Below are 266,171 nucleotides of genomic sequence, written 5' to 3'. Positions count from 1 at the left end.
CAGTACCTTCCCTTAACTCTTGTAGACAAACTCTTACTTTTTCCTTTATTTATCCCCTGCTTTACCACACTTCTTTCTCTATATAAACACAGCATTTTTTGCTAGCTATGTCTTGGAGATGCATGCTCACTTTTCTGCCATTATCCAGACTGTAAGAACATGTTGGAGAGGTAACTGTGTTCAGGGTAGCTCTAGACTTCCAGGCACATCTTTTGGAACCTGCATGGCACTGCCTGGAGACATTAGCTGTGGTCCTGAAGCAAAACAGCTATTCATTTGGAGTGCTCATTTTCTCATTAAGTAAAACGGGCTGTACTGCATTTGGACTTGCTCAGTGTGGAGAATTACAAACTGCTGTGGAGGAAACAAAAACAGGATGACATCTGTAACAGGGAAGAAAGAAGGTGTTTGCAAGTCTGAGAACAGCTCCAGCCTGCACCCAAAAACTGCACTTACAAGCTGTATTCTAAAGTTCAGCAACCAAAGAGCCTGGGTTGTAGCCCTATGATGTTGTTAACATCTCTAATAATGTGGGAAGTACTGTGTGCCCTTCTGGAAGTATCTCCTTTCTTGTGCAGGAGCATTCCTGCCTGCCTTCTTCTATGTAGCCAAAGACCGTGGAATCTTCCTTTGCATCTAGTTGGGGTTGATAGTCAAGGTTTGGTGATTTTCCAGATTTCCCCAGTCCTCTGTCATCCCCAGTAGATGAGCAGCCCAAGCAATCATGTAGCAGTAACATTGAATAATCTGTATTACTGACTCATCCCTTTCTTGGCTTTTCACTTCTGTCTGCATAAAGCTCTTCCACTGTAGGTTGTCAATATTTCACATTTTGCTGGCAAGGCAGGGCAGAGGCCATAACGTTGAAAGGCTGCTTCCTCAAGGGGATAGTAAGCAGTCTGTTTTGCATGCAGAAACAAGGCAGGTACCTTGTAATGCACTTTTATTAGTCAGAGGGACTAAGTGCAGTTCGTACTGCTTATTGGGACATAGCACTATAGGTGGAGGTTTGCAGCTTGGTAGCCTGACAGAGACTAGCTCTGAGCTGACCTAGAAGTTTATAGTCAGTTTTTATCCTGCAGCCAAGGCATACCACCTTGTCCTCTCTAGCATCCGTAAAAATACATTGGTCATCAGAGAGTCCCGATTTCCCGTTGTTCCTACCATGTCTCTTCTTGTGCCTCCTTTTCATCAATTTGATATCATCATTTCTGCCCACTCACAAGGCTCCCCACATGCAAATTTGGGGCTTCTAGCACACAGGGCACTAGGGAGACCTAGCACAGGCACTTTCTCTGATGGCTGACTGAGACTGGGATTCAAGAGCAATTTAAGGCAGCCTCAAGCCTCCAGATGAGATTTGGGACCAGCAGCCATTTACTTTATGATTGTGGCTCTGCTGGGTAATTTCAGACAATGAATGAGGTAGAAAGAAAGAAAAAGGATTACCTGGAAATGTCACAGAATCACAGAACATTCTGAGCTGAAACGGACCACAAGCATCATTGAGTCCAACCCCTGGCTCCACACAGCACTGCCCCAAATTCAAACCCTATGTCTGAGAAGGTATCCAAACACTTCTTTGAACTCTGGTAACTGGGGCCTTGACTACTGTCCTGGGCATCTTGTTTGATGTCTGTTGCCCTCTGGTGAAGAACCTTTTTCTAACACACCCCTGACTCTCCAATGACATCAACTCCATGTGAAGTTAATCTCAGCACTGTGACTCAGAAAATGGCTGCTTCTGTGTACCTAGCTGTTACAAGGCAGTTGCTACTGGGGAACTGGAAAGCATTAGGGAAAGGTCTGGAAAGGGACTCAGTTTTTTGTTTCCTTGTGCCTTACAGCAGTATCAATTAAATATTTTCTCTTAGAAGCTGATAGAACATTTGGAAACACAGGGGTGGAAGGTACAATGCATATACCAGTGAGCTTCAGCACCACCCTCTTCATTACCCTCCAGTACTTAGCTTTTTTCTTTTCAGATGGGTCCAACTGCACCTTGCCTTTTCCAACGAAGTTAACAAAGAGATGCTTGCCTATGAGTAATGTTGGGAATGACTTCTTAGTACACCTGCCTTGGGCTTGAATTAAAGCCGGGAGATGTAATTCATCTGAGGTGTTGCATGTTTATGTCATTTTAGAAAGCAGCATGGCTATAGCGCTTTGTTTTTCTGTCATCCTTTCCAGAACATTGGGAAAAAGATGACCTGCCAAGAATTCATTGCTAACCTCCAGGGGATGAACGATGGTAAAGACTTCCAAAAAGGACTGTTGAAGGTAAGAAATGAACTGCAGAACATGGATCTCAGTATCAGTGAGATAGCTCACACCCTGTTTGTGTTTTCTGAATGTGAAACAGGACGGACTGTGTTTCCTCTCCTAAAGTATATCCAATATATACAATATATTCTGTCATTTTCCTTCTGCCTTTTCTTGAACCTGACTGAGGCTACATACAGCATGAACAGGCAAAACCTGTGTTCAATAGGGCTAGTTTCAGAGCCATATGTCTTAGAAGCTCAGGTGGCCATGCAGTCCCAGATTGCTGTCTCTTGATTAAATCAGAGAGAAGCAGCCATTTGGTTCTGACTATTGAATATGTAAGGACTAATCCTGAGCTGTGTATCTGGAAGGCGAATGTTTTTTCATCAAAGGTGCTTTGGGGTTTTCGCATCAGAGCAGATGTAATTTCAGATTACAATGTGCTGTCTGGTACAGACTGCTTTGCTTCAGGTTTTATTCATTAAGTTTATGCCAGAAGTCAAATCTGAAGAACTGCGAAAGAGGCTGAAAAGGATGAATCTTGTTTCATTGTCAATAATAATGAGAATGTTTCATTTCTCTTTTTGTGTGATTGTTGGCATGAAGCAGCAATCTGTTTGAATGAGGAGTGCATACACCAGAGTCCATAATTTTTTTTTGATAATGGAAATAATAATTGAGAGGTTGCTGCATCTGAGATCTGACCCACAGCCTACTGAAGTAAATCAAAAGAGCTGCTGCCTCTTCTTTGGGTTTTGTAAGGCCTACTGTGAATTGCAGACGGGCCTGCATAACCATAAGTAGCAGAATTTGTTTTATGGCAGTTGGTAGTTTCTTCAGTTTCTCCAGCTTTTCTGGGAGGACAAGACCAAATGCAGGGTCCTGCACTACAAGCTTGTGGCAAAAATGAACCAGTGGGGTGTTGGTTGACCCTTGGCTGAACATGAGCCAGTAGTGTGTCCAGGTGGCCAAAGAAGGCCAGTGGCATCTTGCCTTGTATCAAGTGTACTGCAAGCCAGCAGGAGCAGGGAAGTGATCATCCCACTGTACTCTGCACTGTGTGGGGCTGAACCTTGAGTACTGTGTTCAGGTATGGGCCCCTCACTACATGAGGCTTTGGTGTATGTTCAGAGAAGGGCATCAAAATTGTGAGGGATCTGGAGCATAAGTCTTACGGGAAGAGGCTGAGGGAGCTGAGATTGTTCTGTCTGGAGAAGAGGAGGCTCAGGGAAGATCTTATTGTTCTCTACAACTGCCTGAAGGAAGGTTGTGGTGAGGTGGACCTCTTCTCTTGCTTAGCTAGAGATAGGGAATGGCCTCAAGTTGCACCATGGGAGGTTCAGGTTGGATATTAAGAAAAATTTTTTCTCAGAAATAGTGGTCAGGTGCTGAAACAGGCTGCCCAGGTGGATGGCTTAGTCACCATCCCTGGAGGTGTTCAAGAACTGTGTGGGTCTACACTGAGGGATGTGGTATAGTGGGGAAATATTGGTGGTAGGTGTCTGGTTGGATGGGATGATCTTGGAGGTCTTTTCCAACCTTGGTGATTCTGTGTTTCTGTGATTCATTGTAAGGAACTGGGAATGTAAAATCAAATCCGTTGTTATTAGTTTTCAAGTCTTTATCTTTAAAATCTGAATGCAGTGCTCATCTGTCAGTAGCATCACTTAATTTTTTTTCACGGAAGTTCATTTCTTACTCTGTCATAGAGAGATGCGTTGAGATTAATTTGCAAGCTAATTGCAGCCCTTATTGAATAAAAAGGTCTCCAGGCTGTGTTTAAATAACCTTCAGAGTGTACTGAGGAGAGACTTCCACTGACTCTCACCTGCTGTTTATTTTCCTGCTGACAGAAGTACACAGTTGGGGCTGAATCTTGGTGTTTATTGTTGACCTTCAGACTAGTGCTGAGGCTGAATGCCTCTTTGCCAGCCCACTGAGAGCAAGAGAATGGGACCCAAGATGTACTGGAGGCAGTAGGATGGAAGAAACCTGGTTTTCAGCATCCTGCTTCATTTGAGATGTTCTGCCCTTCTCTGCATGCTGCCCTGATGCTTTGGGGACAGATGACAGATGACCCAGCTTTGGTCTGTCATCTGACTTGTCTGAAGATATTCTAGATGTTCTGTCCCTTGTTCTACTAATTTATTGGTGAAGGGAAGCAGAGTAAGTGCCAGTAAATGTGCATTTCAATTGCTACATTACTGTGTCCACAGCAGCTACCCTGACACTATATGTATGATTACAAAGATTTAGCTGAAATTAAATTTGTATTAGTGTCAATAAATTAAATTCACAGAGCCCTGCTTCAGCACAGTGCTGAAGCACGTTTGGCTTGCTGGTGCATTAGCAGGACAGCTAATGACAAGCAGCTGAGGCTGCTGGCTGATTCTGTGCAGCTCTTCAAGATTTCTGCGAGAGAAGGATTGTTTCCACAGGGTGGCAGTGTGCCCCTGCGGGAGCGAGATTCTGGCACCCACGATGTGGTTGGGAAGTAATTGTGCTTTACTGCCTCTGGTGCTCCTGCATTCCCCTCGTGCCTCACCAAGCTGAAGGGGCTGGGATGCTTGGCTAGAGCTGTCCCAGTAGGGACTGCTGATGGAGATAAGACTCCAGTCCTGCATAGAATACCTGCTTTTTCTCAAAGGCTGAATTTTTGGCTGGGCTTTATCTCCCAGAAAAGAGCTGTAATCAAGTGACCAAATTAAGTGGGAGTCACTGGTGCTGCACTCTCTTCTGAAGAACCAGTCTCCCTTAATTTCCTAAATGATATTAATTCTTGATCAGGATTCTTGGGATATGCAATTTCCTATAGAAGCTGCAAGGTAGAGTTTATCTCATTTTACTGTCAGTTCCCTGTACTTTAATTAAGGAATACTTAATCACCCAAAGCAAACAGTCAATTAAAAGACAAGGCACCTTGCTTGATCCTTTCCCATCATTTCAGGTGTTTGCTGGAGAAGAATAAGCATCAGTAAGCTAACTTCTTGTCCTCTCTTGTTTACTCAAAGGAAATCACACTGATCAAACTGCTTCGAATGCTCTTAATTGTTCATCTGCAATTCCACTTTGTGGCTAAGGCTCTTCAGCAAAGAATTTCCACCCTCCTGCTGTTGCTGAATGGAAAAGGGAGCCAGATAAATTCACAAGAAGAGAGTTTGTAACAGCGTGCCAGAAGGGGCAGTGTTTATTGCTGGAGCAGTGTGCAGCTGTGGGCAAAGCGTGGGGGCCGAGGGGACAAAATGTCTGTGCTCTGCTAGAAGAGCCAGAGTTCTGCTTGGCAGGAATCAGGACTTACCTCCTTGGTTCCACTCCAGATTGAAGTTTTTCCTTTTTAAAATGTTTCTGCGGGGATATTGTTCCTGGGGCAGCCATTTCTTATGTTTGAAATGAAAAATCTGTTACTGAAGGCCTCTTTCAGCTGCTAGGATACACCCGAGTCTAATCCAGTATAGAAGTCAGAGAACGCAGGATAAAACCATTAATCCTCGTCTTTAACAGTTGTTTGTGAAAACATACTTTCCTTTCAATCACCAAAGAGCCACAGTAACAGTGGCTGAAGGGAACACCTGGATTGCTTTTGCTTTCCTTTATCCTCAGTCAGGACCTTCCTGCGGCGATAAGCTTTGATTGCTTTAGCATGTGATGATGGGTGTTGTAGCTTATCCTCTGTAGGGATGGTTACCAGCTCAAGCATGCCTCTGCAGAACTGTCAGTTAAGCCAAGTTGGGGTGATGTGCACGTTGCTTTAAGTTTTGCTATCAACGTGGATTCTGACACTCCTTTGCCCAAGGCGACATGCACATCTGTTTTATTTTGTGTTACAGGAATTTATATAATCATATATAAATATTATATATTTATATAATCATATAATATTGAAAACCCAAAAGCTATATTCTTCTCCCGAACAAGCTCAGGTATACATCTAGGAAAGCAACATAAGATAATAAGAAGTCAAATGCTCTCCACTGACTTTCTGCCTCTGAGCAGGGAAGGTGAAACTTTCAAATGGCCTTAAAATGTAAAATTTTGCAATGGTGATGCAGGACTGATGGTTCCTCTGTGTGGTCTGGGGGTTGTGTGAGGCACTGCTTATTTTGCTAGGAAGTGGGTATTTTGAGATGGGTCTGTTTCTACTTTCATGGCCTGCATTTCTCTGAAGTATTTTTCCTTTTCAGACTTTTATCTCTGCTTTCAGATTGTTATTCAGGAGATTTCACATAGCCCACCAGGCTTCTGTGTCAGCAAGAAGTGAAATCCAAGCAGTTGGCTAAGAGTTTTCTGTTAGGACTAGCTGCAATTACATGGCTCAATACCAGGCTCCTAATGAACGCTGGGGAGGGAGAGGAGCGGATTTTCATCCGTGGAGGCAGTCTCAGCAGTATCTTGTACAAGTTGATCAGGTGAGTGAATCATTTGTTGTTTAGCTTTTCCATCCTGTTGGGTAGCCAAGGATGTCAGTTCTTCTCTGGTGTAACCAAAATGCTTTGCAGCCCTCAAGGACAAATGTTTCTGTGCGGAGCTTCCCATTTCTTGTGCTGTCATTGTGAAGGATACAGAATGGTAGTCTTCAGCAGTGCTGTGCTCTGCCACTTTAAAGAAAGAATTTTAGGCTCTTTTTGAGCTGGGAAATCTCTAATACAATGTCACACATACATTTTGGTCCCTATGACATATTACTCCCACCTCCATGTAGGTAGAAAACAAATTCTGAAAAACATTCTTTGATCTTCCACCCACTGATCTGCTTGAAATTTTAGTTCTGTACAGCAACTTGAGGGAAGGAGGAGTAGGAATATAATTTATACCACATTTTAAAAAAAAAAAACAACAACAACAACAAAAAAAACATTGCTTCCACCAGCTTGGGAATTATTGCCATAAATCTTTGGTATTCCTACCTTCTGTTAGTCATCAGACTTTGGCAATGACATGAGATTTCTCAATGACCTAGATACCTGATTCCTTTCAGGCAAATGTTCTATGTTGCCACTTTCTATGTATGTTTATATATGTGTGTGTGTATATAATATTTATTTCATTTGATATTAAATGGAACATCTAGTTTCCGTCTGAGGTCCTACTTCTTTGGTTGACAACATAGTTCTAAGGTCCCAGTAAAAATACCAGGAAAATCCAAGACAAATGTTTTCTGCCCTGCTGACCGATTGGCATTGGCAGGCATTGTGAGGGCTGTGTTGGCTTGCTCCTGCAGCTGAGGCAAGCCAGACATGCCTTCATAGGGGTAGGCATTGGTGGAAGACAGGGATGCTGGAGGCTGTTCCTGTTTATCCTCTGTGGGCTGCTTCTTCCACAGTGCAGGCTTGCAGTGCAGGCAACACCCACGTGAAACTTTTGTGGCTCTGGAAGTGGCCTGGATTTTTTTGTTGTTGTTTTTGTGTTTGCTGTCTGAATCACAAAGAGGCACTGAGGAAGGGCTGCTTTTTAATGCAGTCCCCAGGAGAGTGCTGAGTGGTGAGGGGTTTATTTAAGTTGTTGGCTGTAGTGTGCTCTCTGCAGGAGCTGTTTGTGGCTGATGGTTTTGCAACTGTGTTCAATTTGCCTTACTGGGGGGTTCTGTTACAGCCACTTAGGAATGCTCTTTTTGGTTGTGTGTTTTTTTGTTTTTTTGTTTGTTTTTTTTTTTTGGGGGGGGGGGGGAGGGGGGAGGTAGGGGGGTAGAGATTTCTAGATTTCCTTGGGATGCTGCTCTCTTCTGTAGCTACATTTTAACTTAAGGAATTTGGTGGTCTCTGTGAGTTGATGCCCATTATATGTCTCCATTCATTTCTGCCAGCCATATTTGCAGTAGACCCTAGTTCCCAAAAAAATGATGCAGGAAGAGAAACTTTTTTCCTCTTAAGACTATGCTGCTTGACCAAGGAACTCAGTGTGACCCCAGTCCACAATGCTGAGCTGTTCTGTGATATGCTGTGAAGAATCTAAAGATGGGTAACTGCATCCCTTCGCTTGTAATGCTAATCACTGTGAAGAGGGCATGGTTTCTTTGGATTGTGTTTATTATTTCTGTTATTATAAAAGAGCTTTTTCCATTAAACTTGTGCTCTCCCATTGTTCTCAGCAAGGCAGTACATCTTAGGAACAATTTATTTTGGCTCAAGATATAGCATGGATTCTGAGAAACATAAGACCTAGAATTGACTGGTTATCCCCATCAGCCAACATGGTTTCATCACTCAGCCTGCTTTTAGTGACTTAGCAATGTAAAAAGCCAGTGGGTAAACCTTACCATCTGTGACTGCAAGTCAGCCTATCACAGATGTGCTTTTAGCTTGCTTGTATAATGTAAAACATACAATCTTAAGTTACCCTCGTGGGCTCATAGGAACAATGGTTGTATTTTTATGGTACTGTGACTTTATGTGCTTTGTTTCCTGGTTGAGGTGGTCTCAAAGTACATGCTCGTGCACTTAGCTTAGTTGACAGAGGATAGCCTTTTAGGTTGTAGTAATTTGACCATTTTCTATTGTAAGGATTACTTTCTGTATTGTCATCATCAGAGTCATCTCCAGTGGTTCTTTCAGAGTATGCCATAAGTACTACAATATGACCTGCAAAAGATTATTTCTTGAGGACGTCAACAAATGTTTTTTGCTGGTAAATCTGCTGACACTGAGGTAAAACTTCAGTGTCTGTAAATGTTAGTTGATAATCTCCTGAGGATAGTGGAAAACAGAACTATCTTGTGGGGTAATAGGTGGATAATTCAGTGAGTAATTTTGAAAATTTCAGTTGACGTCCATTGTTCTGTCACCATATGTAAAACTTGTTACAGTTGGGTTTCTGTGTTGACCTGATTGCTTATGCATTTAGAAACAAAGTTGTTGCTCCAGTATTTTTGCTATTAACAGGGATTGCAGTGGGAGACATTAAGATTTAATCTTGGTTGTCAGCTCCCCTTGGTTATCGGACCTCAGAAATCATTATTTTAATATCACTGCAGTGTCAGTTAAATAATGTCAACACTGATCAGTTGTTGAGCTTTGGTTAAGTAGGTTAACCAGTAGAATTAACTTTCCCCTCTACATCTGTTTTTGGAGGGAAGAAAAAAAAAAACCAACAACAAAAAACAGGCATGAAAGAAGAAGAAAAGCAATCTTTTTACGAAAGATTTAATGTTTATTTAACAAACAGCAGTATATAAAAGCAGTATTAAATACTGCTGCTTTCCTGTGCTGCACAAATATGTGATTACTGGCTCTTGAGAGTATATTTTAGGTAATTGATGTGTGTACGTGTTTTGTTTGTTAGCTTTTGTTGATGGTATTGTCACTGGAATCAGGCTTAAATGATACTAATGGATTCTTGTGGGCTTGTCTAAGGACACTGAAGTTCTTCAGACAGAATAGCTCAGTCCTTGGGTTTGGTCCTTAAAAGCTAGTATTAAATTTCACTTCTTCTTTTGTTTTTGATTTGTTGAATAACATGAGGAGTACAAAGGAAGGACTGAGTAAATTTGGCCTGCCAGGGAAACCTGACTGGTGGGAAGAAAAGATGGGAAAGTGTTTATTGCACAGTAAGTTGGCACGACTGCCTGTTACATGGTTGGTGTAGTCTGCTACAGTGCTTGTGACGGGTGAAAAGCTTTTGTATAGCTTTAAAAAAAAAAAAAAAAAAAAAGTGGGATGGAAAGAATAGTAGATATTCTGCCTCCCAGTCCCCACCCTACCTTCATTTGCTTTAGCCCCAAGTTTCAAGTTCACCTTCAAGCTTAGGGTTTGCATGTTACAGATGCTGATAGAAGGTATCCACAAATAGGGTCACTGCCCTTAAGGTCATCCAAGTGATATCACCATGCTGTTCTGGCTCAGTGCCAGCCAAGCATCTCTGTCCTGCTCCTTGGCTACCAGCTCTTTCGCTGATCTCTGATCAAAGAGAAGACCATAGCTTCTTGCCTCAACTGGAGATTGCATTGGGTGCAGACAGCTTTAATTTTTTTGCTGGTATTGTACAGACATACCAGTCTCTCCTTAAAGAAATTATTTTCTCTGCCTTTACATCAACAACCCACTTCTTTTCTCCTTCAGAAATTCCTGTTGTTCAGTTACAGATGCAAATCAATCCTGTGTGCTTGATCATTTCTAAAATGCTGGGAATTCTAGTGTTCAAGAGTGATCTTTCCCTAAAGGAAATCACTGGTACAGAGGTCTCCTTGCTCAGTCAGGACTATACAACTGTATTAAAATTTACAGATTAAAATTGGGGACCCTGATAAAATAGTTGAATTCATAGGATAAAGATAATTAAGGCTTCAGAAGCATTGTCTCAAGGAGCTCTCTGTGTTTCAGAGCCGACAGGTGTTTTTCATGCTCTGTCTTGAGGTGAGAGGAAAAAAAAATGAACAGGAGGCAACCTGTCACCCTTGATGTTTTGGACTACTTCTTGTTTACAGCTAAACCAGACGTGATCCCCTGTAAATTCAGGTTCCCATCCTGCCTGAGGTTCTTCTAACCTTAGCTGGGAGGATGCTAGATAGGGAACTGCAGCACTTAGGTGTTCTTGATGTTGGCAAGGAAAGAGAAATGTTTCGGTGATTCAGTCCAGCTTGTGTTTAATAATGAAATTGCTCTGCAAATTGCACATTGGCCTAGGTCTGCATGTGGTATTTAAGGAATATAATTATTTCAAATGCATTGAAGGTGCTTGGGGAGGTGGCCTTATAAATCTGGGAACAAGAATATTCTGCCTGGGCAGGGGGTTGGTACGCTAGGGAGTGATTTGTGGCCATTTCTGTAGCACCTGTCGGGACCTGCTGCTTCGCTCTTCTGGAGCTGTTTGATTGCAGTGTATTTCCACTAAGGAGATTTTCTTTAAAAAGCTTTTGCACTAACAGTGGATAATTTCTGTTGGGTTAAGTAACATAAAATGATTTCTGGGAAGTGGTGCAAGTAGCTTTGAGTATGCATTTGATTGTTGCCAGAGTGGAGAGGTCTCCTGTTGCCTACCTTGCAAAGTCAGTTAGTGTAGAATGGCTGGAGGTCATCTGCAGCGTGATGCTTATGTGTGGGATGGGGATGGCCTTTTCTAGACCAGACTGTCATGGAAATGTAAATGCATTTTGTTTCTTTGCTAGATGGGGAAAGTTGGTAGCCAAGCAGGACAAAGTCTGGACCTGTGGAGAATCAGAAATTTCTCACGCAGTGTTTTTGTTCTGATACTTTGATTCCTTGTTCCCTGCTTCAGTGACCATTGCCCTTCAGCATTGCCCAAAGCAATCATGGCCCGCAGTGGGCATCTGTGTTTATAGTATCCCTGGTATAATGTGAGCAAAGGGTGACTGCTGGTGTACACTAGGGAGAGAATGGCGTCTTCTGCAAGCAAAAAAACGCATCCACGAACGTGTGGCTGTCTGGTCATTTGTCCCCTCAGGCCTGATTGTAGGAGGCTGGGAGGGTGTAACTATGTAAAACACCCACTCAATTCATCTGCTGCTGGGTACTGCAGCACGGATGGAGGCTAAGCAAGCTCTTGGCTTGGCTCTGCTGAATCTGAGTGGGACTTGGGCATGAGACAAGGCTAGAGGCTGTCCACCGAGCTGACAGATGTGGTTCAATGTGAGGTGTTTGTGCCAGGGCAGTGGCCTCTTGTCTTTTGGTACAGTCATCCTGGCATGTGAGTGTGTAACATAGTGATTGTAAGGCCTGGCTTCTTGGGGCATGGCTGCTGGTTCACTGGGGAGAAGACAGGACGAGGGATATCTGTGGGCTTCTCTAAAGAACCTGAGCATGTGGTGGAAGGTGCCTTATGATGTGACAACAGGTTCTGGGGCCCTCCAGACCTGTGACCTTGTTTCTAGCCTGGCCTTGCCTGTCATGGGCCAGGCTGCCAAAGCCCGTGTTAGCCAGGGTGAGGTCCTCATGCTGTCCTGCGTCCTGGTTCCTCGTGCTGCCTTTTCAACAATCTGCTTCCCCCTCTAGAGTTTGGGATGATGTCCCATTTGACTGCTCCTGCCTTGGCACTTGTAGGAGATGCTCCACCTGTCCCAGCATGTGTCCGTCAGCTGCTGCGACCCCATGCTGAGCATAGTAGAGTTAGTTCTCTCTTATCGTAGCATGTTGCCATGGCAATGCGCAGTCTGCTGCGCTCTGGGTCTCCAGGAGCCAGAAATGATGGTGCTTTTGCAACATCGAGGTAAACATCTCTCTTTTCCCTTATATAGCACATTCACCCTGGTGACAGCACTGGCTGCAGTTGTTGCCGGCCTCCCCTTACCCCATGCCTGGGAGAACACAACTTTAGGTGCTGGCAGCATGTCTGACCCACTGAGGGGTTCAAGCAGCGCCAGCTGCGCACATGGATGCTGGCAGTTGCCCCACAGCCACGGAGTCTTGTGGGTTTCCTGCTGGGGAGGAGCAAGGTGCAGCTCGTGAGCAGGATTGGTCGCTGGAGGATATGCTTTTCTAGCAGAATGATGTGGTCACAGCTGCCAGTAATGTCAGGGGGAGAGCTGGACCTGCATCTGCCTGCTCTCAGCCCTGCTGCAGATCTCCATGGGGAAAGCATCTCTTTTCCCCAAACCCCTGCTGGAGTGAGAGGCCCTGGCCAAGGATTGAGAATACTTTGGGTTGCTGAACAAATTCACTGAGAATGGATGAAATGGGGGCATCTCCATGGGGCTTGTGTGTGTCCCAGACTTCATCATGATGCTGTGGGCTTTCACTTGTTCCTCCAGTGCTTTGGGAACCCATCACTACTTCTAACACCCAGAAGCCTGTAGCTGGCAGGTGATTAAACACTCTTTTTGCAGCATCCTTTGTTATTTCAGACAGTAATGAGTATGGCAGGCTGTTGCAGGCAGAGAAGCGTGGCTGTGTGAACTGAAAATGAATCTCTTGCTTAGTATGCTGGCATTTGTTCCAGCATCTTTCTCTCCTCCTCTCTCCCTTGCCGTTGGTGTGTGTATGAAGGGGGCGTCTGTGCTGGAGAGGGGAGTGGAGCAGGGGTGGAGTTTCTGTCATCCTTTTTCTTTCTTTCTGTTGTTTTTTTTTTTCTTCTTCTTCTTTTTTTTCCCCCCTATCCAGTGACGTGAGCAATGCCTGGAACAATCAGGCAGGCTCCAAACAGAGTGCCTGAAGATGCTGGAGGAAACAGCCTAGTGCTTTTTAAGCAAACACTGATTGCTTGAGCCCGGGCTCTCCAGACGCAACCTTTTCCAAAACCTCTGCAGGGGATTGGCAAGTGCCATTAGCTTTCTTCTCCCCCATCCCATCCCATCACTTTTGGAAATGATTGGAGTTAACAGTGTTCAGAGCACCAGCAAAGTCCGGGTGAGAGCCACAGGTTCAGTGAAATACTCCCGAGAAGAATCCCTCTGGCGGCAATCCCATCGGTCAAAATCTATGAAAATCTCCAACTCTTCTGAGTTTTCTACTAAAGAAAGCAAGGTAAATAACTGAATATTTATAGTGTTTCTGTCTGCTAAGAATGGAGGTGATGATGTCGAGAAGGTTATGCTCTGCAGGAATTAAGGGCTTTGAATAATCTGCAGTGATCACGGAGTTGCTGTCAAGTCAGAAAGATCTCTGGGCTTGAGGAGAGACTAAAAGTGGAAAAAAGGTCTGATGTGTGCAGTGGCAGTGGTTGGGTTTTAGAGGAATGCCCTGTCACGGAGCTTGGTGCAGTAGTAAGCAGTGAAAACTTGCTACTGAATGCTAATTGGAGCTTCGGGAAAGGAGACTGAGTTAGCAAGCAATGTCCTTGCGATTATCCATCTAACGGGAATTATTTTCTGAAGAAAAATAGTTTTTGCTCTTTCTCTGCAGCTCTGTTATAGTAGGTATGGATGTTAGATAAAAACGTCCTCTTACTTGCATGCATGATTAAACATTGCCATCAAGTATTTATTAGGAAAGCATCAATTATGTGCATATACATGACTGCCTGTCTGTCAGTGGCACAGGCTATGCTCAGCTGCTACAGTGGTTGTGTTCAGCATTTCCTTGCCCAAATCAGTCGTTTGCTTCTGAGATGAACAACCCCCACTTCACGCAGCATTGCTTCTTTCCATATTCCATCACTACCGAGGGGTACCTGGGAACCTCTGGGCAGAGCTTTAATGTTTGTCTCCCTCCCAGAGATGCTCAGTGATTCTAAGGATTGGATAAACTTTATGCAGTAACCAGATATGCCTCTAATTTGTTTCCTTCTGCAAATTGATTGTTTGGGATTAAAAGATAAAATCATTCGGTGAGGTATGCTGAATGAGGCTGAAGTATTTCAAAACAGATAAAGATGTTTAACCATGTCTTGAGTCTGCATACATGCAAAGAAGCATGCATGCACATGGATCTGCCTGTACTGTCCCTTCTCTAAATCCTCTATCTGTCCTGAGAGAAACCTCCTCTGCTGTCATGAAAACATTCTTATGCTGTGTATGAGTTCCTGGCAGATCACACTCTGCTAGATTGCAAGTTATATGATGTTTCAGAGGCTTAACTGCGGGGCTTTAATCAGAGTGATGCACACAGAAATAACTGATATTTTATTCAGTCTTGTTTTATGAATTTCTGTTTCCAGAGACATATTCACCATAACTAAGAAACAGTGTAACAGTAGAGGTTATGGCAGAGGGATAGCATGGCCATCATTCTTGGTCTGTTGCTGATGCAGCGTCTCCTACTTAAATACTGCTGCCTTGGCATATGCCAAAATAAGGGCTGGATCTTGCAAGTACCGTATTCTTGTAACGCTTTCACATCAGGTACCAGAATAATTCTAGTCTATTTGCTGGGAGGATTTCTGTACACAAAGTTTCTGCCTATGGGAGTGAGCCACCTAATCTCTGTACCTCTCTGCTTCCTGTCCCAGGCTTAATGTCCACTGTGTACACATGGTGTAATGTCCTCAGAGTGGAGACTTTCTCCCAGGGGTGATGTCTCACTTTGATAGCTGCTGCTGCAGTAGTGGTCACGGTGATCATCCCTCTGTGGGATTCCCATTTCTCCCTCCTAAGTGCTGAGAATAGGAGGTTGTGGTGAGGGATACAGCTGCTTGAGCTTCTGGCTCAAGTGCTTTAAAGTATATTGCAGGTTTGGTTTTGTTTGTGGTTCTCTTTCCTTATTTCATATTAAGACGTTTGTATCTCTGAAGTACCTAGAACCTGTAAAGGCTGTTTTATGGAGGGCTGAGAAGGCTCCTTCCTTGCCCATCAGTGGTACTTGCCCAGCTGATAAGATAAGCATGCATGGGTTTATTGCTCTTGTCTGTTTTTCTGCTTTTGTCCCTGTTACAGGCTGTAACATTTCTTGTAGACAGGATTGCAAGTGAGGTTTGTATTTTTGGCTCTGTCACTGATTGGATGTGTAATTTTGGACAGCCCTGTTCCTTCCATGGATCCATTCTCCCTGCTGTTCTTTGTCTGACCAACTATTTTATTCAGGTGTCACCAATTTAGGGACTTGATATGTGGTTGAGTTTTAGCTCTTCTCAACTGCTGTATCACTGGAAGTTACTGCCTTTGTCCATTGTGAAGGAGGTCTTTTAATCAGTGAAGTCCATGTGTACATGCTTGTACATCACCTCTCACAAAATGTCTTCAGTTCTAGGCTGGATTTTATTTTATTTTATTTATTTTTTGAATGATGGTACCATTTTGATCCTTTCCGTCTCAAAGATTTTGGTTTGCAAGCTTGTTCTTCGTCATACCTCTCTGGACATGCCTTCCCCTTTGTCTGGACCACCTTGTACTTTAACTGCTCCCAGTACAAAGGAACTATGGTACTCAGGACCTGTTTCTGTAACTGTTTTAGCTGCCAGGGATAAGAGACAGATTTAATCTATTTATGCCCCAGAACTATATTCCACTGATGCCTTTGCACTTACATCACAGTCTATTTTGCTACTCTAGGGAGTATTACATACCCTTGTGCTCCAGCCAGTGTGAACAAGGCATGAGTGTGGTGACTGTGTGTGAGATCTGCTTGCTGCCAGTGTCAAAGAAGTCAGATAGCCCAAAGACCCATCATCTTCCATAAAAAATTAGGAAATGTTTCTGTGAACACACAGCACGTATGGGCTTCGCTAGGTAGTACGTGCTGGGTGAACATTATAGGTAGGTATCACAGTCACAGGCCAGCAAGAGAACCTGTGAAAAGAATATTGTAAACTGATGTTTTCTTATTCTCCAGAGAGTAGTGTCAAATCCGGCCTCCAGGCAAAAGGAGTTGGAGGACCTCAGGGTCTTCATTGTGATCCAGCATGCTCAGCAATCTCATCTCCTGACAGACGCTGATTTCCTGCAGTCATGGACAGAATTGCAGAGTGCCTGTACCTGTCCTGCCTGCAAATGCACAGGTCTAGTAAAACAGTTCATGATATTAGAGGTGTGGGTGCTTCACTATCAAGAAACATTGCTCTAGCTTTTTTTCTGTTCATTTTAATAATTCATTATGCTGCCTTTACCAGTATAATTAAAGAAGCATTCCAGCTAGTACAGGACAAATCTTTCTAGCAACCCCCTTGTGTCAAGATTACAGAGGAAGTGTTTCTTGTATGGCATTAATTTCTTGGCTCTTGGGAGCCCTGGCTAACCACCCTTTTCTGTTTTATGATGATGTATCTGACACAATCTTTCTTCTTTTTTTTTCCTTCCTCCATTCCCCATCTTCTTCACATAAACCAGATTTTTTAACAGAGGAGTTTCTCTTAGAAATGTTCTCCAGTTGGTGATGCACTTGAAATTCCCTGGGTGAAATGATCTCTTTTCCTTCTCTCTAAAACATTTCTATCAACCCTATCTCCACCCACACCAAAACAACATTCATTGGTTCCATATGCTGCTGAACAGCTCTGTGCTGTTTTATGAATAATGTATGCAGGCTTGTTAGAATAATGTTTGTTGTACAAACCAGTGGAATATAAAATCAAGAGTGATATCAGCAGATGTGCCTTGCTGTGCACTAACCTATGGGCTTCTTGGGGTACCCCTTTGGCATCTTCGCTATACCCCTGTGACAGGAAGGAGGAAATGCATAAGGCATTGGACATGAGCAGACTTTGAGGCTGGCAAGATGCTTCAGGCACTCAGTGTTCTGAGTCCTTATCTCACTAGGCATTACAGATCCATGCATGGAGGGAGAGGAAAATGTAAAGATCTGAATGTTGAGGGAAGGTAGCGAATAGGAGATGGTGAATGTAGTAATGTAGATCAAATGCAGCTAATATTTCTGGGAGAGCGTCACCCTTCAAAGTATATACATCTACATATAGCAACATATTTTAGTCCGTTCAAACCTGTCAGAAGGTAGTGACACTGAGAGATACTGTGGTCCGAAGGGCTGGCATGTTAAGTACAACACCTGATAGGACTGTATGTAGACATCTGTGATGCTTGGTGTTTGTTGCTTCTGCAATCTACTTCATTCCTCTAGTGTTTGCTTCTTCCTACAGTAAATGGTGTATGGTGGGAGCCAGGCTGGTGCTTGGCTAACTGCTGTAGTCATTGGGGTAGAGCTGATGGATTGGTTCTGAATGAGTGAGAGAGCTAAATCGGCATGCAGGCTGGAAGGGAGTGGAGTGACGTTCACTGTGTTCTCCTTTGAACACAAAGGAGACAGATGGAGGAGATGCTTCTGAATTCGTCTTGCCTGAAGATATGCACAGACTGCTTTTTCCAGTGCTAGCTGGCCCTAGCTAGCTGGAATAGGAGATCTTTGTCCAGAATTGTGCCTGGGGCTGACCTGTCCACCTGAAACCAATCATTCTGCTACCAGCCTGAAATGAAGAAGAAATGTCCTCAGACAGGACCTGTGACAGTAGCTGCAGGGTGACATGGGCCAGCCTCTAAGAACACAGCTGCAGCTTCATCCTCCATCTCCTGCCTAGCTGGAGAATCTGATGGAAGCTGTAAAGATAACTTGGTGCATCTCATAGAATCATAGAACGGTTTGGGTTGGAGGAGGCCTTTAAGATCATCTAATTCCAATCCCCCTATTTTAGGTAGGGACACCTCCCACTAGACTAGGTTGCTCAAAGCCCCGTCCAGCCTGACCTTGAGGGGTTGGAAAGATACAACAGTAAGCTCAGAAATCTCATCCTTTCCTCTCTTTTGTGTTCACAAATTACAGTTGACAAGCGGTGTTTATAGACTCAGATGTTTTTCAGCTTTGACTGAAAAATGCCTCAGAATAAAGATGGAGGCGAGAATGGCCTTTTACATACATATTCACTGCAGAAGAGAAAAATAAAAAGGTAAACAGTCCTGCTAGATTCACTGCAAAGCCATATCAGCACAGGGTCACTTCAGCAGAGGATAACACTTCTTCAGTATAAAGATCTGCCTCACCAGCATGCTTGTCTGACAGAGCAGCTCTCTGCAGGGCTGGAGGTCAGCAGCCTCTGCATGACATTTACCTAATTAAAAAAGCAACAGAAAGAAAATAGGTACTCCACTTCTTCTCATCATAGAACAGAATCATAGAATCCCTAGAGTTGGAAGGGTCCTCTGAAGGCCATCTAGACCAACTCCCCTACAATGAACAGGGACACCACAACTAGATCAGGTTGCCCAGGGCCTGATCCAGCCTTGCCCTGAAGGTCTCCATGGGTGGGGCATCAATCACAATGCCAGGTATCCTGTTCCAGTGCCTCACTACTCTCACTGGGAAAGAAGTTTTCCTTATACCTAACCTAAATTTACCCTATTTGAGCTTGAAACCATTTCCCCTTGTTCTAACACAACAGACCAGAGAAACAGTCTGTCCTTTTCTTTCCTGTAGCTCCCCTTTATAAATTGAAAGGCCTCTATCAGGTCACCTTGCAGCCTTCTCCGGGCTGAATGTAATCACGTTAGAATCACTAGAGATTAAACCTTCAAAAGCACATTCCACAGGGCAAAATACTCCCTTGACTATGTTTCATTTTTTCGTCAGCCAGCAACTGTTGATGGCTCGAAGAAAAAGACAAAGGCAGTGATATGTACAGTATTCCAGTTTGGGGTATCTCAATGGATGGTGCACGGCCTATGTAAAACAGGCCCTGAATGAGTCTTGAACCACAAGGTTTGAACAGACAGACGTTCAAGGCTTATAAAGGAACAGGGTTATAAAGATACGGAGTGTAGGACTGAAGAAATGCGCAGACTAAGCACTCCCTTAATTTCAAAGTGACAGAGCAGCAGAACAGGCTGCACATAGAGCAGTGGAGTGTCCTCTGGAGATATTCAAGACTCATTTGGACACTTTCCCGTGCATCCTGCTGCAAGGAACCTGCTTGAGCAGGTGATGGACTGGATGATCTCCAGAGGTCCCATCCACCCCTAAGACTGTGTGCAGGCAGGACCATGTGAAAAGGCCAGTCACCGCCTTCAGCTTGGTGACTTCTGGGCAGGTAGGAAGGGAAGTGAAACAATGTCACTCCAGTATAATAATGCATGGTGAAATATGGTAATACTCAGAATGAGGCCAAAAGGGCTTTTATTTTTTTTTTTTTCCTCTACTTTCCTAGAAAAACCGCCCAAGAACTCATTACTGTAGTAAGCAGCGTTCCCGCATGCAAGTTCTCACCTGCAGCGGACACCAAGACGAGAAGCCCCGCTACGTGTCCTTCCACCAGCAAAGCCCGGCACTTCTCGTTATCCCCGACACGGAGAGGGGAAGCGAACTGCGACCGCCGCGCGTCACCGGCCGCAGCCCCACCTCAGCCCGCCGCAGGCCGCGGCCCTCCGCCGCCGTTAGCGCCCAGCCGTTGAACTGAGCGCCGCCGCCGGGTCCCGCGCGGCCGTTGCCAGGCCCAGCGTGGCCGTTGCGGCGTTCCGCTCGGCTGCGCTCGCTCACCCACCCAGTCCCCAGCGCTGGGCGGCAGGGAGCGAGCGCCGGCAGCAGCCTGCCGGGCAGCGCCCCGACATGTTAAACGTGGAGAGCCTGGAGCGGGCCGAGCTCGGCGAGAGCCTCCTCACCTGGGTGAGTGCCCGACGCACCCGAGCCTGGGCCGCAGCTCCGGCTCCCGCCCCGGACCTGGCCCCGGCCGCCGCTCTCCTCCGCCGGCCGCGCCCCGGCCCGATAGCCACGGCCCCGCCTCTGGGCTCTGCCTCCGCACCGCGCTAACAAAGGAGCCGGCGCCTAACAAAGTGTGGCACGCCCTCCCCCTGCTGGCCCCAACTTTTATAGTCTCTGAGTAGCTGCCGTGTCGGCCTTCTGCGACTGCGCTCCCTTGTTGCCGGGCAGTATTGCTCCGAGTGGTTCTTCTCTTCTTGTTGATTGGTGGCACACTTCCCGCCACTCTGCTCCCCGCTGCCAGGCTTTCCCGCCACTCGTTGCCACGTGCCTCCGCTCCTCGTCCCGAGCGCGCCCGACCTGGGGGGGGCGAAACGGCACAAACGGGAGCGGGAAGACAGAAACCGCAGAAACAGGGGTGGCGAGTGCAGGAGCCGCAGGGGCGCTTACAAAACCCGGAAGCCCGCTTGATTCCGTTCTGCACAGCCCCCTCCCCAACAACAACAGTAACAACATCCCCAACACAATGAACAAACATTCACCAACTTTTTACAGTAAGCAAAATTTTTTCCCGATTCTCTATCCTTTACTGCGGCATAACCTCTGTGACCCTCCCCCTCCCCAAGGACATGTATCTTGTCCTTCAGGAGATGGTCGGCCCTCTCAACGATAACTTGTCCTTGGGAATTCCAAGGATACCTGTTGAGTGAGATATTTCCCAACGCTCAAGCCATTCTTGAGTAGATCGCGAGATGAAACACGAGCCATTGTCTTTCTCGATGTGTTGTGGCACATCAAGGACTGTGATGGCAGTGGCCCAGTATCGTTGAGCTACAGGGGAGTTAAATGTTACCATAATCATCATCACTCAATCAAAACCTACATTGATAACACACTAAGCATAAGGTTACATGTAAGGTCATAATTTTTGAGTTGACATATACACGCTCATTCAAGCATTCATTCTAGACAATTCTATAAATGGAAATTTCTAAACTAATGTATTATTACTTAAACCACTATATTAGATCTCTCTACACTACAAACTACTCACAGAAAGTTATTTATAGCTATACTTACTTATTCCCATTGTTACTTACTTTACCCTTAGCCCGCCCCCTTTTTTATCTAATTGGTAAGCTTTTTCTTGTTGACCTACTCCTACTATTGTTACAAAAATCATCTACGGGTAGTAATTCTAGATGCAGTACAGAGTGAGATGCACTCCTATCTACCAGAAAACAATCATCTTTACACTGCTGTGTGCATGTTGCATTCAGCCCACTGGGGGCAAAGCTCATCCTGGGATCTTCAGGTCCCACTCCAGTACAGCTGCCACCATTCTTCCCAACTGCCCCACTACAATTCCCCCTCCATACAATTTCCAAGCTCCATCAACAAATCCGTACCCTAGTTCCCTAAATGTGTATATTACTGGGAGAAAATGAAGACATTCTTGCTCAAACTAGCAAAAGACCTTCAGAGGTGCAAACAATTCTACAGACAAGGAGGGAGAAAACCAAAAGATTGTAACTATTCCTGCCAGGCAGACCCTCTTGACATGATCATGAGACGTCTAGCTTGTGCACCTGGTATTGGTGTGAACAGATACTATAAAGACCATTGGCAAGACCCGCCAAAACTGAGGCGGCTTAGAGTGAGTGGCAAGAAACCACGGGTTCGTGTATGACCAAGGAGCAGGTGTTGAACGCAGAAGAGCAGACAGCGGATAGCCAAATGGTGGAAGGGGAGCAGACGACAGATTCTCAAATCATGAAAGAGGAGCAGAGGGAGCAGAATGAAGAATCTCAAATCATGGACGATACAATAACCTACGCGTGGAATCAACTGTATGAAGTCCCAGCCTGGAACAGATGATGGAGACAACCTGCGCAGAAGAAGATGAGCACCAACATCGAGCTGCATCTCGCACAGGAGTAGTTCCATGGCAGGATGGGAGAAGGGCACATTGCTGAGCTGGTGCTGAAGAAGTACTGCACAGTGATGGGGGCTCCCGATGGCTCCTTTCTTGTTAGGGAGAGCGGGACACTCATTGGGGACTACATCCTGTCCAAATGGCTCAACGGAGAGGTGCAGCACTGTCGTATCAACTGGTGGCAAGACATCAACAGCCACAGGTACTTTTTGACTCATAACAATGAGTATTTAACAGCCTCTACGACCTCATTTCCTATTATCGAGAAACCCCTCTGAGGTACAACAACATGGAGATGAGACTGACAGTGCCTGTGCCTCGTTCCAAAGACTGGGTGCTGCGGGACGGCACCAGAGGGGCGAGTGCAGCTCCAGCGCCATCTTCTTCAGGGCAGGATGGAAGATCCAGCACTGCCGTGCGTAGAAAGAGTGTCATGTTTAATTAGGCACTTGACCAAGTTCATATTATTTAAGTTCATTGTTCACAATAAAAGTTTTTGTTCTGCACTAACCACAGTCTGTGTCTGATTACTGCAGGTAAACCTTGATCGTGTTCACCTTTCTTAACTGTTTATGGTTCCGGAGTCTGGCAGCTTTTTTTTCTTCCTCGCTGTTCCCCAAGTTTTGGGATCCAGCAGTGATTCCATAATGCAAACAGGTTATTGGTGGCCATGCCATGTGGGTTTTCTGTGGAGACACTCGATAGCCATTAAGTCTGAGAAAGTTTAGCAAACTAATTGTCCATGTTATGCATTATTTCCTTTGTTTTGGTAACTATCAGGTAATCCATGTCTTTAAATTAAAGGTTATTGTTTTATCTTAATCAGCGGAGCTGTCTGTGTTACTCTGAATGCAATTAGTGCTGCATTCTTATCTCTACCTGGGGTAATAATTAACACTAAACTAGGGGCACGTGCACTCCCAGTGTTTTGCTTTTGTTCCCATTCGGAAGTAATGATTTGTTTACTTTCACAATCAGTGGAGGGGGGGGGCGGCGCGAGGGTTTGCGTTCTCTTGCAGGCTCTTAACTGCTCTGGCTAGAGCAGATCACATTCAATATTTTAACTCTGTTCTTCTGTAACCTTTTTGCTGTTTTCTGTATTTGTTGTTTTTTGTTTTTCACAATTCCACTATTTGTACCCTCAATTACAGTTGCACATAACCTTAATAATTCCACTTCCATATAGCATTAATGTTTACACATCCCTATAGCATTAACATTTCCATATACCATTTGCATTTATACTTTCATATACCATAAACATTTAACAATCACAAAGACAGTGACAATAACCAATACAGTTTATCTTAAGCATTCTTCCTCTCCTCCAAGTTATCAGCAGGGATGGGCCTTCCCATTAACCTGATTCCAAATTCTTTAAAATTATCATGTCTTTTCCATGAATTGTCACTCTTTCCTTGTTAACCGAAACAAAGTGAGGGCTGCTGGTTGTTGCCCATCATCACATCCTTGATTTTAAAAGTTTGTCGTTTTAGCAAGCCTTCCTGCTGGAAGTGCCATCTCCATTTCTTTGTTGTTGTTGTTGTTGTTGTTGTTGCTGGAAGTGCCATCTCCATTTCTTTGTTGTTGTTGTTGTTGTTGTTGTTGCTGGAAGTGCCATCTCCATTTCTTTGTTGTTGTTGTTGTTGTTGTTGTTGCTCTTAAGTAGGATAGTTTTCACTGATACCACTGGGCTGGAGCTGACACTGAAAAACATCAGTGCCAATGCCAAGGTCTTTATGATAGATTTCTTTTGTGACCACAACTAACAGATATTAGATGGGTCCCTTGGCTCATTTCCCAATTTGTTAGGAATTTGGAAACACTATGGAGAAGTTACATGCAAATAATATTCAGTTTGACAAAAAGAGGTGAAAGAAAGGGTCAGAAGGAATGGTTATAACTGTGAAGTACCAGAAATCCAGGATGACCTGAAAAAATTCTGAACCAAATTGTGCAGTTTTAACATATCCAAGGATCGATATCAATCACAGTCCACAACCACAACAAACAAAAGCATGATACTATTGTAACCAAAATATGTAATAAAGAGGTATATCAGTATTCTAGCATGAAAATAATCAACAGAGTCAAGTAGTTAGATAAAACAAGACTTCTCAAAGTTATCAGCAGCTGTTTATCCGATGCCGTCTTGAGCTGCCGTGGCTCGCTCATCAGCTGGTCTTGTTTTGGCTTCGGAGATTCCACTGGAGCCCAGGGCCCCCTGACCAGGCCCCCAAGTAACTGGGAATGCCTCCACCCCCACAGTAATTGACAGGCATCTATCCTCAGGGGTAGAATCTCCAAAAAGATATTGTTGGAGCTTTCCTAATGCACACCAGTTGGCCTGTCTTAATGTGTTGGGGAGGGGACCCTTTTTCTCTATACATTCCCTCTGTCTATTAATCCCTTTAGAGTCAAGGGGTACCCACTCTGGCCCATTGTTTCCTATGCTGACTGGAAAGGTATTCGTGGTTCTACCTTCATCCATCACCCCTTCTCTAACTCTGTCCCAGTCTGTTAACACTCTCCTGCGGCTCTTATCACTGGGCCCAACTGCATCCCCCTCCCCGCTGCTGTTCTCTTCTAGTTCTTGGGCACACCTCCCTCCTTGCCCTCCTCCCCCCCCTTTCCCATGGGCGGCAACACCTATCTTGGTGATATGAGACGTTCCTGCCCCCACCAGGGTGTTACCACCTAGCTCAGCAGTGCAAGACTTCCCCGCCTCCCCTGGATTAGGTGGAGCGGTACTGGACAGAGAAGGATATAACGGTTGCTTTGGATACGGTGGTGATGCCTGAGGAGGGCTTCTGGGGGTCAAGAGATAAGGATGTGGAATGTGTGGAATGCTGCTGGACAGGGCCATCTGGTTCTTGCACAGCCAGAGTGATGAGTGTGGTCTGGACGGCACCCGCCACCTTGTCTTTGTCTTTCAAATCCTTACATCTGCAAGAGAAAAGGCCTCCCGACCCAAGTCCCAAAGCATCCCCAGCCTGAGTATCAGTCTTCCCTTCTTCCCGAGCCGCTTTCAGCGCCCCAAGCACCAAACCCCATGTTTTGAGCTCAGCAGCTTTTTGCTCGCTCATTGCACGCTCACAGAGTGAAGAAGTTAGGGAGTTCCACTTATTGTGGTCTAAAATCTCCCGAGGAGAGGAAAGCTGCCCCTCCTTTTCAAGACAACTAATGATGGCTGCAATGTTCTTCTTAGAAGGAACATGCTTGCCACAGTAGTCTTTACAAAATTGAAGCAGTACCTTTAAGACTTGCTCCATAGTCTATCCAAGACGAAGAAGTTCGTTCGGCCCTGCAATACCACGATCCTCCAACGGTAGCCTGCCACCAACCTCACAGGCTCTCTTTATCCGGCAGGCATGCAGAAGATTTCCAACGCCTTGAATCCTAACGTCCTCACATGGGGCACCACTTATTACTTGTAGTTCATTTCACATCAGGGTTCAAGTGTTAAGCCTCCACGAATCCAGCCTGGTCCAGCCAGGGCCCATTTAACTACGCATTCACATCAATATGGTGAATAGCGAAATGGCGTTTTATTATGCGTGTTAGTGGTTTAAATAAGCCGCTATCTACTTCGTCTACACACCCTAGGAATACATCATATGTCAATCATTGGCAAGGGAGGTCCTATCCACGTCACAACTCATTTCCCTGGAAACACCTGCTACATCAGTGTTAGAATATTGTCTTGTTGGTCTACTAGGAGTAATGTGGAGTGTTGATCCTATCTGTTACCCAGTCATAGGCTGGCAAAATAGACTTGAGAAAATGCCAGCAAGGGAGAACATAGAACACATAAATAAGGCATTGGCTGCTTTCCTCCCCCCTACAATAAATTTTTCTACAGACAAACATGGTGTAAACCAGTGGTGTATATATATATATTTTGAAGGCCTGCCTTGTCAACACTTCCCTGCATTCAGATCCAGTGGAGTCTGGGTTACTCTTGATAGAAACTAGAGTTAGCAGTTCTTGTCTGCAAAGAACAGGAGCTGGGGGGTTTAACCTACCAGGCTGCTCAGCATCACACAGGTTTGTGTTTGCTCCCTACCAGTGTGATGGGAAAGACAATCGGGGGAAAAAGAAAAAACAAACAACCCACGACTCATGGATTGATGTAAAGACAGTTAAATAGGACAGAAAACAGAGGGAAAAATACTTTAACTATGATAGAAGAATGATGTGCAGTGCAGTTGCTCACCACTTGCCAACCAGGGTCCACCCAGTCCCTGAGCAGTGTCGCCTCCCGATCCGGCAACAAGTTAAGGCTGCCGTGTGAGAGTATCGTGCCTCAGCGCACAGGGAACAGATGGGACTCACACACAGTGCGTAACGCCGAAAGTACAAGTTTAATGCCTTGCAACAAACCCTATATAGTGGTACAGGTGACCGCCTCTGTCAGACACTTGTGACCTCCCTGACTCCACCCCAGGTGCACGCAGGCACCACCTACCCAATACCCAACATCTACCCCCTCTTTATCATCTGCAAGCCCCTGTAAAGGTTCCCCCGCGTACTCCCTGTTACCCCAAAGGTGATTCTCACATTTAAGGCTATTCCGCAAACAAATTAAACATTAAACATATGCAAAGAACAATTAAGCTGTCACAATAATATACCAAAGAGATGCAGCTGCAGCCCCTACAAACCTGAAAACACATAACAACAGCTATCTGCCTAACAATTTTTGAAATGCTGTATGGCAACACCTAGTCAACTTGAAACGAACAATGCATTCAAGTTCGAGATAACAGCACAGTACACAATGGAGTTACAGTTTTTTCAAGTTCAATGTAACACTATTGTACAGAATCTTCATGGCATTCCAGTTCAGTCCAGTGTGCATTACAAATATCACACTCCATAACCAAATAACAAGACAAAAACATATTGGTTGTTCAGAATCGTTCCAAATGTCCACTGCTGGGGGATTATGCAAGAACAAGGTCTCCCCCTGCTCACGAACTATCAGTCCGGCATGAAGACTAGATTCCCAGTTCGTACCTTCAGGCACACTGGGAGCAACGCTGTCTCGTGCTGTTACCAGTAAGCTGCTGGCCAGTTTTGACGTCAGATCACTGGCTGCACTGGAGACATTAACCAAGGAGATGTTGACCAAAACCGGTGCTGAAATGTTCGGATCCTCACGGTAAGCAGGATGGCTCCTTATTTGGTGCCGGCTTAACCCAATGTGCTGGCAGCCAGCGGGGCCCACTTGGGGTCCCAACACAGGCATATCCCCTGCCCATGATGAGGAGTGGCATAGGGTCTGGGAGCCATGGCCCTCCATCAGGTCTGATCAGGACCTGACCTATTGGAGTCCGTTCAGTCAGCTGATGGTCTCCCATCCGATTCTCCAGATGATTTATACTAAACAGTGCACGCAGGAGAAGAGTGTCTGGGCACAGCTCAGGCCCCTCCAGCTCACCCCCTCTTTAAGCACACGAAGACGCCCCTTCAAGGTCTGATGTGCACACTCCACAATAGATTTATTGGTGCTGTTGCCAGGAATGCTAAAGGTATGCTTAGTGCCCCAAGCTGTACACCATTGTCCAAAACATGCACTTCTATATCCTGGGCCATTGTCAGTCTTTAACTCCTGAGGTGCACCCATGACAGCGACAGCCATGTGCAACACTCTCATGCACTGCATGGCAGTCTGTCCAGATTGTGCCACAGCCCAGAGAAAACCACTACATGTGTCAACTGTGACATGCAAGTGATGGAAACGCCCAAACTCTGGGAAACCCATGACATCCATCTGCCAAACCTTATTTGGTCTCAAACCTATGCAACAACAACTGAAATGTGAAACATCTGGGGTTCACCCCTGCAGGAAACGTGTTAGCCGAATGGCAACCTGGGCAATTCTGTACAACATCACGTGCAACAACTGAAATGTAAAACATCTTGTGTAGTGACCATGCTGACTGCTGGAACCGCCCACGTGACACTTCAGCAGCAGCACACAGACCAACTGCAGCCATGCAGCAAGCGGCACCAGCACACTGATTCCTCCCCACAACCCCGGATGCCGTCCCGACCACCCCTTCCACAAACTGCACTGTTAGCTCCAGCAGCCACTCTCCAGGCCAAGATCACAATGGGAGTGTGGCAACGTCTGCAGCAGTATCCACCAGAAACTCCAGGGTCGTATGGGGTCAACAAACCAACAGTGTGTACCCAGACCCGGAGACTCCCAGCTCCGCAACCTACTAGCACTGAATAACACAGTGTACAAGCATTTATCTCAGGAATCAGATTGCACCCGGTCAGAATGCATTCTTGTGCCTTGATGGTCCAGCGTTCAGCAACCTCGGCTGCTTCCCTCCCCAGATCTCGATTGCTCTCAGCTTTACTTTGAGAGCCCGAGGATGCCACTACCTGAGGCTAACAGCTTTTTTATCTGCGTTAACTCCGTTTCAAAGTCTGCCGCCTCCTCCTCGCTAGTCGAGGACTCCCTGGCGCCATGCCGTTCTGCTTTGTCTCTCCTCTGTTTCCTCAGAGAGCTTTTGTTGAAGGTACGGGGGTGGCACAGTGGAGAACACAGGCGGCTGAATAGGGGTAGCCGCATCTGCCACCAGTCCTAGCGGTTTCTCCCCCGGAAAATAGATAAACCCTCGACCCCCCATACCCCACTGACTTGCGGAATCAAACTCTATAATCCAGAGATTGGTTATAAAGCAGGTATGTTTATTACAGCATTGTGCAGTGCCGGGTGCAAGGGGGATAGCTCCTCCAAACTTGCACACCGACTTGTAAAATTGTGACACAGATAAAGGTACACCTCATACATAGCCAATGATTTCCTGGAATTCTGATACATATTCAATAGTTCTTTAGCATGCAGACCCCCTCTTGCTATCACCCATCTTATCAGGGAGTTGCAACTTCTTCTGATATTTAAACTTTTAATCCCCTCCTCGCCAGGTGTCTCAGGGAGATCTCACTCCTTATCTGCATCCTTCCTGCTCTCACAGACCCACTGTCTCCATTCCTTGTTATTCTAACTAACTAGATCATTCCTTTTCCCACCTACAAACTACATTTAACTATCCCCCTTTATTCTAAATTCCAACAGAGCCTCTGCTTCTTGCTTCACTGTTCACCACAGCCCTCCCGACTCATCCTCCCCCCACTTCAAACGTCCCATGGGGGGAGCGGAGGGGGCTGTTGGAATCTGTAAATGGGCTAATAATGGGGTTTTCTCCTCAGCTACCGAGGCCCTTTGTTTCTCTACCTCTTCTTCTGAGTCTCCCTCTTTTGTCTCCTCTCGATCATCTAGCTCCTGTTGATGAGTCTTCTCCTCCTCCTCCCCCTCCAAATCAATAGGCCCCAACGAGGTGTTAACGGTTCGCCATAGCTCCTGCTCCCCCTTGGCCGATCTAGTTAACTTTCTAAGAGCACCAAGGGCGGGTAGCAGCTTCTGCACCTCCTCGCCCCCTGCACAAGCTCGCTCAAAGAGCTCCTTGCTAGCTTTCTCTAATGCCGACCGCCTCACACAGTGAGAAACTTCGTCAGCCAGACCTCTCCGCATCATCCGCTTAATAAGCGGATCGAGGTCCTCATCATCCACTGTTGGAAAAGACCGCGGGAGACATGCCTCATATATCATGGTCAACAGGTCTCAGTTTATTAGGTGTAACAGCATCTTGTTTATACAGTCAGTAATAAGCTCATACATATTGCAAAAGTAAAGCTCAAGATTGGTGGGTTATACATTACTTCATTTGACCTTTATGGTTAGTCTTATGGTTACTTTTCTTCATAGCTTTGCCTTCACATTGCTACACATCTTGTTTTTCCCTTTAGGCCGTCCTTGTTTCTCGCTACATATTTTGTCCTTAGCTACATATCCTGTCTTTCACATCCTGATATCTCCTCATTGTTGCCACTAGTCACATACCTTCTCTTACAATTTAACTAATGGAATCTCATCATGTCCTTTCTCACGAAGCACTCTGCACAAACACTCTCCACACTTACACAGACCCTCTCCACAATCCACTTCACACCACACCCGTGAAGCCATCCCCCACAGCATACTCACCCACTGTCCCATAATCAGAACTATAATGGAGTTGCTGTCTCACACACACCGGTCCGGAACACTCTCACCACATCACAATCGGGATCACCAATTGTCGCCTCCCAATCCGGCGACAAGTCAAGGCTGTCGTGTGAAAGTACCGTGCCTCAGTGCACGGGGAACAGATGGGACTCACACACAGTGCGTAACGCCAAAAGTACAATTTAATGCCTCACAACAAACCCTATATAGTGGTCCAGGTGACCGCCCCTGTGTGACACTCGTGACCTCCCTGACTCCACCCCAGGTGCACGCAGGCACCACCTACCCAATACCCAACAAGCAGTGGCTGCCCATCAGCCAACTCCCCTTGATTTTACTGTTCAGCACAACACCGTGTGTTATGGGACATCCCTTTGGCCAGTGTGGGGCTGCTGTCTGGGTGCTGTCCCCTCCCAGCTCCCTTGCTGGAGAGGGGCTGAGTATAAGCTCTGCTGTGCAACAGCTGGAGTGTTGGTGCGCTATCGACATAATTCTCATCTTAAATCTGAAGTACACTGTATTCCAGACAAAAATGGGATGCAGGTCTGCTGCATGTCAGTAAAGCTAATGCTGGTTTGTCTTGGATTATTCTGGAAACCAGTAGAACCAGCTAGCAATTTTTAATTTGCTGTGTTTGAGGTTGCTGCTTAGCAATTCACACCTGCAGCGGACACCAAGACGAGAAGCCCCGCTACGTGTCCTTCCACCAGCAAAGCCCGGCACTTCTCGTTATCCCCGACACGGAGAGGGGAAGCGAACTGCGAACGACGCGCGCCACCGGCCGCAGCCCCACCTCCGCCGCCGTTAGCGCCCAGCCGTTGAACTGAGCGCCGCCGCCGGGTCCCGCGCGGCCGTTGCCAGGCCCAGCGTGGCCGTTGCGGCGTTCCGCTCGGCTGCGCTCGCTCACCCACCCAGTCCCCAGCGCTGGCACCCTCCCGGCCGCGGGGTCGCGGCGGCGCTACCTCAGCTCCGGGCTCAGCGCCGCGCTGCCCGCCGGCCGCCGCCCCGCCCCCGGCAGCAGCGTAGCGACGCGGCGACGGTAGGCGGGCGCAGGGCGCAGGCGGGCGGTGCCGCCAGGACGCTCTGACGTGTCCGCGCCGCGGCCCGGCCGGGACGGGACAGCGGGGGACGAGGGGCGGCAGGGAGCGAGCGCCGGCAGCAGCCTGCCGGGCAGCGCCCCGTCATGTTAAACGTGGAGAGCCTGGAGCGGGCCGAGCTCGGCGAGAGCCTCCTCACCTGGGTGAGTGCCCGACGCACCCGAGCCTGGGCCGCAGCTCCGGCTCCCGCCCCGGACCTGGCCCCGGCCGCCGCTCTCCTCCGCCGGCCGCGCCCCGGCCCGATAGCCACGGCCCCGCCTCTGGGCTCTGCCTCCGCACCGCGCTAACAAAGGAGCCGGCGACCCGCGGCGTCGCCACCGGCACGGCGGAGGGAGCTGGGCCTGCGACAGGCAGGTGCTCGGCTCTGTGCGGAGCCCGGCGCGCTCGCCCGGCCTACGGCTTTCTGTCCGTCTGCGTTTCTTCCTGTAACCCTAACTAATGCTTTAAGTCCCAGTAGCAGAAATTCGGGAGGTCAGGGATAACGGACTCATCCTAAGGATTGCCTTTTTCCGTGTGATCGTAGGGGATGTTGGCCCTGAGTCTGTACAGACTGTGGCTGCAGCGTGCTTATGATGCTGTATTTCTGTGGTTGGGGAGCACTGGGGTCAGTGGGTTTCCTCCCTGCACTGCCGCGGGAGTACCCTCTTTGTGAAGCTGTTAGAGGCGACGGTTGGAATCTGCTTTATGTTTAGATTGTGTGAGGTCAGAGATGAATGTGGCTACGATGGTGACAGGTTACTTGGGAAACAATAGGTTACATGTCTCTGAAGTTAGAAGAGCAATGGAAGTGCAGTTGCTAGGAATGAGCAGTTGGACTGGAAAGAGCAAGAAGCTGAGGATTTGGGGAAGGGTGTATGCGCAATACCTGGCTGTGCTGCTCACTGCTGTACATGGTCAGAAGTATCTCAGTTTTGGTTTCCTTCCTTTGTATCCTTGCCAGTCTTTGTGTTTTTGCAGGGGTTGGTCATGTCCTGCTTTTGGCTTCCCTTACTCTCTTTCTCAGGTGCTGGGAGTGGAAGTGCTGGGAGTGGAAGTCCTCTTGCTGGTAGGATTTGAGGAAGCAGGTGTGTGCGAGTCCTGGCAGAGAAAGACTCAGCACCAGGAGGATGGTGAAGGCCTTTTGAGTTCATGGGAGAAGATCTGTTGGCGTGTGTTGCCAACGTCTGCTTTCATTTGAGCTATCAGATACGTGTTTCTGGTTCTCTCTGTCAATAAAGCACCCATGCCTCTGAGAAAAACAAAAGTTTAGATGCACGCTTAGCAGGTGCCCGCATTCCCAGTGACTTTCTAACTCCCCAGATTTCCAGGTAACTAGCAGATGAGATCTTTACTTCTAAGAATGAGGCTGTTGCACTTAACCATGTGAGCTGCTGCAGAATTTTTTGTCAGTGTTAGAACATTGTCTTGTTGGTCTACTAGGAGTAATGTGGAGTGTTGATCCTATCTGTTACCCAGTCATAGGCTGGCAAAATAGACTTGAGAAAATGCCAGCAAGGGAGAACATAGAACACATAAATAAGGCATTGGCTGCTTTCCTCCCCCCTACAATAAATTTTTCTACAGACAAACATGGTGTAAACCAGTGGTGTATATATATATATTTTGAAGGCCTGCCTTGTCAACACTTCCCTGCATTCAGATCCAGTGGAGTCTGGGTTACTCTTGATAGAAACTAGAGTTAGCAGTTCTTGTCTGCAAAGAACAGGAGGACAGCTGGGGGGTTTAACCTACCAGGCTGCTCAGCATCACACAGGTTTGTGTTTGCTCCCTACCAGTGTGATGGGAAAGACAATCGGGGGAAAAAGAAAAAACAAACAACCCACGACTCATGGATTGATGTAAAGACAGTTAAATAGGACAGAAAACAGAGGGAAAAATACTTTAACTATGATAGAAGAATGATGTGCAGTGCAGTTGCTCACCACTTGCCAACCAGGGTCCACCCAGTCCCTGAGCAGTGGCTGCCCATCAGCCAACTCCCCTTGATTTTACTGTTCAGCACAACACCGTGTGTTATGGGACATCCCTTTGGCCAGTGTGGGGCTGCTGTCTGGGTGCTGTCCCCTCCCAGCTCCCTGTGCCCCTCCTTGCTGGAGAGGGGCTGAGTGTAAGCTCTGCTGTGCAACAGCTGGAGTGTTGGTGCGCTATCGACATAATTCTCATCATAAATCCGAAGTACACTGTATTCCAGACAAAAATGGGATGCAGGTCTGCTGCATGTCAGTAAAGCTAATGCTGGTTTGTCTTGGATTATTCCGGAAACCAGTAGAACCAGCTAGCAATTTTTAATTTGCTGTGTTTGAGGTTGCTGCTTAGCAATTCAGTCGTCTCGATCACTAAACTTCATTGTTACCATTGAAATTAATTCTCCATTTCTTTAAAATGTTAAGCCATTTGGGAAAAAAAAAAAAAAGTCTTGTGAGGGTTAGTAACTGTATAGGAGTTGGCACTCAGTCATGTGGTCATGACATATTTGAGCAGTAGCTGGCACTTAGGATCTTTGGCCCTTAAATCATGTACCTGTCCAGTGGAGTCTGCAGTAGTAGTTTGTGTAGATCCCTTTATGTTTCCAATCTTCCCAGTGAGCTAAGCAAGACGACAGTTGCTTATTTTTTGGTGAGTAGAAATATTAGTAAATCCTTATCTAAAAGCTTCAGAATTGGTGCATTTCCTGACTGAATGAATATGTGGGGTTATGCATTATTTTTACAATTTCAGTATTTTTGTGTGAGTGTAGATTTGAAGCTGCCTCAGCTAAACAAACAAAGTGAAGAAAGGTGGCCTCAATTTCTTCCAAAACATGAAACTTGCAAAAAAAAGTGACATTTTTTTAGTCCTCAGTGAAACAAGTTGTATGAACAAGTTTTTGTTTGTTTGTTTGTTTTTTGTTGTTGTTGTTTTGTTTTGTTTGTTTGTTTTTTGCCTGGCTTTTCTCCCAGGTCCCATAATGATTCTCAGGAAACTGCTCATTTAGAAGGGAAAACAGAGTTGTTTTAATTACAGTTTATGCATACCTCAGGTGGCCACTCTCCTCCATTGTGCCAGAGAAGGTGGCTGTTGTTAAGAACTGGTTTAACCTCCCGGATTGCTTGCTTCACATTGCATTTGTGCAGAGGTACTTGAACTGGTTCGTCTGTTTTTTAAGTAGAGCAGATAAGGCTTTCCACAGGTCTAAGAACCTGTTCAGCCAACACTGACTGTTCAGTGGCTTAGGCACAGGTGAGTTGAAACTGCTCCTCCCTCTGCCAACTCATGATTTTAATAACTGAGAGTGTCCCTCAAGTCTTCCCCCATGCACGGCTGATGTTCCTTTTCTGGTATCTTTAAGCTAGAACAAACTGCTTACCTGTGAGTGTGTTTTGTTCTTTACTATTTCACCCCACTGCCTTTTACCTCTCCACGAGCTTTGTGGCATGGGTTCCTGGATAATTTTTGTGCAGGACGTTAAGCTGAGAGGGCTTTTGCTTCCTTCCATTTCAGCAGATGACCATGATGAGGCAGCTAGGGCAGTAGTACCTCAGGCGAAGATGAGTGAAGGACAGGAGCCCCGCTACTGACATCTCAAAGCTGATATTTATGCTTGAGTGGTGTTTGCAGGCTGCTGTAATTGCAGAACTGTTACCCGACCAAAAATCTCCCAGAAGCCTCTCCCGAGACTATTCTAGGCTCTGTGGTATAGTTATCCAGGCAGTAGTGCAGCCAGTGATGTTTAGAAAAACATGGCAGCGTAGTAAGCCTAAAGTGAGTTTAAGATTGTTTCAGCATATCTTAATGCAGATTCACAACATTATTTTTTTTTTTTCCCTCTTTAAAACTTGTGACTAGTTCACAGATGACTATCTGGATTGTTTTGCTTTGTGTTCAGTGCTAGGAATCCTTTTCACTCAGATGCATCACTGAGTCATGTCTTGAAACATGGAGAGCTGTCAAATGAGTGTGTGGCGGTTGCACTGTGATGCGCCAGTGTCTGAAATCATTGTGGTGTCTACGGGCTTTCTGGCATGTAATTTGATAAATTTTCCTTTTTAACATAGGAATAAGGTCTGATATTGGAAAGGCCGCTTAGCATTGGTGTACAAACAGCACCACAGCACCATTCTTCGAGGAGGTCATTGCTGTGAATTTTCTTTCTTTCATGTTCTTAGGTAACTTATTTTGCCATATGCTGCCTTCACCAAGTTGCCAGCTTTCTGTCTTGCCTGCTTTTGCTTTCTCTTCCAACCCTCAGGGCCAAGCATAGTGTTCCTGGTAAATATGTTAAAGCATTATGATGCTTGAATTTTGTAAATGCTGTACGGGACCATTGGTTTGGCTTTCTCACACTTAAAAATACATCTGGCCATTTACATGGTGTCTGTTCTCTGATCTTTCCCTGTTTTGTCTGAACAGTCTTCTCAGTACTGTGTATCTGTCTTCTGTGCAGTGCCTTATCTCCAGCTGGAAGCGTCTGCAAGTCCTGAATTAGAGATTTTTACTCTTCAAGAAGGCTGCTTGTAAATGTTGTTTGGGCCCTTTTTACAAAGAGGACCAGTGCTACCAGAATTTGCTAGTGAAAATGTGTTTTCCATTCCTGTTCAATTATGTCTCCTTTTTGAAATATGCTGTTCTCGATCCTTGCTTATTTATGCTTTTAAGAACTCATCTGATTTCTTGTGGCTACAAAGATTGTAGGAAACTAGTTAAGCCTGTGTGAATTCTTTCAATCCTTAATCACTGACCAAAAAGTTCTAGGGTTTCATTTCCCTCTGATGATACTATTACATCAGCAATTCTTACCTGTTGAAGAAAAATCATCAGATTTCCGTAGTGGCTGATTGTGCTGGTGATGACAGCAGGTGAAGAAAGTAATTGGAATATGTTAGTGTTCAGAGAGAAGAAAACACTGAGTTTGCCAGCATTTGTGGAACGTAGGTGAAGGTATATGGCACAGTGCCTGCATCTGCTGCAAGAGACCAGTAGATTAAGTGCCTTTATTATTTTTAGTGGCCTCTAAGTAGGATGACAGAGTTTGCTGTTCCACTCTTTTAGGCACTGTTATCTGAAAGGCTGATATTATGAGCATTTCATTCACTGTGTTTGGAGGAGCTGGGGTATCTCATACCATTATTTGACAATAGGGATTTTTTACCTGTTGTTGGGGGATAAGACAGAGGCAGAACTTCTCTTAAAGACTGTAAACAAGTGATAGAAGAATGACAATATACAAATAGTAACTAAAGATAATAAGGCACATCTTGTATGTATTCCTCATCTTTCCCCTTCATGTATATCTCAAATATGTCAAGACTGGGAAAAGGATGAAAACAGGATTTGTTAGTTCTGGACAATATTCTTCAAGTTTGCTTTTTTACTCTTTGTTAGATTTTAGTTTGTCATGACCTTGTCCCAAGTTTATGCCCTTTTTTTCTTTCTTTTTTCCTTTCTTTTTTTCTTTCTTTTTTTCCTTCTTTTTTTCTTTCTTTTTTTCTTTCTTTTTTTCTTTCTTTTTTTCTTTCTTTTTTTCTTTCTTTTTCTTTTTCTTTTTCTTTTTCTTTTTCTTTTTCTTTTTCTTTTTCTTTTTCTTTTTCTTTTTCTTTTTCTTTTTCTTTTTCTTTTTCTTTTTCTTTTTCTTTTTCTTTTTCTTTTTCTTTTCCTTTTCCTTTTCCTTTTCCTTTTCCTTTTCCTTTTCCTTTTCCTTTTCCTTTTCCTTTTCCTTTTCCTTTTCCTTTTCCTTTTCCTTTTCCTTTTCCTTTTCCTTTTCCTTTTCCTTTTCCTTTTCCTTTTCCTTTTCCTTTTCCTTTTCCTTTTTCGCTCCTTTCTGAAGAGCTGCTGGGTAGTGATCTCTGAAGAAAAAAAGACATTGCAATGTGATTCAGTATGTGCTCTGTCTCAGTTCTGCCCATTCACTTTTCCATGTGAATTATGAGATGCTGCCAGGAGAAGAAGCATGTTTATCTGCTGAGAACCATGAACCTTAAGCAGTACTAGGGAAATGAGGAAACAACTGTTAGTTTGCTCATCTTGAAGTGGGAGGTGAGGAGATGAACCCGTTTCCATCTTTTTGAGATAGTTAATTGGTCAATTGAAAAATATCTGAATTGCATATTTGGCTCATTTGTCATTACTGTTTGATTTTTTTGAACTGCATATCAGATGTTCTGATGCTCTGTTCTTCCTGGGCTGGCAAGTCTTTGTTGCAGCGCATTTGGCATCAGTAGAGCATGCACTTTTAATCAGTAGAGGGGGGTGGGAGAGGTTGGAAAGAAAAAGGTCACGAGAGACTGTTTCTTCTGCTGCTGTCTACTCTTTTAGGTGAGCTAAGGGCTCGGTATTATCACAGTTCAGAAAGACTTTACTAACTGAGGTTTTTCTTCTACTTCAAAGAATTAACTAACTTTGGCTTTCTCCAGCTCCAAAGTTCGGTGTTGCTTAATCAGTTCAATTTTCAAGTCCAAGTCTTTAATTAAAAATTAAATTAAAAAAAAGTTTGTTGACCACTAACGCTAGCATAAGACAGGAATGTGTTGCTGGAAGTGCAGAGAAGTTGGTGTACTTTCTGTAGCCTGTGTTGCTCACAGCCTGGTATGTCCTGCCACCCAGGGAAGGGGATTAGCCACCTTCCCCAGACTACTGATAGTGGCTTGCGGACTGCCTTTGCCTGGTGTGATTTAATCATTCATGTCACTTACCAGTGCTTCTCATTCAGGCCAATGAACAAGAGGAAACGTGGAAAGGAAGAGAAGCCTTTGATGGAAGGAAAAGTTCTGTAATGTCAGAGGGGGTGGTCTAGCCCCCAGCACTCTTGTTTGTGGCAGGCAAAAGTATCTAGGTGAAAGCATGGCTGGGGCTGTTTGAGTGAGCTACCTTGAGCCATAAAGGGTTGTGGCTTTTTCACGGGGGTGTGCAGGAGTTTTGGAGTGCTGTGTGTAGTGGAACAAGTACTGCACAAGGAAGTGCATTATAAATGGGCTTGTAAGGCCCTGGAAATGGTAGGGCTCTTTGGCTCTTTCATACCATTAGCTACAAGCTTCTTTGCACTGCTTTCTTTTGTCAGTGAAAGTCTTGTCTGTTTTGAGCTACATCCCTTAGGATATCTATGTTAGGTACCTAAACTAGAAGCCAAACACACATCTGTAGCATTTGCGATGGGCACTAGAAGATCTGGGAGATGAGGGTATTTTGTTGATTCCAGAGCTGCAAAATGTTAAGTGGGCCTTCCTTCTATTCTGAAGTTTGATAAGACAATCCTTTGCATGGCCTTGGTTGCCATGGCAGCAAGGTATCCATAGTTTAATTTCAGGGTAAAATAAGTAGAAGTATGTTTGTGTTTAACTCAGTACAAGAAAGACATAGAGCTGTTGGAGAGGTCCAGAGGAGGGCCACGAAGATGATCAGGAGGCTGGAGCACCTCCCCTGTGAAGACAGGCTGAGGGAGCTGGGCTTGTTCAGCCTGGAGAAAAGAAGGCTGCGGGGTGACCTCATTGCAGCCTTTCAGTACCTAAAGGGAACCTATAATCAGGAGGGGAGTAAACTCTTTGCAAGAGCCGATAATAGTAGGACAAGGGGAAATGGTTTTAAGTTGAAAGAGGGAAGATTTAGGTTGGATGTTAGGGAGAAGTTCTTTACTAGGAGAGTGGTGAGGTCCTGGAACAGGCTGCCCAGGGAGGGAGGTTGTGGATGCCCCATCCCTGGAGCTGTTCAAGGCCAGGCTGGATGGGGCCCTGCCAGGCAGGGGGCTTGGAACTTCATGATCCTTGAGGTCCCTTCCATCCTGGGTCATTCTGTGATTCTGTGTAACTGCAGGAGAGATAATGGATGTTTTGTCAATTCTAGTGCCACTTCAGTGACCGGGAGGAAAACAAAACCAAACAGGACCTCTACACTGTGGTTTAGCTCATCTTAATGTACAGACAGTACTAAAAGATGGCAGCCTGTTCCATCATGTCTTTTTCCTTTCTTAAGGAATCATGAGACTTGTCATCTTCTGACAAGGCATGTTCTGCATAGGTGAAGCCCAGAAAAATGTTTACTGGAATAGAAGTCCTAGAAGTGGAGGAGGCTTGAACTGCATGATAGGCTAAATTTAGTGGTGTACTACATCTGTGTTACCCGTTGTAGAATCTGTTAAAGCTGAAATTTTAGATTGATAAAAACTTACTGCAATCTCCTTCTGAATCCCATTTTTTAGGTAATAAGTCTCTTGGTCTCTTGTATTCTTGTGAAGACAGTTTCTACACTGATCAGAAGATTTGTGCGGATGACATTTCAGTCCAGCTTGGTGTTGCTGGCTTCATCTCTGGTGGCTTTGGAGGAGAATTCTTTATTCCACCCATCAACAGAGACAGCATTTTTCATCTAAATTATAGTTGCAAGAGGGTGGAGTTGTAGATTTTAACTATTTTTTTTTTTCTTTTTTTCCTCTCTCTCTGTATTTTCCAAAGCAGAGGGCTGTCAGCTGTGTTCATCCATTTTTATTTATGTATTTATAATAATGGTAGAATTACATTTAAACTTGGACTAGTAGAATGCTGGGCTTGTTCAGAGTGCTATTCAAGAAACTAACAAACTTTGCTTTCCCGTACTTTACTGAAACAGGGATCCATTGGGGCATGTTTGCCTGGTGCTATTCTGGTTTCAAGTTGTCTAGCAATCTCTTTTGTTCACTGAGCCCTGTTTGACTTCTTGTAGTTGACATCTACCTTCAGAGAACAGTCCTGTTTTCCTCCTCTAGTGAAAATGCACCCCATATTCATACTGCCATATTGGCTTCTGTAAGTTGAGTACTGAAACTGACACACTTCCTGTGCTTGGTGGTTAGTGTTACACTGCTGAAATGGTGTTAGTTGATCAACTCAAGATACTGTGTAAATTTTTACACTCTGCTCAGTGGAGGAAATTGTTCTCCTATAAGCTGTGCTATCTGTTTTCTTTTCCATGAGAAGCTGTTTTTAGACCTAGGAGTTGTTTGGTTCTTAATGGACTGCATGTATCCTATAAATTAGAATGTGTTAAAGTCATGCTCTAGCAGTTTTGCACTGACTGATAGCTTGTATTTTGAGAACATAATATAAAGCATCAGTGGTAAGCATTACTTTTAAATAAAGAATGATTAGGTCGGTGAAAACTCAAAAAAACTGTTGGTTTAGGCTTAACTACGTTGGGCCTTCATTTTACATGTTGAACATTAGGTTTATCACAAATGCTCTGTAGTATTGTTTTTTCATCAGCACATTTATCTGTTCATTGTCTTAATCATATGTCCTTGGGGAGCGGCCTGTGGAGGGGTGGAATGGCCTGGGGACCCACCGCTGCTCAAAGGGAGGAGGTGCCCTGTGGTATGGAGCCATGTTGGAGCACAGAGGGACTGGGCAAGAGTGACACAGATGGAGGGAGCTCTATGGACTGAGCACAGTGCCCATTGAATGTTCCTGTGTGCTGCCTGGGAGAGCAAGTAGAAGGGGATGGTTTTGGGGAGGGTGGTTTTAATTTGATTTTTGTTCCCACAGCTCTGCTCTATTATTAATTGACAATAAGTTATATCAACTTCCTTACACTGAAAGTTTGGCCTGTAATGGTAAATGGTGTCTTCCTGGCTTTTATTTCAACCTGTTTATCTGTTCTTCATTGTGTTGTTTCCCCCGGCTCTTTTGAGAAGTTAGAGCAGTGTGGTGGGGCTGAGCTTGCAATTGGTGTGAAACACCACAGCCAGTAATGTAAAGGCCTTGTCATTTCCTTATTCAGTCGTTGCAGCACCTAAAAAAGTTGCTTGAGATTTTAATGAAGAGAGTCTCCAACCAAATAAAAATATTCCTAAATCTGAATTCGTGAAGGAAACTGCTGGTTGTCTGAGTGCCTGAATCCTGTTTGTTTGCTGTATATGGCCTACTGAAGTCTTGGAATGAATGTGAAATAACTTACGGCATGGTTATCCAAGGAGAAGATAGCAGCGCTGCCAGCCAGGTAGAGAAAAATGGGTGAAGAAAGTGATGAAACCTTACTGAAGATTCTACTCTTTCAAGTATAATTGCGAGCGGCCTGTTGCAATTTGCATGCATGCCACTGAGGCTGGTTCCTTCCTTTCTTTTGCATGTTTTAGCTGCCTTTTTCATCTCAGCCGTGTGTGCTTTGTTTCATTTGTGGTGATTTTGCTGATGTGGGCTCTACAGAACAGCGAGTTGTCATCCTGCATAGCCAGTTGCAAAAGTATAGTTAATGGACAAATAATTCTAAAGCATCAGGAAGTGTTGGAAGGTACTCTACCCTTGACAGTATCTGTCTGGAAACTGATCATTACCTCTTGTTGCCTTTATGTGTAAATTAACTTAGTATTTTTATTACCTAAGATCCTCTGAAGAGATTTTAGATATTATAGAGAAGATAATAAATAGTTATTATTATGCAATTGTTCCATCAGTAAAAAAGCAAGCTGTGGATATAATCACTATACAAAAAACAGAGCTTTCATTCTTGGTGTTAAGAAGGGAGGAATTTTGGAGGTTTTGTTTTGTTTTGTTTTTTGTCCTTTATTTTTTGTGCCTTTCTTCCTCCAGCTTCCTGGTGTGCTAGATACTCCACCACAACCACATCCTGAACTTCAGCTAGTGTATTTTGGGCACTGAGTTTGTCTAGTTCTCACCTTCATATCATGAATATTTTTCCATGAAATTCGTAGCTTCCTTTTTTCCCCAGTATCTGACAAATCCCGGTTAGTCACATGATGTAATTTAGAACTGTAGTTCAGATTTGCCATGGACCTGAGTTCTTGCAGCGATTCATTTCCCAGTAATAGAGCCCCTTTGCATTGAAACAATCACTTGCAATACTTTTTTTTTTTTTTTTTTTAAAGTTCTGTGTAGAAATTGACTGCTTATGTTTATGGCCTTGTATACCAGTGCTCTGAATTAGTGCTTGGACAAATAAATTAACAATACCTTTTTGAGTTCTTACGTGGAAATTGATGGAAAGTAGGAAGGCGTAGTGGGGCAGTGGCTGATCTTTTGTTTGTTTTTTTTCCCTATTTCCTCAGCCTGCCTCGTCAATTAGTGCATCCATCTTATTGTCAAGGTTCCATATAGAGGTCCAAGAAGCAGAAAAAGGGATCATAACAGAGAAAGAATTTAAAACTTTGGGGAACTGTGGTATTGCAGACTCAAGAAGCAGGAACAGTTCCAGCAGGATGAAGAAGTCTTTGGGGCAGGAGATTGCAGTGCACAGGAAGGGCAGCATATGAGGGCAAGTCTTGCTGAAAAGCATTTCAGCATTTTCAGAGGAAAAGAAAAAAGAAAACCAAACCAAAAAAACCTGTTCTGTCTCTACAGTTGGACTGTGCTTTAGTATTGCCACATTCTCACCATTCTTCTCCTTTCTGGAAAATGAATTCTGCTTTCTCTTAGAGTGGGCTGGCTTTTTGTGGAATGATCCGAGAACGAACTCACAGTTTAAGCTTGACATAATTTTTTTATTTTCCTGTGCCTGAAGGATATAAAGAAGATACCGTACTTTTTTTTTTTTTTCTTTTTTTTCTTTTTTTAAGAGCTGAATAAAAGCTGTTAAAAACATCTCAGTTGAAGTGTCTTTGCTTGCAAAGGAAAGGAAAAAAACACATAGTATTTCTTACAAAGGTATGTATGCCAAGGAGCAAGCTGTGCAACTAATGGTAATTTTTCTCTGATCTGTCTCATCTAATAAAAAGCACAGCTGTCTTCAGTGGTGGTCTTGCATGTGTGAGTGTGGAATAAGTAGTTCAGATGGGTAACTTGCCGTATTCTGGCCTTTACTGGCAGTTTTGACCTTTTTTTGTTTATATGTATTATGATAAAATCAGAAAACAGCAGAGCTTGTACCTTGTTTTTCTGTCATTGGAAAACAGTAAGCAAACTCCCTCCCTGCCTTGACATAGTAGTGTCTGTTAATTTCACTTTTACTTAGTCAAGGAGGTGTTTCATATATCCATATGCAAAATGAATTTCAAGACTTTAGATTACTTTGCAGTATGGGTAATGACCTTAATTGTCAGTATTGTGCATTTGGAAATATCATTTTGCTTTGACTGTACTTGAAAACAACAGAGTAAAGCTCTTAGGTGATTTTTTTGGTTTGGCTGTTGTGCAACAGACAGCAATTAAAGCTTTGATAATTTAAAGGGATAGTATGCAAAATTTGAAAGTTTTCATGTTTGTACTTGAAAATTTTAATGTTGTTATATTTGAAGTTCAAGCATAAGCATCTTCAATGTCATTGCAAACTCTTTCATGAGAGAGAAATCATTGTTTTCTGTCTGTAGTGTTGCTGAATTGTCACAGAATTGCTTGATATTCCTTTGATAGTATTACCATAATTCAGAGATTCTAGGTAAATGGAAGTTTCTGGCAACATAGCAATTTATTTTATATCCTGTTATGTGGTTTTTTTCCATTTTTTTTTCTTTTTTTCTTTTTTTCTTTTTTTCTTTTTTTTCTGCTGTGTGTGTTTTTGTTGTTTGTTTAGTTGAGTGTCTAGTTCATCTGTTACGGTACCCAGATTCTATGGTAAGAGAGGAATTTTTGGGTAGTATTTCAAATGAAGCTGTAAGAAAATCTATTTATCTATTTTACTTAGGGCATATAAATCAGTTTTGTCTGTTTTGCATGCCACACAGTCGTTTTTTTTGTTCTTGGACTGTATGCATCATTCACGACTTTTTATGGATGGCTGTTTGGTTTGCTCGGTGATGGACTCAGAGAGCTCATCTTTTTTTGTCTTTTCAAGAGCGCCATTATTGCCTTAACAAATCAAGCACTAGGTTTTGTTTCTTCCTGGGTAAATGGAAGAAAGGAACATTCACTTGAGATGCTTGCTCTTGAAATTTTAAATGGTGATATTGCTAGAGTGCTTATTTGACTTTACCAAGTAACTGAGAATTTGGACATTGATATGAGTGTCTTTTCCATGGAAGAAAGAACCTACATGATTTTTTGTTATGTGAATTGCCTTGAACTGTAAGATACGCACCTAGAGGATGTTTACTGGGAAATGGCTTACATTAACATTAGTATTTCAGATTCCAGTAAAGCAGGAGAATTGTACATTATGTTCACAAAAAAAACAACAGTTGATGTTATCTGATATTTATGTAGCCTGAAGTTGCAAGCTGTCCTGTAGGCTTTCTTATCTCTACTGCGTACAAGTAATGTTTCATACTATGAAGCCTAGTCTTCCGTGAAAGGAGAATAACAGCAGAGAGAAGTGGGCAGATATTCTCTAAATGTCATGTAATCAAAAATATTTTAGGAAAACTCATCTACATCCCTTAAAACCAATGTTTATTTTATTTTGAATGATTGGGTACCTTAGACCAGTTGAAAAGACATTGCTGATGCAGAAGGCTCTTTTCCACATCAAAAGAGAAATGAAGAGCTCTCCCTTGTGTTTTTGTGCTTTGCTCCTGTGGTGGTGGGGGGAGGGCTGCAGAATAGCCTGAAGGTTGTAAGCATGAAAACGGATTAGAACAGAACCATACAGAAATTGTATATATTGACTTGTGTTTTGTTGTTGTATTTTTTAAAAAGAGATTCTTACTCCTACATAATTCTTCTAAGATGTTACCTGGCATCCTCAGAAAATTAGGTTTGTGTTGGTGTTTTCAGAGCACAGTCTATAGAGGGAAAATTGTGACCTAGCTCATTTCTTAGGTGTAGTAGTTCTGTCATCAAATTGCTCTGTCATGTGGATCTTGCTATTCCTCTTCTGCAGTTCTGAATAACAGCAGTTATATATGTTAGTTTCCATCTGAAGGCCAGAGTTTGTCACACTATGGACTTGCAATTGATGCCTGTCACTTTGTTAACTAAGCAGACCAAAATAACTAGAACACTGATACTATATGGATCTGCTAGGGTTTAGCAGCATTATGCTTTGCTCCTATGTCTAATATTAGGGAACAGTTAAGTCTTAGGATTTTGGGAAACTTATAAGAGTTTTGGTTATTTAGTGTTAACTTCTAATACCAGAATTTCTTTTATATGTTCACCGGGGGTGGGAGGATGTACCTGAACATACTTGACTAGGTGCTCCGGAAGTATTTAAGAGAGAGAAATGCCAAATAAAATGTGGTGGAAAAAATTATTTTTTGGCAAATGTGCTGTCATCATTTGTAGTTAAACTTACAGTGTTTGTACTTCCAAAAATCAAGATACTAACCTATAATTGTGGTTAATATCTTATTTTGCAATTAAATTTAAGCTTCTTTCTTCTTAGCGCCTGAAAGAAGTGTGTTGGTTTTACTCTGTTCCATTTGCTAGTAGGTAGCTTTTTTTTTTTTTTTTTAATGTTTAAAAATTGATTGACATTGAACTGAAAGTACATAACCTTTTTCATTCTCTCCCAGATCCAAACATTTAATGTTGAGGCACCATGCCACACTGTGGAAGATCTAACGAGTGGGGTTGTGATGGCCCAGGTTCTTCAAAAAATGTAAGAAATTATTTAATTATTTACATGCATACAGATTTATTATTTATGAATGTGTCTGATGGATATGTATTTTGATTCAGACTTGGCTGGTATTCTGTAAAGGCATGACTAATCCTTCATTTAGACAGTACTTTAACCTGGGACGTGACAAATATACTTCTTCTCCATAGCTTTCAAATAACTATCTTAAAACTTTTCTTTTTTGGCCTTTATTTTAGGAAGCTGTGAAGGCATTTATTCAACCGTAATCTCACTGAAGAGTGAATAGGGTTATAACTAAGGTCCCAAGTTACTGGGATTGGTAGAATTAGTTTCGAGTGATAAAATCCAGTGATGAATTGAAGCTGTTGGTTTCATTGTTTCCAGAGGTAATAAATTCTTGAGAACAAATGGGGGAATAATAGGTGTTGCACTAGGTAATGGCTTTGTCTCTTTGAACTCTAAGGTCAAATAGGTTGAAATGCATTAATTCAGACTAATCGAAGATGGGGACTGCAGGTAGTCATCTGAAGTGTAGCCAACCTATATCCACAACTGCCTACTTTTACAGAAACAAAACTTCTTCAAACTTGGCACTAGTGGTGAAATGTTGCTAATCTTAATGAAGTCATAATCAAACAGATGTAAGAGGAAAAGTACTTAGTTCAGAGTCAGGGAATGTTTAAACATACAAAGCAGGTGTAAAACAAGCTTTTCTAGCCTACCCTTCTTTACCAGTACTGGTTACCTTGCTGTCACAGTAAGTACACAGAAGAAATTTTTTTCAGGTGTAGAAGTGTGTATGAGCAAGACAGATGGTTGATAAAGATCATTTGGAGAAATCTGGCATTGAAGTTAAATAGGAGCGAACTGGGCCATGTCATAAGAAACAGATTCCATTTTCAGTGAAAACTTGAAAACTTAGCCTTCAATATGAAAATCCCTCATCAAGTTAATTGCAAAAAGACAAATTTATTATCTAGATAAGAAGGCACAAACCCTCTTAAACTCCGTCTTTCTTAATCCATTAAGAGCAGTAGACTACTGTTCTTAAAAAGCATGTTCCTTGAAATTTGTGTATCCTTGGCATGACTACCCCTTATTTAGAGTTCTCCAATAATGCATAAGGAATTTTAACAAATTTTAATACTTTTCCTATAAATAATTTATCTTAAAAAAATTATTTTATATATTTTTACCCTCGAGGTATTCGCCTGTGCTTGTAAGTGTGAGTAAGAGGCCGTTCTGCAGAAATATCAGTTCATATAGCAGAATTTTCTTTATAGAAGGAATTATACCTTCAGAAGCCATTCAGAAACGAACTGTGCAATATCATATGACAGAACTGTGATTTATGTAAGCAAGCATGAGTGTTTTACTTACAGATTCTGATGTTAATAAACAGGTCTTGGTGAAAATAGTGAAAGACACCTTCTCTGTATTATCATAAAACCTTTATTTTTGAATTTCAGGTTAGAGTGTGATTGAAAGGAGTTCTCCAGAGCTAATGGAGAAGAATTCATCTCTTTCCTACTGTCCGTTGATATTCCCAGAAAAGCAAAGTTTTCCTTTTATCCCATTCTGGAAACTGTTCAGTGTTCCTCTTCTTTTAATATTTTGTTTGTAGCCTGTGTGTTGCACCCCTCTTACTGAATTATTCATTTGTGATATTGCGCATTGCAGTGTACTGTGTATGTTTTGACACCTGCAAAATACAAAAGCCATGCTTTCATGTGTTCCTTCTAGAGGGATCTTTTTAGTAAACAGATATATCTCAAAGCAGCTTGCCACACCGCTGTTAAAATGAGTAATAATCAGGTGTTATGTGCAGTGGGCTGGTTTTCCTTCAAAGAATATTTCTGTCTCTTGGCATCTATGATTTGGAGAAATGGTTGCTTAAAGAAAGGGAAATTTGCATACAAAATAAGTTGGATAAGTGGCATCACATAAAGTGATAACACTGTTGACAACAGCGGAAGTATCTTGTACTCTAAAGAAAAGTCCCAGTTACTTGCAGTGCTATTGAGAGCAATCAACTGATACATAAGTGCTTTTATAAACTTGGCAAGTTATCTAGAGCAGTAGAATCCCCAACTTTGGGTATAGATTTAAGAACCTCCTCCATTCAAAATACTGGATACAAATAACCTCAAAGTAACAGTGGTACTCCGTTGTGTTTTCTGGCTTCTTGTTTAGTGGAGTATATCTTCAGATAGAACTGGTACATTTTCTTACGTTGGCTGCTCAGTTCTCTGCTATAAATATATGTATTTGCTTAGGTAATGTTTTTCCAAACATTGCTGTAAGAAATGACAGCACCTTTCCTTATGATGTGGACAAAGGGAGTTCAAGAGCTCTGGTTGTGATTGACTTGTGATTGCCAAAGTTTCAGCAGAGGGAGGCTTGTTTTCATCAAAAGTGGTGAATGAACTAGCAAAGCTTTGGGAAGAATGTCTGGAAACCCTTTTATAAAAAAGCATTTCTAGAAATTCTAATGGAAAACTTTTGGTTACAGGTTTTTAATTCTGTTGGCTCAATATGGAGGAAAAAGTGCTGCTGTTAATGTTGATTCTGAACCTTAGTAGGGCAGAACTAAAATAATAACAACACACTTGGAATGATTCTGAGGTGATTTAAATATGAAGAAAGGAGGTGATCATTATAAATTTGCTTGATTGTTGATGCCAACCTGGCAAAAGATTTTTGAAGTATGCTGCTGATTGTCTTGTGACATGGATTGAAATGCTCCTGAAGGGAATTGGTGACACTGTTCGTACTGCTGTTGTGATTTAGAGTGGATTGCTTACTAGGTTCTTGACCTTGAGTTCTCCATGAGCCCTTAGTTCTCCATGAGAATTGTATACAATAAAATTAAAAAACAAAGAGATCTGGGGAAAATGACAACTATGCTTACACTAGATGTAATTCCCAGGGATCTTTTTTGTCTTATGATATAAGGGTGTAGGCAGCACAAAACTTCATCAATAAAGTGAGCACATTTGCATGTGTTACTTTAATTGCAGTAGTAACCGACAACATTTTTAAATTTACTATTGATGTAAAGACATCCAGAGCTGTAGGTGATCATGAAATATTGTGATTCTTCTGTTATGTCGTTATTGTTGAAGATGGAGTATGTAGCATCACCCTGCCAGAGCAGTATAGTAGTAGAGTAAGAATAATTATTTACAGTTAAAATGGTAAATCAAGAATTTGGTATATTCATGACACTGTGGTCTTGAAGCAGCTGAACTTTGTGACCAACTATAATTAATAAAATGGTTAAGTCCTTAAGAAGGACCCAGTGGTTTTATTTATTTGTATTTCTTTTTTGTTGTTGTTGTTATATTTTGCTGGTGAGGCACAGATACCTGCTTTCTTATTGAGCTGGTAAGTGTTTGCTAGCTGTGGGTCTCTGAGCACAGCCTGCTTGTGATTAGCAGAGTATCCATCCAAAATACACTAGCAACCTTTTTGAACATCAGAGCTCCAATTGAAGCAGTTCAAGGTGTTTTTTGGTGTTTTTTTTTTCTTTTTTTTTTTTCCAAATGATCTTGTTGTAATTGGAAAGTTGAGCAAATACAGACCTTTTATAAAGAGATACATTTATTAAACATAAAACGTGAACTTTTCTCATCTCTGGTTTATCCAGTATGTACTGAATTAATTTTGTGCTTTGACTTACTCACCTCTGAGGGCAGAAAGGCCATTCAAAAGCTGTTTGGAAAATGTCTACTTCAAACCCAGATGAAACTCTGGACAAGACATTGTTTTTCCTGTCTCATACTTTTGAGTTTTGTTGTCTGTGCTAGAACTGCACAGTTTTTGAATGGGAGCAATTTGGAGTCATTGGTTTAACCAGTAATTAATTCCTTTCTTCCAGCTATATGTTTGCAGATGGTATGTCAGAGGAAATGTGTCATGATCTTCACCAGAGTCTGTAACAGAATGTAAAAATAGTAGTTGAAATGTGTCAGTAGAGAAATGTTGCTGTTTATGATTTCACTCCACTGGTGTATGTTGATGAAATGCTTGAAGACCTTGGTACACTGTGAAGAAGACATTGTGCAGAAAACGGAATACAGGAGAGGTGATGAATCAGGACCAAGATATGTCTTCAAAGACTGTGTCCTAATATAATCACTGATACAGTTTGCAGATCTGCTATATATGTGATCGCAGAGATGGTGCTCGAATCTCCAGACTCACCTTCTTTTTCTTTTTCTTTTTCTTTTTCTTTTTCTTTTTCTTTTTCTTTTTCTTTTTCTTTTTCTTTTTCTTTTTCTTTTTCTTTTTCTTTTTCTTTTTCTTTTTCTTTTTCTTTTTCTTTTTCTTTTTCTTTTCCTTTTCCTTTTCCTTTTCCTTTTCCTTTTCCTTTTCCTTTTCCTTTTCCTTTTCCTTTTCCTTTTCCTTTTCCTTTTCCTTTTCCTTTTCCTTTTCCTTTTCCTTTTCCTTTTCCTTTTCCTTTTCCTTTTCCTTTTCCTTTTCCTTTCCCTTTCCCTTTCCCTTTCCCTTTCCCTTTCCCTTTCCCTTTCCCTTTCCCTTTCCCTTTCCCTTTCCCTTTTCCCTTTTCCCTTTTCCCTTTTCCCTTTTCCCTTTTCCCTTTTCCCTTTTCCCTTTTCCCTTTTCCCTTTTCCCTTTTCCCTTTTCCCTTTTCCCTTTTCCCTTTTCCCTTTTCCCTTTTCCCTTTTCCCTTTTCCCTTTTCCCTTTTCCCTTTTCCCTTTCTTTTTTTTGAGCTTTCGTCTCATCTTGCCCCTAAAAAGAATAAAAACAAAAAGGGAAGGGCTCAGTTGTAGAACCTTTTTATCTTCAGAGCTGTAAATCTAGTAGTACAGGAAATGCAGTCCTGTAATTCCATAAGTTAGAATAGTTGCTGTGGGACTCTAATCTTGCCTACCACTCTGACTCTTAAGAGCTTTATTCAATTTAAAAAAAAAAAACAAAAAACAAAAAACAAAAAACAAAAAAAACTGCTTCATTTTTTATTTTTTGTTTGAGACATTGACTGCTTCATTTTTTATTTTTTGTTTGAGACATGAGCCTTTCCTTACTGGGGCAGGAGGCTCCTACAAATGGTCTTGAACATACAGCTAATCCAAAGTGCCTGTAGAGGAGGAAGGAAGTTTATGGAAATATACTGGAAAATATACTTTACAAGCAGTTGGCATTCTTCTTTTCTCTGTCTGTATCTAGACTGCATTGTCAAGAGTACAGACAGTAGAAAGACTGATTTTTAACAAAGGCATTCACAAAACTATTGGCCAAGGGCACTGTGGGAAGAGATTTTGCAAAAACTGATCGTATGTGGTAAATTAAATAATAGAGAAGTGTGTTCTTGATGTTCACTCTAGAGATGCTTTTTAACTGTTCTCACAGTATGCGTAGAGCATACGTTGTTCGTTTTCAGGCTTTCCATGTAGAAAGAGTATATTTACAATCAGAATATAGCAGTAGGGATCTGTAATATGTGAAAAATTAAGTATTTTTCCATACTTTCAAGCACTGCAAACAAACACTACTCCAGTGCCAACTGAAAATTAAAGGAAGAACTTACAGACAGGAAGAACTGAAGAAGCACACTCCAAGTCCAGCTGCGTCTTCCAAAGCATGACCTACTCATGGTGCACAAACAGGGCTGTGCTGTGGGGTGCAGGGGTAATTTGTGCTGTTGTGTATAGGCCATATATAGAATACAGAGGTAGACAGGCATTTAGGTAACATCAGCATAAGATAGGAGCCTAATTGCTAAGGTATCTTCCTAGTTTCTCAAAACTGTTTTTAACAGATACTCTACTTTTTGTATTTCAGAGATCCAGTGTACTTTGACGAAAACTGGTTAAACAGGATCAAAACTGAAGTAGGAGATAACTGGAGGTTAAAGGTATTTTACTTACTTTGCTTCTCAACAAATCTGTATTTTAGTTCTTAATACAGTATTGTGTTTTAATAAAAGCTGTTTTTTAGTTTAAGATGTTGCTTCATCATGTATTGAATTTAGGATAGTTTTTTTTCACTTTTTTATATTGATGTAGCTCTGCACATTTGAGTGAAGAAAACATTTTGAATTTCTAAGTCTGTTTCAGTAATTTAAAAGAAATAATATTAAAATAAACTTCATGTATAAATTAACATTTGAAAAACACAGAAATATGAGTGAAAGTTTTGTGTTTTTTTACTATGAAGTGTGAAAATAACTTTACTAAAAAAAAAATCTCTGAGAAACAAGTGCAAAAAATAACAGATTAGTAACCAATTGATTTAAATAGAAATGGCAAAATGTTATTTCATTTTACTTTGCAGCTTTGCACAGCAAATGAGTCTTAGGAGAGGAACTGATATGTGTTTGTGTGAGGAAGTGATACACGTGTGCATTGTTTGTAGTCAGTGTGCTTTTTAACCACAGCCTATTTGCTAAGTCATTTGTATTATTTGGTATTCAAGTACTTTCTCTTACAGTGAACAGAATTTACACTGGTAAAGCTTTGTAGTGCTTTGGTATAAAACCTGAAAAGCATAGTTTCATGTGTGGGTATTTGAAGACTTTACAGCCGCTGATGACTTTACGACCCTAACTCCCTAGAAGTTCGCAGCTAGGCCAATTACCAAAGTAACACCAAGGTGGTGAGCAGGAAAATGGCGATTTATTAAAGCAAACACACACTTACATCAACTATGCCCTTCGTGTACGCCTACTGCATTACATGTCACCGATCCTTCCAGAAATGGGGAAGGGCCTTCCACGTAAGCCCAATAGATATTCCCCATATTTCGCCTAATACACAACAGGTATTCATCTTGTTTGTGGCTGGATTTGCTCACACGTACTTTTCTGAGTTGCCATTTCTTGCCTGATTTTTCTGATTTATTTATTTTTTTCCTGTTTGATGGAGTTTGCTGTAAACACTTCTGTTGTTGTTTTTCTGGCCTCTCAAGAGCCCTTCTGAACATCTGGGAAAGGGCTGCAGCTGTGAAATGCTTTCGTGCTTACAGGCTTATCAATGTTGGGCTGAACAGAGGGGAGAGGCAGAGGCGAGTGCTGCCTGACGAGAGGATGAAGAGTATTGCTGCATATATGTTGTCAGTAAGCTTGTCAGTGTGGTTCCTTCTGCCTGGACAGTAAACACATGTCTGCACTCTAGAATGATTTGTCTAACAGGGTTACCAGAAAAAAAAAATTTGGGAATGTTGATGAGGATATAGAGGTAGACTGTAAGAATGAAAGACATGGTTCCTTAAAAAAACAAACAAACAAACAAACAAAAAAACAACAAAACACTGTATTTGTTCTACACTTATTACAGCAACAGCAATTAATTAAAGTTAGCTTTTCAAAGTAGTGTGTGGAACTGCGCAGGTGAACAGCTGCTAACAAGTTTTAACTTTTCCCTAGCACAATTTTATGTTATTTCTAAGGAATATTAAAATCTTAGGTGTGAAGTTTGGAGAAGGATCTGAGAACTGTGCACTGTAATAGGATATCAGTTGATTTAAAATAGTGCAGCTTTTGTAGCTCTTGTGGTGAGCTCGAGGAAGATTTTTTCTCAGTCATCTACTAATGTAGCAGGTCCTAAATCTTAGCAGATGTGAATATAACAGACCAGGCAATTATTCAGTCAGACTTCAGTATGTGACTGAAATCCAGATAAACATCATCTCAAATTTCAGTTCATTGATGATATCATTCCTTCTTGCTTTTTGTATTTCCATGTAAATAAGAAACAAAGACCGATTATTTTTCTTGATTCAAACAAGAGTATGCTACAGCTTTTTGTATAGCTTTTCATATTCTATTTCCCCAACCATTAATAATATTAAATATTTTGAATATTTCTTTTAACTCCCAATTTGTAACCATAAAGGTAATTCCATACTTCATCAGCTGCTCTTCTTTATGTGTATGCAAACAGTAGTTTAGTTCTTCAGCTGTTCATGTGTCAGTCATTCATAGCCTTGCTCACAGGAGCATTTTTAGTCTGTAAGCTTCTATTGGTTTGTCACTAGTTTTTAAATGTAGGCAGCATACTTTTGTGTGCCTCCTTAATTTAATTCTCCTTAATATTTTAAGAAGCATGTGAAAAATGTTTATTGGGTTAACTCAGTACCTCGCAAGTGGGGATAATGAGACAAAGTATATTCTTGCTGCTAAGCATGGTTGCTTTCTGCTTCCAAAACTGCATGGTACAATGGTCAACCATATTATGCTCTCAGTATTATGAAGCACACAAAGGAGCCAGTCTAGTAGAAGAATTAGGCTTAAATTAAATGCCTGTGTCATTGTACGTTTTAGAACAGTGATAAGGTGGGCTGTATCATCCTGCATAAGGCCCTCCTATCCACTTTGAATAGAGGCATTAAGGAAATGATGTGGTCTCTAACTCTCAGTTGGATGTCCATCTCCACGAAATGTTAGAACTCTGGGGCCTTGTAAAGTAGGGAACAGTCAGCTAGCGTTCTGCATATTATAGCTGACCTGATCTCTCTATCTAATGTGTTCAGACAGAAGCTCCTTGTCCATTATTTAAGGTTAAAATTTCTGGGGCACAGCATATGTCACTGTACTTTTGAAGTTTGTTTTTTCTTTTGTGTAACAACAACCCCTTCCTGATCTAATTGCACTGTTATGTTGTGGTTTAAGAAAATGAAAAAGAGCAAAGACGTCTCCTTCCTGACATATATCAGGAAAAGATGAATGCTTTAGTATGGCTAGAGTTGAAACTGTTGATACGCATTGGTATCTCATACTGAAGAGGATAACATTTTGAAGACAAAGAAGTATTCACTGAAACTACAAAATGGTGTAGAAAATAAATCTGTTGCAAAAAAAAAATTTGCAGGAATGAAGAACCAAGACTAGTTCACTGTCAAATAGTACAGAAATATCAGTAACAGAACAGAAATTTTAACCAGTTACTGTTTCATACACATGTCAGTTATTGATTTTTATTTATTTATTTTGTAATTACTGAATATGTTGGCTGAACTGTAGGAAAACCACCCCCTTACCATTCCCTGTGGGCGATGCCTGCCTTGGAATAAGCAGGAAATACATTGTTGTGCATGCTCTCTGACTTTTGCTTTCAGCAATCAGATTGCAGCATCGGTTTAAAATACAGTTTTATCCGTATTTCTAGCAGTGAGCTGAATTTGTTTGATTCCTGACTAGCACATTCAAAGGATTCAGTAGATTTTCTGCAGTGAGTGCAGTTTGAATGCATTGTATTTGATAGAATGTTGCAAAATAGAATCATCGGTTAAATTTGAGTGTGGGATATTTGGTACTGTAATCCAAATAACCTGATCTACAAGATTTATCTTGGACTGCAGTAGTAGAATTATGGTTGTGCTTAATTATTGCACAGCACAAGCTGGGACAACTGGTACAGTTATGGAAGCTAGTTTTCTGCGTACAGAAAACTTGTCCTGATAATTTCCTTTTCTCTGTAAGAAAGAGAACACTTCTTTATAAGCAGCCTTTTGAGTTTTTAGTTGTGTGTTTTAGTTGTGGGGTTTTTGTTTGTTTGTTTGTTTGTTTTTTCTGATAAAGATAGGATGTGCTGTCATGTCTGTCATATGAGCGTGCTTCTGCAAGGAAGGATTGGGGATTATAGACATACTTACAAGGTAGCATTTATTTCTGCGAAGAAGATAATAAGCAACAGATAGATCTGTCTCTGTTCTTTCTTTCTATTCATTTTCCCTCTCCCCTTAACTCAAGGGTGTCCCCGTGTCTGTTCTTGCAATTTTTTTCCTCACAAAAGAGGCTGGAGGAGCATAACCCATGAATCTAATGGCACAGTCTCTCCCTGGGCCCCACTTATAACAGAGAAGAGACAGAATGCAGCTTAAGGCAGAAACCTAATGTAGTGGAAACTATGCATATGGGTTTTTTTGTTTGTTTGTTTGTTTGTTTTAAATTACATGCAACCAGGGAGTTTAGTCAAATATCTGTAGCTGAATGATTAAGATTTCTCTTGCCACTGTAGGTCTACCCTAGCAACACTTACAGAGGTTATAAGGTTTGTTGATTATAAACTATGTGAGTGGATATTTCTCTGTGCATAATTATCCAGGACAGAAGCTGTAGAAGAGCATCTCAGAACACCGGGGTTCCCATTTATACACTTGATACAGAAACGTACAAGGATAAATTTATTTATATGGAGTCTTCACTACAAACAGAATTTCAGACGCACATGTAAAAAAATGATAAATGGAAAATTAGGAACAAGCTGTCAAAATACTAGAGAGTAAACAGGAGGTTAAATAACCCCTGACTCCTTTGTAAGCAATCATAAGCTTAAGAGCATTTCCACTGTCCATTACATAAGGCTTTTCTTGTATTGGTCAGCTATACTCCTGAGGAGAGAAATCTAGGCAGATTATCCATATAGACCTTCCATTTGGAATCAGTGTGCAAGTTGGAGATAAATAAAAATAGTTAAATAAAAATAAAAATTCCCACCGTTATCCACTTCACAACCCTATGCCTTGCAGTGTCACATTATGTGTTATCTGTAGTAACCTTGAGGAAAATTATATCTGCTTTCATTCTAGTCAGTTCATCAGGTTAATACTGCAGAGTAAAGGGTAAGTCTCGTATGGTGTGTAGTAACTATGTAATTCTATACAAAAGTGGCTGACTCATCAGTGATCATTTAACATAAGGAATATCAACATGAATCAGCAGTGGATATTAGTGAAATTGGTTCGGTTGCTGATGGAACCAAATAGGGATCCCATGTGCTTGGGAGCTGATCTCCAAAGGATTGTGAAACACTTTATAGTCAAAATCTGTATTGGAAATAGTATCTGTTGTATTCTGCCATCATGATTTAATAGTCTTTGTTAAGTTGTAGTTATTCTTCTTTGTTCTTAAGAGGAAAATAAAAACTTGGAAACCATCCCTTGCTAGAATTCTAGAGTTAATAAGCTTTAACAGTTTCCTTTGCTTTTCTCTGTTATGTCTGTTACTCATTTTCACCCATCTCTGAAATCTTCCTTGTTAGAGTTTGTGCTATGGCCTGGCAAGTGTTAAAGGATCGCCTGAGTTGAATCTCAAAACAGAAGGCATTTGTGGTAGTTTGCTGTGATTTTCTGCCACTGGCAGTAGTAGGACCATCTAAGTATTCACTGTAGACAAGTAAAATGAATCAAAAGAGCAAACACTCTTAGCAGAACTGAAGATCATTGTTAAGTTCAAGCCAGTCTATGAAGAAGCTCCTTTATAATTGTCTGATTGTCTGCCTGATCCAAAGATGATGTAGTTAACTCCTGAAAACAAGTTATCTTGATACTCCTGATTGACAGTGGAATAAAATGGGGCCTCAAAGACAATATTTTTTTCATTTTGTTTTCTTTTTCTGAAGATACTGTCATGTACAGTAGTATTCGTGACAGATTTTGATGAATATTTTGTTATGGCATCATAGCATTAAGCTCTGTGAAAGTAATATGGAGGAAGATAAAATAAATCTTAAACTTAATAAAGAGTTAATTCAAACAAAGCTCGTAGGAAAAGGGGAAAGCAAGTATTTTCTAGGCTAGGCCATTCCATTTTGTTTCTCATTTCTGGGATTATGTTCAAGTTCAAGGTTCCTCCCAATGTTCTCTTCGGTAAACTGGACTTAAATTCTACAACATGACCCTTGGGTTTCTGTGGCACTTTCTGCAGCAGACTCAGGTAAACTACAAACTGGAAGACTTTAATGAATCAAGCTTGAAAATTCTTATTCCAATCAGTGCCATATTTGTTATGGTGATTTGAAATAAAAATTAAATGATTTGTATTTCTTTAGAATCTGAAATCTGTTGTAGACTTTGGCTGTGATTGTTCATAGTCCTGGGGATATGGCGGTGATTTCTTCAGTGCTATTAGATGTTTTGTGTTATCATATGTAGCATATTTCTTTCTTCTGTTTTCTGTAGGAAATATCATTTGTTTCAGCCTTCTGATCTTGTCTGTTGAATGCTGAAGTGTTGAGTTTGTTCCTAGATTTCAGTGTTGTACCTCCAAACTGTGTTCTGTAGTGTTTTCTCAGATCTTTTGGAAGGTGGATTCAGTCCACTGCCTGAAGTTCCTTACTGGATATTTCCAGAATGTACTCAAAAAGTATATGGAAATAATTGCAGCCTTTAAACACAGTTGAGGCTTGATAGTTCTGTTTTCATTTTTTTCCCTCCGTTACAGTCTCACAGTTCAACACTGTGGGTACTGTTGTCAGCAACAGGAGTTTGTGAATCCTAATTCTTATGCTACTCATGTCTAAGATAAGATGAAAAGAATTGAGATGTGATTATTCAGTTCTTTAACCACCCTCTCATTTCTGCTCAGTCTTTACAGAACCTGTTTGTAGACTTCCCATCACAGGAAGTAATGCACTGCTTCTAGTATCTTAAGTTTCTTGCTCATATATTTGAACATTGTTGGAATCTATAGCAATTACGTTCAATAATTTTTTTTTCTTTTTCTTTTCTTTTTTTTTTTTAAACATCATCTGTGAGATCAGTTGGCAGTATTTATGGCTTTCTTCACAGCCTCCAGTACTCAAACTAACTGGGTTTTTGCCAAAAAGAGAGCTGAAAGCCTTCAATACTGGGGAAGTGTAGCATAGATTCTGTACAGCAACAGATATTTAACTGATGCCATTGGTTTTGCAAGTGGAACAGAAGCTATCTTTGACACTGAAGGCATGGCTGAGAAATGTGAATTTTGCCTTGATACTGTATGACAGACATTTGATTGTAAGGAACTGTGCTAAAAGGAGAAACAAACACAAATGAAGCAACTAGGAGGAATAATTAATGAGAACGTTAATAAATTAGGCTTACATATGTTCTAAATAAAGGATGGTATTGAGCAGTAACTGATCTTGGTTTGGAAAGAGAGAGTTACCTCTACAGAAAGTAGGTCATGGAATACTTTAAAAAAAGAAAGAGGATTTTTTTCAATTTATAGATAGAAATAGATATACTAAGATAAATGTAAAGAAGATTCATGCTTTGGAATCTAGTCTGAAGTCCATCTAAGACTGTTATTTTCTTGAATATTTAAATATGTTATAGGTATTCATAAAGATTTGTGATCAGATGGCAGTGCGATCATGAGGGAATGCTGAGTAATTTCCTTAATTCTATCTGAATATTTTAAAACAGAATTTTATTGTGCAAAGAGTAATTCTTTGCATAGTTGTACTATTGTACTTCTTTTGTATAATTCCTCCGTGATTGCTTCTTTTGTGATTCTGTCTCTGATTTATTGTCTGCGTTTATTGCATTTTCTTTTTCTTGACAAACAGGTAAGCAACCTGAAGAAAATTTTAAAAGGGATATTGGATTACAACCATGAGGTAAGAACAGTTCAGTGTAACGCTTGTGTTCTTTCTGTAACATATTTAATTCAGTTTGGTTAATGTGAACTATATTTTATGAATGCTTTTGAGTTCTGTCTCCATCTTTCAAAATGCTTGTTGTACATTGTGTTTCATTGCCTCTTCTGAGATGTAAGCCTACTTTATCCATCACCTTTAGAGCTATCAGAGCAATCTGACTTGGAAGTCTTGTCGTAAAACAGTAGATGTCTTTGACTCTTCCAATGATGGTCTTAAACAGTACCTATGGTATTACTTCTGTTACAGGTAGAGACTGCCTCTTGCCTTCTTTTTTCTTTTTGAGGACAGAAAGGAAAGGACATTTCTAGCATCAGCTTGCGTTACAGTTGTTAATGAAATATTTTAATCCTGAGATAGTGGAGTCAGCTCATTGTGTTCCCTGTGAGCAAAGTCAGAATGCGTTGCTCCTGAGAAGAAACAAAGTATTTTCAGCAGTGAATCTTCAGTTGAATTTTACTTTTAGCTTCAGTGACATTTTGAAGCAAATTGTTCAGTACAGATTGCGACATAAAATCTCTAATCTATACATTTAAAAACAAAAAAACAAACAAACAAAAAGAAAAAAACCACAACAAAAATCGATAAAAATTAACAGATGAGAAAAGTTAGGCTGGTAAGTTCATATTAATTCATATTAATTCATAATCGGGCTCTAAATTAATTTTGAAAAGCTGATTGAGTGATAAGTTGACCTTAACTGGCTGTCAGGCACCCACCAAGCTGCTCTTACTACTCCCCCTACCCAGAAGAGCAAGGGGAGAAAATACCATGAAAAAAGCTCATAGGTTAATATGTGGAGAAGGAATTATCAGGTAATTACTCAGCAATTGCCATCACAGTCAAACAGGCTCAGCTTGGCTAAAATTAATGTGAATTATTACCAATTAATAACAGTGTAGAGCTGTGAGAACAAAGAGGAAACCGTAGGCACTTTTCTCCTGTCTGCTTCCTGGGCTCTACTTCTGTCTCAGTTCTATGTTCCTCTGCCCTAACATACATAAAGACATAGGGGGGTGCAGCTGTGGTCAGTCCATGATGCTCTGCCCTGTCATGTGCTTCCTTTCCTCACCGTGTCTGCTACAGCCTGGTGTGTCTCCCACAGAATGCGGTCTCCTGTGAGCCGCTGTTCTTCAAAATCTGCTGCAGCATGGGTCCATACCAGGCAGCGCAGGAAGCAAAGTCATTTTAGGAAGAAAGAAGTTCTTTGTTACGGAAGCTTAATATTACTATGACAAAGTGATGTTTCTTTTTGTGCGATGGGAGGACAGGGTGATTAAGTTTTTGAAAACTTTACTGCTTCAGTAGGTCACCAACTTTTGACCTGGTCTAGATTACATTCTCAAAGTAGGTTTGACACATTTGGAGGTTTTTTTCTTTGCTTTCTTTTTGCTGATGCAGTGTTGGTAGTGGTACTGGAGACTAGCTGGATTTTACGATAATCCTATTTATGTTTTCATTAGCCTGATTTCTTCCTCTTATCAGGCACCTTCTCCACAGTATAGATGTGAATGTATATGAATTTTGCCTGATGTAGTAAAAAGGTTTGGAAACACAGTATATTATTTTTTGTTGTTAAATAAATAAATAATACCACAGCAAGCAGGACAGTCTTTCAGTAGCTATTATGCAATGCTCCCTTTGTCATGTATTGCATGGAAAAGCAAGAAGCCAGGGGCACTCATTTATGGCTTGTGTGTTTTGTGATTCCCCAGTAATTTTGCTGCGGGAGTCTACTGCTCTCATATTGAAACTTTCATTCTTTTTGCAGAAGTCTTTCATGCTTCTTTCTGAATAAGAAAAAGTGGTGGAAAGAGCATTTACCCTCTTAAGATACTTATTTCAGACTTTTTGGTTGTTACTTCATTGTTAGTGTTGTGTAACTTATCTTGTGTTTATGCTGATTTCCCATGTTTCATTATGGTGTTTGCTGATATGCTTCTTCCCTGAAGCATTTCTCGACAGCAATTATACTGTCATCAAGCATAAAGCAGTTATATTATTGTTATATTCGACATTGCATTTGAAAGAAATGCAGGGAATACAGATGAACATGCATACACATACTAGGATTGAATCATTCAAATAATATTGTGTTTTACTATGTTACTGCAGTCTGTGTACAGCAGTAATGTTTTTGTGTTTGATGTGTTCATAGAATTCTTGTTTTCTCACTAGAATGACCTAAAGGAAGTATTTTTAATACAATTCATATGTTCTTTCCAGAATGCAGAATTTTTGTTTGTGCTGGTGCTCATGCTTTGAGAAAGCTGTTAAGAATAATAATTAATATATATATATATATATATAAATAAAAAAAATAAAAAAGAAATTTAAAAGAAGACCAGGGAAAACAAATGAAACCAGAACAAACCTAGCCACAGCAAATGCACAAAACCTAGCCCTGGCAAACTTGGCTTGATTTCTTTCTATTCTTAATATAAATCTGTTAGGATTTTTTTATTTTTTTATTTTTTAAGATAAATTCCTTTACCTGCTTTTCTGTGTTTGTTTTTTTATTTTATTTTATTTTATTTTATTTTATTTTATTTTATTTTATTTTATTTTATTTTATTTTATTTTATTTTATTTTATTTTATTTTATTTTATTTTATTTTATTTTATTTTATTTTATTTTATTTTATTTTATTTTATTTTATTTTATTTTATTTTATTTTATTTTATTTTATTTTATTTTATTTTATTTTATTTTATTTTTAATTTTTCCTGAATGTTAAAGTCAAAAGGACCATTCAGCAAACAAGTGACTGATCCCCTCCATAGTCATTGTTTCTTTTTGCACCCTGCTTAAGAAATGACAGTTTCTTTTTATCTGCAATTAATGTGTCAGAGATGCGTTTAATTCCACATTCATGAATTCATATTCATATTTTCAGCTCCCTGAAAGCTCCTTGAAATCTAACAGAATTACTTAATTCCTTCTACTGACAATCATTAATGTAAATCCTTCTTAATTATAAATCAAATTACATTAATTATAAGTCACATGTTTTCTTTCTTGTGTTTTTCAGGATGGTTTTGTTTTTTTTTTTTAATTTTTTTTATTTCTCTGTGTGGGTTGTTTAATTATATGTTGTACTACTACCTCAAATTCTTTTCCATTAAACTAGCTTTTTCAGCTCTAGGACTTACTAAATAGGGTTGAATTTACTGGAAGTGTGGGACTGGATGATCAAGTGTTTTATAGTCTCATATTTGTCATCCATTAGTGCTAGATACATGTTTTGTATAAGTGAAACATTTTAATTTTGGCTTTCCAGTGGGGTGAAATGTGAGACTTATGCAAAGTGTTTCATGCCAGCTAAAAAACTAGATGTAATGGTGGATTACCTTTTGAGGCTGCCTCTGTTACTTTCTTACCCAGAATAAACAAATCTTACTAAGTTTATAATGAGTAGTTTCTGATTAATTGGGACAGATTTATGTTTGGCCAAATATTAATAGTATCAAAGATTACGGATGGTTTAATACTCAAAGGTCTGTTGTATTAGGCTGACATTACTCAATTTAGTTTGTTTTAAAGGTGAATTGAAAACTATACTAAAGTGAAATGTAAGCGCTTCCTGTTGATTCTGAATCATATTTATATCTTGAAGTTTATGTATGTCCGTTGATACAGACGTGTGTACTGGGTCTTTATACAGATTCTCGGGCAACAGATAAATGACTTCATCCTTCCTGATGTTAACCTGATTGGAGAGCATGCTGATGCTGCGGAGCTTGGAAGAATGCTTCAGCTTATTCTGGGATGCGCTGTGAATTGTGAACAGAAGCAAGGTACTAAGGTTTGAAAATGTTTGCTCCCAGAGACTGAATGAAAATCCAGCTCATTGTGCAATCACTTAGAGGAAAATGATATTTCTCAAGCTGCCATTAGAGGCAAATTAATATTAATTTTCTCAAAGATAGCATTATTTTGCCTTTCAGATAACTTCTGTTTTGAGTTTCACTGGCTTTGCATTCTCAAACTGTGGAGCAGGTTTTGCTCCCCACATACGTATTTTCAAGTTTTATTTGTTGAGCTGAAAAGGAATTCCAAAACTGAAAATTCTTGATCCGTCTCTGAAAGACAATTCTGATTCTCTTGTACTATCAGATGTCTGTCTAACCTGCACAGTTAAAATAGGGACCCATTCAGTTTACTGCAGATGCTGCAGAGGATATGGTGGACTGTGCAGACAGTAGGTATCACTCCAAGTCTCTTGCTCTAAACTAGCCATATGTTTTGGCGCAGTACGTCTTTGCTGTCCAATTACCTTAAATTCCACTTAATTTAAGCCAGATTAAGATAACAAAGAAACTTCAGTTTATTCTTAAGACTTAAAATGAGAAGCACGGAAACATGTACATAAAATAAGAGGATAAATAAAATTATGTTTAGGTATTTATATTAAAGTTGCAGAAAAATTTTTTGCTTGGTGATTTAAGTCATTGCAGTTTCCTTTTTGCCAGAATGGTAGGTAGGCTTTCAGACCTCTGTGGCTTTTTATATGATGGTGCATCTTAGCTTTCTTAACTGGTGTACCTGTTTTGCGTTTCTTAAGTGTTACTCTCTAATCTGAAATTGTTTTTACTGCTCCTTTGATGAAGTGAAAGTCTGGCTTTCTTATTAATTAAAGTAGGGGTAATTTTCTTCAACAAATAAGCAAATGGGTCTGTTGCATTGGGCCGCCTGTCCTCTCTGTCATATGTAGGTTTCTCTTTATTTCTTTTAGTGATTATTTGGCACCCTTGAGTGCAAAGTATGTCTTATTACTGAATTCTGTTGCTCTGTGAGACTGAACATTAGAAGCATACTAAATGAAAATGTTTGAGCAGTGTAATTTTATGTATTTTGTGTGAGGTTTTGCATGATGTAATTGATCAATTTGTGATACTGATCCCCAGTATCTCCCACTTCAGCATATCATTAGAGAATATAGGCATTCTTTATAGATGACCATATCTGGTTGGAAACATGACTTGCCCAGTATGATACTAAATCCCTTGACTTGGTCTAAACATCAGGTGTCATTCTGCCACTGCCTTATCTTGCAGAAGTACTTATCTGGTAGCTCACATGAACTTACAGGGGAGGCAGGGAGAAAGGTGGGAGGAGTTTATTTGTGATATAACACAAATAAAAACAAAAACTAAGAACAGGTATGAAAATGACTTGAAAGAAGGATGTAAAAAGGACGCTAATATTAATTTGCAGAAAAGGACAGTCTCTCTTCACATTGGGTGCTTGTATAGCCTGAATCGTGTGAAATACAAGAAGAAAAAATTCAGATGGTAATTACATAATTTATTTCATTGATGCAGTATTCCAGTGAACCTGGGTTTGTCTGACCAGACTTTCTGATGAAGTCTTGTTTAATTTTCTGGGGCAACACCTGAACAGTGTTTGTGCATCTTAGTGTAATCTTTGGCATCCAGTTATTTTGCAGGGGGAATGCAACTTCCAACCTCATGTTTTATATATAACATTCCAGAATTTTTATTTTATTTTATTTTATTTTTTTTCCAGAGTACATCCAGACCATAATGATGATGGAAGAATCAGTTCAACATATGGTCATGGCAGCGATTCAAGAGGTATGCTGGAATACCTGCAGTGTGTACCAGTTCATCTTTCAGCATATTACAGAAGTATATACTTTTTCACTTTAAAAAACAAAACAGGACAGTTAAAAGTAAATGTAACAAGTGCAGATTTTGCAATTTTACTTCGAAGAATCTCTTCTTAATTTTTCATGAAAAAGTTATTTAAGTATGCTCTGTGTCATGGAACTCTGCTTGAATGTCCCACTTTTCTTTAAATCTAGAAGATTGAAACTTCTAGATATTTTTGATCCTAGGTTCTCTTTCCTTCATCTTTTCCTTACCCCGTGTCTCCTGAAGTGCACTAGATTTTATGTGAGTAGCCAGTGAATTTTCTTAAAAATTTCTCCCTTGTAGTTGTAAAACTCCATGAGCTGTTAATGTTTTCTTCACTGGACAAGAAAAGAAAGATAGATGTTTAGCAAAGTATTCTTTTGTCAGACGTAGTATTATGGATAGGTTAATGAAGGTATTTGTGAGGCATGTTTTTACATTCTGGCAAATGTTCTGTAGTTTGTTTTGTAAAAGTACTGTTGGAAACTTGGTTTGTTTCTGAGACTGCAGTGGTTCTTCTAATCAGCCTGAATAGTTACACAGTGAAGGATTTAATAGTTAATAGTCACTACTGAATTGCATTAGAAACAGACAAGGACATTGAAGAAGTAAAGTAAACCAGAGTGTGACCACTGTTACCATGAATCTTCTGAGAGACTTCTCGTGTGTCTGAAGCGCCTATCAGTCTTCATACATACAGGTTTACTGCATGGAAGGCCACTCAGGGAAGCAGGAATCTTGGTAGTAACTTTTCCTCTTGAGTATGAATGGGAGAAGCTGCATTCCACATTGAACTCTGTGTTGTTATAGTCTTACTTCTTATTGGCTGTTCGTGAACTCATATATGTGTATGTATATGCGTGTGTGTATGTATAGTATTGTAGACAGTGTTTCTTAAATGCTGTCAAAAGAATCCTTTTGCAAAATCATCTTCTGGTCAGTGCTGCCAGGAGCAGGCAACTAGTTTGCTTGAATTTTGCAATATTTTACTTCTGCTTTCCTTCCCCCCCCCCCCGGTTTAAACTATGAGGTAACATTTTGCTGGATTTTCTCATATCATCTTTTATTAAACATAGCTTTCAGCATCACTTTATCCTGCACTGCCTTAAAATAGAAAGTACTCTTTCATCCTCCCTCCTTCTCTGAAAAATCTCCTGGATGCTAACTTAATGTGATAGAATGGCTCAATCTGAAGCAGCCAATAATTTTACCGTAAGTGATTTTAATGCTGTCTTCCAAAAAAAGAAGCTGATTAGAATGTAAGCTATTAAGAACCAAGTGAGGAGGGTCTTTACCAGGGGATGGTGCTTTACCAAAAAGGTTAGAAAGCATCGGTGAAAAGAGGAGTTCAGGACTAAGGAGTCTTTTCAGGGTGCTTCTGCAGCCTTTGGCTTTGGAGGAGTGTTACTTCATTGTATTTATGGAGTTTTTCTATTTCTTGGACTTACAACAGCTTAGAATCTAAATGACTTGGACTAGGCAGTGTGTAGGAGAAGCCAATGTGAAGTGCCTAGGAGAGCAGCTATATATGTATAGCTGAAAAGTTGATATGCCATCTAATCCAAACATTTCAAAGTACATGACAAGCAGTTACTCTTTCTTCTAAATTAGGTATCTAAAAAGACTTCTTTATGCTTTACTAATGTATTATGTAATTCATCTTTATCTATAAATGCCTTTTGATACTTCAGTGGTTTTCATATATGATCTTAGTCGTGAAAACAGTTTTGAAAAAAAAAAATATATCTGCCATTGTTTGTTTTCTTAAGCAAGAAAAACCAACCTACTGGGCTTAAATGGAAAAAATAGCACTTTATTATTTAATAGCATTTATACTGGGGGGGGAGGGTGTTGGAAAGAAAGAAAGAACTGTTAATTGCCATGCCAAGGACTTAAGTAGACTGTTCACCATAAAGCACTCCAGATTGATCAGGGATTGAAGCAGATGATCCCAGAGGCCCACACCAACCTCAGACATACTGTGAATTTTATTTTTTTCTTTTGTCTTTTCTGCTAAGATCTCTCAAATATAGCAAGGCATAGGATAAATGGTAAAACCCACTGAAGAGTAGAGGCATTATGTTTATTGGCTACAACTTGCTTCCTTGACAGTAATCTACAGGAAGCAGAAACATCAGGGTATCCACTAGTAAGTTGTACAGGCTATTGAATTGCTCCTGTTTTGTCTTGGGAGGGGCTCGTTACGCTGAAATTCTGAGGAGGAAGTTGTACTAGGGACAGAAATTACGTGTTGAATGTCAGGGGCATGCTACTGTCCCTTATAGGTGGTGTGCAGATTGGGAGCTATCAGCTGGAAAGAATGTAAAGGCTTAAGGGATAGTACTGATGTTGCCTGGGACATACATCTGTGAACAGTGGTGTTGGATCTGAACAAGATGAAGAGCATGTGGATAGTCTTGAGATTCCTATTAGTCATCTAAGAAAGCACTTGAACAGTAGCTAGAGTGATTATGTAATGAAATTGTATATAACATCTCTAAGAACAGAGCCTCTGTATGTGATACTGAAAAAGGTGTGTCTTTATTTTTCAAGAGAGCTCTGAGGCTCGGGACTTCCTGATTTCTGTTCTAGAGAATCTGAGTTTTGAGGAGAGCTTCATTTCAGGGTAAATTGTCATTGTATACACGTTGACAAAATGGAAAGAATTAAGCAACTAGCAACAAACTTTGTCATGGTTGTCTGACAAATTTAAACATATAGTGTGCAGCTAAGTCCCAAGTAGGGAGATGGAGAAAAGGAGAGAAATATTAGTGTATAAATATTTGAGTAGCATAAATGTCAAACAGAGATTTGCTCTTGTGCATGGTGGTGCAAACAGAAAGGATGGAGAGAAAACACAAGCTCTGTGCTGCATACTGAAGAAACTTTGCCAATGGTAACTAATGCAAAAACTCTGGTTTTTGGCAGGAGTAAAGAAATAAAGAAAGCCCTGCCTCTGGCAAGAACAGCCAGCTGGACAGCAGGCCCTGAGAAGATGGCGGGAAAGGACTGTTGTCCTGATTTTTGTTGGATTCAGCTTATTTCATTTGTGACTTCTTGAATTGTGCTTAGAAGCAGTAAAACACAGTATGTGCTTACAATCACAGAAAATCTGTTTCTTCGGTGCTTCCTTGTTAGTAACAGTGCACATCGTACAGGGCTGATTACAGTTTCAGTGACAATAAAAAAGGCGGTATGTTTGCTGCACCTGTGTGGAAGATGGTCCTTGGGCTACAGTTTATGTTACATTTGAATTAACTTCTAACTACTTGTAGAGTCAATGTGGCTGGGGCTAGGAAAGAAATCTTCCTTTATTATGAACCACCATTTATGATGGTGGTTGGTTTTTTTTTCTTTCACTAAAGCATATCACTTAACTTAAAAGACTTCCTCCCACCTCCCAGTAGTCATCATAAAAGGAATTTTATTGCTTGTTCTCAAGAATATTATTTTTAGAATTTATTTGTTTATATTGCAAATATACCATAGTCCATAACAGGAATAGTCCATATCCAAGTCCATAACAGGAAGTTTCACTGTTCTGCATGATTAGTTGATTTAGACTTAACTCTAACTTTAGTTAACTAACCAGATAAATTCATGTGAACTTCTAAATGATCAAAAATTGAAAACCACTGGCAGAGAACAGTGTAGGGCAGGTCTACCGTCATTCCAGTGCCACTTCAGTAAAATGTTCTGCAGAGCATACCACTGGTTGCATTGTAGATAAAAATGTGCTTTAATAGAAGAAAAAGGACATGATGTAATATTTATTTTATATATCTTTAAATTCTACTGAGGATTTCAGTAGTTATTTCTGAATGTCATATATAAAAATGAAGTAGAAAGCTTCATTGTTGTCAGAATGAAGCTCACAGAGGTTAAAATCATCTTGGTATTTCAGTAAAGCTTGGCTTTTAATATAAATATTTGCTTTTTCTAATCCACTCTAATCTAATTGCAGTTGATGAGTAAAGAGTCTCCTGTCTCTGCTGGAAATGATGCTTACCTTGACCTTGATCGGCAGGTATCTAAGACTGGATTTTTCTTCTCTTTCAATCATAGCACATCAGCACCCGGTCATTTTGCATTATTAAGAAGCTTGTCTTTTTAATCTAATCATGAAAGGCCTTCATGGGAAATTAACATAAGGAGTAGAAAATTAAGCTTCAGTATTTTGAATTATCTTGTCTTATAAATCGAATGTTCTTATTTTGCATGCTTAACCGAGAAAATTTCAGTTCTGGGACAAATAAACTTGAAAAAGTAAAATATGACATTCATGTTTGGAGGAAAAAAAAACCAAACAAACCCAAACAAACAAACAAAAAAACAACCATAGAAAGCTCATCTAAGTTGCATCATTTGTAGTAATAGATATCACTATTTCCATGTAAATCAGGTTAGCTGTCTTTCATCTTAACGGTGTTCATGTAACAAATGTAGAAGATAATACAACTTTGAACATGTAATCTTTAAAGAGGAATATGTGAATATTTTGCACTGATTGTAAGATTCAGTGCCTTTTTTTTTTTTTTTTTTCGGAAGAAATCTGGATTCTCCATCCTCATGCTATTTGTATTCTTATTAAGTGAGCTTCCAAGTGACTAAAGAGATTTTACCCTAGTTGTCCACTGCCCGTATTCCACCTTTCAATCCTTTGTGTATTTAAAAAGTAGATTTAAAAACTGAAATTATCCACTCTTTGTATCCATAAAGAAAAGTGGTACTGACAGTATTTTCATGTACAGAGTTGAAAAGTTCCTCAGGGTTTTCAGATGCTGTTCCTACAGTAAATGCGATAATTGTAATGCTCTCTTAAGTAAGTTTACTTCTGTCACACAAGCAGTGTTTGCATCTACCTCTTTGTTCCTTTGTAAGTGCAAGATTGCGTTAACTTCATAAAATGCAACAGGTTATCTTACGTTAAAATAATTTTATAGTCATGTAGCTCAGAACTTTTCTACGCGCTTTACAGAGAGCTGTGAAACTAAAAATGTTTGTTGCTTATGGTAGCTGAGGAAAACTACAGAAGAACTGAATGAAGCCCTGTCAGCAAAAGAAGAAATTGCCCAAAGATGTCATGAGTTAGATATGCAGGTGAGTTTTCTGTACTGTGCCTATTTAATAATAGCTGGGATAGAAATAGGTTCATTTTTAAGCTTCTAAAGACAAGTAGTTCTGTAACATAATATTTGAAAGGGGAAATAAAATTACATGATAGTTTTTTTCACTGTGATTATTTTGCTTTAGTTGTGTGAACAGAGTGAAGTTTTTGTTGTTGTTGTTGTTCAGATAGAAAGAAATTGAGCTATGTGGATCAACACCTGAGACAGAGCTCCTAGATGTAGTGCAGCTGTTGCACTGGGTTCATGAAAGGCAGACTCTCGCTGACCAACCTCCTTCTGTGACTGGGTCACCCACCTGGTGTATGAAAGGCTGTGAAGGTAGTCTAGTCTAGCTAGACTTCAGCAAAGCCTTTGACTCTGTCTCATAGTATTCTCCTGGAGAAGCTGGCAGCTTATGACTTGGACAGGCACAGCCTTGGCTGGCTAAAGATCTGGCTGAAGGGCTGGGCCCAGAGAGTGGTGGTGGATGGAGTTAAATCCAGCTAATAAGGTGGAGGCCAGCCTCTTCTCCCATGCAACTAGTGGTAGAACAAGAGGGAATGGCATCAGGTTGCACCAGGTGAGGTTCATATTGGATATTAGGAAACATTTCTCAGGAAGAGTGGTGAGACATTGGAACAGGCTGCCCAGTGACGTGGTAAGGTCATCTTCCTTGGAGGTGTTAAAGGACAGATGTAGTACTTAGGGATGTGATTTCACGGGCAATATTGGTGGTAGGTGTACAGTTGGGCTAGGTGATGTTAGGGATCTTTTCCGAACATTGATTCTGTGATTTGCATTTTAAGTCATGGATAGAATTTACACTGTGTATGGGCTAAATTTGAACCTTACTGTAAATTGTGCCTGGAAGATGTGAAAAAGGTTAAGTGGGAGCCCAGGAAGGAACAGTCCATGAAACCTTTGGAGTATAATTCAGCCTTTTGCTATGCTGTTCAGTAACTGTTAGAATTACTGAAGTTGTATTTCTTGAATTGTGTTCTGTGGTTGATGCTGGTGTATTTAATAATGCAAGCTCCTCAACATGCTGATTTTACACTGTTTAATGATGCATGAGCTCATGCTTCAGCTTCTGTTTACAGTTCTTTTGGTTCTCTCTGTACCACAGGTTTTTTTGTTAGTTTGTTTTGTTTTTTGTTTTTGTTTGTTTGTTTTTCTCTTATGGAGCTGTTGTAAACTATGACATTTTCAAGATTGTCTTCCTGTTTCAGATCTGCTTGCAGTTAGTTGCTGGTCAGAAAAATTCTTGTGAGGATACAGGCATTCGTTGGATATCCATTATGGAACTGATAAATGTTTCCTTTGGAAGTCAGTTTTGAAAGTCTTGCTCTGAAGTGCTGGCTTTACTTGTTTGTAAAGTGTGCAGGCTTGGATATACTGAAATCATGTTCTGTGGTAGCTAAGAGGGTTTTCTTTAAATGCTTCAGGGAACTGCAGTTAAGAATTACATTTTCTGAGTGGCAGATACTGCTGTTAATGCTGGCATATGCTAGCTACATTGCATAGCAATTGCATATCTATTAATGTTACAGTATGATCTTATGAAATGTGATTTTTGAAACCTGCGCGTTTATATTTGTAGATTGTGTTATTACTTCATTATGCATGGGAGAAAAAAAATATATCTGTAGAATTGGATTGTTTCATTATTTTGTTTGTGTAACTATTAAAACAGGTTGCAGCCCTTCAGGAGGAGAAGAGCAGCTTGCTTGCTGAGAACCAGATTTTGATGGAACGTTTCAATCAGTCTGACTCTATTGAAGATCCCAACAGCCCTGCTGGTCGTAGGCACTTGCAACTGCAGACGCAACTAGAACAACTCCAAGAGGAAACATTCAGGTAGGGAAATCACCTGTAACTTGTTTGTAGCTGACAACAGACATGACTATATGCCTCTGTTTTCACTGGCTGAATTATTGGAGTTGGTGGTACTATGGTAGTTATGAAGTTTTTGAAGTACTTTTTAAGATTTACCTTTTCACAAGTTCTAGTATCCAAAGTTGTGTACTAATGCTATAATACTGTCTGCATGTCCCCCTCTAACCTCTTAGGTTTTACAGTATTTGGGTGCAATCATTTCATTGATATTTCAGAATCAGTAGGGATGAAAGATAGCATGCTTTCCTTTGTATAAATCATTCTGATTCTCTTATGTTGGCGTACAAATTCCTAGGTGAATATTTACTATGGGTGGTAGGAGTATGTTCTTCTCTTGGGTCTGGAAACAAAATATTTTATGTCTGAAAGATGGAGATTTTGAGCTATTGAGCTCTATTCTTCTTTTGCATTTCCCCAATGGGTGAAAATATAGTTTCTCCTTAATTATCCTTCCTGAGTCTTTTAACTGTTGCTTTCAGGCTCTCTCAGCCCATAATGCTGAGGAAAGCCAGTCTACTTCACTGTTGTCTTTTCATACTTGCTGCTGTACTTTCCCTCTCCTTTGTGACTGAAATTGTAATATTTCTCTCCCTTGTTTCCCCTTTTCCTGCCCTCTTTTCCTATTGTGATTTTCAAATAATTTTGTCAATTGTCAAGTAACTTTTTTTGTCTATTTTGTCTTTTTCTACTTGTCCTGCTGAGCCACTTTTCAGAGTGTTCAGGTGCATTATCTTCCTCCAGTTTCCTGAAAAATATTTAATGTTTCTCTGTTGTAGCAGCTGCTACCTTTTCTTGTTTCTGCATGTCTACCCTGTGAAGGAATAGTATTGTGATATCTCTTTAGTGTAAACCCTTTAACTCTGCTTATTCATATCTGTTCTCTGAGGTGATATGTACCTGAGCCTTCTGACTATTTCCTATTCATATTAAACAGATTTCCTCCCCTTGTTCATTGTCTGCATTGCCAGTTACTCTAGTTTCAGGTTTTGGAGGGCTTTGTAAATCCTTTTTACCTGAAGCCTGTCTTCCAGTTCTTCACATCCTGAGCTCTTTCTCCAGCTCTACCCAACCAAACAGGAAGTATGTACAACTTAACTGATAAAGAATGTGGTCTGGTGTTGTTATTCCAGTCTTACTACTGTATCCTTTTGACAGTTTGGGGCTACCAAAATTAAAGCCTTTGCTGTGTTTGGCATAAGGGTGGCCTACTGATCATATTTATCCTCTATTATCCTCTATTCTTGCTGTTTCCTACTGAACTCCTTTAACTAACAGGGCACTTTTTTTTTTTTTTTTTCTTGCTTGTACTTCTTCTTTTGGATCGTCTTCATTTTAATTTTGGATCAGAACTAGGATAGTATTTTATGGTACAACTTATTTGTTCTACTCTTTCAAATGCTTTTACAGAATTTCTCATAGTTATACCCCTTGTTCACTGCCAGTTTAGTGCAGCTTTGCCTACATATTTTGTAGATGAAACTTTTATTCTGTTTTATGTGCTGGTCAAAGCACAGGTTAGTAAATGACTTGATTCTTCAAAGGTTTTAAGAACAAGTAAGGCTGTGAGAATAAATAAAAAACACTTCAGTGAGAGCTCTACAGCATATAGTACATCTGGCAGCCAGGTCAATGCCGTTAAAAGTACATGGAACTGGAACAGCCAAATAAATTCCTAGGATAAAGTTATCATATTCAAACTCTGTACAGCTCAAGATGAAAAAAGGTGGAAATTTCTGTTTGAAAATCAATTTTTGAAAAAGTACAGTTACAAAAAAAGTCAGATTGTCTTTCCATTAGAAGATCACAACCTTGTCATGTTCCAAATAGAAAAACAGAGATCAGATTAAAATCATCAGAACACAAGCTGCTAGGATTTTTTTCCAATAAGCCCAGCATTTCGGTGTGTACGTGATGTTGCATGTTAGATGCTGTTTTCCTTTCCAGTGCAAGTCTTCTTGGAGAAGAAGTATCATTAGAATGATGGTGAAGAATGATAACTGTGGGTCAAGCTAAGGAATTATTTTCCATTTTCCATTATCTCTACAGATTAGAAGCTGCCAAAGATGACTATAGAATACGCTGTGAAGAACTGGAGAAGGAGATTGCTGAATTGAGACAACAGACAGAAGAGCTTACTACGTTGGCAGAGGAGGCTCAGTCTCTGAAGGATGAAATAGATGTATTGAGGTACACAGACCACCTCAGTTTTGCTTCAGCAAATACACTATGTACCGATTAGGCACATAATAATATTAGGAAATATAACAGTGCTACACTGTCTTATGGCCGTAACAAGTCACATAGTGATCTCTGAGTGAAGACTGTCCTTCATGTACTGTCCCTTTCATGATATGGGAGTCCATTGTTGTCAAGAAGATAGGCCTTTTGTGGTATTGTGTTGTTTGCACTTTGGGTGGTGCACTTTGGGTTCATCATCCAAATTGGAGAGATGTGGATTTGACAGTTGGACTACCAGGTGCATTAGGAATTGGTTGAATGGCAGCAGACAAAGGGTGGTGGTGATCATTGGTTCTGTGTTCAGGTGGAGACTGGTCACAAGCAGTGTCCCTCAGTCTGGGACTGTCTTGGGACTGTTGCTCTTAAACATATTAATCAGTGACACTGAAGATGGAATTGAGTGCACACTCAGCAGGTTTGCTGATGACACCAAGCTGAGTGGTGCAGTTGACACAGTGGAGAGGATGCCATTTAGGAGGACGTTAGCAGACTTGAAAGGTGGGCCCGGGTGAATCTAATGAGGTTAATCACAGCAAAGTGCAAGGTTTTGCTCTTGGGCTAGAGGAATCCCAGGCATTACAGACTGGGAGGAGCAATCCTTGGGAATAGCTCTGCGGAGAGGGATGTGGGGGGTCGTGGTGGATGAAAAACTGAACGTGAGTAAGCATTGTGCTCTTCCAGCAAGGAAAGCAAATGGTATCCTGGGCTCCATCAGAAAAGCAGGCCAGGAGGGACAGGGAGGTGATTGTCCCTCTCTGCTCTGCCCTTGCGAGGCCTCATCTGGAGTACCGCATCCAGGTCTGGGGCAGATGGGGAGCTGCTGGAGAGAGTCCAGGGGAGGACCACTAAGATGATCAGAGGGATGAAACACCTTCCCTACAAAGACAAGCTGAAGGAGCTGGACTTGTTCAACCGGGAGAAGAGAAGGCTGCAGTGTGACCTAATAGCAGTCTTCCAGTACCTAAAGGGAGCCTATAAGCAGGAGGGGAGTCAACTCTTTGAAAGGTAGATAATAGCAGGACAAGTTGAAATGGCTTTAAGTTGAGGGAGAGAAGATTTTAGGTAGGATATCAGAGGGAAGTTCTTTGCCATGAGAGTGGTGAGGTGCTGGAACAGGCTGCTCAGAGAGGTTGTGTATGCCCCACCCCTGGAGATGTTCAAGGCCAGGTTGGATGGGGCCTTGGGTAGCCTGGTCTAGCACTAGGTGTGGAGGTTGATGGCCCTGCAAGTAGCAGGGGAGTTAGATTCATGATCCTTGAGGTCCCTTCCAACCCAAGCTGCTGTATGATATAAACATGTGACAGCTGTTTTTGCCACTGGATTTTAGCTCCCGTAGTTGTGATGACTGACTGCCGGGTGTTTATAAAGTGGAGCACTCCTGTTTGCTGTGAAATGTAATCCTTTAGCAATGACTTCTTGCTGCCATCGGTTATTCAGGTTGTCTGCCACTCGTGAATCTTTCTTTCTACCAAGGCTAACATGACTTATTATAATACTGACTTTTCTAATTCTCTGGATTTATTTCAGCAGCATCTGTCTTTATGTTCTCTGTCGTTAATGTCAGTTATGAGCCCACGGTACCGCACAATTCCATACATTTTCTGTGTGGGAAGGTTCAAAAATAGTCTTGTTTCAGATAGAGTCTCTCCTTATTTACGAATTATGAAGATTTGACTTGCCCCAGCATTTCATAAGCTGATCACCAACGTGGAATTCTCCAGATTTCTTAGGCAACTGAGTATGTAAATTAATTCAAAATGAAGCTGGGATAGTGTTAGGGAGCAGAAAAGTAAGGGCTGCCGCTGTCTTCCTGGCAGTGCATCAGGTTGTTCTAATTTCATTATGGGTTTACTACCTGAATTTTGTTATCCTGAGAGACAGGGGTTCGTTGCATGCTGGTGAACTGCTGGAGGTGTTGGACTTCAGATGTGCCATAATTTCTGCCCTGACTTTATACCTAGCAGCAGTAATTTTGGACTTATTCTAAAATTCTTTATTGCAAATCTAAGTTTTTAACAACTGCTGCCACTGATGCTCAACTTCAGAAGTGAATTGGGGTCATTATGTATAAGCTTTTACTCCATGCTTGCAGCTGTTTATTTCTTTGATTTTGTGCTGTACTGCTTTTCTTTCTCAGCTTCCAACAGATTCTAACTTGTTCATCTCTAAGCGTGTGTATCATACCCTTCACACAACTTCCAAGTAACAACCATAATCTTGTCTCTCTGTTCACTGTGTTGTTTACTTTTCTTTCTGTTAAGCCTGATCAAACTGCTGTATGATCAGTAGAGTTTTTCCCGACTGATTCAGTGAAGATGATCATACCCTACTGTTTATGAACTTTTGCCTTCAATCTTTCCAGTACATACTCCACACTTAAACTCTTTGTTAATAGTCCAAGTAATGATGGTCTTATTGCTCCCCAATGTTACTTCACCTTGTGAGTCACACAAAGCGCCTTCATTCCTGAAATTATGTTGGTCAGCCCAGAAGGAGGGTATTTGTTAAAAAAAATATTAAATTTTGCTTCAGTTGGTGTTCTGAAGTGTCCTTCCTCTGTGTTCAGGAATACCAGGATTCCTGTATTGGTCTGTACCAGAGGATGGACTGAGACTCCATTGTTTCTACTGACTCAGCTATTAGTGCAGCTTGCACATTTGGCCTCAGTGTGGGAAGCAGCTGGCCACAACGAATGAACTTTATGTGTACTATGACCTCCAAGATGGTACAGACTTGTGTTCAAATAATACTTTTAGAAAGACCTTCCATGAGCAGCTATTTGAATTAACAGATGGTGAAAGGAAATTAAGTTTAGAAATGAAAATATCTGCTGAGGGTATGATCATGTTCTTGTGTTACTTGTGGTGCCATGGGATGTCTTGTACTTGACTTATAAACATGAAGGAAGCTTCAGGGCATTTGATTTTCTCAGATTTCAGAGTACAAAATTGATACAGATTTTTCCTTCCAGGCATTCTTCTGATAAAGTAGCCAAGTTAGAAAGCCAAGTGGAGTCTTATAAGAAAAAATTAGAAGACCTGGGTGATTTGCGTCGGCAAGTGAAACTCTTAGAAGAAAAGAATACGGTGTACATGCAAAATACTGTCAGCCTGGAAGAAGAGCTAAGGAAAGCCAATGCAGCACGCAGTCAGCTGGAGACATATAAGAGACAGGTGAGAAAGTCATAGTCAACACAACATTCCTCTGCATTTTTAAACACTTCCTTGTTATAACGCAGCTAATAGCACAAAGTAAAATACAAATGATGGACATCTCCTTACTTGTTTTTTAGGTACTGCCTTTCTTATCTGTTCCCATAATTCTTATATCTGTTTGAGTTTCACTGACAAATATGTTTGTCAGCATGCTTACTTTACAAAAACCAGTGGGTGTGAGAATTATTTTTCTCAAACTCAGTAGTAAGGCTTGGGTTACAGCCTCTTATTTAAGACAAAATATATACTTGGAAATTTACAGCAATGATGGATGTACCACAGCTAAGGTAAGTTACTTCCTTAGTTAAGTATTTTTGTTTCCTACTTTGTCTGATACGTATGAATATCTAGTTATGCACAAGTCTAAAGAGAGAAGGATGCATACTGTCCTTGTTGTTCATATGCACTCAGAAGAGTACAGAATTTTTGATAAGCACAGTCTTTGGGGTGAAGCACACCTGTTTTGTTGTGTTGTTTTTTTTTTTTGCTTAACAAGGCTTCACATGATCCTGTTTCTGTAAAGCAGAAAGGTGTTCTAATCTCTCTGCTCCTACACTGATAATGGCATAATTCTTAGATTCTTGTTTCAGGGCCAGACAGAGGTATGTTTGTTAGAGGAGTAGTGCCTGATATGTATTTCTGCCTGATCTGATACTCCAGGTGATCATGTTACCATCCTTACATGTACGTGCCAGCTTACAGTAGAATAAGAACACAAAAACAACCATGATCTACAAGCCCTGGTACAACGTGTGCTCCAGAGTCTTGAAAACTTTTTTCCTGCATGCAGTCATCTTTACTGTTAAGTTAGCAAGTTTAGCCCCTTTAGGCTAATTGTAGATACAGTTCAAATGATTCCATGAGAGGAAAAGAACTTGGATCAGAAAAATATTGATATAACAATCAAAGTGAAAAGGGAATACAGAAAGCAGTAACCTTTCACACAGAAGTGGTGTCACGTTTACTAGCAATAAATGTTCCTTGCCTTTAACAGCTGAGTACACAAGTATCTCATGGACTAGAGTGCTTGAAGGTTAAGGGAGCTTGTGAGAGCTGGGCAACATTTAAACAGCACTTGTTCCAAGCTCGAGATCAGTGCATCCCTAAGAGTAGGAAACAGGGGAAGGGAGGCAGGAGACCTACATGAATGAGGAAGGAGCTTGTGGATAAGATCAAAGGAAAGAAATCAGCTTTATGAAATGTGGAAAAAAGACCTGCCCTCTTGTGAGGACTATAGGAGTGTTGTCAGGACTTGCAGGGAAGTGATGAGGAATGCTAAAGCTCACCAGGAGCTGAAGCTGGTGAAGGAGATAAAGGATAATAGGAAGGATTTTTTTTTTTATGTTAATGGTAAGAGGAAGACTAGGGATAACGTGGGTCTCCTGCTGAACAAGGGAGAGGTGTCCTGGTAACAGTGGATGCTGAGAAAGTGGAGATGCTGTACACCTTCTTTGCTTTGGTTGTTACTTCAAAGACTCTCCCTCAGGACTCCTGGACCCTGCAGAGAAGAGACAGAGTCTGGGAAATTGAAGTGTTCCCTCCTGTTGAGGACGGAGTGGTCCGGGAGCATATTGGTGGGATCAGTGTTGAAAAATCCGTGTGTCCTGATGGATTGCATCCACATGTCCTGAGGAAGCTGTCAGACGTGATTGCCAAAATGCTCTCTGTCATCTTTGACAGGTGCTGGAGAACAGGAGAAGTGCCTGAAGACTGTGTCCAGTTTACTGTGTCCAGTTTTGGGCACCTCAGCACAAGAAAGATATGGAGGTACTGGAGCAGGTCCAGTGAAGGGCTTGGAGAATCAGCCCTATGAGGAGAGGCTAAGGAAGCTGGGGCTGTTTAGCCTGAGGAAGAGGAGACTGAGGGGAGACCTTATTGCCGTCTTCCAGTACCTGAAAGGTTCTTACAGTGAGAGTGGGGCAGGTCTCTTCTCACTAGTGACAAGTGACAGGACGAGGGGAAATGGCCTCAAGTTGCGCCAGGGCAAGTTTAGGTTGGATATTAGGAAGAACTTCTTTACAGAAAGGGTGGTTAGGTACTGGAATGGGCTCCCCAGGGAGGTGGTTGAATCGCCATCCCTGGATGTGTTTAAGAGCCGTTTGGATGTGGTACTCAGGGATATGATTTAGCAGAGGTTGGTTTTTTGTTTTTTGTTTTTTTTTTTTTTTTTTTAGAGATGGGGTACTGGTTAGGCTGCGGTTGGACTTGATGATCTTCAAGGTCTTTTCCAACCTGGATAATTCTATGATTCTATGATTCTAAGACTGGAGGATTCCAAATGTCACTCCAGTCTTCAAAAAGGTCAAGAGGGAGGATGTGGGAAGCCAGTCAGTCTCACCTTTGTTTCTGGAAAAGGTATTGGAACGCTTTGTTCTGGATGCCATCTCCAAGCAATTGGAAGAGAAGGCAGCTATTGGGAGTAGTCAGCATGGATTCATCAAGGAGAAATGGTGCTTGGCCTACTTTGTAGCCTTCTATGGTGATGTCAGTGGCTGGGTAGATTGGGGGGGGGAGAGCAGTGGGTGTCATCTATCTTGATTTCAGCAAGGCTTTTGATGCTGTCTCCCATGACATCCTGGTACTGGAGCTTAGAAAATGTGGAGTAGATGAGTGGTAGGTGAGGTGGGTTGATAACTGGCTGACCAGCCAAGCTCAGAGTTTGGTGATCAGTGGTGCTGAGTCCAGTTGGAGACCTGTGACTAGCAGTGTTTCCTGGTGGTCGATGCTGGAGCTGAGCTTATGCAGTATCTTTATCAATTGGATAGTGTCCACCCTCAGCAAAGCAAAGGATACAAAGCAGGGAAGAGCAGCCTACAGGCCAGAAAACTGTATTGCCATTTAGCAGGAGCTGGACAGGTTGGAGAGCTGGGCAGTGAGAAACCAGATGAGATTTAACAAAAGCGAGTGTAGAGTTTTGTACCTGGGAAGGAATAATGTTTATAAGTATCCCTTTGTCTCCCTTACTTAACGATATGGCCAACCTCTTTTCAGTGGTCTGTGGGGAAATGGCCATAAACTGGAGTACAGGAAGTTACGCAGCAATATGCATATGAACTTCACAGTGAGGCTGATGGTGCATTGGAACAGGCTGCCCAGGAAGGCTGCAGAGTCTCCTTCCCTGGAGTAATTCAAGACCTTCCTGGACGCCTACCTGTGCAGCCTCTTCTGTATTGGACCTGCCTTGGCAAGGGGGGTTGGACTCAGTGGTCTCTGGAGGTCCCTTCCAGCCCCTACAGTTCTGTGATTCTGTGGTAATTGTGTAACCTTTGTGTGTGCATCTGACTGTACTTTACTGAGGTAAGGATTTTGGAAGGGGAAGCCCTTTCATTTGTTCTGCAAAAAGTACTGTTCCTTTTCTGTGCTCTATGGGTGAGACTTCCCATTTGAGGTGCTGATAATTTGTACAGAACTGGTCCACTGTCTGAGACTAGCATTAACATCAAGTGCCTCATGTGAGAGGTGGTAGTTCCTTTCATCTAATTACAGTGTTTCAAAATGATCTCAGAGTGCCTATACCTTACATGTCCTGTTGGGTTTTATTTTATTTTTTGGAAGCTGGCTATGAATTGTGAACTGTCGTTTTATTATTTTCTGTGAATCTTAAATTTTGCTGTAAAAATTAAGCCAGATGTAAAGATTCAGATACCATTGTTTACTACAGTAGTGGAATGTGTCTTCTCTGGTGTGTGGAGGAATTCAGCTCCCCTTAAGATGTTGTCAGCAGTGGAGTTACTGGAGGCATTTCCCTGTCTTAGAAACTCTGTGCCGTGCAGGTGAAAATTCAAACTGTTGCAGTAATCTGCAAGGAAATATAATTTTATGTACTAGTTTCATCAAGATGATGCTGGTGGTGGCACATTGTGCCTGGAGACATTGCACTTACTTAGGAGGCTTTGCTCTGAAAGGAGCTTTTTTTCTGAAAGCAAGTGTAATCATTTTCTAAGAAACATTTTATTGCAACGCGAAGAGTTAAACTGTGCAGATTCTATGACTATTTTTGTAATTTTAATTCAGCCCCTTTGTGCATGTGTGTTCTGATACATTTTTAACAGTATGTCCTGCTTTTCTTTGCAAGGTTACTGCTTTACTCATTCCACATGTCAGATAATGCTCAGTAAATGTGATGGCAGTTCATTCATTATTATTGTTGTTATTATTTTAATCTTCTGCATTACCATGTAGCTGTGTATCTTTCTGAACACTCCCAAATCCCGATTTTGGGTAGTTCATTTCCTGCTGTGGTTTTCTGTATAGCATTATCATAGCTTGAGTGACTACAGACTTTAATGCATGTATTCCAGTTGAGGTAGGAATATGCTTATTTTACAGATGAAGATGCTTATATTTACAGATGAAGGCCTCCATTCTTTTTGTATTCCGTGTGATAGAAGTCACATCTGAAAAATTATTTTCAAATCTGGCATTGTGAATTTTTTTTTTCCTCTGATCTCAGAAATGACAGACGTTGTTTTTTATTTCTTTATTTAAAAAGAAGGAAAGAAGGAAAGAAGGAAAGAAGAAAGAGGGAAAGAAGGAAAGAAGGAAAGAAGGAAAAAGAGAGAAAGAAAGAAAGAAAGAGAGAAAGAAAGAGAGAAAGAGAGAAAGAGAGAAAGAAAGAAAGAGAGAAAGAAAGAAAGAGAGAAAGAGAGAAAGAGAGAAAGAGAGAAAGAAAGAAAGAAAGAGAGAAAGAGAGAAAGAGAGAAAGAGAGAAAGAAAGAAAGAAAGAGAGAAAGAGAGAAAGAGAGAAAGAGAGAAAGAGAGAAAGAAAGAAAGAAAGAGAGAAAGAGAGAAAGAGAGAAAGAAAGAAAGAGAGAAAGAAAGAGAGAGAGAAAGAAAGAGAGAGAGAAAGAAAGAGAGAGAGAAAGAAAGAGAGAAAGGCAAAACAAAACAGAAAAAAACAGAAAAACCACCCCAGTATCTTTCATTCTAAGTCAAAGACCATGCAGATTTTCAGGCCTGGTAGTTATTTTCTTACAGTTGTTCACAGTGAAAGTGAAATGAACTGCCAGGCAGTCTTATGTAGGCACAGCTACTGCTTTGCACTGACAATTAGTCACTTCCTCTGTAATCTGAAACCCATGAGAAAGCCGCCTTATGAATTGCTTCTGAAGAAGCTGTATGTCTTCAGCTGAATCATCATTCAGCTTATGTATTTGCAGATCAATCTTTATTCAGATTACTTGCCTCTGTGCTTTCTACATAATGAGTATCATTAATGTCTGAGGATGAGATTTTGTTAGTAAAGACTGAGAACTTTAGAAAGGGAAAACTCAGCTGTTTTGCCTTCTGTTCACTGATTGTTTCTGCTCAGCTTTTGGATTTCTACTTATTAAATAAGCTCTTTATTGACCTGTAATTGAAAGTATATACTTCACTCTGTTAGACATGTATTTCATTCTGAAGTAAACTGATTATGAGCCTCTGGCCAAATGTTCGTATTAGTGTACTAAGAAAACAATTAATTAAATCTCAGGTTAGGGGACATTACCTGACTACATAAACTGGCAGTTGAGTTGTGAGTGAGGCATAACAACAGTTGTAGATCATTTAATTTCATTAAAGGCTTTTTTTTTTCCCTTGGCTTCTCAGAAAGCAGGAGGATTTTTCTACTGCTTCTGAGCAATGTGATGCATAGAAGTACATAGCTTTTTTTTTTTTTTTTTTTTTTTTCTTCCCCTATTGGCCATGTTTAGGCTTAATGTCCTGTTTGTAGGTATACTGAATGTGTTCTACAGGTTTTACTTCTTGTCGTTGTCATGAGACCTACTACTTAAATGCTGTTAGTTTTGCTGAAACAGAACATCAAACAGTTCTTAGTAGTTCTATAGATAAGCATTTCACTTGTTTTACAAAATAACTTGTGGTGCATGGTAATTGGCTACTTGTGTCATATGTATTTTGTTTTAATACTAATATTTGCAGACAAATTATTGATTCTTGTTCTCACAGGCAGTTGAACTCCAAAACAGGTTATCTGAAGAATCCAAGAAAGCTGATAAATTAGATTATGAATGCAAACGGCTGAAAGAAAAAGTAGACAGCCTCCAAAAAGAAAAAGATGTAAGTGCCAAGGTGGTGGGGTGGTTTTTTTGCTAGCAGTGAAAGCAACTTTGTGTCCTTTGTAACGAGAGAGACGTCATAATAAAAATTAGCCATTTACAACAACCTTTTTAAATTAGGAAGCCTTTTTTTGACTTATAATTTCCTTGTGTGTGTCTTATGAGGTCCTTTTTAAATCTTAGGAACTGTACAGCATAGAATCAAGTGACTAAAATCATATGCAATACTTATTTAAAAAGAAGAGCCTTCCCAGTTGAGATCTGAAATTGTTTCTTGCCCTTTCCTCATGAGAAGGTTAATAAATGCTCAGTGTAATCGTCAAGTATTCTGAATGACTATTTAAAGTAGGTATTTTTTGTAGTATCTTCCTATAACTCCTGTTTCATTTATTTATTTATTTAGATCTTTCTTTGAGATACCATCTGCATGCTTCTTTTTATGGAGTCATGAATGCTGCAACAAGAGGCTTTGGAGTCTTTTAGAAAGACGTTTCCATTGTTGCAATCTTGCCTTTCATGACAGTTCATTGATCTGTCTTGTAATGTCAACATGGAATACATAGGGCTGGTCTGTTCTGTTCCTCTCTGTCATTTACTGCTGATGATTCTGAGATCAGTTACTTTGTCCCTTCTTTCTAAGACCAGTCCTTCAGATTTTTCTTGCATACTCTTGTTTCACACCAGTTTGTTTCTGTGTTTGTTTTTTTGTTGAGTTTTTTTCTTCATAGGAATGCATTTGCAGTGCTTCTAAGGATGGCTGACACGTGTGAGTTAGAAATTTCTCAGGCTTGTTTGAAGTCTAAGTCCATTTATTTCTCAGGCAGATTCTTTATAGGCATTTCCTTCAATACATCATGTTGCCTATTAGATATTTTCAAGAAAGGGCAGTCCTTACACTTAAATAAAATCTGTAAAATAGTAAATCTTCAGTAATTTTCAGTTCACAGGTCCTCAATTTCCAAATTTTGTTTTTGTTTTTTTTTCAACTACTCTGTACAATTGACCTTATCACTTCCATTTGCTCTTCAGCTCGGACTGGAATGCTTATAGCAACCATTTGTGCTTTGGCTTTTATCTCTGCTTCTTATTTAAAGTTTGTTTTTCTGGTTTTGTTACATTTAACAGTGGTAGGAGTGTGTTTGTTGCTTATCTGTTGCTTGACAGACCATTTTGTCTTGCACAAAGGATCTGAATTGCAGGTGACTGTTGTACAGTTTTCAGTTTTACTGCCTGGCTAATAGCATGTTCTTTTTACTTAGGATGTTTTCAGTACTTTCTTCTGAATTGATATACACCTTTGAGATATAGTTTATAGCTGAAGATTCTCAACGCTTGTATTAGTGATTTACCACCAATGTTACCTCCTCTTCCCAGCTGTCATATACATATCACTGCATTGCCCATCACAGATCAGAAGCTATGGGCTGGTATTTTGTCAGGTACATTTTAGAGGCAGTTAGAGAAATCAGTTTTGTCCTTTTCTTTATATTCAGGCAAAGTGCAGTGTTTGATATCTCTAGCTTTGTAGGTGAATTTCACTTCTGTTGTTTGAGAAGTAATATTATTTGATGAGTTGACTTTGTCTTCACTATACAAATGAAGACTCTGAACTTTGTCTATTCATTAAAATATTCTAGTGCTTGGTTAATTAGCTTAATGTCTTCTGATGTAACTGACTGCAGAATCTTTGCTTTCAGCAGTTGAATTTGAACACTCCTCTGAGTAGCCATTTTTCTGTATTTGTAGTAAAACCAGCTTTTTAAACGGTGAGACTTATGAAATGGCTTGCTGTGCTAAGAGAGCACACACTGTATCCTGTTTATTTTGGCAGTTGTACCAGAGTTTCCTTGATAGGATTCAGAAATACAACAGAGGCCTCTGCCACACCTCACCAATATAGTCTTTGCCAAAGGTTTTCCAAGTTCTGAATACATTTGGGCTAAAATATAAAATGCATATCTGAATCAAACATTAATGTGTTCAGATTCAAGGAGATATATTAATATGCACAGCAGAGCTGAGGTCTGACTTGGAGCTTTTAGTGATGCTGGATATTTCTGATATTGGAGCACACTACAACTTAAATCTTTAAGTAATTGCTATTCTCTCCTTTAATTTCTCACTCTTGGCATCTTTCTGGACTAAAACTTGGTGTTATTTGTAAATTCTGATTTTTACCAAAAGGAGATTTCTGTCAAATGAGAGTATTTACATGATGCTACTTTAGACCGATCTATCTAGATCCCAAGACGGGCCTGTTCTGATTTTCAGTTCTTTGGACTAAGTCTTAAGCAACTAGTATTCCTAAATACCTGAGATGCTGGCTGGTGAATGGCAAGGCTAGTTGGCACACATCAGGAAGGAGTTACGGAACTGCTGCTCACACTTTCACTGCTGAAAGGGAAACAAAACCAAGTTAATGAAGTTTTTCTTTTGTGTTGACCATGCCTTTTATTTCACTCCTGGCTAAATCTTGATTCTCGCTGAGGGAAACATCTGCAGTGTCTTCTCACTTGACTTTCCCTTGGAACAAACCCCTGATGAGGGGAAGAGGAAGATGGCTTAACGGTTCCTGTACATACTGTTTACTATCTGGCTCCAGTACTTTGTGTCACTAACATGAATGACTGTGTTGGCTTATGCCCGGTTTTTACTCCTCATAGCTGTGTTAGCAGAGCATCAAACCTCCTCAAAAATAACAGTTTGTGTGAAATACTTTAAATTTCTTCTTACTCTGTCATGAAATGGGCTGAGATGTCTTAATTTGAAAAGCAGACTCTGATATCACATTCAGTTCTTTTGAAAGTGTTGATGCTATATGCCTTTTGTCAAATTCTATAGTTTGAAGATGGAATGGTAGTGCCAAAACTTACATTTATTCTCTTTCTGATTATTTAGAGATTAAGAACAGAAAGGGATTCTTTGAAAGAAACTATTGAAGAACTCAGGTGTGTACAAGCACAGGAGGGTCAACTCAACACTACAGGTAACAAATATGAAGATTAAAAGCATCTTTTTCTAGAGTTTTATCTGAAGAATACTGGTTGTGCTTTGTTTAGGAGAAAATCAATTTAGAATTCTTTGAAAGCATCAATGAGAAGCTGCTTCTACTACTCATGACTTCCATAACTTCTGATTTCAGTTGATCAGAACTTTGTCTCCCCCTCACTGTGGTAGTTCTAGGATGTATTTCTAAACTGTTTAGTCAGTCTGAAGAAAATGACTTATGCTTTCTCAGGCGTATGTGGTACTTCATGTGTTGTAATGTATTTGTATTTTTACACAGCCTTCTGATAAAGACCTTGAGCAGAAAATGCACCACAAAATCATGTTGACCAGATTGACTGTAGAGAGAAATAACAGTTGTTATCTAAATGAAATTGTGCTTGCCTGTCCTGCTGTAGCTTGACTCGGTGCCATTTTCCATTTTTATAGCATTACTCTAAAATTACAAACTTGTAGAACAGAACTTATTTCTTTTTCTGTAAAAGAAAGTAACTGATCTGCTCATTAAATGTTTTACTTCTCCTGACTCAGGACTGATGCCCCTAGGAAGACAAGAACCATCAGACAGTTTAGCAGCAGAAATTGTTACTCCTGAAATAAAGTAAGCCAATACATGTGCTTTTTTGTACTAACCATTATGACGTACCCATAAATGAGTGCCGAAAATTTTCTGCAGTTAATATTTCCTATCTCATTAAGGATTTCTGTGCAGCGGGAGCTTTTATGCTTAGAACAAAGCTCATTTGACCCCTCTTCAGTTTTTGTAATGTGAAAGGAGCAGTAAATTTTGTAACCAATTTTAGATCAATAGTAAATAACTACGAGCTATGAAAGAGCATAACAGCCGTGGCAGAGCCGAAAGTCATTATATCTTAAAGAAGTTGAAAGTCACATTATGCCAGTGTCACGGGCTTACCCCTAGATATCAGTCCATGACAGGAAGGCACAGGCACTGGGAAAAGGAAAAAAAAAGGAGACAAAGGAACGAAGGAAAAGAAAATAAAGGTTTGCAGCGTGACCTGGCTGGCCGCGGGCTCCTGGAGAGGTTGAATGGCAGAGAGTGAGCAGATAGCTTTAACAAAGAGAAAACATAATGGCAACAATCTGAGGAGGAACGGGAATTTACTAAATGTAACCAAATCAAACAAAATGAGAGAGGCGAGAGTACCTAAAGTAGGAGGCAAACCATGACGGTGCGAGGGAAGCACGTGCTTTGCTCCACGGTGAGCTGAGACAGTCAGAGCAGCTGGGGTCTGGGCCAGAATCCCACCCCGCTTCCTCCTCATGGCCCTTCCCCTCCAGGAACCAAAATGCCCAAAATGGCAGTAGCATGGAATCAGAACGTTAACTCTTTAACTGCCACTGTTCTGCATGATGTTCTGATGTGAAATACCGAGAACAGAAATCACAAAGCTACAACAGCCAGTAAGCTCATTCACTATGACTATAATCTGAAAGTTAGGTTATTTTGAAAGACAGCCATGTCTCAGAAATTTGTTGACCCTGTAGGCATTTCATTTTTTTTCATCTCTACAAATACTGATACAGCTGTTAAAGAGTGGAAAGCTCCTTATGTGGTCAAAACATAGTTTCAGTGATAAAGGAGTAACTTTTTACCAAGTTAATCGTGGAACAGAGTTGACTTTCTTCTATCTCTACTGATACAACTTAAATTCAAGAGCATTCCTGTTAGTTTTGTTCAGGAATTGGAAAATGTTTTGTGTCAGTATTAGTGGAGTATGGAGTTACTGATTAAACCTACAAGACTGGATGAGAGAAGACAGGAGCCATAAATTCTGTAAATAGCCAGGGACAGACTTGTCATTTCCCCATCTCCTCACACTCCTGAAGATGAAATCTAGATTTTATGGAAGTATGCATCTGTGCAGACTGTTTATAGCTCCTCAACTCAGCTTCCTTGCCTACTACATAGAGGCAGTGGCAGTAGCTGCCTTAGTACTAGAACTTCCTGAGCTGGAGGTCTGGGCTGCTGCTTCTGTAGGTGAAGAGGAAAGGCAGCCCACACATTCAAGCAGCAGTTGCTGTTCTCCTGTTGCCCACACTGTGGCAGAACATGAATCTGTTTACAAGCACCTTTCTCCATCTCATGGAGGAAACCAGTTGACTACACAGGAAATTTTTGCAGCCTGGGGCCTGTCAGTTGCACCTGAGTGAATCAACAAGGATCATGAGGAAAAGCAAACCTTTAAGTAGGAGTAGCTTCTCCAGGTTCTAGCAGTAGTTCATTTACAACTGAGATTATAACCTCCCTTGATTACAACCTCCACTTAGTTCCAGATTTTCTGTATTCTACCTAATAAACACTTCCTGCTGTACTCTGAGATCCGGTAGGGTCATTCAGGCAAATTTTTTCTGTGTTACTTTCAAAAATTATAGCTCCCTTAACTGGATTTTAATTTGTGGGCTTGAAGACATGATTATTGTTTCAGATGTCTCCCTTAAATAGGTTAAGACAATATTTATGCAGTCTTTACACATCCTGTGGTAATCTGTTTACAATTTCTGTAAAATGGTGTTTCAAATTACTTAGGGAAAAACTCATTCGTCTTCAGCATGAGAACAAGATTTTGAAGTTGAATCAAGAAGGTTCTGACAATGAGAAGATCGCCTTGCTGCAAAGCCTTCTTGATGATGCAAATTTACGGAAGAATGAATTGGAGACAGAGAACAGGTAAGAAGTATTGTCCTCTGCCCCCTAAGTTATTTTTGTTTTTCAGTCAATGCAGTACACTTCTGTACAGTTCACAGGTAAACAGAGGTCAAACCAAATGTTTTGTATGAAGGATTATCGTGATAGAAAGATAATCAATGATAAATAGGAAATGCATACCGATGTCAAAGGCTTGCCATAAACCCCACACAGGAGCAATCTCCAGAGAAAGAAACCCTTCCTTAGTGGTAGTCAGCCCTTAAGTGAGATCTGGGAGAGGTGGAGCCAAGCTCCGCCCCTTCTGGTAGCACAGCTGAATTACCTTCACCTGTGCTCCCACAGCTGACTCATTGCTTGCCTCAAGTGGTTAATCAGAGGTTCAGGCTGTGATCAACAATTTCCCATACAACTTCTGACACTTTTTTCCCAACCCAAGGTTTCCCCAGCACAATAAAAACATAAACTTACTGTTCTGAGTGAAATGCCAAAAGGATGTGATTGAATTACTGCAGAACAAAAAGAATCTGAGAGATGGGGAGGCTGTGTAAGCTGTGCAAGAAGGCAGGCTCTGGGGGATGTTATCAGTGTTTAAAAATATCTGATGGAAGTGCCTAAAGCAGATGGAGCTGAAGTCTTTTCAGTAGTGAGGCAGAAGAGGCAGTGGGCAAAAACTGGGAACACATGAAATTCTACCTAAATGTAAGAAAATATTTCTTTACTGTGAGTGTTGCTAAACACTGGAATGTGATGCCTGGAAAGGTTGTCTCCATGCTTGCTAGTACTCAGAGCACAGCAGCACTTGTCTGTCTCTATGGATGTGTACCTCCAGGAGCAAGATGCATCTGAGGATGCTGAGGTAACGGTAAAGAAAGCTGACCCTTAGCTGCACATGGCTGCTCTTCATTTAATCTTTGAAAGGTCTTGGTAGTTGATAGAAGTTTTTGAAGTTTGAGAAAAGGTCAGTGCTACACTCACCTTCAAAAAGGCTAGAATCATAGGATCACAAGGTTGGAAAGGACCTACAAGATGAACTCATCCAACCGTCAAAGAAAAAGGATCCGTGCTGGCTGAATTTTATCTGCTTCCAGTCACATGAGGGACAGGTAAGGCCAATGTGAATATTTCAGGCCTGACTAATGTGATTGTCTCCTACAGTGAAATAAGTGGCTGCCTATGCGGTAGCAGCTTTGACAAAGCCTTCGTTACAGTCTCCCATAAGTATCTTTATTTTCAGAACGGTGACGTACAGACTGAATAAGTAGTAAATTCAGTTGTAATGAATAGTATCAGTAGGGCATGAAGATAGAGAAGCGTTGAGGTGAGGGATGCTGGAGCATATCATGTGCGGTGAGACCGAGTACAGGGTTTGTTCAGCCTGCAGAAAAGATGACAGGGGAGATCATTCTGTGATATACATCTGTATAATGGGAATGTGTAAAGAAGGCAGCTGGTTGATGGTGAAAGTACAAGAGGCAGTGGAAACTATTTTGAGTACAGGAGATTTTGAAGGAATACAAAAGGAAAAACACGTCCAAAGGAAATTTAGAAGAGAGGCACAAAGAAGTTGCCTGACCTCTGTCCTTAGTGGTATCCAGACCTTAGCTTTACAGCAGTCTGTTGTACCTGCTTCAAGTCAGATTTAGATAAACTCAGGAGGTCCTGCGGATTATTAGAGTTCTGTCTCTGCATAAAGGCAGTAACGTAGTTGTCCTCGCACAGAAAGTCAAAGATTAGAAACTCTTCTCTTGTATATATGGAAATAGTTTCTTATGACTTACATCCAACACTGACTTGGAAAAGTATCAGAATGTTCTGAGAGGCTGCTGACACTGTCTATGGAACTGTTGTACCAAGTTCTGTTGTAAATGTTTAGCGAATAAAATGCAGTATTAGGTATCTTATGTAGATCTGGAAACATCAAATCCAAAAAGTCTTAGGCATCATCTTGAAATTTTTTGTTGTTTTCTGAGAAACAAAATTTTACCTATTCCATAGATTGGTAAATCAGAGACTTCTTGAAGTGCAATCCCAGGTTGAAGAACTACAAAAATCTTTGCAAGATCAAGATTCAAAAGCTGAAGATGTAAGTAGAAATCTGTATCAAACTTATGTTCAAATAGTTGCAGTGACTTAAATGTAGAACTTTTTGTAGAAGTTTCTGCTTGTTATTTAGTAAGGAATCGGTCTGCTAGGAATTTCTTATTGTTTAGCATATTCTTTGTTATTGTCTTAACACTAAGTTGTTCTTCTTTAAAAAGAATATAAGACAAAAAAAGACATTTCTGTAGGAAAAAAATATAAACCTTCTATGCAGAGAAAGTACTCAATAAGTTTTATTTGGTTAAATTTTGTATGTTCCAGTATCAAACACAGTATTGTTTAAAATTATATAGCTAGAAGAGAAAGCTTTGAGGGAAATTAAGGGCATGTTAATTCTCTACATCTTAATAAAGTATCTGAAGATATTTTTGTTTAAGTAGTGGAATTTAAGGTCTTTGCTGCTGGTGGATGCCCTGTAATTTAATTTTTTTTTTTAATGTATTATCTAATGGCAAGAAGCTGGGCAGGCCAAAACTGAAAATGGCGTATGGTTAGTCACTTAACATAATGCAGCATTTTCTGTTTCCACACACAGAGTTACTTCTGTTTTAACTATGAAAATATGCATTGTGGCAGGTTGTGTGAAGAACAACTTTAGTTTTCCACTCCAAAAAATTCTTTTGCCACCTCCTGTATTTGATACAAGAAGTTCTGTGACCTTCTTGGAAACAGTGATTTTCAGGAGGATATATGTATATGCAGTGTGCACTCACAATACCAGTGTATTCCCCTGCTAATTGGCAACAAGTTGTAATGTGTTGTGTTCTATTTTTGTGTTTGTTTGTTGTTGTTTTTTTAACCTATTTAGATTAAAGAAATGACAGATCTTCTATCTGCTTATTTTAATTTAAGAGTTCTTAATTTAGCTTGTCCAATTAATTTTTAGAATAAACTGCATGTAAATGAAGACCATAATCTGGTTCAATTAAGGTTATTTTCTTACGTAATTTAGAATGTGTTTTAGAGTGCATTTTAAAATAAGTTAATACTATTTTATGATTCTGAAATATTCTTTGCATTCTTGTTCATTTACCAAAATCTGATTTTTCAGGATGAAAAAGAATGTAAAAACATTATTCTCAGATACTATGTATTGTTAATGGTCCCTATCTAATTGAATTCACTATTATTTACTGCACTGGAATCCTGTTCCCTTATAAAGCTCTGATTTGGATTATAGCTTAGGGCACGTCTACAGCTTGCTTACTGGGCTGATTGCAGCCCATGCAGGCAGCATGTGAGGTGATTATGCTAGTAGTAAAACAGTACCATGGTACAGCATGCTGTGTGTGTACAAACGGATGTTGCTAAGCAGAGCTGGAGTTCATGTCCTGTTTTGCCGAGCTCAGTATGTAGGCCTTCACTTCTCTTAAAGAGGCAAAAGAGTGTAGAACCAGATCGATTGAGGCTGAAAGAACATCTGAATTGATGGTCACCTTATCCAGTCAAACAGAGTGTGGCAAACCTCAAAGTTCAACCCAGTATCAAGGGTAATCGGGTTGTACTGGGACATCTTGAAGTTATCCGTAAGGTATCCTTAGAAAAAGTGACTCTTGAGAATCATGAGAACAGAGATAAGGAGGCACATGGCATGCAGTTCATTGCTGCATCACTTTGACCAACTTTTTTCTGATTTTTACTACTTCTCTGCAACGGTGCATTGAAATTTTTATACTGAAGGTGTAGTGGAAAGAGGATGTTAGGAGGGCATCGGTGTGATTAGGCCTGTAACGGGCACTGACACAACGTGCTGGGATTCATGAGTAGTCCCTTCTGGGTACTGCCTTGCTAGCTAGGGAATGGCCTCCTTACCCTGAGCTTCTAGGCTGCTATATCAGGTGAAACATCCATGGTGTGCCAGAATAGCAGGTTTGATTTGTTGTCTTTCAGAACGTGTACATGTGTAGGGCTGCTCGACAAATACTCCTGACAGCCTTGTTATGTCATTTGCATGCTTTATTGCTCCTTTTCTTCCTGCTTGTTCACTCTTTTTCTGCCTACTGTAAATATAATCCTAAATAAGCAACTGACCTTAAAGTGCTTCCACTCCTCTAAATCAAGTTCTGCTGAATCTGTAACAAAACAAAACAAAGATTTTTTGTACTGTTAACATAGGCAATCTTGGCTTTATATGCTATTCTTAATACAGTTACTGTGTCTTCCTGACTTAGCTCCTTCCTGAAAGGTCTGCAGAATTCTGTTCTCTGTTTGGTTTCTTGTGAAGTCAGCAGCTTAGGTTGTTACTTCTACTTGTCTGTGAAATCTGGTCGTCCTAGTGCTATTCATAAGTTTTCTCAGCTTCTGACATCGTTAGCTGTTGTATCAGGCAGTTTTCTCAAGTCATGCGCTATAGTATCTCTCATCCTGTTTAGTTATCCTAACCTCAAGCCAGATCACATTCATCTGTCTGCAGCCTTTAGTCCCCAGAAAAGAGAGAGAATGCTTTTCTTGGCCTGTATGCAATTAAGTATTAATAAATTTTCAAGAAAGATGCTTTATTTTTTAGGTGTTTTAGATGCAAGGGATGTTAGCAGTTAAATACTAGGGAAAAAAGCTTTTCTAAATCACCTCATCAGTTGTTTCTTTTAGTGTTTTGTAAGTGGAACTCATTAGCATAGGGACAGAATAACTAAACTGCTAGTATGGATTTGTTGATTTTTCTACAGTTCTATAAAGAAATATTTTTCTATCATGAACAAGTGAAACACATGAAGTTCGTTATGAAGCTATTTAAAGAATAGAGGAAGCTTCAGCTCCTACTGGGACTTTAAGATACTGGCCTTCCTACGTGAGAACAGTAGTTATACCATTTCTGAGTAGCAGAGAATTTGGATGTGTGACTTTGAAACTGATTGCGACTTTAAAAATAAAACTGGGCAGACACAACTTTTTTTTTTTTTTTTTTTTTTTTGAGTAATTGGTTTGGAATTACTATCTTAGAGAGTATCTATCTTAGAGAGTATGTGTCTTTAGGCTGGTAAAGCTATGTGCTTTACCTTTTATCCTTTCGCAATTCATAATCACCCTGGGAAAACACGTGCCTTTCTTTATTATGGTGGTAGCTCAATAGACTGTGTATTTTCTCCTGCTATGTTACTTGTATTATTTTCTTCTTAAATGACTTTACAAAAAGCAGTTGTTCTTCTTTGAAGTTCTGGTTTGATTATTTATAAATGTGCTTTTTACTATTTCTGTGGTTTTTTGTTGTTTTGTTTGTTTGTTTGTTTTTAGTAGTGTGTTTTAGAAAATGTTTTAGTATGAAACAGCTGATGAGAATGGAGGAGAAAAATGTGCATGCCTGAGAATATGCATAGCTTTAACTTTTCTGTTCATGTACTTTCTAAATAGATTCTTTTGTTGGTTGCTCTTTTGCTGTATACTAATGTCATCTCTGTTTCTTGGCATGGGCTTCTGCTCAAGGCTATTGTGAGTATGGCTTTCCGTTTACTTAACGCTACTTTCAGTTCATAGACATTTGCTAATTTCTTTTTTTTTTTTTTTTTAAATTATTTTTTAAATACTGTGTGCAAAGTGAGCTTAAGGTTAAAGTAAAATTTACTTTGAAACTATTGTTTAAAGAGCATATAGAAATGTGAATTAACCAGAAAGTGGAACACTGTAAGTTGTATGATACTTTTTTTTTTTACATGTCAGTAGAGATGAGAAACAGAAAAGCTGTAAAAATATCTGTTGTTCCCTGGTCCAAAACACTCTTTTTCTCCTAGTTTCATTGGGAACAGGAATTTGTTTCAACTAACTTATTACATGCCTTCATTCAAATTGCTTTGCAGTGACTCTTTTATTGGTTTTTACTGCATTTTCTATTTCAGGTTTATTTGTTAAGTCTAGTTAACTAAACTGCTGAAGATCCTTTATGGATCTTGCCCATGTTGATCTAATTCCTGGGGAAAGATCTGTGAAAATACGAAGCATTCTAATGTCAGAGTTGTCAAGGAAAGGATTCTACCACAGCGGACAGGTTTACAATTGTGATCTAAATCTGAGTGAAGTAAAAAGGTGGATTTTGGTTAGAATGTCAAAATTGTATCTTAAAAATATTTTTAAAATTATGTTAAAGCATCACAATATATTAAAGTAACACATTTAACTTTCCATTTTAGTCAGTTCTTCTGAAAAAGAAACTTGAAGAACATGTGTAAGTATTGTGTTAGTCTTATTTTGCTTTCCATTTAAAATGTGTTTTCCATATGGCAGGGAAGGCAGACACTCATGAATAATGCATCTAAAAGCTATACAAGTAAGAGAAACTGCTCTGCACAGGAGAGTTAGGGAATCTGCTCTTTGGATATTATTTTCATTTCATAGAAAACCCTTGACAAAATAGTAAAAGCCATAATTAAACCATCATTCTGTGATAATTAGGATACGTCACCTAACAGCGTAAGAAGAGTGATTTATTTTGTTCTGAGGGAAACATTTTAATGTAAACAGACATAGTCTCTTTGTATCTTAGTAGGGCATAAAGGAACATTTTAGGAAGTGCTGCTTTGTTCTTCTATTCCTACTTTCTAAAATGTGAAGAGATGCTCACTTTTTTTTGTTTGCTAAGTTGTTTACATAGTTTCTGTTGCTTTGTGGCACAGCCGTTCTTTCTTGATGTAATCTCCGGTACAAGTACTTGTTTTAGGCATTGGTTGCACAATTTACTATAAGTTCTAAAGTAAGTTAATGATTTTGGACCAAGAATGAAGCTGCTTTTTCTCCATATACTGTAATAAGTTTCAGCTTACGTTACAAATATTTCTACAGTGGCATTGATATACCTGTCTTTTGTCCTTTTTGCCCAACAGCAAAAATCAGTAACGCTGTAAGAAACATATGGCTATTTGAGTTTTCTTATATGTCATTTAATGTTCATTCAATCACAGTAAGTTTTGGGAAAACACTATATGCCTTTTTGATTTGTAACAGTGAGAAGCTCCACGAAGCTAATAATGAGCTACAGAAGAAACGAGCTATTATTGAGGATTTGGAACCAAGATGCAATAACAGCTGTGAGTTTACTGGCATTCAGTCTGTTCCTTTTCTTTGTAAAGTACTTTGTGAGGTCTTTAATTAGAATGCCTGTAGAAAGTGTAGGCTAAACAAAATGTACATTTTAAACAGCAGTGATATTTGTTGTTAATTTCTTCAGAATTTATGATGGCTAGAAAAAATGCCTATAATACTCAAAATGAAGGAGATGGTATCTTAAATACCACCATAACAGTGACCATAGGAATAGCTACTTGGTATCATAACTGTCATTGAACCTCTGCTGCTCAGAACTGTTGTGTCTCCTAGCATCTTAATTTTGAAGATCCTTGGGTTATTTTTACTGACAATACATATTCCTTCAGTATGTTTTTGGATGACAGATTAGAATTGTGTTGTAATTTGAGAAAGCCTTTGGACAGCAGTCAACAGGAGTGGCGGTTTTATATCATACAGACAGATGGTTTCCAAACTCCTAGCATCTAGCTGTTAATGACTGATTTTTAGTACAGTCATGCTGTTTATTTCATGAGATATATTACTGGAGCTGGGTTGTTGTTTTGAAGCTTACTCACTCTAAATAACAAGGCAAAAACTTGCAACCAATTTTAGTTTCTCTGGTATGTGCCAAAAAAATTAAAGTCATGAAAAGATCCAGGAAGGCTGAAGGATGTCATTACTCATTGCACAAATCCTCTGTACAAAAGGGATTTTTAATTATGTTGAGCCAAAACTACAATATATGTTGTAAAATTCTGTCATGGCTAATGGTAGAACACTTGGAATTGAAGGTCATAGACTAAAAGAATAAACATACGATCCTGTCATATTTGATAAGCCTAGTGTTAAGTGTAAGAATAATTTACCGACTCTCTGACTTACAAAAGTCAAGACATATCAGGCTTCAGTAGTTGCTTTCTAAAAATCGAGTTTTTCCTTTAGTCCTGATGAAATAAAAATATCAGCACTTCTTCACACTCAGGATAAAAGTTGTGTGAATTATTTCTTCAGGTTCTTTTAGCTGTCCTGGCCATTTCCAAAAGGACTGGGCGTTATACAAGAATTATCCCCCCATGAAAAATGAATTCTTATGAACTTGGAGCCCATCTAATTTGATTCTCTTATTGATCAGTGACATCTTTCAGCAGGACTTTGTTCTCTGGAATGCTGAAACGTGACTTGATCTTGTTACCAGCTTAGTGTTTTCTAAATGGTTAGAGAGAAAACTATAGGATAAATATGAAAGAACGTGGCAAAATAAGGCTGCAGAACAGATAGATAGACTTTGAGTTGCCAGTTGTCTAGTGTTGTCTGAGCCAGGCACCAGTGATACCCACTGCTTGATCCAGAACGATGGAATTGGCTTTTTTCTGTGAAGATGTGTAGTTCATACAGGCTGTAGTGGCTCAGCTTATTTTTTTTAATCAGTGCAGGAAAAGACTGTGCAGTGAAACTGTCCTGGGCTGCACTGCTGCAGAAGAAATTAAATTGAGTATATTAATATTGTAATTCTGATAATTTTTTGTCCAGCGTTACAGTTATCTAGGCATCATATCTGTTAATCGTTAATCTCACTAAGAATTGGTAAACTCATTTTTATCTGAGTTACAGTACCAAGATATTTTGCAATATGTAATGTATTAAGAAACACATTTTGTGAGTCTGCTAACTAATTGCAGTGATTTGATTCCCTTCCATTTTTCATAGTCTTTTAAAACAAAACTTGAGTACTTGCTTGAGATTATGAAAGAATGCACGTTTGTTCTTTTCCTGAGCTGTTCAGTAATTAAAATTATGATATCTGCTGAATTACATTCCTCATGTAAGCTTTTCTTAACTGCAGTATGTTCTAGCTGTGCTTTAAATGTCTGTTTGAATTCATGAAAGTAAACATAATGTAACTGTTGTTTTCCAATGTATGTACCTCCTTACATAAAGCACTCAAAATTGAAGAATTACAAGAAGCTTTACGGAAGAAGGAGGAGGAAATGAAGCAAATGGAAGAGCGTTACAAAAAGTATTTGGAAAAGGCCAAAAGTGTAAGTGTTCTTGTTCTACATTAATGATTCCTGTCTGCACCACAGAATCACAGAATGACCCGGGTTGGAAGGGACCTCAAGGATCATGTAGTTCCAACCCCCCTCCCTAGCAGGGCCACCAAACATACACATTTACTAGATCAGGTTGCCTACGGCCCCGTCCAACCTGGTCTTGAACACCTCCAAGGACGGGGCATCCACAACCTCCCTGGGCAGCCTGTTCCAGAGCCTAACCACTCTCCTAGTAAAGAACTTCCCCCTAACATCCAACCTAAATAATCCCTCTTTCAACTTGGATCCATTTCCCCTAGTCCTGCTATTGTCAGCCCTTTCAAAGAGTTTACTCCCCTCCTGGGTGTAGGTTCCCTTCAGGTATTGAAAGGCTGCAATGAGGTCACCAGCAGCAGCCTTCTCTTCTCCTGGTTGAACAAGCCTAACTCCTTCAGCCTGTCCTCATAAGGGAGGTGCTCCAGCCCCCTGATCATCTTCATGGCCCTCCCCTGGACCCTTTCCAAAATCTCTATGTCTTTCTTGTACTGAGGGCTCCACACCTGGACACAGTACTCCAGATGGGGCCTCACACTCACAAGAGCCGAGTAGAGAGGGACAATCACCTCCCTATCCCTGCTGACCACCCCTCTCCTGATGGAGCCCAGGATCCCATGTGCTTTTCGAGCTGCCAGAGCGCACTGCTGGCTCATGTTGAGTCTCTTGTCTATCAGGACCCCCAGGTCCTTCTCTGCCGAGCTGCTCTCAAGGATCAGTCCTCCCAGCCTGTACAGGTGCCTGGGGTTCTTCCAGCCCAAGTGCGAAACCTTGCACTTTGCTGTGTTGAACCTCATTAGGTTCACCTGAGCCCAGCTTTCCAGCCTGTCGAGGTCCCTCTGAATATGGCATCCCTTCCTTCCACCGTATCAACCACACCTCTCAGCTTGATGTCGTCAGCAAACTTGCTGAGGGTGCACTCAATTCCCTCATCGATGTCATTAATAAAGATGTTAAAGAGCACCGGTCCCAAGACAGACCCTTGGGGGACACCACTTGTTACTGGCCTCCACCTGGACATAGAGCCATTGACCACCACCCTCTGTCTGTGGCCTTTCAATCAATTGCTTATCCATTGAGTTGTCCACCCATCAAATCCACTTCCCTCCAATTTGGAGATGAGGATGTGGTGGGGGACCATGTCAAAGGCATTGCTCAGGTCCAGGTAAATGACATCGGTTGCCTTCCCTTCGTCCACCATCACCGTCACTCGATCATAGAAGGCCACAAGTTTAGTTAAGCATGACCTTCCCCTGGTAAAGCCGTGCTCGCTGTCTCAGATCACATGCTCATTCTTTATGTGATCAAGCATGTTGTCCAGGAGGATCTGTTCCATGATCTTCCAAGGCACGGAGGTGAGACTCACGGGCCTGTAGTTCCCCAGGTCCTCCCTGCTCCCCTTCTTGTATATGGAAGTGACATAATCCTCCAGTCATCCGGGACCTCACCTGACAGCCACGACTTCTCAAATATGATGGAGAGCGGCTCAGCAACCACCTCAGCCAGCTCCTTCAGAACCCTGAGATGCACGCCATCTGGCCCCATAGACTTGTACTCATTCAGTCTAAGGAGGCACTCCTGGACTTGCTCTGCCCTTACAGTGGGGAGGGATTTACCTCCTTGGTCCCCACATAGAGGTTTGGGGAGGCAGGGTTTAGGGACATGAAAAAGACTAGAATCCTGGCCACCAGTGAAGACCGAGGTGAAGAACTCATTCAGCACCTCAGCTTTCTCTTCATCTGTTGAAGCCAGTTCTCCTTTTAAATTTACCAAAGTCGGTATGCCCGTTTGGGCCTGTCTCTTCTGGCCAATGTACCTGTAGAAGGTTTTCTTATTGTTTTTCATGTCCCTTGCCAAGTTCAGTTCTGCCTGCGCCTTGGCTTCCCACGTCTGCAAGTCCGGACGGCATCCCTGTATTCTTTCCAGGTGACACGGCCTTGTTTCCAACCACATGCCTACTTTCCAGGAATGAAAAACAAAGAAGTTTAACTTGTATATACAGTGTTATGAAGAAGAAGAGAAATTGTGAGATTCTTTACCATCTCATCGTTATGGTACACAAAATTGATTTATTCTGCAGATTTTACTCTTGTGTTCATAGCTGTCCCCTTTTGCTGCCTATCAATAAGCCCCTCTGCTGTCTCTATAAATGTATATACCCATGGCAGTAGATTTCTGGGAGTCACCCAGTCTAACCTGACTTAGCAAAGTCAGCAAATGACAAGGAGAAGTGTGCTAAACCCTTTCTAGTGTTGTGACAACTTATTTCTTTATCAGAATTCTTCAATACTTGCGTCTCTGAGCTGACAGAACTGTAGATTAGCTGAAGTCATGTCCATACTAGGAAGTGATGTGAAATAGCTGCTCTGTATTTCACAGTCAGAGAACCACCCATAAGAACTACCAAGGAAAGAAAGCTCTATGAGCAAAAATAGTTTTTAATCAGCACTTGTGTTGGGACTTGTGACAGTCTTTGTGAAGGTTATGCTTCTGTACACGTTTGTACCTTCCTGAGACCAAGTACTTGCACAGCTTGATCAACAAGCTCTGCTTTCATCATTGTTTCTTCTTTTGATAAAGATTCACAGACAGAGAAGGAAGCTTGGAGTTCTTTGCTTCATGGGTGGCTGCATCCATTTATGTGCGTTGCTAGATGGTCTGGGCTTCTCACACTGCTTAGTCAGTAACGTCTGTCTTAACCTGCAGTAGATAGTTTGACAGACCCCCACACTGACCCCTTACCCGCTACAGATTTTGCTCAGTTCTTACTGCTCAATGAATTTTTCATCTTTATTCCTTTTAGGGACACTTTTAACAATTTCCTTTCTGTTACTGCCCTTAATGTTTACAGCCAGGGGTAATTAGAGGTTTACCAGGGTCATGATTACCAATTTATTTTATCATTCATCCTTTGCTTCCTGGCTTTTGATTGTGGCCTGGCTTATCTGATTCATCTAGAAACCATTTTAATATGAACTCCTTTACTGATGCTTTTTCTAAGCAAAGTAGTTGGGTTTGTTGTTTTTGTTTGTTTGTTTGTTTGTTTTTTGTTTTTGTTTTTTTTCAACTGAGTCACCTGCAAAAGCTGTTAAATTTCTCTATTTATGTTTAGCATTGATTTACTGTTGCTATTTAATATATGCTCCTGGATAGAAGATGGCTAATGGTATTGAGGTTGTGGCTTCAAAATGGCAGTATTGAGATCTCAACCATAGTTCCATTTCTTCCCTCTGACTATACACTGATATTTTAAGTTTCTTGAAAGCATACCATTGTTTTCATTCATGCCAGAGTTCATGATAGTATCAAGAAGTCTGTTGTGGCTGGATGGAGTTAAGCTGGAATCTGTAAATGGGTTCCTAATCTGGCAGAATTTTATGCTTCCTCCTGTTATTTTGATACAGATTCCTCAGTGGCTTCTTGTAGGATTTCAAATCTTTTTCATTTCCTTTTTTTTTTTTTCTTTTCTTTTCCTTTTTGCCTTATGTTGCTTACTATTTCTCAGGGTAGTCTGATGAAAGAGTCCTGACTTCCCCTTTCAGTAAGATTTATTTGTATGTACTGTGTTACTATGAGATGTTTCATACAACAGTATTATTTGTTATTTTAGTCAGGTTAGCTTTTTGTTGTGATCTTCTTACCAACTTTCACTATTCTTTTTTTTTTTTTTTTTTTATGTGAAGATGAAAACAATCATAGCCTTCCACTACTGAAATTTTATCCTCATCCAGTGTGTATTTTCTTAGAAATATAGTTCGTTAAAGTACTGTTTTATTCCAACATCTGTATATGAATCTGAAATGGGTAGAAAGACATACGAGAAGTCTTTTCCCATATGTCCACATTCTGTTAAAAAGATTTCCTTTTTTTTTTTTTTTTCTATTAAAGAGTTAAGAATTTAGATATTAAACTGCATTTGTTCTTGGTTTAGCTCTGTGGCTTTTAGCAGTCAGATGCTGCCTTTATTGAATGCCACATATAAGCATACCTAGGTGTGCATTCATCCTATTAATAAGTTAATTGCCATGCATATACCACAGCATGCTTCTTGACATAACAAAGTTTTGTAGAAGTAGTGCCATCTGGTGCCAGGTGGCATCTTTCCAGACTGAAGATACTTGTAAGCTGTAAAGGAGGAGTTGGCAGGCCACAAACAGGTAGATGAGAGCTATAATGAGAAAAGTCTGTGAGAAAAAGTTTCCACCACTGTGGCCCAGCATAGTGCTACTAGTGGAAGGACCTGTGTACGTGGATCTGAGATACTTAGCCTCTTAGGTGTCAGTTTTTCCCATTAGTAGTTTCATGCTGTGGCCATGTAGAAGAGGCTCCTGATCAGATGTGCTAATGTACTATGGCTGATGTTCAGAGCATCTGTCTTGCAGTTCTTCAAGATTGTTTTGTAGGATTCAGTCTCTTAAAGCTACACATTCCTCTGTTCAGGGAAGTGGTTGAGTCACAATCCCAGGATGCGTTTGAGAGCAGTTTGGATATGGTGCTCAGAGATATGATTTTGCAGAGGGTTGTTAGAGTTAGGGTACTGTCGTTAGGTTGCAGTTGGACTTGATGATCTTTGAGGTCTTTTCCAACCTGAGTAATTCTATGATTCTATGATTTTGTTCCACATGTTGGTGTGTCTTTTCTTACTATTTATGTATTTTAAGTCACTTCTTTGTTTTCTAACCTGCCTTACATAGTTATAATTTCTTAGGTTTTTTGTTGTTGTTGTTGTTGTTTTTCTCGTTCCACTGTATTGATTTTGCAGCATTTAATTAAGCAAAAGTTGTTCTTATCTTACAGGTCATTCGTACCTTAGATCCTAAGCAAAACCAAGGTGCAGCTCCTGAGATTCAGGCTCTGAAAAATCAGTTGCAGGAACGGGATAGAATGTTTCATTCACTGGAGGTAGTAATCTTCACGTTTCTTGTTTTGATGTGCATTTCCTCATTGTTTTCTAGATAAAGACTAATACTTCTATTATGTATTGTATTTTAACTTATGCTTTTGTTTGTTTTATAGAAAGAATATGAAAAAACAAAAAATCAAAGAGAAATGGAGGAGAAACTTATTGTTAGTGCTTGGTACAATATGGTAAGAAACTCCAGAACTTTAAAACATGGGCTATTCATGAAATGCCTCATTGATTTACATACTGTTGTTTGAAAAGTGTTTTCCAACACCAGACATTTGTTTCTATGTTTCTTAATGTTATAAAGATTTTACTATGTAACAGTTTATTCCTCTGATAATGCTGGGGTAAGCTGGAAGCCTCCAATTGCATCTTGTAGTTCTAGCCTGAATTTTTTACTTTGATTCTGCCATGTCCAATCTTCCCATCGTTTCTAATGAAGGGGCAGAAGGAAACAATACAGCCTAGTACTGCAGTAAGCACTCTGACAAGCAACCTCTTCAACCTTGGGTACAAGTTTAGTCCCAAGTGAAGGGTGAACGTGGGCCTGGCATCCCCTTAAACTGTTCAAAATATAAAGAAGCAGCTTCAAAGCTTTTGCTGGGTATTTATTTGTGCAGAGACATTTTTCAGCTTCAACAAATGTTGGGTCCAGTATGACCCCACTAACATCCATTTTTCATTCTCCTTCACCATGAAGTTCAAATTCCTCCTCGCTTTCAGAAGAAGAACTTGTTACATTCATGGATAGTAAGGCAAAAATAGTACTTAAGCAAAGTGTTTGAATCCTTTAAATATTGAAGGGATTTTCAAGTGGCTAGTGTCCTTGACCACATCTGTTGCATTACTACCACTGATGCGCAGAATACAGGGCTGAATAAAGAGTTGTGTTCAGTAATCAGGCTTGAGTGCCAAGATGAGTGTTGATGGTTTTGTGTACATCTTTTTCTAATTAGCCTTCTGTACACAGCTCACATCTCTCATTTTCTCCTTGCATTTGCTCCCTCTGGAAACACACTTTCAAGATGTGCTGCTGCTGTATGAGCTGGTGCAGAGATAAAAATAATTTCATTGTTTTCAAAAAGTGAAGTATTCTTCTAGTTCAGCATACAAAAGGGGGTGGCTGAGTGATGAGGGGAGGCACTTCTGAAAAGTCCAGTTACTATGTGCTTATGTGGAAAAGCATATTGTCAGATGTGGGAATCCAAGGGACCTGCTTCTCAACAGCTTCCTCCAAATTTGGACAGTGATTGGAAAAAATACTGAGGACATTGTAAAGGATCAGGAAGAATGTCTTTTTGTCATGCCCTTAAAAAATGTAATGCTTTGTGTTTGAAATTCAGAACAACTTAGTGTTGTTGGTGGAGGTGATAAAATATAAATGAATATATAAATGAATAAAGTTGTCAAGTTTTTTTGTTTGTTTTTTGTTGGTTTTTGTTTCTGAGAAGTTTTTGGTTTTTATTCCCACAGGGGATGACTCTGCATAAAAAAGCAGCAGAAGACAGGCTGGCTAGTACAGGCTCAGGACAGTCCTTCCTGGCTAGACAAAGGCAAGCCACGAGCACAAGGAGGTCATACCCTGGTCATGTCCAGCCGGCAACTACAAAGTAGAGAAGCCTAGCCCCTAGAAAGAAAATTGCCCTGTGATTCAGGCTACATCTATTGCAAATGACAACATTCAAGGGAAACGAACCAGCATTTTTTCTCTTCTTCCCTTTTTACCACCTTTATTTTACAGTTCAGTAAAAGATTTTATGATGATTTCTCCTTGTTCTATAAAGTCCTTTGCTTATGTTTTTGGAAGTCCGTCTCTCCCTTTCTCTCTTTCTCTCTCTCTGCATTTTTCTGAATGTGCCAAAGTTTTGAAAACATCTAGCTGTACAATAATGGAACCTCGTAAGTTTATATGAAGCCTGGTCTCTTACGAAAAGCCTCCTATGGGTTGTCTAACAGTGTAAATTTCCTGTCACAGTTGATATATTTGTGCCTACAAGAGTTGTCACACTTTGCAAGACTGCCTTTGTTTGAAAGGAATTAGACCTTTAGAATTGTGCTAACCAGTTACTTCAAAGACTGAAAACTCATAGCAAAAATGCAAAATTAGTATGTAATATTATTGTAAAATATGTTTGCATCTGAAAGACTTATTGGCCACAAAAAATGACATTTTTTAAAATTATTATTATTAATCTCTTATATATAAAGTTTCCTCTTGTTTTTGGTGTTGAGTAGGGAAGCAGGACTTTTTTTTTTAAGTTTTTTTTTTTTTTTATCTCCTGGTGTTATGTTTGCTGGCAGAGCTGAATATTCTCAAATAGTTTGTCCCATTCTTCTCGATCAGCTATATGCATAATACATAGTATTAAAAAAAACCTGAAACATATTTGAAGTGCTTTAATATGCTGCTGCATCTTCCATTTTGAAAAAGGCATTTTTATTAAAACTTCTCTGCTTTGGACTTGCAGTACATAGGGGATCGAGGCCTAAGTTAATGCTGTTACTCTGTTTCAGTTGTCATCCCCTGCTAAGCAACTTGCTTTTAATATGTTGATTCAGGGTATAATTGTATCTGTTGCCTTACTAATGGTACCAGTGCCTTCAGGTGAGCATGTTGCTGACTTTTCTGAAAGCTGGCTGTGATTTGCTGCCTTCTTAGCGTGTAGCTGGTTGATCGTATGTTACTCTCTGTTAACTTCATATTGACCAGTCAGGTGGATGGTGGCTCCTATTATTAATTTAGACCCTGATCCTACAAAGTTCTTCTTTTTCCTTGAGTGATTCTGTACTCTGGCTATCCATTTTTTTTTTATTTTTTGTTTGTTTTATTTTTTTTTCCAAAGATTGGTCAGACACAAAAGAGCTGAGTATTGATGAGAAGTTATTTTCTTATTTTAAACATTATTATCTTATTTTAAACATTTGTAATTTAGAGACTGTACCTTAATGCCGTGTGCTGTCTGGTTTCTGTATTTATTCTTTTAGCTTATTTTAATGCCTTTCCCAGTAGAGACATTTTTTCATTAATACCCATACTACAATTTACTGAGTGTCTGAAGAACTGTACTAATTCACAAGATAAATGGCATGGGCAAAGCATCACTAAACAAGCACATCTGGATTAAAGGGTAAAGAACAGGTGAATGACACTTGCAGGTACTCATATCCTCAAGTACATCATCTGTTTTAATCTAGGCTCAGAGTGCTTTCAGTATGTATCAGAAAAAGCTTCAGTCCAGATCTTTTTATCTTTTGTACCAAAAGTGTAGAAAGTCTATTATCTGCATATAGATTTGTCTTCTATGCTTCACATTTGGAAAAAAACAGTAATTTTCTAATAATTCCCTTTACTAGTTCAACTTAAGAGAAGTCTGGGCTATACTTGCAGGATGAAGCTGAGACAGCAAAGGTATGTTCTTGTGTGCAGGAAAGTAATGATGTAAAGGCAGCTTAGAACAATTTCTGTCCTTTTGTGTCTCTTACTGAGATGCCAAATGCTAGCAGGACAAAAAAGTCTTATGTAAATCATGAAATCCTAGGTATGACTTGCCAAAGTGACCCCTGTTCACGTGAAGTCTTTTTACTGATCTTTTTTGTGCAGTCCATTGTAGTCATTTTTTCAGTCTTGAACTTTTTACTTGTCTCCTGCAAGAACCAGAGCAAAGTGAATTTTTTATTCTTGTTGGAGAGTGCAGCTTTTTTTTATCACCTAGAGGAAGAACACAATAATAGCTAAAACTCCATCTTTATTTTAATGTTATCAAACTGCCAGAGCAAACCTTTTGATAGAAAGAAATATCGTGAACTTAGCAGGAAGTGTTATCTTATAAATTTGTCTGAAAATTTCTTTTGTTGTTGCTATTAATTAGATGCATGCCTAACACAACTTAAATGCAATCTGTGCACTAGAATAAAACTACTTGCTTTTATTATTTTAACTTCTATTTTACCACTTTGCCCCCAAAGTCCTGATGACAGACAAATGCCTCTGATGGCTAGGAGATGGCAGAGCTTTTAAACAGTATTTGTACATTAGCTTTTAGTCATGGCATCTTTCCTCTCTTCATGATTGCCTACTTATTTTTCTACTCTTCAGGCATACTTCTAAAGATAATCTCCTTTCTATCCAGTTCCATTGAGCTATTTGTTCAGTCTTTTAATGGTCATCAGTGGAATTCAATTGTTTGTTCCTTAGCATTTTCCTTTTATTGTTTATTGCATACGTTGATTCTTGATCATTGAATATGGACAGTTCTTAAGAAATATTGCTGGTTATGTAGCTTTAGAAGTACTGTGCTATTGAAAAATCAGGGCTCAGAGTATGACTTGAGGGAGAAAGCACCTGTACAGAAGAGCTAGCAGTGAATCAGTGAATGCTGTCCATATTTTGTATCCTCAGTGAACGAGTGTAGCCCCCTTCCCCCCCACCCCAAAAAAAAAAAAAAAAAAAAAAAAAAAAAAAAAAAAAAAAAAAGTTGTCTTAGTACAATATATACTTCTAAGAAACTTCCAGGAAGATTTGTTTGGAGACAGTAGACTGTTGACATCAAAACTGTAGTGATAATTGTTAAAACAACAGTATAGGCTGTCATGATGTATTACAGTAGCAAGCCAAAAAAAAAGAAAGCCCTGTCTAATTACAAGGTGGCCTTAAAGAAAAAGGGTTCTCCAGGACAGTGGCAAAACAGATGAAAAATTCCTAGGAATAAATTCCCAAGTACTGTGCTGAGGATATGACATAATAGTCTTCTTGGGAGATTTCAATTAAATAAAAGGATATCAATTAAATACATAAAGGTATTCATTGTTTAGAGTTTAAGCGTAGTTTCTCGTCTTAAAGAATGTGTGTGCAGTTTGTTTTCCATACTTCCGTGATTAGTTGTTAGCACAAATGAACGGACATTTCAAAAGAGCATTCAAATTGCTCAGCTTTCTTACAGCATCACTTAACCACTTGAATCACAACATGTATTTTCCAAGTGCAGTGACAACTGGAGTAATCTAATGTAGGGGTTGTGAGTCCCACCCACAGTGCAAAGGGAAAAAAACTGTCAGAGCCCATAGCTGTATTTTTTTTTTTTTAAATGAAGCAAATACCGCATTGGCTACAAGGTGCTTTTCAGTATCTCTTTGGAAATAAGCAAATGATGATCTTGTGCTCTTCTGATGATGGTAGTAACAGCTCTGCAGTGCTTTTTGGCTTTCTTTTCGTGTAAGCAACACCATAAGTTTTTTCATTGCGTATGGGAGAATTAACCATTGACAATTCCTACTGCTGCTTTATGGTCACCTTACTAGTAAGCGCTGTGTGCAGGCTGTCAAGAACACTTAAATGGATTTGTCAGTTTTAAAGGCCTTGATGCTTTGACAGGTGCAAGTAGCTTTTGCCTTTCCTCAGTTCTCTACTGTATTAAACTATCCACTTCATAGCTTCCTGGATGGTTTTTAGTGCATTTAATTAGCTTGATATGTTGACGTATTCTGAAGATACGATGACTGGAAAATACTTTAATTTCAACACTTGATTTTCTTCTGGTTCGTGATTGAAGACAGTCCTGAATGTGGATTTTTTTATTTTTTTATTTTTTTTTTCCTCCCCTGAAACAAAAAGGTTGCTGAATTTTACTCATTTTTACAGATTTTTTTATCTTCCTGGATGTTCTGTCAATTTGCAAGGATTGATGAGGGAGCTATTTTTGCACTCAAAGTCAGATCTGCAATGCTGACTTCTTGTGTTTTTTATTTGCACATGTGTATTATGTGGAATGTGTGGACTCTTGTTTTGCAATAATACAATGTTGATAAGTCTTGACATCTCCAAAACAGTTGGCAAACTTTGCAGGCATTTTCTTCACCTGTGTTGTGCAAATAAATAGCTAAAAGAGGTTCCTTTGACAGGAGGGCTCTTAAGTGATGCAAAGCAAGTAGTTGTACTTCAAGGGTTTTGCCTGCAGAATAGTTTGAAAGATTGATTGTGATTGATATGTGATCTCAGGAAATCTCATGCTTACAAGGAAAACCTCTTTGGAAGTCCTTGGTCAGATCAACAGTATTAACTGCTGCTGGCAGTATGATACACTTAGTGTGCTGTTAAAATGGAGAGGTGGGTCATTATAAATGTCACAGTTTGAATGTAAAGATTGTAAAGGTATGAAATTTGATGAAGTTGTGAGCCACAAAAAACTGCATGCAGCCTGGACATGTCCCCCTCCCAAGTAAAAGCAATCCAACTCTCTCATTTACTGGCAAGGGTTTTGCTTTCCTACTTTGTACCTTTCATCAGGAGAAGCATGTAGGCTCAACATACTGCGTGTGCTGGCATAGGAGCAAGAAATGGCAAGGAGTGAGATTTTCGTTCACTTGGAATGGCTTCAAGCCAAATCATTTATCAGAGGGTGGGCTGAAGGAAGTTGCCGAGCTCTGTGTAGGATCCTAGCCACATCACAGGCTGGTAACTTTGAAGGAACTGAGGAAACTGTATTGCATGGCTGACTTTGTTAGTTTGCTACGGTGGTGGTTCTTCCCTCTGGAAGCTCAGACAAAGAGCCTGTTAGTAGCTGCAGTATGTCTTTCATAGTTTTGCTCTATGGTGGTAGTTTAAAAGTAAAGAATTGGAACCTGAGCCCTTGGAGCTGTTCATTTTTCTAATTAATTTTGAATCATGGTTGATTAAAGCATTGGAGGCTTTCCTTATTTAAGATAGAAGCTGTGATAATCAAACACAGCCACCTCAGACTTCTTTCATCTGGTATAGCAAATTCCTGTAGATTTTCTCAGCTGACAATCTTACTGCAGTGTTTGGAGATTCTGATGACTTGTTCTGTTTCTGCTTGACTCTGCCTTAGTGAATTCACTGCAGTATTTGGCCACAAAGATGATTTTTAGGATCCATCAGCTCATTAAATGAATTGATACATGAACTTGTAGATGAATATAGACTGAAAATGACTGAATCTCTGTAGATATTCTCTACATAGAGAACCTGACAGATGTAATAGTCCCACCAGACATTGTAACAACACCTGGCAGTATAGCCAAGCAGCTACCCATACAAGTTATTCTGGTTTGATATTTTGGGTAGTGGGTCAGTAGGAGCTTATCGTAAATGCTCTGATGGAAGTCCTCATCCAGAGCAGTTGTTGGTGAATGACTTTGCTGTTTACTTCATTATAGCCCATGTTCTTATCTTTGCTTTTACACCTTAACAAAGTAATGGGATTGTCCTGAAGTAGATCCCTGCATTAGTTGGTTTAGGTGGCAAACCAAAGATTTCTTTGGGTGCTGTTTGCTGTGTATATACAAGATCATTTTGAAAACTGCTAGCTTATCCTTCAGTCTCAGCAGCACTGCGTGTTGATTTCAGACTGAAACCCATTCCTTCTATCAGATAAAACTTTCTTGCTGCTGTTGGATCTCAGAGAATGAGCCGTATTACATGAGAAATGTTGCTAGAAGTGGGAAAGTTGGGACAACATTGCTAGGACAGTTGGGACAGTGTTTCTTCTTGGTGACTTTGTTCATTGCTTCAAACTAGAGAGGTTCTTTACTGTCAGATGATGTTAGAGCCTTACATTCCAGAACAAGCAAAACAGTTATTTTAATATTCTCAAAAGCAAACATTTTTCAGCACTTTGAAGGGCTGCTAACTGCCATGGTGTGGCACAAATCTGAAATACTGCAAGAGCAACTATTTCAATTGGTGTGAGGGTTGTTCTCCAAGCAGAACTTGAATCACTAAAGATTATCCCTAACCTCAAGAGATAAGAAAGTTAACATAAAGGCCATTTGTTAGCTTGTTAACATGCTTGCATTACAAGCATGGTAATGAAAATGAGTGGAATTTTAAAAGAGAATCCCAAATGGAGTAATATAAAGAGAGTTATAGTTGTGATAAAAACATTAGACTTTTTGATTTGGATTTGAATAAAGCATTCCTTACATAATACAGATTTTATAAAGCATAGGTTTTAGTCCTTAGCGGAGGTTAGAAGCCAGGAGAATAAACCTACTTCTTGAGAGTATCTGTTGTTTTGAGAGGGAACTTAAAGTTTGCATTTAACAATACTAGTAAAATCTTTGAGTAGTAGTAAGCATGACATAAGGCCACACATCTTAGGGTTTATAGTTCACGTTGTATTCTGTAGTTGTAGGAATTAATAAAATGTGGTGTTGGCTCTGGAAGATGATATGAGGAGAAGAGGCTCATTTTAAAAAGTCTAAAGGAAATAATATGGAGAAAATGTAGAAAGAATACATGTACTAAGAAAAAAGAAACCTTAGTAGTAGAAGCAAGGAAGTAACATTAAGAAATCTGCAGGAAGAAAAACTTAAGTTAAAGTAGATGCTTGGCAGAAATATTTGGAAAGAATCTGGTGCTAGAAGTAAAGGTGCTGTGTTGCACTTCTTACTTTGGTGGCTGTATTATAAAATACTGGTTGCAGACATAAATTGGCTAGGAGACCTGATCCCTCTTAAGACTCCAGACATACACTGAATAGGAAAAAGCATGGTTGCTTAGAAATAAGGTATGGTTGGGTTTTTTTGGATCACACTTGCTTTGTATAAGCAGTGTGGTTAGGAAGGTGTGTTGATAGGTGCCTCCAGAGCTGGCTGGTAGAAAGGGGAAGCTCCTGTCCTTTCTGAGGCTGTAGTGTGCTGGAGTCATCCCAATGATTAGAAAAAACACAGGATGAGAGAAGTTGAGAAGGTTCTAAGGTACTGATTGACCACTTGTAATGAAGTAGAGCTAATGCGTATTTGTGCTGAACGCAGAAGTGAAGTGTCCCTCTGAGAAATAATCCACCAAGATAATGAAACGAGCCTTCAGTTATTTGTAACCAGAGTATTTTGGACTGCCAAGAAAATTAAAGTCACTCCTCTGACAACAGGTCATCTGCAGAATTATCTGACCTGGTCTGGACACAATGAAGAAGAAGCAACAGGTTGTGCTAAGGGAATTTACTGTCATATTTCACGTTTGTTTATGCTGTGTTGTGCTTTTTTTTTTTTTTTTTTTTTTTTTTTTTTCCCCAACTAGTTAAGAGCAGCAGGAATGCCAGAAGAGCCTCCTTAGTTTGCATAGCTGTGTTAGTTGAGAATGGTGTCCTGCAGGACTTTACTCAAAATGGTCTAAATTTTACGAACTGTATCTAAATTTAGGTTTTGTCTCTGTGTTGTCTCTCTTTCCAGTTCTGACATACAAACTTCCTGTTAATTTAAGAGTTGCTCCAGAAAAGATGTTTGCCCCATGAATTTGCACAGCTGTAAGGAGAGGCAGCCTTACTGAGCTACTTTACAAATGCCTGATCTGTTCTCTGTTGTCCTTTTGTTTTTATTTTCTTTTTTTCTTTTAATGGTGATATGTTATCTGCTTTTTAACTTTCTTCTTTATCCTTTTATTTGCAGTGATGTGGTTGCATGACCTGCAGCATTATTATAACAGGGACTGTTCAGTGCATGACTTGCTTTTCTGTCCAGACTGCATAACCAAAACTTAACCAGTTCTGCACTTACGGGCATCTGATTTCAAAGGGAGATCTACTTGCAGAGAAGCTTGCCATCTTGGGGAGTGGCTTTCCCATTTCCCGCTTCCATTTTCTCTTTCTCTTCACAAAAAGTCTCCTATGGCACTAAAAGAGCGGATATCCAGTATTCAGAACTCTACAGGAGGCGTTCTGCAAACTGACAGAGCACTGTCAGCTCTACATTTACTTCTGTCTGTCCATTTAATTCTGATTGATTAACAGCATTAACACACAGACTTCCTGCAACATTTGCATACTCTGAACTATAAAAGTTTAGTCTTAACGAGTTCCTAAAAATGCCTTTTGGTGACTCCTAAAACTTTAAAGCACCTGCACCCTTAAAGGATATACCTTGAATCTTTTAATTTACTTAAAGTGAAGCCAAGGAGGTGTGTTACCAGGAGGAGCGGCTGCTTGGCCAGCCCATCTTCCTTAGGAAGCCGAGCAAGGTTCATCAGATAAACTCTGAGACAGGCAAACGACTGTGCAGTCCTGTGTTCACAGATACTGCCTGCTTCCTTACTATGTATATACGCAGTAGATTGTGGCTGTTGTATTTTTCTCTATATATTTTAGCTGTGTTGTCTGTTTCTTTCAGAAACTTCTTATTTCCACTCTGTGTACAATTGTTAAACAATCCAAGGAAAGTACGTGAATGGGGATAACCACGAAAGCTGGCCACACTTTCAGTATTATGCAGATTGTCCTTGACAGTTTATAATTTGGGTTGTTTATATTTTACCTGTACTATTCTTTTTTTCCTCTCATTATTGCAGTCTTAGCTATTTCATTTCCAATTGCACTAGTTTGGCTGTTTCTTTGTATTACGAATTTTAGCTATAAGATTTTTGCAATATTTAGACGGTATAACTCAAAGTGCTTCATGCTGCCTTTATTAATTTTTAAAAGCTGCTTATTTAATATTTTTAAATATCTGCACATTTGTACTACTGTATCTTCGTTCTGTGCTGGACGCCCAGTACTGGCAAGAGCCAGAAGGCAAGGGAGTACTGTCGTGGTGTAAGTTAGGGTGTTTGTTGTGTAGCAGTCGTAGCATGTAACGGGTTGGATGAGCCCACAGGGCCTTCCACAGCATCTGAAAAGAATCCGAAGAAAACCATACGTTTGTTCGGTTGAAGTCCAGTTCTTGAGAAACCCCATTCTTGCTCACTTGGATCTTAATCCTGCAAAAATATATGCATGTGCTTACTCCAGGAATAGTTTTGCTTATTCAGGCAGTAGTGTATCGGTGAGCCCTGTTTTCCACCTGAGCACCCCTATATTGGAGACATGGTGTGTCTGTCAGCCCCTGCAGGCACCCAGGGCCTTGAAAGGCCGTGCCCCCACATTGGGACGCCTGAGGCGCTCGGCCCTCACAGCCCCCTGTGCTGGGACACCTGAGGTGCTCGGCCCTCAGGCACTGTGCCCGCTGCAGCAGAGGCATCGTGCCAGGAGAGCAGGCAGAGCTTGTCCCCATGCCACCTCAGCAGGGAACAGCCAGTTGGGCTGCAGCAGGCCCTGCAGGAGTCGGAGGGCCAGCATGAGGATCCCAGTGAGAAGTGTGTGCCGGGTTCCATGCCAGACACCATAGGAGACCGGGAGCCTGCGGCTGACAGCCCAGCGGGACTCCCACATGGGGATATGTCTTTCCTGGTCCACCGGGACCTGGGGCAGTGACGTCTGATGTGACCTGCAGGACAGATCAGGGCTGTGACGTGTCATGCATTCCTGCAGCGGTGCCAGCGGCACTTCCATCAGACTGAGCCTAGCAGAGCTTAAGAGTTTTCATCTCTCCAGGTCCTAGCCGTCAATCCCTCATTCTGTGTCAGGGCAAGCTTTATAGAAAAACCTCCTTTCTGTTGTGTGTGAGGCATAGTTTGTTTCCCATCGCCAGCGCAGCTTCTGTTGGGCACGCCCTTCTCCAGGCCAAGCTGGGTGCGGGGCCGGGGCAGCCCTGCGCAGGGTGTGCGGGGATAGCTGTTTGTCACACCTGCCTGCAAGGGCGTCCCAAGCTGAAGCTAAGCTGTACCTCATTTCTCCATGTGGTCTGTGCAGTTAGAAACTACATATCAGTTGTTCTTGAGCCTGAAGACATTTATATGTAACTGTGTTTAGCTTGACAAGGCGTGTTGGAGTTCACTGAAGCGTGAGGTGGCTCTCAGCGTTCAGCTGATGGAGTGGTGCCATGACTCTGCCGTGACCGCGAGCCTGCAGCTCAGAGGGGAGCTCCAGCACGTCTCTGGTGTACTAACTTCATTTACACTGTGTAGAAACTCTTCTACTTCCTTCATAGCAGCTTGTTTGACAGTCCCAAATTAAGTGTTGACCAATTATCAAAGTAACTGTTTGTGAAGTTGACAGTGACATATTTTCTGTAAAGTAATGGATTTGTAGAGTGTCAAAGCATAAATTTCCCATTTCGGTTCATCTATGAGTTGTGTAACTACCAGATTGTCATGGTAGCAGTATTAATATACATATTTGTACATAGAACAAAAAGAACAAAAACAAAACAAAAACAGAAATACCTGGTAATGGTCATTAGAATCAAAAGGTTTAATATTTTTTCCCAGTCAAATACACTAATGCTTCCAAGGTTACAGAAGAGTGTACAGTTGTTAAACAAGTTGTAAATAAAGGCTTATATAAAATAAAAGTGCTTGTTTTGCCTTTCTTTGGTACTGAGTTACTGAAACTGAGGCCAGCACACAGTTCATGATCAAGTTACTGAAGTGGTGTTTGCAGTAAGTGATGACGGGTGCTGGTAGCAACCTTTATACTCAGTGCTTAGCATGGACCTCAGCAGAGTGGGAAGAATGCGGATAATGTGGCCTTTGCCTTTGAAGAGCACTTACAGTCAGCCACTGCAGAACAAACTACCTGCATGCTTTGCTTCTGGGAAGACCAAGGCTGACCTGCTGATGTAACAGGACTTTGTCTTGCTGATGGAAGTTTAGCTCTAGAGATAACAAAGCATGGAAAAAAAAAAAAAAACAAAACAAAACTCTCTGCTGATGTGGATGGGAACAATTATCCTTCCCTTTTGCATTAATAAACAGCCTAGCTCTTCAGGGTGGGAGTGCTGAGGAAGGGGGACCAGGCAAGCAGTGTTGGATGTGACTGAATATTGATTGCAAAATGGAGGACAACAGCTAGCAAGAGAGATGGGGCCCATCATGTGTGATGCTGAGGCTGAGAAGAATATGCAGAGACCCTGAAGCCTCCTGCAACAGCAACAGGTTGGTCCTTGCGCTGCAGCAAGGGAGAAAGACCACTGGTGAGGGTAGGGGCACTGGATGAAGGGCTGGACGCAGGGGAAAGGAGACAAGCCCCCAAAGTGGAGTCCAGCTTTCCTGAGCCTTGGGCAGTGTGAGCTGGAGGCAGAGAGCTGTTAGAGCCTCATCATGGACTGGGCTGACAGCAGAGGTGCTGTGTGTGACCACTGCAAGGTTTCTTGGAGATGTGAAGGTCAAAGGCAGACTTGGCTGTAGTCGTGATGTAGTGGAGTTCATGATCCCCTGGAGGAGAGTGCACAGAAAGCTCATGGCCCAGGATCTGGCTTTTCAAAGAGTTGCTTGGTAAAGTTATGTGGGTTGAAGCCCTGGAGGAATGAGGGGCGCGAGAAAGTTCTTTAATGATCAAGGATCATCTCATCTAAGAGCACTGCATCCCCATGAGTGAGAAGTCAGGCAAAAATGTCAGGAGATCTGCATGAACAAGCAAAGATCGCTCGGCTGGACTCAGACACCAAAAAAAAAGTGCCCAGAGGGTGGAAGTAAGGAAAGGTAAGATGGAAGGAGCACAGAGCATCCAGGGCTGGAGTTAGGAGGGCTAAAACCCATTTGGAACTGAGTCTAGTGAGGGAAGGCAAGAAGAGCTTGTCACACTACATCTATGACAGAAGGTACACTGGGGAAAACATGGGCCCATTACTGAAGAAGGACCTGCTAAAACAGGGAAAGGGGTGAGATACTTTCTTTGCCTCGACAAGATTGACCCTCAGGAATCCTTGGTTCCAGAGGCCAGTCTGAAGGGCTGGAGAAAGGAAGATGTATCTTTGCTGGAAGAGGATCAGGTCAGGAGATTGAGCAAATTGTGCCACGGGTCCTGATGGGGTGTACCCTACGAGTGCTGAGGAGCTGGCAGATGTGATTGCAAGGCCATGCTAGATAATGTTTTCTTGACAATGGCAGCTGGCTGGAGGTGTAAGACCTTTGGTGAAAACTCGAGCCAGCAGCTACACTTTTCCTTTACATTTCTCCTTTTGCATTTCCCCAACAGCCTTTGAGGACAAAATGAGTTGGAGTCAGCTGCATGAAACAAAGCTCAGATGGGCCAGGGTAAAGGACTGGAGAGGTAGCAGGGCACCCCCTTCACTTCTTTCCTCACAGGGAAACACCTCTGCACCGCAAAATGCCTGCACCGATGACATGCGCTTACGGCATCAAGTTCAGAAGTTGCTTAGAACACGACTCCATGTCTACAGGAAAGGCTTTGCAGAGCTGGAGAGCAGAGAGGAAGGAAGCCCAGCTCCTTCCCCAGAACACTTGAGCCATCTCCAAAACAGCCCACATCACCAACCCCACACCCCAGCCCCCAGGGGTTAGTGAAGGCAGTCAGCACTTTGCTGGCAAAGTTAAAGAGGAGGTGGATGGGAAGCTAAAACATGTTTTCATTCTGTTTGTCATGCTGTGTTGTGTAAATGTCTTTCTTTGACATTGTACCACAGATTTAAAAACAAACAAACAAACAAACAAAAAACAAAAAACAGAAAACTGAAACAAAACAAAACGCTCTTGATTAAAGCAGGTCATGGGAGTTTAGAACACGTCCTGATTAGAAGATGGCGGAACTCCAAGCTGCCATCAGACACAGCTTGCTGACTTGCTCCCCTTGCACCATAAAATAAGCCTACGTATCTCAGCTGCTGTCTACATTGGTAATGGAAATGCCCTCCACCTGCCCCAGATGCACTCATCTGCAGTCTTGCTTGCTCCAGACCAGCATCTAGATGAGCTGGTTCCTTGCCAGCAGTGTGAGGGATGCTGTGTGCCACTGCTGAAAGCTTAGTGCAGTGGCACAGGCACAACTTGGCCTGGCCCAGCAAGGTGCTGCTGCCCAGATTACAAAGCTGCACTGTAAGGAAGCACATGTTCACTCAAAACTTTAGTGAGCATTTCCACCAGTTTGTAGAAGGGACCCCAAGGATTATCAGGTTCCAGATCCCAGCTGCAGGCAGGGCTGCCAACCGCTATACCAAGTACTAGGTCAGGTTGTCCAGGGCCCCATCCAACCTGGCCTTAAACACCTTCAGGGATGGGGCATCCACCTCTCTGGGCAGCCTGCTGCAGCACTTCACCACCCTCTGAGTTGAAAGCTGCCCTGACACCTCATCTAAATCTTGCCTCCTTTAATTGAAACCATTCCCCTTTGTCCTATCACTATAAACCCATGTAAAAAGTTGATTTTCTTCATGTTTATAATCTCTTTTTAAATAGTGGAAGGCTGCCAGTGAGGTCTCCTCACATCCTTCTCCAGGCTGAACAAGCCCAGCTCCCTCAGCCTGTATTCAGAGGGGAGGTGCTGAAGCTCAAGGAGCATCTTCGTGGCCTACTTTGGGCAATCTCCAAAAGCTCCGCATCTTTCCCATATTGGGGGCCCCAGATCTGGATGAAGTACTCAAGTGAGGCCTCACAAGGGCAGAGAGGGACAATCCCCTTCCTCTCCCTGCTGCCACCCCTCTGCTGATGCAGCCCAGGCCTTCTGGGCCACAAGCACACTCTGCTGGCTCATGTCAAAGTTTCAGACTCCCAGGTCCTTCTTGGCAGGGCTGCTCCTAATGAGCTTCCCCAGTTCACACTCATCTCTGGGACTGCCTCAGCACAAGTGCAGCACATTGCACTCGGCCTCGTTTAACTACACCTGGGTCCCTCCAGATAGCAGCCCTTCTACCATGTCAAGTGTTATTGCTCATCATGGAGCCATCAGCAAACTTGCTGAGGGTGCACTCAATCCACATCACCGATAGAAATGCCAAAGAGCGCTGGTCCCAGGACAAACCCCTGGCAAATGCCACTCATCACCAGCCTCCACCTGGACACAGAGCTACTGACCACAGCAACACTCTGGCTGCAGCCTTCCAACCAATTCTCTACTCACTGGAACGCCCACCCTTCAAATCCATCTCACTGCAATTCAGAAATAAGGGGTCTATGCATGATAGTGATGGGTGAGCACACATACGGGCTCCACTGGACTCCAAGCATACTCTCTGGCCTGAGATGGCGAGGAGTGACTGAAACTGTTTTCTTCTAACCCACTGGTTATGGGCAATGCCTAAGCATACCTTTAACTGCAAGTCACCATATGCTCTGCTTCTGAACACGGATGGTATTGGTTTGCATCCCCTAAGCAGAGTTCAGAAACGACGGCAACGTGAACAGATGCAGTCAGGGTTCACGCTGAGGAGAGTCTGCTCTACACCTATTTGTCTTTCTCTGATGCAAAGTTGGATCCACCTACCTGCGGGCAGGCTGGGATTGCAGCCTTCTTCATCTGCCACAGTGCGAGTTGCCAATCCCCAGCACTTCTACATGAACTGACTTTGTGTACAGCCACAATTAAGGATGGCTACAGAAAATTCCGGAGCAGAACCGTCTGCATAAAGCATCAAAGAAAATCAACCCAACAACAGTCTTGAAAATGCTTTATTGAACCGTGTGTCTTACTGTAATGTGCAGAAGATGTGGTTGTAAAGACTACAGCTCGAAAATCTTTTGAAAATCCTCAACAATCAATCAAAAAATAAAATAAAGTCGGGGTAACCTTAGGGATAACCAGAGTCCGCAGGTAAAAGTTTCCCTTGAGACACTTTTCTTTTGCAGAGACTAGAAGGAAGCAAAGCTCGTACTTCTCTAGGGGGGAACAATCAGGATTTGAGGATTTACAAAAAACAACAACAAAAAAAAAGGTGAGTTGAAGTCAGTGTTGGGGGGATGCTTCTTTTGCTGCAGCAGGTTGGGGTTAGCACACATGTCGCAGTTCTGCTGAGAACACGGCCCGGCGTTCACATCTGTATGTTTACTCTAATGCTAGCAGCGCTGCAGAGATGGGTGGACAGACAAGAGAGGGAGGGGGGAGGTGAGAAAGTCTGGGAAGACACCATCATAAGATAAGCCTGGGCTTTCTTCATTGTTGGTTTGTGTTGTTTTTTTTTAAGTATCGGAAGCTGTGTGCACTTCTGTTCTTACCATCCTAACTTTACGTTTAGAGAAACAAACAAAACAAAACAGGAAAGCAAGCCGAAACCAAACACACTCTTCCTGTCCCTGCCTCGGTGCCATTACAGACGCAGATGCATAGAACACTGTGCTTTCTTTTTGTTGAAGCTGGGAAGGTGAGCGTTATAGGCATACAGGTGGCACAATTCCACTAAAAGGCTATTAAAACTTCGTTTTTTTTGTGTTGTTTTTCTGTTTTTGTTTTTTTTCTTTTACACCAGCAAAAGTAACCGAAATAAACAATAAATAGAAGGTGCTGAAGTTAGCAGTAATAATTTCTTTGCAATCCGGGGATCCAAATCCTCAAGCTCTCCTGATACTACCAGGTCTCTGCAAACTATGAAGCAAATACATAAATAACTGAAAACATGAGCCAGGCTGTGAAAGGCTTTTTAAACTAAGACAACATGATCCAGGTTAACCTTTTTTTTTTTTTTTTTTTTTTTTTTTTCCCTCCCCTTTCAAAACCACAGTGAATATATCAATCATCTACACCTGAACAAAACATGTTTAACAATAAGGAAATTAACAACCACAAAAAACAAACTTTAAACAAAAAGCGAACACCGTTTGATTTCGGGGCACACAAAGCCCTCTGCAGTAGCTTCCAGCAGTGGCCCTTATTGTTTTGCCTCCTACAGATGCATACTAACGCAGTTCAGCTCCATGCTGCATGATGGCCGACAGGGCAACAAAGTGATGAGAACACAGCACAATGCCACACCCTGCTCACGACAGTACGACCCATTGCAGCTTCCATCCTGTGCGGGAACAGCACGTAAGATGCCATTGGGTCAGGTATTATTCAAAATCTACTTTGCGGCTGTGGACCACGCTTAACCTTTTTGTTGAGTAACCTCTGAATGATGGGACAGCTTTGGGTTTCATAGTTTTACTTCCTTGTATTTAAAATCTTTAAATGACAAGGTCACTAAAACTCATGCACGCTGCAAAAAACGTCATGCAGTAGTTAAGGTAAACCATCCAAGCATTTTTTATTCATTAATATTCATAAATACACACAGCAGCTTCATTAGAGATTTTTCATTTTTGTGTTGTTTTTGTTTTTTTTTTCCTCTTCAGTTTGAATGTGGAGTATTAGGAGAGCCTTTTGCATGTCAAGGTACAGGACACAGAGCCTTTTGCTCCGCACCGCAACCTACATTTACCTGCTAGAAGTAAAAATTAGTTAAGTGGAAATGATTATCATATATATCTTTTCTCTCTTTCTTTTTAATGTACACAACGTAACAAGAGTGACAGACCTGAAATTACAATCACCAAAACAAACCCAAGATAGTTGTTGTCCACTTTCATTGGCAAATACAGCACAGAGGACATTGTCTGCAAAGTGGGATGTCATCAAAGAGGAGGTGGAGGAGGCTCGTTTCCTTTATTACTCTCTTTTAAATTTAGGTTTTCTAAAGCAACATCTAGAGGCATAATATCTACACAGCCCATAGCACCAAAATCGGCAATCTCCCCCCTCTCATCCTCATCTGAGGAGGAACTTTCTTCTTGCATCAAAGTGGACAGTAGAAGCTCTTGAACAAACAGGCTGCGGTCCGCCCGCTCGCTTTCCATTGACTGACGCTCTGCTTCCGACATCTTCGGATCATTCAACCTGTATGGCAGCAGGAAAAGGAGACAGGCAGTCGGTGAGAGCCCGCTCCTCTGACAACACTTTGACACGTGCTGGAAGGCCCTCAGAATCCCATCCCTCAGGACACCGCTGTTGGCCTTCCCACACACACGGCTCTGCACACCTCTGGCAAACAACCCCCTGCCCCGTCAACAGCCTTCACCGGAACGCAGCCTAAAGATGAAGGAAAATACAAAACTACACACAAGAGTCCCTGCTCCTTAAAGGAGTCCTTTAGGGAGGGTTGATGGCATTTCCCACATAGCCATTAGGGGCCAGGTCAACTTCTAGGTTTACATATGCCGCAGAATACATCGCTCTGTGTGTGCTACCTACGGATTCCCACCCAACAATACAATATTCACCGTCCAAACAAAGCAGACTACGTTAAGAGATTTGATGAGGGATCTGACAGAAGTCCCCTGCCTGGGGTAGCTTAAGCAGCCAGAACTCAAAACTAGCCTTCTTTTTAAGGCCTGCAGAAATCCATACTCACACCTAACTGTTTAAATACATTCACCTCTTAAATACATTCCCAGGTGCAGAAAGAAAATACACAATGCAGCTGTGAGACTCTCTTCTTTCTGCAACCTTTAGGGCACTAAAGGACATTTCTGCAGCCAGCTCTCAAATTTGGCTTTCCAAAAGCAGAGTAATTCCCTTCAGGTCACCTACGAACTGCTACTCTTGGATATCAAATTACTACTAGAAATGTCAATTACACAAGTTCTAATGAACATTTTACGCCTTCAAACACGAACACCCAATTGCATATAAAAACAAGTGGAAAACCCCCAAGCACGTTTCTTACAATCACAAAGTTCCACTGTAATAGTTTCACTGTACTCTGACTCCAGCAGGACCAAGAAAGAGTGTAATGATAAGAGAGATATACTGAAGAAAGTAGACAGAACAAGTCACCTTGTAAGAAGAAACTGGGAATTCTGGATAGTCTGCTGACTGTTTTCCGTGTTAGATGTGTTGGTTGTTGTTGCAGATTGTGTAATAGTGGCGTTGACATTGATCGTGTTGGTGCGTCTAGTTGCATTGCGTGCAGTCTCCAGTTGTTGTCTCGCTGCTTGTGCATGTTGCCGTTCCAACTGCAGTTGCATCTGCAGCTGCTGTAACTGAGAAGCAGAAGGGCTAGAGGAATTGATCTGTCCTCCTGCAGAACGCCTCACGCCTGATAACTGAGATAAAAGCTCTGCCAGAGAAGAGAAAAGTTTCTGTGATGAAATATCTTAAGTGAGTATTACACAACAGAATGAATACACCCTGAATTCCAGGGCATCAATTCATTTTTTTCCATCAATGGAAACAAAGTACAAATTATGTCAGAAAGCTCATGAAACTCTCCTAGAAAGTCTCAGCATTCAGTGTTACAAAGAGCAAGAAGGATGTGGATTTGTTATAACAGGACAGACAATCTATACAGAACGTCTGACAAATGATGTCTTCTGCTGCAATCTTCTGAAGCGTCACATCACAACACAGCAACTGACCGGGAAAATACTTCATTTTGGCTTTTCTTTTTAACAAACATGCCCCTAAAACACAGGTTTTACCATCCTATCAACCCAAAGGGAAGATGCACTCTGCAAAAGAAATACCATGCCATCACTTATACCATTTAGTAAAAATTACTTTGTTATGAGAACTTATTCAAGATCTGCCTCACAAAACCAATGCCTACTTCTCCCAAAGTGGGGGGGAAGGCCCAGCAATAGTAAAGTATTGTAAAACTGTAAAGTAAAAAAAAAACTGGAGTAAAACTGTAAGTCTTCCTTTCAGTGGTGGGATGTTTGTAGCAAATATGCACAAAGAACTCTCTCAGATTAAAACCAACAGTAAATTATTGCTCAGGGGGTCACTGCAGAATCTCTCTGGTGATGCAACAGCAGAGGACGGGAGGGGGGGAGAAAGGGGCAATATTGCCACCTCCTCCATGCTACAGGGTTATCATTGGTATGTACAACCCAAAATAGCTTTCCTTCCATTGCACTAACAAAAAAATAATGCTTTTAAATAAGTCTTTCATGGGAGGACTACAGAAAAATTCAGTTGTTTGCTATGTCAGAACCTCAGGATGGCCAAGTTTTGCTTTTTGTTTTTGTTTCTAAACCAGCACTATTAGGTCTAAGTCTTTAATTCAATATTAATCAATAGACAAGTGTCACAAAGAGAAAAAGAAAACATGAGAATGTAGCAGATGCTCTAAGTTTCATTATTTTCAAACAGAAAACTTCTAGTCATCTTCTCAGCTCATCATTTAACTAAAAAGAAGACATATCAAACTATCAGACAACAAATAGACCAATTTATTCTCACTTTACATTAAGTATAAGGTTATGTTTAATGGCTAGCAATTCTTGAAAGATGAGAGCTTCAGATAAAGGCTTGGAAAGAGATGACAACCAACCAGAGATGACAACAACTGAACCTTGAAAGCAAAAACACAGTGTTGACTGGAAAAAGTTCAGAAGAATACTATTTCATCCTGCTGAGGTTACTGACAAGCATCAGCAGACACTCCACATTTACCTGGACTGAACTATGAAGGCTGCCCCAAAAGTAATGCTTCCTATTCTGTCACTCCACAGTGCCAGAGGGCAGATGTTGGCAATATGGCAGCAGAGGTTGAACCTGCCCAGCTGTATTCCATTATGTTTTGTTCTGGGTGACAGATGACAGCAGAAGGGCAGTCTGACATAGAAGTGTGAATGAAGCAAAAGGTGTGTCACTGAATTCTTCCATATGGGAAAAACAGCATCCACTGACATAAGCTGACACTTGGTGAACATTTATGAAGATCAAACAGAAGATGTGATCACAGTGAGGCAGTGGGTGGTGTTTTTCAGCAGTGGCAATGGTAATGTGAAAGACAAGACGCATTCAGGATTGCTGTCACACCACAAAATGAGGACTGCCTCAATCAGCTCATCCCTGTAAGTCAGCAGGTTACAACAAGGGAGCTGTGTTCAGAGCTGAATATCAGTCTCAGCACATTGTAGGCAGTGGTGGCACATTGGAATATCACAAAGTCTGCAGCAGGTGGGTCCCGTGGCTGCTCATAGAGGAACAAAAAGAACAAGTCAGGATCTACTGAACCAATACAAGGCTGAAGATGACCATTTCCTGGATCACATCATTACTTGGTGATGGGATGCGGTGTCACCATTATGGGCCTTGAGTCAAAATGGCAGCCCACAAAGTGATGATGTGAGTTCCCCATCAAAGAGAATGCTCGAGGTGCAGCCCTCAGTGGGTAAAGTAACATGTGCTGTTGTTTGGGACAACAAAGAGCTCATTCTGTCTTCAGTGGAAAAGCTCTCCCTCAGGAATCCCAGACCCTGGAGGTTAGTGAGAGGGTTTGGGGAATGGAAGACGTCCCTTTAGTCAAGAGGTGGCTCATGAGCACCTAGGCAACACCAGTGTTTATAAATCCATGGGACCTGACGGGGTGCATCTACAGGCGCTGAGGGAGCAGATGGAGGTGATTGCTGAACTGCTCTCTTATCATCTTTGAGAGGTCTTGGAGAGTAGGGGAGGTGCCTGACTGGAGGACAGCCTATGTCACTCCAGTCTTCAAAAAGGGCAAGAAGGAAGATCTGGGTAATTACAGTCAGCCTCACCTCTGTCCCTGGAAAGGTGATGGGACAGCTTGTGCTGGATGCCTCCTCTGGACAACTGGAAGAAAAGGAAGTTATCAGGAGTAGTCAGCATGGGTTCATCAAGGGGAGGTCGTGCTCAACCAACCTGGCAGCCTTCTGTGACATTGTCACTGGCTGGGTGGATGGGAGGAGAGCAGTGGAAGTAGTCTACCTTGATTTCAGCAAGGCACTTGATACTGTCTCCCATGACATCCTTGTAACAAAGCAGAGGAAGTGTGGGATAGATGAGCGGACAGTGAGGTGGGTTGAGAACTGTCTGACTGGCAGAGGATTGACTGACACACCTGAGGGCTGTGCTGCCATTCAGTGAGACCTGGACAGGCTGGAGAGCTGGGCAGTAAGAAACCAGATGAGGTTTAAAAAAAGCAATCACAGAGTCTTGTACCTAGGGAGGAATAACTGCATGCAGGTACAGGCTGGGGGACGACCTGCTGGAGAGGAGCTCTGCAGAGAGGGACTGGTGCATCCTGGTGGATGACAGGTTGGCCATGAGCCAGCAGTGTGCCCTTGTAGCCACAAAGGCCAATGGCATACTGGGGTGCATTAAAAAGAGCATGGCCAGCAGGTCGAGGGAGGTGATCCTCCCCCTCTACTCTGCCCTGGTGAGGCCTCATCTGGAATACTGTGTCCAGTTCTGGGCTTCCAAGTACAAAAAAGACAGGGATCTCTTGGAAAGAGTCCAGCGGAGGGCCACAAAGATGGTGAAGGGCCTGGAGCATCTCCCCTATGAAGAAAGGCTAAGTGAGCTGGGTCTGTTTAGCCTTGAGAAAAGAAGGCTGTGAGGGGACCTGATCCAGGTCTATAAATATCTGAGGTGTTGGGGGCAAAGTGGCGAGGCCAGACTCTTTTCAGCAGTGTGTGAAGACAGGACAAGAGGAAATGGCCAGAAACTGGAGCATAGGAAGCTCTGCACAGATGTGCACAAGAACTTGTTTACAGTGAGGGTGATGGAACACTGGAACAGGCTGCCCAGGGGGGTTGTGGAGTCTCTTCCTCAGGAGATATTCAACACCCACCTGGATGCCCACCTCTGTGACCTGGTATAGGGAACCTGCTTTGGCAGAGGGGTTGGACTCAGTCTCTGGAGGTCCCTTCCAACCCCTGAGATGTTGTGATTCTGTGATTCTTCTGGACTTCCTGGAACTGGAACAAACCATCTGCTCTGAACACTAAATCCCAACACTGACTAAGCTGAAGGCCAGAATATCCAGAGTCACATCAGAGAATAGACTGCCTTTGTTCTGCAACACATTACCACCAGGCCCTAAAGCAGTTTCAAGACCACAGAGCACATTACGAATCTCAGCTTGACTGCCCTACAACACCCACTGTATAGTCCAAATTTGTCCCTTTTTGACTTCTATCTGTTAAGGCCAATGAGAGACAGACTGTGGAGGCAACTTTTTCTTACCAGCAGCACTGTGACAGCAGCTGAGAAACAGTGGATCATATCCACTTGTGTGGATTTTTAATGAGCACAGCATGCAGGCTCTTGCTCATTACTGAAATGCATAGCTATTAGTGGTGACTATGTTGAAAAAAAATGTTTTGTAGCTAAAATTTTGTTCTGTTAAATAGTGTTATCGTGCTCCTTATCTGTCATAGTTTCATTAAATAAGTGGGCTGCATTACTTTCAGAGCAATATACACTCCAAGAGGTCTTGCACTCCAAGATCACAGAATAATGATCTACAAACATCTTCCCTTCTTGGATGAACTCTAGTTCTTCTCAGATCCTTCAGGAACCTCACAAAATCATATAACAGCCCAGAACGAAAGGGACCTCAACCATAACATCCAACTTTTCATGGGAAAAGAGAGCCTAGATAAGATTATGTACCATACTGTCCCCTACCATCTTGAAAATAAAGAGATTCAGCCACATCACTGGGGAGCCTGTTCCAGCAACTGATGGCTCCCCCTGCAAAAATTTATTGTTTTCTTTTATCAAGATTAAACTTCCCTGGTGCATCCTGTTCTTGCTGGCCCCTGTTCTTCCACATGGCTCCTTGAGAAGAGAGCCTCTGTCTTCTTTGTAGCTGTCCCTTAAATACTGGAATACTGTGATGATGCGCTCTGAGCCCTCTGAGCATGATCTCATTCAACTTCCCCTCTTTTGCCAGGATGCTCTTTCAGGTCACAGAGAGCCAGGAGACTACTAGAACCAGTAGAAGGAAGGCCAGGAGATTACATTTAAGCAGGCACATCTTTCAGGTGTAATGGTTAATTAATCTGGATGGCTACCCTCTGAAAAAGTCATAATCTTGAAGCAGGAAGTTCCAGTTTACACACTATGCCTACTGAACATCTGAAGGTAGATTATGACAGTTCTGATGTTTCCTTGACACAGGCATGGTCAAAAGTCTGCTTTTGTAAAGCTTGAATGCAATTTGAATGTATTTTCAATGTCTGTTTATAATATTCACTTAATTTCACCTTCAGAGTATACAGCTTGTACAAAAACAAATTGAGACAGAAAATCTTGTCCATAAACACTTTCATACTCACAACAAATCAGGATGACATACACTAAAGTAGTTAATAGAAGCTGGACACAATCACAGCTAAGTTAAAGTAAACAGTGCCTGTAAATAACAAGTTTTGGGAGTATAGCTTGCACTCTAGAATTAAAAGCACCATCTCCAGGGCAGTGACTTCAGATTCAGAAGACCACAGGCCAGAAAACTGTTCATCAACACACAGCCAGTCACACCTACATGTACCACAATTGCAGTTTCAGCACAACAAAAAACAAAGCAAGCACTATCACACTGGATTTTGCTCCCTTTGCATAAGGAGGGTAAAATCCACAGGTACAGCTCTTACCAGCTATAGGATCCATGGCTTCTCTATTGCTTGGAGAATACGAACTCTGAGAAGATGAAAGCCCTCCAGGGGAACTGGTAGTAAAGTGCATGTTTGATCTACGTGCACGAGGGCCCCCCAATCCCCGACCTGGGTGAAACATTCGACGTACATGCCGAACACCACTGGATTCATCATAATAAACAAGTTAAGAAAACAGAAGTACTTGGCATTGGTTATTAAATGACTAGAATACTTGCTGTATAAAATACTCCAGAGTACACTGTTCCTAAATGAAAGCTCCAACTTCTAGAGCATAGCTGAGATGTGCTGTAGTTAGGATACAAGGTGGACATGCAGGCATGCATTCAACACAAGCAGGGCTGTGAACAGTAAACTCCTCACATTCTTTGGCTTTTTACTACATCTAAAAAACATCAATATTGATTTGTTGTTTTTTTTCCATTTTTTTTTTTTTTTTAAAATCCATGTTTTCTACCAAATAATCTGAAAACTTATCACACCTCTTGCCAAACTTCTTAGACATGGGTTTTATTCCCCCTTCCTCATTCTTACATACTAAAAATAAAGATCTTATTTCCATTCCTACCAGAAGTAGATGGCAATTACTGCATTCCTTCCAACTTCTAGACTTTTAAGCAACTTGATACCAGAATTTTCAGCACTTCAGATCTTAAAATTTTGCATGTTTCCAGAATATTCAGCACTTTTATCACAACCCTTCACTTTATCTTTTTTTTTAGCCAAATGCCATAAATTCTATGAATGACTCCTGTCATTTCCTCATTTCCCCTGGGTTTCAAGTCATTTTTTTTATAAGCTCTCAAATTACAGCAAAAAATTAAAGAATATTTTTGTCAGAAAGTTAATACATGCACTTCCAAAACAGTCCAGAAATTCCCTTCATTTTGAAAATCACTGGTACAATTAATTCTTGAAAATGAAATAATGTACTTTGAATTTTACTGTTACTAAGATTTTAGTTTAGAACCTCTTGCTTGGCCAGAGCTACCACGCTCTGCACTGGCTCCTCCTGACCACTGACAGTCCTGCTTCTATCCACAAAACTAAGGATAGCTGCTCTTAAGCAGCTCTGCAGTGTGCTTTGAATTACTCCTTTACAGAAGCAATAAACACTCTAACTCCTTTACACTGATCCTGACTCTAAACCATGATGAACACTAACAAGCTGAAAGGTAATCAAACACAATCATAAATGAAATGCAGCCATCTCCATAAAATCCTTCTGCCAGCATTCTTTTTTGCTCCCTTTAAAATATTTCAAACAAACAAACAAAAAAAGATGCTGACAGAGTAGCATGTTCATTTGTTTAATGAGGTGGCACAGAAAAAAAATTCAGAGCTAATTTACTGTAGGTACGGTACATAAGCTGCAGGACATTTAATAATAATAATTAAAAAAAAAAAATCAATTAGCCCTAGAAAGTTATCCCTTTAACTAGAACAAAAAACAAGTTTCAATGCTTCAGCCACAAAATGTAATTAATCTGCATAATCTGCAGATGAGATAACTGAAGACAGCCCTTTGTTTCCCATGTTATCTGAAGGCTTTCCTGGGCATTACAGAAATGTCAGTAGGTAATAATACGGAAGTATCCTATTAGAGTACCGTGACTGAAGCAGGTATACAAGCTTACAATCATTTATCAAAAAACAGCTAAGCTCAAACCATCCTCAGAGCACTGTCATTCTGTCACAAATGATTACTACTCAACAGATACATGAAAAAGGCCTCGAAACTAACAATAAGGCAGGATAAACCAGAGTGTCAGTAGTAAACACTTTGGTGTCAAAGTTCCTTAAACGTTTCTGCTGCTAGGGTAAAAAGCACTGTCAAACACACATGCAGTTCATTCATAATTTGAATATTGCTTTTAAAACCAGAAAAATAACCTTTAAGTCTGGAAAACCAGACTCAAGTTGCAGGGAAATTAGAGGTATAGCCCCTTGAATACCAAAAACAAAACAAGTAATCATGACTGCTCCGTGAAGAAATCTAGACTCTGCATCATCTCAGGAAAGGATATTAAATCTCTAGGAGCTCTGTGTTCCAGTGTAAGATGAGCTGCAAAGTCATCTGTGACGTGATTAGGATCCCCTCCAGGTAATGCTGCACATATTGGACAAATCTGAAATGACAAAGAGAAAAAAATACTTTATACAAAGCAGAACTCATGTCACTACTGAAAAAAAAAAAAATTCCAAGAGAATGTTAATTTCCATTTATTTTATGTTATTAATGATACCATAGAAATCAGATTTTGCCGTGTTTTATACATCAGTTTTTATATGCTAATACTGTCTCAAACAATAGAGTGATTACAAAGGCCTACTATATGCCTGCTTGCTATTCATCCCAGCGGAGGAACTGCAGGAAGCAGAATGAAACCACACAAGCATTTGCTCAAGTATCAAAATGAGATACACCCAGGCAGTACATAACTATAAGGTTTGGAAAAGAAAGACTATCTCCATGTCCCTACACAAAAGGATTTCAGGAGAAGATACCACTTCCCTTATTAGTTAATGTGTTTCAGCTTAAAAAAAAAAAACAGACTCCACAAACACCTTGAGACACACTTCCATTTTCAGTTCCAGCAGTTTTGAAGACTGATCTTAAAGTCTTACAGATTTCAGACTAAAAACACCTGCAGCCCAGAAAACCTTCCCTAAAGCAGCAAGTGCTTATATTAACACCATTTTGATGGTTAAATACAGCTACTATCCATGAATTTCCCTATATAATCCTCCTTTTCCAATAGCCAACTTGCATTTATAGAACAATTCTGACTGAATAAATACCAGGTTTTAGTGGTCCTCATGCTTATACATAAATTATTGCCTGTGGATCTCAAAAGACTGTGCACATTATGAATAATATATAGGTTGCTCCAAAAAGTAATGCACAATAACACTATCTGACAGCAAATCTCAGCTATAAAACAGTATCTTCAAAAGTCACCAACATTAGCTGTGCATTTTTTCCAGCAATAAACAAGATCCTGAAAATCTACACTAGTGGATATGATCCACCTTTTCTCAGCAGCTGTCACAGTGCTGCTGGTAAGAAAATATTGCCTCCACTGTTCATTGGCCTTAACAGATGGAAGTCAAAAAGGGACAGATCTGCACTATGTGGTGGGCGCTGTAGGGCAGTCCAGCCAGAACTGACAATGTGCTCTTTGGTCTTGAAACTGCTTTAGGGTCTGGTGGTACTGTGTTGCAGAACAAAGGCTGTCTATTCTCTGACGTGACTCTGGATGTTCTGGCCTTCAGCTTAGTCAGTGTTGGGATTTAGTGTTCAGAGCAGATGGTTTGTTCCAGTTCCAGGAAGTCCAGAAGGATGAGCCCTTTGTTATCCCAAACAACAGCATGTATTACTTCACCTGTTAAGGGCTGCACCTCGAGCATTCTCTTTGATGGGGAACTCACATCATCACTTCGTGGGCTGCCATTTTTACCCAGGCCCATAATGGTGACACTGCATCCCATCACCAGGTAATGATGTGATCCAGGAAATGGTCATCTTCAGCCTTGTATTGGTTCAGTAGATCCTGACTTGTTCTTTTTGTTCCTCTATGAGCAGCCATGGGACCCACCTGCTGCAGACTTTGTGATATTCCAATGTGCCACCACTGCCTACAATGTGCTGAGACTGATATTCAGCTCTGAACACAGCTCCCTTGTTGCAACCTGCTGATTCACTGGGATGAACTGGCTGAGACAGTTCTCATTTTATGGTGTGACAGCTGTGCACAGCCACTGCTGAAACATACCATCACGCCTCGCTGTGTCCATTCCACTGTTTGACCAGCACAAATGTCCACCAAGCATGGATGGATGAATATCAGTGGGTGCTGTTTTATCCACACACAGAGGAGTTCAGTGACACATCTTTTGCTTCATTGGTACTTCCAAGTCAGACACCATTCATGTCAGACTGCCCCTCTGCTGCCATCTGTCACACAGCAGCAACATGTGATGGAATACTGGTGGGAAGATTCAACCTCTACTGCTGTACCACCACCTGTCCCCTGACACTGTGGGTCAATATAATAAAATGGGAGGCATTACTTTCAGAGCAGCCCTCGTGTAATATTACACGTCCGAAATACCTGTATGGAGGTGAGGATGATGTCTTAAATATGCTCACTGCACATTCTCAGCTGCTTTCGATAGTAGCTTGTATCTTCAATGACTACTACAAGCAAGCAGTCTCATGCAGAAATTCTGGCTTTTTAAAAGGCTCTTGCTACAACATCTTACCCCATTTATTTTCCTCATTATCTGTTTTTCTTCACAGGACCATTTTTCAGCTTTTTCCATCACTATAGATGCAATACAAGCAGACACACTGCAGAGCAATGGACATTATTACACAGAATGTGAGTGAGGACAAAACCACCAGCACTGCAGAGGGTCTGCTTAAGAGCTACCCATTTCAGATTCAGAAAATAGCTTAACAGAGGCAGAATGAAGTGTTTAAGATGGATTACAACTTCAAGATAAAAAAAACAAGAAGTATCTCTCCACTCAATTTTAACTTCCAAAAACCATCTAAGGGCTTTTAGCTGTGAACTAAGGCTAACAACTATGCTTTTACTGAGTAAGTTTGATACTAGCCATAAATTCACCATAACTTATACACTTTTAAAGTTACAAATAAGCTGCTTAATCTTCAAACAAGAACACAGTTCAAATCAAACAAACATCATCTTCAAGGTACTCTTTTTTTTCAAGCTACCTTTAATTAGAATCCCAACATGGAAAGAGGGAATAATCATGAAAACAGATTTTAAAAAAGCAATGCAAAGTTCCTCACGTGTAACAGAATGGTGTCCTCATGAACAGCAAATATTTCCCTGAAAACAGAGACTTCTCAGAAAAACATCAGATAACAAAAAGTTCAGGAGAACAATGAAATGTTCTCAAGTGAACTTAGCAGCCTAAACCTAATTCCAAACTTGTATGAAATTTCAAGAACTCTCTCACTAGGAAAATATACTAAAGCATTGCTACATTAAGAAAAATTCAGTTAGGCATTAGCTTTGGCAAAACACCCACATGTTACTACTAAGACAGAAGCATTGCTGATTAAGTGTGACACAGCTGAAAGTTGTTGCTAATAGAACCTGTTTAGTTTTCATAGCAGAAAAATACAATTCAGGATAATGGGTTTACAATTACATTCTTAATGTATCAGGTTGTCTTTTTTTTTAATGATCTTTTAAAAACAAAGTCAGTGTTGCTCTGAATTATGTCTGAAAGATGACTGTCGAGTCCTTTAACAATTAGGAATTAATCCTAATAAATGCTAGCTTCTAGAATTGTTGTTCTACTATTACTACGTCTTTATTTACATGTAAGGCATAAAACTACTCTGAGCTTACAGAAATCCTGTCACTAAATGGAAGACACTGAAATCTTCAAGAATGAAGCAGAAGATAATCTGAAAGGTTTCACTACTGCAATAAAAGCTCAAGTCAGCTTAATCAGCAATATATTTGTAACTTAGGCCTTACAGGCCCAAAGCTCATGGTCTGAACTCAGTTGCTGCCTTGCCAAATGTGACAAACCTGATGAAGAGTGACATAAAGTAGAAAATCTTTATTCTGAAATGAGATTCAAAAATATGACAGTCAACGTAGTTTCCAAATTCCTGAGTTTGTTTACAACACAAGAAGACTTATAGCTGAGTGCTGCATCATTCAGTATGTTAGGCTGAACTGAAACCCAGCACTGACAGTATAATTACACTGATATCCATATTCTTTGACACTTGCCCTATAAAATGTACCCTTACTTTTGCACTGGTGAAGAAATACTGGTCATTACTGAAATTTTAGTTTTCACCAATATCACTTTTTTTTTTTATTCTTAGCATGCAACCTTAGGGACCTCAGTCAGACTGAACCTTTCGACTCCTACAGACACCAGACTAGTTTTTTTTATTCAAGTACCCACCATTAAACTATCCTTCAGGATAACAATGTCAAACTCATCCTGTTCACAAGTACCTAATTTTGCTACATTTACCACTGGCAAATACTGAGCAAAATCACCCCTCTTATCTTCAATAGTCCAAATACAAAAATGGTCAAATTCACATGTCAGAACTATTAATGGTACTTTTTTTCTCCACCTCCAGTGACCAGAATTCTTTGACTTATTCTCTTAGAAAGATAGGTAAGGAGTAAAGAGTGACCACAAGCCAAAACAATATCAAAACAACAAAACAATCCATCCCTGGAGACTTGCCTAAGGTTTCAGTTAGAGTTCACATTTCAACAGCAAAACCTACTGCAATTACTAGAAGGTCAAGATGTAAGCAAAAACAGCTGCTTGGATGCCCAGGATAACACGAACTGATTATCTTAAGATTTTTTCATTAGTCATGTTGTCATCTTTCACTATCAAGCACTCAAAGCAGCCTTACATCTTCTGCACACTAAACTTTCAGAAGCAATACTTGGCATAAACATACGCAGTCATTAAAGGATTAAGATACTGTCTTTTATTATTATTTGAATTGGGATAAAAATTTTGTTTTTGCAGGCTGACTAATAAAAATTAAAGGCTCATTTTAATACATACAGCTTTTTCAGAAATCAGTAGGATAGCAGGTGTTTAGGCTCACGAGTTTAGGTTTACAGACTGACTTCTAGAAGCTGCAGCTGCAAAGGACGTGCCAAATTAAAAAACCTAGGACATGGATACAGTGTTATGAAAATACCACTGACATCAAGTGGTGCAAACCAGAACTGCAATACAGAGCCATGGAAAAAAAAGTCATCCTAGTGTGCATCTCCAATTGATGGTATGTTTGAAAGGTGGAGCATTTAACAAAAAAAATCTGTATTGCTAAAATTCCAAGTGTATCAGTAACAGCTTACAGTCCTGCAGTGCCACTGACTGATTCACTTATCTTTTCACAAAAGATCAGAGCTTCAAAACTATCAAGTTACCTCCCCTAGCACTCCTTCATTCAAGATCCTTAACAGGCTTGAAAAGAAGGGTTCATTTTCTTCAAAAGAATTCCTTGGAAAGTAAACAAATAACCAGGAGATCAGAACAGAGAACCCTATGAGTAATTACTTCACAATGTTTTACAAATGAGTAATCCACTTCAAGCAATCAAGTATTTTTAGGAATCCACAAAAAAAAAAAAGTCAACTAGACAAGAGAACTTAGGAAATCATTCTGTTAGCCTTGCTTCACCTACTTTGAAAGGCAGTCGGGAAAGTAGGAACTAATACAACATTAAAATCCAAAAAGGTACTTTAAAGAAGTGTGTTTTAACTGGTAGAACAGTAGACACTATTGAAGAGATGGAGAACACGTCCGATCCCCTCCTGCTCCCTCGAGAACAAGTCACAGAAGAATTACAGCTTTTGCTGCATACAGAATGTAATTACAGTAACAAAAGACTGCCATAGCTATGGTCTTACCCAACACTGTAAACTCATTTAGCAATCACACACTGGTTGTAAAAAGGAAAGAACAGCCACAAGAATGCTTTAAATGTTGTTCTACAGCTAGAGCTCCCAAAAGCAGCAACCTTTACATCACAGCAACCATAAAAGTAAAAAGGAAGCTCATTATCTGAGAATAACCCCTACCCCCAAAAAAAAACTGTTATCGTGAAGTGCAACTTCTTCAAAACCATTTAAAAGAACTCATCCTTCAAGAAAGACAGTGCACCCATTTTCCTGAATATTCTATTTAATGAATTTCCACCACAATTAAAGAGTTCTGATGCTTCTTACCACTTCTGTTGATGTTTCCGCATGCTCAGAAGTAACATGTTCTTGAAGAGTTGTTTCCGTATGACCCATTTTCCCACAATAAGGACAAGTGAAAGACTGTGGCTGCTCTACAGAGAAAGCTTCTCCACCATAGTACAAATCTGGAACACAAAGTATTTAAATAGAAGTTACTTCACAGCATTTCAATCAATTACTTCGTTCACTTAAATCTTTCTTTATGTACGTGAATGTAATATCAGTGGCAAATTAATCTGGAATTTAACTGAGATTTCTATTTTAATCCTCCACAGAAGCCATATACTTATATTCAAGAAGCCTTCAATTACTGATGACAAAACAGCCAGGATACAGTTCCTTAGTCCATTTTCATTAGCAAACTATTTCCTAGTAGTCAGTAGTAGCATAGAGTTCTGGCTGCTGCTGCCGACAAATCTTCAATTTTCCATCACCCTTGCTGTCCTCGGTACAACATCACTAGGATATTTTTAAATCACACGTTTAGATTTAAATTCAGAAGTCCACTGTGACATCAATATTTGTGCCACAACAAAGCAACTGTTCAGCAGTAAGAACTTCTAGAAATATATTAATACAGAAATTATACAAGAAAAATCTAACTCTGTTACATGCTAGTTTCAGTAGTATGTGTTGATGTCAAGCACTGACAAAAGCACATACTTTCAAACTGCTAACTAAACAGCTCTCCATACAAACTGTGCAATAAATAATGTTTTTCCTCTCTCCTCCTCTGCAGAAGTTAATGTATTTCACAGTAAACATGAACAAACTTCACATCCACATCAAGATTAGAAAACACATCCTTCTTGAGCAATTTGTTTAAAATGTATTTTCTAGCATCTTTCTAGGACTCAATCATAAATAATTGGAAGATACTTTCAGAGAATTATGAATACTGATCTATAAATTTAAAAAAAGGCTAAATCTGTAGAGCTAGAAGAACATATCCTGCATCACAAGACAATATCAATCCAATGTATTAGGAATATTTCCTTCTGTGGACATAAGTCACGATTTCATCTTCTGCTAGTGAGCTGTTTTAGGAAATTATGAGGAAGAGAAGCATTTTCAGTTCTGTAGCCATACAAAACAGAATGCTGAAGCTAAAAATACATGTACCTACAGTCTACTATATTAGCAGACATTACCTAAGTTACGAGGGCTAACACTCCAAAACCAACACAGGAAAACATGTTTTAATAACATGCCAGCATACAGTTAAAGATACAGGAGAACAAAGCTGTTCAGATAGAACACACTGTAGGACAGAGTTTATATTCAGTAGGTCCTTCCCCTTACTCTGAAAAAGGGCTTCCAGAGATTTGAGAGTAAGAAATTAAAGACACATTTTTCAAGAGGTATGGTAAAGTACACCAAGCAGATGGGCAGCTACACTGAAACAAAAAAACTTCACATGCTGGATATAGGTTAATTCATTCTCAAGAGCAAGTGGCAGAAACCTACGTCCAACCATCCAGAGCAGAAAGCTCCCTTCCTGAATGATGAATCAACCATCTTTACAGAACACACAGTAAGAAGTCACGCGATAATCAACCAGTTCCAAGACTGAGGTGTTACAGAGAATGTTTCAGATACAGCACAGAAGACAAATAATTCAGCACACAAATGATGGAGTCCCTGCTGCTACTTCAGTAAATACATTTGAGAACTCTTAAGAAAGTTTCCCCAGTTGTCACATTCAGACTCCTACTCCAATGCTGCTAAAAAACAAGAGTAGATTATTAAACCACTATGCTGCAGCATAATGAAATATGAAGGATTAAAATATGTCATTGTTTCAAAAGAAGAAAGAAAAAGGTGGATCAACTGTATGCAAAGGGGAACAAATACACTTGCAGAAGAATATATTCAGAAGGAAAAGACTCAAAGATGATTGTTACCTAATACAAACAAATACAAAAATGCTTCAGTGACAGCTGGTGAAAAAATCCTCCATATTTTATTTGGGCAAATTCTAAGCAAAGAGGCTGATTACACAAGTTGTTACTGTATGTACTGATCTCAATGTAGTTACAAAGAATTCCAAATTTAACTCTATTTAATCTCTTCACATGAAAACACTGTTCTCAAGGTAATCCAGCAGTAACGTCAGCAAAGAAATCTGTATACCTGTATGAAAAGCAAAAATACCATCAAACACACACAGTAGAAACTAGTAACCATTCATTCAGTTAATCCTTTGATTTCCCTAAAGCATGAGTAGGAACCTCATCATGATGATTAAATATTAATGATTGGAAAATGAAGATTTTTTTCTGCAGCAAACACATAGCACACCTACAGGAACACCAAAGCTCCCTTCTTCTAAGGACCCTTCCCAGCCAGGAAGTCTTACTCCTGTAAATTCTTAAGTATTGGCAACTTGTTTTTTGTTTTTTTTTTTAATCAATTTGGATGTAACAAGACAACTGAAGACAGGAAGCTAAAAAAAAAAGAAGCAAATATTGTTTAAAAGGCTTGTGTATCAAAGTAGCTTCTGTATCTACAAAAAATTCCTCAAAATTACTAGGTGATCTAAAACCCTCTATGTATTTTCAAGTAAAGGACTAAATAACATGGAGAGATTACCGATCAGACAGTGGTAAATAGATTAGCACACAGGTAAATATCTCTGACTTGCATACGCTGTTAGCTCAGTACAGATGTCAAGAATCCCAGCATTACACGCTGCTCTGTCTCAGAAAAGAGAGGCTTCACAAAAGTTGCCAAACTCTGTCTTCCTGGTCCTTGGTTTTAGAGAAAACCAAGAAAAGCCCTTGTGATTAGAAGCAGTTTAGGGAAAAATAAGGGGGCCTCTACAAATTACTGTTCTGATGCAATTGGCCCATTACCAATTACCATCCCACAAGAAATTTTCCAGATACTGCATTTTGACCGTTTCCTAACACCTTTCTACACAAGTGTCTGAGGACGTAGCCATCCTCTGGACCTCATCTCAGAAGAGCTGGGAAGGCAGGCAAGGTTGCTCAGTTAAAAAAACAAAACAAAACAAAAGCCACACACAGATGAAATCACATTCCTAGAGAAATTTCATTACCCCCACCGCTGATCAGTTAGGGAAAGAACATGAAGAGTAAGAGTACTGAAACACTGTCTAAGAAGACAACCATACTTTATAAAGGTACAACTTCAAACTTCACAATGTTTAAAAATTATAGCTGCTCTTGAAGAAAATTAATTTTATGTAAAACAAATTAAGCAAAAATGAGCAGCTCTGTATTATCATCCATCTACAGTTACCGACTACTTGTATTTAACACAAATCTTTAACTAATACATTTAGAAACTTGGCAGGAGGCTAGTAATGCAACAGAAGAACAATACAGTCCCTCACATATAATCTGCCCTTGATACAGATGATTCAAGATTATGTTTCACAACAGCTTGTACTTGCTTTCTGCTTAAACATATTCCTTTACAGGGGCACATGTTTTAGTTTTTTGAATGAGCAACTTCATTTCAACTTGGTATATGCATGTAAGTAAAAATACTTGTCGTAATTGTTTTTTTGTGTTTACTTGAAATATTTTTTGACAGTGCATCAGTAACATAAATGGTGTTAAGACAACACATTAAAAATAATTATGTTTCTGTACTATTCATTAAGAAATTGTTATTAAAAATATTAGTCTTAAAATTGCTGTTTGTTCTCCTTTATTACTTGTTTTCTGAGCAAAACCATTCTAAAGCTTGCCTGATACTCTGCTATAGACAAGAAGAAAAAGTTTTTAGGAGCACTCTGTTTATAAATTTTTACATCAAGGAAGGGACTGACACTAATCTTAGCCAGCCTACTCTGAGCAGGCAGCAACTGACAGTGCTGCCAGGGCAGTTCTGGGAGCAGGCACTCAGCCTTGGCAAAAGAGAGCTGAGCAGGGCCAGCCATGCACTGGGGATCTGTGAGCAGGGCGGAGGCTCCCTTCTGCACAGGCCTCATCCAGGCCCTGTGTCCTGTCTGAGGCCTCCTGGTAGAGAAGTATAAAAAAACTAATGCAAACTTGGCAAAAGACCATTACGTCAGGGCTGAAGCATTGCCCTGCAAGGAAAAGCAGCAGACCAGGGCTAGTTTGGCCTGAAGCAGAGATGGCTTTGGGGCACTTGCTGCCCTCAGACCTACAAAGATTGGACTAAGTTAGCTTCTTCAATATGGAACATTACTGAAGGACAATAGGTTATCAGAAAAATGTTACCCCACTGCACAGACAAGTAGAGGAACAAGATATCAAAGAACAGAATCCATGATATTGAGTTGTCAGGGAACTACAAAGATCACTGAATCCAACTGTCAAACTACTTTGACACTGACACAGAGTCAAAAATGTACCGAGAACATTCTCTGAATGCCTCTTACACTGACAGGAACAGAGTAACTGCCTCTCTAAGAAGCCTGGTCCAGGTCAAACTATCAACAACGTTTTTCCTAATGTCTAGTCTGAACCTCTCCAACAGCTTCAAACCATCTCCATCCTTGGAGGCAGAGGACTGGGCTAGGCCCTGATTAAGGTGGTCTGACCTCATAGTCAACCCTGCTAACAGAATTGTGGAATAACAGAATGGCGTGAACGGGAAGGCACCTTAAGCCCACCCAGTCCCAAATCTGTACATGGGCAGGGCTGCCCCCACCAGCTCAGGCTGCCCAGGGCTCCACTCAGCCTGGTTCCAAGTACCCCAGGGATGGGGCACCCACAGTTTCTCTGGGCAGCCTGTGCCACTGCCTCACCACCTTGTAAGTAAAAGGTTTCCCTCTAACACCTGATCTAAACCTCTCCTCTTCTAGTTTAAGACTGTTCTCACTTGTCCTATCACTATCCACCCAGGTAAAGAGTTGATTTCCCTCCTCCTTATAAGCTCCTTGTAAGGATGAGAAGGCTGCTACGAAGTCCCTCTACAGCCTTTTGTTCTCCAGGCTGAACAAGCCCAGCTCCCACAGTCTGTTTTCACAGGAGATGCACTCCAGTCTTCTTACAATCTTCGTGGCCTCCTATGAAACCACTCTGACAGCATTGCATCTTTCCTGAGCTGGGGACTCCAGGCCTGAATGCAGAACTCATGATGGGGCCTCACAGAATAAAGTACTCATGGACAATTCCCTTCCTGCTGCCACCTCTTTTGATGCACCCTAGATACAGTTGGCCTTCCAGGATGCAAGTGCACATTTAGGCTCACATCAAGGCTTCTATCTACCAAGCAACCCCAATCCCTCTCAGCTTTCAGTTAACTCTTCTCTCAGTCTGTAGGCTTTTTACACCAGAAGGCTGGACCACAGACATTAGTTCTTTCTGAACAGAATCAGCTCTGATTGGTGCTATGACAAAATGATGCAGTCATAAAGCTATATTAGTACAAGCTGTACATCTAGATTCCAATATTCTGGAAATCATAAATGCTGTCCTTCCCTACAGGCTGGAGGGATCTACTTCCAGCTGTTAATATCTTCACTCAGCTCACTGGAACTCTCCCATTTCACTTCAAATGACTGCAGAGCAATAATCACACTTGCTAGAAAAAAAAGCCAACTGAAGTGAAATCTAAAAACAGCTGACAACTCTTTCTTCCATGACCTGGGCTGCATCACTAAGACTAACAATCAAATCAAACTGGGATAATCAAGGTTTATTAAGCACTTGTTAGACTGCAACAAGTATAGAGGGTCCAAATTAATGCAGACATCAAAAAAATTAAGTTTTGGACAGGGCAGAGGAAATGCATGCTTGCACACATGTGTATTCAGCAAGATGACTGAAGAATTTGACATAAGAAAACAGGCAGAAGGAATGGGGTCCACCAACCCAACAGAAGGCTCAAAGACTATCTAATCTCAGCCTTCTATGAAAGAAATGCCTCGTATTTTATTATGTTGGCCCATGACATCAGAGACATATGATGTTGGTATGGCAGTAAAGGCTGAACCTTCCCGAATATCACCATTACATTTTGCCACTGCTGTTGGTGGCAGCAGAGGGGCAGTTTGACACAATGGCATCTGACAAGCAAGTGAATATGAAACAAAGTTACATAACTACATTTCCTCCATGTACAAAAAAAAAAAAAGGCACCAGCTGACTTGATGAACATATCTGACAACCAACAATGGACATAAGCACAATGACGTAGTGGGTGCTGCATTTCACAAGTGATGACAGTAGGTTATCTTCCCTAGGCTCTTGTTCATTGCTGATGAAGACACTGCTAATAGTGATGACTGTAAAGAATGAGCGCTCTGTAGTTCAAAATTTGTTTGGAAAGCGGCAGACTGACAGAATAGCATGCAAATGCAGATGAAGCAAAGACATGTCACCGAATTCTTCCAAAAAGAAAAAAGGCACTGACATTCATAGATGCCTGCTTAACATTTACAGAGATCAAACAATGGACACAAGCATAGGGAGGCAGTAGATGGCACATTTCAGCAGTGGTGACAGCAGGTCATCTCCACTGCTGTAGATGAGTGCAGCATGCAGGCTCTTGTTCATCTCTAATTTTCATATCTAATAGTGGTGACTATGTTGAAAAATAGCATTTTGTAGCTGAGAACGTCCTCTAACAAACAGTGTTGTTGTACTCCTTGTATCTGTTGTAGTTTCCATGGAAATAAATAGAAGGCATTACCTTTGGAGTTACCAAAAGGTAGTTCTAGAGGAAATGAAGTTACTCTCCTGACAGTAAGAGCCTGCAGGGATGAGATGCTTCAAAAGGAAGCTCCACATGGATAAAAGGGGAAAAACAAAATAACAAGAAAAAAAAAACTCAAAAAAACAACAAAAACTACCAACGTACACTGTGAGCAATAAATGTTGGAAAAGGTGGTCTGGAAGTGGTAAAAACTCACACAAGGAAAACATTCTAGGCTTGGCGGGACAGTGCGTTTAAAAACCCTGCTGCCAACAGAATATTCAATCAGATGACATCCAGAGTCCCTTTCCAAACAAACTTGACTCTTCCACAACTCTGTGACTCAGCAAAACACACGTTTACTAGGTAGATCTTGTTCTAGCAACTGAATGCCACAGAAACCTTAAGTCTAATCCCAGTTAATCCAGTTAGAACTCACACTGCATATTATTAAGGTTCTCCTCACTTAAAAAGCTCATTTTGCCCCAGACGTAGCCACAAAAGATGTCAAGGCCTTCTGTGACATAAGCAGCAGAGGTAGAAACTGAAGATATGTTTTTACAGTACTTTTATTAAGGTAATATAAGAGTATTTTGGCAGGGTATTCTATTAACAATTTGTATTACCTTGCCTTTACAACAGTGGTGTTAACGTGGAAGGCACACACTTCAATCTGTTAGGATGCTTTATGATTTAAGTTCTTTTTTAGGAAAAAAAAAAAACAAAAAACAACAACATGACATTTTCTCTGAACTTCTACATTGTCCTAACAGTACCAATACTACAATGACCAACAGTACCTGGCAAACACCTGTTTTTAAACACAAACCTACTGCAAGTTCTATTCTTTGATCTCTCAGAAATACATACGTTTATTTTATGCCCTAGAAGTAAAGCATCATATCAAATGTATTTTAAACACTATCCATGTTATGGGATCACTTAACCTGTTTGTTAAAAAATAAAGTATCTTATAACAGAGTCTCTGTAAAGACTGGAAAACAATACCACAACTGTTTTGTACCTCACCCACCCTCTAAATTAGTACTTGCCCACACTTCTGACTTCTAAAAGACAGGTGTGCTAGTAGGATGGTTCAAGGCTGGTTGCCAGAAATTACCAGGCCTCCTTACTCATTTTCAGTGATCTCACATGGCCTCCTATGCTAGTCTCAAGTCCCCAGGGAAGTAAAACAAACAAGAAATACCGCACAGTGACAACCAAAGCTCACTGAGAACACCTGGAGGAGCCCACTGTCTGCAATACAATTTGCAATTTTTTTTTATTTTTTTTATTTTTTTTACAACTTGCTTACAAAGCCAAAAAACTCAACAGAAGGTAAACAATGTTATTTCCCTCTATGGTGAAGCAATGCCAGATATGTAGAATTGGTCTATATGATTAACCATCCACTGTAAGCCTGAACCTGTTCACAGTCTTAAAAACAGTGTGCAGAACTACAGTTCTACAGTTGTCTGCATATAGGCCATGGGTGCCCACCTTTTTGGCACCAAAAGTAATGCCTATCTGTTTTCATGGAAACTACAATATGCAAAGAGCACGGTAACACAATTTGATAGAGCACATTCTCAGCAACAAAACACTGTTTTTCAACATAGTGACCACCATTACCTATGAAAATGAGTGATGAACAAGAGCCTGTGCGCCACACTCGAAAAAATCTACACCAGTGGAACTGACCCACTGCCAGTGCCACCACTGCTGAAACGTACCATATCTCCTACTCACTTACTGCACTCACGTGCACTGTGTGGACTCCATAAACATTCACCAAGCATCAATGAATGTCAGTGAGTGCCACTGTTTCCACAAGAAGGAATTCAGTGACGCACCACTGCCCCTCTGCTGCCATCTGTCACATGGCAACAGCATGTAATCTAATACTGGTGGGAAGGCTCAACCTCTACTGCCACATTTCCTGTACCTCATCCCTGTGAAACAGTTCCTCACAGACATACGTAGTGTCTAAAAACTATGACACAAATAAGGTGGGGACTGTGAAGCAAGTGATCTTCTCTGATAAGAGTTTTTAACAGAAGTTTGCTAAAGAGGCCTGATCAATTTTTGAGTTTATTACAACTCTAAATATTTCATTTCAAAATCTGCTAATTCATGTCAACTGAAAACAGAACTACAAGTAAAGCAAAAATTGATTTTTTTCCAGCAATCTTGACACCTGTTCTCAAAATCCTTTATGAAAACAAGTAACACAGCTCCATATTCTTCACTGTTCATGGGACTACGTTTTGGCAATGTATCAAAATGCATAAACTTACTTGCCATAACTTGAGTTAGCACTGCAGCCCACATCCTGGTTTCAGCCCATGTTAATACTGCACCAAACAACAGCCATTGTTGGCCTGGTGGCTTGATAGGGAAGAGCTGCTGCCATGATGGGGAGGCAGCTGGGCTACACATGGACCACAGGTTGGACATGCCTGATACAGACAGCACTGGCCAAAAAGGAACTTGGGATGCCAGGGTTCTTCCCATCACACGGAGACAGATCTGGAGCAAGTGATTCACTGACCCATGTTCTCACACTTAAAATCAGAAAGCCGACACTGACTTCCTCTGACACATTTGAATCACTTCTACAATGGAAGGACCCCCCACTTGGCTTCCTTCTCCTTGGTACAATGCTCAAATTCAGTCATCAAGTCCACTTCTGTCAAAAACAGCTCTCATGCTTCTGAATCAAACTTGAACACAGACAACAGAATTTGTCATGGATCACTGAATCTCTAATTCCCAAATCTACCTTTCAGACCTTTCTACTAAAGTTTTTCAAATAACTCTGAAGTAGACAATTTTAGACTAGTTCTACCATCCTTTATGAAGTTCTTAATTCAACTTCAAACTCCTTAGTGCCTGAATTTTTGAATGATCCTCAAAGCTGCATCGTCTCCTTCCTTACAAAAAGTGTCTTGGAAAAGTTATCAGTTTCTCTGTACACATGAATATCCTAAATACTACAAAGCCACATCCCATGTGGGATGTTCCACAGGGAACTGCAAATCAAAAATATTTTAAGATATTACAGGTCATCCTTAAGTCCTAAAAAAAAATGTTGTCAATAGGTATCTCATAATCCATTTTTCAGTGCAAGAGTTTGCAAGTTCACTAGCACTCCGGTACCCTCTACCTTCAACTGCTGCTGTGACTCAGTATAGCAGTGTACTCTTTTCTGTTCTTATCTTAAAGTATTATTTGGAATAGTAGTCTTTCTGTAGAGCTGAAACATTAAGCTCTTTCCTGACACCAACTCTGTGGAAGCAATGCTCAGAGATCAAACCATGCGAAAACCTCTCAAACACATTTTCTTATTCCCCTTATTTCAAGGTCATGGCAGCACAAACAGTAAACAAAGTGAGAGTAGCCCTGAGAACCCTTCTACATACCAGTTCCCTGGAACCTTCTATCACTCCCCTGAATTCTTCACATTAGGCTTACACAAATGATATACATTAAATTGAAGGACACACTTGTTCATCAAGGACTTCCAAGACAGAACCAACCAAGCCACAAGAAACAAGATATATTCTCCTAGACATTCTTACAATCTTATAACAGGAAATATGTTTTATTTTTTTAAAGAGGCAAGTATTTAGAACATTTCTTCACTGCAGTACATTCACAGTTTTGGCATTTAACATTAGTTTAAGGCTCTGAAGCAAGCAAGCCTCAGCCCTCTTTTCCCTGTGCATTATGAACATTTAGTGTTCATGGCAATGCTGTAATATTAGTCCATGTGTAATACACAATACTAGCAATCACTGGGGGGCAAATCAGTCTGAACTGTGCTTTTCTAATAGTGACCAAATCTCTAAATCAACATACTGTCACGTGGAGACTTAACTCATTAGTAAGACCAAAAAAGTCTGAGAAGAAACACATGCGAGCTAAAATAATTGCATGCATTTCTGATTAAGTAATTAAATATTTTATTTTCCAAACCCTGGAATCCCAAGGCCTGGATTTCTGAAGTCAGGATTAGGCAGTCTCAGGACAAGCAGAGACCTGGGAATTAGGAGAAAATGAAAGACATCTAACAGCTGCTTTGAAAAAAGCAACTGTGTATTCCCATATCCAGCTGTAACAGTTGATAATAATCCCATATTTCTGTAATATTTGAATCAAAAAAGAAACAGATTTTTCTTCTGTTGTTATCAAGCATCTAAAGAAATATACAATTTGTAAAGCCTTAGCTTTGAAGAAATGATCATATTCAGCTTTTAAAAAATCATTGTATCTAAAGAGCAATGTGAAAAACAATACAGCTGGATTAACTAAAAAAATAACAAAATGTGAGCACTCCAGGCTTAGAATAAATATTTATCTCACATCCAGCATCACCAACATTTGAGAGTAGAGGTTTCACTCAGAAGAACCTCTTGAGTTTCAGCCTTGCTGTCACACATTCTTCTGCTTACTTTGATTGTATATAACATGTTTCTAAATATTGTGTGGTTTTACTATCAGAAATAATTTTGCAATTAGTGGAACTTAAATCCCCAAGTCATTACACATCAGTCCCTGTTACTAGTGCTTCAGATTCACTACAGCCAGTCATTGCTTTGCTGCACCAGCAATCCCATATAAACCAGCAGAGAATAACATTTTTACAGAATCTTAACAGGACTTCTCAGCTTCCGCTCAGTGTTACGTGCAAGTAAAACATAATAACTTAGGAAATTTCTTAAATAGGAAGTAAAATGTAGTAATCAAATATACTTTACAGTCTGAAAACCTGCTGGAGACTAAATTAAGAAGAAATAGAGTTTTTTTATATGCAGGAATCAAAGAAAAATACCTGATTTTTTTTTTTTTTTTTTTTTTTTTTGAGAAGACTAGAAGCTGCTCTTATTTTATTCTGCCAATAGGAAGAAAGTTGTTTAAGTAAAGTAGAAACATGAAAAATCCATATCATGTTTACTAACACAACAGGGCAACACATGATTAGAGTCTCAAGTTACCACTTACCAAAATCTACTCTTGTTAGTATGCACTGCATCGGGTGGTCAGTCGTATGCCTCGTTGTTGTTGCACCACTTTCATAACAAGTTGCACACAGATCGTAATCGTAGCAAATTAAACACTTGAATCGTCGACCTCGAAAATTTCCTTTTAAACATGCATCACAGCTGACACCTGTAAACAAATAAAATTGCTTAAAAGAATAGTAAACACTTTTTTTTTTTTTTTTAAATGAAGCAGATGTGTTTCAGTTCTCTCTCAACAACAAAAACAAAGCAGCCATCTCTGAAAAACATAGCTTGTATCTGCACAGGTCAATTTTAAAATATATTTGCGTCCTTAACTATATGCTGCTTTTGAAAATGAAGATTTTGAATTCTGGAAGCAAAGTAAGGACAAATGACAAGACACAGCTTCCTCCAGGCAGATTTATGTGACAGTACGACTGGTATTTTGATCATTCACTTAGGAGTCTCAGGTTAAACACTCTTAAAAACTGAACAGCACGCTGGCTGACAAAGGCAGGGGTGGGGGAGAAATGTCGAAACACACCACTGACAAAAATCCATATAGCCCACCTGCCTTTACTTTCACGTCCTAATTCTTTCCTCTCAAAAGCACAATAATCACTCGTGATATTTTCTGTAGGTTAGAAAGTAAGGCCTTTTTCTATTTAGAGTAACAGAAAAGATGAGAGTGGTTTTTTTGTTTTGAAGTTAGGCTCCATCAGATGCCTACATCACACTTCCCTCTGGAATTCCATCTTTGCAGTCTGAGGCAGTCATACCACACGAGTCAGAGTAAGACTTATGGCTTCCAAAGTTTTTAATTCTTTTTTTCCTGTCCTTTTCAAACTGTCAAATCTGTAAATTAAAGGCCTCCACAAAAGAAATCAGAGCATACACTACAGGCAAAGTTCGCACACACATCTCCTTTACCATCAGCTAAGATCTACTTGCAGCTCTAAAGAAGAGACTGTTGTGATACTGTTTCTCTAATCTCCCACTTATTTTTTTAATGCAGTTGATAGGCGACTGGTGTTAACTACAAAACAGCCTGCATCAGCTCATTAATTGTGCTATTTTGTTGTTGTGCTACTCTGCAACATGTAAACAAAAGTTTTAACACATTCAGTATGTGAATGCAACAATCAGTTTGGCTTTTTTACAGCTCTGCTGTAACAGATCCAACAATTCCAATTGCACATTTTGATGAATAATGGACAATGCTATTTTATCCTTTTTTTCCTTTAGTTTCTCCACCTACAGGACTGCCTTAAGGCATTACCTCATTTCCAGCACCTAAGCACTGTGCACCAGTATGAACGCTGGAAGCAATGCCTTCAGCTGCCTTACTGAGTATCCAGCTTGAGTGCAACTCAAAACAAAGAATTTTTCAGAAGAAGCTGCATCAACAATGTCTTTGTTAACAGCCAGAAACTGTATTTTCATGATGTTGCTGTTAATACCCTTCAGGCTTTATAATCTCTCCCCTCAACCCCCTTTTCTCCTTTTTTCCTTCCATTAACTCTAAAGAAAGCAACAATCTATTAGGTTGCTCTCAGAGCACTAATAATTTCCGAGGCCATCTGCTCATTAACAATAATATTTCAGTGTTTTAGACCATTTTCTTCCTCATATTGAGATCTACAAAATTTTACATATGCATCATCCAAATTTTACCAATACACAAAGAGCTCAGCAGCTACAGGCAAGCTCTGTGAGTCTTTGTTGCCTACTAAACATTCTAGAAAGTACTTGATCAGCAAGTTAAGCACCATACAGAAACAAGCAGGTTAAATTAACATAGAGTCTGTGTCAACTTTCCAAACAAGGTATTAAGCCATGATTTTCCAGCAAGTCATACTTTCCCCACTTTTTTGCCTCAAACTCAAAATAGCTGATTTATTGCAGATGTCAGCTTCTTTGCAGCTGCCAAACTCCTCCTGTCACCTGTCACATGTTCTCTCAAACATCTAGATAGTTCCTATTTTAGGATATATATCTTTTTAATTTAAGTTTTCCTTTACACTTTTTCTTCATAACAATAGTCATTCCAAAGTACAAAGTACAAGTCTCCTCCCTCCTCTCCCCAAAATACTGTATTGGAAAGTACAGGACCTCAGCTGAATAGCAAAAAAAAAAAAAAAAAAAAAAAGACATTAGTGCTAAATGTAGACATTGCTGGTGAAGTTAGATTGAAAGAATAAAGGTAAACAGACAGCAGGCATTCTAGGTCTCTCATAGCTAGCAGTTTGACACCCAACTCTAAACTACCACATCCTTCCCTTCCAAAAAGGGTCTGACAGCGCAGGATGTACCATGCCAGTTTTACACCTTTTTCTGCAGCAAAGAAAAAAAATTCCTAAAGGAAGTAGGTAAAAAACAACAACAACAACTAAATTGACGGCCTCAGATTGCAAAATAAACCTGTGTTTAAATTCCTCATCTCTCGCTAGATTTTTATTTTCCTTTTCTACACTTTCCAAAGGAGTCCCACCAAAACTCAACTCTGTTGCAGTTTTTCCTGTTCTTCCTTATGAAGCTCTGACTGCCAAAAACTCACCCATCTCAACTGCAATCCTGAAACTGAAATATTCAGCCCAATAATCTCCTCTGACTCTATTCTTTCTTCTCTAGTAAACACTTTCATTTCCTTATGAAAGCTTTGATTGTTTATCATTTTTCTCTAATTAAATCTTTACATCAACTGAAATGACCAAAGTTCCTTTCCTTTCCTTGTAAAGCCCACAAATACTCAAAAATATTCCTGTTAATGTATCATACAGTTCACCACATACCTATCTTTCAACATTTCCCTGAATTAATCTTGCACTGCAAACAGCAGGCATATTACAGACTAAAGACTGTCAGATTAGAGTGGGTGCACACATATTAATCACAAGTTCAAAGAAATAAATGCTACAGAAGGGTTCACTTTAAAGTCAGAAACAAAAGTAAACGCATACTCAGAAGAAAAGTCAAAAATCAAGCGTTTAACAAAGGTTTAGGTAGTCAGAACACAACTCAGACTTGCAGAAAATGCTAATAAAGACTTAGAAAGATCCTTGAATGAAATCATCTTAACCTGGATTGAATTGCTATTCAATGAGAACTTTTGATTCACCTTTTCCAAAACAACCATTTGGAATGATCACAGAGCAGAAAAGAATCTCTTTACACAGATAATCATCCTGGGGTCCTGGGCAACCTGGTCTAGTATTAAATAGGGAGCTTGGTGACCCTGCCCATGGCAGGAAGGGGCTGGAGATTCATGATCCTTGAGGTCTTTTCTAACCTGGGCCATTCTGTGATTCTGTGACTGTTGGTGGAACATAAGTACTCATATTCCATTAACACCTATCACATACTGTTAATTAAAGATTTCCTGCTCACTAATGAAGATTTGAAAAAAAACAACAACAAAAAACACTGTTCCACAAGGGGGTAGCACTGTGCTAAAACCTAAAGAGTCTTGCTTCATTTTGCCATTAATTCTGATGTCTTCTTCAGCATCCCACTGTAACGTCAACAGTCACAACTACACATTTTAAATGACAATAATCTGGAAATACGCAAAAATTTCACTGCTTTTCTCCTTCGATACAAATTCTTAATTTCACACCAAATCATTTCACTTCTTCACCTAATCAAAGCTGATTACCTCAGGGGCGATACTGTCACAAAACCGTCTTATCTATTACATGCTGAATACTAATACGTTCTAAAACAAACACCATGCCCTACTTTGATCCCAGTGGCCAAAAAATCATTTGCTCTTATGATGAAATACTGATATTGCTAGGAATTAATGAAAAACAAAGCAACCTATCCCACATTTAACAGTGTTATTCTGTAACAGTTATGTTGAAGAGATCTGGGGATGCCACGGGTGTCAGGATTGGCTTGTTTTACAACCACAAGCAAAGCTAAGATGTAATACCAAATATGATTTCCTGAACACTGAAAACTAGCATTATTTACTGCCTTGGACAGACACCCACTTGCAACAACAGCAAAGGGCTACACTCCCTCTCTGATTTGGCCTCCCCAAATACTGTGGGCATTTAATATTACTCTGATTGTTTTTATCTGCAGCAGTTCATTGGACAATCTGAGAAACTGCCCATACAGAACACGCAGCACTGTTTAGACCAAGCAAGAGACATAAGAAATATCACTGACTTTACAGTCCAAATGTGACAATCTTAAAAACCCTAGTAATACTGACAAGTGAAGCAACAGTGGCATTACCTGTTTCAGTATTTCACACAGGAAAGCACAGAAGCTGGACTCCATTAACTTGAGAAAGAACAGAGATTTGAGATTTTTCTCAAAAAATGAAAAAGAAACCACAATTGCCAAGAGTGTTTAAAAGGCAGCTTCACACACATACACTTAAAACCTAGTTTAGATACCAGAACCCTGAGACATGTCACCTGAAAGCAAATATGACAAAAAAACTCAGAAAATTGGTCTTTAGCCTACCTTCCTTTTGGAACATGAAATTTGCTTCCTGCTCAGGATGGATAAGATTTTAATGAGGAAAAGGTAAATGCTGCTTAATATGGAGTATATAAGTCCCCCCTTCAAAGGGGAGCTAAAACATGGCCTTAATTTCAACAGACACTACTTACAAAGCAGCACTATGAAGGGAATCCCCACACAATACAGAGTAGATTTAAATTATCTTTCAAGGTGGAAAAGTTCATTATTGTGCTGTCAGATGCAGCATTTCTGCATGTCACCAACAATCCTGGAGAAGAATCTGAGGTTATTACTAAGACTTCTCAAAACCTCACTGAGGCAAAAAGCTATACATACTTAGCTGAAGCCTGAAGAACTTAGAAATGGTTTATTTATTTGATTTATTTTTTATTTTTGCTTATGAAGAACATACAGTCAAAGGTTCCCCATGCAGACATACTGGAACGTGTTTCTGTCTCATGCAGTGTAAGCTAGCAGCACTTTGGATGAGTCACTTAATTTTTGTAAATCTCTGAAAATATCATCCACCAATTACTATGAAACATTCAGTAAAAGTAAAAAAAAAAAAAAGTAAATACAGTTCACTGAATTCTTTAAGCATCCAACATAAACAGAAAATTAGCCTGCCAGTGATTTCATCTCTAAAACAGAAAAGTGAGCTACTTAAGCACTACTTTTTACTTTACATGGAGCACTGAGGAGGTTCACCCTCCTCGAAGGCTGTTAGGTTGTTTCCAGAGCTAAAGATAGGAAATTAATTTAAACAGCACTAAAAATATATGCCAAACATTTCTTACTTTAGCACCCCTGTTTCTCAGTGCAGTTACTACTGATACATCTAAGAGGTTAATTTCTAGGAATATAAACTTTTGCTATTTCAGTGAAAATTTCACCAGAAGTTTAGCAAAGCCACGGAAGTCTGATTCTTCATCTTAAATGTTTACCAAATTAGACTGTAAGAGCAAACATTGAGACCTACAACACTGAGCATACTCCATCACTCTTGCAGCTCCAAGTGCTGTACAGAGGATTTATACACTATATCCTTCCTTGAAGTAAGGAAAATGCTCCATCACCTCATACATCCTGTGAGTAACAGGACTCAATCTGCAGCATCTTCTTGTAGCACCATGGAAGAGGAAGCAATCAGAGCAGCACATCTGCAAACAAACCTAGTAGAACTGAAGTTGTGAAGAGATTATGCAGATTTGCAGTAGGAAAGAAAGGAAGGAAATCAGGTCTATGTCAGGCCAGAAAGTCAAAAAGGCTTTTGTTTTCTGAGCAGCCCTTCACCTTCCTCTCTATGGTCTAAAGTGGAAACACAAGTGTCCCTCATGTCTTGTCATCCCCCCATCCTTGTCAAGTTCCATGAAGCCCACTTCCATTGTGTCTGGAAACTGCCTACAGCTGGCCTAAAGATGGTAGTGATGACCATGCAGCTTTCAGCTTGGTCCTAATGCACGTCAGAAGGCTGCCAAAGGAAGTTTTTCAATTAAGACTATCACACACCACATTGTGGAACTTACACAGAAAGGTGTAAGTCAGAGAATTAATAACAGGCAATCGCTAAGTACCCAACACTTTATAGGAACCACATGGTAGAAAATGCAAGAGCCCACTGCACCTATATGCATTTACCATCTTTCCCCTTGGAGCTACCTTTTTCTTTCATCATGACTTTAACTCCTTACAAAACAAGAACCTTGACATGTGACTTCCTCCACATGTAACTCTACTTCCACTTCAGAAAAGCATATTCCATGCAGTCCAGACTCCCCAGGCAGTCAGGGAGCAGTGTCCCAGACACAAGGTGCCTCCGGTGGCGCAGCGGTAGAATTCCCGTTTGCAACACCAGGGGGCCCGGGTTCGAATCCCCCCCTGTGGAGCAGGGGGTAGAAGTGCCGCTCTGCTACACAGAGGGCTCGAATCCCGGGAGTTGGACTCGATGATCTCTAAGGTCCCTTCCAACTCGCACAATACTATGATACTATGATACTATGATGATAATATTTGGCCAGGTAATTAAAATTAAGTACTGCATGTAAAGGATGAGAAAGTTGTACTATTTAGCTCCACAGCTTTATCCTCATCTGAAATTTTCCAAGTGTTCTAAGCCAGGCAATTTGTTTCTATCTCACAAGATTTATTAATAATACAGTGTTAAAACTAGACAGAGAACAAAGCAATAATCACAATAATACACATTTCCCTAAAACACCATTAAAAAAAAAAAAACTTCGAAAGGGAGCCCATCATATCTAAATGCATCAGCACAGGCTGCTTTTCACAGAATTTACAAAGGCTGGAAAAGACCTCTAAGATCACCCAGTCCAGCTGTCCTCCTATCACCAGTATTTTCCACTAAACAAGCCACATCTCTCAATATAACATCCAAGCATTTATTGAACACCTTCAAGGACGGTGACACCACCACCTCCCTTTCAGGCACCTGCCAGCTCTCTCAGATAACAAGCATTTCCTAACATCCAACTTGAATCTCTGCTGGCACAACTTGAGACCACCACCTCGAGTCCTACTGCTAGTTACACAGAAGGCTGACTCCCACCTTGCTACAGCCTCCCTTCAGGCAGTCACAGAGAGCAATAAGGTCATCCCGGACCCTCCTCTTCAGCAGACTAAAAAAATCCCAGGTCCCTCAGCTACTCCTCCTAAGACCTGAGCTCCAGACCCCTCACAGCTTTCATGCCATTCTCTGGACTAACTCCAGGGCCTGTGTCTTTCTTGTAGTCAGAGCCCCAAACTGAACAAAGTACTTGAGGTGCAGCCTCCCCAGTGCTGAGTACAGAGGGACAATCACTTCCCAACTCCTGCTGGCTGCACTGTTTCTGATGCAAGCCAGGATGCCACTGGCCTTCTTGGCCACCCGGGCACACTGCTGGCTTATGGTCAGCCAAGCATCAACCAATACCCCCCAGGTCTGTTTCCTTGGCACAGTCTTCCAGCCACGCTGCCACAATCCTGTAGCACTGCCTGTGACTGTTGCAAATAAAGTGCAAGACCCAGTGCTTGATCTTGTTGAACTTTGATTACTCCTCAAATTACATCTGAAGAAATACAAATACCTCATTAGCTTTTAGTATCTTAATTTAAAATAAATAAACAAACTGATTTGGTTCTTCTTTTAGGATTTAATACTCTCACAGGCAGATTCTAGGTACTTCTCACGTACCACTCATACTGCCCAGTAGGTGGTATCACGCTGTGTCAACCACATTTATTCAGCAGGCCCAAGAACAGTTTAGCCACCATTAAAGCACTAAAGCAAACAAACAATACACAGCGTTTTAAAAGAAGAGCCCTGAAACACCAGTCCTACTACTATCTTAGCTGAAGCTGACTGAAAGGATGAATTTGTTTCCACAGAACCACATGCTACTACTAGCCAGCTAGTAAGCTATTGGCATACAACTTTATTTAAAATATCACAATTCCCTAATGGAAAAACAATAACATGAATTTAGTGAACACTGTCCAAAACAAAAAGTGATAAACCATACTGGTTCCACAGTTTGTTTGTCTTACTACAAAATCACTGCTGAAAATGGCAATATAATACAAATAATTCTGCAAGATGAGGTTTAACTATTACTCTTTTATTCTGTCCTGAAGTACACAAAAATAAGTTCTGCACATGCACACACACCACCTTAATTAGTTCTTGACAACTCCAAGTGTATATTCTCTCAATCCAACAAGAGCAACCATGTCCTTTCTAAGTATTTTACATGCAACTCTACAGATTCATCTATCTCTTCATATACATCAGTGGGACACCAGGAACGTAAACCAGAAATTGCTCTTTAGGCTGCTGAAGACCCTGAATTTATTAAGACAGCATTTTACCAAGAATCAATGTTAGTCTGTACTCCAGAGCAACAACTTTACCAACAAGCCAGGAGGAATATTCCCCTACCCTCTTTTAACTAGATAACAACCACCTTACCTACATTTTAGAGAAAAGAGATAAAACGTTGCAACTCCGGCACCAAAATGCAAAAAGCAAGCATAACAAATTTTAACAAGCTTGTGGGAGTCCCGGGCAACTCCTTCTGATAAGATGAGAAAGCAGCTGCAGGAAGCTGATTTTGTCTAAGGAATGCTTTATTTTGACTAGCAAAATATTACCGTGGAATCCATTTTGAAACATCCTAGAACAACATTTGCCATGTCCCCAATTTCTGTTTTATTACAAGTTACTGACAATACCACTAAAGACAAACCACTTTTTCCAATGTACGTTAGCAAAAAACGACAGGAAAAAAAAAAAAAAAAAAAAAGCATATTAAATAGTCACTGACACTTCATCACTTTGTCTGCTTCACATCCTGATCAGGGTCTTCATCAGCTGTTCTTTGAATTCACACAGAGAATTACAGTTTTAACTCCTGGCCTCCAACAAAACAAAGATGTCTTCACTGATGCTACCATGGACCTCTGAACTTTTAAATAACTTATCTTCTCATATGAAAGTACTACAATCAACGTATCACCAGGCATCCAAAACCCAACAAAATTCTAACACACCACGAAAACTAACTCACAGTCAAAGGTTGCCAGGACACACTTTACAGACCTTCAAAATGGAAATAAAAACTTCCGTGCACTCTGCAATGACTCTTGATCAAGCTGATTTGGGTTTCTAATTGAATATTCCATGCAATGCCTCAAATCTTTTTTCTATTGATACAATTAGGCCTTCAAAACCCTCACAACATGAAAGCCTGCTAAAGTACTGTAAACACATTAAAATTAAACAAATTTCATTTATTACAGCACCGAAAACTTGTAATGTGGCAGCAAAGGAACTGGCACCAGTCATGATCTTATTTAACTACTCTGTTAATCTAGCAAATGGCAATAGGCACGTGAATTCTATTAGCAGAAAAATACTTAAACTTTGGAAAGCTGTAAACAGTGCCACAGCAAGAAAATAACAGTAGCATCAGGCTAAATCCTGTAACTAGTAAAATTAGTGGCAAAGTTTCTCATTTAATAGATGAGGACCAAGTTACTGACTTGCTTTCAGGACCTACAGATAAATAAGTTAACATCAACTGAAAAGGAGTTAGGCTTGGAAGAACAACATCACACAATAATTAGTTTTACAGTTTAAGAAATGTGAAGAAACATTAAGAAAACTCTAAGGAGTAATTAAACTGAAAAACTGGTACAGCTGCTGAGCCCTGCCAGAATTAGCAGTCTTTGCAGAAAACACCTTTGTGTATTTCGATTAAGAATGTTACTTAAGAAGATAGACAAAAGAGGGGGAAAAAATGAAAAATCAGCACAAAGAACAAGATGAATCTTATCAGGCATTAAAGAGAACCAAGTAGTATGTCTCAAGCAGAGAAGTTCAAAGGCTTTACATCTTGATAGCCTATCATCCACCATTACAGACAAGAGAAAAACATCGCACAACTGGAAGAAGCAAAATTCTGGTTTTCACCATAAATTCTTGCAGAAAATTCAGCAGAAATTACATATTTTATCTAGCTTCAACCTGTTTGTACATCTGATGCCTGAAATACACACTCAGCTTTATTTCTTTTTCCACCACCAGACCCACTCCTGACCCTTTCACAAAACAGGGGATCATGGCAACCCTATCTCCCATTCAGCAATGAGAAGAGGCAAGATTTAGCACAAGCAGCAATGCAGCATGTACGCAGCACTGGCTAGGCACCCACAGGAAGTGAAAGATTATAGTTTTCCAAAACACCCCCAAAAATGCCTTGTGAGAAAAGCACAACCCACAGAAGAGGAGACTTAGAGCAAAAACCTGCACAGAGTGGTCTGGAATTAAATAGGCTTTTCTTGTCAAGGAAGCAAAACCTGAAAGCAGCCAGGAGAGGGAGGGAAAGAAGTAAGCAATGTCTAATGCAGGGCAGGCCGTAGCAAGATTCCTTTGTACAACTTCATACAACCCAACTAGCTTTACAGAAATGAACACTTTCAGATTTACAGCCTAGTTTCAACAGCACCATTTTGAGTGACACCACAGGGGCACCTAAAAAAAAAAACAAACAAAAAACCACCTATCTTTGCATAGCACCACACAAAGTCTCATCTTGCAAAAATAATCCAGTTTCTCTGAACACAAAAGAGAATGTTAACATGACTGTTTTAAAAATGGAAATAAGAGGTTAAACTACAGTATTCTCATTTATGCATTAGCAGTGCTTTACCCTGGGCTCTAAGGCATTTTTCTTACTACGAACATAAACAGACTGCCTTGGCAACTGCTTCTACTCCCACTCTTTGTCAGAAAACAGCTTCTCAGTCAGATAACAAGCTTGCAGAAGCTACAGTGGCTTACGATGAAAAGCTACACCAGAAAAGTGATGTGGGAAATGTAGTATTCTAAAGCAAGAAAAGGTTTCAACAGAATTCCATCAAGTTCTACATTTGTTCCATTCCTTTCCCTGCTGCACACACTTCTTTACTAGTTATTCCTGTGGTCCTGGGATTTTGGACCCAGCCACTTGCCAACCATATAAAGACCAACCTTTCCTTCTCTTCCTCTCAGTAGCAGCAGCACCTTCAGCTTTATCACTTGTATTTTCTGTTCTCCTGCTGTATCGCACATATACACATAAAGAACTAAACGTTACCAGAAATAAACTTCTAAGCATTTCCTTTACTGTCCGATCCATTCTTTACATAGAAAACCAACTTCTTTTTCAGGCTGATTTACTAACAATCCTAACAGCATCTGAAAACAAGGAGTCAAATAGTTTTCCTAGGTAGCTATCACAGAACACTCTAAAAGCCATTACTGACCTATGGATCACAGCTCCCGAATCTTCGTTACTGAAGTAGTAGTTACTTACTACTTTTCGTGCAGTTAGCCCAGACAGGTTTTAAGAAAAACTGCTATTTCTAGTAGTTCTGTTCAAACCCTTCCTCAAAGAAAACACAACTTTCAGGAAAAATCTTCATAATCTAACATGTTAAAAAAAACGCATCACCTGATACAAGCATAATAAAAGTCACTGTGCCTGTCAAAGTAGGAAGAGACCTATTTACTGCAGCAAACACCAAACACAAGTTCATCACCTTCACTATTATTGTGTCATAAAATCCCAGTCATATTAAGAAATGTAAAGGAATAGGAAAGGAGAGTTCTCTACTACTCACGGTACAGGAAACTGCCACCTTCCTTAACAAGGATTACCTGTCTAGAACTAACAGTACACTAAGATCAGTATCTGAAGCACCTGTTTCCAAGTAAGGTGAATGAGGACAACAGCTCTTAAAAGTTACTGTGGTATCAGTACAACTGCTCTGCTCTATTTACTATAAACACTAGCAAGTTCACTAAAATCAAGACCAAAAATCCCAAAACCTATTGTTCTGGCTCACCGAAACCCCATCTCTCAAATCCTCCATGCAAAATTCCAGTGAGGAAAATTCTTAAGTTCTCTGGTTCAATTTCCCCAAGAGTCAGGTCAAACAATTTCATGACCTTTCAGAAACCAAAACCAACACAAACAACTTACTGCATTCTCATGTCCTTCCTCAGAATAGGAGAAAATAAGTCACCCAGACTTGCAATAGAAAATGATGTATGGCATTAAACAATGTCAAAAACTTTTATAAAAATACATTCCCACAAAGCATCCATCACCATATCAAAGCCTGAAGTCTAAAACTGACAGTTAGACTAGGTTCCTAACCTATTCCTTTGCAATAAACGTACAGCAATTGCATAAAAAAAACACCTGTTTACTACAGAGCCCTAAAAATTTGGCAACTCTGCCTTAACACAAAAAGAACTGAGATGCACTACAATTTATTGAGATTTGCTGAACTACAGTAGAGTACAAACAATGACACAGCATTTTCAAAACAGACACCCCGCTTCATAACTTGAGGAAAAAAGGAGTGTCAAAAATAACTAGGTCTTATTACCCTTAACTGTAGGTACCACAGATACCACACTGAAGTTACAAAATGCACAGAACAGTATGTTAATGATTAGGAAAAGTAAGGTATGCAAACAGGTCTGACAGATCTTTGTTGAAAGAGATTTTTAAACCATCAATTAGAAAATTGAGTGCTATAAAAGATTTTACAGGAAAAAAAAACCCTATACAGTGAAGCTGGGAAAGGTGGAGATACCAAAACTTTTCACTGAGTTATATATCATAGTTTCTTCTGTATCTCATATCATTACAGCACAGTAACAAATAAATGCTGCATTTTTAACATTTTCAAATCAACCTTTACTTCTTATCACACTTGCTTGATTTCTGCATGGAAAAGTAGGTTTCTGTTGGCTAAGCTGCTGAGCTATCCCCCATTCCCAAGCATTTGTGAGAAGAACGCTCACCCTCATACTCATCCCTTGTTTAGTTAGTACCTTCTTAAAACACAAATATTTTTAAGACTGCTGCACTACACACTGTGCTGGGTTCTCAATTTTGGTATGGGAATGCATTTCATAAACATGTAGCTAGTTTTACTAAGAAGATAGCACAGCCTCCTAGCACACAGAAGCTCAGCAAAGAGGCTGTGTGTAACCTTGAAACTCTCCATTTACCTTGGCAGTTCTCAAGGTGGTGTCACAGAGGAGCAGGGATGGAAAAAGACCCCTGGCCTGTTCAAGCCATCGAGGGTACAGAACATCAACATTCCCCAGGGCAATTTTAAGCCTACTGCTACTTTAACAGGTTTTCCGAGCTCTCTGTGGATCACGTAATAAACAATAAGCATTAACTACTTTTCTTATAGAATCTTCCATGTAAGCTAGATCTGGCAGCTACTTCACTGCAACGCATCATTCAGCTGAGCAGATTCAGCCCTTCATAGCTACCTGCAGTTTAACTTTTCTGGAGAAAGGTTAAGATACTACACATGAAATACTGTCCTTGCACTATATGTTTTACTCATACAGGGTTTTTTTTGTTTGTTTTTGTAATTCACAGTTTGTAATACAGAACTAAGCACAACAATATAGTCAATGGTACAGACAAATGAGAGAATTTCTCCTGTGCACAATTAGAAAACATAGAATTATTACAAGAAGAGAGCAAGAGGATTCATAATTTTGTTATACACAGCTTCTTTAGTCTTATATCCCAAGGTCTGTTTTGTCTTGAATATAGGTCATCAGATCATTGTCCATGGAGCTCCTCTGGAGTTCCTGGATTAACAGGAAGAGTCATAGAATCAACAAGGTTGGAAAAGACTCCTGTAATGGTGAAGTCCAACCATCCACCAACCACCAATGTTGCCCAATAAACTGTATTCCTTAGTACCACATCTACATGGTTCTTGAACACTTCCAGGAATGGTGACTCCACCACCTCCTAGGGCAGCCTGTTTCAGTGCCTCATCACTCTTTTGGAAGTTTATCCAAATACCCATTCTTAATCTCCCTGGCACAACTTGAAGCCATTCCCTCTAGTCCTATTGATAGTTACAACCCACACCTTGCCATAATCTCCCTTCAGACAGTTGTAGAGAACAACAAGGTCACCCTGGAGCCTCCCCTTCAGCAGACCAAAGAATCCCACTTCCCTCAGCTGCTTCACATGACTTGTGCTCTATGTCCCTTATCATTCTGTTGCCCTTCTCTGGAAGTGCTCCAGGGCCTCAAGGTCTTTCTTGTAGTGTGGAATCCAAAACTGAACACAGTACTTGAGGTGCAGCTTCACCAGTGCTGAGTACAGGGGAAAGATCACCTCCCTGCTACTGCTAGCTGCACTATTTCTGATATAAGGCAGGATGCCATTGGCCTTCTAGGCACACTGCTGGCTCATGGTCAGCTGAGCACTGACCAACAATGCCAGGTCCTTCTCCTCTGAACAGTCTTCTAGTCACTCTGCCCCAGGTCTTTAGTGCTGTATGGAGTTGTTGCAATCAAACTGCAGGATCCAGCACTTAGTCTTACTGAACTACACCCAATGGGTTTCTAGCCTGTCCAGATCCCTCTAAAGGGCCTTCCTACCATCTCACAGATAATACTTCTTTCAACTTGGTGTCACTTGTAAACTTACTGAGGGTGCTCCTGATCACCAAAATCCCAATCACCAAAATCCAGGCCTGAAGTTGCCCTGATCCTCCTTACAACCATTCATGTAGATGAGTCATGCTTGCTGACAAGTGCCCATTCCTCTGAGACCTCTCCAGATGACCAGAAACACTGATAGATGGTGGAAAGCAGCTTGGCAATCATCTTCACAAGCTCCCTCAGCACTTTCAGGTGGATCCCATCTAGCCCCATGGATTTGTGACAGGTGGAGCAGTAGGTCTCTTTTTCCACCCAGACCACACAGGGGAGTAGGAATGGGGTTGTTATTCTACTCCCCATCTCAGACTTTGAGGTCAGGGGGTACAGTACCCTGAGGATAACTGCTCTGACTGTTAAAACAGATGTAAACAAGGTACTGAGAGCTAACCATTTCCCCTCCTCCCTTGCCAATCCCTTTTGAAGAGCCTACAGCCTCTCATTGTAACATCCCAGTCATGGGAGTAGTACCACTGTGCAACTAAGCCACAGTTTGCCTGCCACACCATGGCCTTCAGCTTCTCCTGTTTGTTGCCCATGCCGCATGTGTTGATGCAGATGCACTCCAACTGAGCCACCCAACTCACTCTAACCCTAGCACTGACCCTCCAGGTTCAAATCTAACAGGCTTTATTTTATCCCCTTCCCCCTTCACACTTAGTTGAGGGGGCTTCATACAAGCCCCACCAGCTCTGCTACAGTCCATTTCCCCCTTTGAGACAGGTGAGACCCATCTGCAGCCTCAGTCCCATGGTCAAAAGAGCTAAAATTCCTGCAACAGCACCAGCATCTCAGCCACATATTTATCAGGTGGGTTTTCCTGGTCCTCTCAGCATCCCTTGCTGCCACTGAAGGAATAGAGGAAAAATACCAGACATACTCCATCAAATAAAAGCACCAGTACCCTCAGGCTTCTCTCAGCAACTTCATCACTGCCAGCCTGAGCTATCAGTAAGGGGTAACAATCAGAAGGGTGAACCAGACTAGGAAGTCTCCTAGGAACATTCCTTACTCAGGCCCCAGGGAAGCAGCACACTTCCCTACAGGTGCAGTTCGGCTGACATATGAGGCCTTCCGTTCTACTCAAAAGGCAGTCACCTAAGACAATACCTCTTCCCCCTTCTTGGCAGAAGCAGTCTTGAGGCACAGAGTCAGACACTTCACCCTAGATAACCTCCTGGGTGGACCTCCCACTACACATCCCCTCTTCCCCTCAAGTTTCAGAGCCTTAGACAGATTATACAGAGTCAGCTGGGGCATGGAGGTAGGTAGGGACAGCGTTTGCCTGCGATGCCAAGCTGGGACCTGTTTCCATTCTTCCCTGTCTCTTAGGTCTCCTCCCTCTACTGATGGTGGCTGGGCAGGGGGTCCACCACTTTTCAGGATGTATCACCTCAGTGCCTTACTTGCAGGTACAGCAAGGAAGTTGATCCACCAGTTTACCTCCTGCCAGTAATTCCTGATGCTCCTTAAACTCTCCACCTCCTCCTCAAGTTCCAGCACCATACCAAGCAGATCATCCCCCTGATCACACCTCAGACAGGTGGCATTGCAAGGAGAGGCTGAGTAGTCCTGCAGCCGGAAACCTGAAATAACACATTTTTGGGCAAGCACTCAGTCTGGATTTACACACTCTTTCTGACAAGAGCTTCTGGCCTCCTGGAGACCACAGATCTGTAGCCTGGGAGGCAGCCAAAATAAGTTAGACTGTGTCCTGAGTGGGGAGGAATAGTCTGCCCTCCCTGCAAGTACTCCCTGCTTCAACGCCCTGCATGAAGAGCCCATGCCATGCCCTTCAGACAAGCCACTCAAAGTTGGCACTCCTCCAAACAAAGGACAGTACAGACATTTACAATTGCTATATGCTGCCAAGATCTCCAGATGCTCAACACCATGAAAGAGCACACATGCAGCATCTTCTTCCACAATAGGGATGTTTGATGTTGTGGCTTACTGTACAGTTAAGAAAGTGTCTGCTTTTACAAGAGAATTAATGAAAAAGGACATTAAAGAGAAATGTTTTAAAGAAGCTCAAGAAAATGCTTAACACAAGTGCTTAGAAGAAGTAATCAGCAGCAGCTGACCTGAAATACTTGCTTTGAAAGGATACATCGCAATGTTCTTCAAAACCAGAGTCAGAAACGCTGCACCTTGACCACTATCAGCCCAGAGTACTCAATCCTTGACTAAAGAACTGTATTCTGACACGTCATTCTCAACAGTCTTTTGATCTGTAGTCACACTCCTTGAATTCTCAATGCTACCAGGAACAAAACACTAACACAATCCTGAGATGTACTAACTGGCTCACTCTGCAGATGGTAGCCACTCTTCTACAGCGAAATCTCAAGCTATTTTCTGAGTTACTCAAAAAAGTCTCCTAGAATAAGGAACAGCTGGTATTCTGTCAGAGCTCACCTGGCAATAATCCACAGGCCTTACACTAAAACAATCTGGGGAAAGGTAATTTTCAGGTCATGGCATCTCTTTTTTCCTGCAGTCAACAGAGCAAATGGGCTCCCCACCTTTACATTAGGTTTTCTAAACTGAAGACAATCAAGATAGAAGACTGCTGGAAAGCTTATTTGACATCTTCCAGAATCACAGTACTTCTCACAGCTTCCACTGCATCTTCTTAAATACATTTGGCATCTAATATAATCAGCACATGCATGTCTACACAAAAGAAAAACTGATCACTGTTCACAGACTACTTGAAACACATGAAAAAATGATACTAACAATAACTTGGGTGCTGAAGATAATGGACTTATTTTTGGAAGGTAAGAAGGCAAAGTCCTAAGAAACTTTGCAAACTGCGGTGATAAACCTATGCTTGCCTAGTTGTGAGCCAAGTTCCACCATTATTATCCCTTGTGAAGCTTCTCTTGCAGACCTGATTTCACTAGCAAACCACAAGCTACCCCTCACTGTGTAAATTTTCCACTTACAGAGACAATGCCAGCTTGCATATTCATACACACATAACAAGAGTACACTTAACACCATTTGTGTAAAGCACACCTCATCTTTATTGCCTGTATTAAAAGCACATGCAAATTGTTGCAGTAAGTCATGCATGTATTTTTTGAAGTTAAAGTGAAATGATGGAACCTTGAGCACAGACGAACCCTTGTGTTCAAACCACAGATTTCTTCAGAGCTAATTTCCTTCTACTATAAAAGCAGGCCCAACTGTTGAAGGCTTATGTAGTGAGATTGCCAGCAGTTGCAAACTCATTCCAAGTAAACACTAACCTCTAAGCATACAGCTAAGACACAAAAGTACTGGTGAGTTACACCAAAAAAAAACAACAACAAAAAAACAAACCAATAAATCTCTCTTGCTATAACTATTTACCCAGAAGCAAAGACAAGTTAAAAGCAACACACAAGAAGTCCTTACACGATTACACACTAACATGACCTACTGCTGCTTGAGTGAGAACAAAGTAGGTACCCTGGGAATACCACAACTTCAACCGTACACAGCACTGCAACCCGAATAGCCACCTCCAGGATGCCTCCAAATAATTCTAATGCCACTGGAGGCACGTGCTCAGATATTTGCTGCCAGGAGCTGCCATCACATTCCTGCCACACTATCAAGCATCTAGAGAGTAACTCAATTGGTATGAGGAGGTACAGAATTTGTTTAGAAGTTGGTTTAGAATTGCAATATTAATATTGATGTTCTTAAACAGCTTTCTCCCATCTGTCTAATTACTTCATGCAAATTCCCCAACCATTTATACACAAGGATTTCACCTTATCCTTTCAGTTTCCTAGGGTAAATACAGTCCAAGAAACCTGGCCAACAGTAATATCCTTTACCCAACAGTACTAGCTGCTTTATTATCAATCAGACCATACATACCACCCACACTTGGAACTGTTTTTAAGTTTTATACAATGATCCTCCTCAACAAGCAGTTTAAGAATGCTTCAATGTTACCCATGTAACTGAACAGAATTTTCACTTCTGAAACCAACTCGTTTCAGCTGAAAACCTAAACACAAATTTGTTTCTGCAAGAGGCTGGAGAACCTGCTGCCTAAAAATATTTTTGGCAAAGCTTATTTCCTTAGGCTAGAGTTAGTTATGTTAACAAGAAATATTAAAGCTCTACTTTTCAAAGAGGCTTACAGAGGCAGGCATTAAACTTCAGCCACGTCTGACTCCAACATGGGCCTACAGCTTTCCAGATCTTTTTGAAAAAAATACCCCCTCTCTATGAAGAGAAGTGGGAGAGGAACAGAACAGCAAATGGAAGAAAGAACATCAACAAAGAAAAATGAAATCGAGAGACAGAGTTCAAAGACAAAAAAAGGAAGGAAAATAAAGAATTTATCCTACCAGAGACAGCACCCCTTGTCAGTCAAGACAAGAAACATTGCCTCCCAAAAAGAATCTGGCACCAGGACATAGCAGAAGTGATGGGGGAAGACCAAATCTGACCTGAGGTAAAAAATAAAATAAAAAAATAAAAATTGGAGTTATGATCCAGATTTTTATTTTTAAACTCAGTTTGTTGTTTCATTCATGTCTTGCAGGATGTTTAAAAGAAATTGGTTGTAAAAAAAAAAAAGTCTTTCTTTAGCTGTGTTTTCTCAGTGTTGATAATGGGATGACCCAAATCAAAAGTGGAGTGGTATTTTCATAAAAATGTGAAATCCTACTTGAAAAATAAAATTAAAAACAAATCCAGAACACCAGAACATATGCAGTAATAGATAAAACAATGTATGCCACTGAAACATCCTCATATGTCAAAAAAAAGAATCAGACTTGCACCTATAAATCTCACACCACCAATATTCCCAGTTTGAGTAGAGATGCCTTTGAGAATGATAGACTTTCTACCCGATACTATGCTGGAAATGGGAGAAAACTGTTTCCCATGACTAGGTTTCCTATTTGATTGCAATAAAGATTAAGGAGATTTCCTCAGGTCTCCAATTACAAGAGGGTGCAACTTTAAGATAATGTCTCCTAGAAGTTCCCAATAAAACATTCAGGATTAAAAACAAACAAACAAACAAAAAAACACACATGAAACTCACTGCAGGGTGAGAAATAGGCAGTAAAAACAAGAATTTTGGTGTTTAGGTAAGTTATGCACTAAATATAATGCAAATCACATTTTAAGACCAAAAAAATACAAATTCCATGAAATAAATCCAGCCTCCCTCTAACATCCACACTGCATCTTCAACAAAGCTGGAAACATTAACACTTAGGACGATCCTGTGAGTTATATCCATAATAAAAAACTCAATTCCAAGTGAGAACCCATGACTTCCAGTGGCAGAAATAATGCAAGCACCTGCAGGCACCTCTGAAACACAGTCCCGAGACCTACAGATTAAGAGAAATTACATGAGTGATAGAAAGGCATATTAAGGATAAAGACATTTTGATGATGCCCTGCAATTTTAACTTAGGACAGACCTTATTCATCAGCTTAGCCAACGTCAGTGACCTAAATGAAAGTTCTTAAACAGCTGGAAATCGAAGCCTTGTTTTATACATAGTGTCCACCAGTAAGGCTACTGATCTTATCTATGCTCTGCACTGAACTCAACAGTTCTACTTAATTGTGACAAAGTTATTGTAACAATGCTACACAAAGAAGAAGGCATGAGTAATCACAACAATAAATACAGAATGACAATAGGAATAAGTTCAAAATAGATGTTCAGGTGATGCTATGGAAAGGTACAGGAACCAAAGAGAGCATGAGACTTGAGATACTCTGCTGCCACACTCAAGCCTCAAACAGTCAAGAGACCTGTAGCACGAAGCTTAATATCAAATCAAGTTTTAATTGTTTGATCAGGATACTTGGCAGATTTAACCTCCATTGAAATAAAGCAAACAAAGAAGTTCTACAACACATAGTATCATAGAATTACTCAGATTGGAAAAGATGTCAAAGATCATCAAGTCCAACCACAGCCTAACCATGGTACCCTAACTCTAACAACCCTCTACTAAATCATATATCTGAGCACCACATCCAAACAGCCCTTAAACACATCCAGGAACTGTGACTCAACCACCTCCCTGGTGAGCCTATTCCAGTGTTTAACTACCCTTTCTGTAAAGAAGTGTTTTCTAATGTCCAACCTAACCATAACCAACTGTATGTATACACAAACACTGTATATAGATCACCCTTTTGAGTTAATGGAATATCATCTTATATTAGGAAAGAGATTATGGACTCATGTAGAAAGGAGTTATCCAAGGTAAATACCATACAGAAATTTCTCCTCATATGTTCCATGTTGCTAATATCACCTTAAGCTCTGAGCACCTCTCTGAGCTTGGCATGCACAAGCTTCAAACAGCAACATGCAAGGCCAGTTCCATACAGGTAGGTGACATTTCTGCCTCTAATCAAGCCTGTAAATCTCTCCTCTATTATGGTAAATCTTCCATGAATAAAAATCTGAAAACTTACAACCTTTCTGATATTAAAATACACTTAACTTTATATCAACCAATGATCTGAATCTGTAGGAAATGCAGTCTTGCACAACTGCCTTGCTCAGTGCACCATTCAGCAAACAAACAACTGACTGTTTTATAATCACTGGTCTGTCTGAGCCTTCATTTACCACACACTTTTAAAAACCTGCATTGACCATAGTTTCTCTGATAGAGAAGTGCTTACAGGAAAGAAAAAACAGAAAGACTTCAGTTGAGATACTGGATAAACTTTCACAGTACTTCAAAGTGGTACAATTCTTCCCCTGAAATTGATGGAAACCAAACCACCAAGACTGAAACAGCAAGCCCACTAGACCTAGCAGCCCAATTCGAAATGCCAAAGGATCAATTTTCCAGAGCATTTGATTTTCCACAGACAGGTGTATTTTCAAAGCACATCACTTAGTTATGATAGTTGCAGCTGCAAATGTCCAGATGCCCAAAGCTTGGATCAGGCTTTCATGAAATTAAGACCAGGAGCTACCTGTGATCTGCCATGCCTTCCACTTGGACTGTGTAGCAGAAAAAGGAAGCTGGGTTGATCCAGCTCCCACAGAGCTCCACCATTCCCTCTACCTGCAGTACCTCTATCTGCTCCCTTTCCCACAGTTCCACATGCAGAGCCATACAGAGCCTCCTGCACACCCCAAAGGAAGATGGGGTAGCAGGTGATGGGTAACACACGGCTCTGTCACTGTGCCTCACAGGTACTCAGAAAAGGTGGAGTTGGTGCTGTCTGTGCAGCTGAATTCTGACACATCCCAACTCCTGAGGGTTCAACTGAGCAGCCCTTCAGGGGTGCTGTTGTGTCCAGCTAACCCTTTTTGTATTAGTCATTGCTCATTTCCTATAGCTTTTAACTGTAACTGGAGTAAGAACAGCACAACTGAGAGCAGTGACACAACTCACCCACAACTCACCCTCAAAGCTGTTTAGCATTAGTACTGTAAACAGGTAAAGCACTTGAAAAACTTTTAAGATGCATGAATTCTATTTGACCAGACCCACTCATGCAACTTGCACAGCTCTCTGTAAATCTCCTCTCAATCCCTCCCAGTCACCATCAGCCCAAAAGGAGTTATTTAACCACTGTCTTCTCCCCACAAATCCACCCAGTGATGATAGAACTATCACAGTTCTACACCAGATTTTGTTGCATAAGGTACAAGCTTGAGAGAAAAAGTGGTCTGTCTTTACACCTGTTTTCAGAGGACCTTGTTCACACAGTCTGCAGGGACACCAGTATACTGCTTCATATGCAACACTTCACAAACCAATAGACAGAAACCATTTTTTTAAATGAAAACATATCTGGTTCAAAACTGAAAAAGTATCATGCTGGTTAAAACATCACTATGTACCCAGCTTTTTTATTATTAAATGATTATTCAGTTCCTTGCTGAATACAAGAAATAGTTTAATAATAAAGCAAACATTATTTTGCATCACATTTGCAGCTGTTTCCATTTAACATTAACTTATTTCGTGTTCTCAACATACTCTCACCAGATAAACTATCACATTGGTTGGATTTTCAGATACTGCACTATACTTTTAATTATGGTAACACATTAGTGCATACCAAGTACAACTAACACTACAAAAAACTTCGATACATGCAGTTAGAACACACTTTTTCCAAGTAACATTTTAGAGCAAATTTAGAAAACCCACTGTTTCATGATACATGTGAAACCGTCAACTTAATCTTGACTTGTTTCCTACAAAACAGATGCAAATAAACAGCAACAACAATGTTCTGTATTGTGGAACAGCAAAATTCCATGTCTGGAGATGAAACTGAAGTATTATAATGTATCATAAGTCACTAAATTATAAGTCTCACACAAGCATTTCTTCATTAATAAGTAATAATAATATATTATAATAACATAAATAAATGCAGTGCTTTGTTAACTGAATCGTTTTGATTACTTTGTATGAAAGAAGTGCAGTTTCATTACTTGAATTAGGAGTTCTGCATACAAAAGCACATTAATTTAGCATTTGGTGGCACTTACATAACTGACACTACATGAAATATTAGAAGTTATTTATCAGCTGTCGGGTGCTGTTTGGCTTGACAGAAATTTGCAGTATCCTCCAGCAGCTCAAGTACGATACAGTTATTGCGTAATTTGGAGCACTAGAAATTAGTTTGCAATGTTTTCCAAGACATTGTTATCGATAAAGTTTTATTTGTGTTCCGTATGTGAGCATACAGAAAGCATTATTGGCCCAGACTCTTTTCAACAGCACAGTTACAAGACTGGAGTTAACATTACGTTGATCTTAACAGTTTTCAAATGTTTGGCACATGTAGTTCTGTGCATTCCTTTCTAAGATGCATTTATTTACCTTCCATCACAAATAAGGTACTTGACTCAAAGACATTAGCACACACACAAAAAAATGACAGCACTGAAGTTCCGCTTCCTTTTATATGAAGAGATTGGAGCCAGCAGGCAATAACTTCAGAACTCCATTGGGCCTGACAGTCACTGCCCTCCCTTTATACATTATTAACATCCAGGCCATACTTGGATCTCGGATTAACTGCAAAGATCTGCTGGTTCATAAAGAAATGCTGATGAACGGCACCATCATAAAAAAAACAACACAAACACATGACTTCTACTCCTGCTAGCTTTACAAAGCTTAAAGAATACATTCTGAAATGCAAATAAGAAAAGTGATGGAAAATGGGCAGGGAGGAGAGGTACAGAGTATACAAGAGGCAATCACATGGTTCAGAGTCCTTCAAGGCACTGCTGGGACAGAAAACCAGAATTCTGGCCCCTTGGAAAGCCAGCAACGCTACAGCAATCTTGTTTCACCAAAAAAAAAAAAAAGTCCAAATTCTTCTAATTATATTAATGAAAGTTATTGTTCCCTCCTTTCTGCTGCTCTGGGTGCTGCACACCACTCTAAAAGATGTGTTGTGTACAGAAAGTAAATTTACAGCAAAATATCTTCTGCTGTATGTTTCAGAATATAAAAATTCACCTGTCTGTTGCTTGGTAGTGTAGCCAAAGATTACACCACCACACTTTCCTAAATGGAGGGGCTAACACAGAAACACAATGAATCACTCCTGAAAAGGCAATGACATGAAATCCAAGACCTGGGGGTGACCTCATGTTGCATTCTGGAAAACCAAAGGCAGGGAATAGTTAATTCCTTAACACAAGTCAGAGAATAAAGATGGCTTTAAAAAAATTAAAGATGAGCAGCTATAGCAAAAGGAGGATAAACACTAACAACTACACCTTGCCAGTAGTACCAGAAAGCCTCTGAAACACCAAACTAACATTTAAAGAAAGAAGAATAATTGAAGCTACATCTATTTTCATGGAGTGGGTAGAAATGTGAGTCCAGAGCTCACTGATGAGGAGGGAGCAGAGAGGAAGAGGGGATGGTGAGATTTTTTTTTTTTAGGGAAAAATAACAAAATGGATTTAAAACAAACAAATCTTAATGCACTTAATAGATGATAGCAACAAAAACTGGCAGGAAACTCTAGTGGTAAGTAAGCATATAACTCTGTCAGATGCTTTATGGCCTATTAAGAGCACTGAGATTTTGGAAGGGCAACTTCTCCAGCATTTTCCCTCCTAAAGACATCCATTCTTATCACACAACTGGTGCAGTGTTCTAGATTACATCAGGCACAATCAATAAATTGAGTTTGTAACTTTCAGAATGGGGCACTTTTAAGGCAGAACACAAAAAAGGTGTCTTATAAAACTTGTTTTCCCCTGCACCATGATATCCCAAGTCAGCTCCTCTCGACTAAGCCACACTGGATCAAAAATTTCAGCTACAAATGGCATCATACAGACCTGAAGCAAGAATTACTTTTGTGCAAATATTTCACATCAGGTGTTTCTGTATCTATAACGGAATCAAGTGTCTAAGCCTCTTTTCCTACAAGTTGGAAAAGCACACTTCCAGTATTAGCAGAAACTATCCTAACCCTACAACAACATCGAAAAAACAAAGCATGTGAAATAAACAAAGAAGCAGTGAGAGAACCTGAACTATTTCAGGTTTTCAAAAAGAAGAAACACTGAAGAATCCCCTTCAGAGAGAAAACGCTAGGCCTGGTTTAGCTGCAAATCACTCCTTTCTAAACATCAGCATACAAGCACAGGAACACTATTCTTGCTGTAGCAACCAGAAACTGACACCTATTAGGCAAACGTACAACACAGACTTTTTCTTTACCTGTAAAGAAACTTTCAGTTTTTTTCTACCTTAATAGAAAGGCTGCTCATGACTGAAGCATCTTTTTAGCAAATACCACAACCTTTTTCTTTAAAAAACAAACAAACAAATCATTCCACACACTTATCTCTGAAAAACACTTGCAAACAGGATACCACTTTGATCATTTTTACCTGTTCAATCTAGAAAAATTTGCATCCAACTACTGTACTTCAAATAGAGTATCATGGATAAGCAAGCATCACAGACAGACTTATGGAGGGCATTATCACACAAAGTCACTAAAAAAACTTTGTAACCAGTCCCCATTTCACTCATTTTTTTATCTGCTGCATCTTCAGCCACACACAAATATAGCACCTTCATTTCCACCCTCCTGAAAAAGATATGCTGCATACAGGAGATAGGGAGCAGGGGAGGAGGAAAAAGGTGAAGAGAGTGTGAGGAGTACCAGATCCTCTCCAAGTTTTCACTTATCAAAATAAAAACAAGCTTGCGGATTTGGGAAAAATAATCACTTGAGCAAGTGCTCCTGTTTAGCAAGACGCATGCAAGATAATGAGATAGGAAATCTATGCTGTGTCCTACAGCCTGACACCAAGCTACCAATTCAAGGCCAGCAACACTACCCACCGACACCAATCTGTCCTACAGTGTTTCTGTCAAAATATGTTTAGAGAGAAATGAGACATTAGAGAAAATGGAGACAGGTGTTGAAGTAAGTTCCTAATATGGCAGAAAGTTAGACTTTCAGGTGACTAAGTGCAGCATAAAGAGTGCCTTCATACGAGCCCAAATACTTTACCTGCGGACAGGAAATCTGCAAAAATAACAGCAACCAAGCGACTTTCTCTCCATGCTCCTTTTTACACAACTCCCTCCCCAGCACTCAGCCCTTCCCTCGCCCTGCTCTTTTCCGACTGACTCCCGATAACTCTCGCACCACCCCGCCCGCAGCGGCGGCACACGGGCAGCGGCTCAGCACGCGATGACCTCCCGCACTCCCACAACACACTCCGCTACCGCGGCTGGGAGCGGGCGACAGCCCTGCGCCGCTACCCCCGGCGGCGGACACGTCGGCAGGCCGCCCCGCGCCCCCCGCAGGCCCGCCCATCGCGGCCGGGCCCGCCGGGGGCAGAAGGGCCCTCGCGGTCGCCCGCCCTCGTACGCGGAGGAGCGGGCCCTCCCGCAGGCCCCGCTCCCACGGCCGGAGGGTCCTGCCGCAGGCCGCGCGGGGAGACGGCCCGTCACGGCCGCCTCCCTCCCATGACACTGCAGAGCGCGGCCCGGCCGCCGCCCTCCACCGCCGGGGCCTCCTTCCGCCGCCGCCGGCTCCGCGGGCCCCCTCCCGGCGGCGGCGCCATGATGGTCGGCCCGAGAGGGCGCCGCGCCAGGCCCCAGCGCCGGGCCGGGGCCCCGCGCCCCCGCGGCCTGCCGGCCCTCGCCGCTCACCTTCATGTCGGGACATCCTAGTCCGGAGGCGGCGGCCCAGGCCCGTCCCGGGGCTCCCGCGGGCTGCTTGGGCGCCGCTGCGGCCTGGCCCCCCGCCGCCGCCACCACCGCCGCCGCCGCGCGCACGGAGCCCCGGTGCGAGGGGAGCGGATCCGGGGGGAGGGCTGAAAGGGGGCAAATATACAAGAGACAGCGAGGAGCCGGCCTCCCTCCCCTCCTCCTGCTCCTCCTCCCTCCCTCCTTCGCTTCGCGGGGGGCGGATCCGGCGGCGGTGGCTTCCTGGGCGCCGTGACACGGTGACTCCAGGCCCCGCCGGCTCCAGGCACCGCCCCCCGCCCGCTCCCCTCCGCCCCGCCCGCTGCCGCAGCGACGGCGGCGGCGGGACTGTCCGCCTGCGCCGCGTTGGAAAGCTGCCGGCCCCTTCCTTCTACTCCGGGAGGAAGAGGAAATGCTCCGCCGGGCCCTCCGGCACCGCCCAGCCCCGCCGAAGCGGGGGGCGGGGGCCCTGTAGCTTGAGCTGCCGGGCGCGGCGGCTGAGGCGGCCCTTGGGAAGAACGGCCGGAGCGCGCGGGAGCGCGAGGGCGGGTCTGCCGAGGCCTTTTTAAAGGGAAGAGTAGTAATAATAATAAAAGCCAGGACCACCACGCATGCTCCGAGCAGGTCTTCCTACCGCTTATTGTTACTTATTGAAGCAGTTTGAGGAGCTCTCTGTTGGCCGGGAGATGCAAGGTCGTTCCCTTTCCACCCCGAGCCCTTTGGTTCGGGTTCTTTTTTTGGTCTTCCTCCGCAGTGTGGCCCGAGGAGCTTGCCTGCCAAAAGCGTGCTTCTGCTGGGCCAGGGACAGGCAGGCCGCGCTTCCTGAGTGTTGCTGAAGTCCCGCTGCATTTCTCCATGCAAGCAGAACTTTCTGTACCATCACGTTTGCTGTCTGTCCTTTCATGCAGTCTTGGGATGAGTAGAACACACATGATGTGGCCATGCTACTTCCTGGCTGAGATGTATGTGGTGTGTACCAAGCAGCCTGCTGCCATGCTGCTTTTCTCACCACGATTTTCCACTTTTTCATATAGATTTCTTCCTAAGCAACACAGTCTCTCCCCTTGTCTCTCTTGTACCTGCCTCTCTTTTTAACTGCATTTTCAGGTTCTACTTTGCTCTGAACTCTGCTCTGTCTGATGCCTCCATTTTCACAGAATCATTAAGGTTGAAAAAGACAACTAAAATCACCACACCCCACCATCATCACACCCCCACCATGCTCACTGACCTCATCCCTCAGTGCCACATCCACATGGTTCTTGAATACCTCCCAGGAACAGTGACTCCACCACCAGCCTGGGCAGCCTGTGCCACTGCCTCACTTCTCTTTCTGAAAAAAAGTATTTCCTCATATCCAGCCTGAACCTCCTCTGTTGCAACTTGAGGCCATTCCCTCATGTCCCATCACTGTTACCCAGGAGAAGAGGCTGACACCCACCTCGCCACAACCTCCTTTCAGGCAGTTGTAAAGGGCAATAAGGTCTCCCTTAAATCTCCTTCAGACAATCCCAGCTCCCTAAGCTGCTCCAGATCCTTCACATCTTTGTTGCCCTCCTAGAATCATAGAATCACAAAGTTGGAAAGGACCTACAAGATCATCTCATCCAACCATCCTCCCATCACCATTACTACCACAAGCCACTAAACCACACCTTGTAGCCATATATATTTCAGCCTGATCTGAGGCCCCCACAGGCCCATTGGCCAGAAAAGCTGAAGCATCAAGCTGCCAGGCAAGGGTGAAGAGAAAGGGTGCTGAAAGGGGAAAGTGCCAGCCTCATGCCTTGCACCAACCCATGCCAACCATGTGGTACCTCTGCTTTTCTCCTTCACGTATGTACACACAGAGCAGGCTGCCCAGAGAGGCTGTGTGTGCCCTGTCCCTGGAGGCACTGAAAGCCAGGTTGGATGGGGCCCTGGGCATGGTGATCTGGTGGATTCCAGTCCATGGCAAGGGGTTGGAACTGTTGAAGCTTTAAGGTCCCTTTCAATCCAAACTATTCTATGATTCTGTGATTCTCTCTGGTACTCTGCCTGTCTGCTTCCACTTTTGCCTTACCTATCTGCAATGTGGTAACTGCAGAACCTAATGAGTATCCACTTTGCCTAAAGCGATGCAGGCACCCTCATTAGAAGCAAATGATACCTCTGCATGGAGAAACTGAGTTCTGTTTTGTCTGACGAGAGCTGATAGCTTCGCAGCTTCTGTAAACAAGGGGAGAGTCAGTGGCATGGCAAAGTCTGCAAGTGAGATACAGCTGAAGAGAATCGGCAAATGCCATGAGTCTCACTAGGGAGCTGAAAGGGCTACCTCCAAGACTGAGCAGGAGGTGAAACTGTGCCCATCTTGTCAGCTCTTCAGAGTAACAACGGGGCAATGAGTCCTGCTCCTACTACTTCATTTTAGCACAAAAGGCAATCATCTCACTTTGATGCAAAATACAGACCACCAGCTGCTATTGGTCAGTGCTGCTCTTCAGTTCCTAGAAGAGCCCTGCAAGATGCTAACTCCAGTAGTTGGCAACAGCTTGTCTCTGTGCCCCACTCTGAGCACAATGCTGCTGCTTCGTTTACACTTGGGTTTTATGCTTTTACCAGTAGGCTGGGCTTCAGCAAGAGGATCTCCCCTCCATGTGCCTGCAAAACACGGACAGCAAAGTGAGTACTGCAGGGCACCTGAAGGTTTTGGTTTAGTCTCAGTCTGAAGAATCTAGAGCTGACCACCTCGTATGTCCACACTCCAGGTATAAGAAGTTGGGCTTTAATTGCATGGATGACCCTTGAGTTGCTGGTTGTCCAACATGTGGTAGGGAACCCTTCATCACTCAGCCTTTCTGAAATACTCCTGTAGCCTGCTAGAGAAGAGCAGAATTATCTGTTGCACGTATGCAACAATTTATAACTTGTATGTAGCAGTAACTATTCACTGCCTTCTGTCATAGTGCTTGCATCTATTCTAAATGAGGTGGGATGGCTAAAACCTCGATACTCTTGGAATAGCGCTTGCAGTAGTATATTAAAATGCACTCTCCTGTATCTTTTAGCAGAGATTGTGCTAGTTATTTCTCTCCTCTGCAAATGCAGCACACACTGTGAGTACAAAGCACCCAGGATCCCACAGGCAGGCACGTAGCAGCTCCAGCTGTATGTAGGACATGGCCTAGCAGATAGTCTGAATGTCCTGTACAAGGAGATGGCCACCAGTAGGTTGTAATCTTAGCATTACCTTGTTTTGTGATGTCCTTGTTTTGAACAACAGTTTTCTGTAGAATGAGAAAGAAGGATTTTTCTGAGGTTTAGGAAGTGCTTGTGTCTCTGAGGGGAGAGGCTGCCATAGTCAGGTTTCTCATTCTTTCTCTCACATGCAGCAGAATATTCCATAGGTGAACTTCATTGTTCTGGCATGAGGAAAAAGTATCAACACATGCATATTCCTTTTGGGTAAATGCAAGCAGAGAAATCAGAATTTACTTATCCAAGGTCATTCAAGGTCAGAGGCAGGCAAGGGATTAGAAACCCAGATCTGAGAACTAATTAGGCCATTGTGTAAGCCACAGTGTGAACAAGCAAAAAAATAAAAAAAAATAAAAAAAATCACGAGTTTTCCTAACATGGTATCATAATATGACAAAATTGATATCTGAAAGCAGAAGCATTCTGGGAAACAGGGAGGAGATGGCTGTGTAGTCATGTGCGGCTCCTTGCCTTTCTACTGCAAGAGAGCCCAGGATCTGGAGAGCAGCAGGACAAGCGCAGGTACAGAACTGAATACTGACATTCCAGAACAGAAATAAGTGATAAACTGCTACAGTAGGAGGCACTTAGACCATTAGCCTAATTGAAATCTCCTACCCCTTTGTGGGCTACTTAAAGCACGCTGAAGTGATAGTTTTGCTTATTTCAGTGCTATTCCCACCAGGCTACTACCATTTGTGTAAGTGGTCTCTGCATCACTTTGCTGGACTTGTTTTCTCTGAGGCTGGGCATACCACTGCATGCAACACTAGCTCCTCGTTGTCTGCACTGATCTGCTCAATGATTCCACTTCACATCTGGAGGCAAGAAGTGCCGTCACTGGAATCATCTCTGACTTACACCAACCAGTGGTTTGGATCAGTCCAGTTACCATATAAGATACTGTCATTGTGCAAGCACTCAGATGTTAGCCTTGTGCACTGCTGCACATCAAGGTGTCCCACTACTATTTGCTTCTAACTGCTGCTGTTCTGCCTCCTCTTGCTGAGTAGTCATCCCATGTTGTGCTGAGATACCTACTGTCTGTGTTCAGCACAAAAGACTTTGTAGTCAAACAGAGGAATACAGTTTTGCTGCTTTCTAATTTATAAGGAAAGACCTGGAAAAGCTTTGCATACATGCTGTTTTGTTTTGGATTCTGCATCAAGGACAATTATTCTGCCATAGTAATTTCCCAGAAAATGCAAAGACTCTGAGAATCCTGCAGATGGAAATGGTATTTCCACACAAATGTCCATGAAAAGATCCTCCTTCCTTCCATGTGCCCAGACTTACTGGTGATGTCTTGCAATCCAGCTGGCAACACCAAAAGCACAGAGCAGTAGCACAAACATACTTGGAGTCATGAGGAACATCAGATGGCTTTGCTTGCTGATTTCATCTGGGGCACAAGCAACCCACTGAAAGAGAGTAGGGCTTGGTATTTTACCAGGGACATCCTGCCTCTGGGGAGATTATTTTGTGTTGGAGATAAACTGAAATGAGCACCACTAAGGGTGCTTATCATCAATTCAAACTTTAGGAAGAAATTCTGATTTAGAGTGTTGGATATGCAGTGCAGATGCTTACATGGCTATGCCTGTACTTTGCTGGCAGCTGTTTCATCTCTCATGCGTGCCTCCAGGCATCAGTTTAATCTCTGCTGCCTTTCTTGACCAGTGCCCCCCCTGTACTCACACATACCCCCAAATGGCTGCCTTTTCTCCAGCCCACATGTAACAGATGTTGTATATTCCCAAGATCTTCAGGATCTCTTTGGGAGTCAGGCAGATGCCATGGGGAGGTTAATTTGTACAGCACTTGCCTGCAGTCAGACATCAGTGTGCAGGCATTGTACAGAATTCTAGCAAAATATTGCTCTTTTTCTCATATCAGTGAATGTATCCCAATTTCATCAAAGCTAGGAAAGCTCTTAACGTTCTCCTCACTGTTCCAGTCCATATTACTGTGGAGTCAGCATTCAGAGGCTATTCCAGATATGTCCTTCACCACTGAGAGCTTCCTTTCTTCTCATCAGTCCGCTTCTGATGTTGATTAAGGTACCAGATGCTGATATAAAGCTAAAAGTGCTCCAGCTTCCTCTTTCTCTACTACTTTTCTGGCTAGCTCTTCACAAAGAATTTGAAAAAAATGAACACCAAAAATTCAACACATCCTCTTAGCAAAATATTTTTAATCACACACCAGTCCCTTGTATTGTCATGGTTTCAGCAGTGTTCTTATGGGACCTAAAGTCAGAATGCATGGAGAAATAGAAAGAACCCTTGAAAATTCTCTGCATTACCACTTTGTTCTCTGACAGAAGAGAACGAAGAAAGAAGAATGCATAATTTTTCAGAGCTGTTATTACTGTTGCTTTGCAGCTTACAATTAAACCAAACAATATTCATCTGCTTGATAACCACAAATGTTACTGTTTTCACTCAGTACCATGTGAATGAATCAGAAGGACAGTCTCAAGCACTGTTTCAGCAAGAAGGATGTATCCTCTTAGCTTACAGAGCCCTGTTTCTGCAAGCAGGAGGAAGCAAATGGAACAATATCTGCTCATCATTACCTAGTTCTTCAGCTAATTCTCAGATATATTCTATGCACATGTTTCTCAGGGCTGTGCTATAATGCTGCTTCTGGCTCTCCACTAGGTTTTTATGGCAGGTTTTGTTTTGTTTTGTTTTGATTTCCTGCTCTTTTCTTCTCTGCTGTCCTCTACATACCTCTGTCACAATAACACCCATACCTGAGCAAATTCCCCAGGAGCTCAAATCTCTGACTGACCATCTCTGACCTTTTTTTTTGAGTACTACTCTGACAATTCTTGTGGTGGATGCTATCTGACACTGGAGACAAGCTTCTCCTTGAAAAGGTGATGATCTTCAGATCTTTGCATTTATTTTCCACTAAAAGTGAAGCCAATTGCTGCCTCATGCCCAGACCACTCAACTTCCCTGCTGTGATCATCAGACAGGTGGGGATGCTGTGAGATGAAACAGTGCTGGGGAGCTATGCAACCCAGTTGACAAAACTGACAAGACTATGGGGCTGCAGGAGGCCACAACAGCCAGGTTTTTTGATTTTCTAGAAGTCACAGCAGAATCTCACCACCTCTAGGACTATCCAGGCTAACCAGAGCCTGGCAAAGGACAGGAGAGTACAGCCCCACACTGCCTGAATGTTCTGTGCAGGCATGGAGCATAGAACAGAGAGCACAAGATGATGACAAAGTGACCAGTATGCTTTCTGGAACAGTGGCATCTCTAAATACACTGCATGTTTTCAAATATAGAAAGACAGATGGACCAGGTATTTTCAAGCATAGGAAGTAATGGATCCTGCTGTAAGGAGCCTCTACTGTACAGAGACATTAGAAAGCTGGCAGCATAGGGTATAAAGCCCAAGGTTAAGGGTTCAAGTTCTGGTCATGGATACTGAAAAGCAACCCAACAGTGGAACAGGTTATAGCCCATATTTCCCTTTCTTGTGTCTCCCTGTAAAATTTTACTTGAGTAGCTCAGACACATGCAGAGCCACCAATGTATTAGCAACTAGAAAAAAAAGAAATGAGAAAGTCAATACAGCCTAACCTGGTGGGAAAGCATTGCCCTTACTGCTAATGTGCAGAACTTCTGGGTGTGTGAGGCAGCTCTGTCTGGCTCTGCAGCAGGTGCCTCTACTGAAATCATCTGCTGTAATATTTTTAGCTATTATTTGTGATGCATGAGTAGTGATTTCAGGATGCTTCAGACCCAGTTGTCCGTCATCTTTTTCCTTCTGCAAGCACATGAGAAAATTTCAGCTCTGAGACACTTAGCTATGTCTGGAAGACCACTAGTGACAAACAGAACTTACCCAGCTCCTGGGCTTTGTCCAACCATCTCTTTATAATTAAAAATGAGATCTTAACTAAAATAAATTCCTCTCATTCATTTGCCCTCTGAATGCCAGAAACCAACTAGTTTTCTATTCTCAGTTTATAAAGTTTTCATTTTTTTAGATAAAGAATGATCAACACTGACAGTTGAAAATATATTTTTAAAAATGGATGTTAGCAGTTTTCATTTGCCTGTTTAAATTGCTAAACACTCTCTCCACTTAGTGTGTGGGAATGCAAGAAAAGCTGTTCAGAGCAGCAGCTGTGGAGCAAGATAAACAGCATGAAAACCAAGGACACCTCTGGAAGGAGAAGAAGGGTCTCACAGCTCTGATTGGATATGTGCCTGCATGGACAGTTGAAAAGTATTTGTAGAATGCTTTGTTGACATGTAAAGGTGGTTGGGAAAGTTGTAAGGGCGGATGGGAAAGTTAGAAAACAAAAGCTTGTAAAGGTATATAAGGTATGTGAGAACTTGTAATAAATGATTTGTATTGTTCACATCTGAGTCCGTGCCTCAAACGCTGCATTAGTGCAGCTTTCAGTAAAGCTCAGCCTTCATTGGCCAGATCTCTAAAAAGACTGATCAAGGTGTTCAGTACCTGGTAGCAGAGGGCTGGCAAGGTACTGCAAAAGGCTACGGTACTTGACAGCCCTCCATACTGGCTGTGTACCTAGAATGCAGGTTGGTAACCACAAATTATTGTTTTTGCTCAGTCTGCTGTGGAGAAATGGCTGGTTTAAGAAGTAGAGCCACTGACAAACTCTTGCTATGATGTACAAAGTCAGGGTGTTCTCACTGTCCTCTACTAAAACCATGAACAAAACTCACCTCCACAGGGCAGCTGTCCTTAAAGCAGATGTATATAAGCATTTTGGCTCTAAAAAGAGAAGGATATCTTTCTGCCACCTTCCTGTTTTGTGACAGGCTTTGGCAGAAGCTAGAGGAAAGAGGATGCACATTGTCAATACAAACATATGCCTCTTCTCCTATTCTCCTCCACCTGCCAGAGCTCCTTGATAGCAGCTCAAGCATTTGTTGAGCTGTTCTTGAGTCTGCTGAAGAGATTACTTGCATGACAGACAGGAATGCACCAAGATGACAATGAAGTCGTCGAATAAAAACAACATAGAGAAACCCAAAACCAAAAGAAATCTGGACACAGCAAGGTCTCTTTGCCATTGCAAGCTGATATGGCATCATTCCATAGAATCATGGAATGGCTTGTGTTGGAAGAGACCTCAAGGATCATCAGGTTCCAGCCCTCCAGCTACAGGGAGGGCTGCCAGTTGCTAGATCAAATGCCTGATGAGGTTGCCCAGGGCCCCATCCAGCCTGTTCTAGAATGCCTCCCAGGTTGTGGCATCCACAATATCTCTGGGTGGCCTGTTCTGGCAGTTTAGCACCCCCTCAGTGGAAAAACTATCCCCTGACGTCCCATCTAAACTTCCTTCCTTTAGCTTAATCTCACATTAATTCCCTCACTTTGGTAACAACTTACACAACTCATTTTTGACAAACCAGAGGAGAAGAAAGAAGGGTGCCTGTGCTTCACCAAAGTCCTTGTTCTTGCTTCCTGACACTGCAACCACTGTGAGACCTGTAACATCACACGCACTTTCTTCAACAGGCCCACAGCTCTGACTCGTAAGAAAAAGAAGCAGATCCTCTTGATCTTCAGTTACTATTCACATAAACAGCCAGCAGTATGCCCAGCTCTCTCTTAAGGACTGATCTGAGTGTCCTAAAACTTACCAGCTTTTGATGGTGCCTGAGTATGGGACTCTGGTTGGAGGCATATCTCTAAAAAATGTAAACTGACCACAAAACCCACGCTCTTCAACAGAACGGTTTAGTCACCCAGTTATTTTAGGACACCAGGGTCAACAGTGTCCAAATCCGATATCAGCTGTCCACTGGCAGAGGCAGCAAGGTGATCCTCTACTTGATTGCAATTAACTAAAAATCGGTCTCCAATTAACACCACCAGTTTTTACTGAAGATAACCACCTAGACTTTGCCAGAGTACTTGTGCTTGAGCCCTCTGTTGATGCGATGTATTGACTTACCAAGCAGCTGCTCTTCCATGCTTAATTAGCAAGTGTAAAATTAGTTGGATTGCACAGAAGAGCTGCCCTAGTTAAAACCCTTCTGACTGTCTGCAAGTAGCCAGCGTCCATGAGCATAGAGTGAAATTCACACTGCCATCTAGCGACTGAATATCCACTTGCTGTACTGTGCACCAAAAGTGATGCTCAGGAAAATGAGCAAAGATTCTAATTTCCCAAAGAGAAAATCTTATGTATGTTTACCCTTGTACTTACATGGCTTCCCGAGCAACACTGATGGGTGACACATGTAATGGACTGCAGAGAGCCTTAGCACGAAGGAGTTTGCACAGGACACCTTACATACAAATCCAGATAACTTGAGATACCTACATCTGGTTAAACTTCTTTCAGCTCTTCATACGACACATATAGACTCCTAAGTAAATATGTGCAGCTTTTACATGCTGTACTGCAATGCTTTTGTATTATTTGTTCTTTTGTTTCCAGAGCAGCTACAAGGAGGCACAGAACATGTAGAAGCATTCCTCTCCCCACAGCATCATTTCTGCTCCAAAAATAGGCTCCTTATTTTTGAAATGTCTTATATCTGAAGGGTGCATATTCCTAAGTCAACTGATTAAGATAAAAGGATACTGAGAACAGAGAAGAGATGAATAGAGAATATGGCCGTGTCAGTTTTAAACTGTGATTTCTGCCAGGAACAGACCACCCCTGTTTGAACATTTCAGCATTAGATAAGCTATTGCGGAGACAAACAGGTGGCTGTCTGCTTTATAGATTTCTACTCCTTTCTTCATTGTTTTTATTCCCTGTTCATCTGCCTTGAGTTGACTCCTATGCAGTGTGTACTCATCAAAGAGTACACAGGGTACCTTGAAGTGGCAATGTTATTCATGACCAGAAGTATACAGAGCAGGCCAAGAGCGTTAGACTTCTGAAAAGGACCTGTTACAAAGACAGAAGTAATACAGATGTTACCTTCAAATGCTATTTGGTACTCTTTGTTCCCTTTGCTGTATTGTACCAAAAGTCTGCCAGTACGGCCCTACAGGGAGATTAAATATTTTCAGTTTGAATATATTTAGTAGAGATGATCACTTACAAGAAATACTAAGTACTGTAGGATACATGGCACCTTTGGACTGAAAGTGAAGAGCTGGACTGCCACATAAAAAGGATTGCCAATACTCAGACAAACACTCTCTTGCCACGTTTTACAAATCCATTTATGATGAGCGGAAGATATACTAGTGAAAGTTGCTGCCACCCCAAAAGGCAGAGGGTAACCACAGACTAAACCAGAGACTTATGACGTAAGCTGCAAAGTCTTACCCCACAACACATTTGCAGAAGGCACAGATGTTTAGAAGAGGACATGGGCTCAGCTGAGGAACATTTTCCGTCATATCGCACCCACTATGACATATCTGTGAGAACATCTGAAACGTGGCCCAAGGTGTTAATGTTCTCTCTCCATTCACATGCATGAGGCAGGAAAACTGCAGCTGCAGAGTCACTGCCTGTTTTGATTTGTACACAATTCCACCCGAGGTTCCAGTTACATGGATTTATAAGGAACAGTGGTACCAATACAATTTTCCATTCAGACTACTACTGTGCAGCAGTAGAATTGTATACAAGAGTCACATCACTGTATACAACCAATGATGGTAAGATTTGCTGATGAGCCCTTAGGACACAGCAGTTCCATGATCACGGCAGTCAGTAGTAGTGTCTGTATGTTAACCACCTAGCTCTTTCCACTGCAAGATCCTGCTTTTGTTAACTCATGTTTTGTGAGGCTTTCCCTTCAATGAGAAAAACTGTGTCTTGGCCATTTTAAAATTAAAGGCTTGGTAGCTGCAGCTGCAAGCTGGCTGGGCAGCGTATCATTTTCACAGCTTTGAGAGCTCAGCATTATGGAGTGCAGCTGACTACCACAGAACCAAAGTGACTTGTGAAAAGAGTTTTGCAATCTGAATAGGAGCAAGCACAAAGATTTGAAAGGAAAAATGACAATTTGTTTAAATGCAGTAAGTGTTTGTTTTTTGTTTTTTGTTTTTTTTTTTAACTGAACTCTAGTCTCCATCAGGACTCTCGGCAGTTGCAGTTTGCTTGGTTTCATGTTTAATTTTGCTGTTGGGATACATTTCTGGAGTGCCTATTTGTTTATTTTTCCTCTGGTAAAGTCAGCCCTTGGAGAAGAGGTATTTTCTTTCCAAGTACTGTTACACTTGTGAAACTGGCATAAAGCCCCATTAAACTTGTGAGCAGATAATGACTCCTTACTGGATACTTCTGGACATATTTTCCAGTATGAGAAGGCCCAAAGTTATGAAACCATAATAGTATAAGAGGCTCATCAGAGGATCCCCCTGTACTTGATGCAGAAGCACATAAAAGACATAAGACACTAAAGAGATCACATCAGACACAGTTCATCTTACTTCAGATGAATTATTTTCTTTGAAATGGATGCTTGTATTTGCGAAGAATCATCTGCCTTACTCCTGTCAAACCATTATAAAAGACAGGGAAATGTAGTAGCATCATACACAGAGGCAAACCCTGTTTCAATTGATGATGTTCAATTCTATGCCTGTTGTACCTTTGTGAGCTTTCTTGACTGGTAATGGCAAATACCTCACTTTGCACTGAAGATCTTGAAAATGCTCCTACCAGAGTAGTATTCCAGGCTTAGTGTACTTTCAGTTCACCTGGGTAGAAATACACATGCTTCATTCTATGTTAGAAATTCATCTCTGGTTAAAAATATATATATATATATATAGCTAGGTAAGTAGATATAGCAGATAACAAATTGCCAAAAGTTTGAAGCTTATGTCCATTCTAAACATCTAACATTGTAAACTCTACAAAAATGCCTTCTTTACCACTGGTAAAGTGGCAAAAACATTGTAAGATATAGCTTATAAACATTAATTACATGATACATAATTAATTATGTTTCCTGTGAGTTGCTTTAGATCTGAAGAATACATAGGATTAGCTAACATATTTAAAACTTCTGAAACAATCTTTCCTATCATTTAATTATAGCAACATCTTTCAACGTCTAGAATCAGGAAGACACTCATATTATGGAATAAATACTACTATTTATTTGTTCCTTCTACATTTTTTTTTTTTTGGATGAAAGTATTTCAAATCAGACAAGCGCTCTTTGCTAAGATTACAGTTTACAACAGCTGTTTACTGAAAATAGGGTAGGTACAGCAGGCTTCTTGTACAGGTATTCATGTCCCTCACAGTTCTGTATTGCAGGTAACATACCTTCCTTAAGTGGGAGGAAAATTACTTATTGGCTGAATAAATGCATGGAAAAGACACAAAAAGTCTATAGGAACAAGAAGACTGAGGAATGTAATGCAGATAGAATCACAGAATCACAGAATTATCAAGGTTGGAAAAGACCTAAAAGATCATCCAGTCCAACCATCACCAATACTTCCCAGCTAAATCATATCTCTCAACACAACATCCAGTTGTTCCTTGAACACCCCCATGGTCGGTGACTCCACCACCTCCCTGGGCAGTGCATTCCAGTGCCTGACTACCCTTTCCGAGAAGTAATACTTCCTAATGTCCAGCCTGAATCTCCCCTGGAACAGCTTGAAACCATTGCCTCTAGTTCTATCACTGCCTACACAAGAGAAGAGACCGACCCCCAGCTCACTACAACCTCCCTTCAGGAAGTTATAGAGAGCTACAAGGTCTCCCCTGAGCCTCCTCTTCTCCAGGCTGAACAATCCCAGCTCCCTCAGCCGCTCCTCATATGGCCTGTGCTCCAGACCCCTCACCAGTTTCGTAGCCTTCCTCTGAACGTGTTCCAGGGCCTCAATGTCTCTCTTGCAGTGAGGGGCCCAAAACTGAACACAGTACTTGAGATGCAGCCTCACCAGTGCCGAGTACAGGGGGACGATTACCTCCCTGTTCCTGCTAGTAACACTGTTTTTGATGCAAGCCAGGATGCCGTTGGCCTTCTTGGCCACCCAGGCACACTGTTGGCTCATGTTCAGCTGTGTATCAATCAGTATCCCCAGGTCCATTTCCTCCACACAGTCCTCCAGTCACTCCGCCCCAAGCCTATAGCGCTGCCTGGGGTTGTTGTGGCCGAAGTGCAGGACTCGGCATTTGATCTTGTTGAACCTCATCCCATTGGCTTCAGCCCAGCTCTCCAGCCTGTCCAGATCCCTCTGTAGGGCCTCACTACCCCCAGGCAGATCCACACTCCCAGCCAATTTAGTGTCATCTGCGAACTTACTGAGGGTGCACTCAATGCCCTCATCCAGGTCATCAATAAAGATATTGAAGAGAACAGGCCCCAGCACCGACCCCTGGGGAACACCACTCGTGACTGATCACCAGCTGGATTTAACTCCATTTACCACCACTCTCTGAGCCCGGCCCTCCAGCCAGCTCCTTACCCAGCCGAGAGTGTACCCATCCAAGCCACGGGCTGACAGCTTCTGCAGGAGAATACCATGGGAGACAGTGTCAAAGGCTTTGCTGAAGTCTAGGTAGACCACATCAACAGCCTTTCCCTCATCCAGCAGATGGGTCACTAGATCATAGAAGGAGATCAGGTTGGTCAAACAGGACCTGCCCTTCATGAACCCATGCTGGCTAGGCCTGATCCCCCAGCCATCCCGCACATGCCGAGTGATCTCCCTCAGGACAATCTGTTCCATAACCTTCCCTGGAACTGAGGTCAGGCTAACAGGCCTGTAGTTCCCCGGATCCTCCTTACAACCTTTCTTGTGAATGGGAGTCACGTTGGCAAGCCTCCAGTCTTCTGGGACCTCACCAGTCAACAAGGAGAGCTGGTAGATGATGGAAAGCGGCTCGGCTACCACCTCTGCCAGTTCCCTCAGCACTCTCGGGTGGATCTCATCTGGCCCCATGGACTTGTGGCAGTCCAGTTAGAGCAGTAAGTCTCTGACCGTTTCTTCCAGAATCACAGGGGGGCTAGCGTGCTCCCCAGCCGAGACTACCAGGTCAGAGAGAGGAGTACCCTGAGGATAACTGGTCTGACCTTTAAAGACAGATGTAAAGAAGGCATTCAGAACCTCCGCCTTTTCCTTATCCTCAGTGTTCACATTCCCAGCCTCATCCAGTAAAGAGTGGATATTCTCCTTTGTCCTCCTCTTACTGTTAATGTACTTATAAAAGAGTTTGTTATTCCTTTTCACCCCAGCGGCCAGGTTAAATTCAAGCTGGGCTTTTGCCTTTCTGATTTCACCTCTACATATCCTAACAACTTCCTTGAATTCATTCTCAGTTGCCCGTCTCTCTTCCACAGGCGGTAGATTCTCTTATTCTCCTGGAGCCTCAAGAATAGCTCCCTATTCATCCAGGCCAGTCTTCTTTCCCGACGGCTCATTTTGCGGCTCAGGGGGACTGCCTGCTCCTGCGCCCTTAAGAACCCCAATACATGTTTTTGTTGCAATACAAGCAGAATTTTACAGAGCAGCAGCCATGGATCAAGATAAGGACTTCACAGAGCAGCAGCTGTGGAGCAGGATAAACAGCATGAGAACCAAGGACACCTCTAGGAAAAGAATGAATGGCTCGCAGCTTTGAAGGGGGGTTTTAGGGTTGTTATTGCAGTAGCTTTCCTCCAATTAGTGTGTGATTTTTGAACACCCTTGTCTGTCTGCTATAAAAGTATGGCTTTTTGGGCAATAAATGGGCGCAGCTATATTTAACCATATTGGCATGTGGCTGTTTGTCCTAGCGCCCTGACCTTTTGTCTTCAGGTTCGTCAACATTTTTCTTCCCTTCCAGCTGAATGAGGATATGTAGCATAACCAGTTAATTATTTCTGATCTGTAATAGAGAAATCTGAAGTCATAGAGGCTGAAAACAAAACAAAACTTCACACTTTCAGTGTTCTAAACAGAATTCCAAGAAAAAAAAAACTAAGCAAACTTTATAGGATCTTCAAAGCATTCTTCTTGATTGTGCAGTCAGGAATTCAAGCCTACCTTGAAAACATCCAGTGTACTGAAAACTACTGGGATACAAATACACCAGAGCCAACCCTTTCCCTCCCACTCCCCTCCCTCCAAAAAGAAAGTAAACCAAAAAGCAAAAAAAACCCATAGATCTCCATGTACATGAAGAGGATGTACTATTTTTAACCTCAGTTGGCATCCAAGAACAGATCATGAACATCCAAAGATGAAAAAGAAACCACTAAAAATTTTAGACAGGTGCTTTAACTGCTTTTATTACAAAATGACAGTTGGCATTAATTGCATACAACAGTACATGCTGCCAGAACTGCATAGCTGCTCTCACATAAGAGAAACAGCTTCAGCACCTACTTGCACTAATCTGAAGTAGGTTACTTTTTATCCCCTATGCGAGCATTAATTGCAGTCATTACTGCAGCATCTGACATGATTGTTAGAAACAAGTCAAAGTAGGTGTGACAAATTGGTTTAGTGCTTTATAAATAGCAAGTATAGCTTTATGTATTTGCTGTTATGAAATAAATCCTCTAGTTGGTATGTTAAAATTATTAAGCTTTAAATCATTTTTCCCCCCCACATCTAGAGATATCACCAGTAGTAGAGGCAACTCAAGAAACCATGCAGCACTCTGCACTCCTCTTTTATTGCAGCAATACTTCTTTCACCAGGGGAATACTACGATGCATTTTACAATAGTTGACGTCCCCTACTGAGTACTCTTCTACAACAGCTTGAGAGCTTAACATTATTTCTTCCAAGTTCAGTTACTGCTGCTTGTCTGTCACTGTGCTCTGTTCTGTGTTAGAACTGTGCTTGTTCTTAAGGGACCTTCCGATGTATCTCCAGTACTCCTTTCGGATAGTGTCTTTTTCTTTAGCCAGGATTTCACACAGCTAAGGAAGAAAATTGAGACATCGTGGACTTACACAAAAAACTGAAGCAATTCCCAGTTATCTTTATAAAATACAATGGCAGTCCAGGTCAGATAGTCTTATAAATAATTTTTGGCAACATAGGGTTTTTCTTTTCTTTTTTTTTTTTTTTTTCCTTTGTTTTTAACAAGTCTGTAGCAAGTGTCCAATGACTACGGATGGACGCCAACTCCAAATGGCAGGCAACCATCCTGACAGTGCCCCAAAATCTCCAGTTGGATTTTAGTTAAAGCTGCTTCCTCTGAGATTCCTTTCCATAGCTACTGCTTGTATCTGCTCCAGACTATCCAGCCTACAGCATAATTCCGGGTATTTGTAATTTCCTGACAAACTTGGTTATCTCTGAATGGAACAGCAGGTTGTAAACCCTTGATTAAAAACAGTGGAGGAACAAGAGATACCTCCTAACAAACTGACAGGAGATACTGCATTGATAATTATTATCTCAGCAGATTGTCTTGTAAAGATTCTCAGAGTAAGTCAGTAACTCTCTCACACAACTTGTTAGAGATGATCCTATACTGGTTCACATTGTGATTTTTATTTTCACCTGACTGGACAATGGAGCATAAGTCAACCCTTCTCAAAGGACTTGATGTATAAAATCTATATAGCGAGCGCACAGCCCACAAATGTTCTTGCCAATTCCCTCATTACACAAATGATATTGTCACTTGCTGAATCAGAATGCAGAAGTAGCAGCTTCAAAGCCAAAATAGATGCAAAACCCAAATTCATTGAAACGGTATTAAATGGGAGGTACAACTACCCTTATTTAGACTGGTCCTGGAATACAGCAAAAGGAAATCACTGAAAAAGAACAGTTCTGGAACACAGAGACTACCGGCAAGAACTGTAACTACAGCTCTAATCACAGTGAGTTTCTGCGCATCCCATAAAGTGAAAAAAGTGTTCTTATAAAAACTGCACTGCAAACCACTGCAAGGATATCCCCAAATACAAAGAATGTGGAGATAAACACTGCTAGGAGTCATTTATTCTCAGCAGAGTGTGATACCCAACTCTCCTCACTGATGCTTCCAGTGTCTGCTGGCCTTCTAAATAACTCCATCAGCTTTTATAGAAATAACTAGGTACAAAAGGAGCTTGAGCATCCAATTAGGTATAAGTACTCTGAGAACAAGATTCCCTAACTTACAAAGAAAAATATGTTTAGCATTAGAAGCTTCGCTTATTCAAACAATTTTCTTGTTTCTGAAGGTGATATTAGAAATCTTCCCTTATGACCTGGTGAAGAAAAATTACAGTGATTTGGTAACTGGCAAGTTACTATTTATAAGTAATTAAGCAAGACCTTTGTGACTATTTGGCTTTGATGTCTACCTCTTCATAAAGATGCTGTGCTTAACAAGTGACCTGTTCCATTTACAAAATCCAATCCCATTTAGTCTGAATATAAAACATGAGAACAATAGATGGCATCCCTGAAAGCAAAACCAAGCCCTCCTAATGTACCTCTAATGCCTTGTTTAATGTTTCTTCCTTGTTTTCACACTGGTTTTCAAGCATATCTTCATATATGTCCACAAGAAAGGCAATCAGATAGGGTGAACTGTGGCTGGGCTGTAAACTCAGCAGTTGCTCTAGCAGATTTGGATACTTAGAAAGACCACGATCCTGCAGAATCCTGAAATATAAGTAAATAGTCATGAAACATAACACTGGGAAATCTGATGAGAAGTATTGGTTTGGTTATGACTCCTGTATTTGATGATCAGTTTGGGTGAAAATAAAAACAAGGAAGTAAGGAGGAAGTATAGATATAACGCAGCAATAGCATAGCTTCATGTTGTAGTATGCAAGTAAAATTATGCTCAACCAAACAGAAATGAAATTGAAAGCACGCTTGCCCCACAGTGGATAACTCACCCTTTTAAATAGTTCCAAGCACTCTCATTATGTGGTACAGCTGTGATCATTTCAAGAGTGTATCTGTGAGAAAAAGATAACAGCTTATGAAGGTAAGCACTAACAACTCTGTTAGAAATTACCTGAATGTGTTCAGATGCAGAGACAGCAGATACTGACAAACAGTTCCATGTGCAGCACTACCAAAAAAGTATACTGGGCCTCTCTTCACCCTTCTGCAGTCAGCATCACAAGGACTGAGAGCATCCCAACCCATCAAACATCCCAACTACTGTTCTATAACAACACTTCTGAAGTCTTTAATCAACAGGCTGGTTCTTCAGATAATCTCCCACTAAGATCATCGTGAATATTGCACCAACCTATTGTACTGTGTTCTACATCCACTAACACAGAGATCAAAGGAAGCAGATCTAACTTGAGAAGAGCTTCTTGAATGTAAGGACTTCACACAGAAACATTAAATGCTTTGGAGCAAGAGGAACCTTAAAGATAACCAGTATCCGACCCCCTTGTTGTGGGCAGGGCTGTCACCCAGCAGATGAGGTTGCCCAGGGCCCAATCCAGCCTGGTCTTGAACATCTTCAGGAATGGGACATTCACAGCTTCTGTTGGTAGTCTGTGCCAGCGCCTCACTGCCATCTGACTGAAAAATTTCTGCCTCACCTCTAACCTGAATCTTTGAGTTTAGAACTGTTCCCCTTCATCCAATCGCTATCAGACCCCATAAAAAGTTGGTCTCCATTCTGTTGAGAAACACCCCTCAGATACTAGAAGGCTGCAACAAGGTCTCCTTGGAGCCTTCTCTTCTCCAGGCTGCTTTAGTACCACTTAACAAGTCACCGGTATAGCAGACACCTAGATGCATTCTGAACAGAACTACAAAGCCCACAGTGGTTGAGGCCTGTCACGGTACTTCTTTGCTTGCATATAATTGGGATGGCTTAATATGGGAATGAACAGCGTTACTAACTGGACTTCTCTGTCTAGAACTGCTGGATCATCATAGCCAGTGGTGTTGAAAATTACAAAATATCTTTGGTTCCAAACAGAGTTATTTCTCACGTCCTCCCTTAGAAGCTGGTCTACGTATTCCAGTTCATCATCCCATAACTTGAACTCCTACAGAAACAGAAGGACGGAGAAAATCTCAGTTAAAAGACTTCACTCTTAGAACATATTCTACTTAAATATAAGTTCTCTGTTAAATACAGAGACATTAAAAAAAAAAAAACAACGCAAACTTTAAAGGAAAATAAGAGAGGGTATATAACAGTTTCACTCAAGGGAATGAGTTAATCATTAAATTCACACACAGAAAAGGAAGCAGACAGTAGTAGGTCTCCTTCAGCTTGCTTTCTAAAAAACTAGTTTCTATCCAAGTTTTATCATCCAATACAATGCAACTCTTTTTAATTTCCACACAGTTTTAAAAAACAACATGCTAAATGCCATACAGGATGCATTTAAGATGTCAAACTCTGCAACCTGAGTATACGTAATGTATAGTCAGTTCTTTGTGTACTATACCTGAATAACCCACTGTCTGTGCTGCCAAGCGTGGTAATTTTTGGCATCCTGGTTAAGAATGTCAGCTATGAACTCAAGCTCTTGGGATGGATCCTGCAGCCACTCCACCAACACTCGTCTGTGATGCCTGATGACAAGAAGAGAAAGCTGTTTGTAGGGTAGCTGAGAACTTGTCGAGTGTGTGTTCTGTATTAAAGCAGCATTTGATATCTGCACAATGTACAAAAAGAAGTGTTATGTAGAAGAAATACACAAACAAATGTCATTTATCTCTGAGAAATACACCATGCAAATTTCCACAGTAATAAATTTTCTGCGACAAATCATATAAGTACGTATTATCAATCATCTTTTTCCAGACAAGCTGTGTGTATCTGAAGTAACACATTCTCACTTCAACACTAACACCAGAGTCCTCAGCAAAATAAATAAATAGATTTTTTCCTGTCCCACATGCTAATAATGATGTGGTGCCATGGCTCCTATGCCTGGAGTGTTATAATAGAAGGATATAGGATCTTTAGAAAAGACAGGCTGAGGAGATTAGGAGTGGTGGATGCCATCCATGCCAAAAAACAGAAGTGCATGGGGCTCTGCCTAGGGACAGGTGATGTTCCGAGCCAACTCAGAATTCACGGATTGGGATTAAAGTGAGGGCATGACTATGTGACAAAGGTGATGTGAGGGTCTGCTACAGACTGCCTGACCAGGAAGATGAAGCAAACAAGACCCACTACAGACCGATAGATGCACCCTCATGTTCACAAGCCTTTGATTCCACTGGAGGAATACAGTCAGCCCAGTTATCTGTTGAAGGGACAACACTGCAGTGTAGAAGGAGTGGAGGAGGTTCCTAGAACACACCGATTATAACTTCTTCCTCCAAGTCACAGGGGAACCAGTGAGGAGAGGTGCTGTGCTCACTGCAGCACCTGGAAGAGGTGTTCAAAGAGCAGAAGAAAGCAAATGTCATTCCTATCTTCAGAAGGAGAACCTGGGGAACTACAGGTCATTCAGCCTCAGCTTGGTGCCTAGAAAGGTGATATGGTAGCTAACTCTGGAAACTATTTACCAACACAAAAAGGACAAGAAAATCATTCCTACACAAAGACGATCATGGGACTGGAGCACCTCTCTAGGAAGAGAGGCTGAGACACAGGACTCTATGGCTTGCAGAAGAAAAGACTGGATGAGAATCTCAGCAATGCCTATAAATATCTGAAGGGATATAAATATCTGCAAAGGAGGCAAAGACATGGTCTTTGCAGAGGGGTCCAGTGCCAGGACAAGAGGCAGTGGCCACAAAGAGGAACACGGGATGCTCTAGGGAACATTTCAGTGTTAAGCAGGTGACTGACCACTGGTAAACTTGCCCAGAGAGGTGATGTGTTCTTCTCCTTGGAGATTTTCCATAGTTGCTTGGATGCAGTCTGGGCAGCCTGCTCTGGGTATCCCTGCCTGAGCAAGGCTTGGAGCAGAATGACCCGGGGGTCATCTCAAACATACTTTGAGTTTGTAACTGCTGTACCCTCAATTCCCATTCACTTCAGGATAAATTCCAAGAGCCAATACAAAAATAAAAAATATTTTCCACCCATCCTTTTGTTCGTCTTTTCATTAGTTGTTCTTCTGTCACACTTATTTTAAAAACCGAAATGAAAACAAGACCTTTTACTACGATCAAGTTTAGAACAAACTGCTACAGAGCATGTTGGCAGTGATACAAGTCTATCTAACTTCTCTGCTGCTGTCACTGCAGTACATGCAAGAATCAGCTTAACAAATTTTAGAATCAATGAGCCTAACAACTGCAAAAAACCAAACAATTCAGAAGATCTACAAACTGAAAAGAAAATGTAGTTTTACCAGACTTGGTAGTTCTTCGGCTGATCTTCAATGATTGCTGTAATATATTTAAGCTCCTCATAGAGATCCTTTCCCAAGGACTGCAGGAGGACCCTCCGGAAGTGCCTGTACAAAAGTCAAACATTCAAACACTGCAACAGATATTGCTAGGATTCATAAAGGAGCCTTTCTTCACAGCTGTTCTAATAACTACAGAATTAAAAATTCTGTTAAAGGCCACTCAGGCAGTGAACAGTGGACAGCTGGTATGTGAATGGTTATGACATGTTAGCATAGCGCTGATAAGTTTCAAGTCAATCTCTTTCTACCCACACTAGTTTCAACACAGCAGAAACTACATGGTTTTGTGCTTAAAATAACGTAAGCTTTCTGTTTTTATGGGAGTGAGTGAAACAAAAACATAAAAAGGGTAGTTGCTGGCATTAATGATTTAAAATACCTTCCTCTGAATATCAGAAATTCACTGCTTATTCATTATCTACCCATAAACAAGACGGATCTTTCCAAACACAGTATTTCTAGGTATGCAAATATATATAGCAGACAGATAGTAACTACTGCGTTTTTACAAGTCTTCTTGAAGTCACCTGAAGACAGCTTCCCCATTTTGCCAAGGAAATGCTGCAGCTTAAAATTAGATAACATACAAGACAACGTTCTTTTTGCTGCTAATTTTGACTTTTGTTTTATAACTTCCTCAAAGCAAAATGAATGAAACCAACTAAATCAAAACCAGACAGGGAATATACTGAACATGGGCTATCTTAGAAGCCCAGTAAGAACTGACAGTACTCCCCTGCACAAACTCAAATTGTTGTTATGATTATACTAACAAACCTTTTAAGAGTCTCAAGGGGCTGGCAGTTAGCTGACATGAGAAATAATCTTGGGTAAAAATTTAGGCAATCACTTACCATACTGTATAGTTTGCAGCATTTAATTCAATGGCATCTGCTGTTAGCTTAAAAGCTCTTTCACTTCTCTCATCCTTCTGTAGAACAGCCCGAAAGTAATCATAGACATCCCGAACTAAAAAGACAACAGTATCTTATCCAAGGCTATAAGAAACTAACTGGTCAGATTAAAGAGTAAGATTATTAACCCTCTCAAGTCACTTCCAGCTTTATGTACTTGAAATACATCTCCTTAACAACAAAGCTACAAATAACTCTGCCAGTTCTATTTAACACAGCTAATGATACCACTGTACTGCAAAGCTGCATAAATGTCTTAAAATGCCATCTAAGACAACCAGAAAAGTACCTTGCTACTTAATCATACTGTTTCCTCAGATGTGATAGTTTCATATATGCTTCTCAAACTAGAAATGCTTCACCATGACAACTAAGCTATCTGCAATTCCCCTTTGCATGTATGAATTTAAAACCAAACCTGGACTACTAACATCTGACGTAAATATTCAACATGTGAAACATGCAGTGAGAACATCACATGCAGCTGCTGTAACACAAAAATGCTCATTATTTTCTCTCTACCAGGCCAACTACACTAGTAAATACATTACCTGAAGCATGCAGACTCGCTTTAACAGTACTAAAGGAAGATATACGTGTAATCAATCAAAATCTTCAAGAAAATGTTTAAAACTTACATTTTTCACTATAGATGATCTGAACCACAGGATTTGGACCATCATTTTGAGGAACGGGTTCAATGTCTGCCCATTCTTTTCTGTCCCTGTAAGCACACACATACATATTTTTAAACTTTCAATGCTTTTAAAGCGCCACTCCAACCATGAAACACACAAATCTGTGTTCAGATCTCTCCTTCCTCCTCCTCAGCACACTGACACTGCCCCCGCCCCCACGCCTCCTCATGCCCGTACCAGGGAAGACATGGCCCAACCGCTCGGACGCTGCGCTGCCCCGGACGTACCTGTACAGCACGTAACCGCCATCCTCCTCTTCTTCCTCCAGCAGCTGCCCAAAGCCGCTCTCCGGCTCGACGCCAGTACCACCCTCCGCTTGCAACTCCGCTGCCTCCTTACCCTCCGACGCCATCGCGCCGTACATCAGCCGCTTCCGGGATCTGGCGGAAGTGGGGAGAGAGAGAGGGAGGGAGAGCGCAGAGGGCAGAGCGCCGAAGGCAGCGGGAGAGCGCCACCTGGTGTTGCGGGGTGGTAGGGCCGCCTATGCTAGGGTAGCTATACACGGTAACAAGATGAGAAAGGCGAGGAGAGACTTGTGCCCGATGCCGTTTGGTTGATATGAGAGCCCGCCTTCACATAAGGACTGGGGTCTTCCTTCAGGTGAGACCCACAGCATCAGGATAATACTTCTGGTACATCACAGAATATCCCGGCTTGGAAGGGACCACAAGAATCGTTGAGTCCAACCTCTGGCTCCACAAAGGATCACCCAAAGCCAAGTGCTCTGTGAGCTCTGACAGCTCAGGGCCATGCCCACCGCACTCTGGTGCAGACCCCTCCCCTGACAGCTCCGTGCCGTTCCCTCGGGCCCTGTCGCTGTCACACAGAGCAGAGCTCAGCGCTGCCCTCCGCTCCCTGTGAGCCGCCATGAGGGCTCCCCTCAGCTCCTCTGCTGTGCGCTGAGCACAGCCGGGGACCTCACCCGCTCCCCACAGACCGTGCCCTCAAACCTTCCCCATCTTTGTAGCCCTCCTTTGGACACTCCAATAGCTTTATGTCCTCCTTACATAGTGACACCCAAACCTGCACCCAATGCTCGAGGTGAGGCCGCACAGCCCAGAGCAGTGTGGGACAACCGCTTCCCTTGCCCGGCAGTGCCAGGCCTGATGTATCCCAGGGTACTGGTTGTTGCCAGGATGTGCTGCCAGCTCAGGTTCAATTTGCCACCGACCAGAACACCCTGATCCCTTTCTCTGGGGCTGCTCTCCAACCCGTCGCCCCCCCAGACTGTGCACAGAGCCAGGGCTGCCCATCCCAGCTGCAAAACCCAGCAGCTGCTCTTCTTCACGCAGATGGTGACCATGCTCCAATTTGGCCAGATGTTGCTGCAAGGCCTTTCTACCTTCGAGGGAGTCAAGGCCCCTCCCACTTTAGCGTCGTCCACAAATTTACTTCACAAAACTTCCAGCTCTTTATTGGAATCAACAGTGAAAACACGAAAGAGAAAAGGCCCTAAAATGGAGCCCTGCAGAATCGAATTGGAGGCAAGCAGGGCAACCATCAGGACACAGTCTGCCTTCGCCCAACACAGCCATGGTTTGCTTGTCACAGTACATTCTTAGGGTCACAGCACCATGGCCATGTGATGTCACAAGCCACCACCCTGCTGACCACTATATACAGGGACCCTGAGAACAGAATGCCAGTCGCTGACCGACTCGTGTCATGGAAGCACCTATCTGTGAGCAGGAGCTGCAGAGAGAGCCTTCTCTTCCATTGTGGGAGCATTTGTGGAGGAGGATGGATCCTCCTCCACCAAAGAAGCCTCGGCTTCTCAAGAGCAGCAGCGAGCCAGAGCCAATGGTTGTAGATCCTCCAGAAAGTGAGGCTGAGCCCATGGAGGTGGACCCACCTCCAGAGGACGAAGCAATGGAGGTGGATTCACCTTCCTTGGGCCCAGGCAAGCAATGGATTCACCAAGGGGAGGTCGTGCTCGACCAACCTGGTGGCCTTTTATGAAGATGTCACTAGCTGGGTGGACGGGGGGAGAGCGATAGATGTAGTCTACCTTGATTTCAGTAAGGCTTTTGATACGGTCCCCCATGACATCCTTATAACAAAGTTGAGGAAGTATGGGATAGATGAGTGGACAGTGAAGTGGATCGAGAATTGGCTGACTGGCAGAGTGCAGAGGGTTGTTGTTGGCGGTGCGGTGTCTGGCTGGAGGCCTGTGACTAGCGGTGTCCCCCAGGGGTCTGTGCTGGGTCCAGTCTTGTTCAACATCTTCATCAATGACCTTGATGAGGGGATAGTGACCACCCTCAGCAAGTTTGCTGATGACACGAAGCTGGGAGGATTGGCTGACACACCTGAAGGCTGTGCGGCCATTCAGAGAGACCTGGACAGGCTGGAGAGCTGGGCAGTAAGAAACCAGATGAGGTTTAACAAAAGCAAGTGTAGAGTCTTGCATCTAGGTAGAAATAATTGCATACACCAGTACAGGCTGGGGGAAGACCTGCTGGAGAGGAGCTCTGCTGAGAGGGACCTGGGCGTCCTGGTGGACGACAGGTTGGCCATGAGCCAGCAGTGTGCCCTTGTAGCCAAAAAGGCCAATGGCATACTGGGGTGCATTAAAAAGAGCATGGCCAGCAGGTCGAGGGAGGTGATCCTCCCCCTCTTCTCTGCCCTGGTGAGGCCTCATCTGGAATACTGTGTCCAGTTCTGGGCTCCCCAGTACAAAAAAGACAGGGATCTCTTGGAAAGAGTCCAGCGGAGGGCCACAAAGATGGTGAAGGGCCTGGACCATCTCCCCTAAGAGGAGAGACTTAGGGAACTGGGTCTGTTTAGCCTTGAGAAAAGAAGGCTGAGAGGGGACTTGATCCAGGTTTATAAATACCTGAAGTGTGGGAGCCATAGTGGCGAGGCTGGTCTGTTTTCAGTAGTGCGTGGGGACAGGACTAGGGGAAATGGGCTGAAACTTCAGCATAGGAAGTTCCGCACGAATGTGCGCAAGAACTTCTTTACAGTGAGGGTGACGGAGCACTGGAACAGGCTGCCCAGGGAGGTGGTGGAGTCTCCTTCTCTGGAAATATTCAAGTCCCGCCTGGATGCCTACCTGTGCGACGTGGTGTAGGGAGCCTGCTTTGGCAGGGGGGTTGGACTCGATGATCTCTAGAGGTCCCTTCCAACCCCTATAATTCTATAATTCTGTAATATAACATCATGCTTGCCTGGAGACATCGCTACATCCATTGGCGGCGCATCAGGGGCTCTCGGTTTCCATCCTGGTGTTGAAGAGTCATAGTCTGCCAGAGAGCCCCTGGGCCAGCTGCTGCTCTCTGTAGCCCCTTCTTCCCTGTCCCCCATCCTCATCCTTCTCCAAGACCTCCCATCTCTTCCTTCCCAAACTCTGAGGAGAACTGAAGGACTGGGGACTGCTGTCCTCTATGCTTCTGCACCGGGACAACAGGAGGAGTCCAGCAGGTGGCCCCGAGCTCCTGTGGCCTCCAGACAAGTCCCAAGGAAGAGGGCAGGACTGGGACTGGTTTCCTCTCAGCAGCTGCGCTGGGATCAGAAGGAATGCAGCAGACAGCCTCAAGCTCCCTGCAGCTCCCAGGCAGTGCCAAAGAAGGTTGAGAGGCAGCTTTCCACTGGAGAAGCAAAAGGCTCTGTTTTGGATGGGAAGAAGGGATGGCATTCATCACGAAGCTCCTTCCAGGTGCTTTTCTGAGGACTTTGGTATCAAAACTGGACAATAAACTATTGAAAGAAACAATGCAGAATATTAACAATAAAAACCTAAAGGTCTTTTCTAAAGCAAAACCAGTAAGTGCCTCTCTGTTTTTGGTACTTTAGAGTCTGCCTTTGGCCTCCTGGGTCCCCTCTGCTCTCCCCAGAGGGAACAACGTGGGAAAAGTACACTGAGGCTCCTGAAAACACTGCAACAGCCACTGGGGTGGAAGTTGATGGAGCCACAGAGAGCAGGCCCCCAGCATTGCTGATGCTGAGGAGCAGAGGTGCACCCCCATTAGCAGTACTTCTCCCAGGGTTGAAACACACACAAGATGTCCCCTTCCAACCATTTTCAACTTCCCAGCAGAGCGAGGCTGAGGCAGCATCTTGTAAGCAGCAGGTGAAGCACAGCGCCTGCACCTGGGTTCCCAACCAGGGGATGTAAGGATGGAGCACAGCCCTGTTGGGAAGGAGCTGTGGGTACGGGGGATGGCAGCTGGACGTGTGCCAGCAATGTGCCCTTGCAGCCCAGAAAGCCAACCGCATCCTGGGCTGCATCAAAAGCGGTGTGGCCAGTAGGGTGAGGGAGGTGATCCTGCCCCTCTGCTCTGTGCTGGTGAGGCCTCACCTGAAGTATTCTGTCCAGATGTGGAATCCTCAGCCTGGGAGAGACACAGACCTGTTAGTCTGTGAGGAGGGCTGCAGAAAAGATCCAACGATGGAACACCTCTGAGGACTGGCTGAGGAGAGGAGGCTCCAGAGGAGAACCAAGAGTGGCCTTTGAGTATCCTATGGGTGGCTGTAGGAAAGGATCTGCTCTCTGCATGGACAAAGGGCACTTCAGCCACCAACGTTAGGAATTCTTGTTTATTAGTTCTGCTTTCTGAGTGTCATGGCTTTGTGGTGTTGCTGTCAATATTCTACATCATAACATCATGCGCAATATGGATCATTGGAAGGTTCGTGCTCCAGTTCTGTGGAATGGCAGCGTCCCAAGAACTCAGCTCTCGGAGGAGAACTACATATCCCAGAGGACGTCGCGGCCAGAGATAAATCACGGGAGGAGGACATATATAATCTCGCTCCCAGGCTGGAATTCTCTCTCTCTCGGACTCCCAGGGAGTGGGAAGCATTCCAGCCGTGTCACCTAGACTTCACAGTAGGCCTCTCGGTTTTCGGGGACTCTCTCTCTCTGTTTTGTTTGATTTATTAGCCTCAACTATATTGTATTATATTGTGTTATCTTGTATTCCAATATTGTATTTAGTAAAATAAGCTTTCCTCCTTAGATTGCTGCTGCTGTTTTTTCCATTCCTCCTTTTCCCTTCATTTCCAGGCCAGGGGCCCTCCAGGGCAGTTGCCCCTGTCACGGGCACAGGTAAATCTAGGTAACCCGTGACACTGAGCAACCATTTGTTTTTTGGCCAAGCTTCCACCAGAACAAGCACAGAACAACCTGCCCCTGCCCCTTCCCTTGCCGCGGTTTACGCTGGGGTCACCTTCTCTGTCTGTTTAACTTAGATTACAAGAGAGATCTTGCAAGAGGCGCTTGTTGCCTCGAGGTGGCGTGGCAGGACAAGAACCAAGAGCGAGTTTCTCAGCTGCCAGACGGAACGAAACCGGTGTGAGATTTTGCTGATTCAGGTGCGGGGCTGGAAGCATATGATGGACACCTCACTGCCCTCTGGACCATTTTCTATCCGTTCAGTCTGAGTTGCGGACTGCTGGGGTCTGTGCACCGCTTCTAAGGATAGGATGGATGGTAACCGAGGAAAGCAATTCTCCTGCCTGGAGGCTGAAATGGATTACAGAAAAGTTATACCTTAATGAGAGCAATTTAGGAGTCTGCAAGATGAGAGTGCACAAAAGCCCTCAGTATAACTGTGTTTTAAAGTGATGGACCAGACCAAGTTGTCATGGGATCACATCAAGGCTTCTGAACCATCCCTCGCTGCTCAGTTTAGTTTATGGACCGCTCATGGCATTGCAGTGACTTTGTTAGTTTTTGACTTAGGAGGAGCTTGGTAGCTCAGAGGGGAGTCAGAGCTGCGTGGTGCACTGTGTATAAGAGGTGGGCCCTGCTCCAAAGGGCTGCTGTCAAGCTCAGTGATGGGATGAAGGTGGGAAAGGAAAAGGGGCAAGGTGTACACAGTCAGTGTCACCTGCATGACTGATTGGGCTGCTGTTTGTCAGCTGGGTACCCTATCAGCCTTTCTGGAACATGACACACACAACTCCTCCGTAGCGTAAGGAAGTGTGTCGTGTGCTCAGTATTTGGATAAGTAAGTTATATCCAGCACACATTTCAACTGTGGTACGCCAGGCTTTGCCTCCTCCAGGACCTTTCCACCCTCTGCTCCCCTGGTAATCTCCCTCCCGCAGCTCCCTGGCCCCTCCCACCTGGGCTGTGCTACCTTTCCTTGCCCAGAAGTCATCAGACTCTCTGCTTTTACTCCCAGGGGAAAGGAAGAGTGAAGTGAATCATAGAAGACTGGAATGACTTAGGTTGACAGGGCCCGTAAAGCCCACCCAATTCCAACCCCCTGCTATGAGCAGAGCTGCCAACCACCAGATGAGGCTGTGCAGTGCCCCATCCAAACTGGCCCTGAGCACCTCTGGGAATGGGACACCCACAGCTTCTCTGGGCAGCCCATACGAGCAATGCCTCTGAGTAAAAAATTCTTTCTGACACCTAACAAATTTCCCCTCATTTAGATTCCCCCTTGTCCTATCACTATCAGACTGTGTAGAAAGTTTCTCTCCTTCCGGTTTTTAAGGTCTCTTTAGGTACTGACAGGCCTCAATGAGGTCCCCCCACAGCCTTCTCTTCCCCAGGCTGAACCAGGCCAGCACCTTCAGCCCTTATTTTTCATAGAAGAGATGCTAAAGCCCATCTCAGCATATTCATGGCCTCCTCTGGACCTGCTTCAACAGCTCCACATCTTGTGCTGAGGACCTCCAGCCTGTTGTGCTGTTGTGTTCTCATCCTTGTTCACTTTCTCCTTCAGTGCTTGAAGTTTCAAATACATGTGTGTATGACTACAAGCATGCCAGGTAGATCCATACTATATACACATATATGGTTACAGGTATGCATAGGATACATAAACATTGGCTCTGCCCTGAGCCTACACAACCAGCATTTCTGAGCAAGTACCTTTTACTTTAAACAGCAAATGCCAAAAACTGCAATTGAGAGAGATTAGGGTAGACATCAGGCTGGCAGCCGTTTGGGTGCTGGTGGTCATGCACAGCCCACAGGGATGCCCTGGATGGATGACAGCATCAGTTTGTCACAAGTGTGGCTGTGTTTGTGCTCAGGATGAGTGTCTCAGCGCTGAGCCCGAGGGACAAGGACCATGCTGTGCTCCCTCTGCAAGACTGGTCTGGCCAGCAGGCACTCCAAGGCTTCCCAACTTCCATGACGCATTTGCTTTTTCTGAAAGCACTGTGGCTCTGCACAGCACAGCCAAGTCCTCTTGAAGAGAGCTTCTGCTAAAACAACGGCAGTCTTATAGAAACATATATATATATACATAACATATATATATAACATATTTATATAAAATAAAACCAAAACAACAACAGAAAAGAACCCAGCCACAAAAAGCGCAGGTATGCTAACAGCTTTGGAGATCGGCGGCAGGAGCAGATTTCCCTTTCTTTTTCAGTTGCCGAGGATTATGTCCCGCAGAGCAGAGTGGTGCGAGGAATGCTCAGGGCGGGCACGGAGTGGCGGCGCGCGGGGTCCTTTTCAAGCGTACGGGACCCCAAGAAAAGCCGAATTCTTTCTGGTTGGGGGAGGTGCTCAGTGATGGGGAGAAGGAAGGCAGAGGGCGGGGAAGGCGCGGATCCGCACCGCCCTCCGCGGGGCCCCGCGCAGCGCTCGCCAGCAGCCGCCTCCGCTTCCCAGCGCGCCCCGAGCAGAGGCTCAAACTGAAAGTAAATTTAAAAAACAAACAAACAAAAAATAATAATAATAATAATAATAAAAAAAACCGAAACAACCACACAAACCAAAGCAAACTCCAGCAATAATCTGCAACAAAACAGCCCCCAGCCTAACAGCACAGCGACAGGGGTATCAGGCGGGTGAGTACTACGCTGGGCCGCCCGGGCAGAGGATGCTGGAGCCGAGGGCGAGTGGAGGCCGGGACTGCAGCTCCCGGGCAGCGATGAGGGACGCGACGGGAAGGAACGGGAGGGGAGAGAGTCGCGTGGGGGCTGTCAGGAGGGGCGGCAGGAGGTCCGGTGGGAAGGTTGAGAAGGTGTGGTGAAAAGTTTGGGAGGGCGTGCCGGGGGCTGCCCCGTTGCACAGGACGTCGAGAGGTGTGATGAGGTTTCTAGCGCTGCCCTTAAGTCCTTCGAGATGGCTTGAGATGCGGGAGGTCTGCGCTGCTGCAGCTGGGGACGGACGTGAGCAGGTACAAGAGCCAAGCCTCCTCTGTCTTAGTCCGGGCTGTCAGTATTTCCCTTTCTTAGAACCAAGAAGATCCCTGCATTTGTAACTGGGCGTGGGGAGAGGTGGGCTCTCAGTAAATCATCAGAGCCCTGCTCCAATGCTGTAGGAGCTGAAGTGCTCCCTGTGCGTGGCTGAGCATGTCTTCACTGCTACAGCTGCGGTCACAGTGCAGCTCCTTCCCCTCCCTCCTTTTGCCTCAATTCAGCAGTAGCAGAGGAAGCACCGAAAGAACAGAGCCCAGAAGATCCCACCTGATTTCAAAAGCACTGACCTGGCAGTGGTGCACTTCAGTGCCTGCACAGAACCTTTGAAAGCTACTGTCCCATGCACAGCAGAACTTCCCCAGCATGGCTTCATGTGAGGCTGTATAGAAAAGGCTCCTCTGTTGGTTGATAGGAAGGGATGAACTCTTGTTACAGTGGAAGCAGAATCAGGACCGGCTTCTGTTTCTAGGTGCCTGCTGCACAGAGGTGGGAGGCAGGCTGGAGTAGTGGGACCTATCTCTCTGAAGGAGTTCTAACACTTCAGGAGTGGGGTTGGCATGTAGGGGAAGTTGGTAGGCACACACATGTGAAGGGAATGCAGTCACATATGTCTTCCTGCAGAAGAAATGCCAGGGCTAAATTCCAGAAGGCGCATCACTGTAAGAGAAGTATAACAGTTTACTTTTTAAAGAAAGAGTGTTGTTCTGCTTTCGGAATTCAGAATATCCAAATTTTCAACATATACCTTTCTCCTATACCTTGAGAGAAAACTCTTGACTTTCTTCTGTGGGTTTTTGTTTGTTTGTTTGTTTCTGTTACTGGGATTTGTACTAATTCCAGTTGTCAGGAGCGGGGAATTTTGCTCAGTAACATCCAACATACGGCAAAATGATTTGTGAAAACTGAATAAAGAGTGTCATTAAAGGGGAAAAGTCATTTGAGGACAGGCAGCCTAGCACAGATGTAGGTTGCAGGGGAAAGGAAACTTGTTAAACATTCATGTCTGGATCTGGAGAGAGTTTATGTGCTGTGTAGTTATTTTCTTCATGCATTGGGTGTGATATACTGGGGAACAGAAGGTCTAGAAGAATGTTGTAGTAGTCTCAAAGTCTGACAGTTGTATGCCTCCTCCAGCAGAATTTCTTGGCTTGCCAAGGGATGGGAAATCTTACATGGCTCTCCTGTTGAAAAGCAGCACAGTTTGCCACCTGAAGCTCAGATAAGCATGTCCCCAGAGGGAAGAGCCAACAGTATCTCTCTTTTCTGCCTACATAGTGAGGGAACATGTGAGGCTGCTCTGAGAGGAGGCCAAGCCCAGTCTGAGCAGAGGCAGAGCGCAGTGTGTGAGTGCTGCTTGTGCAGGCTGCTATCTGATTTATCTAAGGGTTGAGCAGGCTCAGATCAGTGTTTGGGCTCCTGCAGAAAGCTGTAGGTAGACAGCAGGTTGGTCACCAAACTCGAGGAGCACTCATGGTTGATGCTGTACTCTTTTTCACCTGTACTCCTTGTGAAGTGGAATAAAGATGGCATGGAACAGCACTGCTGCAAAGGCTGAAGGCTTCAGACATAGAGGTCCTGCTGACACCTCGCTCTGACTGCCCTTGGCACCCTGTGGACCTGACTGCAGCATGGTCAGGATGAGAAGGAAGAGGCTGTGGACATCTTGCATCTGCTTTGCAGCTTTCTTTTTCCTTGTGGTGACACTCCAGGTACAGGGGCAAGGGCAGGGGGGAGTATATATGTGATCATATTAGAAATATGACACAATTCTGGCAGATGAGGGGGATCATTCAAGGCAGTGAACGTTGTGAGAGTAATGTTTGAAGACACTCTGTCAGCAGGATTGACCTGGTGATGCCACCTGACCTCAGTACTAGCATTATGTAGGGAACTCCTTGGCTTTTGGAGGAGTTCCTCAGAAGTGGTGTACCAGGCCACACCATGGTTCACTGCCTCCATTCAGCACTGCCTTCTCAGTCTTCTCAAGGCCATGTGTTTAACATGGTGAGACAGAGGGTTATGGCTGGACCCAGGTCAGTCTGATATGGCAGGCTGATGAGAATCATTTGAGCTCATCAGTAGGCAGTGATCTGAGCAGTCAGCAAGCAGGCCAGGAGGCTTGACTTAGCGTTGGCCATACTTATCACTGGGAAGTCAGTATATGGTCAATAAAAAAAAAAAGAATGGGGAGGAATATTGCAAGGGCTGCTCCAAAGCAAATACCTCCTATTTTGTGATGTTGGCCCATGATGTCAGTGGCAGATATTGGTGGTTCAGCAGTAGAGACTGAACCTTCCCACCAATATCCCATTAAATTTTGCTGCTGCAACAGATGGCAGCAGAGGGGCATTCTGACACAATGGCATCTAACATGGAAGTGCACATGAAGCAATGACGTGTACATTCTTACAGGATTATTTGAGTTATATTACTGCACTTACATCTTACCAAATTCCTTGACAAATAAATCTTAACCCCAGCCAGTATCCTGTCTACTTGCAAATGTGTGAGTATTTTCTGTATTCTCTGTGCAGCTGCATTTTGCACAGCTGATTGTGTGTGTTGTCTCAGCATCCTGTGTTGCACAGAGCCTATTTAGTCTAGTTACAATCAGTGTATTTTACTAGACAGTAACAGTGAATGACACAGCAAATAGTAAAATGAATGCATGCAGTAACACTGTCAGGGAAGATAAATGTTTTCAGCTAACTTAGTATAAACAGTACTCTCCTACCTTCCAATATCCTCCTTCAGAGCCATCCAAAAAGTGGAAGCGCTGTGAGCCAAAGCTGTCTGGTGGGTCTGAGTTCCATCATTCTTGCAGCTGTTCCTGGGGTGGCATTAAGCACTGCTTGTGAAGATGCACACATAAAAATAAGCTCTGCCTGTGAAGATGCACGTGCAAAAAGCCATCCATATGGTAGCAGGAAGGTCATTGCCTTGCTGAGACTAAGGGCAGCTTCTGTGTACCCTATGGGATCACCTGTGGATGCCACTTCTGTTGCTTCACTTTCCCTCAACAGACCTCCCTGCCCTAGGACAGTTGTACCATGGACCATTGTACCTGTAGAAAAGTATTTTCACAAATACTAGGACTACTGAAGCCTGATTTTCAGAGTAGTTCTCTCCCATGGCTGATGGCAGGCACTGCTGGAGGTTTCTTCTATGAGTTGAGGCTCTTTAAGGCTCCTCATAGTTTTTTTGTGTTTTTTTTTTTTTTTTTTTTTTTTTTTTTTTTTTAATCTATAAATGATGGTTTACACTGGCAAATCTTTTACTTCTCTGTGTACAGATTTTTTTTTCCTTTTCCTGGATGTGAAGTTGTAGTTAAGTTTTCTTTAAGATTTATCTGCATCTGATATATTCAGTCATTGATTTAAAAATTAAGAAGCATGGGCATGTGAAGACCTCATTTTGCAGATAATTTCTAGAAGAAACTTACCTACTATACGGCTTATTTTGAGAAAACAGCAGAATTCATGTTGTTCAATTGTGTGTGATGTGGCCGTATCTCAGTACAGAAATTTATTTACTTCCCCTTCCTTACCTATTCAAATTGAAGCTCTCTCTGTTCTGAAGTAAATCACCTTGACAGTGCTTTAGTGAAGTGTTTTCACTTCCTTAGCTGATAGAAATTTTACGGAGGCTTACTTACTACTTGACGCTTGAAACAGAATGTGTCAGGCAAATGTTCTGGCTAACAGCAGTGATGCACTATGATATGTTTGTTTTTTTCTCCTGAAGGTTATCACTGAACTGGGCAATTCGGAGAATAAGGAAGCAGCAGTCTCCAGTTTACACAGTGGCCCACTGAAGCCTGATGAGAGACATGCTTCCCTGCTTAAGAAGAAGGAACTTTACAGTAACTTCAGGACAGAGCCTGTTACAGATCACTATCCCATCCTGCTCTGGTGGTCTCCCCTGACTGGAGAGACAGGGAGACTGGGGCAGTGTGGTGAGGATGTTTGTTTCTTTACTATTAACAAGACCTACCAGCACAGTCAGATGACAAGAGCTTTTTTGTTCTATGGTAAGGAGCTGTTTCTTTCTAAGGCAGAAACTTTCCCTCCTGTCATTTTCTCTTAGATATTCTAGGTGGAAATCAGTGAGGAGAAGAAGGTTTACACAGCTCACTTTGTTAAATTTTGCCTGGTGCTGAATCCATTATCAGAGGTCCAGAGACCTTTGCAAAAGTACTCTGAAAAGAGACCATGCACATCCACGGAATGACTGTTCCCTTGTCTCACGCTACTTTCCAGTCACACATGTGCTCCCTGCTTATGGCAGAAAAGATCTTTTCCATTAGTTGCCAACTCATGAAAAGAGTCTGAGATCAGGCTGTTTTCTTCCAGTCTTCTAGCTTATCACCCCCAGCAGAAGTTCTGCAAGGCCTTTGTTGCACTTGTGCAAGTCTTTTGTCTTAAGATAATACTCTCGCTGGTAACTGTGCAACTGCCCTGGCTCATGTGCCAAGAGATTGCCAGCAGACTGTAAATGGAAAATACTGAAAGAAATGTATTGACTCCACACAGGGAATGGCAGCTAGGGCAGCTTGCTGAGCTTTTCTGGCTCTGCTGCCTCAGAAATTTCCCACTACTTGTAATGTAACAACAAAATGCAGAAGAGGCATCTTCTAAAAGCAGGCTTTATTTTGTTATTTTCCCCTATGCCATAGCAGAGAAATAAAATAACCTTAGGTGGGAAAGTAAAGACAAATAATTTTCTGTGATAGGTAAATTCAGCCCCTTTGTCTGGAAACAAAACAAAACAGACTTCCAAATCTTCATTCACTAGTTCAGGACAAAGATGAGCTGGAAATAGGAGGAGAGGGGGGTCTCTTATGTAGTTGTTAACAGTAAACCAAAAAACTTGTCAGTAATCTTTTAAGAACTTGAAGTAGGTCAGCATTGTCTGCTGATAATATAGTGGTCAAGCATGAAAGCAAATGAATAACAGTGAGGGAATGAGAAGCTGACCCAATTAAAGACATGGAAAGCTAGGTTTGCATCACATGAAAGTTGTGAAGTCTGGTATTTCTGGTCTCTGGCAGAGATTTTGTTTGCCTGCTTCAGCATTAAAAGAATGATTACTGTTCACTTTCAGCCAGTGATGATTTATTTTAATAGGACATGATCTACTTGCTGATTTTTAAAAGATTATTTTTGCTGGACTAAAGACCTTTCTTGTACTTTTTCTAGTGATGCTCTCTTTGAGCTGTGTATGAAAGCATCAACATAAACAGAAGTGCTACTTGTTTTTAGACTACAATAAACACTCTCACTGTGCCAAAATCTTCAAAGACAAGGGGTTGAAAGTGAAAAATAATGCTGTGTCAATACAGAAAAGCATACCACTCCCCCCCCCCGCCCCCCCCCCCCCCACCCGTTCCTTTGATGCAGTTAACTGTGGGACTTTGAAAAGGGAGATTTTGACATTCCAGAATCTGCAAATGAAAAGCCTACTGAGTGAAAGAAACCTTGAACATCTGCATGCGATTCTAAGATTGGATTAGGTCACAGCTTTACATTCCTCCTAACATTTGTTCAGTGAACTTGTCAAAAAACAAATATTTGACAGAATGAAAAGAACATTATGCAAAATGGGGTGCAGATGTTTTTCAGCAGAACTGCATTGCTAGTAACAGCTGCTTCTACTTGCTGTCCTGGCCTGACAAACCTGTAGGTGTGGAGGATGACTTTGTCAAGTTTTCCCTCTGGATTCTGAGATGTGACAGTCACTTGCTGGATTTTGTCTATATCTTTGGGAGGGATTGCAAACCTTGCCTTTTCAACATGACATACTCATGGAGTATGCTTGTACCAATGCTGTTGCTCCTGCGAAAAACTGTATCAGCAGTAGAGGGAGATGCCCAGCTTTTCTTTGCTGGAGAGTTGGGTCTTTGGAATATGAACTGTGAGTGAAAGATGTCTCCAAAGACATAGAACTCCTCTTGAGAGCATCTCTTATTTTCTCTTGCACTTTATCACGTATCTGAGATTTCCTAATAGTTTAAAAGTTGAAATTGCTTGTCATTGCAATCTTGCTATGCTTTCTTTATCCCTTCATAGGCTCATTCATTTCCTATATTTCACAAGGTGGGTAACATAATGATGTTATCATCTCTCTAATGCTCAAAAACTTTTTGTCTGCTTTCAGGATTGAGACTGGCTAAGTGTTCTACTAGAATCAGTCATTTTGGAGTGATTTTATTTACTGCGCATTTTTCTTTCAGTTTCTCTTTGGCTAATTTCATTTTTGTTTAATAAGTTTTGACATGGTACCCTTTTATCTTCATGTCATCCTCTTTCTGATGTAATTCTTTCCCTTTCCTCTGCAGTGAATTTTCCTTCTCCCTCACCTTTGCAAGAGAAAGAACTGAGAAAAGATAAAGAACATTTCACTATGCACTGCTGCTTCTCTTCTGGGCTTCAGTTAGAACAGTGTGTTTTCACTGTATGAATAACTGTGAGAACTTGATTAATTCTAATATTTCTTCCTTATTTCATCATTACTGCACATTTAAAAAAACAAACAAACAAAAATACAGAGGAAATGAATAGCTCTTTTTTGGTGCATGGCATAGCACTTCACCTTTTTAGCGTCTGGGCTTGGGACCACCTTTCAGTGGAAAACAAAGTCAAATACTTGGTAGCCTTAAAGCAAAACCAACCCAAAACAAAGAAAAACCCAATGCTCTTTTAAAGGTCTTGCACTATAGGAGGTTTTTATCTTCTTGCCACCTATTATCAGACCTGCTTTAGCGAGGTCTTCTGTTGATTTTATAAGGTCACTCTTGGAGTCATCTTAGCAGTCTTACACAGTCACAGAGATCCTTGGAAAAGGTCATGAGTGTGCTAGGGGTAGTAGAGTGTTAGGTATGAAGAAAGGGGATTTGTTTTGTCCTCAAAATCAGCTGTTACCTTTGTTTTGGTTTACACTGCCTTGCTTAGCAGTACAGGTTAAAAGTTTTGGATGGCCAGTGCTGGTACTTTAGTCAAAACCAGATATAACTGTAAGATGGTGAGGAAATTGTCTTGGCAGACATTCATCAGCCTTGCATTTATCTTGGAGAAAGGCTAGTTGCATGGATGTGCAACTGAAGGGAGAGAAAAGTTGGGATTCATGATTTGATACTTTGAATTCAGTTTTGCACAGACCAGCCCTTGAGAAAATGTTTATAGGTTTGACCTGAAGCTCTCACCCTAACTTGTCTGGGAGTCTCACTGTTCTTCCAGTGAGGTGTGAGCAGATGTAGTGGTCTGCTTTTTTGAGTTTAGGTTTGACTCTTCCTCTAATCCTGACATTAGATTGAGTCTTCTGCCAGAGGTTATTCCCTCATGTGTCTGGTAGTCAGCTGTGAAATATCATCTGCTAGTTTTCTCTGTGATAAACCAAGTAGATTGCCTTCCAAAATCTGTAATACAATGTCTTTCCAGCACATCAGGTTATTCTTACAAACCATGTCCAATGTTTACAGTGAGGGTCACGGAGCACTGGAACAGGCTGCCCAGGGAGGTGGTGGAGTCTCCTTCTCTGGAGATATTCAAGACCCACCTGGATGCCTACCTGTGTGACGTGGTGTAGGGAGCCTGCTTTGGCAGGGGGGTTTGACTTGATGATCTCTAGAGGTCCCTTCCAACCCCTATAATTCTGTGATTCTGTGATCTTTTTTATTTTGGTACTAGAACCAAATCCATCCCTGTAGTGACCATTTCCCTTTCATCTTAGATAGAGGCAATACCATCTGTTCCCCCATTTGCATAGACAGAGAATTATTAAGCATCTTATTAGTCTCCCTTCCATGCAGTAAAATGTGAAATTTAGTGTGGCTTTGAAATGAGAGGCTTTTAAACTAATATGACTTGAAAGTAAACCACTTCTAATGTTAACTACTGATCCCTAGACTCTAGATTCTTCTGCTGCCAAATTTACTTCTTTCTGTCATAACACTCCTCTGTCATTGCATGAAGCGCTCTCTTGGTGGTGCTGCTTTATAATCTCATAAATACAATGTTATGGCTGATGTTAAGTGAAAACTGGATTTCTATGTACTGTCCTTCCGTGTGACATGATAGAGAAAGGCCAGACTAAACACCATTTTCTTTTGTCTAGGGACTGACTTCAGTATAGACAGCCTACCCCTTCCTCGAAAAGACCATCATGATTGGGCTCTTTTCCATGAGGAATCACCAAAAAACAACTACAAGCTTTTCCATGGACCAGCTGTCACCTTATTCAACCACACTGCAACTTTCAGCCGTCATTCTCACCTACCGCTGACAACTCAGTACCTTCAGAGTGTAGAGGTCCTCAGGTCCTTGAGACATATGATCCCAGTGCAGATGAAGAACAGCCTGAGGAAACGGCTTGCACCACTTGTGTACGTGCAGTCTGACTGCAATGCTCCTTCTGACCGGGACAGCTATGTACGTGAGTTGATGTGTCACATTGAAGTAGACTCTTATGGAGAATGTTTGCATAACAGAGACCTTCCTCAGCATCTCAGAAATCCATCTGCCATGGATGACGGGAACTTCTATAAAATACTGGCGCAGTACAAGTTCATTCTTGCTTTTGAAAATGCTATCTGTGAAGATTATATCACTGAAAAACTCTGGCGGCCTCTGATGCTGGGAGTGGTACCTGTGTACTTTGGTTCTCCCAGCATTACAGACTGGCTTCCCAGCAACAAGAGTGCAATCTTGGTATCTAGTTTTTCACACCCTCGAGAGCTGGCCCACTATATCAAAATGTTGGATCAAAATGACCAGGAGTATGAAGCCTACCTGGAATGGAAACTGAAAGGAGACATTTCCAATCCAAGACTGCTTACAGCAATGAAGGATCGCAAATGGGGAGTGCAAAATATCACTCAGGACAATTACATTGACACATTTGAGTGCATGGTGTGTAACAGAGTGTGGGAAAACATCAAAAGAGAAGAAAAGGTACTTGTGACTTTATAATGATACTAGGTTCGGATTTCCCCTAGGAAGTTTGATTATCAGTTTTACGGCTAGCCTATGATCATTGGTATTGCAGTGTCATTGAGTCGTATGTCCTTATGTCAAAAAGTGTTAGCAGAAGATGTGAGTGCTTGGCCAGGGCACCTTTTCATCATTTTTTAAAGCTGTTAATGAGCACAGTTCTTAGAATAGATGAAAAAACTTTTTGTGCCCAGTAATGGAGCTGGTTAGCGTCTATAGTGCCCTACAGCATTCTTATACTCAGTAGGCCAAATATGTGACGGTGACAATCTGAGTTGTATGGTAACTAGTCAGCTAGGAGGGGAGAGATGAAGAAAGCATGTGAAGTTATTACAGGTGAACTGAAATGGGCAGTGCTAACTAGCAAGCTTTACATTTAACAAGACTTTCCTGGCTGAATCTAGTGTAAGTCTATGCAGACATCCAATCTTTATGCATGAAATACAAATATGGAAAGGTATAAAATGGATGAAATGCAGGATTCCTTTCCCATGCTTTGATGGCTCTGCAGTGAAGCAGACTATGGAGACCAGTCTGCTCTCCTGATCAGATTTGTAACTTGCTCTTCATTTCTGCTTAAAAAAAAATCTCACAAAATGTGTGCATATTTAGGATGCAAATTAATTATAAAGATGAAAGTAGAGCTCATTGTCTTGGGATTTGAAGTTTGCTTAGCTATGCTGCTTGTTTGCAACCAGACTTGATCTGATACTCTGGCTCTTGTCAGATTAATTTGCCCTTATTCTGGGCACCTCAGGGAGAATTTCCACTCAGGGCATGGCTAGGGGCTGTGGTGGAAGGCTGAATGTCACTGACATGCTTTAAAAACTTACTAATGGCAGAGAACCTTTCTGCTTTGTCTGCCAGGGTCCTTGAATAACCCATTTCTTTCATTTCTCTGCATTGCCAGGGATGGTTGCCCCAGAGGTGGAGTGCTCAGGTTAACCATCTGAACTGCCCCAAACCTGAGGCTTTCTGGTTCTCCTCTTCAAATCCCAGCAAGACCTCCCTCCAAGAGATGTGGATAGCAAGTTTTGAGCAGTCCAAGAAGGAAGCCTGGGCGCTGAGGCAGCTGGTGGAAAGGAACAGGAATTTTACAGCTCAAGAATTTTGGATGCTTGTATTCAAAGAATAAATACAACAACTGTAAAACACAGTGAACTCCCCAGAGAAATCTATGGATATTATTTTATTTTGAAGGTTGCCTTGTCGTATGTAGGACTGGAAATAGGCATGAAAGACTGACTTTAGTATGTTCAGTGCTCAGCAAGTATAAGGCACTAAGGAATAGAACCACACTCCTGGATGGTAGGTGTGCATGTGTATGTATTGTCATTAGCTCAAATATCTGAGCATTATAGCACAAGTTCATCAGGGTTCTTAGGACCCAATGTCAATCACATAGCTAGTCCCTGTGAAGCAAATGGATCTCTCCCTGTCTTTGGATACATGCCTATTGATAGCCCCAGGACTCCTTTCTTTCCCAGTCCAGGATCCTCCTTTGCTGTACTGATATCCACAGGCAGGAGAACAGCTGACATCATTACACTGGTACAGCTTGTGTGCTGCTTTGGATGTAGGGAAAAAATTGGGACTGTATCCCTAGCTAGTTTATTATCAATTTCCCTGGCATCAGCAGATTTGGCAGGGACTTGGCGGGCTTTGTGTCCTGACACTGAATGCCAATGTAAAGTGCATTAGTACTTGGCACAGGAAAGCACCATCTGTTAGTGTCCAGGGACAGATTGAATGAAAAACGTGCTGGCTCAGATTTACCCACCATCTTCTGCTAAAATAAGCAGAGCACATAAATGTCTCCACTCCACAGAAATAGAGCTGGCCTCAATCTCACTTGCCTTCTTGCCTTTCTGATGATGGAATAATTTTTTATAATATATAAACATGGAATTGTATGCTTGAAAGATCAGGAATAAAACTGAGAGTCAGTTGGTGCTGAAAAGTCTTCAGAAAGCTCAAGAAAACAGCTTAAGCAAACTGCTTACCTGTTCTAGCACGGAAGACCCGAATAATATAAGTTGCTCCAAAAGTAATGCTTCCCATTAATGGCTGTAATGACAAGTAATGACCTCCTATTGTAGTTTCCTCCATGGAAACTACAAGAGATACAAAAAGCACAATAGAAGTATTTGATAAAGCAAATTCTCAGCTACAAAACACTATTTTTCAGTGTACTCACCCCTATTAGCTATGCATTGTTGCCAGCAATGAATAAAAGCCTGCATGCTGTGCTCATTAAAATCTGCACCAGCGGAGGTGAGATACAGTGAGATATGGAGCTATGAGATATGGTTTAGTGGCTTGTGGTAGCAACAGAAATGGGAGGATGGTTGGACTAGATGATCTTGTAGGTCCTTTCCAACATTGTGATTCTATAATTCTATGATTCTAGGTGACCCACTGTCACTGTTGCCACTCTTGAAATACACCAACCACCACCTCACTGTGCTCAAACCCACTGTTTGGTCTCCATAAGTGTTCACCAGGAATCGATGAATGTCAATGAGTACCATTTTTTCCACATGGAGGAATTAAATTCCATACGTTTGCTTCATCTGCACTTCCACATCAGAAGCCATTCACTCAGACTGCCCCTCCACTGCCATCTGTTACAGGGGATATTGGTGGGAAGGTTCAACCTGTACTGCCATACCACCAACATCTGACTCTGACATCATGGACCAGCATCATAGGAGGCAGAAGGAGAAAGCTTAGTGATACTGGTTATCACTTTGCAGAGGGCACTCCTTTGTACAAGCTGTTGCAGCTTTCACCCCTTTCAGTCTGTGGAGAAGTCCATTTCCACAGGAGCTGAACAATGGCAACATCACTCTGGAGTCACTCATATGAGGGAGAATCATTTTTATGATGACACTGTTATGAAGTTCTTCACACCACTGGAAAGGCAGATTTTCACTTGTTTGATAATTTACATGCAATTGTTCCTTGTAGCAATGAGAAATATGTGAATAGTATGCACACCAAGAAATTCAGCTGCAAAATTTACTTACATTGGAAAAAGATCCTTTCCATATAGTTGGTAAACTCTTAATTATTTTGCAGTCTAGCAGAAGAAAGCAATTTTGTGGTCAAAAGCCACACAGCATTGGCCTTTGTTTGTATGACTACATTCTTTCTCATGAACAACAGTCCCACCAAAATCTCACTCTTGGTGTTTTAACAGTGTGGCACTCAGAAACTGTTGGATAGATCTTAAACTTTTTATCCAGCAGCCTGCAATACAAATTATAGTAAGCTTTACAAAGAAAGCAGACCTTCAGATAAGTGATGTTAACAGTAGATGTAGAAGCTTTCCTAAATCAGGATCTAGAACTGAATATAATTCCTTCAGCATCTAGGAAACTGCTGAATCTCAGCCTGTCACAATCAATTTCTGTTTCTCCTTCCCGGATGACCCAGATCATCTGCAGCACAAGGAACTAACTTTTTTTTTGGTGTGATATTCTGTGGTGCCAGAAATCTACAGCCAGGTTGTTTTAAAGACCTCAACACTTGCATAAATGAAGATTATTTATTTATTTATTTAAACTGTTTCCCTGGTGGAATCCTTCTGCCCTTGAGCTTCCCGAGAAACTTGGTGGATAGATATGATCTAAAGATATGAGGCATATTTAGCTCAGAGAGTCTGTGATGCACTGTTACCTCTCATTTTACCTTACTGGAGTAGGAGAGAAGGAAATAATGAAGCTCTTTGTTTACAACTCACATTCTGAAATTCAGTGTGGTCAGTAGCATAGGTTTCAGAAGAGGTAACATCCCTTCATCCACTGCTCAACAAAGAAGAAAGGCAAGTCCCCAGAGTGACTGGCTTAAGGTGCAGTGTGATGTGTGATAATTGTCACTCACTCACAGGGTGCTCTCATGATGCAGCCTTTCTAAAGGACCAAAGGACAGATTTCTTGGCTTCCACAGGCTAGTTCAGAGCAACCTAAAGTTGGTTTCTTGGTCTTAATTCATCCCCTGAAGCCTTTTCCCCTGTTCTGGGTGGAAGGAATTTTTATTGAACATCATTCTGGGATATTTGAACATACTACGACAGTGATTTCTGCAAGTTACTGAAGTGTAAGACAAACTGAGTGTGAATTTTAGATCAATCTCTTCCCTGCCCCTATTGCCCTGAAAAAGAATAAGCAGAATCTGCTGACCAGTTGGCCAGTTTCTGTCTGTTTTTTAGTTTTGTTTTTGTTTTTAGTTGATTTGCTACCCTTCTCTCTGTGGACGGATTTGTAATTCTAGTCAAGAGGGATACCATTTGCTTGGCAGGCTTGTGTATATCCTGGATGGCACAGGCCTTTCTACTTTGGTTATCTTTTTCTTCAAGAAAAATGTAGTGAAACACTTAAGAAAACCTCTGTATTTCCAACAAGTAGAGATGGTGCTGGACTAAAAAATGCACATCTACCAACCTCTTGCACAGTGGCAACAAACTATCATGGTTTCCCCTGTTGTGGGATATGAGATGAAAAATGTTGGCTTTTATTAGGCTTGCATTTTTTCCCAAAGCACCAGCTTGCCCAAGTGTCAAGCAGGTTTGTACCCTTTGGGCCTGCAGTATTCTTTGCATCTGAAATACAAAAGCTCAGGACCAGGCTGCTCATCAGAAGATGGCTGTGGTCAGCTTGGATGTGCACCTGGTGCAGGCCTGCAGGGAGAGGCTGGGGAAAGAGCCTTGGAGACCATCTTTGGACATGGTCTTACTTCTTCCCCTTTCCAAGGGAAATCTGAATTGGAATGAATTGGAAAATGGATGGGTGGGACCAGGGTTTGCTTTCAACTTTCTGCTGTGCTGCCCTGGCCTCTACTTGTATCCTTCTCCTTTCACCAGCTACCCCTGACATCTCCCTCCCTCCCTCCCTCCCTCCCTCCCTCCCTCCCTCCCTCCCTCCCTCCCTCCCTCCCTCCCTCCCTCCCTCCCTCCCTCCCTCCCTTCCTCCCTTCCTCCCTTCCTCCCTTCCTCCCTTCCTCCCTTCCTCCCTTCCTCCCTTCCTCCCTTCCTCCCTTCCTCCCTTCCTCCCTTCCTCCCTTCCTCCCTTCCTCCCTTCCTTCCTTCCTTCCTTCCTTCCTTCCTTCCTTCCTTCCTTCCTTCCTTCCTTCCTTCCTTCCTTCCTTCCTTCCTTCCTTCCTTCCTTCCTTCCTTCCTTCCTTCCTTCCTTCCTTCCTTTTTTCAGCAGCATGGTCTCAGCCTAATACAAAACATAATGTGGGTTGTAATGTGCTTCTACAGAAAAGCATGCAACCAGTGCATATACATATGAGGTGAATGCAAGCAGCATAATCCTTCCACATGCTGTGCAGCTCTGGGGAGGCTGTGCAAAAAAACCAGACTGAGATTAAAAGTAGGCTCTCTGTATGTAATTAATGGAAAGAAAAACACATTTGAGTTACTCTTTGCAGGAGAACTTTCTCCAACAGTGAGTGTGGTGAGCCAGGTTACAAGGAATGCTGTGAATGCATGCTGCTGTGTTGTGCTGGCTGGCTGTCATAGTTAATAGTTTATAAACCTCTTTTGTATGCAGAGCTCGTTTTAATATTTATCCTAAAATTAGGGTTAAAGAATTAATTATTGAAAACCATTTGCTGAGCTCTTGACTGCCTGGCCTTGGAAAAAGATGGGGCATGGAGGCAGCAGTTTGGCATGTGACCAATGAACTGCCTTACATGCAAGCTCGTTTAATGTAACTACACATATCCTGCAGGGAAAAATTTACTTACAGATTGCTAAGATTGCAAACTATGGTAGAATGAGAATCATCTGTGTAACTGGTATTTTTAAAAATAGTGTGATTACCCCGAATGTTTCCTTTTACAGGCACCAGGCAGGAGAGAGCAACCTGCTGGATAAGAAGGCTCAGGGAACTGATCCATACTACAGAGTGTGTGTTGGGAAGCCTAAGTGAAGGCAGCTCTGCTTAATGCAGCCAGTTCTGGCTTTGCTGCATGCTGCAGGGCTGCTTGGCAGCTCTCTGTCTCCCTTGTGATGCTGTGTTGTCCCTGGAGGAAAGCCAGGTTTTTGTGTCTCACTGGTATGTGAAGTGTCACTGAACCTCTGCTTGTCAACTGTCTGCTGCAGTCCTCTGGGAAGGAAGTGTCTGAGGCAGCCTGAAGTGCAGTACCTATAACCTGGAGATGTAACCAAAAGTTCACTGGTAACAATCCAGTGAGCCTTCCAGGCCCGTGATACGCATGAGATGATAACTGTATTATTTTAACTGGCAACCTGAATGTTTTGGTTTGTGAAGTCTGCAATTTCAGGTATTTTTTTTACCAGAATACTTCCCTTTCCCCCCCTTTTTTGTTTCTGTGTGTGAGTAGGAAAATGATCTCATACTGCACACCTGCTCCAACCCCTGGAGCTCTGAGAGAGACCTACAAACTTTACAGCAAGACCTGCGATGAAACCAAGAGACTTGGCAGCCTGGGCTTGGCTCCCCAGGAGTAGCAGATTCTCTATGGATCCTTTATCCCTGGGACCATGTGTGCCTTCTATAACTATGTTGCAGAACTCTCACTTTGAAAATCTCACTTTTTCTGTGGAGCATGAATTATTAATGTGCTAAAATGTGCTGCTAGCAGTTGTTAGTATTTAAAGCGATTACTCACTGTTCCTGACTGATGCATTTGCCATTTTCCCCAAGTCAGCAAAAACTCATCCTTTCTCTCTGTGCTGTGTATTTTGTGCTAAGACCACAGAAACCCAAGAAGATCCACTCTAGGAGATGGGAGCAGTATAAAAAAAAATAGCTAATAATGGAAGTAATTTCAAATTCTAATCAGAAAAGTTCCCTTCATTGCCTATAAAGACTTAACCTCATCTGTATGAGAGGACAAACTTGTACTGCCTGGCCCAATGGCTAGAGTCAAAGCCCACAGTCAAGAGGTGACCAGGAATCCAGACCATAGGCAACAGTCACAGGGACAGTACCTTTTAAGATACCCCAGTGCAAGCTATCTTCTGGGCAAACAATAGTAAGACTTGCTCATTCTCAAGCATGGCTGGCCTGCCCCAGAAAGCCCTGAGATAGGCAGAGCAGCTTTGTATGCTGTTTCCTGCTGGGAAAGGACATTCTCCAGAGTTAGTCTCTCTGTCATAACAGTCAGAAGTACTGTGGAAGGAAATAATGATCACTTTTTGAGGTCTATGTGCTAAAAGCAGAGTAGAAATTGGCTGAGAACCATCAAGCAGCCTTGGTTGGAAAGGACCTTAAAGACCACCTACTTCCAGCAGCACTGAGATAAGCATTCTGACAAATACATGAAATCCTCTTCAAAACAACTTGGCTCTTGTTCTTGGGGTTGGCCAAGTTGCATTAGACGTGGGTATGAATCCGGCTTTTGGGAGGGGCTCTCAGGTGCATAAGGCACCTGATAATTACCAGGAAGAGATAGGCAAGCTCAGGAGCCAGACTTGGCTGTGTCTGCCATCCCTAAGGCATTGTTTGAATACCAAGACCTGTTACGAGGAGAATCCCACTACTCTGAAGGCCTGAAACAGTGCTAGAGATGCAAGTGAGAGGAAGTGAGGAGCTGCTATGTATAGTCTAAGTCTAACTGAAGTCAGTGTTGCCCCATTAACATACTGGCACAGCCCATCTGATAGTACTTTGCCATACGTTTCCTGACTGATACGAGGGAAAAAGGACCTTTCGTGGAAGAAACAAACAGTTCCACACCCTTGAACAAGAACTTGTCTTTCTAGGAGCTTTCCCAGCTCAGAGATGAAGAAAGGTGATGTCCGCATCATTTGCTGCTATTAGGGTAGTTTTATCTGCCATTGGAAATATCTGAATACTCTGCCACTTTGAAAATCCATCTCTGATTCTGAGACCTTAAATTCTTGCATTCGATCTTATGTTGTTGGTTTGGAATTTTTTTTTTCCTGCTTGTCCCACCCATGTACCATGTATCACAAGATCAAAGGTTTCCTCTAAGATGTTTAATTAGAGAGGGCTGTTGACACCGTGGAGACAAATGTCATCACTATAACTTTGATTTCTCCATTGTATCTCTTGCTTCTAGCTCTGCACAGAAGGACTGTCACAGCACAACATGGATTTTGTAGGAATGTATATCCCGTAGGAATGCAAGTGTTGGGTCTACTGAAGGAAGAGCAGGGGAACTGGAAGCAAATTCCAGGCTTTTGAAGGAGAGGAAAGCAGAAATGGATATGGGTTCTATCCATTCTTCCCCTACAGATATGGGGGGATGCAGTGTGTAGTCAAAATGTAGCGCGCTGCATCAACATTCCCTTGCCCCAGACAGCAGCAGGGCTACTGAAGTCTGCCCACATACTTGTTAACAGATGGAACAACATAACCTTGAGAGATGACAGGACTGACTCAGCCCTGAGGATGCATTTCACGGTCAATACATCCTGTGTCAATTAGCTTGAATTCGCAGCCATGATGCCTCAGCCAGCCACAGCCTTACAACCGACATCAATATTTAACCCCGCACAGAAAATCAAAAAATAAAATAATAATAATAAAAAATCCCAGCAAAACTCCCTCCGGTGACTCCACGGGTCCTGTTTCTGCAGAGGGTGGGCAGCAGGGGCTCGACTGAGCGCCGGGCAGCAGCTGCAATTTCCAGCGGGGCCACGAGGTGCCACTGCAATGCAGGGCACTGCTGCCACGCCGCAGCTGTCCCTGACGAGGACCGTTCTCCGGCCTTTCTCTGGTTGTTTTGTTGCCGCTTATAGCTTGTGTGCTTCTCGGAAATGGTGTGCCTCTCTTAAAGCAGGGTTTGAGCTTTCCATTTTGACCACCTTATGAACTCGAAGGAGATACCCTACGCACTCCCAACCCTTTCCCCCCGCCCCCCCCCCCCCCCCCCCATCCTCCCCTTCCTTCACAATTGGGCAGGGTTGCATCTCATCATGAGGCAGGAAAAGTAAAATATATTAATGTGAGAAACAATTTATGTCATGGGCAGTGGTGGTTCCTGCCCTCACAGCCCAGGGAATACCTTAGCAAAGCCGTTCTGCGAAGCACAAAAAATCTTGAGCATTCACACACCTTTAGGACAGGTGTGTGTGGGGTGCAGGTCTTATTTTTGCCCTGCTCTATACAATGGAATGTGATCCACTCCTAGGATCACCTGAAATGAGTGTTCTACTTGCATGCAGGGTGCTGGTTTGTGACTTTATAGCCCATTCATAAAAGTCTTGGCCTGTGCCAGGGGGCATTCTTGGGTGTGTACAGGGTTCATGGCACCGCCAACCAGCAACCTTGGGTGCCTGAGTAGTGTTGGACTCAGTCCCCCCTAACGCAGCAGGGGACTGAGTCCAACATTACTCAGGCACCCAAGGTCCTACAAGTGCATCACTCTTCCCAGCAACCTGAAAAGCCCAGTTGTCCAACAAATGGCAACTAATGGAAATCTTCATATTCAGGCCACTGAAGCTTCCTTGGGAGGCCTGCACAGCCAACCAACTGCAAAACAACACTGTCAGTGACAGCAGAAAAGCATAAAAAGAGGAAAAAGAAATGGAAAATCCAGACAGCATTAACACAGATGCTTGTAACAGGCTGTATTTACAGATGTCTGTATTTCCACCAGAGTGGCATTTATCTGTAATTTATTAATCAATTTCATAGTACTAAATCAGTAGCTTTACATCAGTAATACTCTAGTACTGAATTAATATGAATCAGGATTTTAGTACTACAGTTTGTCATACAGATGAAGAGAATGGGTAGGTGCTGTTTTGCAAGCGTGCAGAATTATGTGGCTTCTTTTGTTATATGAAGAATGTGCAGGTCATTAGCTATATTACAGTACTTGTATTGGTATTCACCGAGGGTCAAGTTGAAATGTGGTTGATCCTTGTTCTGCATTCCTGAAGTTTGATTTATGGTTAAAGTACTCTCTGTGACAGAGCTTGGATTGTGCCATCAAGCTAGTAAGGTCTGCCTGCTTCTGTGCAGGCAGGAACAATCCCTTTTCTGCAGAGTGTGCAGCTCTTTGACAAAACTGCCTGCTTTGCCTTTTCATGCTCAGTTCAATCAATGGATGCTGGCTTCTTGTCTCTGTCATCTACACAGTTCCTTCAGCGTATAGCCCTTTATTTCCCCACTGTGTTGACCTTCCACGTGTGTGACAAAGACACCCTCATGCAGCAGAGTTTCTTCATTCTGGTTTCCTTATTTTTTATTTAAAAGCTGTAAACGCACAGTACAGTAGACTCTTAGGAGAAAGGACTAACTCTAGAAGTTGAACAATAAAATGTGACTTAGCAAACTATTACAGGTTACTAAAGAAACAGGTGTTTTGTTAGGAATTTATTAATTTCTCCATTAGTTGCTAACAGACATGTAGAAAATTATCCATAAGAATGAGAAATTCAAGGAGGATTGAAGCATGCTTAGAAGTATTTATAAACTCCTTTTCAGAAGAACGTGGCGTTATAAGCAACCAGGGTGAGTTGCAGGGACTTGGCAGCCTGCTGAGAGGTGTTTGATGGCACATGCTCAGGTAGAGGGAGCCAAGGCGAGTTTGCTAAAGTGACCAGTGGAGAACACAGATCTGACTGCTCCACAGTACAAAGGAAGTGACCAGGCATCTGCTAAAACAAAGGTATGGGAATGCAAAAGGAGACAACATGAGTCAAACAGCTGTTGTCCTCTCACACCACACAATGGACCTCCCGGGTAAAGCTGGGAAGAAGTCTCCAGGACAACCAGGGGAAGCTCAGGCAGGAGCATTTTGACTCACTTTGTTTGAGAAACACAGCAAGGCAGTGGTAATTTGGAGGGAGACTTCACACAGACACAAGTCCTGAGAAGCACAAGCAAAGTATGACTTTCCTCTGCTTTTTCTTAATGTATATCCCTACCATATGCTCTGGGCAACCCCAGCTCTGCTTGCTTTGATTTTAACTGCAGGTGACATGTGCCTTATGACAAAGAAGCCGGGTATCTGTGATAGAATCAATAGAAGAAAATTTAATTAGATGAAAAATGGGGGGATGGGGAAGTGGTATTAAACATCCTTTTCCTTCTTCCTCCGGGAGGCCTATGTTGACAAATAGCTGAGCCTTTCTGACTGATGTGTCAGTTTAATAAGGAGAGTCTTGACAAAAGGGAGAAGTCATTTATCACGATGATTTAAAACATCACATTTAATCATGATTTAAGCAAAAAGCAGAGAACTTCCATTTAAATCACTGCTTACCTTTTTGCCATATATAGGCTTTCAGGAATTTTTTCTCTTCCAAGGAAGTCTGATTCCCATTTGCTGATACCATCTAACACAGCTTTTGGCTGAGCAGGGAGTGCAAGCAGGACCCACCGTTATTCTTCACAAGGTTACATGGTTTAACATGTTTATTCAGATTAATAGTTTTTACTTTTTCTGTGATATTGAAAGACAAGGAAGACTTATTTTGAGCTAATGGTTCTTTCTTGTGATTTTGGCTTAACAACTTCTGGAAGAGAACTGAGATTCAGTTGTAATTACACATAAGTACTGTGTGCATACTGCAAAAGAGAAGGTTTATCAAAACATGTCCAGCATTTAAAACTTAAGTGATTCATTAAAAAACAGTAATACGATCCTTATCCAGTGTTTTGGATTTAACTTCTGGTCATAATGACCTTCAAGATTTTAAAAGAAATAAATCTCATTTTACATCTTGTTTATATTCATAGATTAGAGAAGAAAATTAAACTTTTCTGCCCTTCCTTTTACCTCCCAGTTCTCAGCTCTGAACAGGCCAAGTAACAGCTCCAGAACAAGAAAATGATCTCCCTGCACCTTTGAAAGCGGTTTCTCTTGCAAGCTGACTTCAGCTTTTCCAAACACACCTTCCCCAGGGCTCAAATAAGGATTTCCATTTTCCCTCAAATAGCAGCTCCCTCAATTTTTTTTTTTTTTTTTTAAACTATTATCACCTCATCTGACTTCAAATAATTTCAAATGCATTTATTTTTCCAAAGAAAAGTGACTCATGTTTTCAGGCGCAAGTGGAAAAAGGCAAAGAACCAGGAACTCCTACTTGCTGGTGAAAGAGAGGAAAAGCTGGCATTCCCTCTGACATGCCGTGCTGAGGAGGCGAGTGTGCTCTTCCATTGAGGCAAGCAGCCAAAATGGTGGTGGTGGTGGTGAGCCCCCTGGGACATCACTGGCTGTGATGAGAAGGGACCTCTGGAGGCCAGCTACTCCAACACCCTGCTCAAGCAAGGACACCCAGAGCAGGTTGTCTAAGAAAATCACCTAGATCATGTACAGGTGGCTTTGGAGTATCTCCAAGGATGGAGATTCCACCACTTCTCTGGGCAACCTGTTTCACTATGCCTCTGGAGATGCCCCAGGCAAAGCACAATAAATGGAAAATTTATTTGGATCTGCTCCAAATTATCAAAAATTGGCAGCTGTGCATGTTGTACTGTTGGGAACTCCTGCAGGGAGTTTCCCAGGGAGGACACAGCAGCAATGTGAGGGGGACAGCAGCAAATGCTACATTTAGCCTCCAGTGTGCTGAATCACAAGTAATGCATCTTCCTACGATCTCCTGACAAAAGGTACGCCTCTTGGCCCAAGCCTTACAGAAACGTGAAGTGGTTACTGCATTCTGTGGCCTGTTCATGGGCTGATACGTGGGGAGTTTCTTCCTAGCTCTGAGCTGCTGCAAGCCACTTGCATTTCCTGCACTCAAAGGATGGTGCAGGAATATCAAACTCATTTTCCTCTTCCTCTTTCTTCCCCTTTCCCTTTCCCTTTCCTTTTTCCTTTCTGTAGCTCTTTCCCTTTCCTTTTCCCTTTCTCTTTCTTTTTCCTTTTCCTTCTCCCTTTCCCTTTCCTTTTCTTTCCCTCCTTCCAGTCTTAAGGACTTTAAGTTACAGAGAATGGAGCTTCCCTATGGTATAGTCCTTCCTTTTCCCAGGCAGAGAAATCACATAATTTGCATTTTGGAAAATGCAATGAGTTCTTCTCAGCACCTCGGGATGACAAGAATAATTTCCCCACTTCCTTTAACAGAAACGCATTGCCTTACATCAGCTGAGGCTCTAGTGTATAGCATATGGGAGCTTTTCAGCAGGACTTGACTGCAGCAGCAATGGCTGTGTTTCAATTTTAGTGGTCATTAAAAGAGTATAAATATATGAGACTGAACCACAAAAAGAGGAAAAAAAATAAACTATCTGCTGCTCAACAACCTACTTTTCTTCATTTAAAAACATGGATTAACAAACAGGAGTACGCTGAAGGGAGAGAAGAGGAAGACAGAGAGAAAAGGAAGCACTTCTTTTCCAGTTTGTATGGATATATACTTATTGCATAGCCAAGAAGCCATCAGATTGCTTCCTCTTCTTCTATAATGCATTATGTCTTGCTCACTATTTTCCTGGACAACTAAATGCTGCTTGATCTATCTGACTTGCATTTGTCTAGCTGTACTTAATAGGTGCTCCAGATCTGATTCTCCTCTCCCTTGGCTTCCAGCTTGTAGTTCCACAGCCCACAGATAGGCTTATATCAATTTGCATCTTCTACAGGGGAATGCAGAACGACATAGAGCCCTCCCGCACACAAGGGAATCTGCAGCTGCTCAGCAGGAAACTCTGTTTCAATTTAGCAAATGAGAATGGCTGGGTCAGCTTCCTTTAAATAAAGGGAAAGTAAGCTGGAAACAATAATACCGATCAGAAACGTACAGTTTGAGGTTTATACTGAGCATAATATTCTGTACTCCTTACTGGCACCAGTGCCTTAGAGAAGTGGAAGGGAATGACTGACCAGCTGATCTTCCTGCTGCCTGGCAGCTGCTGTTTTCACTTTCTCCAGGATTGCCTCTTCTTCTGTACATGCAAGCTCTCTTGTGTCTCCTTGTCATTACCCTGCTGAACTTTTTTCCAGTAAGCTAGAAGTTCCTTGGCTACACTGTACAGCAGGCACAGCTCACAGACAGCTTCCTGCACACAATTGTCTCCTGAAGCATACTGTGAGAGAGTGAAGAGGAATTTAGGTAAATTAAAGCAAGCAACAGGACTGGCATTATTTGTTCTGTGTTGTTGTATTTTTTCTAGCTACCTTGCCCACCTCCATACTTTTCAATAGCCTCAAGCATCCTGACACAGATCTGCACCCCTTAGACAAGACTGGACAGAGTTCTACACTGCAGTCTGAGCCCATTCAAATTACAGCTGTTCTTCTGAGGCTTGCTGGTCATTTCCTAAAAGCGATGCATGATGCTGTGAGGTAATGGAGTGGAAGAGGCCAGAAACAGTTCTGGGAGAATTCTGCACTGCGTTGCTCTGGGTTGCTAAAAAAGTGCCCTTCCCACTGCTGTCAGAAGCTTCTCAGGCATTCTGGCTCAAATATGTTTGCAGAAATCAAGAACTTAAAATCAGGTTCTTAAAATTGTGGATGAGGTGCTGGTGGGAAGAAGTAGGTAGTGAGGATCTAAGGAACATTTCAGGAGAAAAGAATCCTTGCAGAGATGTTTGGCTGTCCCAATTCATAACAGAACTTGTCATACAAGACTGTGCCAGCTTTAAGCTGGGAAAAAGCTGGTGAGTGTGAAAAAGCACCTTGCTCAAACTGCAAGGTGATGTGAATTGCATTTGGTGTGTCTAAGAAAGGATGAATGGAGAAACAGGGATACAGTCATACAGAAAAGGTATATTAGGTTACCTGCAATTCCAGCTGATGAGTACGTAACCAAGAGAAAGAGCGAGGGCAAAATTTATGAGACTTGGAAGACTGAGGGAAGTAAAATGCTTGACTTCCAAAGGCATTCCCCAGCTGACAGATGCCTCAGAGCTGGCAGGAGGGAGGTAATTTGTGCAAAATATTGGCTTCTTATGGTAACCAACTTCAGTGCAGCAGTGTGTATGGGTGGGGCATGGTAATGCGTATGAAGAGTTTAAAAAGTATATCATCATTAAAACGGCACAGGGAAAGGCAGGTACTCTAGGAGCCTTATGGCTGGAAATATCAGGTGAAGTATAATGGGAATCTAATGTGGGTATTATCCTTATCAGCCTCTTAACAGAACCAGAAAATGCTGAGGGAGTGTGGGAATTTAGGGAAAGTTATTAATGATGGCAGACTGAACTACTCGCTATGATCAGATCAGTGCCTCTTCAGGATGAGGTGTGGATATTTTGGTTCAGGTTTTCCCTGCTTGAGGGAAAAACTGGCTTGGGAACCTGCGGTAGAAATATGATGGGTTGACCCTGATCAGCAAGAAAAGGCCTATGTACAGTCTGGAGGCTGTATTCAGCTGTATTCAGAAATACCATTCTGAAAGTCTAGCTGAAAATGCATGCTATAATTCAGAAACTCCAGAGTGTTCCTTCCCCACATCATCATCCCACGTGGCTCAGTGGGGAAGCTAAAGAGACTGCAGTGAAATGCTTGTAAGAGATGGAATGCAGTGAAATGCTAGTGTAAGAGATGGAAAATTGACCTACAAGAGCCAGGGAAGCCTGCAAAAGATTTTATTTATTTATTTTAATGTATACAGGAAATTAGGACTGCCAAAAAGAATTTGAAGACTACAGAGCATGTTCTGCAAATAACAGCAAAAGCTGTTTTGAGTCTGCATGATAGAATAATGGAATCATGAATCACAGAATCACAGAATCATGACAAGGTGTAAAAGAATACCTGGGAACAAAGCTATAACAAAGGCAGTTTGGGTATTATTTTCATTGCTTTATTCTGCTAAATTATCAGGGGCTTTTCACAGCTGACACATTTATTTGTAGCAGACTAAGGAAAGGAATGAATTTAGGTTGGAGTAAATATATAGGCAGCATTAGAACAAAGAGATTATTTATAATCTAAGCATTCTAGAGAAGTTTGGATTAGATATCATGTACTCCAGCCCTTTATTCACAGAATGTACAACTCAATCCAGTCAATTGGAGTCTTGTGCTGTTGAGCTGGTGAGATCTCCAAGGATGTAGATCCTGCATGCTTATAGGGTCTCTCTTTCAGCAGTGGAGTACAGAAAGGACATCTCTGACCTCCTGGACATGTTCCAAACCATGAGTTGTGTCTGTCGCTTCTTGTCCTTTCTGCGTGCTCCCTTGAGTAGTGCCTGGTTCCATGGTTAATAAGATGTTAACAAGTTCCTATGACCAGATGGTACTCACCGATGGGCTGAGTAGGAACTCAGGTGTGAATCCACAGGTCTGCTGCTTAAGATGCAAACAGAAAGGGATGCTAGGTTGCTAACTTAACTCTGAAATCCTGGGAACAGCCAACTAGTAACTTAAAATTGTGAGACTGTAATAAAAGTCTGCAGTGAAGACTAAGGTCATAGAGCACATCTGTAAACAAAGTGTACTAACACATAACAAGCATGGCTTCTGTAAAGCCGGCTACTTTCAGAGATTAGTCCATTAAAGAGTTGGAAAAAAGAGTGAATGGGGAAATCCTGAATCTCCTGCCAGCAGCTCTCTGAAATCATCCTCTCAGTGTACAGCAACATGCAGAAAAGAGAATGAAATGGGAGGCACAATGATCTAGCTGTAGGTTACAAGTTCATTGCAGGGAAGTTTGATAGATGACCTTTACAGAACCCTTCCAACTCAAACAACTTTATGGAGACAAAGAGAAAGGGAACTGACTGGGCAAAGAGAATGGTTCTGTTCTTACTGAAAATTTTGGTGGACCTGCAACATGGGCACGGAGCGTGGGTCTCATCTGAACATCTGAAGGAGGACGTGCTGGAGAGAGAAAGTGAGCAGAAAGGAGAAATTAGGATGATCATGGAGATGCAACAGTCACTTTTGAAGACAGACCAGAAAACATGAGAATATTTGTTTTGGGATTGGGCTGAAAGGTGTGAGACAGGTGTGGCTAAAATGTGTGGCTAAAATGAGTAAAGTAAGGGAGCGAGCTGGAAGTGAACAGTAGTTCACGAAATCCTGTAACACTGGGGACAGAGGGCACCCCATGAAACATGGAGGAAGATATTTTAAAACAGAAAAGAAATGAACTGTTTCTACAGAGGGGGGAAGGGATATTTTTTAATTGGCTGGCATAGGAGGTTATGACTGCAGATTGCATGACAAAAGGAACTGGCGAAACTCACGGACAATAAATGCAGTTGTAAAAATTCTGGGTGGAGCAGAGATGTCCATTCTGCTATCCTCACTGCAATTATAGTTGCAGAAGAGATGAAAAAAATGCACCGCACAGAGTGAATGGATTTGTGTCTTCTTCCTAAATAACAGTTCCTACTACCACAGCTGTGGAGAGGATACTATCCAGGAAGACTACTGTTCTATGGTTGCAGAGCATTTTTTATGCTCCCCAGTCCATCAGAGTAATAACAGTGGTTTCCCACCAAGTCTCACAAATTTCCTCCAGTATGACTCTCTTCCTACCCATGTGGGAATCATGTGATGGACAGTGTGAGACCATAGGATCACAGAATTTTTTGAATAGGAAGGGACTCTTAAAAGCCATCTAGTCCTACTCCCCTGCAATGGACAGGGACACCTACAGGTCAGGTGCTCAGAGCCCCATCCAGCCTGACCTTGAATGTCACCAGGGATGGGGCATCCATCACCTCTCTGGGCAACCTGTGCCAGTGCCCTGCCACCCTTATTATAAATAACTTCTTCCTTACATTGAGTCTAAATCTCCCCTTCTGCAGTTTGAAACTAATTCCCCTAGTCCTGTCACAACAGATCCTGCTAAAGAGTCTGTCCTTCTTTCTTATAGCCCCCCTTTATGTATTGAAATGCCTCACTCAAACCTCCCCAGAGCCTTCTCCAGACTAAACAGCTCCAGTCTCTCAGCCTGTCCTGACAGGAGAGGTGTTCCATCCTTTGAATCATTTTTGTGGCTCTCCACTGGATGTGCTCCAACAGGTCCACATCTCTAAATGGGATGAGAAAAGATCATGTGGGACGATTGAGTTGGAGAGCATCTTGCTTGGTTCCAAGCTGAATAGTGTTTCTCCCATCTGCTCCTGTAGCTCTTCCAGATGCAGCTCAGCAGCAGGCACAGCAAGCATACATCCAAGTGTTATGCACATCTCAGAGCACATGCACCATGAAAAGGGTGGGGCAAAGAAGCAAGACTTGCAAGGAAGGACAAGTGAGCAGGAGCTGGCCTGCCCCACTCAGCCCATGTGGTAAGACAGGTCCATTTCACTCTACAACTGTTCCTGACTGAAATGTTTTATTATGGGGCTAAACGCTGGCTCAGACAAAGGGTCAAGTTATTGGAAAAGTAAGGGAGGATGAAACAAAACAGAGAAGGAAAGAAAGTACTTGTCTCAAATGCGTGAGATGTGTGCCTCATAAATTCAGCATCAGTTTCCTTTGGTCCCCAAACCAAGTCTTCTCTAATGCTATTTGCAGATATAGATTGCTGTCTTTTTCATTACTGTTATCAAATGATGCATTTGTGGTGCAGCTCCACAGCCCTCTCTGCCCTGGTAAGTGGATTATGTATCCTGGTGCCAGCACTACTTGAGTTATACTTTTAATACTAAAAATAAAAAGAAAAAAGAAAAATTAAATATCTCCCAGGCTTCCAGATTTTTTTTCCTCTCTCCTTTTCTCAAAGATCTAATTAAGATATTTATATCCCAACAGGCAGTAGAGACCTGACCTCTGATGTGCTAGCAAAATGTGACAAAAGGCACTTTGCTAAGCATTTGCTCTCATCACGAGTGCCAACTGAACTTCTGGGAAATGCTGTCCCTGCTTCTTCCTGCTGCTTAGATCTGAGCCGAGCTTGACAAGATGCACAACCCCTCAGCAAGCCAGCTGGCCATCTCATGCCACTGCAGCTCTGCATCCCCCTCCATCACCAGTGGAAACACTTCTCAGCTCTGAGGCGGCTGGAGTAGAGACTGAGAAGGTCACTCAACCCTCTGTCTGCCACACCAGTTGCACACAAGTAACACTTCAAAGCATGCCATATTATGTCAGGTTTGCCAGGACGCCTTGCCAGCAGATATGCTACTCTGAGACGCCCCAGGTACTGAATCACTGCCTTTAACACCCAAGTTCTATGTGATCCATCTTTCCTGATAGGAGCTGGCTTTAGCGAGCTTGACAAGGACCTCATCTGGACTGAGAAAGTACTTTGGCCACAACCTCAGATGTAGTCAGAGGACAAATATAACAAATATCCAAGGTGACTTCTCTGAGAGTATCTGTTCAACTGGCAGTTTATTCTTGTCTAGTAGGATGATGGGACCAGCAAGAAATGGTCACTGAATGGAGATATGGGTAGGAGACAGACTCGATGATCGTTGTGGCTTCCTTCCAAGACATTCCATGATTTTGTGAAAAGAAGTTCCTGATTTCTCTGCCATTCAGCTGAAGTTTGGAAAACCTGTTGGCTTTGTGCTCATTTGCTCATTATTCTCCTCAGTTTCCAGACTGTGCTACTACAGTTAGGAACTCCCACACCATCTCCACCGCATTTACAAACTCCACCTCGTACCCTAACCTCTCCACCCTCAGTTTCTTTATCCTCTAAGGCTATCCTGGCATCACATGCAATGAAGCCTCAGTTAAAAGCCTACTAGACATCAGTGGGGCAAGACTGAAAGGGTTTCCTGAGATCAAAAGTATGTTATAAAAATAACACCAGAAAAGAAAAGCAGGCTCTGCAATGTGCTTTTTGAGTAACAGTGGTATTAACCTCAAGAGTGACATAAAGGGTAGAAACATGAGCTACAATTGATTTTTTTTTTTTTTTTTTTTTTTTTAATAACATCAGAAAAAGAAAGGAAAAAAAAATGTGGGATAGCTGCTGAGCTAGGTCTATAGTATCCAGCATGTCAGACTCATACTAATGAGATAGCATCTGAGCAGCCATATGGGTTTGTGCCCCTCAGCAACTTGAAAATCTTGGTTTTCTAGATCCTTCAAGAGATTCTCAGAATGCAGAAGGACAGAAAGAAACAAAAATACACGATGAGATCTTCAATAGGTTGAAACTTGTGCTGCTTAACTGAAGGCAATACAGCTACACCAGTCAAGCTTTAGTTCACTAAGACTGCAGAGACTTTAAAAGCCATAAACAGTCTGATCGACATCCAAAACTTTATAGCTACTGCAGAGAGTCCTGGGGTCAGAAACTGCAGAGCACAAAGAGGTTTCTGTCGTTTTAACAGACTTGACCTGCTGCTGGCCTGTGTCATCTCAAGTTTTCTATTATTTAACACATTGATCAGTTGGTCAGGATGAATGCGGAAACATAAAATCAAATGCAACACATTAAAAATCAATCAGAAATAACAACGAGCACAAAAATGCTGCCTGAGAAGACAGTGGGATCTAGCCCAGGGGGAATACAAGAAGAGATTGCCTTTAATTTAAGAGCTAGGACTCTGTTTATTTGAGGGGAACAATTACATCATGGTCTAGCTATGGCACTAAGAAACATTTTATGCAGGGAGAGATCATTACAACAAAAGCATGGAGTCAGCCACTCACCCTACAGCAATCAGAAAGACACAGTATCAGCTTCTCTCTACCTAGACCAGGAGTAAAGCACACGTGGGGAGAAGGCAAGTTGGATCTCCCAGACTGGTGCAAATTTTACTCGTATGGCTGTGTCTACCAGGTGGCCCACACCCTAAAACCAAATGAACCATGCCAGAAGGATCAACAGCTCACCTTTCAGTGCTGAGACTATTACATGCTTTTGTTGCAAGCAGTGACTGAGACAGTTATTTGATACGTGGGGAAAACCTGGCTCCAATTTCAACAGTTCCTAGAGTTTTCTGCTTCTTTTTGGAAGAGTATGTGGTAAAGCAGGTTCCTTCTACTGAAGAGACTGAGTCTTCTCTTGAATTCTCGTGTAAGATATCAATCACCTCTAAGGCAGCCTGAGGCATTTTGCACAGCAGGACATGATAGCTTATCTCTCCAGGTTTCTTCTGCATCTAATGATGCTGGCAGTCCTCGATAGAAGTCGCTGTTTGATGGGGCTTGTTAGCACCTTAATTTGTCCCTTTCCTCTCTACTGACAGCAGCTTCTGCCTCTTGGTTTTACTTTATTTCTTGTTTGTGAACATCCAAGGAAGGTCCTCAGCTCCCTGGTGGCAGAATATGGATTTAATGTGTGCTCATGGCCACAAGTGATTTTTAAAAAGTTTTTAATGGATTACACAAAAAAGGAAAAATAAATGGGATTGTGTGAGAATGACGGTGCACTAAAATGTAGACTTACAATGGTGGAGCCTTGAGCTAGGCAGCCAGATCACTGTGCCTTTATAAGAAGGCTTTTTTTCTCCTTTTTGTCTTCCTTTCCCTGAATAATTCAAAGTCTGCTGATAACTGCAGTGACAGTAGCTGATATGTTGATGTTGTTAGTTCTTAGGGAGGGTATTCACTGGACTGCCAAGGCAGAGCAGCACAGCTACAACAGTTATTTGAATGGCTTTGACTTACAACAGCTGAGAATCATTTTTACTGGCTGCAATAAATAACAACCCTGACAACCTGGCCTGGATCCAAAGTGCAGTGCAAAATTCTATGCAAGTTGTGGGAAGGAAATTTTTCTGCAGGCTCTGAGCACTCCTCTGGGACACAAAAATTAATGAGCAGCACTTAAGTTTATCAGAATTTAAAAGAAAAATGTCCTCCAGCAACCCCTAGTAGTGCCTCTTTGTTGTGTTAATCTTCAGAGATTGGTACAGATTTCAGAAATTAAGACAAAAATTAGAAGAAAAAAAATATAACAAAAGGCTTAACGGAAAATAACCGTTGACTTTCAGAGCAAGGACAAGAGGAAACTGAAAAATATACATTTGTCTATGTAATTCTATGTAAAATAAATATACATACATCGCTGCCTATAAGTAAAGCTAAGTTGCATGATATGTTATATACATTATCTGCAATATGTCTTTACTTAGTGGGGTCATACTCTCAATGGATACATGACAACCCTTTTTCAAGCATGTGTGATGAGACTGGGAAATCTTCCATCCACAAAAAGCTCCTTGGGGGCTGATGACTGTAGGACTATACCCTTGCATTTATGCAGCTCGAAAAAATCTGCAGTTTTAGCAGCTAGTGAAAAGCAGTAGGAGGCAGAGGAAAATGGGAGGAACTTACTATCAGGTACCTGTTGACCAAGCTGCCTTCTATGCATAAGGAAAATGTAGGAACCTAAGGTTAATGCTTATGAAATTCAGCAGAGTTGAGTACAGAGAGCTGAAACCAGGTGGTAAGAGGTGTCAAGAATTCTTCAAAGAAGACAGTGCTCCCAAGGAGTCATTAATATTGTCCTTATGTTACATTACATTCTACAGCCAAGTTAGTCCTTTCCTTCAAAAGGAAAGAGATAGTGGGGGAAAGAAGGGCACTGGGATGCTTTGAAAGAGGGAGAATGACTATGATATGCCCTTTTCCGTCTGCTTTCTTTTTCTACATGTTAAGTCATTCCCTTCTGCTTAGTGCATCATCACTCATTATTTAAATCCACTGTATGAAACCCATCAGCCATCATGGTAAAGTTGAGAGACTGCTCTGAAACAGTCAAACAACAGGGGCATAGATTCAGGTGTCCCCAGGTAAATGGGGTGTTTGAGAATAGAATCTCAGCTCCTTGTGTGATGTTCAGGAGCATCCTCACAAGTATCGGTTTGGACATTTCCAAATGTCCAAACCCTGTCCTTGATGCCCCGTCCTTGGAGGTGTTCAAGGCCAGGTTGGATGGGGCCCTGGGCAACCTGATCTAGTAAATGTGTATGTTTGGTGGCCCTGCTAGGCAGGGGGGTTGGAACTACATGATCTTTGAGGTCCCTTCCAACCCGGGTCATTCTGTGATTTTGTGATTCTGTGATTTCCAGAGTCAAGATCTGCTGCAGATGAGGCGGAAATGGGATCTGGGATCCCCACAGGGCACTGCACTCACTCAGGTCCAAGGTATTCAAGGATGAGAAATTAATAGAATTATAGAATCGTTTGAGTTGGAAGTGACCCTTAATGATTAACTAGTCCAACTTCCCTGCACTGAACAGAGACACACATACAGCTAGATCATGTGAACAGAGCCTCATCCAGCCTGTCCTTGAATGTCTCCAAAGATGGGGCATTTACCACCTCTCCAGAGAAACTCAATCACATCCAAGAATTTAGCTGCTACTGTCCTGTGCTCTTGACTGGCTGGTAGTATAAACTGGAACAGAGAGAAAGGAGGAGTGACAGAACTGAAAATACTCCCTGAATCTTCAGTTACCACTACCAGATTGGCTCCTCACTATATTGGTAGCATGAGCCTAGACTAGGTTTTCAAAGTGAGCTTTCAGCTTTTCATGAGGCCTGAGGTCTGCTTTTGGAAAAGCTCTTGCTGAGCTGAGAAGAAGTAATTTTGCTGCACTGGCGGGATGCTGGAAGAAAGACAAACTGGAGAAACTAGGTTTAATACAATGTGAAGTTCAATGGAGTTGACTCAGTAGAGCATTGGGCTAGTATGTGCTGTGAGAAGGATAATTCCTCCTTTAGGATTGTTGATTTTTTAAGATATACATCTAAAACAATTACTTTTCTTGGGCTGATGCCTCTGCCTGTAAACCTGGCAGAAACTCACTTCAGCTCAAATTTCTGAGTTGTCAGTTCAAATAAAGGGCACCTTCCCTCTCTGCTATTTATTGTATCCTTCCCCTGCTCAGGTACTCCAGTTCTGTGACTGGCAGTGCCTTTTATAGTGAGAGGAAAACTCTTGCGTGAGAACCAGAGACTGCTAAGAGGGAACATGGATACCAGCCAGGCTCGAGCAGAGGTGAGGGAGGAGTGGGGAGGAGACAGTCTTGAAAAGGGGGGTCTTTCTATTGGGATAACTGAATGTAACAACTGACCTTCATCACAGATGAGCTGTTTTCCCCACAGTGCTGCCTCAGACAATTACTGCCCCATGGTCTAGGAAGGCTGAGGTTCAGAACACGTTATCAGGTCATTTCACATACACATAGGTCATAGCTGATGGCAGTAGGGTTATTTCACCTCTCTCATGGAGCTGTAGATATCCATATTGCCACTTCTCAAATACCCAAGGGAATCTCCAGATTTTAATCATTTAAACTTTTTAATCTGCATGGCTGTCAGGCTGATTCTTACCCAGATTTCTCCTGGTGTTGTCTTTCACTGACCTCTATCCTCCCAATGCAGCTGCTTCCTGACAGCCCTGCAAATCTAGAATCCAGACACAGTTGCTGAGCAAACGCTGATCAGGCTGAAAAAGCCTTGTTAGACCAGGATGCTTGAGAAAGGAAAAGGTGTGAAGATGCAAATATAAAAGACAGGGTACTACTGGTAGGAGACCCCAAAGTGAGTGCCAGATACACAAAACTTGTCTGTTTAAGCTAGAAAGTGCCTTGCCCATTCTGAATGCTGTTGCAACTTTCATATATTTATTGAAATATTCATTTTTCCCTTTAAATTAACAGGTCTTGAAATCAGAATGCAAGCTAAATGAAGAGTGTCACTACTCAATGCAAGATTTTGTTCTTCTATGATCTATTCTCACCAATATGGGTGCTGCTCTGGTTAGTCTCTCTGACAGCCAGAAGGAAAATGGACTTCCACATTTCCACTATCATATGCTAGGGCTCCCTGCATGCAGGGGACACTGCGACGTTCCACCAGACATGGTTCTCTTAGGCAGATCTATGCCACCCCTCCCCCATTTCCCTTCTGGAAAGAAGATATGGAATTTCCATTCTCTGTCTTTCATCTTTAAACAAAACAAAACTAAACAAAAAAAGCAGACGTTTTGTTGGGTAGGTGTTGAATGTAGAATTGCTGGATGATTAATGAGAATTTTATGAGAAGCTCTTAACATAATTAAACATAATGCCTTTGCTGGATTTTGTCTTCTCTTTTTCCTAGTTCTACTCTACAGCTGCCAAATTTCCACATAGTGAATGAAAAAAGGCATTGAATTGGGAGCAGACAGAAAATGAGTTATTTTAATAGTTCAGCCCTCATGTAGATCAGCAGCTCTGTGCAGCTTGCGTGCTCAGTGTACCTCCATGTCTGTGGGACACATCTTTGTGATGGGGTAAATCTTTCCTTGGTAAACATGAGCCTTTCTGAAAGTTCACCAAAACCCAAAGGCAAAATATAGCACTGCTGTAACATTTTCTACATTGAGTCCTTGCCTTTCAGACATTTTGAGGGGTGAAAACATACCTTGCAGAGATGAAAATTTCTCTCCTCTTGAATATTCTTAGACAGGAGACGATATTAGAGATTAGAATCAGATAATTGTTAGTACAGCAATGAGTCATTAACCTCCCTTTTGTGATACTTCTGAATTCTCTTTAACAAGTTAAATGTGTTGAACTTCTTGAGGATCTTGTGCGTCCTACAGATTTCTGTGTAATCTTGTGGGTCATTTCTCCGCTTCCAAAGCTGATCTTCAGAAATTTCCCCATACTCATACTGACTAAAATGCACAGCAAGATCAGGAGAGCTAAAAATTACACATATTTAGTGATGAAACCATCACAAATTCAGACCTTATCAAGGTTGGAATCCAGAGACTACACATGTAGTTATATGTTGCCCAAGTCATCTTGCTTGCTACATTCTCTTCTGTCTCTTCATGTCTTAGTTCTTTGTCACTTTTATGAGAAAGTAATCCCAGACTGATAGAGGAAATAAGAAGCAAGGAGAAAGAGAATCCATGTAGTTGGGAAACAGTAAGACATTCTGCAAAGCCCACCTTCTCTGTGTTTGAACTAAGGACACCATGCTGAAGAAGAGAATATTTTTATTGAAGTGACTGAGCTGAATGAAAGTATCCCCTCTCCAGACCACTAAGAAGAAGTTCTTTGAGTCAAGAATGCATCTGCCAGCCTGCCACATGTAGGAAGCACCTCCATGTTTCACTGCAACTTTCAGTGAAGTGTTTTTTGGAAAACAAAAGTTTGCTAACAGATTGAAGTGTTGTCTATGGAGAAGGTCGCATCAAAAAATCACAAAGACCTCCTCTATGCACAGCACCAGATGAGCTGTTCAACAACAGAAAAGACTTTTGAGAAGAAGACTCTGCTGATTGCATTTAATGCCATGTGTCTATGCCCAGGGCCAGTTCTAGTTATTCTGAATATCCTTTGTGACTGTGGGGTGGTGTGATGCCTGTACAAATAAAATGTCCGTACACCAGCCCCGTCTGCATGGCTGTCCACAACAATGGAAGAAACTGAAGCACTGGCTGGAATGCAGTAAGAGTGGAAGCTATAGGTCTGGTGTCAAATCCCTTTGACCTTCTAAGTCAGTGGGAAGTCTTGTTGGGCCACAGTAGAAGATTTGTCAGTGCAGCACAGAGAAGAAAAAGGATTCAAATCAAACAAAAGGTGCATGCTCCTCGTGTAGTAATTAAACTGCTGAGAGCAGTGTACGGGCATTCTCTTTATGAGTTGAAAGGGTCATAATTCTTCTGAGTTTAATTGACTTAGGATAAGAATTGAGTTAAACGAATTAAGGTCCAATTAAACTAAACTGAAATCATAGGGCTTTAGTGCAATTTAACAAATCCCTTTCCAAAGTTATTCTGAATTAATTTTCCGAAATGATTCTGTGTTGACAAAGACCAAACGTTTGTCTGCAAAGAGACATTAATTTGGTTGATGCTATGGGATTAAAATAAAGAAAAATAGTGGTTGTTCCCTCCTTGTGTTTTATTAATTCTCATGCTGGCATAAATATGCTAATTTAATCTAATCTACTCTGAAGCAAATGTTGTCATAGAGTGGGCAATCAGGAGTAGTTGTTCCAGAACAAATCCTGATGTACAAAAATGCTGAATGCTGCAGTAAATCTGTTCCAAACTGCCAGCCCAAATTTAATTTCTTAATGTGTTGGATAGGTGTCCTTTATTACCTTTGCAACTTAATAGCACAAAAAACTTATATGTGCTTCTTCTGGCCACTTTAACACCATTACTCCTCTTAAGGAAAAAAAAAAAAAAAAAAAAAAAAAAAAAGACAGTGAAAGACAGTGATTTAAATTCTGAAGCAGTATTAGGAAAGCATTTCAGGCTAACTGTGATATATGTAATTGAAAATCTATAAATACATCAGGCTGATGCTTGCTAAATCAAAGCCAGGTTTACTTCTATCGCTAGTAATCTTTGGAGTAGTCCTGTTCTTTCTCTCTGCTCCCAGCCCCCCACTCCTTGAAAGAGAAAACTGCACATTTCTTTTAATGCAGTTATAGCTGAAGATACCACTACGTGTATAATTTTAGTAACAGTAATTTGGTATATGTAATAAAGAGCAGCAAACTAAACAAACTGAATGAAGAATCACACAACCAGACATGCCCATGAAAATGGAGAGGAAGACGGACCCTTTCTGCCTGCCTGGGAGGGCCAAAGCAGAGTTGTTCTCAGACTGATTACCTCAGAAAGTGAAGGCTATGCAGAAACAATGTGTGCGTCCCAGCAGCCCCAACACGTTCTGAATCTGCTGGCCAATTCCAATGCAGTTTGACTGGGAAAGAGAGATATTAGTGATAATTACATTCTCCAGGCCTAGGACAGTGGTGAAGTCTCTGCTCATTCCTCTGCTGAGGAGGAAAGTTGTACTTGGTGTAACTGAATCCACAAGGGAGGAACACTGGAAAAAGTGGCTCATTCCACCACTCAAGGAGTGTCTTGGTGATCCATCACCAGACAGTTCAAGATTCCCCAGGTGCCTCTGCAAAATAGGTTTGAGGCCCTGGAACCCGAGGAAGAGGTGAGCGTGGATGTAGAGGCAGGCCCATCTGTGAGGGAGCCTCGGGGTAAGCGGTCACACCCACGCCTCAAGACTTCCTCCACAAGGAAGGATAGAAGGGTAGTTGTCATAGGTGACTCCCTTCTGCGAGGAACAGAAGGCCCTATATGCCGGCCCAACCCTACACACAGAGAAGTGTGCTGCCTCCCTGGGGCGCGAGTCAGGGACATTGCTGGGAGACTTCCCAATCTGATCCGGCCTACTGACTACTATCCCCTGCTGATAATTCAGGCTGGCAGTGAGGAAGTCAGTAGGAAAAGCCTGAAGGTCATAAATGATGATTTCAGGAGACTGGGGAGGGTAGTTGAAGGTACAGGTGTACAAGTGGTTATTACATCTGTACCTTCAGTGACAGGGAGGGATACTGAGTTGGGCCTAAAAACCCACCTCTTAAACAAATGGATAAGGAGTTGGTGCAGACATAGGAGTTTTGGTTTTTTTGATCATGGGGGAATTTACTCGGCTCCTGGCATGACAGCTGCAGATGGAAGCAGCCTGTCTCCAGGGGGTAGGAGGGTTCTAGCCGAGGAACTGTCAGGACTAATTGACAGGTGTTTAAACTAGGTACGAAGGGGGAAGGGGACAAAATGAGGGCCGCTGGGTCTGAGGCGGCAGTTCAAGGCTTAAAGCAGAGCGTGTTGGGTGCTGACAAAGGGGTTCAAAGGCATGGAGAGAGGTGGGGAGATGCTCCTTCTCTCAAGTGCCTGTATACTAATGTGCGAAGCATGGGGAATAAACAGGAAGAATTGGAGTTTTGTGTGCGATCGCATGGCTATGATCTCATTGCGATCACAGAGACATGGTGGGACAGCTCGCATGACTGGAATGTTGTCATGGAGGGCTATGTCCTTTTTAGGAAAGATCGGCTAGCAAGGCGGGGTGGTGGAGTTGCTCTTTATGTGAGAGAGCAGCTAGAATGTATTGAACTCCACCTGGGGGAGAGTGATGTAGCAGTCGAGAGCTTGTGGGTGAGAATCAAGGGCCAGGCTGGTAAGGGGGACACTGTAGTGGGTGTGTACTACAGGCCTCCTGATCAGGAAGAGGAGGTTGATGAGGCCTTCCGTAGCCAACTGGAAGTAGCATCACGCTCCCGGGCATTGGTACTTTTGGGGGATTTCAATTATCCAGATATTTGCTGGACGACCAATATGGCCAAGCATGCGTGGTCCAGACAATTCTTGCAGTGTATTGAAGATAACTTTCTAATGCAGATGGTCGAGGTACCGATGCGGGGCGGGGTGCTGCTGGACCTTATTCTCACCAACAAGGAAGGACTCGTTAAGGAAGTAAAAGTCGGGGGTAACTTGGGTTGTAGCGACCATGAGATGGTGGAGTTCGAGATCCTGAGCGGAGGAAGCAAAACAAAAAGTAGGATTGCTACCCTGAACTTCAGGAGAGCCAACTTTGATCTCCTCCGGGACTTACTTGGGGCCATCCCGTGGGCCAGGGTGCTAGAAGGCAAGGGGGCCTGTGAGAGCTGGCTAGCATTCAAACGGCTCCTCTTCCAGGCTCAGGATCGGTGCGTCCCTGTAACTAAGAAGTCAGGAAAAGGTGCCAGGAGACCTGCGTGGATGAGTAAGGAACTCATGTGCAAGCTCCGCAGAAAGAAGAAAGTACACGATATGTGGAAAAAGGGTCTGGCCACTTGGGAACAATATAAGAATATAGTCAGGGACTGCCGAGATGCGACCAGGAAGGCTAAAGCCCACCTGGAGCTGAATCTAGTTAAGGAGATAAAGGATAATAAAAAAGGGTTTTTTAAGTACGTTAACAGCAAAAGGAAGGCTAGGGAGAATGTGGGCCCCATACTAAGTGAGGGGGGTGTTCTGGTAACGGGGGATGCTGAGAAGGCGGAAATACTGAACGCCTTCTTTGCCTCTGTCTTTAGTGAAAGGGCTCTCCCCCAGGAATCCCAGCCCCCGGTGGTTGATGAGAGAATCTGGGGAATGGGAGATTTCCCTTTAGTCAGGGAAGAGGTGGTCCGTGAGTGCTTAGGAAACATTAATGTCCATAAATCCATGGGACCTGATGGGGTGCACCCGCGGGTGCTGAGAGAGCTGGCGGAGGTTATTGCTAAGCCGCTCTCTGTAATTTTTCAAAGGTCTCGGATAACTGGGGTGGTGCCTGAAGACTGGAGGATGGCCAATGTCACCCCAGTCTTCAAAAAGGGCAAGAAGGATGACCCGGGTAATTATAGGCCAGTCAGCCTCACCTCTGTCCCAGGGAAGGTGATGGAACAGCTTGTGCTGGATGCCATCTCCAGACAACTGGGAGAAAAGGAGGTTATCAGGAGTACTCAGCATGGGTTCACCAAGGGGAGGTTGTGCTCGACCAACCTGGTGGCCTTTTATGAAGATGTCACTAGCTGGGTGGACGGGGGGAGAGCGGTAGATGTAGTCTACCTTGATTTCAGTAAGGCTTTTGATACGGTCCCCCATGACATCCTTATAACAAAGCTGAGGAAGTATGGGATAGATGAGTGGACGGTGAAGTGGATTGAGAATTGGCTGACTGGCAGAGTGCAGAGGGTTGTCGTTGGTGGTGCGGTGTCTGGCTGGAGGCCTGTGACTAGCGGTGTCCCCCAGGGGTCTGTGCTGGGTCCAGTCTTGTTCAACATCTTCATCAGCGACCTTGATGAAGGGATAGTGGCCACCCTCAGCAGGTTTGCTGATGACACGAAGCTGGGAGGATTGGCTGACACGCCTGAAGGCTGTGCGGCCATTCAGAGAGACCTGGACAGGCTGGAGAGCTGGGCAGTAAGAAACCAGATGAGGTTTAACATAAGCAAGTGTAGAGTCTTGCGCCTAGGTAGAAAAAATTGCATACACCAGTACAGGTTGGGGGAAGACCTGCTGGAGAGGAGCTCTGCTGAGAGGGACCTGGGCGTCCTGGTGGACGACAGGTTGTCCATGAGCCAGCAGTGTGCCCTTGTAGCCAAAAAGGCCAATGGCATTCTGGGGTGCATTAAAAAGAGCGTAGCCAGCAGGTCAAGGGAGGTGATCCTCCCCCTCTACTCTGCCCTGGTGAGGCCTCATCTGGAATACTGTGTCCAGTTCTGGGCTCCCCAGTACAAAAAAGACAGGGATCTCTTGGAGTGAGTCCAGCGGAGGGCCACACAGATGGGGAAGGGCCTGGAGCATCTCCCCTATGAGGAGAGACTTAGGGAACTGGGTCTGTTTAGCCTTGAGAAAAGAAGGCTGAGAGGGGACTTGATCCAGGTTTATAAATACCTGAAGTGTGGGAGCCATAGTGGTGAGGCTGGTCTCTTTTCAGTAGTGCGTGGGGACAGGACTAGGGGCAATGGGCTGAAACTTCAGCATAGGAAGTTCTGCACGAATGTGCGCAAGAACTTCTTTACAGTGAGGGTGACGGAGCACTGGAACAGGCTGCCCAGGGGGGTGGTGGAGTCTCCTTCTCTGGAGATATTCAAGACCCGCCTGGACGCCTACCTGTGCAACGTGTTGTAGGGAGCCTGCTTTGGCAGTGGGGTTGGACTCGATGATCTCTAGAGGTCCCTTCCAACCCCTATAATTCTGTGATTCTGTGATTCTGTGATTTGTCCAAGTGGTGGGAGAACATAGAAGTTTTCTTGACCTTGATGGTATCCATTTGGCCCATGTCCCCAGTTGACCACTGAGGATGTCAGCTCCTGCCCTGAAGTAGTTAGCTGCTTCTTCCACCATGGCAGAAAAGGTGTTGGACGTGAGGAACTACAGCACTGCAGATGCAGAAGACCTGCATTTTATTGCTCTGCCCTCAAAGCCTCAATATGCAGTGCTGTGCTGGCAGCAGGCTAGAAATGGGGCAGCAGTGTAGGAGCTCTGCAGCAGCATATGAAAGCAAAGGGAAGCTGTGGGGAACTGGCAGGAGTGGGGAGGGCATACCAGTGTTTAGCAACTAATATCCCATGGAAAGTGAGATTGCAGCCTGCTCCCTTCTGGGCCAAGTCACCTTCAGCTGCTGACCAACCATACACTCAGCCCAGTATCCCCAGAGTAAGGCACTGAGCATGCTGCACATTCTGGGTGGCCTCTGGAAACAGAAGAGTGTATGCAACACTAAATCTCAAAGAAATGCTGCTCTGTTCTGTAGCTTTTTTGCCCCCTTTTTGTCTTTTGTAAAGCTGATGAATTATTTAGTAAATAACCGACTGTCTTAAGAAAACTGCTTTGACTGCCTGTGTCCACTGAGATGCTCTGGTGACATTCAAGAACAAAAGCAATTTAGAGAAGGAGAAATACCAGAATAGGCTCTTAGTAAGTCTAGGAATATTCACAGTGCAGGCTGTGCATTGAAACTTGAACACTGCACAATGAATAAATTGTGGCTGACATTTGATCAGTGACTCATTGCCTGAGTATTTGGAGAAGAAGTATTGATCCCCGTGTGCTGGAAAATCCCAAAAGTTTTGATAAAAAAAATGTCTATTCTGTTACAGACTTAGGGAAAAAAGAAAAAGGCTGAAGATCTTTTTTGTTATGGTTGCTGGGGATTTCTTGACATTCATTCTGGACTCTCATTCCAAGCTTGCAAATGACTTATCTTTTTTTCTTGTTTTCTCCTTCTTATCAAATCATCACATTACAAGGATATTTCCCTCCCATCTCTCTCTCTCTCTCACTTTTTTTTTTTTTTTAAATTCTTTTTCTTTTCTGTCTGACAGTGGCACTGTTGCATGAAATCTACTCACTTCTAGACCAATTTAGAGATGGTGGGCATGGAACAGGCTCCCCAGAGTGATGGTCATGAGCTTGTCAGAGTTCAAGAACTGTTTGGACAGTGTTCTTCGACATAGAGTTTGAACGGTGGGTGGTGCTGTGTGGAGCCAGGGGTTGGAGGACTATAGAGGCAACCTACACTAGGCTGTGTAGGGATGGGTTCAGAAAAGCCAAGGCCCCGCTGGAATTGGCCTTGGCAAGAGGTGCAAAGGAGAATAAGAAAGGGATATAGAGGTACATCAGTGGGAAGAGGTGTCCAGGAGGGCATACTCTCCACAGTGAACAAAACAGGCAGGCTGTTAACAATGGACAAGGAAAAGACTGAGGTATGCAACATTTTTTTTTGCATCACTCTTCACTTGCAACTGCTCCACAGACAGCACTTGAGTTCTGAGGGTGGGAACCGAAGGAGCATTGACCATCCTGACTTAAGCAAATATCAGGTTTGCAGCTGCCTGAGGAATGTGAACATCCATAATTCTGTGGGTCTCAACAAGATGCATCCCAAGTCCTGAGGGAACTGGCTGACATAGAGTCATCAAGCCACTCTTGATGATACATAAATATGCCATGTATACCATGACATATAATCATGGCAGTCAGGTTCCTGGTGACTGGAAAAAAGGTAATACTGCACTTGTTTTTAAGAAGGGTAGAAGGGGTGACCCAGAGAACTACTGACCTGTCAGCTTCACCTCAGTTCCCAGGAAGATCATGGAGCAGATCCTCCTGGAAGCTTTGTGAAAGCACACGGATGAGAGGAGGTGTTATGGGATAACCAGAATCAAGGGCCAACCTTGCCTGACAAACCTTGTAGCTTTTTTGATAATGGAATGGAATCAGTGGACAGAAAGTCACTGAAGTCATCAATCTAGACTTCAGTAAGGCCTTGGACATGGTCCCTCACAATCTGCTCTCCAAATCAGAAAGATGTGCATTTCATGAGTGGACTGTTTGATGGATGAGAAACTGGATGCGAGATCCTATTCAGAGGGTGGTAGTCCATGGCTCATTGTCTGGATGGAGACAAGTGGTGTCCTTCAGGGGTCACTACTGAGATCAGTGCTCTTCAACATCTTCATCAATGACATCAACAGTGGGATCAACTGCACATTCAGCAAGTTTGTGGATGACACCAAGTTGTGTGATGCAGTCGACAGATCTGTGGGACAGGACACCATCCACAGAGACTCAGACAGGCTCAAGCAGTGGGCCCAGGTAAAACTGACGAAGTTCAACAAGTCCAAGTACAACGACTGCACCTATGTTGTGGCAATCCTCACTATCTGTATGAGCTGGGTGATGTAAGGATGAACCACAGCCCTGCTGAAAAGGGCCTGGCAGTACAGGTAAATGGCAGCTGGATATGAGACAGCATGTGCCCTCGCAGTTGGCTCAGAAAGCCAACTGTATCCTGGGCTGCATCACAGAATCATAGAATGGCCTGGGTTGAAAGGACCATAATGATAATCTAGTTTCAGCCTCCTTGCTATATGTAGGGTTGCCTACCACCAGACTAGGCTGCCCAGAGCCACAACCAGCCTGGCCTTGAATGCCTCCAGGGATGGGGCATCCACAGCCTCCTTGGGCAACCTGTTCCAGTGTGTCACTACCCTCTGAGTGAAAAACTTCCTTCTAATATCTAATGTAAACCTCCCTTGTATCAGTTTAAAACCATTTCCCCATTGCCTTATCACTATCCACTCTCATAGACAGCCAGTGCCCCTCCTGTTTATACACTCCTTTCAAGTATTGGAAGACCACGATGAAGTCTCACTGGAGCCTTCTCTTCTCCAAGCTACTCCAGCCCTCTGTTCATCTTTGTAGCCCTCTTTTGGACTTGTTCCAAGAACTCTGTGTCTTTCTTGTGCTGGGGGCTCCAGGCCTGAACACAGTACTCCAGATGGAGCCTCACAACAGCTGAGTAGAGGAGGACAATCACCTCCCATCAAAAGAAGCATGTCCAGTGGGGTGAGGGAGGTGATCCTGCCCCTATGCTCTGTGCTGGTGAGGCCTCACCTGGAGTACTGTGCCCTGGTGTGGGCTCCTCAGTACAGGAGAGATGTGGACCTGTTGGAGCACATCCAGAGGAGGGACACAGAACTGGTTTAAGGGATGGATCACCTCTCCTATGAGGATAGGCTGAGAGAGCTGGGGCTGCTTAGTGTGAAGAACAGAAGGTTCTGAGGAGACCCAGTAGAGGCCTTTCAGTATCTAAAGGGGGCTATAAGAAGGAGGAGGGCAGGCTCTTTAGCAGGGTCTGTTGTAACAGAACAAGGGGAAATGATTTCAAACTAGGGATGGGAAGATTTTGACTGGATATGAAGAAGTTTTTTACAGTAAGGGTGGTGAGGCACTGGCACAGGTTGCCCAGAGCTGTGGTAGATTCCCCATCCTTGGAGACATTCAAGGTCAGGCTGGATTGGTCTCTGAGCAACTGTCTGAGCTGTGCGTGTACCTGTTCATTGTGAGGCAGCTGGACTAGATGGTTTTTAAGGGTCCCTTCCAACTTAAAAGATTCTGTGAATCTTTGATTTTTTCTTGTTCCTTTCAACATTGTATATTCTGTGATACTATGATACTTACATAGTTGAAAGATGTCAGGTGCCTTAGGAAGTTGTGGAAAGTAATGATTGCTACTTTAATTTTTTGGAGAGTCTAGTTTTTTTCCTCTGAGCACCCTATCCACCTTTACTATAGAGAATGAAGCCCGTCTTCTTGCTGTCTGCTCCACAAGATAACTAAATTCTGGTTCCCATATTTTCTTCCTCCCTTTGGGAAGGTGGGGCAAAAGAAGGAATGGATGCTGTAGGTAGCTACCACACATCATGCGTCCCTTGGAGCTGTAGTCTGGATGATCAGGTATCCTGTGTCTAGTAGTGCACTGTCCTGGATGTGGGCTTCTTCCCCTGTACAATCTCCCATCTTTGTGGTTTAAGATTTCACATCAAGAAACCCTCATTTTTATGAATCAAGGTCCTTAAAATGCTCTGAAGCAATGAAGGTTAATAATATTTACCCAGAGCTAGAACTGAACTAAGGGGTTTTAGGATAAGACAAGTGACATGTCTTCCCCTTCAGCTGGAGACTTCAACAGTTTGCTGTGCCATAGGAAGCTGCTGCCACTCCTTGTCCTGTGCCAATTGTGCTCTTCCTTGAGGGACTTTGTGTTGATCTAAAGTCTTACAGGATGGATCTTCAGTGTGCACCACCCAGAACATCAGCACTCAATACAAAAAGCTCCAAAGCTCCACATTCTGTGCAGCTCTTTCAGATGAAATGATAGATTCCATTGTTTCATTGCACACAGATTAACACTAGAAGTCACCAGGTGAATCACTCAAAACAGGTCATAAAGCAAGGAGGGCTATTATGGAGAGTGTGGATCTGTCACAGGTGGTTCATCTAACCATCAAGTTATTTTCTGCTTGCTATTTTAATACTAGCAATTATTTGAAAACCACCTCTCAGATGGCAGATCCTTTTTGTCATCTGGCAAGCAAAGGGATTCTTGTCATTTTGCAAAGAGAGTTAAGGAATGTGAATAGGTTGGAATTACACTACAGTGCTGTCTGCCAAAGAGAGGTATGGCACTCAATTAGCCTAGAAGTTCTTTGATTTTTATAGGAAAAATTAGTATAAGAAATTAAGCATCTATCTCTTCTTCTAAAAGAGAGAAATTGAAGTGTTTAATTCAAATGGAAAGGCTTTAGAGACCACGTTGTGTGCAGAAATAGGTCCACAGTGAATAAAACACTTTTGGGAATCAAAGGTGTGTGATGAGGCAACACACTGCTCAAGTTCTGAGCAGTACTTTTCAGTTCAGCTGGGCACACTTTATCAAGGAGCTGTCTGCCAGGAACAGGCAGGGAACAGCCAGGCTCACCTCACTGAGTCTGCAGCAGCCTCACATCTTTGGCCATCAGACAGCTCTGCACTCAGAGGCAAGTTTCACTGCTGGCATCATGCCCTCCAAGTCCAGACAGAGCTTATGTCCATGAGGAATTAAACAGGGAGGTATTGGGGAGGTTTGTATGCCTGCCACCAGGTCAGCTTATGTGGCTGGAAGGATTTTCGTCTTCCTGGCTCAAGCACCGCTCGCCTCGTACTCTTCCATTTCTGTGCAGTACTTCAGCTGGACTGTTCTGCTATTATTTGGTTTCTGCTGCCCCAAGTGGGTTAAGATTCACTGGCAGACAAAAGACAAGGGCTGATGGCCCTTTGTCCCTGTATGGACAGGTAACTGTCACTGGAACACCTCAGCTTTAGGGTAGTAATGCAACAACTCTGAACACAAGATCCAGCCTTACTCTTTCTCCCTGCATTGGGCAGTGGAAGAGAGGTGGGATAACAACCACTGTGTCAACTCTTTTGCCAAATGGAGGAAGATTTCTGTGGGCTAGGCGGTGCCAAGGCAGGAGCAGAACACAAAGATGCCTCAGTGTGCAGGACACATGGGCTGCGCGGGTGCAGAATCCCAAGTCCCCATCTCCAGGCTGTGTAGGAAGACCATGCATGGATATCTTGCCGTGTAGGGAGGTCTGGCTCTTTGCCTAGCAATCAGCTCTCTTTACAGGGAGATGGTCACACACCAGGGCAGAAATACTGAAGCTTGAACTCATATAGCTCTGAGGAAAGGAAGTGCTTTTGCATGTGGGCAGTGAATTTTCACAGCTGACATCATTAGGATAAAGGCTTTGTGTGATAGTGCACTACCCAGCCCCCTTCTAGCAGGACAAAGGCTGGCATTTTAAAGCACAGCCATTTTTCCTTGGCTCCCCTTCAACACTTTTCAAACTGGGGAACATCATTCAGCAAGATTAGAGCACTGCTGGGACAGTAGAAAAAAAAATACAAAATAAAAAATAAAAAAAACTCTGTCTCTCGAGGTGAGAAACAGGGAGGAAATGAAGGATTAATCTAACATAAATCCAGAACAAATCATCCAGCACAAGAGCAAATAGTAAGTCTGCCCTACTGTAAGAAGTCCTCTCTCTCATCCATGCCTCTGAAGAAGAAACTACTTGCTTGTCCAGCAGATGCTCTCCCTCCCTTCTTTCACACTTCATTGCTACTTCTTTCCTTCTCAAAATACTGTAACTCAGTCTGTAAAACATATCCCATGAAAAGTGACCAGTGTTCACACCTATCTCTGAATTAGCCACAGGTTTGTCAAGGCTGTGGATCATATACTGTTTTTCTAACATGAAGCCAGACTTACATTTTTCCTCCTATTTTATTGTGCCAAACTTGATTTTATTTTGGACAGTTTGACATTCCCACTGGAGACTGCCTAAGAGTATTTTCTAGAAGGACAGATTGTCAATGGTTTACAGGCTGGTCTGGCCCGGTTCCGTGAATAGTGGAATTTTTGCAAATTTTTTTAGATTTTTGCAAAATCTGCACCTCTGGAAATGGGAAACGGGACCTCAAAAAAATTAAAAACAGTGGCATCGATCTGAGGAGAAACAAACTAATTTACAAAATGTGGGTAGGTCCTTTCAATTTGCTTTGCTTAATAGCAAAACCAGTATGCAGAAGGATCTGGATTATTTGCTCTCCTTTCTCAAAATCTTCCCTTGCTGTGTTGTCCCACACAGTAATGCCATCAATGTACTGTAAGTGCTCAGGAGCACCACACTGTTCCAGTGCAGTTTAGATCAACCCATGGAAAATGGTTGGGCTGTGTTTCCACCCCTGGGGCAAATTCCAGGTACACTGAACGCCTCTCCAAGTGAAAGCAAACTGTGGCCTACATTCTGTGGCCAAAGGAATGGAAAAGAAAGCACTGGCAATGTCAGTGATGGCATACCACTCGGCTGCTTTTGATTCTAGTTCATAATGGAGCTCTAGCATGTCCAGCACAGCTGCACTGAGTGGAGGTGTGACTTCATTCAGGCCATGGTAGTCTACTGTCAGCCTCTGTTCTCCACTGGCTTTACACACTGGCCACATGGGACTATTAAAAAGCCCGTGAGTTTTGCTTATTACTCCCTGACTCTCTAGCTGATGAATCAACTTATGAATGGGGAGCAAGGAATCCCTGTTGGTGTGGTACCGCTGTCTGTGCATTGTTTTTGTAGCAATTGGTATCTGTTGCTTTTTCACTCTTAGCATAACAAACGAATCTTCTGACAGGCCAGGCAAAACAGACAGCTGCTTAACAGCTCCTGTGTACACAGAAGCTATTCCAAAGGCCCATCGATACCCCTCGGGATTCTTAAAATATCCCCTTCTGAGCTAATCAATACCAAGTATATAGGGAGCCCCTGGACCAGTCACAATAGGGTGCTTTTGCCAGTCTTTACCTGTGAGGCTTATTTTGGCCTCTAATAGCAACTGGAGCAATCATCTTGGAGAAGTTCACCTTGGTGGCTGATCTGTCTTGTGATTCTTTTACCCTTTGCTTGAAGTGCAGGAGTGGGTTTTTTTATGCCACTTCTTCATATCTTCTCCACGGTCAGGTAGGTAACACCACAAGGCCATACATGACATAGTCTTACTGTTGTCACTTGGTCAAGCAGGAGGATGTCTTCTTTTGATAGCAGAGATGCTGGATGATGCAGGCTGGGAGGAAACCAGCTGGATCAACCCCTCCAGTAGGCTGTTTTGGGAATCTTGGTATCCATCAGATCTATCTGACACCATCATGGATTCATCACTATGCATTAAGAACAGTAGACTGTTCATCTGTTGTATCTTCTTGCTTGCTCTCCATTCTGTCCAGTTTCTCAGCTACTTTTGTAATGTCTGAAACACAAGCTCCTAGAGCTTTTAAATGTAACTCAAAGTCTTGACCTTTATTAATCAGTTCATTTTCAGAGGGGTCTTCTTTCCCCTCTGCCATACATTGCTGCAAATGTACTGGCATACCTTTCTGGTGCAGTCTTTGTGAAAATACACCACATATTTGGTGTACTCCTGACTGTCTCAGGATCATGCTCTTGGTCTGGCTTGTCAGGAATGAAAGTGGGGCTGTGTAACATTTCCACCATGGCATATTCTCCCAAATAATGGATGCCTTTTCCCATGTCAGTCCATTTCTTTTTCTCGGGCATCAGATAATCTTTGAAGGGGTATCTTTCTTTTACAACTAACAGCATTCACTTCCAGAGGGTGAAGGCCTGGTTCTGGCACGTACCAATACCTCTGTCAATGGTTGAGTCCCTAGCAATGCCACCCAGTTGGCAAGTGTCTCTACTATCTAGCCACATACTGTTGGCCCCATTGTCCCAACATCAAAGTAATCAGGTGACGACAGGCTGGTGTGAAAAGTCTTTTCTCAGACCTCAAATTTAATTCATTTTCAGAGATTGATCAACAATGGCAATGATGTCATGCTCACCTCTTACCCGTTCAGTACTTCCAGTTACCCTCCTGGGTGCTGATGACCATAGCCTTACTGAGAGTCCCTCCCCTGGACTCAGGGGTGCTTACCTTGGATCTTGGAGTCACTCCTCCGGACCTTTTTCCTTCTCTTGTCTTACAGAGTCTGCTTCCTCTACTTTCCTCTCCTCCTCTTTCTTCTGCTCTAACTGAACCAAGATTCGTTTCATTTTCTGTCCTCCTATGGGGACAACTGACATCAATTCTGGTGCCTTCTGTGGTTGATCAAGTTGGTCAGTTCCAGTGCTCTCACTCTCCAGCTCAGCTCGGAGTCTGATTATGAGGGCATTTAGTTCAGATTCAAGCATGACTCAATGAGTACGAATTCTGTTCAGTTCAATTTGGAGACTGAATTTGTCATGCTGTAAGGCATCTTGCTCAGTTCAGAGTTTGTCCCATTTGGGCTTGAGGATGTCCCTTCTTGGACTGAAGGGTGTCTAGCTCGGACTGGCAGGCATCTCCTTGAGACTGAAAACTGTTGAGTTTGGACTGAAGGGAGTCTTTCTTGGTTCAGAGGCATCTCTCTTGGATTGGGGGAAGTCCCACTCAGATTGGAGGGTGTCTCTCTTGACTACGAGACCCTCTCACTAAGCCTGGAGGTTCTCCCTCTTGGCTCGGACACTCTCCTGGAAACTCTCCTTTTTGGCTTGAAGAGTCTCTTGCTCATTTTGCACCGTCTCCCTGAGACTCTCCCTTTCAGCTCTGAGATGCTCTCTTTCAGCTTGGAGACTCTCAATTTCAGAAATTCTCTCCCTCTCTGGGACAGTATTGAATAAGACCCGATAAGCATTAGCCAGGCCCCAAATCATTTGTGCCTCCTCAGATCTGCCTGAGCTGCAACATTCCTGACTCAAATATCTGTTTAGGTTCTAAAGGTCTTTCACCTGCTCAAGAGTAAATTTTTCATGACACCAAGGATGTCCATCAATCTAAAGTCTATCCTAAGCCTCTCCACACTCCCTGACACTCAGTATTCTCTGGTTTGGGGGAGGTTTCTTCAAAATACAATAAATACAAATACTGAGTGTTATGATGAGTAGTGCATTCAGGGAAATTGACGACGTGATCAGGTGAGCATTCAAAAAAATGCATAAAGGATTCATAAGGGAGACTGGGAGCATGCTTAAAAATCCCAAGTTCTGTAAAATTAGTAGCTCCCTCTGCAAACAACTGTAAAAGAGAAAAAGGAATCTTTTTTCTTTTTATTATTTTTTTATTTTTATTTTTTTTTCTCTTTACAGAAGTAAGATAGCAGTTCTCAAAACTTACAAATATCAAAGAATACTGGCAGTACGCCTGGACTTTCAAGGTCAAGTCTTCAGTGAGCACCTGTGAAAGAGATAAACTTTCCCAATGAAGCTCTCCAAGAGCAGAGAGAGTTTCATTCTAAAAAGCAGCTTCTTTGCCCACCTTCTTCACCAAGAATGTCAACAGTTTACAGGCTGGTTCAGCCCAGTTCCGTGATTAGTGGGGCAGAGGGATTTTGCAAAATTCATGCCTCTGGAAAAGGGAAACAGGTGACCTCAAAATAATTAAAAACAGTGGCAATGATCTGAGGAGAAACAAACTAATTTACTAAATATGGTAACGGAATGTAAGATAACACACTATAATACAATACAATTAGAACTGAAGCTAATAAATCAAATATAATGAGAGAGTATCTGAAAGCTGTAGGCCTTACAGAAGTGCTGAGACAATGCATGCAGTCAGGATGAGCAACAGAGAGCAGAACAGAAGGAAAAAAGGACATCAGGTGGCCCTGCCAGGAGTTCTGTCTCCTCTCTGACCCCCCCTCGGGTATGTAGTTCTTCTCTTCTGGGACAGGTACCCGGAATTGGAGCATTAACACTTTTTAACTCCCAGTGCACTACACGATGTTATGTGGAATACAAATAACCAAAAATCATAAAACCATGACACAGATGAACACAAGCAGTATAATTTGGAGTAGAATGATTTAATAGAAGTGGTATACACTCAGAAAAAGAAGAAGCCTAGGAATTCAGGGAGCCAGTTTACCTCTTTGATTGTTATTTTGTCTTTTTTTTTTTTTTTTTTTTTTTTTTTTCCCTGTCCTGCCCAGTTAGTCTATTTCTTTCTCTCTGAGACACCCATATCTGGATTATTTGAAGGATGTGTGCTACAATGGAGCCCTGATGCCAGCTTGGATCCCCTAACATTGCTGCAAAGCAGAGAGTCATCAAGTCCTGAAGGACTAGACTTAACAAGGCAGGGACTAATCCCACTTCATGTTGGCAAATAAATTATAAATCACGCAGTCTGTTGATCTGATGACCAGTTTCTGCACACACTTGACAGCTGAGAACAGGGAAGTACCTCCAGTAGGGACCTCTCATCTGGGGCACCTGTCTTTTAGATGAATTTGAGATTGGAGATTATCTACAAAATTGAAAGGAATTAGTTGTCTTGGCTGGACTAAACATTAGGTTATAGGTGGTTAAAGTTAGATAAAATCTTGTCTCTAAAAAAAGGACAATTCTTCATTCAGAAATGGAAAGGAACTATAGGTCATATAGAGATGAAACTGACTATAAACAACTCTGAGTAGAAAGACAAAAAAGTAAATCCTTGTTGCCAGTGTTGTGTTATTTACTTCTGCTGCTGCTTGTTTATTTAGTAAGAGAACTTTCTCCTTGCTGTTAATGAAATACAAGCAAATCCTTCTGCAGCCTTTGTCTTGCTTAGGCAAAGAAACACAGAACATCAGAATACATCCCTTTGTGCCGGGAATCCTAGTGTGATAAATGAGCCTGCTGGATAAAGGTTAATTGCTACCCACAGAGTAATATACAATATTATACTGGTGAAACTGTAGATGAGAAAATCTAGAACAAGCACATTATGCCAGAGCTGAACATTTTATGATGTTATTCGGTTATGGGTTTTTTCACTTTCAGTTTAAGGAAGAGACATTTTAGATATGTAAAACGTACCAGAGAATTCTCCAGTAGATCACTAATCCATGAAAGCAGGATTTACCTTCATGAGAACAGATTTATCAAAATGGAGATGTTCTGCAATAATATACTGATGTAAATAGATCTCTGCAGATAGACCCCAAGCTCTATAAGCTTCATGATATCATCACAAGTTGATGCTTCTATCAGTATTATTATCTTTCTGCTTTTTCACATTGCTCCTGCATTTTGGGCATTTTGGAGAAGATTCCGTGACTGAAGTTTACTCTTGAAGTTCCCTTCCATTATCTTTCTGTCACATGTGTCTTACTCACCAGGCCTCACCCCAATTTGCCACTGCAAGCATTTTCAAAGGAGTAGTGGCAACTGCAGCTACTCATTCTGCATTTGCTGTTTGCTCAGACTGTGGATAGTGATAAAAAAAACTTGCTCCAAGTGCAGAAATCATATTCTATCTCACAAAGTGAGCACTTTCAGAATCACAGTTCTGCCAGTTTAGGTGATTTGATGAACTTTGCTAGAGAAATTGTCAGCATTCCAAAAGAGATGTTTCAGTGCTGCTGCTCAACTCCATATTCTCACAGCCTAAAATAACATGCCTCTCTTTTCCTGAAAAGACTGCCAAGATGGTGCTGCTCTGTAAAGTACTTAGCTATTGTGAGGCTGTGAAATATCCTTCTGAATCTGGCTTATGCAAGGTGTAGGTAATGGTGGGAAAGCACCACAGTGGAGACTACTCAAGAAAAAGTGGCAGCTGATGCGTGACGCTCCCAGCCCTTGCTCTGGCTAGCAGCAGTAGACAGGACTGCTCTGAGACACTTTCAAAGCGTATGAGCAGGATTAGTACTGTTGAGAGCACCAGCTTGTGAATGGTTCCTAGCTTCAGTGACATCCAGCTAACCTCCAGTGTCCTACTCTGAACATGGTTTTCTGTCAGAAAGACATAAAAACACATACAAAAATCCAAGCACTACAGATGGCAAAATTTCTGCAGTTTCCCTGTCTTATCATCTGTTGGAGGATGTATTCCTTCCCCTCAGTGGAGCATGGCTCAACACTTCTCTGAGGTTTCTGCAGTCCCACCTTTTTGGGCATGCTAGTCTGGAGGCTCTGCCATGGACCACAGCAGGACCTGGCCAGGATCTGATGTGGGCTCAGATGTGTGTAGAGCAGACGAGCATGGATGCATAGTAACAAGCAGCATCCATGTACAAACACACCAAGGCAACACTATGAGTATCTACAGGAGTTGAGCCATCTGGATTTCTCTGTGGTCCAGCTTTCTGTAAGAGGCCAAGAAAAGAAGCTATTTACTTTTTTTCCCTTCATTAGCATGTCTCAGAGCCAAATCAGGAATAATTAACTCTGCTGCTTATAAGAACCAGCTATACAGTGTTGGTTTCATTTCACAGATTCTCTGCAGCATTTCAAGTATTTCTGGAGCTGCTGTCAGATGCATACAGAGCAGCACTGAGCTGTTGATATGTTTTCACTACTGCTACTTTTGGAGGAGAAAGTGTTTTGCATATCACTGAATGGAGCTTTGGCCTCAGAATATGTAGAGGTAGTTCAGGTGAGTTAAAGCCTTCTGCAAACCCAGGTAAGGCTCACAAGGTGGTGTTCTGGAGCTGAGTTCAGAGCAAGCTCAAGTCCAAGGAGACAGCTTATCTAGCATTTAAATATGTTGCTTAGCTCAAGAAAGTTCAAATCACATGTCTGAATCCTAGACTAGATGTGGCTGTAGCTTTCTCTTGCTTAGGAGGAACTCGATCCCAGCTACCAGTTGTGGGCAGAACAATAACAGCACCCAGCTTTGTGGTGGCTGGCCTGAAGACACAGCCCCTTTGTTCTGCGTGCACGACAGAGCAGCAGCACTGGTTACCAGGCATTTTAGCTGGAGCAATGCTTATGGCATGACACTGAAAGACAAAGCTCATATCTAGTAGTTTAATAAGAGAAGAAATATGATCAGAAAAATGTCTATTTACCCCAGTGCTGTGGCCATTTTTCTATGTACATATGCTCACTGACCTCTGTAAGCTGATCAGAAATGAAGCTGAAGGTTACTGGATCATTACATATTTGCAGGATCAGGGTCCTTGGATCCTGCAGATACCGGAACACAAGACAAAACACAATGCAGTCAGAAGTGCTAAGTCCAGGGCTGTCCCAGATCACAGCTGCGACTTTTATGTTGCTGATACATACGACTGTGTACAATGAATTTGTGCAAGTCCTCCTGCTGATAGTACTGTGATGTTCCAAACCACAGTCTCACAGGTTAAAAACTTGATCCCACTACAAACTGATGTTCCAAGAGCATGACTTAAAACAAAAAGAAGAAAGATCAAGCTGACTGCACACTAAAAGGTGTCAAATTAGATAATGCATTATACGATATTCTATGGAAGTTTCTGTATCCTTCCTGCAAAGCTTTTCTCTTTCTTCTTTTCAAAATCCCTGCCTGTTAGAAATCAGCATGTGTTAACTCATTCCTGCAGAAAATCTGGCTTCAAAAGACTGCAAGACATAAGAAACATTTTTTCCTGTTTCCTTTTGAAATCATGTTAATGATTTCTTGCAATGAGTGCAAACCCAAAAGTAGAAGAGAGAGTAAAACATCTAAGAGATTTTGTGTGTCCTTGTTCCTCACTTTCATATGTAAAGACAGTCCTCCAAACTCATGTCTTGAAACATACTGCACAGGATGGAATAACAAGCTGCTTAGTTCAGGTCTATTTTAATATCATTTTTTAACTAACAGGTGAAAAATTTATGTAAGAAGGGCTTCGTGACTGATGTGACTTCATTGTGAAAGAGAAGAGAGCAACCTGGATGAGAGACAGAAAGAGAAGTTTATCACACCCTCCAGAATGGTACAAATCTTGGTTAGATAGGGAAAGATTGGCCTGGATCTATTTCTCCCAAGGAGAGCTTGCATGCACTTGAGCAATGAGCAGGCCTTGGTTAAGTGCAAACTGGGTCTAGAGATGGTAATAATGCATCTCACCTGTTTAAATGTGTTGGCACTTACTTCCTTACCTCTTCCATAACACTCCTGTCTAGACAGGTCCTGAATTACCTGAAATATTTTGTCACTTAATGCTTGAATTGGATACATTAAAGATGAGGTGATTTGTACCCAACAAACTCCAACAAAGAAGCTTTTAGCTATCATGTTCTTGATCCTGTCCTGCAATGCAGACCCCTCACACAGTGTAAACAAGTAGATATCCCACCTAACTCCACATGGTATATGATATACATCTGGCTATGCTCTGAAATGGCAACAGAACTTGAAAAAGATATATACTGGTATGTGCATATCACCTGTATGCTCATGACTATACTCACTAACAAACAATAGAGAAAAGATCAATCTAAGCAAAGGATTTTGCACACTAATCTGCATTTTCATCCCTTCCAGTGTACCCACAGACTCATAGAATTATTAAGGTTGGAAAAGACCATTATGCATAAGCCCAAAAGACCAACCATCAGCCCACCCCCACCATGCCCACTAACCACATCCCTCATTGCCACATCTACAGAGTTCTTTAGCACTTCCGGGGATGATGACTCCACCACCAACCTGGGCAGCATGTGCCACTGCCTCACCACTCTTTCTGAGAAGAATTTTTTCCTAATATCCAGCCTGAACCTCTCCTGATGCGACCTGAGGCCATTACCTCTAGTTCTATCACTAGTTGCTTGAGCAAATGCAAGCTGTTGGAAAGTACTTCCTTAGGGGTGTCTAATATTGTCCTGTTCTAGCAATATCTATGTTCAGTGATCACTAGCATGAAAGAAGTGAGGATGATAAAGTACAACGCAATCTAGAAGTGAAAGACCAGCTTCTCAGAAGGTGTTGTCTCTCAGAAGGACAAGAGCTCAAACATTTTGAAAATCTCTTCTCTTGATTACAAGTCCTAGTGGAGACCCATCCCCATTCCTAGCAAGTACGTTCCTTTTACTAAGTCCCACAATTAGGTGGAGAAAACAAAATCTACAGTAAAAGACAATGAGATTTACTGATGTGTGAGAGGAATATCTTGGTTTACATTATTCAAATTGCAGCCCATAAAACACTGCTTTCCTGGTACACATCATTTGAGAAAAAACAAACAAACAAACAAAAAACTTAGCCAAGAGATTAGGTGAAGCAGCAGTTAGAAGGCATATATAGCTGTAACTTTACACAGTATGTTTTTAGGATGGTGTCATGCTAGCCTACGCAATGAGGATATGACTATGGTACCTGTGGGAATACAAGAAAAGCTGTTCGGAGCAGCAGCTGTGGAGCAAGATAAACAGCATGAGAACCAAGGACACCTCTGGAAGGAGAAGAAGGGACTCACAGCTCTGATTGGATATGTGCCTGCATGGACAGTTGAAAAGTGTTTGTGGAATGCTTTGTTGACATGTAAAGGTGGTTGGGAAAGTTGTAAGGGCAGATGGGAAAGTTAGAAAACAAAAGCTTGTAAAGGTATATAAGGGATGTGAGAACTTGTAATAAACGATTTGTATCGTTCACATCTGAGTCCATGCCTCAAACGCTGCAGGTACCAGCCCAACCTCTATGCAGAAGAAACTCATCATTAGGAAAGCCCAAGTGTTTTTAAAAAGGCAATTATTTCCCTATTTTTAGAGGTGAAAAAAACGAGACTTGGAAAAGTGAACCAAATTGCCCATGGTCAATAGCACAGAGACTGAATCAGACATTGGGTCAGTACCAGGTTAATCATTTATAAAACCATATTATTTCCCAATTGAACTGTGTTCACACTAGAGGGTGCTGGACAGCTTTTCCAAAGTCATTTCCAGTATTTCATTTATTCAAACAAGTGCTGAACTCAAGTTTAAGATTTGTCTGTTCTTGATGGCATGACTGAAAAGGGCAGGAGATGTTTTTGGATAACTGCATGTGGGCATGCACTTCTGTTTGGGTAGAGTAAGTTGGCCAGCAAGAAAATAAACTCTCTTTAACATCTGTGCATTTGCAAATGCATATTCCTGGGAGAAACCGTACACATCATAGTATCATAGTATCGTGTGAGTTGGAAGGGACCTTAGAGATCATCGAGTCCAACTCCCGGGATTTGAGCCCTTCTGTGTAGCAGAGCAGCATTTCTGCCACTTGCGCCACAGGGGGGATTCGAACCCCGGGCCTCTGGTGTTGCAAGCAGCAATTCTACCACTGCGCCACCGGAGGCACACATACTTAGGTACATATGCGGATAACGTCTTTTCTTTTTCACAAAACCAATTAAAAGTACCAGAAGGAAAGATACAGAATTTTAATACAAGTGGTGGAGCAGAATTTAAAAATTCCTTTTCTTTAATTTTCACAAAAATACCAACAGTCAAAATTTTGTGGTCAAATATTGGGATGTGGTGGATTGCTTCACCAAACTGACATTTGCCAGAACCAATCTAACTACAGTTTAAATATGGCTCAAAAATATTTTTAGAGATTTTAAGAAATATTTTCCAATAAATTCCAAGAAAATTCAACTCAATCAGATCAACAAGTCTTAATCTGACAGTAATGTGGGATGAAGTTGTGTATCTCAGGGATTCTAGGCATCTAAGTCATCAGGAATAGTGATGTTTCTATGCAGTGAAGGAGCTAGGTGAGATTTTTCTCGTTCTCACAAGGGAATGCATCCAGAGAAACATTGTTGAGTTTTGTGATGGCATTCATTCAAGATTATAGAATTAGCATCATGATAACAGAGGAGGGAGCTTCTGTCCTTTCTGAGAAACATACACACGCACATCACAGATGTGCACACATACAGAAAGCATGAACACCAGCACATCTCAGCTACTTTCTTTGGAATGTTATTCTTTTGGCCTAAGAGTGGGAAATCAATTTTGCTGTTGGGAATGCACGGGCCCAGAATAGACATTATAGAAGGAGGTAAAGGATAGTTTTCTCAATGGACAACTCAACAGGTCCTAAATCAAAAACACCAGTGAGAGACTCCATACCACATGGGATGGAAATAGACATAAATTATGTTTTTTCCTAAGCTCTCTTCTGTACTGGAGTTATCTCATGTGAGCTCTAGCCAAATTAGCATGCATCTGTTATCTTTTTAAATATCGGGCTGCAGGTACTTGCGAGAACGAAGACATTATTTGTACACAGGTCTGAGAAATGCGCAGTTCTGAGTTGCTTACTTCCTGCTAGGCCCACAGACTACCCAGACATATTCTCTAAAAATCTATGCTCAGTGAAGTTATTTGCATAGAATTTTTCATAAAGATGGTGGGAATACTGGATTACTCTGGTGAGAATTTTGTGACTGAGATGACAAGGAAGGCTGCCATTAACAATCAAGATGCTAATGGTCACTTTTCAATATATTCCCCCTCTAGCTGCTATTACATGTCTTTTTAAATGACTGTATGGCAGGGGAACTTGCTGTTTGTGAACCTGGTCTTACCCTAAAAGGCAACAAGGCTTGGGAGGCCTGGTGCCCAGTGACTAGCACTGAAATAAATGGTTGGGCAGCTTGCTGCAGAAGGGCAGCTTCTAGAACTGGCCAAGGGGAGACCTGTAAAACAGAAAGCTCTCAGCACAGCAATCAGTCAGAACGTATGTGCCTGCATCCATTTTGGGCTTTCCACCAGTTGTCTCTACTTTCTGTGCTCTGTGGCACGCTTTGCTGTGGCAAAAGCTCTACCCTCATGTGTCAGTTGGTTTTGGTGTTTTATGTACGCTGTAGAAATAATCAATTTCATGTCAGAATGGAAGCAGTGAGCAAACTAATGATGGTAAAGCTGATGGCTTTACCAGGAACTCTCTCGAGTTTTGAAATTCAGAGTAAACTGTTTGGATATGGGGATAATCCCATACTCTCGTCCTCCAGCTTTGTCTGTCTGATGTACTACTTATACCAGGTGGCTGCTTGACAAGTCACAGCAACCCTCTATCTTGCTGAATACCCATTCTGCAGCAGTTGCTTCAGAAACCATATTCCGAATGCTTCCTGCTGGTGTACACAGGACATGAAGAAGTCCGAAGCACAAAGTTGGCACGGTCTTCTGCAAGGTGGTCAGGGCTCTGAGTTTCCTCTGCAGATTCAGCACCTCTTCACTGCTGTTTCTACAATGTAGGTCATCCTATAGAATACAGGTAAAGGTAGCCATGTCCAAAATGTGCATCCTTCTGTTCTGGCAGCATTGGATGTTCATTTATCAGTCTACCTCCTGCACCTTCTCCTCTAGCTCTCAGAAGGTATATTTCACTGATGTCAGACAATATTGTTGTCCCTCTTTTTAAAAGCCAGACATACAATCTGTTAGTGGGGATTCACATGCAAAGGATCAACATTGGCCAAAAGGGATAACATTGGCATTTCATCACATTTATGGTGCCATCTGGGCAACTCAGCCACTTGTGTGCCTTCTGGGAAAGAGATTTTCAGGTCCTCGGAGAACTAGTCCATACTAGGTAATCATATGGTCAGCACTCTGTTTCACCCTCCACTAGCATTTGCAGGATGATGGCTCAGGGCTAGTTTGAGTTCCAGCCTATTAGTCCAGCCAAGTGCTATCTGACATGGAAGCAATGAGAAGGTGGCTGTAATATGTCCACTTTCCTTGTGCTCTGCAGAACTCAGAGCCAGAGCCTTGTTGCCTTCTACAGTCGTATTGGCAAAACACTTTTGGATATGGATAGGACAGAAAGGAAGTGTAAAGTCCCGGTAAAATGCTTTCTATTTCATTCTGAGGAACATTAATCATTATTTGAAAGCTGCAGTTTCTTTGAAGGTCTGCAGTAATGATTGTGTTTGAAGGTCAGCAGGAAATACACCCTGAAGCCAAGGATCAATTTCCTCTTTAAGATGCCGACTCTTCAACTCACCTGATTTTCTTGCTACTGTTATACTGGTCTATGTTTTTCTGTAGGACACAGAAAGAAGAGGGCCTTTTCTCTGTTTTGACCCTAATTAACTTCAGTTTTCAGACAAGATTTTCTAATTGCTACCCTTAAAACTCCATGTTATCATGAGAAACAATGGCCTCAAATTATGCCAGGGGAGGTTCAGGTTGGGTGTCAGGTGGAGCTTCTCAGAAAGTGTGATGCCAGGAAGTGGTGGAGTCACTGCCCCTGGAGGTGTTCAAGAACTGTGTGGATGTGGCCCTGAGGGACATGGTGAGTGGGCATGGTGGGGATGGGCTGATGGTTGGACTTGGTGATCCTGGAGATCTTTTCCAGCCTTGATGATTCTGTGATTCTATGATTCTATGATTTATCCTCCCTATGAGAGATGCTCTACCATAGTCCTTACCATATAATTTTTATGCAGCAAAGAATTAGCATCTTATCTAGAAGACCTGACTAATCTCCCATACTTTATGAAAGAGAAGGAATAGGTTCTGGGGGGAACAAGACCAGGGCAAGATACCACTCATTCTTTCTTATTCTCAATGAAGAAAAAGACTCTGTCCCAGCTGAAATTAAGACGTGATTTTTGAGTAATTTCTCCGACAACTACATAATTAAACCAGTGTTCATAAAATATGGGCTTCCTCTTGCACAGTGTTTGAATTACAGTTCAATGTGGTGACTCTAAGGCTTGTCCTCAGGGCACTGCTGCCCATCATGGCAGCCAGCTGGTGATACTAGACCTTTAACATGGGGAACAGCAAAGTCTGGTGATGCTTACATTTCAAAACCTGGTGGACCACATGGGTGGGCTGTTGTATTTGCACGTGGCACTATTTATATTTTCTTGTGTTAAAAACCTAGGAAACTACACAGAAATATATGTATAAATTGCACCATATGTTGCCAAGAGAGCTAAAAGTTTAGTGCTTGAGAGTTAAGTAATGCCAAAAACACTTGAGCTCCCTTGCGTGCGCACATTATGAGACAGTCTCAAGTTACAAGATCACATTACTCCCATTTCCACAGACAGTACTAGGTGCTGTATGGTGGAGGACAGCACGGTTCTATGTCATTTCTGCTACTGGGATGGAAAAT

The 266,171-nt window shown here is 41.9% G+C and overlaps 4 protein-coding genes across 7 annotated transcripts; 2 read left to right on the top strand and 2 right to left on the bottom strand.

Annotated features, from left to right (window-relative positions):
* The first annotated feature begins 31,317 nt into the window (after positions 1–31,317).
* On the top strand, positions 31,318–115,084 carry LOC140264654 (protein Hook homolog 3). 2 transcript variants are annotated; one of them, XM_072360563.1, is made up of 24 exons: positions 31,318–31,481; positions 45,683–45,768; positions 51,557–51,629; positions 59,044–59,094; positions 62,799–62,931; positions 64,664–64,731; positions 68,756–68,818; positions 69,808–69,891; positions 71,593–71,756; positions 73,842–73,982; positions 77,005–77,206; positions 83,198–83,308; positions 86,206–86,293; positions 86,845–86,914; positions 88,865–89,005; positions 90,980–91,067; positions 94,433–94,510; positions 95,206–95,240; positions 96,017–96,099; positions 98,018–98,118; positions 102,961–103,065; positions 103,180–103,251; positions 104,543–104,809; positions 112,475–115,084. In XM_072360563.1, exons 1-23 carry the CDS (start codon positions 31,425–31,427, stop codon positions 104,681–104,683), a joined length of 2,235 nt encoding a protein of 744 aa, XP_072216664.1. In that variant the 5' UTR covers positions 31,318–31,424; the 3' UTR covers positions 104,684–104,809; positions 112,475–115,084. The 2 variants fall into 2 exon arrangements, with proteins under 2 accessions (XP_072216664.1, XP_072216665.1); XM_072360564.1 differs by lacking the exons at positions 94,433–94,510; positions 112,475–115,084 and having other exon boundaries at positions 104,543–107,500.
* Positions 115,085–119,283: 4,199 nt separating this feature from the next.
* Positions 119,284–174,416, bottom strand: KCMF1 (potassium channel modulatory factor 1). Of its 3 annotated transcripts, none has more exons than XM_072360484.1 (7): positions 174,142–174,416; positions 147,455–147,622; positions 135,800–135,939; positions 130,061–130,162; positions 128,013–128,190; positions 122,437–122,719; positions 119,284–121,497 (listed from the first exon to the last, which is right to left on the bottom strand). In XM_072360484.1, the coding sequence occupies exons 1-7, from the start codon at positions 174,155–174,157 to the stop codon at positions 121,236–121,238; spliced, it is 1,149 nt and encodes a 382-aa protein (XP_072216585.1). In that variant the 5' UTR covers positions 174,158–174,416; the 3' UTR covers positions 119,284–121,235. The 3 variants fall into 3 exon arrangements, with proteins under 3 accessions (XP_072216585.1, XP_072216586.1, XP_072216587.1); XM_072360485.1 differs by having other exon boundaries at positions 128,013–128,187; XM_072360486.1 differs by lacking the exon at positions 174,142–174,416 and adding an exon at positions 166,324–166,427.
* A 15,190-nt stretch (positions 174,417–189,606) lies between these two features.
* On the bottom strand, positions 189,607–197,650 carry FNTA (farnesyltransferase, CAAX box, subunit alpha). Its single transcript, XM_072359305.1, has 9 exons — positions 197,493–197,650; positions 197,206–197,291; positions 196,508–196,622; positions 195,594–195,698; positions 193,728–193,854; positions 193,171–193,319; positions 192,198–192,260; positions 191,784–191,955; positions 189,607–190,268 (listed from the first exon to the last, which is right to left on the bottom strand). The coding sequence occupies exons 1-9, from the start codon at positions 197,627–197,629 to the stop codon at positions 190,140–190,142; spliced, it is 1,083 nt and encodes a 360-aa protein (XP_072215406.1). The 5' UTR covers positions 197,630–197,650; the 3' UTR covers positions 189,607–190,139.
* Positions 197,651–204,797: 7,147 nt separating this feature from the next.
* Positions 204,798–216,839, top strand: FUT10 (fucosyltransferase 10). Its single transcript, XM_072359958.1, has 5 exons — positions 204,798–205,029; positions 206,897–207,092; positions 209,128–209,413; positions 213,496–214,331; positions 215,281–216,839. Exons 2-5 carry the CDS (start codon positions 207,012–207,014, stop codon positions 215,503–215,505), a joined length of 1,428 nt encoding a protein of 475 aa, XP_072216059.1. The 5' UTR covers positions 204,798–205,029; positions 206,897–207,011; the 3' UTR covers positions 215,506–216,839.
* The last annotated feature ends 49,332 nt before the right edge of the window (positions 216,840–266,171 follow it).

The sequence above is a fragment of the Excalfactoria chinensis genome, chromosome Z (genome assembly GCF_039878825.1).
Source record: "Excalfactoria chinensis isolate bCotChi1 chromosome Z, bCotChi1.hap2, whole genome shotgun sequence".
Lineage (NCBI taxonomy): Eukaryota > Metazoa > Chordata > Aves > Galliformes > Phasianidae > Excalfactoria > Excalfactoria chinensis.
Note: the sequence above shows the minus strand (reverse complement) of the source record. Positions and strands in the feature narration are given on the sequence as shown.

Bases quoted from the DNA above. Each gene is read 5' to 3' on its own strand.
- FUT10 (XM_072359958.1), top strand. From the start codon at position 207,012: ATGGTCAGGATGAGAAGGAAGAGGCTGTGGACATCTTGCATCTGCTTT. The intron at 209,414-213,495 runs GTAAGGAGCTGT...TCTTTTGTCTAG, and splicing joins AAGAGCTTTTTTGTTCTATG to GGACTGACTTCAGTATAGAC. The intron at 214,332-215,280 runs GTACTTGTGACT...CTGCATTGCCAG, and splicing joins ACATCAAAAGAGAAGAAAAG to GGATGGTTGCCCCAGAGGTG.
- FNTA (XM_072359305.1), bottom strand. From the start codon at position 197,629: ATGTACGGCGCGATGGCGTCGGAGGGTAAGGAGGCAGCGGAGTTGCAA. The intron at 193,320-193,727 runs GTATAGTACACA...CTGTTTCTGTAG, and splicing joins ACAGACAGTGGGTTATTCAG to GAGTTCAAGTTATGGGATGA. The intron at 190,269-191,783 runs GTACATTAGGAG...TTTCTTCCTTAG, and splicing joins CATTAAACAAGGCATTAGAG to CTGTGTGAAATCCTGGCTAA.
- KCMF1 (XM_072360484.1), bottom strand. The intron at 122,720-128,012 runs GTAAGAGCTGTA...CTTCTCTGGCAG, and splicing joins AGCCATGGATCCTATAGCTG to AGCTTTTATCTCAGTTATCA. The intron at 121,498-122,436 runs GTGACTTGTTCT...GCTGCCATACAG, and splicing joins TCCCAGTTTCTTCTTACAAG to GTTGAATGATCCGAAGATGT.
- LOC140264654 (XM_072360563.1), top strand. From the start codon at position 31,425: ATGTTAAACGTGGAGAGCCTGGAGCGGGCCGAGCTCGGCGAGAGCCTC. The intron at 62,932-64,663 runs GTACTAAGGTTT...TTTTTTTTCCAG, and splicing joins GAATTGTGAACAGAAGCAAG to AGTACATCCAGACCATAATG. The intron at 95,241-96,016 runs GTAAGTATTGTG...GATTTGTAACAG, and splicing joins AAGAAACTTGAAGAACATGT to TGAGAAGCTCCACGAAGCTA.